Source organism: Lemur catta, chromosome 3 (assembly GCF_020740605.2).
Source record: "Lemur catta isolate mLemCat1 chromosome 3, mLemCat1.pri, whole genome shotgun sequence".
Classification (NCBI taxonomy): Eukaryota; Metazoa; Chordata; class Mammalia; order Primates; family Lemuridae; genus Lemur; species Lemur catta.
Window position 1 is genome coordinate 62,373,637 of NC_059130.1, and position 288,358 is coordinate 62,661,994.

The window sequence follows — 288,358 nt, forward strand, 5'->3', positions numbered from 1 at the left end:
GTGAGTCAGGAATAGAAGCCGGCTGTTTAGACTAGCCGCCCTGTGCTCTAATCACCTCAACAGCATTCATTCCCACACACCCCATTATTACAGAGACACTTGTCCCAGAGCCCTGTCCAATTCATCTTCTATAAAAGAGGCTGCAAAAAGGCTCAAACACCCCTCTCACTTCTCCAGTTTGATTTTAACTCATTGCAAATTCTCCTTACCAAGGCAAAGTATAGGCATTTGGTCATTTTCAGATCAAATAATCTATTTAGTAAATTGGCAGGCTGTTTTCTTATTTCATATAATACTACCCCCGTAAATGCTCAACATTTTGCAAATCACCTGTGTAGAAATGTTTTTTCTCACTTCATATCGTGCTGGTGTGAGTTCAGTGAATATTCCTTACATGCTAGACATGTATTGTATTAACTATTAGAGACACAAAGCACAGTCATTGGCTTCAAGAAGTTTACCATTTATTGTGGAAGACAAACAATTAAGCAGGCAATCCAATATATATAGTCTCATTATAGGGGTATGTACCAAGTGCTAAAGAAATTCACAAGAAGGGTATTTAATCCCATTTTAAGGCACAGAAAAATTGCTTAGAAGCTAAGTCCTCAAAGAGGATACTAGTCAGGTGTTATGAGTTGAATTGTGTCCTCCTAAAAAAGATATGTTGAAGTCCTCACTTCCAATACCTCAGAATTTGACCTTATTTGGTAATGAGGTCTTTACAGAGGTAATCAAGCTAAAATGAGATCATTAGAGTGAACCTTTATCCAATGTGCTTGGTGTCCTTATAAAGAGGAAATTTGGACACAGAGGCAGACACACACAGAGGGAAGATGATGTGAAGACACACAAGGAAAATGCCAGGTGAAGACAGAGGACAAACCAAGGAATGCCCAAAATTGCCAGCAACCACCAGAAGCTACAAAGAAGCAAGGAAGGATTCCCCTATCAGTTTCAGAGGGAGCAGAACTCAGCAGACACTTTGATCTTGAACTTCTAGCCTCCAGAACTATAAGACAGTAAATTTCTGATGTTTTAAGCCACCCAGTTTGTTGGACTTGTTATAGCAGCCATAGGAAACTAATATACTGGGGGAGGGGGAAGCATCCCAGGTAAGAAACATCAAAGGGACAAAAGCCTAGAAACAGAACGTTTCCCCAATGGCTGCTTTGAGTTCAGCATGGTGGAAACCTGAGAGTAGGAGCGGGGGAACACTGGGTGCTGGGGCAGGTCAGGGAATCTGGACCAGCTCTCGGGTGTTCTGTGTAACACATTGAGCTTGTCTTTTGCTATCATGGAAACTATGCAATCCCCAGTGTTTCTGCTATGGAGCGAAAAGTTCCTGGATGTTGTGTGTTTGGTACATCTGCTGATAAGCTTTAAACCGTGCATTTCCTCTGCAGTCAGCAGCTTGGAGCATCAAAGCTTCTGTTTCAGCACCACATCAAAACTCAGGAAGCTTTAAAGTTCATCCAAACACGCAGCGCTTGCTGAAAGAAGACACCGGGACTCTAGAGACAAGCATTGGACTGTCTCAAGGATCCCTCTAAAAATAAATTTCAGATAAGTGTTCCTTTATTTACATCCTGGAATGTCCTTTCCTGTTCCAGGTCTACTCCAGCCAGAAATACAAGACACTATGTCAATTTTATCTAAGGGAGGGCAGCCACCCCCACGGGTTACAAGGCAAGTGGGGCAGAACCCTGGCACTCACACCGCAGACAGCACCATCGCCTTCTACTTCACAAAGACACAGCTAAAGCCGTCACCCTGGGCCGTGCAAACCTGCTTCCTTGGGAACGGGCTAAAATTAGCAGCTTCAATTCGTCTTTGAAATATCTCCACACTGAAGAAGGCACCTTTGACCAGACTTCCCATAAAGTCCAGCTCAGTGCATTTCCTGCCAGACGCTAAAATAGAGAAAGGCTCATACGATCCGATCCACCAGTTGGAGAAGTCTGGTTGTGGGGAAAGTGTACAACTAAACAGAACTGAGAAAGGGAATGGAAAGGAAGACACAACCTTCAGGAAGGTGTGTGAACAGTCGTGAGCTCCCTGTTTCCCTGGACGTGGGTGGATGCCCCCTTAATAGGAAGAGCTGCCTTGTGGAAACATAGCAGAGAACGTTATGCCCATAAAGCACCAAATGCTGGGAATGCTTTGTTTTGTAGTTCAGTTACTGAGTCTGTGTTTGGAGAAAAAGTGTCACATTTCAACTTTGTTATGCAGATTGAGCTCCTATCTGAGAGCCTTGGGGGGCTACGGGAGGGAGGACTGGGGCAGAAAACTGAATTATCCTCCACCCTCCACACATACATGTTGGGTTTGAATTTTTACGGATTTTGGTTGTAGTTAGATTTGCTTGCTTTGTTTTCCCTAAATTGAAACTAAGGAAATTTAAATGTGGATTTATTGCTAGAAGCTGCACCAAATTGTACAACATCCAAAGAGCAATGGATTTTGTTTAGTATTAGAGTAATTTTTACTCCTAGTAATCTGCACTCGCCTTCCCTAATACCTCTAGATGGAATTGTCCCTTCCTCCCTCTCACGAATCTGATGTGTCTGCTGTTTAGTGACACGCTAACCTCCACTTTGTTGTGATTTGGTGTCATATCTCTCCCAAGGCAACAACTGCAACTTAATTATCTTTGAATGCCCAGCTCCAAGCATGGAATAGATATATCATTAATTCTTTCCAAATTAATTATTAGCGTACCTCTTGGACAATGACAGCACTGCAGAGCCAAGTTTGCCATTGTGGCTAATCATCGCTTGTCCTGAGAATTGGGCCAGTACTTCTGCCTGTGATCGCTAAGAACACAATGGGACACATTTATAGCTGCCCAGAGAATGGTTTCCTGTCACCCAATTCCAAGCTTTCTCACCTTTGATTCTTTTACAAGTCTTCCTCACGTGGTACTCTTCCCTAGCACACAGAAACTAGCTCATCAGATAAGCAGCTTAGAAGATGCTATTTTACACATTAAAACATAGACGCTGCAAGCTTACAGTGTTTTATGGTATACAGATGTTAATATACAAATAATTTAATACTGTATTTATATAAACTCTACATGGTAAACACAATTACTACTCTTTATTTAAATTTGTTCTTTGTAAAATGCAATAAACTCCTTTATAATTATGGTAGCTTGACTTATAATAGTTTGTCTTAGGAATTCAAAGCATTTAATTGGCTTTCCCATCTACCCACTTAACACCCTCCTCATCTGGGAGTTTGGAGGCAAGGCATTGTTCCCATTTACCTAAAGGGAAAAGAGAGCATGAGGCAGTGACTGGGTTTAAAAAACAGCACTCCAGAGCCACTCTGGAGTGGACATGCAAATTTTGGCATAAGGCAGGTCCACCTTGCCTTTCATCCAAAAAGTATTTTGTTAGGGAAGTAGAGTAAAACCTCTCTTAATGAAGAGGATGTACTCAAACAGCATACTTACTGTCAGAAACTTTACTGCCAGAGCTTGAAATATATGAGACATTAGGGATATGTTCTAGAATGTCAGTAAAGGAGCCAATTATGGTCTGATTCAATTATATCATCAACACTAATTGAAGTAATATCAAATGTTCTAGAGATTAAAATTATGATTCAGACAGTCTTATGGCAAAAGCAGAAGTAAAGTTTGGGTTTGGGGAAGTCTGGAAACAGAAAATTTATCAGATAGGTTTCCGGTGTTAGAAGAAATATGTGCAGGAAGTGAAAATATATGACCCAGTGGCCCTGTTGAAAACCTCTAACCTCTACCCAGAAACTGGAAATAGGTCTTCCAGAAGTACAACTATATCTAAACTTTCTCACTTTTGTCCAATAAAAGCTAGCAGTCCTCCAAAGGGAGAAAGTCATCATGAGCTAGTTTCTGGAAGTTCAGCTACTCAAGAGAGAGTTTAGGATGGTGGAAAGAGAAGACAGGTTTGGGGACCAGAAAAGCCAGAGTAAAACTTTCACTTACTCACTGTGTAAACTTGGACAAATTGCTTCACCCACGGGAGCCTCTGTTTTCCTCATTAATGGAATAAAGGCAATAATATTCACCTTACCAGGTGGGTGTGAAGATTGGAGATCATGTATATAAAGCACTTAACATGGTGCCTGACAAATACCAGGTGTTCGATAGAAGGGAGCTATTATTATAGCTAGACTATTAAATTACATTTGCCATCAGCATAGACTTGTAGAAAATGAGATTCAGTAGTACTTATGCCCAAAAGCAATTTGTCCCCTATTAAAAGATTTCAAATGTCAGCAAACAAAAGGGGAAAAAGTCCTCTTTTTATATAACAGAAAAAAGTATGTAAAAAGGTAAGTGACTGAAAGATTAAAATAACATTAAAATGTAATAAATCAATCTATCACCAAGAAGTGTAAATTGTAGGTACTTTACTCTCTCCAATTTTTATTTTACTAGGGAAGGGAAAGGATAGTAAAAACAAGAAATAAAAGGAAGAGAAGAAAAGAATAACAACCTGGAGAAAAAGAGAAATCAGAAAGAAGAGAATGAGGGTGCTTACATTAAGTTTAAATGATTAAAATGATTAAAAGATAAGTTTAGGGAGAAAAAACAAGAGTTAAGAACTGTTTCCAATATTATGAATACTACATTTTTTATTATTAAATTTTCCTAATTGAAACAACCAGCATGCTAGATAAAATATAAGAGAATTTTTAACAGTATTATTGAGCAGACATGATAATAAGGAATCTATAGAAATAAATACAAAGTAACAGGACCCTGGAGTGAAGTAGATTCCAAATTTGGCTTTTGCCCTGAGAGTTTCTGCCAAGCCTTGGAAATCTTGGGCTTCATCTTTGACAGAGGTAGTACAAGCAGTAGGTAAAAGATAAAATCCAAGGTGGTCCAAGGTAGAGAATCTAGAAGATACTTGCATTGAATGGAATCTCAAAGGTTTCTACCCTCAATGTAAGAGTAAACTTGAAATAAAATATGCTATATAGTAGTGACCAGCAAAGAAAATTTCATACCATAATCTTAGTTGTGAGTGGTTGATATCAAAAATTTCTCCTGGCAATTTGTAAATGCAACTGGCCCACATAGAGGTTAGTAGTCTAAATTTATGTTACATATATGATCATAAAATGTAAAAATGGATAACTTACTTAATTTAATTTAAAGTTTTAGAGTTAGTAATGTTAACAGGCAACTGCCAGAAGCAGATATAAATCCTCTAAAGAAATTAAAATTCAAACTAATCCTTAGAGAATAGCACAGAATCTATAAGGTATTTGGAGAATACACCACCCACAGTAAAAATATCACAAAACCATCCCTGAAGAGAAGGGACTCTGGATGAGAATCAGGAGACACAATAAATAAGATATATCCATAAGAACTTCAGAAATTCATGTCATACACAGAATATACAATGAATAACATTGATCCATTTGAATAAAAAAAGCATGAAAATATTATCAGTGAATGAGAGATTATGAAAAATAACGAACTATATTTGAAAAAGAATCAAAATAGAACCACTTTAAAAGAAAAACAGAATTAAGGTAAAGAAATCAATGGATGGATTAAACAGTAGAATAGATACAACTGAAGAGAGAATTGGTGAACTGGAAGATAAATTTTTTTAAAACAATCAAGAATGTACTTAGAGGGGCAAAGAAATAGAAAATAAGGACACAGATTGACAAGAATAAAAATGAGACAATTTAATCAAAGTTTCAGATAGAATTAATAGGGAAATGTGAAAGGGACAACATTCAAAGAGATAATGGCTGGGAAATTTTCAGAATTGATGAAGTAATACTGATATTCAGATGCAGAAAGCCAAAAAACTCCAAACAGAAAATTATAAGGATGTGATGTGCCACCTAGAAAAATAAAAATGAACCTGTAAGATACAAAGTAAAAAAGAAGAACTTAAATGCAGCCAGAAAAAAATAACAGCTCATCTACAAAGACCTAAGGCAATTAAATTGATGGCTGACATCTCTGTATCACTAACAGTAGTCAGAGACAGAGAAATATTAATAATATCATTAATGTTTTGAGAGAAAATAACTTTCAGCATAGAGTTTTATCTATGTTGGAATATGGAAGCAATCTTTCAAGAACACAGTGGAGGGGAGAAATAGACATTCTCGGTAAAATTAAAACTGATATTTCTTTACTAAAAAAAAAGAAAAGAACTTTACTAAGGGAAATTGCAAAGGATATTCTTCAGCAAAGGATTTATCTAGGCATGATATTCTTATAATTTCCTGTTTGGGATTTTTTTGGACTTCCTACATCTGATCAATTGTGTTGCTATATAAATCCTGGAAATTTTAAGAGGAAATAATCCAAGAATCATGAAGAAATATTAAACTTTTATTGGTAAATATTAAGTACTGTAAATATATAAACATATAAGTGACTATTAACCGTTGCATTGTACATTTCTTGTGTGCCTTTTCAAATTCTCTTTGCCATACCTTTGATTCCAGGAACAGCTGCACCAAACAACTGTATGCAGCCTTCACTCAACTTCACAGAGCTACAACCTGACAACCTTACACCTTTCACTTCCTGCCCTGGCAATTCTCACACTTGCTCAACTCAAGGCTAGAAAGCAATTAATGCCCCAAAGCATAACCAGAATTTCTGACCCTTTTGAAACAGTATACTCCAGTGTATCTACCACCACAATCAAGGTATAAAGCATTTCTATTATTCCAAAAAGTCCCCTCCTGCCCCTTTGCAACTAATTGCTACTCTCTACTTCCAGATCCAGGAAACCACTGATCTTCTCTGTTTGTCTTTCCTGAACATTCAAATAAACAGAATTAAACAGATAAGCCTTTTTATGCCTTGCTTTTTTCACTGTAAGATGTTTTTAAAATCCGTCTACATTTTTGCCTATTTTGGTAGCTGACTTCTTCTTATTGCTGATATTATTCCATTGTACGACTATAGCACAATTTGTTCACCCGGGTACCTGTGGATGGATGTTTGAGATTTTCAGTTTGGGACTACTGTAAATAAGGCTACCAAGAACATTTATTTATGAGATTTTGTGTAGACTGTGGTTTCTCAACCTCAGCATTATTGACTTTTGAGGTAAAAAATTATTTCTTGTGGAGGATTGTCTTGTTTATTGTGAGGTTTTCAGCAGCATTTTGGGGCTTCTACCTACAACATATCAATAGCATCCCAACTTATAACAATAAAAAATGTGAGACTCATTTGATAAGGCTTATTCTGCGAACCCAATCACCTCTACTGGTAGTCAATCCAACAATCCATCTTTGTACTGGCTCTATCCTCTTCTCTATGTCACTGCACCATTCCTCAGTTAACATATTCCCAGACAAACTACGTTACCTGTTTGTAAACTTTGTCTCAGCCTTTGCTACCAGGGGAGCCCAAGCTAATACAATAATATAAAAAACAATTATAATGACTAATTTGCTGAAGACAAGGGTATTAAGGAATAAGCTAGGTCTAAAATATTTCAGAACAAAGGCATGTAAGTTGGTGTATTACTCAGGAGACCTACATGTAATGAGGAATTGACTCTCATAATTGTGGAGGCTGAGAAGTCCTATGATCTGCCATGTGCAAGCTAGAAACTAAAGAAAACCAGTAGCATACAGTAAGTGCTCACTTAATGTTGTTGATAGGTTCTGGGAAACTGCAGCATTATGAGAAACTGATTTTACCATAAGCTGACTGATATAAACAGGAGCTAAGTTACTATGGCATATTTCTGGTCACAAAAACATCACCAGACTTCTAAATAAAGATCAAAGCACTTCTAATACCAAACATTGAAATAAATGTGAGCTATACATGCATTCAAAAAAGATTAATAAAAACAAGCAAGATAATTATCTACCCCATTATTCCAGTTCAGGGATGCAGGTGGCCAGAGCCTGTCCCATGAGCTCAGGGCACAAATTGAGAACCAACATTGGACAGGCCGCCATTCCATCACAGAGCACACTCACACACACATCCACACTCACTCCTACTGGGACAATTTAGAAAAGCCAGTGAATCTAATATGCGTATCTTTGGGATGTGGGGGAAACTGGAATACTCAGAGAAAACCCAAAAACACATGGGGAGAAAGTGCAAACTCCACACAGACAATGGTCCTGGCCAGGAATGGATTATTTTTGTTATCAATGTGATAATGAAACACTGTTGAAAAAAATGACATTATTTAAAAACTTGCTGTAATTCAGTCTGAGTTTGAAGGCCTGAGAACCAGAGGAACCGATAATGTAAATCACAGTCCAGGATAGGAGAACAAGACAGTAGATGTCCCAGCCCAAGCAGTGAGACAAGAAAAAAGGAATGAATTCCTCCTTCTTCTGCCTTTTGTTCTATTTAGGCCCTCAATGGACCGGATATAGCCCAAGCAAGTTGGGGGGGAAGGGGGATGGGCAATCCACTTTACTGAGTCCACAGATTCAAATGCTAACCTCATCCAAAGTCACCGGCACAGACGCACCTAGGACCAATGTTTAATCTAAGCACTCACTCAAAAATTAACCATTATGTTGAGATGGAGTCAATAAGTCATTTAAGGTCCTTTGATTGCAAAAGTAATGAGTAAAACATGAATAACTTTGTTCTTAGTTAAGTATTCATGTTAACATAATTATGAAACCACTAAAGGAATAGGTATAAAATACATAATTTCCAAAGAAGGTAGAGAAGGCATCTTAGTCCATTTTGTGCTCCTATAACAGAATACCTGAGACTGGGTAATTTATAAAGAACAGGGATTCATTGGTTACAGTTCTGGAGGCTGGGAAGCTCAAGGTCAAGGGGCCCGCACCAGGCCAGGGTCTTCTTGTTGTGTCATCTCATGGTGGAATGCCTCACATGGAGAGAGAGCACAGTTGCAGGAAAGCGGGGTGGGGTGAGACAGCAGGAGGGAGCCAGACTAGCTTTTATAACAAACCCTGCTCTCAAGATAGCCGACATTAATCCATCCATGAAGTTAGAGCCTTCATCATCTAGTCATCTCTTAAAGGTTTCCCTTCTCAGTACCGTTGCATTGGGAATTAAGTTTTTAACACATGAACTTTGGGGGACACATTCAAACTGCAGCAGAGGTGAAAGGTTAGGGGAGGGGGTGCTGGAAATTCATCCAATACAAAGTAAGGCAAAAAGGGAGTAGGGAAAAAGTAACAGAAAAGAGGGACAAACAGAAGGCACAAAATAAGAAGCAATTCAAATATATCAATATAAATTGCCCAAGCTCTTCAAATAAAAGAAAAATATTATTATACTGGATTAAAACAAAATCTAGAAATATGCTATTTACAAGAGACACTCTTAAAACATAAAGCACACAGTCAATAAAAGAAATCGGAAAACTGAGTTCAAATAAGCTAAGTATTAATAATATGCCCAAGGTCACGGTATCTATGTTTCTTTTTTCCAGATCTTATTGTTTTCCATTATGTCATGCCAGTTGCTGAGAATGGAGTCACTACCTTATTAATTTTTATGTATCTACCATTCAGCATAGCAACAGAGTAATATCTGCTGAATTCATGAAATCAAAATTGTAAAAGTGTGCAATTCATCAGAAACATGTTGAGCGTTCTCAAAGAGAGCAACTATATTTCATGTAATTTCTGAAAATTGATTTGTTCTGATATTTCTAACATAATAAATGAGCTTTATTTCTCCCTAGAGGATAAAATCAAGACATAGTTCAACCCAAGAAATGTCTATATGTGTGGTCATTTATAAGGTGACAGGCATGTCCATAAAGGATGGCTTTCATTCCTTCATTTATTCTATGTATATTTATCCACCTGCTTTGTGCCAGACACCAGGTAGGTGTGGTGGATACAATGATAAATAAAATGAACATGATCTCTGTCATTTTCGAGATTGCAGACTGCTTGCTGTATAACAAGGCTCTAATATAAAGTATTTTAATATGTGAGTTACAGTTTAAATTTTATTTCTTTTAGATTATATTACTTTTAGGAAATTCCTTGACCACGAAGTAAAATTTCAGCTTGTCTTAATTTATTAACTGAATAACCTTGGGCATATAATTCAGTCATTTAGATCATTTGCCTCTCTGAAGTTCAGGTTTCTCATTTCAAAATTTGAAAATAATCTCTACCCCTCGTTGTGACAATTACCTAAGATAATGTGCCAGACATGGTGATGTTCAATAAATGCCAATTTTCTTTAGAACCAGATTGTTACTACTATGCCCCAATTTAATATATACCATATCCCATTTGTAAATATTAAGCATTATTCATTCCAGGCATCAGGTTTCTGAAAAAGGGAGCTGTCTAGATGCAATAAGACTGTTATTTATTAGAAACAGCTTTTACTGCAGTCTAAACAGGAATGTAATGTATGCATATTCATTTGTACTTTGTATCTGTTACATAGATGTTGGACTAGCAACTATGCTTAGAATAAGCTACTGGCATTTACCTGTAATGATGATCTTATTATATTCTGTGTTGTTAACGTACCTAATTTCGGGGACTGCCCTCCACCCCTAAGAAAGCATGTGATCTAATGAAAACTTATAAAGCACTGTTGTGACCATTATCTCCAGACTCACTCTGTACATAAGCAGATGGAGAAAAGTATCATTGGATATGCTGCATAAAGCTAAAGACTTTGAAATTAATAGAGAGACCTGGTTGCCACAGGATACGACTACACCTAATGGGCTATTAAAAAATGATTAATATATGTCCCGGTGGGCCAGCAAAGAGAAGGGCCATGATTGTGCATAAAAATGAAGAATTATTTTGACCTATCATGGCAACAAAAAGGGCTAGTCCGAGTTACAGAGCAATGACTGTGGGACGAGGCTAACAGCTTCAGATGGCTTTATTAGCTTCTAAAAAACAATATTTTTTAAAGAAAAAAAGCAAAGCTTACTAGGATGAGCTTTGTGTTTGGTGTTGTTGCAGTGGCTCGATCTTTCGATGTTAAGTGCTCCTTTGCCTTTGAGTCTCCATGTCAGTATGCCGTAAGTCAATTGCATGAGAGGAACATTAAACAGTGCCTTTGGGAAAAATACTAAGCTCCTAAAAAAGCTGGGATGAAAAATGCTTTGTAATTGCAAGAATTTAGTATTAATTATTATTATTCAGACTCTTATTTTCCAACATTTCCCATTTTAGATGAACAATGTAAAGCCCCATTTCTGTCTTCTAGAACACAAACTGAAGATGCTTGAAATATTGCAAAGCTTTGTGTCTTCATTATTCTGTATTCAGGGCCACATATGAATAGATTATTTCTTTCTTCTCAGCAGCTATAAGATGAGCCATTAAATCTCTTGGATAGTTTGGATGTTTTAGTTGTTGGATGAAACAATTTTAAAAATTCAGATTCTTTTTATATTGTTGGTTTTAAAATCCTTCCTCTCTAGCTTCATCTCATGTATTACTGATTATTTTTTCTTATTATTATTATTACATTCTAAATACTGTGAAATAGTGAACATCAGCAGAAGCCACACATGATAGAATAAGTTGTGGAAGTCACAAGAAAATTTTAATTTTAATTTATAAAATTAAAAACATACTAATTAAATATCTTTGAAATAAACAACTACAGATAGTTACATACATTAGTTCTTAACTGACCGTTTTAGCAAATGGGAAAACCAATCAGAGTTGCTTCAAGCATTATGGATAAGTCACTAACTCTTTGAGAATGTATTCAATTAGACAAATATTGTACATAATCATGAGAAAAAAACCCACGGTGTGTAGAAAGAGAAGACACAGGGAAGAGTTCTAGAAAGGGTCAAACTGCCAGGTGTATAGATGCTTTTACTGACCTTGGTTATTTCAGTTTTTGTCATACAAACACAAATTCACACATTTATGTATTCACAGGGGAAGGAGAACTATATTTAGTGCTTCTTATGTGCCTGAAGCGTGATATATTTATTTTATTAAGCCTTACAAGAACCCTAGGAAGCAGATATTATTAGCCCCATTTCACAAATGCCTATAGTAAAACTAAGAAAGATTAAGTAACGTGCCCAAAATCTCATGGCAAATAAGTGATAAAATTAGATTTTCCCACACAGATCTTATTGAGTCTAAGTCTAAGCTCTTTCCACTATTTTCATTCACTCATTTATTCATTCATTCATTTTACTGAACACCTATTCCTAGTCCCTAGGAATGCAGATACTTTTAAGATATAGTCAGTGCATTGGACGGTCAACAGCTACATCCTAGGATGGAAGTCTGTAGGAGGTAGAAGTGTTTATGCTGCCAGACAATGAGGAGAGGGGGAGGACTAGTTAGAACAGATGTTAGGAGAAGGTGAAATGGAATCTAGGTCTTGAAAGATGAGTAGGCATGTCTAAGCAGGTCAAGAGGAGAGGCTTTGTAGACAGACTGGCACTAACACAGGTAGAATAACTTGAAATTTTAAGAGAAATTTCTAGAATATAGGTTTCAAGGAAGAATGTAGGGAGTTGGCAGGTCACAGGTTGGATTAAGTTGGTGGCCAAAAGCCATTTTTTTTAGATGGGAGCACGAGAAAGTTCTCAAATGTTTTTCCCACATAAGTAGAATCTTCATAAAACAGTAAAATCTGTATGAGAAAAGGAAAATAAAATCAATCTTCCAGTAAGACTTGCTTGAGGATGGAGTTAAACAGCATTGTCTTTATGGGAAGTATGGAGCAGACAGACTGATCTTCTCTTAATGAAAATGGGTCTACTTAACCTTTGTACACAGTCTGTGCCCTGGTCTTAGCACCAATGTACCCTGAGATTTTAGCCAGAGTTGAGTTGGCTTTGGGGAGAGCCACCTGGAATTTATGAACACATTCATGGAATCAGGGAATACCCAGAAAGATGGTATATAGTGTAGCATTCCTATTTCTAGGCTCTAACCCACTTCTAAAGTGGGGTGAAGAGCAATTCCATTTCAGTGCAACACTAGCTACTTGGCGACATGCTCTAGGTCCAGCTCCACATGGATTGTCTGGGACAACCTGTGGGACTTCCTCTTGGCCTTTTAATTTAACCTGTGCATTGCCATATAATGGGGAAAGAAGAACGAGGAGGGAAGCATCCTGACTAGGATGCTCTGGATGTAACCCTGGATGGGACAAAACCACCAACACATTGACTCAAGCTGGCTCCAGGCTCCATGGGATCCGTGCCAGAAGCCGCTGCCATGCTGTCTTCAAACGCCATGAATGCCAACTCTGATGAGACTCCCAGGGGCCCGGCCACATGAGCCAGGCATTAGATAGATTTCACAGTAATGGGTGGCAGCCTCTGGGCTTTAAGGTAAACTGGGGAGTAATGTGCTTGATGCTGAGGCTGGGTGGCAGGGGGATGCAGAATGAGCTTCTTTTTCATTTTCTTTTTAAATCTTCTGCTGTGCAGATGAAGGCAAAGATGAAGAATGGTGAGGAACAGGCTGACCTAACAAATTGCCCAAAAAATATATTCATAATCATATGATAACTGAAAACGGGAATCAGCCCACCAATCACATTAAATTCATGCTACCTTGGCAAGAATTGTTAAATTAACCTTGAAAACAACAATAGTCCCCCCGGAGCTCCCCAGTGAGATTTTTGCATTTCCTGTTTCCCTCTAGCCCCACCTCTTTGCCTCGGTTGCCTCTGTCTGCTGCTATCCCTTTCTCCTCCTCTGCTTCTCTGCCTGTCTTCTCTCTGTTACTCTGCCTTCCTTTGTCTCTCCTTCAATCTCTCTCAGCGTATCCCTGATTTCTCCAGAATTCTGCACCAATCCTGTAAGATGTATAAACGTTACCATGGGCATAATGGCTTCATTTTGATAGAAAGTTATCAGGAGGTTCTTGACCAAAGTAGGATACACACTCTCAGAATTAAACTATTTCCAGCAATAAAATGAGCCTCCTACATCATTTCCTTTTACTGCTCTCTAAAAATCAAGAGAAATAAACAATCTACGACAATGAATTTTTGTGTCAAAAGATAAAGATGTTGGTCAACCAATCATAGAGCCTTACCATTTCTTTCAAGCAATATTTCTTCATGCCAATTTTTTTTTTTTTTTTTTTTTTTTTGCTTTCTTTGGAAAGGTGGAAGTTAGCAAACTGTCAAGTATACATATTGTTTCCCACACGTAAGAACTTGGGCCATATTTAAAACATACCGTATTTAAAACAAAAGTTTTTTACCTTTCTACTAAACTTTATGAATGAACCCCATTGTACATCTAATTCTGTACTTTCTTAAAAATAGATTTGTAATGAACTATTTTATGCCCCTTAAATAATTTAAAATCCCAGAGATGCAGTTTTCAACAAAGCCTTAGCATACACATCGGTATGTGCTGCATATATTATAATAGATTGCACTTATTTTACATATTCAGTCACAGGTACATTTCAGTATTTTGATATTTTCTGCATTGGTTTGAAAGAGCTATTTATTATCACAGAGTCATCTCACCAGTAAATATTTATAGGTAGTTTTATTTTCAGTTTAGGATTTTAGTATTGTATCTTACAATACCTAAAACAGGCGCTGCTGATTTGCTATTTTAGCTTTTGATAGAGAGTGTGTTTACAGCATGGCTGTGGGAGGTTTTGTCTTTAATAATTTACAAAATTACCTGCAGTAAAATCTTCACCTGTTCTTTGTTTTCTTAGCACCGCAAAACTGGAATTACATATAAAATCTTTCCTCCAGGAGATTTATGTCTACCACAGAAAGAAAATCTCCACTTAAATTTTTATGAAACATCAAAATTACGGTCTGCAAAACAATACAAAGGAGCCTTCGCCAGGGTGAGGAGTATTTCCAATATTTGAGGACATCATTCTTTATCTCCCATTTAGTCTTTATTTTCCTGTGACAGCTTCTTTTTTGGTTTCATCGATTCCCCTGTTTGTATGTGCAGTGTGCTAATTTGTCTTTCATTACAGAAAGTTCCAAGTGCCAACTGCAGAGGCTAACCCCAGCCAGAGGACAGGCCTCCTGGCTAGCTGTGCTTTTTCCAGTTTAATTTGAAGCTGTTACATAAAAGGACTAATGTCCAGTGTCTTTCTTTTCCCCAGGACTGACTACCCCATCCTTGAAGAGGGCAATGGCCTCATCCTGTTGGCCCCAATTTAGCTGCACACACAGGAAGAGAAGCCCAAATGCTGTCCTTCACTGTGATTCAGATTTAAATCTCTCTTTGTTGAATTATGTGTTTTAATAAAGGGTTTATATAACATCCACAGAGCAGTTATCAATTAATTACCCATGGAAATTTAGGGGATGTTACACAGTGGTAGTTATTATACCCAGGGCATTAGACATATGTTACATAAAAGATGCAGTCACCTTGAAATTGTATTGGCAAGGCTGCCTTTTTCCTATAGAATATTATATATTCTAATGTGAAAATTGAGTTAAAAACCTATTAGGAGATGGGAATGGCATGTTCCAAATGGTTTAAGGCAGGCTTACACACATTTCCAATAAGCTCAGCAGAATTTTAGAAAATTGTGCTCACTGAGAAATTTCTTAAGTTCTTTGGACGCTCCTGCCTTCCTCGGATTGGGGCTTCATATTTCAGAGAGCGAATAAACAGCTCATCTAGAACCTGTCTCCATCTGGTTCAAACCAAGGATTCATCCAGAGCCACTTGTGGATCCCACCTTAGGTCCGAGAGGGGTGATGGGCGTCCCTCCAGCCAGGTGTAGTCCTAAGGTCTGAAAGCTTCACCCCAGTGCACCAGCACCTGGATGCAGGGGCTGGATAGGGCACTGTGGAGCCAATAAAGGGGGGATATAGATGGATGGCAACAGGAACCCCAGGCCCTAACAGATGGAGAAGGGGAGGAAGGAGAGCTTCCAGATCCCTGGAACAGTGGTGGCAAACGCAGGGGGATGGAACTGCAGGGGTGTTGGGGCAGGAAGGCAGAGAGGAGACTAGCCAGTTCTCAAGTCTGCGAAAAAGGGGCCAGCATATTTAAAGTACCTGACCTGAGGCCTGCCAGAGCTTTTAGCCTCCAGAGAATTTTTCTACACATAAGATGAAAGCTTATCTTCTTTGTGGAGGAGCATAAGGTATTATTGTTTGTGTTGTTTTTAAAGGTACCAGGAATAAAAATTACCTTCCTGCCTGGCTGAAGAAATGAAGGAGTTGCATTAGCTATTTTTGAAGCTTATAATCTAAAATATCAGAAAATCAAAGTCATTACTTTGGGGCATTGTATTATATTGCTTTTTAGAAAAATTACCTCCATAGTTATAGTTTAATTAAAAAATACCAGAAACCTGTTCTCATTTAGCTACTCATTAAATGAATTTGAACCAAATCAAAGTAAAAAAATGCAGCCCAATATATTGCTATATAAAAACAAAAGTAATCATTCATTCATTCACTCAGCCTTCATTTCTGGGTTTGTCTATCCCTGGAGGTCACTATCAGGGAAACGTAAACAAAGGACCCAGGTTCTGCCCTCAAACAGTAAAAGGAGAGGCAGGAATGCAAATGAATAATCACAATCCAGGCTGATAAGTGATCTACCAGGGAAGCTAAGAAATGATATGAACATCTAGAAGCATTAGTGCCTAATTCTATAAGCAAAACCTGGTCAAGAAATGATGTTGAGCCTTAGGAGACTGACAACAATTAAGAGGCAAAGAACAGAAAAATGATACCCCATGGAGGAGATATACAAATCCATAGTAAATCCACCGGCATCCATTCGCCCTTCCTAAAACTGTGATTATAAAAGGAATCTGCAGTAACAGTTGGGTTGGTCTCTGGCTCATGTGTCCAAGAGTGGCTAGGATACTGAGGAAGCCTCGGCTTTCTTGCCTGGGAGCCAGAATTTCCTCTGAAAAGTCCATTGACTCTAACTTGAGAGTGAATATTAAAGGTACTTCTGAACCAGGAATACCATAAATTTTGCATGGAAAACTTTTCATCCACGGCCTATATTGGAGTTTTGGTCACTCACTGCTGTCAAAAACAGCTTAAATGAAAATTCAGCTAGGTACTTGTGATTCGTTTTTAAATAAACAATGATTGACATATTAAATATGAAAGATCAACACACTTGAGAATGAAATAAATCTGCTGAATGGAGAGTATTCTAAAGGGAAGTACACAGCATTTGGGTTGCACAGTGAGATTAGCTGTCAAATGTCAATAATCTCTAATATTCAATGGTAATATCCCATTTGTCCTACCCTTATAGCCTCAAAAAAAAAAAATTGGGAATTAAGAAGACAGTTACTATTACTGACATTTTACAATACAGAAAGGTTTGATTTACCCAAAGCAGCCTGGATTATCAATGGCAAAATTGCTCGAGTGTTCTTATTCCTAAACTCACCTTTTGAGTCTCGTATTGTTCTGGGCTTTCTGGAGAGAGAGAACCAGGAGGATATACATAGAGAGAGATATGAGAGGGGCTTTATTGGCGGAATTGGCTCACATAATTATGGAGGCTGAGAAGTCCCACAGCTGGCCATGTGCAAGCTGCAGACCCTGTGATGCTGATAGCATGGCTCAGGTCAAGTTCAAAGGCCTCAGAACCAGGAAAGCCAATGGTGTAACTCTCAGCTGAACACCAAAGGCCTGAGAACCCCAGGGGCTGCTGGAGTTGAGTCTGAGTCTAAAGGCCAAAGAGCCTGGAGTTTTGATGTCCAAGGGCAGGAGAAGAAGGGTGTCACAGCTCAGGGGAGAGACAGAATTTACCTTTTCTTTGCCTTTTTTTCTATTAGGGCCCCAGAAGATTGGACGCTGCCCACTCAAACCCAAGAGCGGGTCTTCTCTACTCATTCCACTGACTCACGTGCCAGTCTCCTCCAGACATCCCCACAGACACACCCAGAAACAGTGTTTTACTAGCTTGCTGGGTAGTCTCAGTCCAGTCAAGCTGACACCTAAAATTAACCATCATAAGCCTCATTCTGAGGTACTTACATTATCCAAAAAATGATACTGAGCTTTTTTAAATGCAAATTTTAAAAAATGATTTTAAATTGTATTTTTAAAAATGTTCATAGTGCATGAAAACACAGATCATCCACTAAGTTAATCCTCTTGTACATATAGTGTTTGTTGCTTCTTGCCCTCCACATAGCATGGAACACCCTGAAACTGATGATAGAACTCAGAGCGTAGCACTGTTCTAAGGCTGCCTTAGCAAGTAGCAGATAAATTCTCATCTGTGAGATTTAACAAAGTTTTGGAAGATGAAAGGATATTACTGCTTATATTAAAATGGAAAAAAAATGATGAATCAATATAAAAAATTAGAAGAAGTCAGAAAGGAAGCATAGATCAAGTAAATAATGAATTTGAATTATTTGGACTACCAAAATAACCTATATATTGCTGGCAGCATTAATTACTGAGTTTCATGTTTCACTTTGAGTTTATTGAATAATTGTCAAATTTGACATGTTTTTGCTTCACATGTTCATGTTGCATATTAATTATGAATTTTAATGTATTTTTAACAAACTTTAAATATTATTTTTGGTTCCAAGGTTAAAAAGTAAATGCATTACCAGTATGTCAATAATCCCCTGTTCCTTTATTCTGTATTTAAAAGACATGTTAATAAATAAATAAATAAATAAATAAAAGACATGTTTATTAAGGAAGCAAATTTAAATCAACTAAAGATTTTCTTGTAGTTTTTATAAAAGTAACATCTTGTGTAGCACTAACTAAACAATAGGTTCGTGCTTCTCGTCTTATTGTTATGACTTTTCCTTTTTGATAGCACATTTTGTTCTTTGTCCTATCCATAATGACTGTAATTGGAATAGTGAATTGTTCTAACTGCCACAGGAAATCTGTGAAAGTACATTAATTATTAATAATATATTTTATAATGTAAGGGAAAAATTCTGAAAATCTCTTGGCTTTGTATATTTGTATGGTCACTATATTAGTTCCTGGGGCTCCTATAAAAACTAGAACAAGCTAAGTGGCGTAAAACAACAGGAATTTATTCTCTCACATTTCTGGAGGGCAGAAATATGATATCAAGACATCAACAGGGCCATGCAATCCTCAAAGGCTGTCAGGGAAAAAGCTTCCTTGCCTCTTCCAGCTTCTAGCGGCTCCAAGCATCCTTGGCTTGTGGCTGCATAACTCCAGTCTTTGCCTTGTCTTCATGTGGCCTTCTCTGTGCATCTCTCCTCTGTGTGTCTCTTATAAGGACACTTGTCACTGGATTTAGGGCCCACTGGATAATCCTGGATGATCTCATCTCAGGATCCTTAACTTAATTACATCTGCACACACCCTCTTTCCAAATGAGATCACATTTACAGATTCCAGGAATTAGAACATAGACTTGTCTTTTGGGGAGGCCATTATTCAACCCATTATAGTCACCTTCCAAAGCTTTCTACTCCCACACTAATTGCTATTAAATGGTTATTCTGTACTGTCACCGCTGGGGTAGAGGCTATAACACTCTGAGTTACTTGCCCCATCGCAAAAGTTCCAATCACAGTGGCCATGTGACCGGGAAAAAAAAGCTCTGGGAAAAGTGACCCTTCATTTCTGTTTGTCACAATCTTGTTGATGAAGACCCAGTGTCAGACGGCTGATGTCCTGGGGCAAGAATTACTGCTGGTTTCTTCTTTTGGCATAAATTTTACATAGTACTTTTACCAACAACTACATGTCTCTCTTATGGGATCTTCAGCAACTACTATTGAAATCATGTCTTCCTTCCCTTGTTTCTCCCACCTGCCTTGAAAAACTCCTTTCTTTTATTAGGTTGGTTGAGGGGGGGGGGTTGTTTTTTGTTTTTTTTCCCCCATAAGTCAGGGCTTCAGTCAGAAATCAAGAAGCTTCCCCTGTTCTGGGTCATTTCCCCATGTTGGCTATCACTTCTTCTTCAAATAAAAACCCCACACTGGAAAAACTTACAGTATTTGTTCAAATTTAAGATTTTTCATGAGCCTAAAACAGGCAAAATAAAAGGGAGAGTTGAACAGTTCTCACTTGTGTACTTTACCATTGGAAGATTCTACTGCATTTTATTTTATATCTCAGGACACTTGAGGAAGACATTCATCTTTAAGGAGCGATGAGTAAGATGGAGAAGCAGTAAAGGCAGTTCCTATCTGACCATACCATAGCTACCAACAATTGTACTCTTCATCTCTGTCCTCCTGAACACTTAGCCAAACTTAGCCAAGGCTGGTAGATCAGTGAGCTCCCCAATTTAGAATTAATCTTGCTGATATAAATCATGTTTCAGTATGCCCAAAAGGAGGGTAATGCATCCTGACTCCATAAAGAGAGGACAACAGAAGCTTCAAGTTTGGGACCCTGCTACACCTCACCTACACAGATGCATGTCTATCCTTTTGGCTGGTGCTGATTTGTGTATTTTTGCTGTAACAAATCTGTAATCATAAGTATAGCACTTTCCTGAGTTCCCTAAGTTGTTCTAGTGAGTTATTCAGTCTAGCCGGTTAGTGGTAACCCCTGAATTTATAGCCAGGTGGTAAGAAGTGAGGGTGGCCCGTGGACCCCCAAATTTGTGACTGAAGTGAGGTTAGTCTCCTGGAGGAATGTGCCCTTAACTTGTGAAGTTAGCCCAATGCCAGGTAGCTGGTCTCAGAAGTTATTGCAGCTCCAAACTCACTACTTGTTACAGGTATTTCTTACAGTGTTTTAGCTTCCCGTTGCTACTGTCACAGATTACCACAAACCCAATGACCAAAAACAGTACAGATGTATTATCTCACAGTTTGGGAGTTTACAAGTCTAAAATGGGCTGTTAAGGGTGTGTTCCTTCTGAAGGCTCTAGGGGAGAATTTTGTTTGTCTGTTTGTTTAGCTTCTAGAAGCTACACACATTTCTTGGCTCAAGAACCACATAATGCCATCATATCTCCACTCCCTATGTTTCTGTTGACACACTGCCACTGCTAACATTGACCCTTCTGCCACGCTCTTGTAGGGACCCATGCGATTGCTTTGGACCTACCAAGCAATCCAGGCTAATGCCCCCATCTCCATACCCTTACCCTAGTCCCACAGCAGTTTCCTTTGCCATGTAAATTAACACATTCACAGGTTTGGGGGATTAGGACATGGACATCCTTGGGGGACCATCACTCTGCCTACCATATGTGGCTTTTGCCAGTGGACTCAAAAGCAGTAGCCTCCACTAGGTTTTTGTTCAAAGTTAAATTCATACTTTTGAAATTCTTTCAAAAGGCACAAGCATATTTTGCTAAAAGTAATTGGTTTCTGTCTACACAGGCCTTTCTTGTTAAAATTTAATTATTACTACCCGTAGGGTTGTCTTTCTTTAATTTTTCTTTTTATTTCTTCTTTCATATCTGTTATTATTAACCCAGATCTCTTACACTCCAAGTTTATATCTGAGAATGGAGTATAGGTTTCAAAATTCTTATTGCTAAATTCACTATACTCCTTCTTAAAATTGCTTCTCATCCTAACACCCTCATTTTTCTCAATAACAATATAGCAATATAGCAATAGTGGGTAAGTACCGAGGAGAAGAATTAATTATAGCTGAGTTACAAGTTTGGCTTCCTCATTTAACTAGTTGTATGTTCTTGGAGAAGCCACTGAATCTCTCTAAGGTTCAGTTTCTTTGTCTGTCTAATGGCAGTAATTGTATTGTTGCAATAATATTAGTAAGTTGATTGCCATGAGGATGAAACTTCCAACACAGGGCTTGTGCATAGTAGGTCAAAAAATCCCCTCTTTCTTTCATCTTCACCATCATTATGTTCCTAAAATGGGGCCTACCTGCTCTTTAGAGAACCAAGTCACACAAGATCACATGACTTTATGTTCCACCCTAAGCAACACATTCAACATATATGCATCACAGTGTCTTGGCAAGGTAGGTCTGTTCCCAGTGTTAACACTGACTTACTTTTATAAACCATACAAGGGTTCATTACCTGGATGTTGGTGGAAGGATGAAATATATTAATAACGTGAGATATGTTATACGGGTTTTTTTGACCTTCACTCTATTCATCCAGTTTCATCTCATTCTACTCTGTAGGCAGCATGACTTCTACACAGTTACCTGAAATCTCCATGAGAAAAGAAAGGATATCTGACCTGTTGGCTCCATCACTCCGGCACCTGGCAGAATGGGGGGCACATATGCATTACTCCATAAATAGTTGATAAGTTAATTTAGTAAACTAATAAATCCCTTGCCCTCTCTTGTTTTCTCATCTGACCTTTTGCTCTGTCTCTGTTCTCCACCGCGATTTTTCCTTCTCTCTCAACTATAGTCATAATTTTAGGACAGTCCAGTTGTTACCCAGGGCTTACTCATTTGGTGAGGTTTTTCTGACCACTCTACAATACCTGTTCTCACCAGTTTCTAAATTCCTCCAACATTCCTACTTGTCCAGGACTTATCCTGAACTGTATTCTTCATAACTTTTTCACTTCTGCTAAGTGTTAATTGAAAGTTCCTCGAGGGCAGATAATGTATCATATGTGTACTTCTACTACTATGTGACTGACACATAGTAGACACTTGATAAATGCTTCTTGAGTTCACCTTCCCTTGCTCCAAGTAACACACGCTGCACAAAAACCTTAAGAAATATGCTTATGATCATGGTTATATTTACAATTAGTTTGATTATTTTAACTGAATTGACAAATTGTTCAACCAAATTTCTTTTTTTTTAACACTGTTGATTTGTATACTGAATTGATCATACAAAATTAAAATGCAATTCATATTAAAAATTTGCAGTATACGGTGGAGGCCACCAAAACTGTTGTTTAACTACTAATAGCAATCCCAGGCTACAGTTTATAAAATTTTTGCTTCAACTTTTGGGGTTCCTGATTGTTTTTTTCGTAAAGTGATCACTCCAAGGTGTATGTAGGGGCTGGATTGTTATAGCAAGTGGCAAACTGTGTTAATGGGAGTCAGTGAGAAATTTAATTATTTTCCCAATTTCCAAAGGCAATGATGTATCACATTAATACTTTTCCTTTGCTTTTCCTGTACACTAGTAGATGAAAGTGAAATGATGTCTCAGTTCCCAGTGCGTTGCAAAGGTGTCGTAAATTACACCTGTGCACCTTTTCGATGAAAGAGTTGTTTTTTCCTGATGCTACTTGTCTGCACAGATCACGAACAGAATGGCACAGGTTACAGAAACAAAGCAGACAATCTGTTACTCCAAACTTATTCTAGGGATCATTTTTTAAGTTGAGAGATTTTTCCTAAATGATTTCTATTCTAAAGGGCTGATGGTTTTTACTAACCAAATCTTCTAAGGACATGACATTTTTATTAGCATATTTAATCAATTTTAGTAGTAGTCTCAAAATCTCTGAAATCTTGAAAATAATATACCTACAACTTTGTAATACTGTTATTGGACAAACAACATTTAATCTTCAAGGAATACAAATCCCAGGGTGGGTTCTAATGGTATGTACCTAGGGCCAGTGCTTTTGTGTTACTCCCTGAGCAGTACAGATGAGGTAGGGTCAATGATTCTCACTGTGTGAGCCAATTCAACCAAGTTCTTAGCATATCAGACTACATGACCTTAGGCAGGACAAACTGAGTGTAGACTGCACAACTGGCAAGTGTTAAAAAGTTCAGCACTTGTCCCCGCAGCTGCATCAGAAGAACAAGGACAAATGGTTTCGAAAGTGAAGGAAAGTGAAGTTTTAATCCACCAGCAAATGAGGAGGATGGAAGACTCTTGTCTTAAAGTACCATCGTCCTCTCTATAAGCAGAATACCAAGCTTTTAAAGGGAGTTTTCGTCTTGGGACTATTGCTGTTTAACTATAGTCGATGGTCCTGATCGACCTCATCTCCAGTGAAGACAATCTCATGACTTCTGCCTGGACAATTCTATTGAGCCATCTCCTGTGGTACCAAAAAAAAAAAAAGAATGCTCCCCTGCCCTTCTGATTACTGGCCTCAGGCATGGAGGGGAGGGGGCCAGCAGTTTTTAAAGAGACAACTCATAAGCCAGCCACAGTGGCTCATGCCTGTAATCCTAGCACTCTGGGAGGCTGAGGCAGGAGGATTGCTTGAGGTTAAGAGTTTAAGACCAGCCTGAGCAAGAGTGAGACCCCCAACTCTACTAAAAATAGAAAAATTTGCTGGGTGTCGTGGTATACTCCTTTAATCTCAATTACTTGGGAGGCTGAAGCAGGGGGATCTCTTGAGCCTAGGAGTTTGAGGTTGCAGTGAGCTAGGCTGACGCCACAGCACTCCAGTCTGGGCAACAGATTGAAATATTGCCTCAAAAAAAAAAAAAAAAAAAAAGAGACAACTAGCAAAACATTCTATCCCTTTTCAGGCTGTTCCCTCTGTTACACAAGTGTAATCTTCTAATTAGAAATGTTCTGAGAATTACTAGCTAAATTTCTAAAGAAGTAGAAATTTGCAAAAATGAAATTTTCATCTGAATTGAAAATATCATATTATATATAATATTGAATATAAACAGCCAGTTAAAAATGAAATTGTTTGTTTGAGGAAGAGAAAAAAGGGAAAGAAGAAAGGAAGGGAGGGAAGACGAAGGAAAAAAGGGAAGAAAGGGAAGAAAAAAATTAACTTAGAAGTGTTTAATTAATTCTGGCTATTGAGATTGTATATCCATTTTTTTTGCTTATCTCTCTCTGCTTATTTTCTGTATAACCTCTTATAACTTATAAGCTAAAAATTATATTTTATATAATATTGTTCTACATAGAAATGTTCATAGTGCCAGAATTCTCAATATATTTTTGGTCAGATCCCCAAGATTTCCATGTGCTTACTTGCTCAGAAAAAAAAAAGTTACTGATTTCTTTAATTTATTTTTTATGAAAAAGTGATCAGAAAATAAATCTGAATTTTATTTTTATTTAATTTTATTTTTTCACAATATTTGTTTTATTAATCTCTCTAGATATATAAATGTTATATATCAGGTATGAATTGATTGTTCAACTATTCTTCAAGCTATAAGAGGAGAAGATGAATGAATTCCTTCTTTTTCGGAAGGTTCAGTACGGAGCTCCTTATGGATACCAAAAGTCCAGTTGTCGAGTAAAAGATGAAATGTTAGCATAACAGTCACGTTGGGTTTTGTTTGTTGTTGTTAGGTTTTCTATTTTTTGTTTTTGGTTTTTTTTTCTTGTCTAGTTCTTTTGGTTTTCAATTAAATAACTGGAAAATTTTATAGTGACTTAAGAATTAAAGTAATATAATAGAAACGTAACTGAACATATTGATAATGGGAAACTGGGCCTTTCTTCCTGGATCTTCCAGCTCTACTACCCAGATCTGAGTGTTGTGGACAGGTAATTTAATGCTTTGATTGCCTGTGTTTCCCCACCAGTAAAATAGGAATGAGAGTTGTCCTTCCTACTGTCCTTCCTACTGTTCAGGGAGCTTAATAAAAGGACAATGGATAATAAATGTTCGAAAGTCCTGTGTGCATTTAAGTTATATTATTACCAGATTAATTTTTGGCCTCCAATTATTAGTTTACACCAGGCCCTGTACTAAGCACTTTAGAAACATTGTATCTTTTAATCCTTAAATATGCTGTAGTATTATTGTCTTTTTAGAGTTCAAAGACTCTAACCAATTCGGTTTATGTATCTGCCAAGCTCTGCTCATTGGCAGAGCTATCTAGCTGGAGTGACTAAAGCAATAGCTTAGTGCTACAGCTACCACCATGGAGCTGGGTCTCTGCTGTCTGCTGTGACAGGCGCTTCCAGCCCCGTTGCTCATTGGCACAGCAAGGTAACCTCTCAACTCATGCCCTAGGGGTTCCGTGTTGTCAGGGAGGCCTGAGATGCTGCCACACCCATGCATATGCAAATCAGAAATGTCAGGGAGTTCAAGTTCCATAGGACAACCATAGATGAATGTGAGATAGGGCTCAGAGGATATATTTTCTGTATTTTTCTCTCTTCTAGTTCACGCTTCATACTGTTTGGAGTCACAGTAGCTTCATGTAGCTTCTCTGAAGATATCCTGAGAAACCAGGCAGTCAGCTGATCACAAAACTCCCATAAAGTGTTAGCACTTAAGCTTTTGCTTCTGATTTGCTTTCTAGAAAACCCATGCTAAAGAGAAAGCCAGACAAACAGGTAACGAGGCTGCCAGCAGAATCACAGGCAAAGGATCTGCTCAGCAGGGCACCACATAAGATCAGAAATTACATGTCAAGGGAAATTTCTGCCAGAACACTGACATAAATAGCTCATCATGTCTACACCCAATGAATGGCAAACTCAGAAAAATACCGGTTATCTGTCTCTTAGAGTGGGCTATGCTTATGCTACATACAGTAACACACTATCCTAAAAATGTCAGTTACTTAAAATATAAAAGTTGTTAATTTTTTCTCCTCAGGCAATTCTCCAGAGCAGCCAACCATCCATGTGACGACTAAATGATCCAAGCTGCTTTGATCCTGTGGCTCAGCCATCTCAACCCATTGCCACCCAAGGGCCACTCGGACTGTAGGGCTAGGCTAGCTGAAGGGAAGCCATTTTGTTTCCAGTGTGCTTTCCGGTTTGTTCCGTCTTAAAAGTTTAGAATTAACTTGCTGCTTGCTTACACAGCGGCAGGGCACAAGATTATAAAATGACCCTGAGGAAAAACAAGTCAAGAATCTGGAATAGGCCAAGCATAGACTGCTGATGACAAGATCCACCAGACGCCCTATTGTTTGCTGATCACCATCCGGCAAGTCATGTTGACTTTGCACAAAGCCTGCTTTCTGCCACCAACCCCTTTCACCCCTTGCCTTAAGTTGCTCCGTAAGCAGAGGAGATGAGATGGTCTCGGAGACAATAGGCTACCATCTCCTCAGGCCAACGGCACTTGAATAAACCACCTTTTCTTCACCAGCATTTGCCTCTTGTCTCTGGCTCTCAGGTGGCGGGCAGCCGAACTTGTGTTTGGCAACACCTAGCCAATGAAGGGAGAGAGAGAGAGAGAGAGAGCTGGGAAAAAAACATGCAAACATCACTGTTCACTGCCTCGCCTCTGAAGGAACGCACATGATTTTTAGTTATATGCTTTCACCCAACAGCAAGAAGGATGGTAAGGGTAGTTTTCAGTGGTACTAAAAAGAGAGGAGAGGCAGGGCATAGTGGCTCACGCCTGTAATCTTAGCACTTAGGGAGGCCAAGGCAGGAGGATAGCTTGAGGCCAGGAGTTTGAGACCAGCCTGAGCAACACAGTGAGACCTTGTCTACAAAAAAATACAAAAATTAGCCCGGTGTGGTGGCATGTGCCTATAGTCCCAGCTACTAGAGAGGCTGAGGTGAGAGGGCCACTTGAGCCCAGGAATTTGAGGTTGCAGTGAGCTATGATGATGCCCAGGCAAGAAAACAGGACTCTGTCTCAAAAGAAAAGAAAAAGAAAAGAAAAGAAAGAAAAGAGAACTTTATATTGAAAAACATTGGTGATGTCTACCATAATCTAATTTACACATATGAGGTGGCTACTGTTTGCCAATGTTTTATGTTAAAAAAAATATGGTTACCTGGCATATAATAAAATCAAAACCTGAAATGTTTATAAGAGTTCACTGATGCTATTTAATTTAATAATTGGACACCAAAGAGTCAGAATAACTCAATTCCCAAAGCAACTGTGTGGCTTTGGGAAAGTTGTTTCAATCCTATGAGCCTTGGTTTCTTAATCTATAAATAGGACACTGGAGTAGACTGCAGTGTGGAGTAGATCTGGAGTGTGCCTTCCAGATCTCCGTTTCATAATTTTTGCCTCAATTGTACTGGGAAAAATGGAGGTCCTACAAAAGAGATGGCCCAAGGTTTTTTGTTCTGTCCTCTGCTGCCATCTCACAGCCAGTACTGCAGGCACCGTAAACCCAGGATTTGAACCAGAAGATATTGCTTCTTCCTATGTCAGGACTGAGGATGCTGAGGTCGCACCTGCTTGTGTTTCTTGCTGTGCTAAAGTGATGGAACGTCAAGGAAAAAGTTAGTGCATAACTCCTAACACAGAAAATGGTGCACTAAATTTTGTCATTTTCCCCACTGTTTTACTGTCCTTACCTGTTGAGAGAAAAGTGATTAAGCAGTGAGTGTTAGTTTTACTTGCAGAGTTAGAAGAAACAGTGCATGCTGGTGGAACGGCTCCTGCTCTATGATTAGCTAATGAAGCAGAGGGGAGTGTATATGAGAAGAAATAATGACAGCAGATAGCAGCCGAAACCAGGTCGTAGGGAGAACAGTCACATTCCCAGTGGGATGAGAGAGCAGATTTACTAGGTGGAGTTTCATAAGACACGTGTTATTTTCATCTTCTTTTTCCTTTTTCTTGCCCCCAATCTCTGACCTCAAAAGACTTCCTTTATGCCCATGGTTCAAACCTTGAACCATGAAACGCAAATATACACAGCCAGAATGTGGCCATTCTGCACAAAGCCTTAGTCTGATCCTAGTATCAGCGTTACAAAATGGTACCCACTGCAGTACTTATTAATAGTGCATTTAGTCTCATTGTGCTATGCTTATGCTTTTGTAAGGGAGTTAAATAGAATCAATTCTTATCTTCTACATGCTTACATTTCAGACCACACCATATTAATGTGGTCAAAATAGAATTATCCAACCTGAGTGATAATAGAGCAAAAGCAAGCCTCTTCTAAATACGTATTACATTATGTTTTGAGTTCAGCAGTTGTGGTTTTTGTGGAGTGAGCAAGTCACCCGTTAGACTAAAGGAGAGATTCAATATCACACACTTAGTCATGATGGGCTATGGGGAGGAAGAGAAAATGAAAGAGATTTTTAAATGCTGCCTATGAAGGTATTTGACAAATCCAGGCAGGGGAAACACTCTAGACATAGGGAGGGGAAGGTATAAAGGTATGTAATCAGGAGAAAATTAAGGTGTCTCCAGAATGAAGGAGAGCAGGAACTGAATGAAGGGTGTAAAATTGAATTGAGTGTTAAAAAGATTAGTGTGGGAGGAGAGAGACAAATGGGTCAAAAGATCAGGATGCCAAGAATAACTAGAATGGCTGGAAGAAAGTGCTCTCAAGAGAGTAGGTTCTTCCTACTTTGATCGCACTACCAATCTGCATGGTGCTATTTGCTTGTGTGTAGATTTGGAAGTACTAATTCTCAAATTTCTTTTTTTCCTCTGCTTTCTTAGAAGTTATGAGCATTGAAATTATCTGCCCAAGTTGATTTGAATCTCTTTGGCATTTAGTCACAAATTAAAAAATATGCTTGGCTTTGATTTTCATGCTTAAAAGACCTGGGGTTTTGGTAGGATATTTAAAATCTGAAAAAAAAATTAAAAACTTATGAAAGTTAATGACCATTAATGCATTTCAAAAATTATGGTCAACTGTGCCTGGATACTGTACATGAAATGCAATTCTACTTTTTAAAATTAAATTTATGAAAAGAAAATACTCTCAACTTCCCTTTCCTGCTCCTGGACATATATTTAGCAATCCAGTCCTATAAATCCTTCCTCCATAATCTGTCAGACTAAGCCCTCTTTGCCACTCACACTCCTTTCTCTTACCTAATATCTGAACTATTTCAATATCTCAAGACTACAACTCTCACCTCCTGCACCTGTTCACCACTGGCATAAGAACTAGGTGCATTGCCGTCAGTGCACCTGTATCGTGAGCCTTCATCTCAGAAACTCACAAAGGCTACTGAGAATAAAATACAAACTTTTATCATACTGTCCTAAATTTCCCATAATCTGTCCTCAGGCTGTTTCTTAACCGGATTGTCGCCTGTTCTTTCAAATCTCCACACTTCTCTAAACTACTCTGTGCCTTAATATTTCGTCTTAGAAAAGGATAATTATGGTACCACCTTCACAGAGTTATAAGAATTAAGAAGTGTCTGGCACACAGTGAGAATTATCTGTATTAATATTATTATTATTCTTTATAGCACTAATGTAAGCTCAGTTTTGAATATATATATTCATATATGTTGAATATATATATTTTTTCCTAATTCTCAATTATATTTTCTGCTAGTGTGCCAAGTCTTATTTGCTGAGGTTCTGGGTTATACATTTTTACTCTGTTATCTCATTTAATCCACTTTACATAAACCCTGAGGAATACCTACTTTTCATAGACCCCAAAGAGAGGTCTTCTGGTGTAGCAAATAACTTGCTCCATTCACTGATCTCATAACAAATCAAGTGACATGTGTACGTGGGCCCTATAACATCAGAGGGCTATTTCAGTTAAGAGCATGGAAGCTGGTTTTATTGAGCAGTAAGATCTATTTAAAACATGCTTTTTAAAAGCTGCATTGCATAGTCTGAATTTGGAATCACAAATCTAATGGGGTCCTTCAGAAAGCTTGTTAGCAGAGCTTCTAACCTAAAACAGAACCATCTCTTCTGTTTTGTTTTTAAATCATCCAAAAAGATTTTCAATCTACTACAAAACTGGTATTTTGGAATATCCAAAATACCTTCACTGTAATGTAAATTATCCTGTAGGATCTACTTTCTGTTTTTCTTTCTTCTGTAGAAATGGAACCAATTAGTATCCTTTGATATAATAATAATTCTACTTTTACAGTTCTAAGCACATCATTTTCTTAGATTAAATAAATACCAGCATCTTTGGGTTTGCTGTGTAGGTCTTAATAATCTAATTATCTCTATGCCTTTTCATGAACTTGTCCATGAATTTCCCACATAAATTTGTGAAGGCCAAAACAGTGCTGATTTCACAATCGATAATTTAGTAAAAATAGTAACTCAGGTACTTCATCTAGACATTTTACTATGATGTGGAATTGCCTATTTTATTAACTGACCAGTTCTCCCTGGTAGTAATTTAAGTCTCTTTGATACTAATAAATTGGAATATATTTTCATGGTTCTTTTCTTATTTTTTTAAGAATTTTTTTTTATGGAGACAGGATCTTGCTATGTTGCCCCGGCCAGACTGCAACTCCTGGCCTCAAGAGATCTTCCCTCCTTGGCCTCCCAAAGTGCTGGGATTATAGGCATGAGCTGCCACACTCAGCCTATTTTAATATTTTTATTGAATATTGCTTGCTTCTTACTTTTTCCTGGTTTCTATGTATAGCTTTATGTTTTTATGTGATCTAATCATATTTATACCATGCTTTCCTTCATTGCTCCCATGAGCATAGACCTTTCTATATTCAAACCTCTTTATCTGCATTTTTTAACTTTAAAAATTCTAACTTTTATATTTAAATCTTTAATGATCATAATTCTGCTTTGTTTGCTTGCTTCCTTGTTTTTGGCATGTCACTTTAGGTGAGACTCTATCCATTTTTTTCCCCCAAAATCAAAATATTTCCTACACTTTTATGATATTCCTTTTTATACATTGATCTCTTAAAGACCAAGGGTCTGCCTTAGGAAAAAGTACTTTCCATTAGTCTCTGGGTCTATTTTATACCAGTTGTAAATAGGTGAAATAAATGTTTAATTAAATAATTGATATTTTATAATAAACAGGGGATTAAACATGGGAAATAGCCTAGATAACCTTTTAAAAATTGTGGTCAAATATACATGACATAAAATTTAGCATTGTAACCATTCTTAAGTGTACAGTTCAATGGTATTATATAGAATCACATTGTTGTGCAACTTTCACCGTCATTTATCTCCAGAACTTTTTTCATGTTCCAAAACTGAAACATTTAAATTTTTAATAAGAGAGAAGGTTGATATTTTCTTTCCCTTATGTTATAACATTTTATCATGGTGCCATGTTGCTTTTCTTATTTTCTCAATAGGGTATATGATTGTCACTGACCCCAGTCGTTTGCTTTCCTAGAGGCAATCTCTTGAGTTCCTCAGTGGGTAGGCAGGTTGATATAAACTATTCCTAGCTCAAATCTCAAGAACTAGCATGTACTTTTAGGAAACAGCTCTCCTGAACTGAGACAAGACTAGGCAATACCAGGTCCTCTGTTGTTTCGGTTTGATGGGATTCATGAAAAACAGCAGTCTCCAGGGTATACCGATGCCATGGCTCTTTCTGACCCTGTGGCCACACAAAGTGCATGACTTATAGACATGATGTCTCCCAGATTGCAATGTGCTCTTGTCATTTCAACTTCCTCTTTGTTATTTCCTTTACTGAATGGATTCAGAAAGAGAAATAAAAATGAAAGTGGGTTTAGATACATTAAAAAAAAAAAGACTTGGATATTAGCTGATAAGCCCTTCAGTATTCTGAGTGGTTTAGGGACGCATATTTATAAAATGGCAACTTTTTACTATTCTTTCACATAAACAGGCCCTCTTTAAAACACTTGTAACTTGAGATTTTCCAAGCGTGAATTTGAGTGAAAAGCCACATGAGAACCAACTTGAGGTTATAAATTCTCAGAAGAGGTCCCTGGAAATTGTCTTCTAATTGTTGTGCCTCAGTACACCATGAAAATCAAAGATCAAATCTTCCAGATTCAGTAAATGCCTTTGAGGGAACAGGCAAAATTTGGTTTCAGTGTTTCACTTAGTTTATCTCCATAGGCTCCATCTTTCTCTTAGTTGTTTACTTTACTTTCTTGCAAGCTTTCATCAATGCATTGTAAAATATTTTATTTAACATTTTTCAGTGTATTCAATGGAAGTTTCAGGTAGGATATTTAGCCCTCCACTGCCAGAAACAGAAGTCCATTCACTTATATATCCAATATGTGTAGATATTTAATGTGTGCTTAGTACATGTGAAGAATGCTGCCAGAACCTGGGGATACCATGGAGAAAAGGCAGACAAGTTACTTGCCCAAATGGAAATTATATTCTATTGGAATTTACAACTACAAATAAGAAATACAGATATGAAAGTATTTAATTTTCATTTACACTGAGACAAAATGCCTGGAACAGATAACAGTTGCTTAAAGGGTCCATTAAACTTAGATGATGATGCCTGGAACTCAGAAAGGATGGTGGGTAGGATTTTGATAGACGGAGGTACAGGAAGAACAAGGTTTGGAATGAGACACGGAGCAGCCCACTGAACTGGAAACTTAGCAGGCAACGGTGGAAAGTGCATGTGGACAGTTTGGCCAGGTGGGAAGGGTTAGATTGTGGATAATTTTGAATGTCAAGAATGAAGATTTTATTTAATTGTCACTGGGAAACAAAGGAGTGAGGGCATTGGAAAGAGGGGAGCAGACTCTTGGAGAAAATACATCTGGTATTAATCTCGTATCAGTGTTGAAGAGTGGAGCAGGATGGTTTATTGGAAGGCTTGATGTGATGGAACCCATGCCAAGGCAGTGGGGACAGGAATGAAGAAGACAGGGTAGGTTTTAAGATATATGAATTGAAATAATGCGTTTAAGGACTTGCCATTGTGCCTTGTAAACAATAGGTACTTAATAAACAATAGTTTTCTTTTATCTTCCCTCATGGAAAGGGAATTAAACTGAGACTTGCTGAATGGGATAGAGGTGACAAGGAATGGCGAGAACAGTCCGACTTCTACTGAATTGTTTTTATTATGCGTAGTTCTCTCCTACGTCTATACCCACAATTATCTGTTTTTTAACATCTTTCTTCCTCCTAAATAATTGCATTACACAGCTATGATCATTGATTCTGGTATAAAGAGTCCCAAGATTTAAATATTATAAAAATAAAGCAAAACCTAAAAGGGAGAATGGAATAATACTTTGAAAATGCCTCAGATTCAATATAGAAATAGAAACCATAAAACCTGTCATCAACAACTGTGATGATTAATTTTACATGTCACCTTGGCTGGGCCACGGTGCCCAGATATGTGGTTAAACATTATTCTGGATGTTTCTATGAGAGTGTTTTTGGGCAAAATTAACATTTAAATCTGTGGACTTTGGAAATAAAAAAAAAAAAAAAACAGATTGTCCTCCATGTTGTGGGTATACCTTATCCAGTCAGTTGAAAGCCTGAATAGAGCAAAAGACCAACTTCGCTCGAGCAAGGAAAAATTCTTCAGCCTCAAGGCCTTCGGAGTTAAACTGCAGCATCTGCTCCTCCCTGGGTCTCCAGCCTAACACCTACCCTGCAGATTTTGGACTTGCCAGCCTCCTTAATCTTGTGAGCCAATTCCTCAAAATAAATCTCTTTATATACACACACACACATATATAAACACACACATCCTATTGGTTATATTCCTCGGGAGAACCATGACTAATACAACAAACATCAAAGCATTAATTTTACTTAGGAAAATCATTTCCTTACCTGAACTGTTGATTTAGGGCAAAGTTTATACTGGTTTCTGATCATCAAACTCAAGTCTAGGATAAAACTGCCTTCTCTAAGCTTTAGTGGGTGATAAAAATCCTCAAGGATATTCTACTTCATTTCAAATACTTACTTTCATTTCATGAAAGTAAATCTGCCTTACAATATTCTGTTAAACCTGGGCCTAGGAACATTTAAACTGCATTAACTTGTTACTGTTAAATATTCATATTTGCACTGCCAAGCAATATTACATTTTAATACCAATTGCATTTTTAGGAAGAAAAGAGCTTGAACTTGCTGGAATCAATTGCATTCTTGAAACTTCCAGACTTCTGTCAAAGTGTTCTCAGCTCTTTATTTTCTTTAGTACACATTCTCACTTTTCCACTCTCATTGGCTCTGTTTGTATATTAATCGATGTAAGTCAAGATGATGATAATTAAATTTCACTCGAAGTTCAGGGACAAAATGATTAAATTTGAACTTAAATCTTTCGGAAATAGGTACCTCTCTTGTATTTCACAGACGGAAATTTTTACTTGAGTATTAGGAGACATACAATTATCTTGTTCAAGATACTAGATTGTTCATGAAATAATAAAATATTGTCTTGGGTAAAAAGAGAGTAATCAGAAATTCAAAGCAGATTTTTCTTACAACTATTAAATATCTTCCATTTTCAGGAAGTAATTGTACTTTCCTTAGACATAGACATTTGCCATAGCCAAAAGATAGAGGATGTTCAAGGAAGCCACTGTTTATCTCCCTCAATGTAAAAGAAAAAGGGAGAAAATATGATTTTTTTATGTGGCAGGAAGAAAGATGATGAAGCAGTCTAATCAGCAAAGGCTGCTACAATAGCACAGCAATGATAGCTGCAACTCATTTTCTCAAGAAACTGCAAGCAACAGAGAAGACTGACATTGGAGTCTCCCCAGGTGTGCCGGGCCTTCTCCAGCGTATGGGTCTAGTTCCTTGCAGTTGGGCCTGGGTGTGAGGGAAGGCTGATCTTTACCCAGAATTGAGCATGGTGGATAAGGATACCTGGATTGTCAAGTCCAGCTTTGCCTATCAGTAATCTAATTCAAATTCACCTCCTAAATTGAAGGGCTATTCAATTTCCTATTGCACTGAAACTTTAATTCAGCAGTTTCCCTTATCCTACATCCAGCATTGATAAGGAATTTGAATGCAAAAGTCAAAGTTGCATTACAAGCGAAGGCTGTGCATCAGTGCTGAAGTGACAATCATCCCTATTCTCAGTGTGAACTGGGAGCAAGTGCTAATTAAAATTATAAGCTAGAGAGAACATGCTTTGAAAAAAAGAAGCCATCCCTAACCAATAATTCCAGGGATAAATCATACTTGATTTGCTAACATATAGAATTGTCCAGGAACCATGATCTACAAATGTCTTGAATATGGTTCTAATCAATCTGCAGAACAATAATCAAGGAAGCATATAATTAGAACAGGCTCATAACGATGAGCGGCACATAACATTGTCTCACCTTGAAACAGTGCGGAGCATCCTGTCTCACAAGTAATAACTACTCCCAAACAGAGGCAGTTTTTTTCATCTGAAATGCACCTAGACAGACGCCTAGCTTTCTTGGAAATTCAGTTCCAGACTTCAGAGGTGTCCTGGTTAAAGTTTCATTGAGCCTCCTGTTCTTCCTGTATTCTACTCCTTTTACTCTGACCCTTGCCACATCTGACACATGAACGTCGAAAGGATTCTGACCTGAGATGCCCCTCATGGCTGCTCCATACCCCATCTGGCAATTTGTAATCATAATGAAAAATAGCAGAGAGAAACTCTGAGAAAATATGAGATGATCACGTTCTTCCGCAAGCTGCCGACCTCCTCCTACTGTGTTCCTGGTTTCACCAGCACCATTGGGTTAGGAGTGGCTTTGGAGAAGGGCAAGAGCAGAAGGAAACAAAGTTTTGAACACATACTACCTGCTTTGTCAGTGCTCTGAGCCTTTATATGGATCATCACACTTATCAATGGAAAAGATCCCAAACTCTGCAAAATAATTTAAAGAGGTTTATTCTGAGCCAAGGATGAGGATCATGGCCTGGAGCCAGGGCAAAGAAGCCTTGAGCAAGTGGTGTCACAGTGGTTGGGTTACAGTTTGGTTTTGTACATTTCAGGGGGACAGGACATAAATCAATACATGGACGGCATATATTGGCTTGCCCCCCAAAAGGCAGGGCTTCTCAAAGCAAGGGATTATAGGTTATAGGTGGCTTTAGAGATTCTTTGATTTGTAATTGGTTAAAGAAATTAAGCTTTGTCTAAAGGCTTGGAATATTTTAAGTTAAGATAAAGAAGTCTGTTAATCAGAGACAAGTCACTGGACATAGACTCAAACTCACGCATGAGATCTGTTGGGTAAATTGAGGACCTGTGGTTCAAGGTGTGGTTTGAGCGTTGTCTTCCATAGCCTTAGGCCTGGTAATGAGTTACAAAGGACATCTCCAAGAAGGGAAGAGGGCATGACGAGGCATGTCTGACCTCCCTTTTCATGGCCAGCAACTCAGCTTTAGGGTATTTTTGGGGTCCCCTTGGCTAGGAGGGGGTCCATTCAGGTGGCTGGGGATGGGGTTTAAGATTTTATCTTGGTTCACACACTCATCCCATGCAAGAGACTGATGCAGCCGATTAGGATACGACAATGTAGAAAGAAAAAGAGCATTTGGTATAGGTTGAAGGTGATATTCCAACCCACGTCTCTATTGCTCCCAACCTGAACTTGGCTGAGGCCTCATTTCACTCATTTCTAATCTGTAAATATGCCAAGCTCATTCTGACTCAGGGTCTTTTTACCTTTGTACTTGGAGTTTCTTATGCTTGGGATGTTCTCTCTCTAGATCTTCAGATACCTCCTCTTTACTGTTAGAAACTCCACCTTAAACATCCAGCCCTCATAGTTTTCTTTCCTGACAGTCCAGGCAGGCCAGTCTCCACACTCCAGAATCTTTTATCATTTACCCTTTGTAAAGGTGTGGCTGTGCGCACAGGATCTGGAGCCGAAGTGTCTGGATTTGTGCCTGGTTCCTCTATTTACTATCTGTTGGACATAAGGCTGGTACTTCAACTCTCCAGGCTTCAGCATCTTCATCTGTAAAATAAGTATCCCAAGAACAGCTATTGTTCTTGCCTCACAGGTTTCTTCTGAGATCCATAAAGTAATCCAGGTAGAGTACTTAGAACAGAACAGGGCCCACTACAAAGTCAGTACTCTATGCATGCTTATTAGTATCTTCTTCATAGCACTTATCAGTAGCTAAAGTTATCTTTTTTGTATGTCTAAATGTGTATTGGGAAATCAGAGAATCTGCTTTGTTCCTTACTATGCCCTCAGAGGCTAGAAAGGTACCTGGAACCCAATAAATATTTATGTAATATATTGAGCAAGTACTCAGTAAATTATCATTGGCTAGAAGTTGAGTGATTCAAATCACATATTAGATCACCCTCAGCCTTTAGTATAAGATGATACTGGATCACAGTCCTAGCTCTGGACTCGGTAGCTTTAAAATTAGTTTTTTAACCTATTCAAGTTTTGGTTTTATCAGTTTTGAAAGGGAAATAATAACTACTTGAAGGTTGGACAAATAATGTATGATATAGTCATCAATGGAACATTATACAACAATGAAAAGGAGTGGCCAACAACTGTATATCCCTGCATGAATGAATTTCACAAGCCTTATGTTGAAGAAAAGAAACCACACACAAAATGTTACATATCACAATATCCACTCTTGTAGTTAAAAAACAGGCAAGATTAAACTACGGTGCTGGAAGTCAGGTAGTGTTACTCTTGGGGCTGTAATGACTAGAATAGGATATAAGGCTGCTTTTGGCATTCCATACCGTGTTTTACAATCTGGGTGCCAGTTACACTGTATGCTCATTTTGTGATAATAATAATCATTAAGTATAGTATGCAGTGTGTAAGAGAACTCACTAAACACTAACACAAATTCCCTTCCCTTCACCAGACATCAGTTCCAGAACTCAAAGGGTGTTTAAGGCTTCTCTTGATTTGGCCCCCCATCTATCTCCAGACTTCTGGTCCACCACACTCCATCAGACACATTGTATTTTTCCAACACACTGATCTTCTTTCTCAGATCATCTATTGTCTTATCATATCTGTTTGCTTTTCACATAATTTTTTGTCTACCTAGAATACTCCTTCCCTGCTTCATTCACCTAGCAAACTCTTATTTATTCCTCAAAACCCACCTTTAATACTATCTCCTCAATAAAGCCTTTCTCTGTATTCCTTTCATAATCAGTCATTCTCTCCTTTGTGCACTCATAATAGGTAAGCCTTTACCTTATTGGGTTGCAATTATCTTTTAAAATATCTATTTCTGTTTCAAGCCATATCAGTTGTATCATAACAATGTCGTTAGGAATTTAGGCCCTCAGGTTCCTCACTGACTAGATTTTTAATCTTCAGCAAGTTAGTTTACCTGGCCAAGCCTCAGTTTCCTCACCTAGAAAGAGCAGATAATAATAGTATTTGTGTCATCGGATTGTCATAATTAGAATTTTTCTAAATAAGTTAATATTCATGAAGGGTTTAAATACAGAGGTTAGCAAACAATAAGTGATCGATATATGTTGGACATTAACATGATTAATTTAAGGGCAGCGATATCCTTTATTTTCGTGTTCTACCATCTACTTTTATATACGAAACACAGAGTACTCAGTCAATATTTATTATAAGAAAGAAAGATGAAACCAATAAACAAGTACAACAAGAAACTTGTCTATAGCTTCATGGGAAAGAAAGAGAAAGCAAAAGGAAGGAAAAGGGAAAATAGAGAAAGGTGTGGAAAAACTGAGTGACACACTTCTCTGTGTAAGATAAATATTTTTTTAATTAGCTAACTTAATATTCCAGAATGAGACTCCGAGGCCTGCTCCACTTTGCTGTCATTAACCTGGATGGCTGCAGAAAGCTTAGAGGCACAGTCGGAAACCCATCCCTTCTAGGCCCGGGCCTGTGGCTGCAGGTGTGTTGCCATAGAAGTGCCACTGATCTATCCTGGCCGCGTGGCCGGGGGAAGATAATGAGAATCCAGCTGAAGTCCTGATGACCGACCATTTTTCTAAAACTTAAAGTCACGAGATGTTTATGCTACTCACAATATCTTCTTAAAGCAAAAAAAGCTACTATTGAGTGCCTATCACACGCCAGACGCTGCGCTAAGGCACTTTACTTATATTACTTCTAATCCGCGCAGCAACCCTTGGCAAGGTAGGCTGATTCCAATTTTACGGAGGAGGAAACAATTTGAGAGAGGTTAAGTAATTTGCCCGCAAGAGAGCAAAGGCTTAAACCTATGTCTATGTGAATCCAAAGTTTCCATAACCGTAATAGCTCTACTTCATTAAATTATTTACAGGAATCTCTTATCATATAAAATGAACACTAAAATTGGGATAAATATATGAGATGGACATAAAAATTCAGGGTTAAAATGTGATAAGTACATTAGATAACTGTAATTATTGTATTGGATAATTAACTTTGAGGGTATTTTTATTTTATTAAATTAATTCCTCATTCAGTTAAACATGTCTTATTCAGTGTGAATAAGACATTGGCTGGTTTATCAAATAAGTTACTTTATGCAGGGCCAGACGTTTATCTTTGAGTAGGATGGGTTTGTCGGTTGGAGTCCCAAACCGTTTTTCTTGCATATACTCTACCTGAAATGCAACACCTACAATGTCTAGTTCCTTTCTTTAAATGGGGTCAAAATCTGCAGATATTTGTGGGGTGATCTGAGTGCAGATTCCTTTTAGAGTCTTATTATTTTGTATAAACCTTTTCAGTTGTTCTGTCCACAGCTGACTTAGCAGTAAATTTCTAGTGTTTCATGCTTATTCTTTTTTTCTACAATCATTTAATCAGTATAAAATATTTGATTGAATTATTTAATTACAATAGCCGGTACAACTGTAACCATGTTTGGTGAAAAAATAATAGTGCTGCCCCCTGGTAAACATATAACTCAACTGGTAACAAAAGTAAGAGAGCAAACTAGACAGCAACGTAGTGGCCGGGCTCAGCATGCCGAGGGCTGTCAGTGCATTTAAAAGAGAGACTGGTGAACGAAGGTTATTCTAGAAGGTTGGTTAAGTGTGGGTCAGTTTGGAGGGCTTTTATGGCATTAATATTGTTCTTCAGTTAAGAGACATGCAAAGGCGGTTTGCAATCACCTTTGTTTTCGATTTAGTGCAACTGAAGCTCAAAGAAGTTGATATGTGTCAGATGTCACAGAGCACTCAGGTGGAGCTGCTGAGCTGGAAGCCAGGGTTCCTTCAATGGCCACACTAGTTAAGATGAAAAAGCACAGAAAGTCATCCTCCTTTCCAGGCATCCATATTGTTCTAGCATAACGTCGAGGATACAGCTCACCATGATGTGGGACCAACTTTAATAAGTTTTGCCTTCTAATTATAAAGTTTCATAAAGTATTAGATAAGCTGGTTAAATAGCCATGGGAAAAAAAAAGCGTTGTTAAGGCAACTCTTTTGAAAACAATAACTAGGGATAAAATGCTACAAAATTACTGTTGAGTTAGCCATGGGCAAGGTAATGGAAAAAGATGAGAGAAAAATCATAAGAATGTCATTCTGCATGTCGCAGGACTAGAGACATGAAATCACCTCCCTGTGTGTGTCCTATTCTGCAATCCCACGTTTGTCTCTGGATTCTTTCTACAAGTCTACAGAGCTGCTAAAACTTAAGGTGGCCTCCTCCTTGCATGGCACTTGAACTGCAAGGATTGAAATGCTGGAGACTCTTTTTCAGAACTCCCACCTTTGTGGCCATACCTCTGAGCCACTACTGAAAAAGCACATGAAGGGGAAAAAAATTAAAAAGAAACAAAGGAATATTTTTATATTTTTAAAGAATGTGAAGGGCAAAAAGAAAATTAGAAGGAAACTAAAAAGTAGAATTAATAAAAATTAGAAATTAAAAAGTAGAATTAAATATAAATAAGCTTATATTCCAAGAAAGATTAAAGGTTAATACTAAAAAACCCCACAAAATATATGAGATTTTTTCAAAAAAGCACATGAGGCCAGAAGACAATGAAAGAGGAAACCCACAGACTAAAAATATAATACACTAATAAGAAAAAAGGCTAACTCCATAAAATGAAAAGATGATATATAAAAGTAAAAATGATTAAGAACTGAAATGGCTTTAAGTATTTAAAAAAAATCAGGAGAAAATTAGGAGGAAAAACATAAGGTACAAAGACTCAAATCCCTTATGGATTCTTCCTTTCCTTAGCAGTCCCTAAACAGTCAGTGCACGTGGCTGTTTGGTGCTAAATAACTGCTGTGGAGCTTCTGGAGTCTCCAGGTGGGCCACACTGTGTCCAGAGCCAGAATCCAATAGTGCTTAGGTGTTTGGGCTCAAGCATGAAGCTAAATTTGAATTGCTACCCCATCACTTTGTAGCTGGCTAAGTTGAAGTACTTAGGTACTTACAGTACCTACCTCTGACAATTGTGAGAATCAATGCAGTAAATCATAAGGCTCTGAACAATGCCTGACCTTAGAGGATTGCATTTCTAACACCCTAACTCACAGGGACCCACCTAGCCAGCTTGTCCTTCTGAGCTTCCCCCTGTAACTCCAGGGTCCTGCGGAACACATTTTGGAAAAAAAGCAAAACAATAATACTATTTTAGTTGAAACTCTTTACTTTTCAGAAGAAACGAATGGGTCTCTGGACAAAAGTTAATGACAGAGCTAGGTTATGAACTTTAGAAGCCCTAAACACATCCATGTGCACATGCGTACACACACGTACACACATCATTTATAACAATATTAACTTTTAGAAGAATGTAAGACAACTATATAACATTTTGATTTTTCACATGGCTTTGTTATGGCTTAGATGTGCAGGGAAATAAAAATCAAATACTTGAATAAATCAATTCTCATTGTTTTGCAGGTTTTGGTCCCACTGCTGGCTGGATAAACTAGCATTATTTTACTGGTCAGGTTAGGATTCGAAATTGAATGCCCTGAATCAAAATCCTTTGACTTTTTTTCCCACTACAACTACCTCCTCATGACCTTTAGTTTAAGTTATCTCCAAAGGGGAAAAAGCAGTAACCAATAAACAATCAACTTTACATTTGACTACCACCCACCTATGAGGCCCACTTGAGCTAAGATTGTATCTTTCAGAAGTAAATAGATTAACTTTTACCGGCATTTCTTCTTTTGAAACACTTTTGATTATTTAATCTGACTTCCTTACTTCATTCATTTCTTTCATAGTTTCTCTACAGACTCGAAAACAACAAAAACACTCTATGACTGCCAGCAGAGAAAGAGTCCATGAAGTATAAGGAAGATTCTTGGAATTCCAAGTAAAACCAGAGCTGACACATATTGGTTGAATGCTCCGTTCAAACTCTGGAGGCCAAGAGACATCCTTCGGGTGCAGGCTGTGCCACTCACCAGCTGTGAGACCTTGCACACATCACTTTTCTTCTTTTGCAAAAAAATGCATAATGAGTAGCCTTCTAAACTGATTGAGAGGATTAAGTGCAATAAACTGCATAACATTTAGCACAGTCTGGTATATATTTAAACACTATTAAAAGTTAGGTGCTAGCGGTTTTATTCCTGTTGTAAAATTAGTGAATGGGACAAAATCATTTAGTCTGAGATACCTTTAAAAAAAATCACACAGCGATTCTTGCTTTGTAGTTCCTTGATTAGGATCAAAAGAATTTACTGTATGCTAGCACCATATTTGGCTTAAAAGCCATCTATTTATTAAGATTGACATTTCAGCAGAAAAACATAAATGAATCTTTCATCTAATCAATATCTCTGATATCTATCATTATTGTTCTTGAGTGATTCTACATAGCTGTCAGCCTTTCTAGGAGCATATCAAACGATCAGTCATTTTTGCATAATAAAATCAAACAAGAAAGGCATGTTGCTGTGCCTGCCACCATGCTTTTTAAAAAGCTTAGTTCTGACATATGACTTAAAAATGCTTGTGAAAAGTACATTCAGAAAACTAGTCTTAAATTGATCATTCATCACTGGCCTCTTATGCTTACACAACATCGGTTTGCTTAAGATTAACTGTGCCTTTTAAACATTTCTAAGAGATTTTGGCCTTACAGCTTCAATAAGCATGTAATAGAGAGATGTGTGAAAGATTCATAGGGCAGCATTTTTTTTTTTCCACAGCAGGTAAAGATTTTGCTGAGCTCAATTGTATTGGGTTACCTTGTTCTGTTGTTTCTTATTTCATAAGTGATCTCTAATGTTAAATGCCAGTATACTTAACAACATTTCACAATGCATTAATTCAGGAAAATTTCAACAGTGAAAACAATAGGCTTTAGAAATCAAACTGGCCTCTGAAGACTTCTTTCTGAAAAACTGCACACTCAGTAAACAGCAATGCCATCAGGAAAAGGATGAAGACTCCAGAGGAGCCTTATTAAGAGATGAGGAGTGGTCTATTGCCAATATTTGAAAAACACTTATAGTACATTTAATTAGCCTAATTACATGGCGCACTTACAGCTTATTATTAATGCCCTCTGACAGAGATATTTTATGCTGGCCTTGAAAGCTCAGTGGCCATGGTGCCTTGAAACGAACTTGGATAACTTCCAGGAGTTCCCATTAGTCCCATATGTTTTGCAATGAGGCTCTAGTAATATGTACAAAGCACATGTTGGTTAAAAATGTGATATCCTTCTTAAACATTCAAATTTTTCTGCTTGGTGCATTTAGCTAACATAATGTGTTTTTATGATCATTTGGAGAAAGAATAAAACTGACATAACAGAAAATTCTCATTCCAAACCATTCAAATGATAATTAAGACTGTCACGAATTAATCTCCAAACTCACTACTATCCACTCATTCTTTAGCATTAATGCTTACAGTCTGCCTACACATGCTCTTTAAGGGCTACTCAAAATCACCTTAATGCTCACTAGCAGGAAGCATGTGGTATGAAATTTTCACCATTTTATTACGCTGTGAAGCAATTCTCATCTATTTTCAACATGCTAGTAACTTTTCATACTGATATTTGAGATTTAATACAATAATTTCATGGAAAGAGAAATATCTGGAACACAGGATTGTGTGAACTCTTGGTACTAAGTTTTACTTGTAAAATACTGCAGGAAGCACTGCCTTTAAGGAAGATTTCAGTATCAAGAAACTATGAAGAGCTGTTTTCACTTCAGAAATTCAACTAGTATTCCTTCTTTCATGTTTTTCTACCTAGACGGTTATAACTGCAATAAAAATTTTACTCAGGTAAAATTTTTTACAAATCCCATATCCCACAAAAGCATGTTAAAAGGTCAGTTTTAAGCCTGAGGTTCCAAGTTGAACTGATGGAAAAATACATTTTCTCCTTTCTCATTTAAATAAATATTAATACATATAGTTGTCCAGGCATGGTGGCTCATGCCTATAATCCTAGCACTCTGGGAGGCCAAGGCTGGAGGATCACTTGAGGTTGGGAGTTTGAGGCCAGCCTGAGAAATACAGTGAGACAGTGTCTCTCCAAAAAATATCAAAACCAGCCAGGCGTGGTGGCACATGCCTGCAGTCCCAGCTACTCAGGAGGCTGAAGCAGGAGGATCACTTGAGGCCAGGAGTTAAAGGCTATGGTGATCATGAGTGACACCACTGCACTTTAGCCTGGGCAACAGAGGGAGACTCTGTCTCAAAGATAAATAAATAAGTACATAGAGCATCCTGAATATATCCATAAAACAAGTGTGCGTGATTTTTTTTTTTTTTTTTGGAAATTTGGGAATGAATTTGTGCATGATACTTCTCTTCTTTTTGGGGAGAGCACAGCGATGATTTTCTGTCAAATAATGCTGTTGGTTTTTTACTGGTTAAAATACTATATGTAACTACCTTCAAATAAATGTGGATAAGTTGGAGTTGAGAACAAAATTAAGTGATTTAAAGACATGGAAAGATTCTTTCACATAAATGATTTAAAAGGCTAATGAGATGAACACATATAGATATATAAGCTATAATTTTTTTCAAATAAAACAAACATGAGTCTTTTTTTCAAAAATAAAAGAGAAGGTTAATCTGGATTAACCTGTATAAAATCACATCTAAAATTAATGAACACAAACATCTTTATTAGAGTAACTATCCTTGGGAAGAACTGTAAGAATGAGACTTTGTAAGTTCACAATTGTGACTACCACAAAGAGAAACAATCAAGGATGTGGAAATTGTATATCCAGGTGAAGTCTGGGAATACCCAAAGAAACTGGGCTAATAATGGAATAATGCTTCAGCATTAAAAGTCAGTAGATTAATAATTTTAGACCTAAAAAACTACCTTGTACTTGGGAGGGGGGGAAATCTAGATGGAATTTAAGGTAATATTTATATATTTTCAAAAAGAAATGTTTTAAAAATAATTCTTCTTTTGGTGGCAAAGATGAATGTTTGAATGATAGCTTTTAAATTGTATGCTGTAGGATAAAGACTTAAGAGAACATTAACCATTTAGGTACTATTCACTTGTTCATGTCATACCAGAGTTTTGAGAATTGCCTCAAGATAAAGAAATAGGACCAATTGAATAATCAATGCTACCTTTTTTTAAAAAAAAAATCATTACTGAACCAGCTGACTTGGGTAGCTTGCATACTGGAAAGTATGTATCACAAGATACTGTACAGTTTTAGGCATTGAAAGGAAAAAGTAAAACAAGATAGAAAATTAAAATGTTTGACTATATAATGCTCTAATCTAGAAAAAAGTTCTGTAAATGCCTAAAGAATTTTAGCAAAAGAAATATGAATACCCTTCTCAAAGGATTATTCAATCTGTTTGAACATTAATTTCTCATACAGTCAATCTGCAACTTGTTAGGTATTAACTGTGTCAGTATACCCCTCCTTTTTTACTTTATCATTAAATGTTTAAAATACTTCATTATGTACTATCTCACTATACCCATATTTAGATATGGATATAAATATATACTTAAAAATTTTTTTCCTCATTACTTTTTAAATTCAGTAGGCATGACTAAGTGTCCACATAAAAGAAAGTTATTTCTAACATGGTGGAAGCATTTGAGAGAACCACTAAGCTGTAGAAGAATTTGGTATAAATGCTTATGATGTAAATGGGAAAAATCTATTTGTTGAGATTTAATTATATGATTTTTGAACTTGGACTAAAACCTTTCCATGATAACAAATATTGTCATTCACAGTTGCCTACAGGGATACTTATAATCCTTAAACAGTGAAAGTATGTTTTAGAAATTTCTCAATAACACTGAAAAATCAATTTTTAAAAAATTGATTTTTTTAATAATATGCCCAAATTTGATGATAGAATTTCCAACCCTTCTTTTTTCACTTTTTATTTTTTAGTTCTGGTGCAATGCAACAAACAAAAATACTTTCAGAATATTTCCCTATTAAAACTTATCTGCCAGATTTTGTGCAGATGTAGTGGGTAATTAGAAGACAAATATATTCTTTTCAGCATCAAGAACATACAGGCAACTTAATTATATTCTTTCACATATTCACGGGTTTTAGTATGAAGTTACCTACACCAAGGAGGGGAAAGGGTGGGAAAGGACTAATGTGTTAAAGCTAATTATGTATCATACATAAAAGTGCACATGTTAACTACTTGAAAAAATTCACATTTATTTACTGTCAAACCGTGTTAAACTTTACACTGGATATTAGTGATGGGCTCATTATTAACAGGTTTACACAAAGGGATGAAAAGAAAAGCAGAATTTGCTGAAACAATTTACATTTCATTAGAACTTTATCATAAAATAAATTAATTACTAAATATAGGCAGAAGGAATATGGAAGAGTAATATTTATGTTTTATTTTATTTTTTAAAAAAGAATAGGCACCTTTTATTCACTAGAAAGTTTGTGAGAAGTGCCCAGTGCCCTCTTTGCCCTCTGTTCAATAATAAACAGAGGGTGACACACAATCTTTTCTAGATTTCACCACATTTGTGCAAGGCATGGTATAACTGGCTTCTAAGAGTTTTCTCCCCATAAAACACGTTCTTTTGGCAATAAGAAATTTAAATGTAAGAATAAATGACTAACTTGTCAAAGCAGAACACTGTATACAGTGGAAAATAAGTGAAAATGGGTAGAACTTACCATGACAGAGTGTAAGAAAAAACATTTTGTAACATATGTGCAACCAAGAGCTTTTCACAATATTTTCTTCAAACTCTTTAAAATTATTTTAATGACAATTATATTTCAGTTGGACACAAATGTATTTATTTTACCCTAGCAATAGAACAAAATATAATTTCTTTAGCCATTTTTCATGAGAATAGTTCATTGTACAGTTGAGGAAACATATGAAATAAGGCCTGTGGCTTGATTGCTAGTGGTTAAACATGTTTTCAATCTTTGCCTTAATGTAAAAGGTTTGCAGTGAGCTGCAAACGGATGCAGAATATCTCTCCTGCTTTTCCAAGTCTTGTCAGGAACAGTAAGGTACAGTAAATTTGTCCCACAGGATTTTAAAGCCTACGTCTTGTATATAATACAATGCAGGCCTACAAAAATGGTGCAGCCATATTTACAAATTTAGTTCACAGACTGCTGCAGCAAAACGGCTGGAGAGTTTTGTTTTGCTTGTTTCACAATTTCTCTAAACAGCAGCAGAATCTTAAAATACCTGGTTGGCATCTCTTTTCTTTGTAACAAATAATTCATTTTAGTATACTCTGTGTATATACAAAGTTTTTGTACGTTCTATAAAAATTCACAGAACTGCAAGGTTCAGTCATCCTTTTTTACACTGGAGAACCACAGGTCAACAGAGCTGTCTCTTCAAGTCGAGTTTGAGGAAGCTGCATCGGGCCAGTGGAGTCTTTACTTACGTATCAATACTTGCATGTGGCCCTGGGAATTCCATAGCTGTACTGTTAAAGACTTGTCACCAGCTGCATCTGTCCTTCCCTAACATCTCCTTCGGGAATACACCCTTCTTTGTTAATGGGGATTATATACCCATCACTGTTGCCCCTGCTGATCTGGTAGCACATCTGAAGCTGACGACCAGCTCCGAGATTTGGCATGCTTTTATAGTAAATGTCCTCGTTCTCACTCCTCCTGGAGGGAGAGAGGTCTTCCTCCATGTCAGGGCCGCTCTCCTGATAGGGAGAGTCTCTAAGATTGGGCATGCTTGTGTAAAGAGAGTCTCTGTTGGGGGACTGTAGGTGATCCTCAGCCTCTGCAGTCAGCTGGGAGACGTAGCTGTCAGTTCCCTCGGGCTTCACCTTCTTCTGCGGTTGGTAGAGAAGGGAATGAGTCCGTTGAGGAATAAGTGGTGCCTCGAGTTCTTTGTGATGGAGCTCCAGCCCTGTGTTGTCACTGTGCATGAAAGATGAAGCATCTGCCACAATAGCGTCATCTTCACTACTGCTCCCTCCAATCACAGGCTTGACTGGTAGTGTGAGCTCAAGGTTATGAGTCTTGCTGCTGCCCCGTAGGTTGTTGTGCACTAATTCTGAAATGATCATTTTCTCAAAAGCAGTATCATTCAGACTTAGTCCACAGTCCACGACTTGCACACCGTCATTATAGTCCCCCTTGCGCAGTGAGTAGCTGTTGTTAAAATTACCATTTAGCGGTAGAGTATCCATGGCACTTGTATCCCTGGCATTGTTCAGTGAATGTCCTGCAACAGAAAAGGGTGAGTTACCGTTACTGTCTCTGTTCCTTTCTAAAGAAACTCTATTTCTTTTGTACAAAACTTTTTAATGTCGTTCAGGACAAAGTTGTATTTGAAAGCTAACACTAGAAGAGTGCCAGGCTTTCCGGCATTCCCAACTATAAACAGTTGCAACCCCTTAGATAGCAGGAAAAAGTGTTAAAAAACAATACTGTTTTCCAGGCAGGGAAAATGGCATATAGAGTATTCCTTTGTCAATTTTGGGGAGACAGTAGTTACTAATTGATTTTGGTCAAATCTCTGACACTTACAAAGAAGACTTCACTCCATGCCCTTGCATAGTTAATGCAAAGCAATTCATTTAGTGACATTTACATTTTAAAGTACAAGACTATGGTTTATAAAAATAAAATTAACAGAATTTGTCCTAAACAACACTAAATTAAAAAGGAATAAGTCACAATACAAAACCGAAAGGCAAATGTACAACACAAACCCACATAACTGGCAAGCAACTTTTTAAACAACATTCTAACATTTCCTTTTTCTGGAGATGAAGTAAAAAAAAGAATGAAAAAATGGACAGATACAAAGAATTTGTGTTAAACAAAGACAGCCATCTCTCATACTGACTGGACCAGCGGCCCACAAGCACCATCCAACAACACGACAGACAGCAGGTGGAATGACTCACTTTGGACAACTCACATCATGTCTGTCTGCTCAGGCTATCTGGCCTAAGAGTAGCTGATATATAAAAGAAAGTAAAATGATTTATTGTAACATGATGAAGAATTTCTAAGCTTCTCAGCAACTTAGTCAGAGCAAGGGTTCAACAAATTAGATTACCAGCAATAGCAGCCTTTTATTTTTTCATTGAATATTTCTTATTCTTTTGATTTTTTTGGTACTAATCATCTGTCTAATAGCAATGGCCCCAGGCTTCTAATGGTCAAAGTTTGCCTGCCGCCCTGCAGTCTGCATCAGTCACAGTGACAGCACCGAATGAACCAGCAGAGTCTACTGTACAAGATTGGCCCATACACACCATGGCCATGGAGGTCGAACGCAGAAATGTTAGAGATTTCTTAAGTATGGGTCACAGAAATTAAACCAAGAATAAATATTAACTATGGAATGGGAGAAGGGTGTCAGCCTTGGCTAATATATTTTTATTTCTAAAGGCATGAAAGATTGGATAAGTCTGTTGACATGAAAAGAGGTTTAGGAGGTAAAAAAAAAAACATGGTAACATGCTCTATTTGAATCAGAGTTGTATTTTCTACAGACACATAAACATGTAAACTAAGACATCACAGTGCTTCTCAAGCAAATGAAAAAAAAAGTCTTAGAGAAAATTAAATGGTCTGCATCATGGAAAGTTAGGTTATTCATTCTCAAAATCCTAGAGAAAAAAAAAATCACTTGTCTATAGATAGGTCTGTAAAAAAAAGAATGAAATGATGTTATTGAAATGAAAACTGACCACTGTGAGGCTGCTGCATTGTATGCAAGGCTTGGAGGAGTTTAGAAAAAATTTAATTCTTGGAAAAAAAAATAGGAAATTTCCCTTTTTAGTGCTCACTCCACTCTTAAAGCTGCAGATATCCTAGAAAACTCAATTTCTTTCAGAAAAAAAAAATCCTTGTATTGTCTAACACAGACTTCATGACAAATAAATATCTGATAATTGTTGGATAAATTATCATTAGCAAAAAATGAGAAAATGGGAGATTACATTTGTTAGTGAGATTCACATGGTTTTGCAAACTTTGTTTCAACTTCTACGTATGAAAAATTGACAATTCAATTTGTATCATGCTCCATGTGTAACAAAACAAAGTTATAATTGTTATTTGTAAGGCTTCCTTTAGCCTGGACAATTCTGTAGCTTTATAAATTCACGTATGTGCCATAATCTTTATTTCTTTAAGATGTATCAACAGAAGGCATTTGGCACTTTAAGTTATAGGTGACACATGGATCACGTGCTAGCATTTGTTTCCTCTGGAGAGGTCCATTCTTTTCAAACATTTTCTTTTCTTTTTATCATTGCTTAATAAATGTAAAAATATATACTGGATATAATCCAAAAGTTGTTTTCTATGATATACTACAGATTTAAGACATCTTTGACTGGTTTTGAAGAGGCATCTTTTTCTGCCCAAGTTCAGGTAATTCACTTGAAGACTTTCCACAGCCTGTAGCAAGATTACTGTGGGAATGCAGAAATGATAAGTCAATTATTAAGCATTTTGGTTGATAGTACTTCAGGCTTTATAGAGCAAATTATTTCAGCATTGCATATACTTAAGTATGGACAGCATTTGCTACAGACCTCTATTATTGACAAAACATAGTACAGACAGATGTACTATTTGAATTTGGTAAGATTTTAGTTGCAAATTGTGAACCACTTGCCCGCTGAGTCTACTTCATGACTGCTAGTTATGTTTTAATTGTGCCCATTAAAAATCATGCTGAAAAAATTTACATTTGATAGGCAAAGTTAAGTTTTACTCCCATACTTGTCTCTCTGTAGGTTGCTAGAGGAAAGCATAAGGAAAGTAAGAAAACAAGAGAATGAAAAGAGAAGCTGCAGTTACGTTAAAAAAGAATTTTAAGAAAAAATTGGAAACGAAGTTCTGTGTTTAATTTAGTGGCAAACATTAATCACAAATAAAGATTATATGCTAGCAGTAATCATGTGATAACTTTTACCAAAATCTTGAGAATTCTGTTAATATTAAATATATATATGCTTTTTTTTTAAAAAAAAGGTAAGCTATTAATATTAGAAAACATAGTAATACAGGATGGGTTAGTGACAATCTCTCCCTCCCCCAATTAAAAACTACAGGTATAAACTGACTAATATTTGCTTTACTCTCAAAGTTTTCTTAAGAAAAACTACCATAAAGCTGCACTATACTATAGTTTGGTTATATTGATAATGCTGGATGCGGTTTTCTATACCTAGGCATCCAAATTATCTTTATTAGCTAATTCATTCCAGAAGCAAATTTTGTCAGCAAGCTTTAGAATTAACTGAACAGTATATTATATAGATAGGATACCTCTAAATGATATAAATCTTGAAGATGGGCTCTCAGACCATGTGATGTCAGTCCTGTAATAATATATTAAGATTTATGCCACCTGTGTTAAAAACATGGATAATTATTGTAAATACTAGCATGATTGAGCTTTTACTATAATATAGTGCAGTTTTAGAAGCCTGGCATAGGCAATACCATAATTTTTTTAATTGAGAAATTAAGGATGTAATAATCAATACATGGCAACTTGAGCATTTTAGAAACAGGGCAAAGATCAGAGCTCTGTTTAGCAGCAAAGAAAGGTAGTTTTATTCGTAAGTAAAGCACACCTGGTGAGTTAAATACAGGAGCTGAAGGGGCATTACATACAACTGTTTCAGCGAGCAATGTGTTATAGGGGTTGTTAGTGCCGTGGGGTCGAAGAAGAGGGTTTGTTAGTAGGTAATTGCCAGTCATTCCTAAAGCAAAAAAACAGAAAAAAAATACATCAGTTCTCTTATTTTAGTGTTACAGTTGTACTAAAGTATTTTTTTTTTGTATTCATCAAGGGTAGTGGACAGGTTGGCAACAGGAATATCTGCTGAAATGTTCTGACTGTATTTGAACTACTAATTTGAAGGAGAAAGGGGAGAGGGAAGTTAAATTTCAGTAATTCACAGGTGCTTTCTAAGTCCCCCAAGTAAACACCTGCTGAGGATGACATTTACTAATTTATACAAAAGCACTGTTAAACAAAAATGGCAATTAAATGCATAGAGATCAACATTATGTTTCAAGATGTTACTGCTTCATATTAAAAACTTAACCACTCAGGCTCAGAAGAGGGAATCTCAAACTTTCAGAATTTACAGGTGTGGGATTATCCCTCATGAAAACATCTGTGTTAATACCAAATCTGATATAAGCAGGAGGAAAAACTACTTTCACAAACAGGTAAAAGGTATGACACATTGCAAAAAGCTTCTCTTAGTAAATGCAAAAGCACACATGCTGAGAAACAAAACAAAACAAAAAAAGACCGTGTATATGAATTATTAGACCATTCACAAAGTCTACATAACAAGAATTTTCATTCTGTAATCTTATTTGCCAGGTTTCAAAAATGAATCATGGAACAATTCATTTGCTTTTGGATAGTCATTTTAAAAGAATTAGGTAAAATATCAAAGCAATGAAATAAACACACATTTCACTCATTCTTATTGACAAAATACAAACCTTTCAGTACTTATCAATCATATGTTCTGCATAGCTAATATAATTTGACTAAAAACATTTTAAAATTCCTGTTGGTTTTAATGCCACACACACTCCTTTTTTCATTTTCAACCAGAATCTCATGAGACCAATGTCAACAATTAAAAATGTCTTTAATATTTCATTGTGATAAACTCTAGCTTATATTATAAATCAAAACATCAAAACTGAAAATACCTGGATAAATTACCTTTCCAAGGATATATACAACATATTTTCTCATACTAAATTGAAATTCACTAAACTTTTATTTAGGAATATGTGTGTATGCATGTACTCCTATCCATCTCTTGTTAAATTCTTTCGTTTTCCAGCATATTATAAGAATTATATTGATTTATATGATAAATTTAAAGTTGCCATGATAGGCACATTAAATGACATAGGCAAAATTACTTTATAAACTTTCATGTATTTTAATTTTATGAGGATTTACTGTTTTTAGCACTTATTTTTCACTTTTTGGAAAAAATGTAAAATAAAAATGTTATAAATAAGAATTTTCACTGCAAAATTGGCACTGTTTTATGTGAATCATAATTATCCTAATTATATTAATGTTTTATGAATAAACTTTCAGAAATGTCTTAGTGAGAAAGGACAAATCTATACTCACTAGGAAAACATTTTAATCTATGGCAAAGCATATTTTCAATAGTTACCTTTTTCAGCCTTACCCTGTTATGTAGAGTTTAAAATTATATTTTCTGCTGTACATTACTGAATAAAAGGAATTTATATGTACTTTCATAAATGATAATAAAGTTAGATTTTCCTAATAACTGACCTTGATTAAGTGTTGAAGTGCTATTGATGTCACCTGAGATAAAAGAAGATTCAGATTGTTTTCTCACAGTGTCATTCCACATCCTTCTTATACGACTCTATTAATATAAAATAGCAAGACAAATACGTTTTGTTAGTTTCCTCAAGCTTACCTTATTAAAGATACACAACGATTTACCCTAAACAATCTGTGTAGGATTATCTGTTGGCCTTTTAAAGAATGTGTGTTGTTTCTGGTCTAAAACTAAGGAGGACTATACTGCCCTGTTGTTTCTCTCATAAGCCTCTGAGTGGTATTTCATCCTTCACTCTTAAAAAGGTGTTATTTTATTCACTTTTTTTAAAAAAGTGGAGATAACTGATTACTCAACCAATGTTTATTGAGTGCCCACAATGAGCACTGTGCTATATGGCCTTAGGATATGAAATGATTATGATATACTTCTTACAGAACTCTCCACAGGAAAGCATGTTTATGTCTAAAGAAACACCTTGAAGAAATATTTGAGAAGAAATTAAAACCAAAATACTAAAAAAGCAAGTATTTGCTATCTGGATCATTATAATGAGGAGACAGTTAGTGCATCTGAACAGAACATGTCTCAGCAGGCCTTCTATAAATAAGGTTAATTAAAGATGCCGTCAAACTCTTTGTTACCTGTGTGCCAGAGGAATACCGAGCACTGGTTCTGGTGGTTGACGCCTTCACGGAACTGTGGGGGCTCTCAGTTGGGAGGCCGCCACAGCAATACGAGTGTCTGAAGCACTTGCCGTATTCTTTTCGTACCTGCATCAAATGATCACGAGACCAGGGGATTAATATGAACATACTGGCTTCTCTCTCTCTCTCTCCCCACTTCTCTCTCATTAAATGAACAGTGAAGACAACCGAGAAGAATTAAAGTTCCACTAGGACTTATCCGTGGAGAAATTTTCAAAATTAAGTTTGATGAAAATTACTGAAATAGTAATCAGAAAAATATTTCAGGCCACTAGACTGGCTACTGGGGTCTTTAAAATGTGATATGGCATGTAGAGAGGCTTTACACCCCATTATTACTATGCAGATGTTAGTTATTAATTAATACCATAGCGATATATCCAAAGCTTTATCCTGTCTATATACTTAGTAACTCCAATTTTGTATGTTGTGCTAAGAAAATAGGACAAAAATTTTAGTATTTTCCTTGCCTAATTACATTTAACCACTCTGTAATTCAGTCATTTAAGTTTTATATGCTTCGTGTCCTCTTAGGTAGGTTAATACATAAACCTCTTTTACTGGATTGCACAGTTTTGTGGGTAACCTCTTTATAATGACAAGACTACTTTGGCACAAGAATAAAGAAAAAAGTACTTTGATACATTTGCCATTAATTAGGATGGAATGTTTTCTTCATTTTCTGATGTGTCTAGCTTTAACATTTAGTGTAGAGAGTCTAAGATGTCTATTCACTTCATTAGCACACGAGGGAACTATTTATGCAATTTCCATTCACATTAATGAGTTACCCATGTAATTTCCCTTTTCCCCTGAAGCTTGGATATATGAATAGATGGAAAAGTTGTTAGGCCTAAAAAGAAGTTTCGACTAAACTTCAAAAAGTAAAGTCCAAGTAACTGCTAAATAATAGGGCCCCACGTAGAGCAGTGGTAAATAATTGGGAGGGTACGTGGAGAGGGTGCTGAACTATGTACGACTATACTGGCATATAGACGTGTTTTATTGTGGATTAGAGCCAGACTCTGAAATTACAAGTCAGACAAGAAAGAGAAGTTGCATAAGAAAATATTTTTTTCTAGTGGGTTGTAAAAAACACTCAAAGGCTTTCTGCCCGTCCCCACAAGTCTATGCCCAGTAACTGCCTGCAAAGACCATGACTTTAACACTTACACTCTTTGCAAAATTAGAAAATTCAAGTCACTATATGATCTTTTAGATCTAAGTGCACTTGCATTTTCATCTTCTTAGCTTTATTTAATTACACCTATTAGAACAAATAACAATGCAATTGAGCTTTCAAAGCATTTTTTTGGCCTAAATATGTTCATTCAAGAAGTAAGACCATGATTTTAACTTAACCATCTTATATCATATTCTTAACAATCCATCCTGGCAGCATTTAACTGGATGTGACCAAGACTAACTAGAATATGTTCAAAAGAAGTGCAACACAATGCTTTTAAAATATAATTGTTAATTTTAAAAGCATAGCAAAATCTCATTGTTCAATTAACATATGAGGAAATATTCACTACTCCACCCTTTTTCTATGTCTGTGCTTTATGTCAAAGATGTTTGGCACACGAGCAAAGAAATTATGACTATATGGTAATATGCCTGTATACAAAGTGTTCGTTTATGTAGAAAATACATAAAATTCAAAATAATTATAATGCTACGGTTATCCTTGTACAATGTTTTTAGAAAGTTAAAGTTCATTGTTATTAAAGAACACATCATACCTCACAAAAAATTTCTACACATCTAATGGCTGTTAACTGCTATGAAATGCTGTATAACCAAGACAATGGCAATCAAAATGGTATTTTATCCAAATAATACCCTCCGGTGTTGGTTTTGCCTAATGCCTATATTGCTGTGAATGTACATTATCTGTCAGTATTGCACATTCCACTGCCATTATCTCAAAATTATAGCTTATTCAAAACTGATGGAAGTAACAACACTATCATCTTGTCAGGACTGAAAACATAATAGTTTTCACTTTCACAATTCTATTTCTCTGTTCAATTTAGTGACCAACTAGTAATAACAGAATAAAAAGACTACATTAGATATGTAGAAAGGGAAAGGATGATATCTAGTGAAAGGCATGGAAATTTTAAACCCAAATGGCAGCCAAACAATTCACCTGGGTTTACATCTTGTTGCTACAGATTAAAGTTTTTCATTTGTAACTTTAAGTTTGGAATTATTTTTGCTGACTCCACTTAACATAAAATTAGGACAAAATAATAAGATGTGAGGTACTAATTATTGGTTTCTAGATCTTTCAAAACTACTCAAAAGGCAACATTAATATTCATTTTTTATATGTCTGGTGCTTTAAAAAATTAGCATCATTTATCCTTATAATCAATTTCATTTTGGACCACTGCATTCCCTTTAGTGAGCAAAGAATGAGCTTATTTAATATTTTCTTTTACCTTGTATACCCTTTGTACAAAGCCTTTTACAGAACTTACTAGCAAAGAAGAAATCTGAATGTAAGTATCATTTATACACTCTCACATTGAGATCCAAGAGATGTTTGGTATAAAATATGTCAATATTTTATTTGTGAAGCTTAAATTTTCAGACAGGCATTAAAATTAGTTTATAATAAAAAATATGATCCTATTTAATAATATGCCTGTTGTAACTTAAAATCTTTATTATATCTATTATTTTCAAATCAAAGAACAAGCAAACTGAGGCCCCAGGTGTTTTCAATTACTTACTTTCTTTTGGAGGGCACAGTGAAAGATGAAAATGAACACTCCCTGGAAAGCATTAAAGATGGTGAAGAGATACGCCATCACAATAGTCTCCTCATTAATAAAAAGTAACCCAAATGACCAGGTTAGGCCAAGAAGACACAGAAGAGCGAAAGCACCAAGCACCCAAGACCTGAAAAAATAAAGGGAATTTTTTTAACAGGTTCAATGAGGGGAAAACACAAATTATGCTTAAATATTAACATATCAGTAGCAGTTGACTTTCTCTATGTTCACATTAAAATTCAACAGCATTTTGGCTTTAACCTTTCATTGATTAAGAAAGAACAATAGCATTTAGTACTGCAGCCTCCAGTGAAAACAGCAACAGCAGGTATGACCTTTTCTTAGTCCAGAATAAACAAGGTATCAAAACTACATTAAAATACAAGATGTACAATAGCCCAAGATTTTGTCTTCTATATGCATTTGGTAAAAGAAATTAAGGAGTCCTAGAGTTTACTCCTATATTTTTATTCCTGCGGTGTACTCATATGACACTGAATAATGTGACACATACAGAAAAGTTAAATGGCAGATAATCACTTAACACCTAAACTTCAGAGTCTAATGAACTAGTCTTAGGTGAACCTACGGTTTTATAACTAAAGCATGAAGAAGCCTCGCTGAAATGGGACAAAAATATGAGAACAACTTCAAAATAAAATAATTTTGGAGAGATTTCATCATGAATAGCTTAAGGAGAAAAGAACTGTAGAAAATAGGACGGAATGAGGATTTAAAGTCAGTGCATTCCATGTCTAACTAATGATCTTACTTGATAAATGGCTTATTATCTTCATAGCTAGAAAGCATTATAAGCAGAAAAGAGAAACAAAATTATTAGACAGAATTAAAATAGAAAGTAATAAGAAAGCATTTATATATTTTATAAATTAGTCAAAATTAAGAAAGTCAAAATGCAGAGGCAAGCAATTAAAAAATAAAGGCATATTATAGTTTAAAAATACCACAGCAAATTAGATATTCCAAAATAATCATAAAAATTAAGGGCAATTCATGATATTGACGGATTTGTAAAAAATATAAATCATGCCATAAATTTGTTACTGTAGGGTTCTACCTTACCCAGGTAAGTCCGTATTATAGTAGCCATCACAAACACGGTAATTACTGGTGTAGATGAGAAGACAGAAAGAGGAAAAGGAAGAAAAGAGAGAGATGCTAAAGATTAGCTCTCTCTCTCACCATGCAACATGCAATGAAGCTGGCACTAACCTATCTAAAGCATCTAATTTTTAAAAAAATTTACCCCTACTATAGATCTGCCATTTTTTACATTAAAAATAGTATTTTTCACAACCCCATTATAACCAACTTGAATAATACCTCCTCAAATTCTAAATTAAACGGCTTATATTTTAAAAATAACTCTGAAAATGATTCCATAGGATAGTTTAATGAATCAACAGCTATCAATTTTTTGTTAATTAGATAGCATTTTTCCACTAATAGAATATTGCAGCTTTTATTCAACATTAAGATAAAGTAAACATTTGTTTAATTAGCATGAAACAACAGATAATCTTCAAGTTAACAATAGTAATAGAGTAAATTCTCTTAGGAAAACAGGATTAGGAGTAGAAACTGCTCAGAATCCTTACAGCAAAAAGTCATTTAACAAAACAAACTTAACATAATCATATCAGCCATGCAAATAGAAACATTATTTTAAACTGCATTTTAAATTCAAATGAAATTGCTACAGTGATATGAAATTTCCACGAAGCCACTGAAACAATTTCTTGGCTCTAGATCAAAATAGAAATTATCTAATTTTTGACCCATGTCTGTGACATAGTAAAACTTAGACTCAATCTTGATTAGTAAAACTTCATTCTGAATAATTTCTACAGTTGATAGAAGGTGGAAATCCCTGTGTTCCCTGTGGAGAGTATCTTTTACTTAGTTTGTCCAGTATTAAAATTAAAATACAAAATACTTACTTAATGTTTTCCAACCTGCTAGAATCTGGTTTCAAAGTGTTTGAATGCTTCACCATTTTGCACAATGTGATCACCAGGAAGATAATATTTAGCTGTTAGAACAAATAAAGAATTAGACTACTATGAACAAAGAGTTAAAAAAATAAATAAGGTTTTGCATATACATCAACGGCATGTGTATATGGTAGGCACCGACTCAATTTTAGTCTATGTGTGCAATGATCAAGTCGTCTATATAAAAAATACTTGGCTATGTATGATCAATTCTTTCATAGATCATTTGACATGAAATTGCAACCTCATTAAGTCGGTATCACGTGGTAATGATTAAATAAATTAGAAAACCTAAATTAGTTTCTTTAGCTAGATATACTCCCGGGCCTAAAAGCCATTTGATGGAAATACTGAAGTGAATTCCTCAGAAGGGGCATTTACATCAAGTAATCTATAGTGGAAAAATCACTGGGTTCGGTCTAGCTCTTGATTTTGATGGATTAAATGAGGATAGTAACATTTGCACCATGTATTTATAACGTAATTGTGAAGATCAAATGAAATGACATATAAAAATGTTAGTTATATAAGGTAAGATAAAGTTTTGATATAAATATTTTTGCTATTTAACTGTTAAAAGCCATCAGTGCTTTTTTCTATGTCTCCATATTATAAGAAAGTAGGTAAATTCTGGCAAAAGGCTGTTTTGAGTCCTTCTAAACATTGAGCTGTGCAAAGAATGTAGGTATAAACAAAAGCAAGCTGAGGAAGGTTCTGACACAGGAGGAAGGTTAGGGGACTCCAGAAGGTCAACATGAGTGATCTCAGAAGAAAGGAGTTGTATTTTGACAGAGAAAAGACAAAAGTTTGTAATTTGCATTTATTTCTACAGGCACCTGGCAGAATGTTGGAGGGAGAAGAAACAGTTCCATTTTTATGTTCTAAAAATAGAACTAAGCTAGACTGCTCTTGGATTTTTTTTTTTTTGACATTTTATTTTTGGATTACTTTTAAAAAGACAAAAAAAAAAGTTATTTTGAGAGCTATACATGATATAGAGAATATCAACCAAATAGTATATACAGAAAAGGACTCATTTCACTCACTGTATGTGGGATGAATTCAATATTTTAGTGGCAGATAATCAGCATAACCTTGTTGCCATAACATGCGCTCATTTCTACTGAGTCACAATATGACACGATCAAATGATAACATTATTTTACTCATTCATCACTGCTTCTGATTTTATAATCAGAAAAAATGATTTTGTCTACTGTGCCTTAAGATTTCTCTTAGATGTACAATTCTCTCTTATGGGGTAAAATGAGGTTAATGGCCATAATTTGCAAGTGTTAGCAGATAGCATTCTATCTTTCAATGTTAATTACTTGGGGACAAAGTGGCTCTTTGTTTAAAAAAAGTATTTAAAAAATCAATTTCTTAAAATACTTACCTAGAGAAAAAGTAAACAAAATGGTAGAAACATTACCTGGCTTTATTTTCTGAAGATTGTTCTAGTTGGTCACAATATAAATAAATGCCTGAATTTTCAGGGATGTTACACTACTAACACATTTCATTCAGCAAATATTTATTGACTTTCCTGCTCCAAACAAGGATGCACTTATTGCATTGTGGATTAAGTAAGAAACAATTCCTGCCTTTGAGTAATTAGAGATATCCTTCTAATAGTACAGTAAATATTTGTTTGAGTTTTTAAAGAATCACAGTAAATTGTATCTCTAATTGTTAAAAAAAAAAAAGGGCAAAGTCAACAGTGTTACTACTTTTAAATTTTATGGCAACAGTAGCCTTAACTAGTAAAATTCAAGGGTGGTTAAAAACAAGAACTCCATAAATATCCTAAAAACAAACCAATTAACTACAACTCTTAGGTAAGATGGCTGCTTTACAAATTCAGAGTTAAAATTCTTTAAATTTTTCCCCCTTCTTTCTGAAGGTCCTGATAAGAACATTTATTTTTTTCATTCCACACTTCTGAACAGAATCTTGTTTCTTCCCTCCTTTTCTTGAACTATTTCCTGAAGCATACAGGGGCACAATTTGGTGTTCATTGTTTTCTAAGCATATTAATTATCCTCTCATCCCCACCAGAACAAAATATTAGAAATGCTGGTACATTCCAGAAGGGAAAATTTCCACTACTATGTGTAAAATTATAAGGAAAGTAAAGAATGTGAATGTGGGCATATAAACTGTTATACCATGAAAAGAAAATGAGTAGAAAATGTTAAATTCTTGGAGGTAAACTTGGAACAACAATTTTTCAATGAAGAAAATCAGCTAAAATTTTCCAATAAAACTGAAATAAAATGAAATCTCCCTATATAAAAATACAATGAAAGCCTAAATATGATAAAGTCACTTTTTCTAGTTAAGACTAACCTAGTTGAATGTGCCACAGAAAATATTATCTCATTTAATCCTTTAAGAATAGGCTATTCAATGCATTTCTCTCCTTTTGCTCCCCTCACTCTACTGAGGTTTTTTAACATTATATATAAGTGTTTAGTGTATCTTTCCAGTTACAAATATAACATGTTCATAATACAAGTTCAGAAAATACAGAAAATTACATGGGAAAACAGTAAGTATAAAATCTCCCTCCAGAGGTAGCAGGCAGCACTTGTATACCTATTTTACAAATTACTAAGACACAGTAATACCTTGCAAAGATTACTTAGCTATTATAATGTCAGTGCTGAGATTCAATACACTGTGGTCTAGCGTCACAGAACACAGTCTTTCCAAATTAAATTAACCAATTCATTTTGGGTAAGAAAATTAGGCGTCTTCTAATAAAACAAAGATTTACTAGTTCTATATTTAAAAGGTTCCATTCCTATAAAAAATAATCCAACTTAAAAGTCACTCAGAAATGATCAATGAATTGAATATAAATTAGAAAATTAATTAATATGTAAAATACTACCTCAAACATAGGCGGTATAATAATAGGGATACTCTTCAAATGACTTCTGCCTGATGGACTTGTCAGAACTGACTAATTCTCCATTTCCCTTGTAAAACAGTACCATCCCACAACCAGCAACTGACAAAACCACCCACACTTCTACTCCCACTGGACAAGCTGTACGCTTAACAGTTAGTTGTGCTTTCTCCAAACTTGTTTTTGCCAGTTATGCTCTCACATAGTTACGTATCACACAAATGCATAAGACCCAAGTGCACACATGAAATAAAAATTTAAAAAGCTTTTCTTTCTAATATACCTACAAGTGAATGCGTTCAACAGACTTAAAAGTCTCTTTAAAGACAACTGAAGGTATTGGAAAAAATATTCATAAAACCACAGAATTTTTGCACTCAGATTATTTTATAAGTGTACATTCTCCAATTTAAAGAAACTGAAAATAAAACTTACAGCCAATGCACTATTTAGATTGCCAAGAAATTTATAGCTAAATCCAATACTAATTTAGACTCTGAAATATGACTCGATGGCACATAAATAATGAGGCAATAGTATACCTAAAAAATACCATCATTTCAAGACAAAGTAGTTTTGAAAAGAAGTGTGCAGACAGGCTATGAATCACAACATAAGATGGCAAAAAATGCTAAATGTAAGATTTTTCTTTTCCCTAATTCATTTAAAAAAAATTTCACTAATACATATTATTTACTAACCTTATTAGAGAAATGAAAAAATATTTATATCATTTAAATATTGAACAATTTATGCTACCACCAACATATATGACAGCGAAATATTTTCTGGAATTAAATAGAACATATACCAAAGCATAAACACATTTTAAAAATGTGGTTTTACAGTTCTCTTTTTTTTTTTTTCCCAATGTTTAAGAAATGTAAAGCTAAATTTTAGTTTCACAGAATAACTACTGTTGCTATAATCTTTTTTGGAAGTAATACATTCTTATGATTTTGTAGGGTAAAATATTTCAGTAGATTCCTCCCCCCTTCCTATTCTTTTCTTGTTTTCTTAAAATACAACTGTGGGAATCAGAACAAGAACTAAAGGGGCAAATAAAAACATCTTTGATAAAATCTATAGTCACTTTAAGACAAAAAAGTTTGGCTTCAAATGAACTACTGGCTGCAAATCTGAGTTTCTTTCTTCTTTGCATTTTTCTCATGACATAAATGTCTCTTTCCAGCCATATACTTCTGTGCTGCTGTTTTTTCTTTTCTGGTTAGAATAAGTGATTTCTTTCTCCTTTTTACTTTTACTTATTCCCAATTTATTTTTCTGTATTTGGTATGCATTTAAAAAAAAAAAAGACAACACAACCCTTACACATGGTATTTCCCCTTCTTCTCACTGGAAGACAGGCAAAGAGGCAGAAAAGAATATCCCCGCCATCCAAATGCTCTCTTCTCCCTTCACTTCCAATGCAGCCAATTTTGCTCCTCTTATTTTTTTTCTTTCCAACATAAATATTAAGTTCAAATATAATATTTTGGAATATGTTGAAAAGTTCTATGCATCAGTGAGAAAGGACAAAGCTGGACTTAGAGCTATATACACAAAGATTTGTCTAAATCTGGTAGGTACCTGTAGTCAATTATTCACACAGAAGCCACTAGTAAGTATAGGTTATTAGGACTGTATTACACATTGTGTCAACCCACCAGCCTAAATGCCCGTACTGATGATTTATTTTGGTGATGAAGCAACTCATTTAGGAATTAAGCAGATTTTTAACTCTGCTCCAGGCATGTGTGTGTGAGCGTATGTGTGTGTACAGGTAAAGATCAGTAGGTGGCTATCTCTCAGTAGAACCTTTTGTGAAGGGGTAAGAGTAAATTCAGAAGAAAAAAAATTTCCTATTCAGCTAAAAATTGTAAATCAGCAAACTGGATCATTCTTTCTCTCTCCCTGACAAATATCACTCCTTTACCTATCCCCAAATAATGATTTCATAAATTATTATTTATAATAATCAGCCAGTATAATCTGCTGATGAAAGTCAACACTGCTTAATAATATGGCACAGCTAAACTTCACCCATATTGATGAACATGGAAATACAAAGAAGTTTAAAAAAAGAAAAAGGTACCACAGATTACAGGAGTGCAGTTTGTTTTATGGTCATCAACCTGCTCAATTGAATCACATCCGTCTAAGCTTAGCAGCTTAAAATTCATTCCATAGCTTGCAATGCTGACATGGATATGATAAGACAGAAGAACAGAAACATCACTCTGAAGTAACCTAGCTGAACTGCACATGTTCTGACCCTTTTTGTCCTCCCTGGAGCTTTTGCTACCTGGCAAATGCAACTCTAAAACTGTACTTGTATCTCCAGATCTTTGCTGTTAGCCAAGCAGAAACCTATTTCTCCCTGGGACTAGCAGCCAGAGAGGTGTTCTCTGAAGAAGACTTCTAAATGAGTGTGTGAGCTGAACTCTTACTGAACTGAATTAATTATTAACGATGCAGATGGAGCTGTCCAAATGATAAGAACAGCTCCTGACGTGTCATGATCCAAGCTTTCATTAAACCATTTCAGGCATACTAATGGTTTCCCACTGCTCATTACTTACCAGCACTTTTCTCATAGATATAATAACTCTAGTGCCTGTAGGCAAGACATTCTATAGAAATGCAGAAGTAGGAAGTTTTATCTTCCTTAGCATATTATTTTTCTTTATAGATTATTATTTAAAATGTACACCTATTTAATACAACTAATTAAACAGTTTCAATTCAGAAAAGTTAGAAATGCAAAGCTATACTTCCCAGGAATATAAATAGGTAATTTTTGCTGTAAGAATATTTCTTAAAAGGATGGTATAAAATATAATTTATATTTTTAAGATCTGTGTCTAAATTGAGTTTTAAATATCTTATATGACCAGAGGGATATATGTAGGTAAATGTATTTTCAACAAACATATGCTGTACAATCATAACTCAATTTAGGGTAGATATTGTTTAGCAAGATAATGTTTTGTACTCTTACACCACTCTTAGTCTCCCTCTCTTGTGTCGGGATGATTAGAGGGCAAAGCAATGACAGGAGAAGAATTCCAAGGAGATCTTCACTGAGATTGCTACCTGCTGGGGTTTTTTGTTTGTTTTTAAGTTGGGAATACTGTTCCAAAAAGCCTGCCACATCTCAACCTAAAGGATTTGGTACAAGACAAAAATGACAAGACTAATAAATAATAGTGGGCCTCTTATTGTAAATGGGCAATATAATAAAATGTCATTTACCTCTTTTCTTACTCAAAGCTGAGTATATGTAAATATTAACTCCTTTTGCTAAGTGAAAATTTTTTTAATATTCTAAAGTCTGTACTTATCTTCAGAGACATAAGATAAAGAAATCTGCAGTATAACAGAAGTAAACACACAATATTTTCATAGACCAAACATCCCTAAAGCAGTCTTTAAACTTTTCAAAGTATAAATGTGTTTGACCAAGGGCTTACGAGAAAAAAGCAGGCTGTATCTTTAAGGATCATACCTCTTCATGTCAGCTGTTTGTCATTTAACTCTAGATAGGCTTAGGCTGTGTTAACAGAGGAACACCAAGAACAAAAACTGGGGCAATCATCTGGATTGAATAATTCTGATGAGAAATCAGTTTTCCTAGGAATACTTGAGGATGTTTTACTGGTTTGACTCTTACAGGCATTCATCTCAAATTTTCATTTTGCTTTGTAAAAATAATTGTGTAAAACAATTAATTTTAATGATAAACATACATACACTTGAAGTGGCTTTAAGTTTCCTTCAACCACTAAAAATTTCTCTCAATTTTTATGAAACATTATTTAACCATAAAAAGTATCCTAAGGAGATTATTTGTGTCACTTTTTTGAAAAAAATTAAGAAAAAATATCTAAAATAGGAATAAAAAGATATAGGTAATATTTAAACTTGTTTCTTTTTCAATCTTATAATGGTTAATAACACTCATTTCCATCAGTATGGTGCTGCAACTGAGTGAAACTTTTAAAAACTGAAATCTAGATACTTTACCTATACTCTTTTATTTCAAAAATATTTCAAACATCACTAAGGGTAATACAAGAAGCTTAAAAGTACCTTAATGTCACTATTCTTAACTTGTATCAAATTCACGTAAAATATTTCTTAAAAACCAATATTTTTACTTGGTATCTTAAGTCTCACAAAAGTAATTTTATTTCTAATCAGTTTAAAGTCCATTTAATCTTCATTTATTAATCTAAGTTTATGCAACTTTTTATGCCCTAAAAAGAATTTAGGGTATAGACATTCATTTAAAAGTACTAAATTACTAAGTGGAACTTAAGACAGTAAAAATTAAGGTAATGTTCTTTCACTTTTCTGAAACGTTCCTTTAATTCATAGTATGGCCTATATTGAGTATATTTTTTAGATTATGACATGATATTTTAGCATACTGAATTAGAGACGGGAAAAGTACTTTTTAGAGGAAAGATGTTTTTTAGAAATAGTATTAATTAGCAAATGTATAAACTCAATAATGGTATATTATTTTAAATATACCATATAAATATCCTGTGAGACAGACTGTTTATAAATCTTTGAATGCATAGATAAATTAACTAAAACAAATCATCCTTGTTTGAATAGCATTGCCAAAAAAGCAAGCTGAAAAGGGAGTAGTCTGCTTACCAGAATAATGAAGGTAACAGGTCCAATGAAACTCCATATAAAATAGTTATCAACATGAAGCCAGCAACTATTATGAAAAGAAAAAAATATGCATTAAGTAGCTTCGATGGATCCTCAGCATCACATGGAAAAAGAATTTTAAACATCTAACAAATAAAACTATATCTACATTTGCCTTTGAAAATTGATTTATCATGGGTGAGAACAATTCTAATAATTCTGAGTTGGCTTTGACTTAACGAAGGATAGCAATTGATTTATTTCAGCCTGCTTGTTTTACATTTGATAAAAACATACAAAATTGTGTTTGCTTGAGGAAAACAATAAATACCACCCCACCCCTAAGACCTCTGACTTTACTAAGAAAGACTTGAAACTCAATATTCCAAATTTTCTCATCATTTTAAAGTTCTACATGTAATCATTAAAATTTGCCTTTCAGATCTCTCTGAGCTAAAATGCTTAAAAAAAAAACCTGTTCAGAGGTTATGTTTGTTGCAAAACAGTGTAGCATAAATATAATACCTCTACTAGGAATGGATGCATACCAGGAAAAAAAAAAATCAAAGCACAGAACTCATACAGTATTAGAGTAAATGATGCATAAACTTATTAAGACAGATTTTACTTAGTGGTTCATTTTTCATATAACACTGAATCCCCACTGAATTCCTTTTATTTGTCTTTCATCATCTGTACAGTTAAAAAGCTTTCTTTAGTCCAAAGAATCTTTATATAACTAATTTTATCAAAGAAAAAAATAAACAGAATTGGAAGGCAAATTCATGCCTCTAGCAAATAAAATCCTTAGAAACACGGCTGTGTCTACCTTCTGTCACTTTCCGTAAATATCTGTATTTTTGTAAATGAAAGACAGTGACTCATTTTAATCCTTTCAAACTGCTTGATAAAATATTATCAAAGTAAAACATATGGGATGGAATGTGCTACTGTCACAATTCAGAATGAGAGTTAGCTAGAGGGTCGGCTGCACAAAGAGAGCTAATGAAGCATTAGCTTAAAACTGAGTAGTTAAACCTGTCAGATGCTTTAAGTTCAGAAGAATTTTTACTTAATATCTTTCTAAGGCCAAAAAGTTATTTACTTTTTCAATTTGTTTCAGGTCAATCTTTTGTGTTAAAAAGAAAGTCCATAATTTAGAATCTGCCTCACCAGAGAACAAATCCTCTGAACCTAGAAAATTACAAAAGACTTGATTGTAATTTGTGCACGGCATGCCCGTTCTCTTACCAATAAAGCTTTCAGAGGCTATTTTAATCTGTCAGGGACCCTCACTGACAGCTAACAGGCTTTAAAAAATTATTCACTTGAAAAACACTCAGGTCACTTGCAATTACTTACGCTTTTTCTGTTCCATAGCTCTTATAGTCAATAGCAGCTGAAACTCCAACCACGGTGGCAGGAAACAAGTAACCAGCAACATAGTAATATTTCTTCCTTGAATATTCACTTTCAAAAACTTCAACTAACATTAGGTAGAGCTGCACACCTTCTAGGCACATCCAAGCAAAAGCCGCCAAAAAGAAGAAGTGCAGAAGTCCTGCAAATATTGGACATGCAATCTACATGGGAAAAGAACAAAAAACACAAAAGAAAACTTGTGAATACGATCAACCCACTCCAAACCTCTAAAATATTCACTGACAGAAATCACTATTGTTTTTCAAATGTTATTTGGAGTAAACTATTGCTTCCTCAACATATCTTTTTCATAAATGGAAACAAATTAAAAACACTTCCAAACCTGAAGACTATAATGGTTAAAGAGTATAATGCCAAGTGTGCTAGATTTCATCACTATAAGGACACTACTATTTTTAGTGAAATTAAACATCAAATAAGAAAACATATCATAATTTCTCTTCTCAAATTATCCATTGTGAAATCTAAATATTCTACTTATAGATGATTTGCTTCACAAGTCTTTAGAATAGTTGCTTGCAAATACATTATTTCTACTTTTTTCTATAATGGAATTTTAAAACTTTGCTTTAATGGCAAAAACCCTGGATTTAATTACCTAGGATTATTTTTCTGTCCTATCTGGTACATTCATAAATTCATACCAGTGCAGATGAATACGGGGTAAAGCATTAACTAATTAAGTTCTGTTTCTGACATTGAGACCACATGATGAATAAACTGCTTTGAATATGAAGAAGGAATCATTGGTCAGAATGACTATGTAAGCAAAATAACAATTTCTAAAATAGGATCCTTACATTACGGTATCCCCAGCATTCAAATTACATCTTACTAAAAACTCAGAAAAATGCAACTATCTTAATACACAAAAATAATTCATAACAATAACTTAATAATTTGGCTATCTTTTAATTTATTACAAATTATCTTTCAATATTGTCATGTCAATTATATCAAGTTATAAGGTCAAATACTGATATCAGCATGATACATGGATTCACACCTATTCAAATAATTTTCAGCGATCCAAGGTCAATAAAATTCACAGGTGCTTACCGTGTATTTTGTCTTATCAATCCCTATTAAGAAAATAAATTCAGCAATGAAAAGGTTGATACAAAGGTTCTTGTGAATGGTATTACGGTCACTCTGTAGACCACGGAAAAAGCAGAAGGTGAAGATGCAGATAGCCAGGCAAACAAGGGAAATAACTATTCCCACCCAGGTGATGACTGTGAGAAGTAATTCATGAACTCCATCTTTATACTGAAAATAAAAAGATATGAGCAACGTTAGTATTCCTGCATTACTACAAGTAGAGGAAAGATAGTTTTCACATGTACAGTTCATCTTTTTAATACTCAACTCCCTGAAGAATAATTTTCATGTGAGTTCAAACAGGGCTTAATACTAAAAAGAAATTTTGATCATATAATAAAGTTCAAGATTATCTTATTGATTTTCATATTTAAAGAACAATCTATGAAAGAGAAGGATTTTACCTAGAAAATAAGAGCCCAGTGATTTTGAAATAATGATTTAATTAATAAGATAAACATATGAAAAAATATTTACATGACAGAATAAAGGATACTTGGTTATGATTAAAAATAACTGACCTTCTAATGATTTTCTAGGCTAACACATATGTCAAATTTGAAGTTTCTATTTTCTCCTTGGGTTTCTATATGTTTACATAGTGAGAGTTGAGTACACAATAGACCTGAGAGTTTTCATGCTGTATTTTAAAAATATTTTTTATCTTCTGGCAATCATTTTCTTAATCACAAGAAGAAATACTAAGACATATTCCAGAACCACTCTGAGTTTTCAAAATCTACAGCTTTGCACAGTGTTAGGAAACTTAAAGTGAAAGTTGCAAAAATAAGATTCGAACATTCAAGATGGGAAGGGCATGTTAAAATGTTGAGCCTTCTGTCTCTTTTACATGACTTATTGCTGTTCATTTTTTAAACCCCCAGTTGCTTCTGCCAAACTCCTGCCCAAAGGAGAAACTTAGGACAAGACTGTAAAGTGATATTAAAGCATATGATTTTGAGAAGTAACAATTATATAGTATCAAGACTTCTTAAAATACATGGACAGTGTAGAAACAATTAGAAATCCATATTACTTTGTTTGCTTTTTAGTTACAATAAGCACCCAAAGATGAGACTATTACACAAGCTGTTTTGAATCTCTGAGGTTTTTCTCTGTTACTAATTAGAAGAGCAAATACTTACTGCAATTTCCCTGTGGGCCATGAGAATTGCAAAATTGGTTAGGTGGCTGCATGCACACGTTGTACGAGTTTTATTAGTGTCAACCAGCTTGCAGCCCTGGGTAGACCAATATCCCATCATAGTTCTCTCTGAGTAGTTCCAGAAGGAGCAGTTTGCATTGAAATAATTGTCAGGCTGGGAAATAAAATGACAAGATAAAATTAGGATTTTATACTCTAAGACGGCAATAGCAATTGTTTAATATGTGTAAAAGGTAATTTAGATTAAACTTTGCATGTTTCAGACTATAAAGTTTTTCATCAGCAAAATTGTGGACTATGTTATACAAAGCAGATATCTAGCTTAAAGGGGGCTTTATAGTCCAAAACACCCTAAAGTGTACTCTAAACTACCAAAGACCCATTTTACACAATTACAATTTCCATCTTATGATTTTACATATCGATGGTACCTCAGAAGCATTTTTTTTCCTTTCTCATAAAATTAGAGCCATGAATTTGTTCTGAGAAAATTCTATACTGATCCAGTGTCTTAAAAATCCATTTTCAGTTTTGGGCCCATTTTTGGTTAGTTCTAAGTGACACAGTGACAATTTGAACCTCAGAGCTCTTAAGTGTGAATCAACTGAAGCAGATACGAGGACCATCACCGTACAAATAATTTTTCTTTGCCAATTCTGGAGATCTACTTTGTTATCTGTGGGCACTTATTCACTTTACTTATAACAGCCAAAAATTCTGCAGATAATCTTCCAGCACAGTGTAGTTACTTAAGTATGAAGTTGCATTCTAAGGCACAGCAGAGGAATCACATCTCCTCAATCCCATATTTTTTAAACACAAAACTCAATACCAGTTATGTCAAATACGATCAGTAAAACTAATCCAAAAAAAAAAAAATCTGCCACACTAAAAAGGCAGAGCCCTAAGAGTTAATACTCTTAGCTATCCTGCTGCTAAGGTAAGAGTTAATTTTCATTTGAAAACAAATTAGAGTCATTTACATTTTCCTGTTGATTACTGAATTAGCTTTCATTAAGAATACACTTAAGTTCTAATAATCACTGAACCAAGCTCATTTAATTTTATGTTCACAGACTTAAATAAACTTGTGTCTCTGACCTAGTCCAACATTTGAAATTCAAATGGAAAGGTCTTTTCTTTCTTCCCACCCCATCCTCAGCATGTCAGTTTTGCTTGCCTTCCTCTTTGGTTTTATAACCCTCCACTACTTCATTAGCATACATTAACTTACATCAATGTGCGGCAGGGTAAAAAGCACAGGATCAGTCAGGTATACTCGGCTGGACTCTTTATTGATTGAAACTGAAATGACGTGAGAATTCACTGCAATGGTGCTATTACGACCAATAAAGTCAGCACCCAGTTTTATGGTTGCATTTTCTGTACTAAGGAACTGTCCCAGACTCCGGTAAATGATGAACACCAACTTTGCCAGCCCTAGAAAGGTAAACATAGTCATATCACTTACAAGAAATATGCTTATGAATACCCTGAGACACAATAAAATTAGAATAAAGTGAAAAACTCCTTATAGAATCTTTAGATTAAGTTTACTGGGAAACAGTAAGGCATTATTTTAAGTCTGCTTTTAAATGTTAAGCCATTTTTGTTACATTGGGAGTCAAATACTCAGCATTTTGGAATTAATAGGTTTAACGGAACAACAAGAAAAAACTGTCAATTTTTAAAAGACTTCCATCTTACCGTTCCTGCTGTTCTGTTTGACAGTATTTGCAGAGAGTTGGATTGAGCTGCCTGCTCCTTTGATGCCCAAAGGAAACTTAAAGTCTTGGACCTGTCCTTCTGTACTGAGTACTGCAACTTCCAGAACTGGATGAGGTAAAGAACAAAGGAGAGGAAAAAAAGGAGCATTCTTTCAATTTAACTACAAAGAGGAAAATTATAATTGTATGGAAATGACTGTTTTCCTTTTGTCTACTTACAAAATCATACTGTTAGATTTCAAAAAAAAATCATAAACAACACCGTAAATTACTCCAAGAGGTCTTAAACCTTGGTTTCTCTAAAAAATTTTGTATAATCATTTTAACATTTTCTTCATATTTATATTTGTTTGTCATAAACTAATTATAAACTTTTAGCCTATGAGTATGAATAGTGTATGAATTCATAGTACATAACTATTTAAACCTTGAAGGTAAACAAAAATATTTCAAAATAATATTTTTTTGGCTCTTTAAGTAACTTTTCAGTGACCATTACTTGGCGCTTTTCCCCACAAATGGGCTCATGCCACTGTACAGTATCTGTATAGTAACTGAATACTAATTTTTTAAATCTTCCACAACTTTTGTAAAATGCAGATAGATGTAGCTGTAAACATAAAAACACAAATAAAATTTGGAAACTTTTAAATGCAATTAAGCCACATGTCAAACCCCTGAAATACAAATTTGTAATGAGAGTCATGTAACTCCTGGAATTCTATCACTGGTTGAGATATTTATTTTATTGATAAATGTTTGGAAAGATTAAGCAGGTGGGTAAGTGGATGATCTGCTTGCCTCATTATCAGATTGCAGGTATGGGGGCAGGGTTAAAGGGAGAGAAGAAAAGTGACAGAAGTAATTGATTCTCATATAGAAAGAGGCTATTGATTATTAATTTCTCTTAAGGAAAGACAGAAAAGAGGGCGAAAGAATAAACTCTTCTGAGTTTTCATGAAACATCCCAAATATACATGGACAGAGTTAATTTCATTAAACAGACATTTACTTATCAAACTTTAATTTGATTCAACAGGTATTTACATTAGAGTTTAAAATGTAAAGTTCACAGTAGAGAAAAAATAATCTTCAATATTTTAAAAGTAACATGACCATTACTACACATCTTAGTAGATATTTTTAAGCCATAAGAGAATGCAACAATCAACTTTATACCAACAAATAAATTTATATCGATCAATAAATAAGTGTAAAAACAGACAAAATAGAAATTTTCCAAGAAATAAAAACTGACTAAAAGAAATAAAAAACCCTAATAGATTATGACCATTAAGCAAAATCATCTGACAGTTAACCATATACTGGATTTTAAATAAGATTTCTATTTCTGTTTTAGAAAATGGAAAAAAAATGTGTCCTAACTAATTTTACAAGATTTGTATAATGATGCATAAGACAGCACAAGAAATATAGAATATTTTCACTCATTAAAATGATGTAAAAAACACTGAATAAAATATATACACACTTTAAATACAATTTCCTGAACAAATTAAGTTTAACTCAAAAGGGTATAAAGAAATCAATACTTCAGAAAAATGTATTAATGTAATTCACCAAATTAAGAAATTAAAGAAAAAATTTACAGAAAGAATTCAATAAATTTCAACACTCATTTAATGTAAAAAAAAAATCTTTACAAAATAATAGGAGTAAAAGGAAAATTCCTTGACCAGATAAAGGTTTTGTTATAAGATCAACGTTATCTATCCAAACCTACATAGCAAATTACAGTGAAAAACTCCAAAACACTCTTTTTAAAGTCAAGATGATCTCTATCACAGGTTTTATTTTGCATTGTGCTAGAGGACCTAGCTAATGCAGTAATTCAAGAAAAACAAATAAAAGGTATAAAGACTGCAGGAAAAAGCAAACTGTTATTACTCACCGTAAACATGTGTACACAGTAATCATGAGGGACTCCACAGATAAACTACCAGAAGTACTAAGAATTTAGCAAGGCTGCTATCAGCAAAATCAACTGTGCTCCTACATACCAAGCGACAAATAGGTAAAATATGTAATTTAAGGTGATACTATTTATAATAAAAGCAAAAGTTGTAAATTACCTAGGAATAAACCTATTTTTTTAAAAAGTATAATACACTAAAAGGGAAAAATACATAATTTTATAAGAAGATTTAAGACTAAATGGAGAATTATATAATTAGAAAAGTAAACTGATCTGGCACTTCTTTTAAAAATCAATCTGCAAACTCAGTCTAATTCTAATAAAAATTCCAACAAAATTTTTTTGTCTAGAACTTGACAAATTGACTTTAAAATTCATATGGAAGAGATGTACCAAAAAGCAACCAAAGCAAGGTTGAAAGACTTAACAGATACTACTATTACTGGGGGGAAAAAAAGCAGCAAATAATAGACACTTCTAATATATAGTATAGAATTACAAATCATTAAGGAAAGGAATGGATTATGCACTAAAAGTATACAAAGAACTGGTTATTCATATGGGAACCAAATCAAATTAGCTGCCTCACTCATATGATAATATCATGATCAAAAATAAATTTCAGGTGGATTAAAGACATAAATGTAAAAAAGGCAAAGCTTTATTGTTTATAAGGAAAGTATAAGATCCTTATAAACTCAGTGTAGAGAAAATTTTCTTAAGCAGGAAGCCAAAAGGAAAATATTTCTTAAACAAGATACCAAAATCACCAACTCTAGAGAACAGACTGATAAATTTGACTTATTAGGTAAAATAATAGATACCTTAAAAAGAGTTAGAAAGAGAAAAAGCACAGACAGAATAAATATTTGCAAACTATATAATCCCCAAAGAATTAGTGTCCAGAATACATAGAGAAGTACAAAGATACAGACAAATAGGAAAAGTTGTGGACAACAAATTCACAGGAGAGAAAACGAACGAGTAATAAATGAATTAAGAAAGAATCAACAACATTAAGTAATCAGGGGAACACAAATTAAAACAATAATGTGATCAATTCAAACTAATTAGATTGACACAATTTATGTCAATAATAAAGTGTTAGCAAAGACAGTGATAGTATTACTGGCTAGAATGTAAATTAGTAAAACAAGGTTAGAGAGCAATTTGGCAGTGTTTAGTAAAGGTGAAGTTGGATATGCTCTGTCTCCCCAAAATTCTATTTCTAGGTGTGTGTGTGTACGTGTATGTCTAGAAAGGCATGCATGAACAAGAAGACGTAAGAAAACAGTTTTCTCATGTCAACAAAAAAGTCAAAGCCACTAAAATGTTTATCAGTAGAATAGTTAAATAATTGTGGTGCATTGTTACAAAGACAGATCAAATGAATGAACTAGAGACGTAAATGTCAACATGTACAAATATGAAAAAGGTAATGGTAAGAAAAAATTATACAATCACGTTTATAGTGTGAAATAATTAATGTTAAAAACATGAAAAGTATGGCCGGCGCACTGGCGCACGCCTGTAATCCTAGCACTCTGGGAGGCCGAGGCAGGTGGATTGTTTGAGCTCAGGGGTTCGAGACCAGCCTGAGCAAGAGCAAGACCCTGTCTCTACTAAAAATAGAAAGAAATTATTTAGACAACTAAAAGTATATAGAAAAAAAAAAAAATTAGCCGGGCATGGTGGTGCATGCCTGTAGTCCTAGCTACTCGGGAGGCTGAGGCCAGAGGATCACTTGAGCCCAGAAGTTTGAGGTTGCTGTGAGCTAGGCTGACGCCACGGCACTCTAGCCTGGGCAACAGAGACTCTGTCTCAAAAAAAAAAAAACAACATGAAAAGTATGAAATGTAAACCCCTGTAGAGCCACATTTTTTTAAAAGCTTATTAATGCTCAAAAACAAATTAAGGATGATAGTTATCCCTTAATTTCATCAAGAAGGAGGAAACCCAGGGCACTTCCACATTATCTATGAAATTTTTCTCAAGAAAAATTTGAAGTGAATATTGTAAAATACCAAGATAAGGCTCAGCTGGATGATTGGTGCACAGATGTTTATGCCATTCCCTATACTTTCTGTATGCTTGAAATAATATATGCCTTACTCGACAGATTTTCTAATAGTGAATATACTTGGTTCATGGGAGAGCCATTCAGAGCCTTATTCGCAGCCAATACTATAGACAGAGTTTTAATGCAATTCTCTGTCCTACTATTTTTCAAATTCAGCAGCAAGTAGTGGCTGTAATGAGAGGAGGGGGAAGAAGAACAGTACACAAGAGCCTATAGGAAAAACGCTGGCCTCTGCCAGGAGACCTGCAACATTGCAGGTAGGGGCTGCTCCATCAGCCTGGGTTCCAGGACACAAAACAACATGGAGCAGAACTGAAGGAGACAGCAAGCAGAGCCAAAGCCCAGCCAAATGGCTAAGCAGCTGGTAGGAGGAATAAGCCTTTGGTGACTTTGGGGTTTTTGTTACCACAATATAGTAAGTCTAGAGTGATGGACACAATCAAGCTGGCTACTAAAACCCATTAATAAAATAAAATAAGAGGGAATTTTATAATGGATGGATCAGGCTGACAACATCAAAATCATCTAATTAATCTTAAACTCATAAGGAAAGACAAAGATTATGTACCTTGTGATATGATGCAACAGAAAGTTCTTGCAAAAAAAAAAAAAAAAAATTAAACCTGGCTTGATCAAGCTTCTAGAGCTAATTATCAGTATACCACCAGTCAGAGTCCACTGATACACTGGGGATACAACAAGCCAAATCCAGAATGTCGGAAATTCTACAGGATAAATCACCCACACGATTTTGGGAACAAAAATGATAAAAAATGTTTTAAAAAGAAGATGCAGGGAGAAATGACTTTTAATTAAAAGATATTCAACTGACATTTCAGTCTGATGTATTACAGGGACTTGTTTGTATCCTGGTTCAAACAAACCAAGTATTAATAAATTTACAAAAATTAAGTAAATGCGAACACATTTTTGTTATTTATCAAACCTAATTTTATAAACTTATTAGGTGTGATAATGGTATTGTGAGTTTTCTAAAGAGTATGGATATATATGAAGTTTGTTACGGTAATAATGATAGGATGTTATGATTTGCTTTAAAATACTATAGTGGTGAGTGGAATAAGTCAAACAAGATTAGCCAAATGTTGATGCTAGGTAATGGGAATTTTTTTATCAAAATTAAAAACTTCTGCTCTTCCCAAGATATGAAAAAAATAAAAAGAAAATTCCCATTCTGAGGGAAAATATTCAGAATATATCTATCTGACAAAAGATATATCAAAAATAAATAAAGAATCCTTGTAACTCATTAATGAGAAGAAAACCCAATTAAAAATAGGCAAAAGGTAAGAATAGACAATTCACAGAAAAATACATGAATGGCCAATAGACACAAGAAAAGTTATCAGAAAAAAGTTACTTAGCAATCACAGAAATACAAAATAAACCCACAAGGAGATGCCACTGGAAACCACTAAAATGGCAAAGAATAAAATGACTGTCAATTTTAAATACTGGTGAGGGAAATGGAAAAGCTGAAATCTCACACACAGCAGATCAGAGTTTAACATGGTACAGCCATTGGGAAAACAGTAGCCAAAAAGTGGAAATAACCCAGATGTCTAACAAGTGCATAGGAATACAAATTGTGGTATTTCCTTCCAATGGAATAATAGCCATAAACAGGAGCAAACTATGGACACTCCCATTTATATGAATAAATCTCAAAAACATTACTCTGTATAAAAGAAGCACGATCAAAAAGAGTACTAGGTACTGCATGATTTCATCTATAGTGACAGAAAGCAGATTGGTGGTTGCCTGGGGCTAAGGGCAGGAGGAGACTTACAGCAAAGAAGCGTGAAGGACCCTGCCCAGGTACAGAAATGTTGATAATGATGATGATTACAAGGGTGTCCATTTGTCAAAACCCATCAAACTGTATGCTTAAAACAGGTGCTTTTGTTGCATATAAATAAATTATACCTCAAAGTTGATTTTAAAACACCACAGATATAATTATATCCTTTTTATGGGGGCATGTATTATAACGGTAAATCATGCTATGAAGTTAAACTAAAAATTCAAGAAGAAATCACTAAGGAGGAAAACCAAATTGTTTTAATAATCTAAGATATTACAGCATGCCCTCAAGAGAGTGAGGACATGAAGGAATAACAGGTTATTTTAGTCCTCATATTTGAAAAGAGAGCAATACAATTTCTAGGAAAAAGGTGAATATTTTCCTCATACTAAATCATACATAATTTTTTTCACAGACTTGTTTATATCTTAGAAATAAAAAAGACACAACTATATATTAGACTATGTAAAATGACTTTCACATCGATAATTCTTGGGTAATCAGACCACAGACATAGTAAATTCCAGGCATCATTTTAGAGATGCCTGTAAAATGTATACTACATTCTAAAAGTATCTCCATCCATAATGTTTAATTAAGAATGAAAAAAATCAACATGAAAAATAATCCTTTAGAACTCTGAAAAATATAGGTATTAAAAAATATATTCCTGGACATTTAATTTTTCAGAATATGTCTCAAACAGGGACAAAAATATCTTGGGCACATACTAACAGTAAGGTTCACTTCTTTTTAAAAATTCACTTATGTAAAATAAACTTGAGGTTTTCAATTTAAATCCAGGTAATAATTTGATTTATGTCCATTTCTTCAACATACCGCTTTTCTACATTTTTTATATAAAGTTCCATGACATAAGCAAATACAATTAGGTGTTGAGATACGGCATCCCAGAAAGCAAGTCTTCATTCAATATCTGCTGCCCTAATGAAGTTAGCACTGTTTTTGGTGGAAGAAGTTTGTTTTTTTTATACATTTATGCTTGGGAAACCTTTTTACTTCACTAAGGGATACCATTAACCTCATTTGAATTCAACCTCATTGAATAATTAACAATTCTAAACTGGTCAAGCCTAAATTAATAAAATTATACTGTACTAACTATACTTCTACCAAATATTTTCAAAAATGAATTCCTACCTCTCAGTGGTAGCATTTAAATTCTAAATTATACCTCAAAACTATCTGTAGCTACTTTGCAATCTATGAGGCGTGGATATTCTGCATTTATGGGAGATGTAGTTCACTGACCACATTTTTACTTGAAGGCAGTTATGTTTAATATAAACATTTGGCTCCAGTTCTGTATGCTAAAATATTTGACTGAAAGAATACATTGCATAAAGTAATTTAAATTCATTAGGAACATAGTATATAAAATAGGAAAGCATTTGCCACAGTTTGCTTGCAAGCACTTTCATTACTTAAGCAATCCATATTCTGGTATTTAAGCACTCAGACTTTTTTTCTTTAATGATTTTTCAATTGAGAAAAAAACACATACATATAAAACCGACTTTTAAAAGATATAGGGTAGATTCTGGCTTTTGCATTAATTTCAATAAGTGTGATCAATAATATTTCTTGCTAACAGACAAACATAATTTGACAAAAAAGAAGTTTGGCACTGGGAAATAACTCAACAGATACAGAATGGAAACATCATTCTCCTTAACATCTATCTTTTAAATCAAAATTAAACCTGACAATAGATTCACTTACCAATATTTTCTGTGGGCATTGAAACCCTTGTTGGTTCTAAGAGATTGTCAGCTAGGACAAAAGCTCCTTCTTCCAATGTATCCAGTAACATTGTTGCAGTATGTGCTTGTTCAGAAGCATTCATGTGTTTCCATGATTCCAAAGCTTCAGGTCTCAGAAGGTTGTCCACTGTGTCAACAATTGCCTGCATCCATTAGAAAACTATCATTAGTTTTGACTGCTTCTAGAATCAACGTGATTTTTAATCACTGACTAGTGACAATTGTAATATTTATCTGTCATGATGATTTATTTTTATTTCAAAATGAAAGAAGATCTGGACAGCATATATCTGGTCAACCTGCAATATACCTGACCATTTCAAAATAGGACTAAGTGAAGATTAGCAGACTGTTACTTGATTGTAAAGAGTAAATATAGAAAGCTGGATTGTTTCTGTTTATCTAATCACACCTGAATTGTTGAAGAAAAATACAACAATCAGTGTCAGCTCTTAACCTGAGGCATTACTCTTACATGTGTGGTCAAAACTACTAAAGTCATCCTATTTATAATATCAAGATTTGAATGTTCTAAATAGAAAATACTAATGTCTCTGGAGTAGACTAATACTTATACTTGAAAATTAAACCATATTGCTTTTCTGGAACCTGAACTAAAATAGTGACTCATCAAAATCGTGCCTTATAGACATTGTCTACTTATTATCATTTGTTTAAAAAAAAGGTGGTTTTAAAGTTTATCAATTGTCTGCGAACATGTGCACTCTTTCAATTCCCTGTCAGGCTAAAAAACACTTAAGAGTATACCTTAATTTATAAACAATGATCTGCTTTTACAGGAATCAAGAAAGCAATCAAAATATTTACAGCTTGTATTTATTAACTTAATGAAAACAGAAAAGCAGAATAAAGTCTTCATAAACACCCAAGTTGTAAGTATTCATATACATAAGTTTAATTTATAACTGTACAAAATACCATTAAATAAAATATAACTCAGTCAGTAAATCAATCGAAGGCAAGGTCTTCTACTGATATTTGCTGTAGCTATGTACTATGCCGTGGATAGCTGAAATACTAAGTTTATTTACTCTATTTCATTTACCTAGTCATAATGTATCATTAAGCCCATAAATAAATTGTTTTGATCTATTAGTGATCACTGAGGAAAAAGAACATACATTGTACAAAGAACAACAATAAAAATTCCTAGTTTGAGGTATTATGTTGAAATGCACAGGGGGAAAAAGTTGTTTGAGGGTACTGTCAGAGTAAGATTAATTAGCTTAATCCATCTTAATATCCTCGTTCTGTCTGCCTTGTGAGCCACCACGACCTTCCTGGCAGGTGGAAGATACTTCCAAGTGGCGTTAAAGGCTTTTTTCTCTCTCTAATGGGAGATAGAATAGTAAAAATGCTCACATTGATACTGCTGCAGCCATTAACTAGAGTGGAACAGAAATTGGTCTGCTGAGGCCAGATTCATTAGTCACCAAGAAATACAGACTGGAGCCTCTAATCTAAGTTACAAATGAATCCTCTGTCACAAAGTGGGAACTCGCTTCATTTACATAGTGTAAGTCAGCTTCTGATTTGTAATTTAAGGAGTTTTATTAGTCTTATCTGAACAGAGAAGCTCATTTGAGACATAGTGAAAATGACACTGGTCAGAAATTAAGGTCATGCTGAAATTTACTATTATACACATAACTTGCTCATGGCATGCTTTTATTAATGTAAAACACTCCTTATTTATTACTATTTGTACTTTTCTGGCAAGATCAAAATGATCATTAGTCTACTCATATTCTTGATGTAGTCTCTCCCTATCAAAAAAAAAAAAAAAAAAAAGGAAGAAGAAAAAGCTATTCTTTCTCCACTGAGATATATGGATGTTTGTCCTGGGCAACATACCAATTATTACATTTCATACACTGACTGATACCTTAAAGGTGAACTGAACATTTGAATTTGAAAAATTCTATAGACTTTAGCAGTTATTCTTTGCCCCCATTAAACAGGCTAAAAAGGGACTTTCAAGACATTACTACCTAAAACAGACTTCCCCACTGCCTTTTCATGTAAAGTTTTTAGGTTCCACAATGTCTAATACTAACTAGGGAGATGCCATTTTTTCCCTAGACCTTGTCAACCAAAATAAGTAAAATCATAGCTTTTGAATAACCTCTATTCTATGAGACTACAGAAGTTTTTTTGTTTTGTTCTCATAGTATATCGATTAGTTATTCAAGGTTTGATTACATGGTTATGGTCCCCAGAAGAGTAACGTTAGAAGATAATTATCCCCCCAAAGGAATTTCTAAAATTCACAGAACAAAACAAAATGCAATTTGGTATTATTTTGATCTATCACACAGAACTATCATGGTAAAATTCCACTGTTAACCTCAGCATGTTTCCTATTACTTGGATATACCAGGGAGAAAAACCGGCTGGAGTGGACAAGGATTCTAAGCCAAAGCATGGCTTTCTGTTCCTATTAGCCTGAAAAAAACCAATATGTAACAGATACTGATATCACTGTCACATTATTTATATTTCATTTCTAATAACTCATCCCCATATCAATCTGATTCTAGAAATGACTCCTAAAAATTTCAGGACAACGCCTATATTATTTAAGAGTACACCACATAGATAAGAAAGCAGTGACTTTTTCATGCACATACATTATGACTATACAGTCTTTGATATGATAAACTGCCAAGAATATATCATAGCTGTTTTACTCAAGTTGTTTTTTAATCCACAGAGATGACAACAGGAAACAAAGAGACTATATAATTACTTTCCAATTAAGAGGATATTTCATTAAAGTTCTTATACTTTTGGATGAATAGAAAAACAGCAACGATTATTAAAATGAATTATTTGCTTATTCTGAGAGTAATATACCTGTGAAAAGCCAACATTTGTACAGCTGATATGGGGCACATTATATAATTATCAAAGACTGAAATACATTGGATCATGCAGCAAGATGACAAAGCGTGGCAGGTAGCTGAAGAAGGGAGAAAGCAGGGTGACAGCACAGGAGAGATACCTTAAGGTAAGCCCTGCATGTCTTCTCTCGTTTTTGGAGCTTTTAAGTAAAAGAAAAGAAAATCAGAGGTTAGATTTTTATCTGTTGAAAATGAGGAAAGAAGAAATCCTCAAAAATCAAGCTGGTATTCTGGAGCTCAAAGTTTATGATATATAGCATTCCTCTGGATGTTTGGGTCTACACTGACTACCAAAACTGCTTGTTTACTGTTTTTGGTTGTATTTTATAAAGTATACTAATGCAAAGTATACTGACAAAAAGACAAAATATATACTGTGCTCAAAAAAAAAAGTCCATTTTTTAACTACACAGAACCATATTAGGCACAGATTTGGGGTTCCTATGAACCTAATATAAACACTTATAGTGTGGTGAGAAGTAACCATCAGATTTTTGTCATAGGAGGAAAAATTAATAGCATGGATACAATAAATCCCTGGAGAGGGAAACTCATCCTTCCCCCAAAAGCTGCCATTGAAAGGAGTATTTCAGTGACTAATATTCTTGTGTGTGTCACAATTTTGCTGCAATCATGAGTTTCATGTGTTAGCACACAAAATATATAAACTGGCTAATGCATTCTGAAGTGACAGTATTGACTACAATCAGATGGATGAAGTTTGTCACCAACTAAGCTACAGTAATTAACATCATTTACACTGATTTTTTGGGCCACGTTGCTTCTTTCTCAACTGTAATTCTCCCTTGAAAAAATAAACCAAATTAGAAATTCTGTTTCTAAGTATATGTCCAAGGGGCCAGACATTTGGCTGGCAACTGCTAGAAGAATCAAGAGCTGCCATACAAAATGTTTAATTTAAAACAACAGAAGAGTTCTTCCTACCTTGTTATAACTCCGTCCAGCTGAATCCTTTTCACTAGGTTTCAGTTCCTGCAGCTGTGCATCAAGGATGTCCACCAACTGCTCCATCAACCTGACTGAAGAACTCACATCCCCAGCAAACACCGGCCCTTTGGTATGTTTAGCCAGTTCATTGGCAAGACTAGCAGCATTTTCTCCACTTCTAATCTGAAATGACAATTTGTATTATCTCAGTATAATTTCCTGTTCTCTTTATGGCTTCTAGTTCTCCTTGAGTAGCTTTGTTGTGGTGAAAAAAATATTTGCAAACATGTCAAAATCTGCAACTAATTGAGACCAATAACTTTCTCTTCATCTCAGAAGATTAAAGGCTCTTAGATCCTCAACACACAAAAGAAATTCTTAGCCAGATATTTAAAAAAAACAAAAGAAAAAAAAGGAAAACAAATCCTTTCTAAAAATTTTCAGCTAGCTCTCATTTTACTGCAACCAATTTAAATTTTTATTTTAAAATCTTATTTATTCCAATGATCTAGAATTTAAAACAGAATGTAATCAGTGTGACACTGAGGATTATTATCTAGTGTTTGTATTTCTGAAAGGTAGATAGAAGAGGAGAAAATAAAATGGCACTGCATTACATTGTAATATTAAAGTTACTAATACGTTTTAAAGATATTTTTAGTCATTCTACCATAATCATGTATGTTATAAACATCTGCTTGCATTCTGTGGATTTAGTTGCAAACTTAATGATATTTGATTTATTAGGCCAATGCACTATTTGTCTTATGAACATCAAAAGAAACAGAACAAACTAAATATGAATGAAATTAAACAAGTATGTACTCATTAAAAAGCTTAACATAGAAAACAGCATACCCCAAAACATATGTAACTTTCAATAAATAGTTTACAGACAAGACTACACATAATTTTTTACTTTTATACTGAACAAAGAGCAATAAAGCTGGTTTTAACGTACAAAGCTAAATTATTTATGTTAGAAGTTAAAGCCCTAAATCACCAATGTGTATCACATTAAAAGGTTCCAACCAACCTTCTGAGCCAGCTGATTTACCCAGTGTGAGGTACAGTTGCTAAGATCGGGGCCCTTAGGGTTCCATGTTCCAGTGGAAACCATGCAGAGATATGAGGCAGTTCCTACAACAGATGTAGAAAACAACAGTGAAATTGAAACCATTTTTCTGCATGCATTCGGGAAATCAGCTATGATGATCCTACTCTGCGTGTTAAATTTTGAATAAACACTAATGGAAGTAGCTGACAATAACTGACAAAAAGTAGGGTTTAATGCAGATTATAAACAGTAAATATAAAGTCAGCACAGAAATACCATACATTTACAGCAAACAAACAAAAAGCCCTTGATTTTCTTGGGACTCATCCAGTGATGCTTATAATGAGAAAGGCAGCTGTAAGGGAACCTCACTAGAGTCCTTGGGCAAAAAAATCTCAGGCTTGACCTAGGTCTTTAAGAAGGAGAGCGTGCCTGATCCTAAATTACTTTTACAGATTACAAAGCTATAAATTGTCCACAGGTTCTATATTACCAAAGTAACAAAAATAAAGTTAGCTATTGTAAATATCTCCCTCTTCAAATAAAATCACTTCAGTGTAATTCAGAAGCGACTTACTAAATTTTAAAATGTATGTACGGTAATTTACAGAAAATACCTCTTGTTCCCTTGGGACATGGTCGTTCAACCATCATTCCCCTTTGTGTCTGAGGCCACCTTATCCCCCTCGAGTCTAAGGCTTCGCAGAATCTCTCTGGCAGGGGAAAAATATTTGTTACAGGTGGAATTTTGGTTGTAGAAACTGCTGGAGGTGGTTTTGTCCCTTTGCTTCCTTCCTGTGATCCAGCTACAGTTGTGCTCATGGGGCCTTTCTGTGAAGTAGTGCTTGTGGTTGATACTGTGGTTTTGAACAGCTCAGCTGAAGAAGTAATTGTCACAGCTGTGGTAGGCACTATGGAAAAAAGATGAGTATATTAACCTCAAACACACACTTGCACTCGCATAGAGCCATACGTACAGGCATGCACATGTGAATGTGTCCATGCACACACGCACAGAACCCTACCCATTCATCTGCCCAAAACAAACAAAATGAGAATTACTGACATCATCAGTAGGGTGGGAGCAAAAATAAATCTCTTCATTTATTCTAATTTATTCATATTGTTGGCTAAAAGACGGTAGTTCAGCTTTTGCTGTGTGACTCTGTTTTAAGTTTATTTCTCAAAGAAATACATGACAGTACAGTTTTAGGGTAATTTCATCATATACTATTTAATAGGAAATGAAGGTCACTTAATTTAGAAATATTTTAATATAAACTCACATTCTATAAACAATCAAATTCAAAGTATCAACAAAAGTGTGACAATTATATATAATTGGGATAATAAAAAAATTTAAAGTCACCCACTCTACATCTTGCAAGAAAAATACTGTGACATCTTTCCACCCAGCAGCCACTCTTGCTTCAGAGATTTTTGAGCAAGCCTGATTAGATCCAAACAGAAGATAAGCTTGGCATGCTTCTGCTGTTCTAGTAAGGAAACATCCCAGGCTTCAGCATCTTTACTTTTGAAAAGGTAGGTACGAAGAAGCAGCTAGTTCCGGTCAGAGGTGCAATCTCTTATCAAGATAAAGGGTTAGATCAAATCATGCCTAATTCAAAATCAACCCTCCATATCTCACTGACCCTTAACAGAGAATATAAAAGAAGCTATGGCTATACATTTAAAAGCATGTTTTCTTTTTTATTTTTTAAATGGCTATTTTTGCCTTCCAATATTACTTTCCGACTGTTAAATCCACTAGGATCTCAAAGTTTTCTCTATTAATCATCACTGAACTAACTTACACAAGAAAAAAAAATCTGTCAGTAAAAATTTAATAATACCATTTAAAAACTGTTAGAGAATAAACTAAAGGTTTATCAACATTTACAGATTACTGGCTCTTAAAAGCTTACGTATATACAATGCCTTAAATTTAACTTGTTAGAGTAGAACAAATTGAAAACAGCTATTTTTTCAAATCATCTTATAAAAACATTAACTTATTTATGCTTTATCTATACATGAGAAACAAGCTAGAACATTAAAACTTATTAGAAAATAAGCCGATGTTATCACTGATATGTTTACTGTTTTAAGCTCTGGTCCATAAATCTTTGTCTATATAATTCTGACATTATTGTCAGTATACTAAGTTTATCAGAAAAAGTAGTGTACACATGTTTCTAGTTCTTAATAGTGACAAACTTCCTGTTATCAGTAAGTATACTATACACGTTTTATTCCTTTTTCCCCTCCACCTCAAGAGAAACTTCTAAAACATGTGTTTTATTTCCAGGGCATAATTTATTGACCATATGAGAGATGCCTATGTACATTACTCAAACATCATGCCTCGTCAGCTGCTGCGGAAACCTATTCAAACCTGTCTATCTTTTTCTGTAAAGCACTTGCCTGACATCTTGTTAAACCTCTGTAATTTTCTTTTGATTACAATGCAGTCAGGCTTTCAGTGCTTTCTCAATTAACATTTGTCAAAAGCATCACAATCATTTGCAGAAGTGTCAAATGACTGACGCTGAATCAAGTCTTAAAGAGGAGTAGGGAATCAGAGCAAAAAGGGAAAAGGGCAGAGCAAAATGGTTTAGTGCTACACCACCTGATGTAGCACTTGACACTGTACTAATTAGTACATATTTAATCACAGAAATATGTATTAATACTACAATTAGTGCTTTGTTAGCTAAGCATCAGTAAAGAGTCATAATAATTGAGTCAAGGTAGATAATGACCTCAATTAAATGCACAGAATTTCACGCAACATTCTATAGCCGTGTTTCCATGTTGTTTTTTTGACAACATATTTTCATACCTTTTTACCTTTTAATCATCTAAAGAACTTTAAAGGGAACTAACATATTCTTCAAAGGTAAATCAGTGAAATATTGGGACATCATGAAAATAACATGAAAGCAAACTTTAAGTGACAAAACTAAACCCATCAGGGGGACAACTAGAATTTCTGGGTTTTGCAAGATTGAAGTTTACTTCAAGGAAAACAATTTTATTTTCTTAATGTGAAAGCTAGAAATGCAGAGATTTCTAAAAATTACTAATTCTTTCCACAGGTGGAGATGGTCCCAAGAGAGCATCTAGTAATGATGAAAATTTATACTTATTCAGCATTTATGTGCCACATGCTATGCCAGTCACTGTTCGTGAATTATCAGATCATCTTATTTAATCCTTACCACAACAACCCCATGAAGTAGGCACTATAATTATCTTCCTTTTACAGATAAGGAAATTGAGCCCTAGAGAAATTAAATAATTTGTTTAAGGTCACTTGTCCATACTCTGAAATGCTGTGATCTTCCTTTTCTAGATAAAAGATTTTCATAGACTCTAGAAAAGTATGGCATCCAACAAAGCACCTTGTCCTTATTTTGGAAACTTTAACTGACATTGTGTTCTCTGTAAATCTCTAAAAGAAGGAAAGATGTGTAAAGATAATGTAAGACTGGAAAAATAAACCATAAAAAGTTTCATAATGAAACATGGTAAAATGTTCAAAACTCAAGAATAATATCCTATGAATGGCAACAGAAAATATGACAACTCACAACAGAATAACTCAAATCCATACCCCCTTTTACAGAGCTCTATTTATCAGGATGCCATATCCAGCATCCTGATTAACTGACTTAGCATTCTGCCTGTCATTTATCATTTGAATACAGACACCTAAGAAATGGTATTAATAAACATACTTAATAGGTACCCATGAAGATTTTGACAAACACATATACAGTGGTTCAATTTACTATGGCTGTATACTAAGAACTTGCTATTTATTAATAGGTTTTTCTTGCATGAAAGGGTTTTAGGACAATACTCATTTATGCTAAAGGTAATATTCCCCTCACCGAGATCCAAGAACTCACCCACTGCACTGAATGAACTCCAGCTAGAGTGAGTCTGTAGCCTGGTAAGGCAAAAATGAGCATCCATTAAATTTACCTGTATTCAATGTCTAAAATTACTGATCACCTCTTATACGGCATTCTTCATCAGTCAAAAGATACTTCAGGAAGTATGTACTTTATGCTAAACACATCTTAAATACTGTAAAAACAAAACTGGCTCTTGCTAAAAATCTTCCCTCATATTACAGAAGTATCTTACTTCATAATTAGTTGAAGACAAATATTCAGAACTGCCAAAACCCAAGTAAAGGCACACCATTTCCTTGATAATATCTGGGATATCATATCTGCAGACAGATTAAGTAAATCTAAAGCAATCTAGAATAAGAAATTGAAAAGAGTTAAAATAAAACTAAATAGAGTTTTTCCTAAGCCCACTCTAGAGAGAGAGAAGGTGAAAGAGGAAAACTAGACCTAATTTAGGGAAATGGAACAAATGCACTATGCAGCGATCACATAAAGCTAAAAATTCAAAGAAAAAAAAGATCAGGGCAGAGAAATAACATGCTTGTGCTATTAAGAATGAAGAAGTCTTGGATTTATAAATGGGAGAAAGTATTGATACTAATACACTGTGAAACAGTCCACAATGAAAAATGAAAGGAATTGATAATTTTACAGCACAATTTATGCCTTGGCCACATACATGATAGCAAATCCAGTATGTAAGACTTTAACTATGAATTTTAGCCAAACAAATCAATCATTGCTTCAGGACAGGCAAAGAACTCATTTCTCCAATTGCTCTGTCCTATCAGTTTCTTGGATCTTGCTTCTGGAAAGCTGACAGTGGGTTATTGGTTTGACCTAAATTTATGGGCCAGAATAGTTCTGCAAGGCCCCACCTACATGCATATAGATAGCACATATCTTGGATAAGAGAGACAGGAGTCTCTAAAAGTATATGAAGATACATTATAAGGAGGGAGAGAATAAGAATATGGGTCAAACAGCAAGAGAAATTTAGGTCAGATAAAACTTTTTATCACTAAGGGTTTCATAAGGGGTCAATACAAATTTTCACATTCTGAGAATACTTAAGAACGGCTATTTTGGATGACAAAACACAATTGTAGGAACACACGGTTGCTATATCTGCCTAAACTTCTCATTTTCAAAGCTGGTAACTGCTCTTTTGAAAAAGCAGCTAAATTATCAAAGACTTTTTCATCTGAAATGGATCAAATTATTTACTAGAATATATGTCACATGTGGAGAATGATATTATTACTCATTTCTGCATTCACTGAAGTATTTTGTGACAAGTAGATGGGTAATGATTTCTTGTTGAATTGAATTTGTACTCAACTATTCACAATCCTTCAGGTGTTGACTGATTATGAATTTATAATTTTTAAAACATTTTCTTTCTTTCCTTTTTTTTTTCCTAATGAGAAAAAAAGATTTACTGCTACCCAAGGCAAATGTAACAGCTGTCAGGATAATACAGGTTACAAAAAGGTTAACACAAGGATCAATACAATTTTAGCTAATGCTCAAAGTTTGTCAATGCCTGAAGTTTGCTTTTTGACAAACCTATAGGATAAAGGAGAAACATTATAGTAGCTTTTGGAGAAACAACTGAAATACATGAAACATACCAAATTGCTGGCCTCCTGAGCAAACAGGTATGTATATATTTTAAAATAAATAATTCTAAGATACTAACAATGAAGATTTTATGACCTAAAAGAAGAATTATTGGAAATTTAACAATGGACACTACCACTACACTTTGAAGCCAAAAAACTTCAGAGATACATGATTTAGAGAAAAAAGGGCCATTTACTAAGTCAATACATCGTTATTCCTCTTATATGAATAAAACACACATATTTTGGTATTCTATAACAATTAGAAATTCAATTACATTACAAAAAGCTGTGACTTCTACTTTTGAGGTCTTGACTATATGATAATATTTAGAACTTATTTATAACATATCTTAAAATATATATGGCATATGTTTATTGTTTTGAGTATATTTGAATGTGTATGTGTATTGCTTTAACAGAAGAAAAAAACCACATTAATCTCCACCCCATCCTGTTGAAGAGATTGATTTAATCACTCTAAAAAACTTCAGTCCTAAAATTTGAAGTCACTCAATAGTTGAAAATTCCCATTAACTTAGTAAATCGAAATATTACTGATTTGAAACATACAAACATCATTGTTCAAATAAAAAAATACTTATAAATAGTGCAAGCTCTATAAGATAGTAACACTCTTTTACGAGTATGAGATAATCTTGTTTTAATGAAATATTCATTTAATTTACCCTCAAAAATTTATTTTCCACAGAATTGAACTCACTTATTAAATCAGAATATATTTCCAAAAATGTAGCATTGCTTTCTAAAGTAATGATCCTCTATAAAGATACCTAAAGAGGACACAAATAAAAAAGTGCTAGCAGATCTGTCATTATAAATCATAATTGGTAATCATTTAATGGTTAGTCCATGTGTGACAGTTAAGTCACAGAAATACTGACTTAAAACTGTCATTAATTTATCAGGAAATAAAAATGTGCAATTTTACATGATGATCTAGAAAGATACTGGATGACTCTCCTTCTCCTATCCAGAGAATAGACGCCAAAACTTCAGAACACTTATGCCTGGCATTGTACATCAAGCCTAGCTGTTCTCCTGGGACTTCCTAACACACATTTCCTTTAACCACTGGCGCCAAGAAGTTAAAATGCCTGCACATCGATTGTTATCAATTCAGAAGTAAGGTAGGGAGGAAAAAACACTAACAGGTTTGTAGTTGGTAATGTATTTTTAGCAATGAAAAACTAAACTGACCAATGATGCTACAATTTCTTGAAGCCAACATTTAAATGAAGAAATTCAGAAAAATAAAAGGAACAACAATAAGGTTAAAATGTACCATGACATTGTCCTTTGTGTTTTAAAGATGAATAAAGAAAACAGACAGGGAAAAAAATTAAGAAGTTTTTTAAACGAAGGCTGTTCACAAAATGACATAAGCATTAGTAAGCAAACGTTCTTACCTTGGGCAGGATCAGGTGGACCAAACTCCAGAGAATATCGTAAAATGAAATTATTGTTCCACACATAGAGTTGGTTATCTCTTGGATTGTAATCCACTGCAGCAATATACTGGTACTGGTTGGGGAAGGGAACATCTACATATTCTCCCCGGTTCAGTCGGGTATTATAAATGTAATCAATTGCATTCTTGCCTGTTTCACTTTCATTGTCTTGATAAACTGACCTGACCACATAGAGGACTCCACATATCATAAAAGCATTTGATGCAGCACGTTTGTCATAGACAGTCTCCCACGTTGCTTCAAATCGCAGAGTGTATGGATTCAGTTGGCTAATAACTATCATTCCATTGTTTTGTTCAGTGGCATAAATGACCCATAAGCCATTTTCATCAACTGCTAGGTCGATATCAGTCTTTCCTCCCCATCTATATGGTGAGGTATCATGGTAGTTGGCATAGTTAATTATGGCCTCGCCACTCTTAATTCTAGTCCTCAAGTCAAATTTCACAATATTCCTTGTCCGTTCTTTGTTAAAGAAGACAGCACCATCATATACCACAAATCCAGTACCATCTACTCGATTTGGAAGTTTATATGTTGTTGTTTGACGACTATTTTGGAAATCTTCTAAAGAAGCATACTCTATTAAAGTATCGGTACGATAGGGAGTCCAGGGCATGAAATAAATTTTATCTGCAGCCTGAAGAGGGTCTTTGCACCAAGCACCTGCCTTTTGTTCAGCTTCATATATACATGGTGAGTCCACAATTGCTTTCAAGGTCCCAGGGCACACAAAAACTAACAGTCATAGAAAAAAGACAAAAATTAAGCTAAGTTAAAAAATTACACAGGCAAATACATGTTTTAATGACCACTAATCAAAAGAGGAAAATTCATTTAATTAGCATTCAATTTTACCAAGATGTATACTTAATATAAGTACTACCCTCATTTCTGAAGTTACCATAATCAATGTATCAGTGTATAAAGTTTATTTGGGGTTTATTTTCACAAATACAAGCCTAAATTTAAGACCATTCATAACTGGGCTGAACAATTTAAATTTTTACTGTGTGCTTTTATCTTATAATTTGGTAATGTATGTTTTAAAATGTTGAACTTAATGTATGAAGTATTCTATTTTATTCCAAACTTTATACCCTCCAACCCCTAGCCCATCTATAAGCCCTCAAAAGCAAAACCACAAAATAAGGCAGATAAAAAAGAAAACCCAATGTGAAGGCTTATTTAGAATTTTCACAGAAGTTAGACTGAAAACAAAGGTGCTTCAATTTAAGGAACAGAAATATTTGGAAAATGCAATTAGGAGCACGGAAAAGTAAATACAAGAAAAGCAGTGATAAAACAACCAGGAGACCCTGTAACCATGGCATGCTATGGAGAGGGTTCTGGAAGCCAGGCAAGATGACACTTTAATCATAAGAAAATATCCAAGGGTGTCAGGAAAAGAGATAAAGGGTAAAAAAGAAACAGAGAAAGGGCAGCTCCCCCTCGCCGACTTCAGAAATTTTTACCCCATCACCAGATTTAGCAGTCATATAATTTCAATGTCAACGGCTGACTTCTTTATGAGGTGCACATATGAGATCCTGCTAATTATTTTAATATAGGAGTGTTGTAGGGGAAGGGGAGGGAGGAGGTTAACATCCATAAGGCACATAACGAGCTGGGGTTCAGACTGTATACGTTATTTACCTTTTTGCTCCACTTCTATTTTAAGCATCAGAAGAAAAATAAAAAAGGTGCAAGGAAAAAAGAAAAAAGATTAAAATAAATTGACTATTAGTCTAAGACTGAATTCGTAACAGATGCTAAATATAGGAAGAATAAGAGCTGTACTACTTTGGATAAAGAGAAATACACAACAGGAAAACCTAGCAGGAGAAAGATTCTAAAGTTACATAAAAGAACATGGATCAATCATTTTAGTAGATTAAGGAGGCAATATAAATATGATGGCATGTTGCTTCACTTAGTGTACCTGAATAAATAATGAAACTCTTCACTAATGCATGGTATATATACTCTTGCCTTCCAAACTCATTCAGCATTCTTATCAAGTTGTACTTTCTATATGTATGCCATAGACATAAATGCATGCATAGGTGTTTCATTCCCACTTATCTTATGTGAACTTAATTATTAAACTGACTAAACTTATGTAAGCATAACAACAGGAAAATACATTTATAAAAATGACAAGTCAATCCTGGAATTTAGGTCAAATTTAATAAATATTGACATGGTTATTCTTTTTCAGATATTTATGTAAGAAGAAATGTATAATTATGCATCCCAACATATTTTTCAATCGTTTTTCTATTATTTTCTATTTCTAGATAAATCCATCTTAACCATAAAAAAATGCCTCCTTTTCAGGACTATATAAATCTCTCCCAGTCCCAATAAAGATTTTGAAGAGTGGGGTAAGGTAGTACCTTTCTTCCCCACTAAGAATTAGTAAATTTACTTATTTAGGTTTATATATACTTTATAAAATTCTTATTAAATTGTCTATATTATATATTTCAAACTTGTAATACTAAGTCTATAAAAAAAGTAAGCAAAATACATACAAGGGAAAAGCAAGCACAGTAGGCAAGGAGAAAAAGGAAGAAAGAATTATGGTTAGCTTATTACGACAATTCTACCATCACCAGTTTACACAGAAAGCAAGCTAGCATGCAACAACAATCATACCGAGCATTCAAAGCAAATACCTTGACTCCACAGACCTTATAAAAGTAAATGCTTTAATAAAACAAACCTGATTAGTAGAGTTAAATGAGAAAAAAAAATATCCTACAAGTTTAAAGAAATAGATTACGCAGTTAGGAAGGGTGCTATATAAGATCTTTCTTGGTAAACAGTATTCTAATAATTACAAACCATAACATATTATTTTACATCGTATGTAGGTTTGAAGTATGTTGCCTGAATTTCATAAAATGACCAGACTGAGACCTGTGTTTCTCCCTCATCCCTTATTAAAATGCATTAGGGTGTGCTAACACTACAACTCCAAACTGTATTCAAAGACAGTGTAGTGAACATTTCATTAAAATCTTAGCTTGATTAATTTTAAAAATCACAATAATTCATCAAGAGTAAGTATTGACCTTTTGAAATACCTATGGGAGAAACATATCACACAAGCATTTTTGCCATAAGAATAGCATATAATCTTTCACACTGAGCCACAACCTCCCACAACCAACTTGGTCTGTTCACACACTTTCAGGAAACATACTTGCTCTATAATGTGCAATTCTGAGTACATCCAGTAAATAGAAGAAATTTAGTGTTACTGACTTGGAAACAATACTTTTTTATAAACCACTAGTCCTAAAATTACTCCTCATTGAAGAGTAATATTATACCTTGCTTAGAATCAAGAACAGAAGGGCATGGTGAGAAAATGAGGATAAGAGAGATCATTAGTGTTGTGACTGCTCAGACTACATTTTATATACAGCTGTACCTTTTTTTAACTAAGGAAAGGATGATTTTACTGAAATAAATCAATTAAATGTAATGGATGGGCAAAATATATTTTAAAATATGTTTACTTATTTAAGACAGAACTTAAAACGAGTTCAATAAGAGATGTAGAAAATATTTTATGCTTTCCATTTTAATTAATTGATACACTAAAATGACAATGCAGTTACTGAACAAAATATCAAATAGGGAAAGTATTTATTTATTTATGATTTGGCTGATAACCACATATTTTTTAAAATTATGAATTATATATAATTTATAATTCTGATGAAAAGTGAGAAGTAACATCAAACAAAAATTTTTTAAAAATTAAAAAACCTTGGATGATTGATGTATCCTATGAGAAAGATATGGATCTTTAAAATAAAATGTCCCCATGATTTTTATGAAAAGTCCAAAGGATAGATATCTGTCTAATCAGCCAAAAATCTATCAACCCATAAGAATATAAAAATATAATAAAATTAATAAAATCAACAGTCCATATCACATGTCAAATATATACTGCAACTTGTCTTAAGAGACTGTATGAATTAATTCATAATAATACATTTACTTTTCTATAGACCAAACACACAAGCACACGACCCACCGACATCAGTGGAGGACTACATGGATATGCCAGACAAGAAACTGAACAAGCTAACTACAGCCTACATACTCTGTATCTGAAGTGACACACTATTTTACTTTGAATAATCTTGCATGTTTATTCATTAATAATGATTTCATCAATAGTAATGGCTATTTTTTCTCATCAAATTAAACTTGTACTTACAGTATAATTTTTATAATACAATGATAATTTGAAATGGGTATACAAAAATGAAAACCAAATCCTGCCTGTAGGATGCAAAATTCCAATCTGATTACTTTCCTTTATCCTCCATGACCCCCATGACTTCTGTCAAATACAAATACATGCCATTCCTAACACTCTGTCCATGATAAAGGAGGCTCTCTATATATACATTTTGACACAGACATTATCTAGGTAAGTACAAATGTCATATATAATGCATGTGCCTCTTTATAAACATATTAAAGTAAACCAAATAACAGCATTTCTAATGTTCTCTGTTGAGCAAATTTATTATAAAATTTTCAGAAGTCATGGAAAACTTCTAAAATTGTTCTACAATAGGATGAAACAGTTTGGGATACATAAGCTCCTGGAGGATTTGCTGTGGATAGAATTTGGCCTAAAGCCAAGAGGTAAAAAAATACATAATAAACATCATCTGATGGTGACAATTTTAATTAACTAAGTAAAGTGTAAAAGAGGTATACAAATGTTACAAAGTACAAGAACTGTTAAAATATGGAGAAAGTGAAAGCTGGAAGATTAAAACAAAAGCAAGTGTAAGGAATGGATATAATAGACAGAAGCATAAAGAAAGAAAAAGAGACGAAAATGGAAAAGAGAGATAAGGAAATACACTACTCTACATAAGATCAGAATAACTAAAAGGACCTTTTTGCATTAAAATTTAATATTAATTGAAATTGTGCAATTTATAGTGTGTCACTACTATACGGTATATAGGAAGTAAAATTACTTCTATTCTCTACCAAGGAGTGGTTAAAAAAAATGCCATAGACTTATTTCTGCCTCGTGCAAACATCTAGAACGGTAACAGCAAATTAATTACTGAGGTTTTTTATTTTAAAAGACAAAAACTAAAAAGAACAAATACTTCTCTGAATATAGCTATTTGCAAGTTTAGTGCACAATGTACAATACTTCTGGAGAACTGAAAAAGTAAAACTTTGAAAGTTAGATGTTCCAGAAGATATCCACATTTTCCTTTCTTAAACAGCGCCAAGAAATAACTTAAGAGTCTGAAAATAATATTTGCTTAACACTGTTCTTGGTCTATAGACTAGATTACAGGAACTGGCTCCAGAAAGACACAATTCTTGGCAGCTCTGATTGATTCCACTGTTTGGGAATGGATGCTGTAGTCCTTCTCTAATTTGAGGACAGAAACCGTGCTAAATTCAAGTGAAAGTGACTTTACGGAACAAAATTTTGGTTAGGTCAAAAGAATACAATGTTCCTCTAGTGGCACAGGAGAATGACTATGTAAGCCACCAACACTACACACAGGAGAAATAATATAAAGATCAGTTTACTCAGTAGGCTTCCAATCCTACAAATGGTATAAAAAAATACTGAAAACATAAAAAGCATCCATTTCACAGTAACACAGGAACACAGAGCAGGGATGAAAAGAAAAGATAATATGTGTTTGGCCTTTAACTGATAACACAAAAAGCCAATTTGTCAAAACTGTGGCAGAGAAAAGAGAGAGTGCCTTCTCAGTATGTGTAAGAATATATGATTATCATATTGGACATATCAGAATTTGGCCTTTGGTTTTAGAAATCATGATGGTTTGGACATATGAACCTGTCAGAACTAGTGATCTAGTTTTCAAGATTCTGGAAACATCAATTTCATTATTTGGTGAATCCAGTATTTTTTCCCAGAGAATACAAATGGTCTCAAATCAGTAAAATTGCTGATTAAAAATTGCTGATAAAAAAACTTATAATTCAAATGTCTGTTAACATGATTAAATTACATTTCTATTTTTTTTTCCCAATTTAAAAAGTAAAAGAGACAACAGTACTATCAAACTACTATATAAAAATTAGGTAATACATCCCAACTTTCAAGTTGTCTAAAATGTTAAATTTTTTTCTACTGAAAGTATAGAATATAATTTTGAAGTATGAATTCTGAAATTAGAAGAAAACTACATAAAATTAGATTAGCTAAATCCTACCTATAAAATTTTCAATTGAATTTTAAATATCCCTCTGTAGGATCTTAAAAATGATGTTACAAAATTAAAAATAGAAATATGTGTAAGACTTTGTTGTATCTATCTGTTTTATTTAGCGTTAAGATTTCAACCTTGAGTTGTGTAAAGAAATGCTCCCTTAAGGACAATGGAACAAAAAGGAAAGCACTTGCCTCAGTTACTGCGATGGTAGCTTTTACCAAGCACTAAAGTTACAACAACAGCAGGTAGCCATTCAAGTAGCTCACAATTAAAACTGAAGTCAATTTCTTCTTTAGAAAACTGTGAGCCAAACCAATTTGTCAGCAACTGGTATTGGGCAAAAGTACAGATTTCTATCGGCCCTATTGAATAGCTAATTCAAGTTTGTTTTCTGGAAAAACACTAGCCTTAAAAGCCAAACACTTAAGAACACAGACAGACACTTGGCCAGCATCACACTATGGCTTCCTTCCACACTTCATGAAGCTAATTGGAGGCCCAAGTCTGTTAGTGCTCTGCATGCATAATGGTTTTATAGGCCATAAACATATGCTTCTTTGACATGTGTAGTCTTTCAGCATCAACGAGTAATGCTAGAGAAAATGAAAAATATAAACTTCATACTTACTGTAAGGGACACATTCATATTGGACTTCAAGGTATTTGTATGTTCCAGGACATGGGTCAGGAAATACATCTGACCCTGTAACTACTATACACTGTGTTCGATTGTTGCACCTGGAAAACAAAATAAATCAAACTAGTGTAACTAATTTATTTGTTTATTTTTACTTGAGAAATATAATATAGAACTGATTCATATTTTCTTCAAGCAACTAGAAGCATAAAATAAAAAAATTCAAGTGATAATAATTTGCTCTACATTATTAAATAGTTACAAAAGTTTTATTTTCTTTATGTTGTAGTCTCTGTACCACGGGTCACACTAAATTTTAACTAGAAGTAAAAAGAAAATAGCTGACAGTTCTTTATTATTCTACTATATTTTAATTTGAATTTTTGACATATTTAACATGTGTTGGCCAAAAAAAAAATATTACCAGAATACTTAATGCCATACATAAGAATTACAATTACAATTTTTAAAAAATGGTATGATTATTGAACAGAAACATAGAATCATAAACTAAATAGCCCAGCAATAAGTTTTGACAACATATTAAAACATATGGGGAGCCAAGTTTTTTAAGTTTACCCTCTAAATCCAGTTTGCAGTTAAGTTCTTTATTACAGGTACTTTTCTACATTATTGAATACCTAATACAAAGATAGTAGCTCTCACCTTATATGCTATGGCCTGTATAAATAATAAAATGCATTTAAAGCATTTAGCACAGTGATTGGCACATATTGAATGTCTAAGCATTGTTGTTACTTTCCCTATTTTCAAAGATCAATGTGCTTATATATTATTATATTAATATGATATAACTATGTACCTCAGTTCTAAATTAATACTCCCTGAAATATAACATTAAAAAGAATGCCACTTTAACATGATGCCTAAAATGTCCAATTTATTATTATATGGAAGTGTTTTCTTATTTTTGTGTTGTCATTAATTCATCAAGAGTATTAGAAAAGTTAGAATTCTAAGCAAGATGATACTTAAGGTCTATGAATTGGTCCAAATGGTCTTTTTACAAGCTTTGTAAAGGCAAGAACTATTTCTTTTATAATATGATTTGATTACAACTCAATGAAATGGAATGTTTTCAGGGTTTTTATGTTTTCTGATAGCATATACATTAAGAAGGCAAAGCAAGCAGAAAAAGAACATTATAAAAAATTTATTTAACAGTTGGAATACTAGATATTCTATAGTGCATAAAGTAGCTGAACCATAAAGTAGCACTATGAAGAATTTTGAGAAAGCATCTAAGTTCCTACCTAGCACAACTTAACTAAGGGACAGTGGAAGAAGAATCATGTTAATGAAGGCTGTGTATGTTAAGTCATACTGCTCGGTCTGGTTTCAACTCAAAACCAGGTTCATCCTCCTCTGAAGAGCAGCAAAGACTGAAAACTTCTATAAGATTAAATAGGCAAATTTTTATAATTTTAAGTATACTACAATGAATTTCAAATGAGTCTTAAATATTAAATAAATTATAACCAATATTGCTTGTATAAATATTAAACTAATGTTAACTTTTATTATGATTTCTCTATAATACAGTATGGCATTTACTTTTTTAAAAAACATAATTATATAATGTAATTTTCAAGGACATGGTATATGCAAATGGTATATTGTCACAGTCTTCTGCAATATCATGTTTTCCTCTCATTTTTCTATATTTCTCTTAAATTGGTTCACTCATTGGAAGAAATCTGCCAGTGGATCATCATTTAGTGTAAATGAATTATTTTAACATAAATCACAGAACTAATTTTATATCCTAAAATTTGAAACAGGAGGTGGGTTTAAGATTTTCCAATTGTCAATAACTAACGTTTCAACTAATGTATAAACATGGTCAGGAGCAGTCGCTCATGCCTGTAATCCCTGCACTTTAGGAGGCTGACCCTAAAGGGAGCCTCAAGTGAGGCTAGCCCACCACTTGACCTCAGGAGTTCAAGACCAGCCTGGGCAACATAGAGAGAACTTGCCTCTACAAAAAACCAAGAAAAATTAGCTGGGTATGGTGGCATGCACCTGTAGTCCCAGCTACTCAGGATGGTAGAAAGGATGGCTTGAGTCCTGGAGTTCAAGGCTGCAGTGAGCTATGACATTGCCACTGCACTCCAGCCTGGGGAACAGAGTGAGACCTTGTCTCATTAAAAAGAAAAGAACAGAAAAAAAGAAAAATGTAATTCTGATGTTTTCTGTTTCTTCTTTCTTAAATTTAGCAGCAAGAGATTTCACTGCTTTATAAAAATTTCTTGATCTCCCAGGAATCGTCAGTCACTAACACGGTCCCCATTAAAAACTAAAGTCCTTTTTATTTCCTTCTTGTTATTTATTCAGACTTCCAGAGATCTTCCCTTTATCTTACTCTCACACTTCTCACAAAAGAAGAAATGTAAACTCCTATGTGTTACATAACCCTTTTATACACTCCCTCCTTATACATTTTATTAATGTAACTACTCAACCAAACTTTGTTATGTGTCAAATGGTGTTTAAATATTTTCATTATAGAAATGCCATAAAATAACAATTCCACTTGTGAGTAAACGTTTCCCACACTTCATTACTCTTCTCGTCTCACTGAAGGCTCCTCTCACAACACCACACCAGGAACACACGGGAGAGAAAGAGGACTGCACTTAACGCTGAAATGGACCAAGAATTTGAAGGATTTCTGACCAAGGTGAAGGAGGAAGTAGCTCTAAGGATTTGGGAATTTATATCATTTCCCCCAAATAAAGAATACATTGAAGATTATCCAATTTTTTTCCACTAGAGGTAACTGGATGAATGAATATGACTAATATAGGATTGGAATTTTTTTTTATATTTCTCAATGTCAAAGTATGTTTTGCAAGTAGTATACAAGAGATAAGCATTCTCATCTCCATTACATTTTGTTTGAATGAGGACCAAAACCATAAAACGAAAAATAATTGCCCACATTTATTCTTTTTCTGAATGACTTTGCATTAGTCATCTGACCACAATTACAAGTTCAAATTATTGTCAAAAGCAATTATGATAGTTTATATCAACCACATAATTTTTATCTCTTTAAATAACCACATTGTACAAAACATTTGCTTTAAGATAGCAAGAAGTGTTTATTCTACAACTATAAATTTAAGCACAATCGACAGTAGGGAGACTTAATGAAGTTCCTGTAAATCAAATTATATAAATTCCTAAATTCATGGCCTCCCAAAGTATTAAAAATGCTCATTTTACATTTGGAAAATTTATATATAGATATATAAACATATAATATATATTTTATATACAAATACACATACATATCTCAGAAGTGCAAGAAATTAATCTTGAGAAAAATTAGAAATTAAGGACTAAAACAGTAAATGGTCATCAAGAAGAGGAACTTAACTGTAAAAAGTATAAGAAAATCAAAGCTTTGCATACCAGTATCTTGATTCATAAAAATATAAAAATGAATCTAAGGTTTTAGAGGACCAAATCATGGAAATAAAAATACAGACTATATATATTCTTTATGAAGGAAGCAAGGAGTTAAGTTTCCAAATACAGTATAAGGACACAAGGGAGAAGGAAATACCCAATGTGAGCTGTTAATACTAAGAAAAAGGTGAAAATTCCTGAACTAATATGCTGTTGGTAAGATTGTAAAACTATAAATTGCTATCATTTAGAAAGATCACGAAAGAGAAAGCAATTACTTAGCCACAGAAGCAAAGTAAATTCACACCGAGGGCTTAGCTTCAAGTTTTAATTCTGATGAACCTGAAAAGGCATAGCTAAGACAAGAAAAAAAAGGTGTTGGTTCAGTAGTTTGTATTCTTGGTACTGAGCATAGCTCCTGGCATGACTTCTTTCTCTTCCCACACATGAAAAGATTTCTTTATCAATAAACATCTCACTGTATTAACAATTAAACCATCAGTACATTTTGATAATGCCAAGTGGATTTATTACGTTAATAACCTGCACTTTTCTTAAATGTTAAGCATAAAAATTGAGTGTGACTGAGAACCAGGCAGAAGAGAAAAATAGGATTTTTTAAATAAGTGGATATTTGATTATGATTTGAAAGAACTACAATTACTGTTCATCATAAATAAATACTAGAAACATTTTGAACACTTCAACTTTCAAATAACTTATTTTATATTTATAAGGATGCACAGATGAGTTAAGATAGTTAAAGCGGTGGTTTCCAAAATGTGGTCCTCATAACAATGCCACCAGCATCAACTGGAAACTTGTTAGAAATGCAAATTATCAGGCCCCACTCAAAACCAGCAGATTCAGAAACTCTGGGGTCGGATACTCAGCCATTTTAGTTTTAACAACCCCTGCAAGTGATTCTGACGCATGCAACTTGCATGCAACTTGTTCGAGAACCACTAGGTGAAAACGAGACAAGTTGAGGTACTTTAGTAAAGAATAAATATGTATAGCAACACATGCTTTTGCTGTATGAAACTTAATAAAATACAAGTGAAATAGAAAATAAGTGATGAGTACGATTTATGTTAACATGTCTTCTTGCTAATTTTAAGTATAGGAATCAAGGGGTTTAGTTGCTTTAATTTTGAACAAGCTGCTAGTTATATATCAATTCCTGACATGGAAGTATACTATCTGAGTACATGTATACATTGAATATGAGCCCATTTTTTAACAGGTAAGAGGGAAAGTATAATGTTTTTCTAAAAACTTCCTAGCAAATGAAAATTTCTAACAATAAACTGGAAATAAAATTTTTGAGAATCTGTAAAAATATACTATGTTTCATAGCAGGATGTTATTAAAATAACAGAAAAATACGATTCATTGTAATCACTGAAAATTTTTCTATATTCAACCTTTGACTTATTTATGCAAATAAATTTTAATAGAGTGGCTCAACTCTAGGAAGGCAATAAATGCTTTAAGAGAGAACTCAGGGGCCTAAAAGTAGACCCTGCAAATAATGTCTCAGCAATGTCTGGGATATTAATTGATGATTTAATGCTAACTAAAAAATAAATATAAAAGTACATAAGCACTCAGCCCCAAATTCTAAACATTTAATTATTTTTCATATTCTTCTAACTACATTTTGAAATTTTTCAAATTTGGCATGTAAAAACAAAAGTTTAATCATTATTTCACATCACTAGGTTAAAGACACTATCAAAAATGTCACCTATATATAATTTCTGGCTGTAACTTTCTAACTACCATATTAAAGACTTTTCTTACTATTCTAAAGCATACATAGAGTACAGCACTCAACCTGAGAATTCCAAGTAACTAAAATCAATCTAATAATAAATGCTTTCTAACATTATCGAGTTCAAATACCAGAATAAAAGTATGATTTCTGACATTAATATTCATAAAACTTATATCTTATTCATAAAACCCATCAACCACAACAAAGAAAATCCTAAATTCTGCTTTATTGGCCATAAACTGGTTTAAATGGGGCAAAACACTGAATTTTAAACATTATTTAAAAACTCATTCCTGTAGTCTTTCTACCCTAAATGGGGGGGAAAATGCCATTCAAGAATGAAGCCAAATGTTTATCTCTAAAAGCTGAAGAAAAAAAAAAAAAAAAGTAATTTTGGAGATAGTAGTTTATTAATTTACTTCCTATGCACAAGAAAATACCAATATATTCACTGATGGGCAAAAATTAGAGTAAATATTTAAAGCCAGTGATATTGCCCAGGTTTGTACAGTAAGAGAAGAAATTTCAAAAAATATTTTTAAAAATATCTAATGTTATCTCTTAGCCATCACAATTTGCAGATAGCAAGATGTCAAAACTATTGCAAACAGTATACGTTATCTTCCAGATGTAATCAATGTTCTCAGGTCTCAATATTAACTTTTATAGTATCCACAGTATTTTCTGAAATTAAGATAACTGTTCTCAAGAAAAATGTGTAACTGATGAAAAGGCATTTCATAAAAATACATTGTCATTAATTTACATACTAGCATATGGAAATTACTTAGGAAATGTCATGCATAGATTAACAGCAGTATTTTGAAGAAACATTATGTTTTTATTTTTGAGATATAGTGTCTTATTACTAATGAAATATTAATGCAAACAAACTATTAGTACGTTCCTTCTCGTTAATCTTTTAAAACTGTAAGTGAAAGAAGGCACAAAGCACAGGTTACTTATTATACTCTGAGAATAAACTGTATCAAAAACAATATAGTATTTTGTTTATCTCTGTTCAGAAGCAAACTCATTTGCTAATTGGGAAGAGATTAGTGTTTAAAAGTAGAGGCTTTAGAATCAAAAAGAATTGGGGTTTAAGTCCAGTTCGGCAGCTTACTTAACTGTGAGTCTATAAACAATGTATTAAACCTTTCAACCTTAGCTTTCTCAAATGTAAAATGTAATACTTTCTTTAGAAGTTTGTTTAGGTTAAATGGGATAATGCAGGCAACTCTTTGCACAATGCCTGGATAACAAACCTCAACCAAAACATCGCCACTACCAAAAACATTAATAACAACAATGTCCCTTGTATAAGATGGACATAGATTTGCAAAACTTTAAAGGAGGGGAACATCTTATACTCTTCCAGAGTAGACCCTACACTGTGCATATTCTTTCCTGTGTACACCTTTAAAAACAGGCTGAACTATCCATGCAAATTTGTTTCCATCCCAACTCTAATCTTGAATAGTACAAGGCCCCAAAAATTGCTTTTACTCTTCTTTTGATTATCTTATGCTCATTATTACACTTTACCAAGTGCAAAGTATGGAGATGAGATTCCACGTGTAATCTATTGTGAGAGGTGTTTTAATCAATAGTCTTGTTCTGCTGATTAAGCAGGGGCTTCTGTTTTGGCAAGATAACATTAGTTTCTCCAGTCATGCTCCAAAAACCATTGGGAATCTTCAACAGATCATTAGATATGCTACAATAAAGCTTTGGTGCATTTTCTTTTCTTCCTTAAATTACTTCTTCACTGTCCCATCGTTCCCCATCACTGATGGCACCGAATTATTATTGCAGCTCCCCTGAAACTTGCACTAGAGCTATGTCCCCAGGCCATAGGATGCCATTTTCAATTGAAGCTTCTACTTGAAAATATAAATTAAGAAAATTTCATTATCTCCTGCCAGGGGCCATTATTCACCACAGTTCTAAGGAAGATTAAAAATGCAAAATCTACCAACTTGAACAAATACTCCAGCATTCAATCGAAAACCTCAGTATATCATACAGAAACTAAAAATTGAAGTTTGCTTAAATTTGAAATCATGCAATTATTAATTAAAGAATTAGTCCAATTTTTTATTAGGTCTGTATGTTCAATGTTCAGTAAGGATTGCTTCAACAATTTCTATCTCTTACTGGCATCTGTTAGATTTTAAACTTCAATTACAAAATACTAGCAAATGATAGGTCTGTTTTTTTTCCCTGAGTTACTTTCTGTCTCAGTTAAAAATGCTCATTTTCTGGAGAGGAAATAAATGCTTTCATAGTACCAGGGTATCATGTAAAAATACTCCTTTTCAAAGTGCCAGGTATAAACAGAACATTCAAGAGTATCCTGGAAGAGTTTAAACCACATCCACAGGTGAATTATATATTCTAAATAAACACAACAGCTACAGTTGAATTATTACAATATAAATCCATTCACTAATTGATGCAATAGGAATTATATTCATTCTTCAGTCTCAATTATTAAATAAGAATAAATTATATGTTCACAAGTAAGTTATATTCTGTTGAAGTACACAAATTTAAAGAAATTTAGAAACTTTACCACAAAGTTAGAGGAAAAACTAAAGGGAAAACAAAGAGAAGCTGCCAACTTATAAATACTTACTAGAAGTGATTATATGCTTGGCACATGATAAGAATTCACTGTTTCATAAATGAAATAATGATGAATGGTTGGCTTGGCTATTTCTGCTTGTGAATAAATATGGTTAATAGAAAATAAACAACAGACATCCAAAGACATCTAATTCTGCTTCAATCAGCTGTATCTGATTCTCAGAGAATTCTGTCAATTTAAATGTAGTTTTGTTTCATGAATGCCAATAATAAACACTTAAGAGATAGATTACTTATTTAACAGGAAGGGGAAAAAAGTACTCTTTAGCTTCATTCACTTCTCCATTCGCTAACAAATTCCAAATGACCCAGAGCACTCCAGCCATTAGAACACTTGTCTTAAAGTCCCAGTTTAGAACAATTTTTACAGACACACCAGGTGACCTTAGAACATGAATAGGTGAGCTTCAAAGCAAATAGACTTGCTCAAGCAAAGTAATCAAGTGAACTGAGAGGAGATACAAAGAAGTTATGCTTCAAGATATAAGGTTACAATCATCCTCACTGATGCAAGAGGGAAACTGAGTTGAATGTTAAATCAAGTCTTTGATTTTTTTCAATTTTATAATAAAATGCTCTTTTATCATCTAATGTTTTATTCTGCAGAGCTAAGTGGCTCCTGCCTTCTTTAAATATTTATTAATGATGATTTGTGAGCTTAACTAATTGCTAAGTAAACATAACATTAGGAAGCTAAATGGTGTGTAATTAAAATGGCAAAAAAGGTGTTCTATAACAATGTTCCCATTTGTCACGTAACTATTTCTCATAATTTATTTAATAATTTGTGTAGTCTAGATTTCTAACCATCACATAGAATTTAATTCTCTAGGCATTTTAGGATATTATAGTTTTTGTATTATAGAATATTGTGTTATTTAAAGTATTTTCAAATCATTACTGAAATAAAGTTACTTCTAGAATCTCTAGCATAATATGCATGAATATTGGTATATGTATGGATATACAATTTGGAAAAATATATATAATTTATATTCCATTCAATTTCTTATATATTGATGTTTTTAAAAGTTTAAAATATAATCCTGATTTTTAAAAAAAAAATTACAACTCTGATTAAGTCTTTTAAATTGCACTTATAAAAAATTACAGAAAAATTCAATTTATCACCAAAATGATAACCATATGCAAAACCACAAACTGTCTTTCTATACTATCAATAGATGAACATAAATCTATTTGCTTGAAAAAGACTATAGTGTATAAGAAAGGCCTCAGCAAAAAAAGTTAATTATCAGGTAATCTATGGCAAGTCAACAAAAGCTTGACAGTAAAATCTCATGTAAACTCAATTTTAGAAGGCTATTATTTTATTTTTCAAATGTTGAAAATAGGAATAACATATAAGTGATACTCCCCCATAATCATTTTGTGTCTGAGTAAAATACTGTGTCAGGAATTATAACTACAAAGTATGTACACTTTCATATTTATAGTTAATTTACATCTTAGAAACTCCAAAAATTTTCTCAAAAATTCCACATTAATTACTAACATAAGCATTTTGAAATGGCAATGCTGATTTGCTAAAAACAACTTTCTATGTTTTAAAAACCTTTGAAATTCCTCACAGTTTTTACTGGACCTTGGGGTCAGTTTAATGCAAATTAGGCTTGACTCACTCAGAGCCTTATTAATCCAGTACAAAATCTCTTGTTTGCAGAAATGCACATTCAACATAAATGTGCTTGCTTTTATTAGCAAAATAAGAAGTATTTATTTACAAAGCATGCCACTGAGACTAAGTTTCATTCACAGGGTCATCAGGTCTAACTATTTAATGAAAGGAATAAGATAATATAAGTGGAGATAAAAACCATAACATTTTGAAACATTTAAAAATATTGCTTCTGTGTCCAAATTTTCAAGGCTTCTACTTTTAATAATTTAAAAATATACTACCTGTATCAATTAAGAGCAATTATTTATAAAAATGTTAACTTACTGCAGTTTGCATTTGCAGAAACTATCACATTTTTAACAAGGGAAATGGGAAATCGCTATGGGATGCCCTAGTTAGATTAAATTAGCAAGAAACTTGTTACCAGACTATATAAAAGACACAGCGTAATAAGACATGACCTTGCAGAGCGGTGGAGCCAATCTGTGATGTTTTTCCTTCCTATAACCCTTGCTAATTATCTGCAAAGTTATAGACCCTTTTGTCGTGGGTTATTTTTCTTCAAATTGTGAGGGGATTTTGGTTTCTAAATATTTAATTAGTCTTGTTATGATATGAGATTGTTGTACATGCCAAGCATTTTGATTTTCATATTCTATTTCTTCTAATTATGTTCAGATTTAGATTGGTGATCCCAAATCTTTTCCTTTTGTAATTATTTACTTCTTAAAGATCATTCAGTGAAGAAATATTTTCACCCTTATGGCTCTTCTTTTCCACAAATGGCTTTTCTGGTCCGTTAATTACCCGCTCAGAGGATTAGAGTTTGAAACAATGCAAAAGAACCTGCAACTAAATGGAGTTTTAGAGGGCAAAATTGAGTAAACTAGATTTGTGCTGTTGCTATTTTAAATGCACCTTAAAGTTCACTTCCTTGGTTTGGATATGATTTTGATAAAGAAGAAAATTAACTAATAAAGATTTTTTTTCTGACTCCCAAAATGTTTGATGCTATGTCATTTCATCAGTATTATAAATCTTGAATATAAACAAAAAATTTCTAGTATGGTTGATAGCAATATGATTTCTGCTTTTACAGACCTCAATTTGATGACAGTATGGCAACAAATGTTGACAGAATTACTATACAAATTAAACTTAAGGTACAGAAATAAAATCCGAAGACTTTTGGAAGTGTAGCTTTTTAAAAAATACTTGTATCTATTCAAAACTATACTGAACAGGGAAAAATTGAAAGCATTCCCACTTACAACTGGAACCACACAAGGTTGCCCTCTATCCTCGCTTCTATTCAACATAGTGCTGGAAGTCCTAGCCAGCAACATAGTGCTGAAAGTCCTAGCCAGAGCAATCAGACAAGAGAAACAAATCACGGGCATCAAAATGGGGGCAGAGGAGGTCAAACTATCGCTCTTTGCTGATGATATGATCTTATATCTAGAAACCCCAAAGATTCTGCCATGAGACTACTGGAATTAATAAACAAATTCAGCAAAGTCTCAGGTTACAAAATCAATGTACAGAAATCAGTAACATTCCTACACGCCAACAACAGTCAAACTGAGAACCAAATCAAAGACTCAATACCCTTCACAATAGCAACAAAGAAAAGAAAATACCTAGGAATATATTTAACTAAGGAGGTGAAAGACCTCTACAGGGAAAACTACGAAACGCTGAGGAAGGAAATAGCAGAAGACATAAACAGGTGGAAAACCATACCATGCTCGTGGATCGGCAGAATCAACATTGTTAAAATGTCTATACTACCCAAAGTGATCTACAGATTCAATGCAATCCCTACTAAAATACCAACACCATTTTTCAAAGATCCAGAAAAAATAATTCTATGCTTCGTATGGAACCAGAGAAGACACTATATAGCAAAAGCAATCTTAAGCGAAAAGAACAAATTGGGAGGCATCAATTTACCAGACTTCAAGCTATACTACAAGGCTCTAGTAACTAAAACAGCATGGTACTGGCACAAGAACAGAGACACAGACCAGTGGAACAGAACTGGGAACCCAGATATAAAACCATCCTCATATAGCCATCTAATTTTTGACAAAGCAGATAAAAACATACACTGGGGAAAAGAATCCTTATTCAATAAATGGTGCTGGGAAAATTGGACAGCCACATGTAGAAGACTCAAACAGGATCCACACCTCTCACCAAAATCAACTCACAGTGGATAACAGACTTAAACCTAAGACATGAAACTACAAGAATTCTGGATGAAAATGTTGGAAAAACTCTCATAGACATTAGCCTAAGCAAAGAATTTATGAAGACCCCAAAGGCAATCACAGCAACAACAAAAATAAATAAATGGGACATGATCAAATTAAAAAGCTTCTGTATAGCCAAGGAAACTATCAGGAGAGCAAACAGACAACCTACAGAATGTGAGAAAAATTTCCATGTGATACATATGATAAAGGGGTGATTAACTAGAATCTATAAAAAACTAAGGAAAATCAGCAAGAAAAAAATCAACCCCATTACAAAGTGGGCAAAGGACATGAACACAAACTTTTCAAAAGAAGACAGACTAATGGCCAAGAAACACATGAAAAAATGGTCAACATCTCTAATCATCAGGGAAATGCAAATCAAAACCACAATGAGCTATCACTTAACTCCAGTGAGAATGGTCTTTATCAAAAAGTCCCCAAACAGTAAATGTTGGCATGGATGCAGAGAGAAACACTCATAACACTGCTGGTGGGACTGCAAACTAGTACAATGTCTATGGAAAGTAATGTGGAGATACCTCAAAGAGCTACAAGTAGAACTACCATTTGATCCAGCAATCTCATTGTTAGGCATCTACCCAAAGGAAAAAAAGACATCTGCATTAGAATGTTTATAGCAGCACAATTCACAGTTGCAAAGAAGTGGGAACAACCCAAGTACCCATCAATACATGAGCGGATTAATAAAATGTGGTATATGTATACCACGGAGTTCTACTCAGCCACAAAAAAAACAATGGTGATCCAGCATCTCTTGTATTATCCTGGATACAACTGGAGCCCATTCTACTAAGCAAAGGATCACAAGAATGGAAAAACAAGCACCACATGTACTCACCATCAAATTGGTATTAACTGATTAACACTTACGAGCACATACAGTAATAATATTCATCAGGTGTCGGGCAGGTGGGAGGAAGAAGGAGGGGATGGATATTCACACCTAATGGGTGTGCTGCATACCATCTGAGCGATGGGCACACTTGAAGCTCTCACTTGGGTGGGGCAAGGGTAATATAAGTAACCTAAACATTTGTACCCTCATAATATGCTGAAATAAAAAAATTTAAAAAGTATAATTCTTTGTCAAAGTATTTAATCAACTGAGGAAAAGTTTCCTGTTTTTAATTAAAATGATTCTATATTCTGTAAGTGTTTATTTTATCAAGAGGCAACAAAGCACTACTATACGTTACCCAAATTGAATTCCAGATCTTCCCCAATTTCCACGTACTATGTTTCTGCATCAAACTTATTTTCCAGCTAAATAAACTTTTCTTATTATTTTTATTTTAAAGTAATTTATTTTCCTCATGCAACTTCTTAAATATTTTAGTAGTAAAATATGACATACTTTATAAATAAATTCATAGGAATATCTTGTATAGAGGGGGTTGAGAAATATGAATGAGCAACTCTGAATATGAATTGAATTAATAAATTAATATTAGAGGGCAAGGGAAATATATAGAGTTAATATTTCTCCAAAGGTTCAACAAAGTGAAAGCTGTCATTCTGAAAACAAAGTGCTATGCAATTAATCTGAAAGCCATGAATCCTTTTCTATTAACTACATAATTTCAACTCTGTACCCCACAAAAACCATGATCAGTGTTTCCTTATGTCATTCTTTCCAACCTAGAAAAGAACTCACCTTACTATCTACTTATTGAGATTCTACCCTCATACTCAAATTATATCCCAACTCCTAAGAATTTTCATACAAATATTCTGTCCTAATAGAGGATCCCTCTACCCTAATTTAAAAATGTTATTAGCCAACTATGTAGCAGTGTAGCAAGTATGTGCTAGTAACAAATATGAACATAAATTATACATCGTCATCAAATACAGTATTAAGAAATTAGATTCTGGCAATAAAATGTCTCTGTCAAGAAAAATTTTACTTAAAAAATGAAAAATTTGCTTAATGGCAGTGGATTAGAAATGGAAGTGGAGCTAGGCCTGGAATTATAGTAGTGAAATTCTGCTCCAAGACTCTCAAATACTCCCTTCACTCTCCCTTCCCCTATACCTCATTCATCCCCTCAACCTGAGAGTTTCTCTAGAAATCCAGTTTAAAAATCACTGTTCTAACATAATCCTGTATTAAAACAGGTAGGAAACTAAGGCCCAGGGAATCTGAATTACCAAAACCACATGCTAGAGGAATCACTGATTCAGTGAGATCTCCCTCTCTCTTAAGCATTTCTCTACTATACCATCTATTCCACATGCACAACTCAGTACTTGTCTCTCCAGAAAACATCCCAAATAGGACACCTTTTTCTATGGAGATTTTGAGAATCTTGGCATCTGTATAATTTAAAACAGCTAGCACATTACTGAGCTAAAACTCAATGAATACGTCTTAACTGAGTTATCACAGAAATTACTATGTACACTTCTTGAACTATCTCTTCCTTAATAAGAAGATTGGAGAAAATTATCAGAGCTTACTACTGTTTTTCAACTCCCAGTGATGCCCTCTATGTAAACCTATGAGGAGCAACTCCTTGTTAAGTACTTCAAGGTGGCACACACATATGCAGGAAGCATCAGCCAAAGAGGTAGATGGAGAAAGTCAATACAAACAATGCTGGCCAAACAGTATTAAACTCTTCCCTGATTATCCAAAATTGAAGTGGTCTTTCTCTCTTTTCCCTATAGTGGTAACTCTTTATAATTAACTTGGCAATTAATCACATTCTGCTTTGTGGTATGCTGTATTTTGCATTTTGGTTGTTTCAAAATTCACAAAGTATTTTCCATGTCTAGAATTAAATGGCAGATTTCTTATGTGCTTATGTGTATTATTTCCCAAACACCTTAAAAGAGTGTTTGCAAAGAGTTTGCTGCATCAGGTCTCATACAGTGACCTTTAGTTGTTTCTAGGACCTTAGGTTCACCTCTCTGCTGGATTGCTAGATGTTAGCCTTCTTTTAAACCCATCCCAATGCCTAGTCTTGTTTATGGCAAGAAATATTCACTTAATAAATACTTTCTGGATTGGAATAAATTGGAATTTTCATTCTTCTATACTTTATTGATTTTTTTTTTTTTAAAGAGACAGGGTCTGGCTGTCACCCCTGCTGGAGTGCAGTAAGTAGCCCGATCATTCATACCCCACTCTAACCTCAAACTCCTGGACTCAAGTGATCCTCCCACCTCAGCTTCCCGAAATGCTGAGATTACAAGTGTGAGCCACTGTGCCGGCGAATGAAGGTTCTTTACCAAAGAACAATTCAAAATGTGTTGAGATACATACATACAAGTTGTCATTTCCTTAATAAAAATTGTAGAAATTTTAGGTACATGTTTACCTAATTAATAGTAAGACAAGAGGTGAAAAATAATGGCCAAAAGCTAAAAACACAGACTCTTCAGATCCTCTGAGCAGTACAGCAGACGTGGAAGGCCAAAAACAATCCGTAATTCCCATGATCTGAATATAAATAGCCAAATTCATCAGAGACATATACAGAGATGGTTACTTTGTGATTCATACACTCTCAGATTGATGGAGTCTCACCTGACTGATAAATATATGACAAATTTCACTGGCTTCTGATAAGTCAGAACTAATCTTTAATCATGACAAAATATTCATAATCTAATCCTTTTATCAAATTGACTACCACTGCAGGAGTCTCATGTGTTTGCACAATTAAAAACCCATGTTAGCTGTATATAATAAGGCATTACATTTGATGCAAATCCCTTCCTATTGAAATAAGTGCCAAGCTGACAGCAGGAAGTAGCTGATAAGAAAGCAACAAGGCATTGCTGATGGCATTCTCGATAACTGAACACTAACTCATAAGCATTCAGTCTACAGCCTATTACCCAAAGAGCTCATTTTTAAAAAGCACAGATCAAGGGAAGTGTCCTTTTGCTGCATCTTAGTCACAAAGCAAGAAATTATCTTAAAAAAAAAGATAGACAGGTGGTAAGTACATAGGAAGAAAGAAGGAAGGGATAAAAGGAGGGAGAAAAGAGAGGGAGGGAAAATATGATAATTTTATATCCATCTGTGATTCTGGTATTAGAAAAAGTGGTAGAAGACATTATTTGCCACCATATCCTGCATGTAGGAATACCTATAATTTTGGAAGCATAGTAATACACTAAGTATACCACATTCAAATAATATCTATAGAGGAAAATTAACAAATGGATATGAAATTGTGTATTACTGTTCTCTGCTATAAAAAGAGTGAACTCCTATCGTTTCAGAGTTAATTAGAAAGAGTCTCACAAACCCTAGTACTACTTTCCATGCTGACACTACAGAGATAAAAGTAATTTTTAAAATATAATGGTATTTTGTAGAACTACTCCATAATTTTGAGATATATAAACAACACAATCTCTGAAAGATCCTTTCCTTTCCTCCTTGGCCTAAGTGAAAGAAGAGAATTCACAGAGCCTGAAAGGAAGAAGAAAGTTGACGAAGAAGCCGTGTAGCATAAAAACTGTGAAAGAGTGGGGACAGAAGTTGGATAACTCCTTTAAAAGACCTACTCAGTATTCCCTCAACATATAGTTTATTTTCCCATCTCAGGCCATTGCTCACCACTTTCTCTTGTCCACCAATTTTTGAAAGTTTGTTGTACTACAAGGGAAATTTAGTATCAAAGTCATTTCTGTACATTAACTCCTCTTCTTCACCACATTATAATATCTGTGAGGGGTTAGTCACTGTTTTAACAATCTCTCAACCATGTGCAGTGCATAACGCTGTATCTTATTCTAAAATACTCCATAAACATCAATTTGTACTCTTGCAAATACATAATCTCACCAGTTGTTCATAAATACCTTTAGAGTGCCTGGCACATTAGCTTATACTTCATAGAACTCAGTAATCATTTGGCAGTATAAGTCAATGAATGAAAGATGAAGATATAATTTTCAGAAGCTAAGCATGGTTCCATAACCATATGATAGAAACCAAATTAAAACTTATCTGATTTACAGTTTACATAAGCAATTTGTGTAAGTTTGTAAAAATTACAATGAAGGCAGAAGGCCTCTATTCCCATATTATACTCTTAGCCTGAATTAGCTTCATACCAGTAACTTGTCTGAAAGGCTCAGTTCATCAAAAGCTAAAAATGTTAGGCTCAAGTGCTTTAAATATTGCTAACACCACGAGCAGGCTTGGAGGTACAGGGCAGTGTGCTGCGAGGCAACAAACACTGTGTTCTTCTGAAAACTAACGTGTGCTCTTATGCCACATATAGACACAGGGTAAGCACACTAAATAATACATAGCTAGAAAAACATCCTTACTATTACAGATTAAAGACACATTATACACATTATCATAGTGTGCACACTAAAATATATTAAGCAATTTTAAGATTTTTACATGTTTTACAAAAGTTACAATGTATTATCTTAATTTAATGACTGTATTTGAGGTGGTCTATTTTACACCTGTGAAGCTTTAGAATTATTTTTATTTGCAAAAAAGTATTATAATACACTCACACATAACATTACACATTCTGTTAGGAATCATGGTCAAGTTATTAAGCATATTTGATATGACATTATTAACAAAAAGAAACACTAGAAGATCTTGCTACTGCTCTTATCTTTGACCCTCAAACTTTTCCATTTCAGTAACCTCATTAATGTCAAAATGCCATTAGAATGTCTGCCCACTTTTAAATCTCTACAGCCCAAGCAAAAGCAGAACCTTTGGGGTTCAATCAGGAGCATTTTCTTTTTGTATTCAGCTAAAAAGCTTAATAGAGTCACAAAGGTCAGAATATTACTTTTATTTTATAAAAAGGATGGCACGAGAAAGATAAATTTTAGAATGCAAAAAGGCATTTTAAGACCTGAATTGAGCAATTTTTTTTGTTTGTTGTTTGCTTTAAAACTCTTTTATTTAATAGTTTTACACTTAATTGCCAGATTCCTGTGCCATATATAACCAATACCACTGACAGGACTTGTTTTTCCATTTCATACTAGTACCTTTCTTTGGCTGGGTAACATGGGAAGTGGAATTTGGGGCTTACTGGGGGTGCTCTTAGAACCGCCAGTGAAGCCTCCACAGAGGCAGGGTTGGGTGGAGTGAGCAGCCAAACGCCAGAGCACCTGCAACAAAGGCCCAAAACACCCCGCAGGGAGGGAGCTCTGGAGTTGGGAGAGCCCTTCAGAGATGTCCCGGAAATGAAGCAAAAGGATAAGGAGACCTAGCCTTTATACTCGGGCATTCAATGGGGGCTGCCTCTGGGGAGCAGGGTTTAACATCCCTTCAGCCCACGGCAGTTCTTGCGGAGGCCTCAGCTATGAGCCCATCAGCAGGCAACTCTGTCGGCAGCTGGGGGAAGACAGCCTGACCCTGAAAGGAGAATCACAGAACCCACAACGACACTACCATGGGAAAGAGCTTCATGAATTGTTTTCAAAGACTGCTTTTAACACTATTTCTCATTTTCACGGTTTTTATTCTTTTTTTATCATCTTGTACACACTCACATGTCAATCCTGTTTACTAAGTGGTATTCAATGGGCTTCCTATAGAGCAATGAACCTTAACAGGCAGCTTTTAATTGGCCCACATAGGAAACCACATTACTATTAATTCCACAGCTACAGCATAAAATAAAACCATTGCTTCTCAAACTCTAGAGCAATTAGACCTCTCGGCTATTTGGCTAACTGTGCTTCATGATACCCAATGCAGTTAATTATATTTTTTGATGTTAATAGTCTCTGTCAGTCTCAAGCATAACTTCTCTTTGATGAATATTTAAATTATATTTGAATAAAAAATAATCTTGGTTACATTTCATATTCAGTAATCATCACAGCTTAATAAAGGTCTACTCATCAAGGGTTGAAATAGGCGGCAATGCACATATAAATGTCCTAAATCAACTAATCAGATAATATATTTGTTATGACCACTATTTCTCTCTCCAGCTATCTAACATGCCTGTTTATATACATTTTTAATACAGTCCCATTCACGTAACTTCCCACAATTAGATTTCAAAAGTTACTTATAAACATTCTTTTAAATTATCTTTACAGAATCCCATTAATTAACAATGAGAACATCTTAGGATTAGGTCATAAAATAATTTAATTGTGTGGAAAAAAATTACCAAATTATAAAATATCCTAGAAAAATCAACGTACCTACATTTATCTACTCTTGCTGTATTGTCTTGGCAAATTCCAAGAGAATTTTTTATTACAGAACTTACAGAAACCCATTGAAATCATTACTACAGAAAAATAACAAAAATAGTGTTCTCCACACAAGGGTGTAATGAGAGCTGGGGATGAGGGTGAGGAAAACTTCCAAAAATGGGGAGGAGGGCCGTGGGAGGAGATTATAAAAACAAAGTCCATTGGTGTAATTTCTTTAAAATTTATTTATTCCTTATTTAGTTTAAAACTCATTTAGTTTAGTCCATATTATAATAAGAAGGTTTTAAACCAAGCATTTATTTAACATAAACTGTGAAAATGGGTTATTTTAGCTCAAGTCTTTCACTGAATAAATGTTTTATCTCATCTACTTAATTAATGTCCCTTAATAAATTGATGTGTTAAATTTTTAATCTTTCAGTCTCCCTTCTCCTAAATCCTAAATCTTTGAAATACAAAGAAGATATAATATCAAAAGATACAATGAAATGTCCTGAAATGCACACTTCAACCTATGGATGTCCAGTGGAACACTAAGCCAATTTCTCCAAACTATCACCTGAGAAATTAACAAGGTGAGTATGGATTCAGGTTTTGTGGGATCTAAAGATTGTAAAATTTAGGAATCCTTCTTTAAGAAACAAAATAGAAAAATTACCAATAGAAAATCAGGTACCAAAGTAATAGTTATTTAGAAGACAAAAGACAAAAAGAAAACACAACAAATAAATTTTTAAAAGCTGACAAGGACCACAACCAACAATCCAGAAAACTAAACAACAATTAACTAATTGCTTGGCATTCTCTTCTAATTCTTTCTTTAACATTTTAGCTACATGCTCTACGATTGTCTCTTCATATAATAATTTCATAGCGTCACTTTCTATAATGTTGCCCACCATCAACGGTTGGGGTGCATAAAACACGCACCCGCACTGCCACGTGTGCTCACGCTTGTTACACTACTCCAGCCTGTGCACCGAAGACACTGGTATATTCTGATAAATTCTATTTTATATTATATTCATCAGAAGAGGGAGAATGCATGGTACATTTGTATTTTTACATACTACACTTGACATGTGCTCTGTGTATTCTATGTACTTCACTCACCAAGGAGAAAACTTCTGTTTTGATTAGGTATCAATGAGAACCAAATGCACTCTTACTGTTCTACACATTTAAGGACTGAAAGAAGTTTCCCCAAACTACCTTCTGGCTCCATATACTACAAATACTGTTTCTATTCCACTACCCACATATCTCAGGTGCTACATAGAACACATTTAAATTGCAATGTGACATCTGGCTTTGCACATTTATGTCACAATCAGTAAGGAAGTATAATAGGTAATAGAAATATTTTTAGAGACCATTTCTTCATCAGAATAGCTGGCAATAACTAAACTGTACAAGAGTGTCTGCAAATCACATAAAAATACCCTACTAAACCCAGACTGAATTTATCACCAACTGAACTTTCATTTAACTGGATCCCAAAATGCTCTTGGCTACTCCTAAGTCACCATAAATGAGGGCAAGTGTTAACAGAGAAGTCAGAGAATGAAATCAAAACCTTAAAAGATTGTGTTTCATTACTGTACTTCTGCAAATTTTACAAAAAACATATGACCCTGTGAACACGTTCCAATGCCTTGGAAGAGGCCTGGGCAGGTGAAGGGCCTTTCTGTTTTAAGATTCATTAGCTTCATGGATTTACCACGAATCCACCCTTAGAGACAGAGAATAACACTTTCACAAATTACAGGTGAGTTCAGTAACAATGATAGATCTGTGGTCTAAAAAAAATGAACAGAAAGCCCACTGGCATAATCTCAAGCCAACTCAAATACAGCAACTCTCATTTCAGACACTTTCTTAAAGCCATGGGTAATGTGTATAGGTGAGTTCTAAAATTGTGTCTTTCTTTGTTGCATATGACATGAGAAGAAATTTGGGGAGAACTGTGACATGTATTAGTTACACAATACGTGGATTACATTGACTTATATGAAATAAACAAATATTAAAAGACTGCAGAATTGTTTACCTTTGTATTTTTTTCATAATCAGATATTCCTAGAAACATCTGAAAGAGATATATTAACTCCAAAGCTAATCTTAGGATAAGAAAAAATACTAAAAAAAACCCCCTACGTTGCTATAATGCATTTAAAGAAAATACACGGCAAAGAAAAAAGAACGTGTCTTTAAAATCTGCAAAATACATAAATATGTATTAGTAAAATGCCATCAGAAACCTACAATAGTTTTCCTTAGACAATGTACAAAGTAGAGTATCTACATTGGTGTTTTTTGTTGTTGCTACTGTTTTTATTACAGTCTAGGTTTGCAATTTCAGTATATAAGAAAAGCTAATAAGACCATAATAAATGACAGTTTAAGTTGTTTTTAAATCATTTAATATCAAATCTTTTTCTCTCTTCATTTAATAAAATTAGTATATTTATGATACTGACTCACCATTGTGAGTCTGCTCCTAAAAAAGAAAACAAAATAAGGATTTAAGGTAAACTAATGATGTTTTCTCTACTAAATAATTGATAGGCATTTTATTTACTTTACTTAGGAATCTCATTAAAATGTACAAGGATAATGAGAGTGAACAACCCTCAATTTTGCCCAAAATTATATTTGATCATTTATTAATAAAATGTATTAAATAATAAAGAGCATACTTCAGACAGTGAATATATTCCACAGCTTCAGTGAATACAGGTGTTATTTTCCTGATAATAAAAATGCCAACAGGAAATTTTACTACATACTAAAAATAATTCCCAATTTTTTTCTTTTCTTTTTTTTTCTTAAAGAGACGGGGTCTCGCTCTGTTTCCCTGGCTGAAGTGGTAGAGTAGAATGATCACAGTTCACTGCAGCCTCCAACTCCTGGGCTCAAGCAATCCTCCTGCCTCAGCCTCCCAAGTAGCTAGGACTACAGGAGCACACCACCAAGCCTGGCTATAATTCCAAATTATTAAGTGAAGTTCTACTTCATAGTTTGTTCTTTTTTTAACTGGTAGAAAATATGCATTACATTATACTTCAGTAGCATTTGTCTATGAAAAATAAAATGGCATCAGGAACCTAAATACTCACAATAATTTTCCTTAGACAGTAAGTAAAGAAATTTAACATTAGATTGTCTAGTCCATTTTGAACATATGAATTAGACAAACAGGGTTTCTGTCAAATAATTTATTTAAATTTATACTTTGTAAATAGAAATCAATATTTTAGTGTATGGCAGGTATGTACTAGGTGAGTAAAAAACTACAATGTATACGAAAAAATATGTACTACAGAAATACCATTGTCATCCCATCCATAACACTCATCTTCCCAATGGGAAACCTGGAATAAATAATCCCCAAGACTATGAAAAGCACTATGAAAAGATCATTATGATCATATTGAGATTTACAGGTCAAGTGAACTGTTCATGTTTACTTTTACTGATTTTTATTCTATTTCTTCACCTCTCGTACTTTGGTTTCAAAAATAAAGACAATTTCTAAAAAGGAAAACTGAAGCAAAAATCGCCAAGGTTTAAATGAGATATGGCTTTGCTTTTAAAAACTAACTTCCCTTACCCTCATCCAACCTGTACCTGTTCAAAAATAAAAGAAAATTCAAACTTTTAATGTATTATTCAAGCCTCTGAATTTCACTGAATAATGCTCAGGGAATACTGAATACCAGTAATGTAGTGTCCCCAGGGAAAATGATCCTGGCTTCCTTGACCAAAGGACATAATACAAAAGGTAAAACTCCATATATTAATGGAGAGTACCAGCGAAAACAAGCAATTCACACCTGTACTCTCCTCAGTCTTCAATATCTAGTAGGAGACTTACTTTACTAACTTTTCATTTAAAAAGGAGTAACAAAGGACCCTATAGGGCAGAATCTTTGATATGACATTATTTTTTTCTGCATTTGATAAGGTCATAAATGATATTTAGATCATTTGTCTTCTAAACCATTTTATAATTTATTAGTCTTTCTTATACATTAAGTGTGAATGTTTAATATGGTTCATGTTTATTACTGCCCGATAGTTTCCCCTTCCTATGAGTGCTTTGGTTTAAATGCTCATCAGTGACATGCAAAGTATGTGTATAAGTAGATATGCCAATTAGAGCTTTAATGGCTATTTATTACTGTACCAAGGTTCAAGAAACTACACTACTAAGTTCTCAAATCCTGAGCCAAAGAGATATGCTTTTAAATACCAGTTAGCTGTATTGAAACAACTCAGCCAAGAGTGAGAGAATCAGTGGGAATCCATCAACTAACAGAAAACAACCTAAGTACGCTGCATGGAGATGATGGCTTAGAAGCATCTGAGTTATTTATTCTTCCCCATATGTATTTCATCCTAATGGACAAATGGTTGATGAATCTGACACCACAGGTAGATAAAAGCACTTGGGATAAACAACATGAGGGTAACAATGCAGTTTTTCAGACATGGCAGGCTTAGATCCTATGAAAATGAGTAAGTGTAATGAATGAATATATCAAGCAAGAGAACCCTGACTAGTAAGCATTTGTAACAATGCAAGGATACAATATACCAACCCCTCAAATATTATGAAACATTAAATTAAGTGACGAAGTAGATTACGCTAATTTTTTCCTTTTGAAAAATGCCATTAATGAAAGAAAGATATGAAGATCTTAGAAAGAATAATTTCAAGTTTATTGTTACCTGTAAGAGAAATCAAGAAATAAACATTAAATAAAATCTTTTTCATATAACTGACTTGGATACAAAGCTTCTTTGTGAATCAATGATCAATACAGAAGTTGAGAGGGTTGTGTGTCAGGAAAGTATACACCAAGTGAAATCTATAATCATGAAGTCTGCCAGAGAACACTGGCAGAACTGCATTTTTAATGAATTTTCTTGATTAAATTCTGAGAAGCTTCCAATATTTACCACTTCTCACAGTAAGGTTTCTTGTGTGTATATGTATATAAGTATCTTCTGTGTTTAAATATTTTATATGAAATTAATATCTATTAGTATATTTGAAAATAACAGAAGTATACAAAAATCTAGATAACAGACTTGAAATTCAAAGTTATTTAAGAATAAATTTTCATGCCGCTAATTAATGAGGTTCTAGGTTCAGATGATTTGAGGTTTCAGGCCCTGTGGCAAATAATGCAACCTTTTTCTCAAGGCTCACAAAGTAAAAAGAGAGATAATCACATTGCCACGGCTTCACAGGGATATTTTAAAAATAAGTGCAGAGTATACATACAGCAATGTGAACAAAGTGTACTGACTACAATGACAGTTGATTCTCCAAGTGTAATGAAAGGGAGTTAGAATTTGATGAGCCCCAAGTTCCTCTGCCGCTCTAACAATCTGGTATTCAATAGCTCTCTTAAAATAGAAGGCATGGCCTATCACCCTCTCTCCCCCTATAGAGAGTCCCTAGTTACATGGCTTGCCTGGTAGCAAGAATGGGAGCTAGCATGGCAAAGGGAAAGATCATTCTGCTTATTCCAAACTAAGGCATGCACTGTCTTTTCCATGCAGTTTTACTTCTAGCTGAATGCGGAGGTATGCACTCAATTTTCCAGTCTCACTCTGCATCTACTATAACGTAAGGAACCAAAAGAACCAAAGAACAGACCAAGTAATGCACATTACACATACAATAGCACACTCCTTCAAATTCTCAGGCACACAAAAAATTGTCACCATTTGAGATGATCTTGGGTTAAAAATGTTAAATAAAGAACTTAGAGGAAATAGGTTAGGATATTGACAGGTTTAGAAAAAGGAAATTCAAGGATAGAAAAGTCATTGAATGGGGTATAGGAAGGGAATAGATCATTCTAGTGCCTATATAGTATATCTTTCTTCCATCACCATCCCAACCTTTCAGAAAACATTAATTTCTAGAATCAGCTTTGTCACTTATTTAGCTTCAGTTAATTACATTGTACCTAAGTTCTAGAAGCTAGATTTTTTTTTTCCCTTTCCCTTAGGATAAAAATCCCTGAATTTGTATCCCTACTTTATAAATTCAGATCATGTATTTATTCACTGTCTGGTTCCATGTGACCAGGGTAATATCTAATTCCTGTTGGTCTATGCAAGGCTAATTGCTATTTTCTTGATTTCTATCTTGAAACTCTTCTATCTTGGAAATCCTAATTTGTTCTCTTATTTGAGCTGTCAAAACAGAATAAAAATCTTCAACATCATCAAGAAAATTAATGCATCTCTTTTGTACTTTACTACTGGCTTATTGGACATTATCCTCCTATGCCCATTCCAGTTTCCTTGATGGTAACTTTATCTCTGCCCCTTAAATGCAGATGCTCTCTAGGGACTGTCTGTGAATGCTCAAACTAGATCATTTCTGTGGGTTATATTTTTATCTATAGACCTGTAACTATCAACTTTATGCTTATGTTTGCTTCTTCTATACATTCTTCTTCGATTACTTATTAGAGTGCCAAATCTGTATAAACAACTGCTTGCTGCACTATTTATTTATATGCCACCCAGTTCCCAAATAAATTTAAATGGACAGTATAACAACCAAAAAATACTAAATTTTATTTAATAAGAAACCTAATGTAGTTAAGCTATGAGGTTCTAGCCTAATCTTGAAGTGTATTAAATGTCTGGCTAAAAGCTTTGAAGGAGCCAGGCTAGTTCCCTATGTCTAGGACATTACATTACTTTCCTGGGGCAATTTTAATACCCCAAAAAAAGGGGGATCCCATCTTTCTATTAATTACACAAAATACACCACCCTACCACAGGGAATAAATGAAGCATGTACTCTCACCATCTTCTTCAGATTAGCACACATTGCTTTCAGTAGCTGTTTGTATTTATGAAGGTAGACTCACACGTAGATGATAATATGAATTGCTCTGTAAAACAGAACCTAACTATGCACATTAACCTTACATTTAATATTGAAAAATAAATCAATAAATGTTTACATACTTGATTACTTTCAAATACCTTCAGATCTCTAGGCCGAAGAGCTAAAAACTTAAGGACATTACAAAGCATCACCTAAAGCAGCAAACTACCTTGATGACAACAAGCATGTCCTTAAGAGTGAAGAATATAAACAAAGAGATGGTCATAAAAATTCAGAAAGAGGACTTCAGGTACAATTTAGCACATCGTTTTAAAATACCTACTAGATTGTACCCAAGTGCTGCAAAGAGCCAATACTGTTAGCAGACTTCTAATGAACTTATTAACAAAATGCTTCAGAGTAACAGTAGGGTTTATTTTGTTAATGAATTCAAAGTATTATAACTCTTACATTTTTTAACTTGTCCCACAACAATGATCTTTAAAGAGTGTTAAAAAAAAATTATCTGTAATGGTGACTATCCCATAAAATATTAAAATAAACATCATTTTAATGAAGAATTTCATATTTCACTTTTTAGGATGAGCCACTTAGAATACTTAAAAGACATACGTTATCAGTTACTAACAAAGCCTTAATTTCACATTTCTAAGTAAGCAGGAAATATAAAATGGAAAATGAATAATAATAATACTTTTACCATGTCCACAGTATAAATTACAATAATATTTCTTTACTTGATTCTCAACTGCTGAATTGGTAACCGTGGAAGAGACGGATGAAATACAATGCAAATAGTAATATATTTTAATGGTACTAAAATGTCTGTGCCTATCTCTCTATCATTATATATAAAAAGAGGGCTCTCAAATTTAATAGAAAAATTCTAGTGTTTTTATTTGAGCTTTCCAAAGAGAAATTTTCTACATTAAAGAAATAAACATGTCTTTCTTTACTACATTACTGAATATCACATTTTTTGAAGAATTTATATATAAATGGAAAAATTTGCTAAATTATTAGGGGTTTGATATTTTTAAATTAAAAAACAGGGATAAGTTATTCTACATATTGAATAATGATTCATAGTAACAGGGTAATTCACCTGCAAAAATATTTCGTCCCTATTTATCTTACAGCTATTTGAAACTACGTACCAGTCAAATATGTACGGCAGACTTCCTTGAAGGTTTACACTCTGACACACACAGAGTGGGGTACTTAAAGCTACCATTACGAATTCATTTTGAAGTCATCTTAATATTGTCTTCCTTTTCAATAAAATGTTCATGTCTAAGCTGTCATTGTGCTGATTAAACAAGTCTAAGCCATCGATATAAAATAATTTAAAAATGGGTTTTTGTCGCTGAGTTTTAAAATTACCTTCTTATTTGTGCCAATATACCAAATACTGTTTGGGGATTTTTATAACAAGGTAGAGAGAAAAACTGTATGCTTTCACAGAATTTAAATACTCCCAAACTCTAGGTCCTTTTAAAAACACAGGTTGAGTATCCCTAATACAAAAATCCAAAATCCGAAATGCTACAAAATCTGAAACTTTTTGAGTGCCAACACGAGATAAAAGGTCATGTTCAAAAGAAATGCATTTCCTTTGCTCATTGGAACATTTCAGATTTTCAGGTTAAGGATGCTCAACGTGTGTAATGCACATATTCCAAAATCTGAAAAAATTCAAAATCTGAAATACTTCTGGTCCCAAGCATTTCAGGTAAGGACACTCAACAAGTGTTATGAAAAACCGCAGCCCAGCTTTTATAAAATAACGAAACAATAAAAATAACTTGATACTTTATCTTGAATGTTTCGTATAACTTGTAATATTTGTGTACAAGTATGGTAAGACTTACATAATTGACTAGATATTTGCTGTGTACTTAAATGTATAACCCAGCAAACAGAGACAGGTTACCTACAATATGCAATCCTACAAGGCCATCTCCTCCAGACCTTCTTTTTGTACCAATTCCCACTGTTTTTTCTTGTCAGTACACTAAAAATAGGTAATTATACCTAATTCTTCACTTCCTATTTCCCTGTGGTCTACTTCTGCATGTCCAGCTCACATCAGTACCATTGCAAAGGTGCATTAACATGTGAATAGATAAATGGTTGATTACCAGGGTTTGCCTTTTTGTTTCCCTAACATAGGCAGTTCCAAAATTTTGAAATACTACATACAAAATGTTCTATTATAATTTTCCTGGAGCACAGAATCCATTTTCCCAAAAAAAGTAAGTTATAAATAGTGGTTTGTTTCACAGGCCACACTTCCAATTTTATATAGTCCATAAAGGACTTAGATTTTAAATAAGAATACCTTTGTCAAGTACCTTTTATGCAAATGAGATTGCCTTAATTTTCTGAATAACTACCCCTTAAGAATTCAATATAAAAACATTTTGGTGGAAATATTTCAAAAGTATAGTATGTGTTTCTCTGGTTTCTTAAAAACACCAGCATTAAAAAAACTAGTTACTATAATGTACTGTTGACAAAAAATATGCTAACGCATATTCTCTGCGACCCATGTTCTTACAGCATGCATTTTTTAAAAACAGTTTTCCATCTTTTCCTTCATGGCCTATTACCACCTTTTGATGTTTCGCTGTGCCTGTATTGCCCAGCCCCATCTAAGAAATTTGATATTCTACTTTAAAGTGGACTGGTAAGTAAGTTAGAAAGCTAATCGGAATATTGTGTCCAGAGCGAGTAAAAAGGTAAGGAGGAGGGGGAAGGCTTTGCATAGAAAGATGAAGGATTTTTCTAGTAAACAAAATATAAAAGCATTAACATATAATAAACTCTGTGATGCTTGGGTGTCCCATAACAGTATCTCTTTGCTACAAATAATAAGAATTGCTAGGTAAGGATCCTCTGGAGAAGTGGGTTACTATTGTCCCAGCTCAATCACAATAAAAGATAACCACCACTTTAATATCTTATATATAGAAAAATTCTACTTAAGATGCCAGGAATACTAAAATTTTTTTTGAAAAGATGCCAAGAGTTAGGTGCTCTGTGTCTAATATAAGGAAAGACGATATCTGTCCTCAGTAGTTTCTTGTATTAAATCTGTAAGTAGAAAGGCAATGAATGGTCCAGTTAAGAGGTATTATTTACATAATTTTAAAGTTTATAACACACTCTCCAACACATCATTTTAAAACACAAAATTAACCAATGAAATACTGTCTACTTTCTGTAGTTAATAAATTGGGGCTCAGCAGAGAAATAAAGAAAATTGCTCAAATTCAATAAAATGGAAATCATCAAAGCTTACATTTCAACCCAGGAATTCAGGTATTTCATCCCACTTAATATACACCTACTTTATACTACCCTACTCAATTATAATCTTTTTAAAGTAGCTAAAGACCAATTTATCATCATCTATAACACCTTAGTACAAACTACAGTGCCTTGGGCACTCAGACAATGATGCCAAATACAAAAATTTTACTTAGATCTAAATTTTAAAGAAAAGATAATTTGTTTATTGCCTTATATCTTTAAAACCATCTTGAGCTACATATAAAGAACAGAACTTTATTAGAATATATTTATCTTAACTATCTGTATACTATTTGAAGATGGCAGAAATTCCCACTTACTATTTTCCAGCTTGCCTTAAACCCATTTGCTACATTGATAGCCCTACTGCTCTAACATTAAGGTGAAATCATGACTTAGTAAAGACAACCAGAAGTTGTTTAATCTGTTAAAAGAATTTTATCTGTAGTCCCTTGAAAGATACAAGGGACTCTGTACTTAGCTATATGCTTTCTTAATTTGAATTCATTAAGGATCAAGAGAAGGAGAAGACAAGCTAAAAACTGGCAGAAAATATTTACAAAAGACAAGCCTGATGAAGGATTGTTGTCTAAACTATACAATGAACTCTTAAAAGTAAACAATAAGAAAACAACCTGATTTTTAAAAAATGAGCTAAGACTGAACAGAAACTTCATCAAAAAAATATATAGATGGCAATTTTAATAGCCTATGAAAAGATGTTCAACATTATATGACATTAAGGAATTACAAATTAAAACAACAATGAGATACCACTACACACCAGTTCCAAACACTGATAACACCAAATGCTGGTGAGAGTGTGAAGCAACAAAAACTCCCATTCATTGCTGGTGGAAATGCAAAGTGGTACAGCCACTTGGGAAGACAGTTTGGCAGTTTCTTATAAAACTAAACATACTTTTACCATACAATCCAGTAATTATACTCGTTGGTATTTACCCAAATGAACGGAAAACTTATGTCCACACAAAACCTGCACACAGATGATTACAGTGGCTTTATTCACAATTGTCAAAACTTGGAAGCAGCAAAGATATCCTTCAGGAGGGGAATGGATCAATGGAATATTATTCCACACTGAAAAGAAACAAACTATCAGGCCAAGAAAAGACAAAGGGGAAATCTAAATGCATATTACTAAGTGAAAGAAGCCAATATGTAAAAGATCAGTGGCTACCAAGAATTAGGGGGACAAGAGGGATAAATAAACAAAGCACAGAGGATTTTTAGGGCAACAAAACCACAGTCATGCATTGCTTAAAAGCAGGGATACTTTCTGAGAAATGCGTTGTTAAGCAATTTTGTTGTCGTGTGAACTTCACAGAGTACACTTACAAAACCTAGATGGAACAAACAACTACACACCTAGGCTATATGGTATAGCCTATTGCTCCTAGGATACAAAGCAGTACACCATATGCAATTTAGCACAATGTTAAGTATTTGTATATAGAAACATATCTAAACATAGAGAAGGTAATATGTTATGCTACGACTTTATGATGGCTAAGCCATCACTAGGAGGCAGAAATTTTTCAGCTCCACTGTAATCTTATGGGACCACTGTGGTATGTGTGGTTCATTGCTGACTGAAATGTCCTTATGTAGCACACGACCGTATTCTGTGTGATACTACAATGGTGGATACGAGTCATTACACATTTGTCAAACCCTATAGAATATACAACACCAAGAGTAAAACTATGGACTCCCAGTGATAATGATGTGTCAACGTAGTAACAAATGTACTACTGTAATGTGAGATATCAACATTGAGAGAGGTTATGTGTGTATGGAGGCAGGGGTTATATGGAAACTCTGTACTCTCTGCTCAATTTTGCTATAAACCTAAAACTGCTCTAAAAATAAAGTTTATGAATTAAAAAAAGTTAAGGAGCAATTACTGCCAAAGACCCAGACATTTAAACATTCTTGATATAAAAAATTTAGATTACATCTGAAATACTATTCTCTTTTATGCAGTATTAAAAAAAAGGTATGTCTACTTCTTCTGATATGTCAATCTATATTAAAATAATGTACAGATTTGAATGTGGTTGAAAGCATAATATAAAGAAGAAATCAACATTAATAGGTAAAAACCCAACTCAGTTTAATAAACAGGCAGGGATATGGCTGTTATCTATCCTCTTGGGAATTATTATAATTTTACTAATTTGGATATAGTAGCTAAAATAGGATATTAACACATGAATATTTACCTAAAATGGGATATTAACAGATAAATATTTACCTTTGAGTCATAATTTTGAAGGCATCTGGGAGGTAGCAGTCTGTATTCTCCATCTGAAATGGGTCAGCATCACAAATCTTGTCATCTGTCCGACCGTAGTTAGCACTCTCAATCATGATGACATCACTGCCCGGACATCGCAGATCTATAGAATAACCTTCACAGGATAATTCTCGCCTAACTAACCCAAATGGTAAAGCTGCTCTGCTGAAACCTTAACATAAAAAAAAGAAAGAAAATTAAACTTTAACTCATTTATGAGATCAGTTATTTTAATAAGGCATTTTCAAGTAATATGATTCATGTCTAGAGTTAAGCGATGTCATAAATTTAGGCAGTTATTAAATAATTTTGTGATTCTTTACTATGTGTCAGAAATTTACTATATTAAATATTTTTCTCTTATGTATCTTTATTTGGACTCTACATCTTTAGAAGGCACTTTAAAATTATTCTAACAAAATAGTTCTGAGTAAATCCAAAGAAAAATAAAAAATCTAGCCAGCTGTGATGGCTCACACCTGTAATCGCAGCACTACGAGAGGCCAAGGTGGGAGGATCACTTGAGGTCTAGGAGTTCAAGACCAGCCTGGGCAACAAAGCGACACCCCCATGTTTCTACAAAAAAATTTTTTTGAAAATATTAGCTGGATGTGGTGGCCCGTGCCTGTAGAACCAGCTACTCAGGAGGCTGAGGCAGAAGGATTGCTTGAGCCCAGCCATTAGAGGTTGCAGTGAGTTTTGATCATGCCATTGAACTCTAGCTTGGGCCACAGAGTAAGACCCCATCTCTAAAAATAAATGCATAAATAAATATTTACAAATTTAATCACTGACTTTATAGTGATAAGTTTTATAAGTATAGAATATAACAACTAATCAAGAAACAATTTTCATTTGTGTAATGGAATAAAAGCCCTGCTATGTACTGGCCTTACTTTCTCATTTAATATACACATATTAATTGCTGTCAGTATCGTTAACTTAAAAATACAATACCTTTGTCTTAACAGTTTTCCCCAAAATAACTTAAGGTACTTATGACAGTAAGATACTTATGGTACACTAATGTATTTCAACTTACAGACACTTTATTTAAAACTGACATCACTGAAAAGAGTCAGCAGATGGACATTCAAAGGGGCCACCACTGCTCCAACCCAATCCAAAAAATTTAAATACCCTACAAGGGCAAAATTTCTCTTAAGATCAGTTTTGTCATCTACAAAAGGTAGATTTAACATCTGTGACATTACTTTTCCTACCTGTATGATTCTAAAATTCAAATAAGGTACATAAAAACGCTTAAAGTGTTATATGAATTTATGTATAGTACATGAGGTAGAGTTTAGACAACCACTGTTCACGAGTGCTATACAAAAGATTCCTGAATGGAATGGAAGATTAGAATTTTAAGTTGTAAGCACTGTTTTCAAACAGGGGTCCCCTAACATAATAACAGAGCACAGGACAAAGAGTAAAAGCAGGGAACGCCAAGAATAGCCAAAAAGTATGTGTGAGAAGGACTTCCTTGCTGTCCTGGCGTGCTACCTTTGGATAGCTACCATACCAAACCTTCTCCTACGTTGTCACAATTTTTAATTTCAGTTCTCTAACCTGTCACATCTATAGCATTCCTACTATAAAAGACTAGCAATACTTTCAGTGTTTTTTTCTTACCTCTATTCTTTCAATTATTTTGTACCACATGAATTATCTCACATATCCCTTTTATAGAAAAAACCTTACACTCAGAAGTAAAATACACTGTTCCAAGTCATAAGCTTCCAAGTTAAAGAGCTGGGCTGTGTCCAGGTCAATCCAATACCAAAACCTGTTTTCTTTATCTTTATTGCACAACGTTTCTCACTAATTCAGTGAAATAGACAGTCACCTGGATAAATATGCACCTTTTTTCTTAGATGTAAACAATTTTCCAAAAGGGTTACTGGGTAATGCACTGGTATGATTTAGAAAATCAGCCATTCTCAAACTTGGCTGAACTCTCAGTTCTCCTGAGAAAACTAAAGGTGTAACTGGATTGAAGAAGGAAGAAAAGAATACATAATTTGGAACAAGGAAATCTTCAGGGGATTGTGGCAAACTCCAGCCTTTGTTGGTTTTCCCTAAGAAGGTTTATGGTATCATAAGAGTACTGCAAGTATATGGAGAGATGCACTATTTATTAATGAAGAAGGAATACAGAAATAGAACTCGGCCAATGTCAAGACAAATGGTAAGCAGGCCAAATTTCCAAAAGATATTTTTTCCCTAATAAGTTCATAAATAAATATGTATTTGTTCTTTTCCATTTCCTAATCCTGTACAGTACTGCCAATACAAATAATTTAGTTTAAACTAGTAGTATATTTGTTACAATTGAAAATATTTTTTATGGTTTCAGAAGCTGACAAATTTCTGTGCCAAAACAGTGACATCAAATAAAACTCTGAGATGTAACCTATTTTATAGACAGGTGATTTGCATTTATTATTCCATAACAAAACAGAATAAATTATATTATTAGAAAATGTTAGAAATATTAAAAGACACTATTAAAAACTGATTTGGAGCTATAATGCACAGCTCTTACTATTTTGTTATTTTGTCAAAAACATAGAATTGGTTATGAAGCACTGTGGTTTTTAAACTGAGCCCTTTAATTATTTTTGTCATTGTTAGTTTGCAGACTTATATGGTTATGATTCTAAGTGAATTTTCCTTTGCTTTTGAAAGTTACATAGTGGAGTGTCTTCTTGTTTTGATAATTTACTGAAAGGATTTTTAAAGCTTTAGTCATAGTCATCCAAAAAAGTAAAGTAAAGAAAAGGAAAAGAAAGATCAGCACACTTTAATAATTTATTGGATTTCCAAAATAGAATCCACTGGAGAAAGAGATTATGGTACTTATGCTTTCATTGCCAAGAACTTAGAAGTTCTTGCTATGGTTAGAATATGGTTTGTTGCCACCAAAACTCATGTTGAGGCTTGGTCCCCAGTGTGGCAGTTTTGGGAGGTGGCCTTTAATATAAAGTCTTTTTTTTATATAGAGATGGGATCTTGCTATGTGGCCCAGGCCTCAAATGCCTGGTCTCAAGTGACCTCCCCCCCACCGCCCCCACCCCCACCCCCCACCTTAGGCAAATGAGTAGTTAAGACACAGTCTTTCTCACTGGCTTAAACATGGTTAGTTCTTGCACAAATTAATTAGTTTTGCTCTTTTTTCACATGCACTCACTTGCCATTCCACTTTTACACCATGCTAGGAAGCAACATGAGGCCCTCGCCAGTTGCAACCACTAATCTTAGACCTCCTAGCCTCCAGAACCATGAACTAAATAAACCTCTTTCCTTTTTAAATTACCCAGTGTGAGGTATTTTGTTATAGCAAAAGGAAATGGACTAAGATAGTTCTTAATAGTGAATTTTGCTTTACTTAATGCTATGTCTATTGTTTTAAATAAAAAATGTTCTCTTTTCTAAATTCTTGTTCTCTTACCCGTTTCCGTTAAACTTTATACATATCTTCACTAATGTGCTTTACTAACGTGCTTATTATTAACACATAGTACTGTGTATATTCATTTTTGATAGGTATCTACCCTGCTAGACTGTGATTCTTAGTTATAAACCTAATGCCTACAACAGCACATGATACATAATTCCAATAACACTGTGGAACCAAATCATCAAATTAAACAAATAGTATTTGCTTAACACAATATAAATTGCAATGTGCTTTTCTCTGTAATATCCATTTCCTTTGGTAGTGAAAATAAAAATGGTGAACATTAAGAAACAAACTACTTATAATAAAGAAAAATTATGTGTGATCCCCTCAAAAGTAAAAAATACTTAAATTCTGTCAAGTTATTATTTTCTAGGTATCACTAGAATTCATTAGTAAGTTTTCCTTTATCTAAACTCTTGTGTTCTCAACCAGAAATATATATTTCCATAAAAAATATGACAAGAGAAATAAAATATTATAATAGCTAACATTTCCAGAGCTATTACTATGTGCTGGCACTAGGTTACATGCTTTATATGAATGTCTTTGTTTTATGCTTAACATCACCAAAAAAAATAAACACTGGAGTAGTTACTGTTGTAATACCAACTTCACAGAGTATGAAACTAAGACACCAAATAGTAGTAAACTTAGGGTCTCAGGGACTACTATTAATACAAGTTACATTCTATTCTAACCCATGCAGGGTGCTCAGACTCCAGAGTCCACGCTCTCTGATCAATGTCCATAATCAGAAAAGTACTCTGTGACTACTCAAGCCACTTTGTTGATAATATAACAAGATTTATTTTATAAGTTTTCATACAATCTAAAAATCACCAAATATTAGTAAATCTGACAAGAAATAATTATTGTAAACGTTCACAAAACATATAGATAGTAAAGAAACTTATATCTGTGGAAATGTAGAGATATGTACCACAAATATAAAGAGAGAAAACTCTATACTGTTTAAATATGTATATAGATGGACAGAGCCCTGAACACTGAAGTATGAGTGTTTGGGTCAATCTTGCGAACTTGGCAAAGTCACTTTCCTTTTCTGAGTTTTACTTTCCTTTTCTGAAGAATTAAAGTCATTTCAAAGTCCTATAAAATTTCTCCAGTCTATGAGTCTAAACAGACAAGCTCCTTTTAATCAAGTATACATGCTATTTAAAATTTTCAAGTGATCAATAATTAATAAATTACTTGTTCTATTTCTTTAAAACATAAACATAATGACATTGCTCACATGGATGTGTTGTGGCACAACAATATAGATTGTAAGGTATGATCAAAATAATTCTCAAAAGTCCATGTGATGAAATAGGTAGGGTTCAAACAAATCACAGGATAACACCTTCTATTTTAATCAAAGATTTAGTGGAAAGGAGAAAATAAATATGGGTAAACCAGGGAAAAGAAAAGTTTATATAAGTTTTTAAGTAATTTGGTGTGCCTTCGTCGGCCACTTCACACTATTTCCCTGAAAACTTCAAGAGGTATAGTTTAACCTTTTCCACCAACAATGGTTCTTCAAAGGAAGTCTGGAAAAACTTTTATAAAACTACTGCAATTAATATTAATTTTTAAAACCCAATACTTTCACTAAGTAAATCTTATGAAAGACAAAAAAAAAACCTTATTCCTAAAAACATTTATTTAACCCTTTATTTATATCACATTAATAACCTACAATGCTACTGAGTCACAGGAAGAAATCACATGTGGCTGTCATTTCTTAATCAAACTTTGTTCCTTTGTGGAAAGTAATTCTTAACTGTTTTAAATTGGCTATTTTAGAGTACATAGTTTTTCAAATTCATTTGCCAAGTCTACATGATTGATTTCCAAAAATGATTGCATGACAGTCAGATCTTCAAGCTCTATTCCATACCGACTGAATCAGAATCTCTGGGTCCAGATGAAGCTAGGATATCTGTATTTGTGGGAGAAAACTTTAATTTATTTACAACACACTGATATAATAACCAAGATGTGCCAAGAATTTCTCTAAGGCCTTTTAAAAAGAGTTTTTATTTCTCTATTGAGATTACCTATTTGTTAAGTCACTGTCATCATATTTCCTCTTAATTTTTTAATATAGTTTTACTTGAATCTTTGAACATTTATAATAGCTCCTTTGAAATGTTTATCTGCTAAATCTAACTTCTGGGCCCACATCAGAGGCAGTTTCTATTGAATGCTTTTTCTCTTGAGTATGGGTCAACTTTCCTGTTTCTTTGCATATCTTGTAAATTTTTTGTGTTGTTGATAATATATTATTAGCAACTTTGGATTCAGATTTCTTTCTCCGGAGAATTGCCGCTGTTATCGTATGTTCTTCTCATTATTTTTACTGGATTTAATCTGCAGAATCTGTGTCCCCCATAGGGTGTGGCTGCTTATTATGTCTTTGCTCATGTTTTGTTTTAATTCTACTTTTATTCTGTAGCCTGGGTTCCTAGAGGTCACCTCTATCCGTGCAGCTTAGTGGTCAGCCAATGACTGGACAGAGACTTTGCACAAAAACCGTGAGTCCATAATAAGGTTTCCACCCTCTGCTGATCTGAGTGGGTGTTAAGGAGAGTATTAAAAGTTCAGGATGTTTTCAAGTCAGCCTCAGTTATTTACTTCCTTCCAAGGCCTCTCATGCATCCTTTGAACATGTGCTTCGCTTCACAGTTAGTCAAGAAAGCAGAGAGAACTTATGGCTCTTTCATTTCCAAGATTTCCCTGTTATGTTTCAGATTGGCTCTCTAGTCCTCCCAACTGGAACCCAAACAAACGTTAGCAGAACTACAGGTTTTCCCCATTTCTTTCCCACTGACAACACTGCTGGGCACAGGTTTCTAATCTGCACTCCAAATCAAGTCAACTCTCCATGGTAGCAAAACCATTGGTTTTTAAGACCATCCTCACCCTGATGAAAGTACCTCAATGACACAGTTAAGGAGTGAGAGCTGGCAGGCAGGGGGAGCAATGCTACGCTAAACGGCTTTAAACTACCACTCTTCATACCAGAAGTTCTAGTAGATTTTCATAAATAAATGCTTCCCATTTGTTGTTTGGCTTTGGTTGATTTCCAGAGCCCAAAATGGTTGTTGCTGACAATTTTGTTCAATTTTATACTTGTTTTGGGGGCAGAGGATTTGCCACCCTTTTCATCCCACCATTGTCAGAAGCCCCATAAGGACTTTACAAATATTTATTTACTGACTATAAATCCTCAAAACAACCATATGAGATAGGTACTATTATTATCACCACTTCACAGAGGAGGAAACTGAGGCAGAGACAAGATTAAGTTTTCCACTGTCACATATCCAATAAGCATGAAATTTAGCTTGGAACCTCAGCAATTCAGCTCCTGGGTTCATGTTCTCAAATGTTACTTTAATCCCTCTCCGAATGAGGATGACAGGACAGGTCTGGGGACCCCAGTTGTAGAGGGCATAGTTATGATGTACCAGCTGCTCCTGGTCTTGGGGAGGAAGGAATCAGGAAGGGAAACTGTGTCTTATGGTAAAGTATTCAGTGAAAAGGCTCAGTCAGAATAATAAACATAAAGAAATCCCAAATTAAAGCCTTTTAACCACATTATTACTATGACATTTATTCTAAGCTGTACTTTCAATCTATTTCTATTTCAATAAAAAAAAAAAAAAGGCATCCCAACAAGCAAAATGTAATCCAATCTATCTTTCAACCCTGACAGTCAAAGAAAGAACTGGTGGGAGGCCCTGTGAGGAAAAAAAAATCAATATTGCAGCTTTGTGCTGTGCAAATGTGAATACTGCCAAATAGTGGTGCTTAGAGTAAAATGAACTGTTTTGCTCTATTTTCTCCTCTCTGAACAAATGATTTTGAAAAGACAGTTTTTCCCCCCAAGCTATAAAATGTCAAGCAATAACTCTCCATGCTTTAGGCTAGTGATTGGAATAAATACCTTCCAGCAACAGGTGCAGTGACTTAGGACTGAAATCATTCACATTCAGGGGATAACTCCTAATAAACAGATGCACTGCTACCGGATGGGAATTTGTAAGATCAGAATTGAAATTCTATCATTGGAGTTTGCATCATTTATAAGCATTTCTGCAAGAAAATATGCTGCTGTGACAACAAATAATACAGTCTGTTGTGATGAACTTCAAGCACTTGATTAGAAACATTTTGTTTTTCTAACATTGTCTCCATTCAATCTGTTCTCTCCAGATTTCTGTAAAACCATACCTTCCTATAAAAGTGTTCTTATTAAATTGCAATATAAAAACTTCAACTTTTCTGGTACTGTTTTTCTTAATTACTTTGAACTAAAAACCCTGTCATGGATGCTACTGCTTAAGCTGTCTCAGGGCCCCAGGAAGCACCATGCCTTTTTATTACCAGGAACCTCTAAGAAACTGTGACTTCAAGCTGTACTGAAACATTAACCCAGGCTACAGTCTATTACAGTGCTGGCATATGAAATCTCTGAATTATTCCTGTTTATATGTGTTAATAAGCTTTCTTCCTAAAAAGGAAATAGAAAACTATTTAACGAGGAGGGGACATGATTTTAAAACAAAGTTGAACTGAAATTTAGGAGCTCCCAGAAAACTTATTTCCATTTCATCTTAATTTAGATGAAAAGAGAGTGTTAAAAGTAAATCTAAAAGATAAATTAATTCACTAACAGTTCAACTTTTCCACTTATCTCTACATATTCATGAAGTCAACTGATCACAGTTTTAAAATTCAAGGATGCATAATAAAACTTTTATACTGCAAGGCAGTATGTTAAAAATCTATTTCATGTAAATTGTAAAAGGTCATTCTGATATTTTAGTTATTTGACTTGATCCACTTAAGAAATTACTTTATCAATCAAACCCCAAAATATCTTTTTTGTGAACATTAACATATAATTCTTTTCACCGAGTCTGAACTATGACACGTGCAGAGTAAAAAAAACTACTTTCACCTTTGAACTTGTTTTCATGCTGAGAATAAAGAAAATTTAAAAATATATGTCATTTTCCAGCATAAGCACACTGGCCTAGAAAATGTAGCAATTTGTGTCTAAGTAAACTTGGTTAGCATGAAACATCAAACAAATGCTTACAGAAACATGAAATTCTTGCAAAAGAAAGTGTTCGAAAAATTTAAGATCATGTACCTACAAACTTATCAACTCAACATCAATGAGTTGATGCCTTAGCTTCTTGCGTCATTTTGGTATAGAAGCTGTTGTTTATTTTAGATATGTTTTAGATTCTGAGGCACTTCTAACACTTTTTCTAAGAAGAATGTTTACAGATAATTTGAAATTTTACTATCTTATTAATAAGAAAAATCAAATTAAATACAAAATGCTTGTGAGTTACACTGAGGAACACATCAAAATTTCCTAACATGCCTGGCACCATGGCACATGCCTGTAGTCCCAACTACTCAGGAGGCTGAGGCAGAAGGATTGTGTAAGCACAAGAGTTCGAGGATGCAGTGAGCTATGACTGCACAATTGCACTCCCACCCAGGGAACAGAAACTACCCCCCTAAAAAAAAAAAAGAAAGAAAAGAAATCCTAGTAAATAAATACATAATGAAAAATTAATACATAATTAAACCCAACTACATAAACTAAATGGGTAAAAACTTCAAGATTTGCCAAGAGTCACAAAATTCTGTACATGTTGGATGCTCTAAGGTAAAAATGTACTTTTAGAACATCACTGGCTGTTAGGTTCAAATATTACTACTTTTGAAAAACCTCTCAATATTTTAAGGAGAAAGCATGCATTATGAGTCTTTCAAAACATTTTAGGATTAAATTCCTTATTAGAAAGAAATTAGTTTTCTCCCACTTAAAAACTTTTAAATTTCACCACTGATTAAAAATTCACAAGTGCCATTAAAACATAGCAATTTATGTTATAAAATACTATCAATTTAATAGTCAACTTTTTAAAATTCCTGATAAGAGTATCTATTAAAAATAATATATGCCACAGAAAGAAATGCACTTTATAGTCTCAGCATATAGGTATAACTTCTCCAAAGTTCACAAATGCAGGATAATTTTATGCTGGTCTGCTTTTTTAAAGAATTAATGAATTTTGTATTAAGCCTCAATATTACCCAACTACTCAGTGCCTGTGTTTAAACTAATCCCTCCTTGCAGGACGTGCTACTCATTTTTCTCTTAGGCAACAATTACCCTTCAAAACCCAGTTCAAAGCTTCACTGACAACGAGGAAAGAACCTGAGCTTCGGTGTGGGTTATCTGTTTTGTTTCTTCCAATACATATATATGGATCACCTACTATGTGCCTAGCACTCTTCTAGACACTTGGGATATACCAGTGAACAAAAATGACAATGATCCCTGTTCCTAACTTACATGGGGAATGGGACCTCCTTGAATAAAGGTATCATCTGTCTGATTCACCACTATAATCCCAAAACCTAGTAAAGCATCAGTTTACACTGCTCTTTATAGACGACACAGATATGTTAAATAAATGGATATAGGAATGAATTGAATAAATGAACAATCAGGAGCTTCTCTATCAGAGAAGGTAACATGCTCTAAAGGTCTCTATACTTATATTCCACCCCCACTGGCCTCTAAGCTTTTCAATAGAAAGTGAATATTATTTATTTTTGTATCCTTGATTTCCAACAGTGCCTAGAACACAGTAAGCATTCAATTTATTTTATGCTTTATTTTATACTCTAATTCCTGCGTACCAAAAGATGTCAAATATACTCAAGAACATAAAAGTTGTTTGTAGAGGTGGAAAAAAACAAAATTTTATCTTTTTTATGTATTAAAGTTTTGAGTTTATAAATTTCAGCTATGCACATTATCAGAAAATGTTTTATAAAAGTGGGATTCGGCTATAAAAATATGCCCTTAAATGACTGACTACCTGCTAGATTTCAAAATCATCCCAGAGTTGTGGTCAGTAGTCGTGTAAAAAAGCATGACAAAAACAAGACTAATAACTATATCCCTCTCTTTTTTGGGAGAAAATAGGAAATACTCTATATAGTTATTATTTTTATAACTAGTTAAAACTGGTTTAATATTAAGAAGTTGACATCAGAAATGCAATTTCTCAAGTCATGCTCATTATGCTAGCAAATTAAAGTTCTTAAGCAATTCTTTTTTTTTTTTTTTGAGACAGAGTCTCGCTCTGTTGCCCAGGCTAGAGTGCCGTGGCGTCAGCCTAGCTCACAGCAACCTCAAACTCCTGGGCTTAAGCGATCCTCCTGCCTCAGCCTCCCGAGTAGCTGAAACTACAGGCATGTGCCACCATGCCCGGCTAATTTTTCTATATATATTTTTAGCTGTCCAGATAATTTCTTTCTATTTTTAGTAGAGACGGGGTCTCGCTCTTGCTCAGGCTGGTCTCGAACTCCTGAGCTCAAACGATCCACCCGCCTCGGCCTTCCAGAGTGCTAGGATTACAGGCGTGAGCCACCGTGCCCGGCTCTCTTAAGTAATTCTTTATAATTTATCCACTATTAACAAAGAAACTAGAGAATAATTACAGAATAAGTAAAACAACAATTTCATTATCTCCTTACATATAACAATTTCTCTCTACCTCTACATTGATTATTTAATATAATCTTCTATTTTATGATTTATTTACTACCCTTGTTATCAAAATTCCATTAACTCACCCCTATCCAGCCTTGAAGCATGTATTTGTTCATAAAATCAATAAAATAAGAAGCAAAAACATGGAAATGGAAGATTTGTTGCCCCATCCAATGACTCATTCCAAGCCATGCTGGCTAGAGAATTCCATTCCTTTCCTGTCACTGTATTAGAGTCTGATGAATAAAACTAATTAGGGTGGAGACTTCATTTAAAGTACTTCCCAAGCAAGTCTCCCAAATCAAAGCGAGTCAAAATATGGATTTTAAGTCTTTTTGTTAACACTTTGTCCTATTTAAACATAAAAAAACTTTTTTAAAGCAGAAAAAAAATACAAAAAACTACTAAGCAAAATTTCAGCACATTTAAACTGAACCACAAGAGGGACAATACTGTATATGAATGTAATATTTCCATACCAGTGAACTGTTATTAGGCAATTCTAAAGGTGTAAAGAAGTTACCTGTGTAAACAACAGCTTTCTCATTAAAAGTATCTATAAGGGGCCAATTAATACTAACTCTAGAACTTCTCTGAGTTAACGACACTGAAACTGCACTGAAACCACCCACTCATTTCTCTCAATCCCAAACAGGAATCCAAAGGTAATCACATTCAACCACTACTGACTCACATAAGTGTCCTAGAAGGAAAAGGCATTATACCTCCATATACATTCCTATGAAGTATTTATTTCTCATTTTAGATAGGAAAGATTAAGACAACCTGAAACTAATCTTAACTCTTGACTTTTCACAAATTGTTACCCCTACTAACAATTCGATCATTTAAAAAGTGTCAGCCATTTAATCTTTTTCGATTGAAGGAGGGAACAATTTCACGTTTTTCTTTCTACATGTTTTTAATAAGCCACTATTTCCCTCAAACCTCAGGACCGTAAATTGGGCCTTTTTTTGTTTTTTAACTCAACACACTAATACTACTGACGATAATAGAAAGGCTTTTCTCCTAACAAGAAAGAAGGTATTTTCCAACAGGTTTCTAGAAAAAACAAGGTCTACTGAAGTAATTTCCCTCCTCAAAAAAAATAACTTATAAGCCAAAGTTCATTTTTTGACTTTCATCTTTTTTCCCCTTTAAACAATGTTTAAGATTTGATTCTAAATTATGCTACCTACATGAAATTTTAAAAATAGAGACTGTCATTATTAACATGAGTATGACTATTTTTTTATAAATGAAGGTTACTTTTATCTCACAAACAGATGTAAAGATAAATTTCTAAAAGATAAATGGAGCTCCTGGGAACAAATAAGCAAGTGGGTAATATACACGAAAAAAAATTACTTTAGTGAACACTGTTAACTACTGTGCTATTACTTTTCCCAATGAATGTTCCTGGATCAATTAAAAACTGCAAAATGCCACAATAAATGAAATTAAATGCAGAAGTGAACCCATTTTATGAACTTCACCTCAAAATGCAATAGATAACAATTCCAAATACCCAAAACACCACCAAATGGAAAAGAGCATTGATTTATTGCTCATTCATTCATTTATTTATTATGTGTTTATGTCCTTAGCACATGCTAATCTCTCCATTTGACAATTCTGGAATAAGCTAAAGAAACAATACTCAAGTTGGAAGCAACTACAACCACTTCCCACAAACTACACAAAGCTCACTCAGTGGCAAAAGTTCTCCCTAAAGCAAAGAGATGATTTATATAAGTACTCTACCAACAGTGATACTATGAGATAAAACAGAAACCAATTCCAAAAAATGGTATAACGGTTATAAAATCATTCCTTAAATGACAATATAATGACTTTTATTTCATGGTTGGTTTCAGCGTTATCATTTTTGTGATTTTCTGTTGAGGTTTGTCAATTTTTAATAAAATGATGAGATTTTAAAGAACACACTCAAACTATTTTCAAATCTGTGTCACCACAACATTCAGGGAAGAGGAGAGAGATAAGTTTAATCTGACATTGTAACGTTATGAAATGTTACCTTAAAAAAGAAATAATACTACTTTTCTGCAGAGTTAAAATTACATCCTTTCTTGTATTTAACTGCCAGGCTGAACATCAAGGGAACTAAGAAACAGCACGGAAGCAGATCCAATGGTCTAGGCCCTGCCCCTACACACTATGGCCCATTGTAGTCTTTCATACTTGCTCCCTACAGGTACCAACAGTGCAGAGCAAACAGAGCAGTTCCAACTTCTGGATACAGAGATTCTAACAAATTACAAGGAGCTGCAGGAAAAAAGGCTCACAGGAACCCTGTTTGAGCCAGTGTTGCTATGCCCTCGTGTACTACTCTAATGTCCCTTCCCTAGTACTTTAAATGTTTATTTCCCTTTACAACCTCAAATGCTTTTAATTTCATCCTCATGAAGCTGAATGTTACCAGATAAAAGAGCTCCCTTACTATTCAAAGAAAAAAGAAAAACAGAAGAAAGGCTTGATAAGAGTCACAAAAACAAGCAAATGCTTCTTATCAGAAAATGAGAGTAAGTTTAGGTGAATCAGATTTATAATGATAATAGGCGTGTTTTAGAAAATTACATTTCCCAAATCTGTGCAGCATCGTGACTAAGAGCTGTGTGGGAGCAGGAACTCATCGTACTCATGGTAGTATACACTGTGCCTATCTCCATGCCTGGCACATAAGAGATTAACAACGAGCACAAGAAAGAACCTGGGCACTAAAGAATAGATAAGGTTTTGAGTTCTAGTTTTGCCATTTACTGACTTGGCAAAATTTAAAGAAGTTTCTTTACAAATGAACTTCAGCTTCCTTGTAAAATTGTGATGTTAATATTATATTTAATACTAATATATAGTACTCAAATGTTCTACAAACGAAATTCAAATCTGGTCTATCAGATATCCACATGATATATTCTAAATAAGAGTTTGACAACTATTTTTTTCCATAATCCATGGCTAAGAATGGCTTCTACATCTTCAAATATTTGAAAGAAAAACTAAAAGCATAATAATATTTCATGACACATGATAAATATAAGAAATTCAAATTTCAGTGTCCAGCAATAAAATTTGACTTGTCAATAAATTTGGGGGGGGGGTATTCATTTCTCTTGTTATATAAAAATCTACATAACACTCTCAATTTTGCATTTTGGTATACAAAGTCTAAAATATTTACTATCTATCTAGCCATTTACAGAAAACATTTGCCAACCACTATTCCAAATGGTTTACACAAAATCAATATAGACTACACTTTCCTCCTGTCAATTTTGTCAGCGGATATTTTGGTATTGAGTAGAAACACATTTAAGATAGTATAACATGATTCTTGAGATTTAAGTTTATCACGGTGTTAATTAAATAAGGACAAGATCTTTAGAATATGTTTTCTGCTTACCAAAGCGCTAAAAAAGTGGTGGTGTGGGGTAGGTGTGGATGTGACTAAGTGAAGAATTGCATTTTAAAAATGCTTGCTCCCTTTAAATATAACTTCCCCCAACATATTAATTTAATAATCTGTACAAATGTTATTGATATAAAACAAATTAAATCTGAAGTGTTTAATTCTAAAATGGGGTAACTATTTGATAGCAAAAAAAAAAAAATTCTGAGCAAGGAGTAAACTAACCTCGCTTTGAATCCTTGCTCTATCCCTTAAAGAGCTCTGTGACACTGGATAAATCACCTCGAATATCAGCGTCCAGTCTCTTCATTTGAAAAGCAGGCATGATATTCAATTAATTCACAGTACTGGTACAAAGACTGATGGATATGAAAATGTATTTTGACCTAAAAGCACTACTCAAATACAAACTGACATTTATCAGAAATTAAGATAAAGCAACTCTGAAATAAAACACTCACACACACATTTATTAAGCACACTCATTATGTTTCACAAAGTACTAAGCTCTAGTCACAAAAGACCTCCAAACATAAAAGGGTTAATCACTTCAGTGTTGGAATAACATAACAATACTAACTAAAATGGATAAATCTGATCTCAAAATAGCAATGGAATCCTCTTCATGAAATGAAAGCCATCAAAAAATAAATTGATCTGTCTCAAACTAAAGCACTCTACATTGAAAAGCACCATAAAAAACAAAACACTAAATAGTGAACCAAGATAAACTGTCTAAACAAATAACACAGTTAAATACATAAAAATTGCTTACAAACCAAGAGTATCAATTTCAAAGTAGGCAAAGAAAAAGAGGAAAATAAATATAAGTAGCAAATAAATATAAAATGATGAATTTAATTGGTAAGAACAGAAAGATGACAAAAAATTAAAATTTAGTGACATTTTCTCCTATCAAATTAGCAAAGATTTGCTAGTATGGTATCGTAAAACAGACAGCATCATATATTTCTGAGATTATGAACTGGTACAATCTTTGTGAAAAGAGCCTTACAAAATCCCCTTTGTAAGAATATATTCTAAAAAGAATCCAAAAATTTGACAAAGATTGGGATAAAAGGTATTAAGGAAAAATTTGAGACAAACTAAAGACCCAAAATAGAGAAGTGGTTTAAAAGTACATCGATAAAATGGAATATGTTGCAACTTTAAAAATTATAATATTAAATAATATAGCAAATACAAATACAAATAAATATTAAAAATAATACTATAATAATATTTTGTGGTTTGGGAATGAGTTCCCAGAAAAGCATGTAAAATGATTATAAATCTACTTCTGTATATATGCATAGGGAAAAAAAAAACCAGAAGTGGAAACCCTTTTTGGCATAACAGCGACCAGTTCATCAGCAACTGGGCTTAGTTAATCAGGAAGCTCATGAAAAACTGGCCACCAACCCAAGGTATCAAGAAACAGAACTTGGGTTATATGGGAATTAAAGTGAGCAGATGAACAAAAAGGCATTTGGCCCAGGAGGATCACAGATCCTTTAGGGCTCAAGAGCTTCCCCCTCTCAAAGCCTTCCTCAGCAGAAGACAGTATAAAACTATCATGAAACTATCAAAAGATTCACTTCAGAGAGAGGATGGTAAGTTCTGCATGCAGCATAAGACCATCAAAATTAACACAAACAAATGTTAGGTTTTTCATAAAAAAATAATTTATTGCCAAAGGTGAGAACCATTAGTGAAGAGGAGATTAAGGTGGCTCACAAACACAACCCTTGTGCACGGAGTCTTACTGAAAAGGCAAAGAAAAGAACCAGCACCTATACTCCTCAGGATCCCCCAAGGATGCGGAAAGAAAGAACCACTCCTGCCTTTTAACGAGATGCTCTCTCCATCTCCCTGGTGATGTGGACTTCTGACTTCTGCCCTGAAACAGTATTCTGCGAACTTGTCAACTAAATTAACTTGTAGAAAAGTATCTGCTATTCCATATGCTAGCTAATTTGCTTCTTCCTTATGTGCTTTAAAACCTAGTTACTGGCTGTGTATATACAAGTCTTGAAAGTCTTAGTTTTCTGTGACAAGAAGACTTATTTCTAGAAACTTGTTAATTATATGCTACTTTGCAGATGTACAGTATCCAGCATAGACCGTCTGGATTTGAACCAGCCTCCTGTTTACTAGCTGAGTGATCATGCTCAGAGGCCAAGCTGTACTTCAGTTCCCTATCTGTAAAAATGGAATAATAAGGGCTACTATGTCCCATCAGGTTTTGTGAAGATGAAATAAGTTGACACATGTAAAGTACTCAGAATATTGCTTGACAACTGTAAGTGATCAATTTTGCCAGCATACTTTTCTTAAAAAGTGGTGCATTTGACACCTGGTCATTCCAGCTTCTTTAGTGCAGTTAATAAAAGTTCTGGATTCACTCTCCAGCCAACCAAGGAAACAGCCTAATTGGTAAATTATACACCAGATATAATTGAATAACTCATTATATGTAGATAATTTGCAGATTATGAAATCATAATTATGGGCAATTAGAAATAAGCTAGTCCTCATTCTCATTTCCTATACTTTCTTTAAAGAAATAAAGTTCATAAATCAATTTGTGGATGGGGGAGGATGGGTGTGTGTACACAGTGCAATACTGGATGTCAGAAAAATGGATTATCACCTGCAAGGACTCAGAACATTCTAGACACCATATATTTTATCTCACTGAATTCTCACAATGAGCCTGGATTAAACCACAGAATATCCTGACTTCTGAATTCTTATTCATTCCTTTCTAAAGCTAGAAGCAGGAAAAACTTCCTCCGAGAAGTTTTCTGTGACCACATATCCAAGCTATCGCAAAACTGTGTCAGAATTCCAACACCACATCCATGGACATTCTCAGCACTTACCACATAGCTTCAAAATTATCTATTTATGTGTTTTTCCTTTCAATACAAAAAAGTCCTTGAAGGCAGAAATGGATAGTTATTCATGGTTTTTATCCCAAACATCTAGCAGAATGACGAGCTCTAGCAAGCACTCAATACATATATGATACTAATTTTACAGCTCAGGAAATGAAGACTCGGGAGTATAAAGCAAGGTCATATTACTAAAAAGAGAATCTGAAGCCTGGCTTTCATACTCCTCTCCCTGTCCCTCACAGAGTAACACTTTCATATAAGTGAAGACTTAATTGGGAAATCTGATAGATAAAATTTCAAAGTGATCCAAAAGATCGTAACAAACACTTTAACGATGAAAACATCACTACATGTAACATTATTACAATTTTTGGAGCATTCACTTGCCAGCATTTTTTATTACCCATACCAACCAGTCAAAGTCTGTGAAACCCTGAAGGATTCAAAAGAAATAGACCAAAATGTTCTATGTCATGGTCTACTGCCTTGGTCACCTTTATTTTCACAGTATCTACCATAAAATCTGTTTGCTGAATAAATTGATCATCTTACTAAAATTCCATTTCATTAGTTTTGAGAAATTATGCTTACCTACACACCACTTTGTAATAAACATATATGAGAAGTCTGTCTGGGTATGACCTCCATGGAATTTGCAAAGAAAAGAGACCTTTCTATCCAGGGAGCCATAGATCTATTTGTCCTTATCCATACAGAGCTTTAGAGGAACATGGTGGAGAGTGCCTTCTGGTGTTGGGAAAGAACTACTTGAATTTTTATGCAGTGATTGTCATCTTGCCTAGGCCCCTATTATCTCAACCCTCTACTGCATTAACAATTTTGCCTGAACTAAAATAATCAGATTGGTATATCCACTATTTCTAAATGTTCTTACTATTCACTTTTTCAAACTTGATGTACGTGTTAAATGCTATAGAGTGTGCAAAAATTGGAGGTATTGCACTGTCAAAAATCCTGTATCAACAACTTCAGTAAAAGAGATTATGTAACTATCTTTAATGAGAAACTCCACTATTTTCTCAGGTATAATTAGAAATTTATTTGTGTTATCTTCCCAGTGTCCATCATGCTATAATTAAAATTCATGTGCTTCTAGCTAAAGATGGAAAAGAAAATCTGCATGAGGGTGCAGATAGTTTCTACTATATTCACAATTATAAACATCTAATAAGGTAGGGAGATAATTAACATGTTAACATACCAACAGTAACCTATCATATGTCCAAACACTATCAGATCCCATTTTAAATCTTAATTCCTTGAGATAGTTCTATTTTTAATCTTTTAAACTCAATTTCCTATCACTGTGCTACTTTTGTTACATATTCGAGATTTTTAGCTCATTTATTCATTGTTGAAACATTTATTAAGAGGTCATCCTCTTCTAAGCAAGGCACAGACTACTGAAAAGAATTTTGTAGTTTCTATTTTTAAATAGCTCAGTTATGAGGTGGGAGTACATCATACAGTGAAGGAAATATAGATAATTAAAAATAGAAAACTATCTTGACTCTGGAAAAGCAACATTTTAAAGTTCCCAATATCAAGACTACATAAACTGAAACAAGCAAGATTCTGATGAAAACTTAAATATGGAAAGATCACATTAAGATCATTTCCTAACCTATCACTATTATTTAACTCTAACAACTTTCATTTAAAAAAATACTACCACACGTGGAATGCATAGTTGAAAGTATCCAGTCAAAACATTTTTTCTCACTGTAGTTTTGTTTAATCAACAAGGAAAATTCCAATAAACAGGCATACCTCCGAGATATTACAGGTTTGGTTCCAGATCATGACAATAAAGCAAACTGTACAATAAAGTAGGTCACACAAATTTTTGTTCCATGGTGAACACAAAGTTATGTTTACACTATAATTTAGTAAGTGTGCAATAGCATTGTTTGCAAAGACAATGCACAAGGCTGGGCGTGTCGGCTCACACCTATAATCCCAGCACTTTGGGAGGCTGAAGTGGGAGGATCACTTGAACCCAGGAGTAGAGACCAGCCTGGGCAACATACTAATACCCCATCTGTGCAAAATCAAAAAAATTAGCCAGGCACAGTGATGTGTGCCTGTAGTCCCAGCTACTCCACAGGCTGAGCAAGGGGGAATCCCTTGAGCCCAGGAGTTGGAGGCTGCACTGAGCTATGGTCATGCCACTGCACTCCAGCCTGGGCAACAGAGCAAGATCTTGCCTCTGAAAAAAAATCCAAAAAGTGACGTATATTTTGTAATTACATGATGTAATTAAAAAATACTTAATTACTAAAAAATGCTAACTCATCTGAGCCATTAGCCAGTTGTAATCTTTTTGCTGGTGGGAGGTCCTGTCTTGATGCTGACAGCTGATGAGGGTGGTGTCTGCTGAAGATTGGGGTGGCTGTGGCAGTTACTTCAAGTAAGACAACAATATAGTTTACCACATCGACTGACTCTTCCTTTCACGAAAGAGTCCCGTGCAGCATGTGATGATGTTTGATAACATTTTACCCATAGTACAACTTCCTTCAAAGTTGGAGTCAATCCTCTCAAGCCCTGCCACTGCTTTATCAACTAAGTCCATCAACCAGATCCTTTGTAATCATTTCGACAATAGTCACAGCATCTTCACCAGGAGTAGAATCCATCTCAAGACACCACTTTCTTTGCTTATCCACAAGAAACAACTCCTCATCCCTTTGAATTTTATCATAAAATTGTGCACTCAGTCACATTTTCAGACTCCACTTCCAATTCTAATTCTTTTGCTATTTCTACCACATTTGAAGTTATTTCCTCACTGAAGTCTTGAACCCTCAAAGTCATCCATGAGGACTGACATCAACTTCTTCCAAACTCTTGTTAATATTGACATTTTGACCTGCTCCCATGAATCATGAATGTCCTTAATGGCATTTAGAATGGTGAATCCTTTCCAGAAGGTTTTCAATGTGCTTTACTCAAATCCACCAGAAAAAATCACTATCTACAGCAGCTATGGCCTTATAAAATGTATTTCTTAAATAAGATTTGAAAGTCAAAATTACGCCTTGATCCATGGGCTACAGAATGGATGTTACGTTACCAGCCATGAAAAACAACATTCATCTCCTTGTACATCTGTATTGGACCTTTTGGGTGACCAGATGCATTGTCAATGAGCAGTAATATTTTGAAAGGAATCTTTTTTTCTGAGTAGTGGTCTCAACAGCAGGCTTAAAATATTCAGTGAACCATGCTATAAACAGATGTGCTGTCATCCAAGCTTTATTGTTCCATTTATAGAGCACAGGAAGAGTAGATTTAGCATAATTCCTAACAACCCTAGGATTACTGGAATGGTAAATGAGCACTGGCTTCAACTTAAAGTCACCAGCTGCATTAGCCCTTTACAACAGCGTCAGCCCATCTTTTGAAGCTTTGAGGCCAGGCATTGACTTGTCCTCTCTAGCCAGTGAAGTTCCTAGATGGCATCTTCTTCCAACATATGGCTTTTTTGCCTACATTGCAAATCTGTTGTTTAGTGTAGCCACCTTCATCAATGATCTTAGCTAGATCTTCTGCATAACTTGCTGCAGCTTCTACACTTGCTGCTTCACCTTGCACTTTGATGTTATGGAGATGGCTTCTTTCCATACACTTCATGAATCAAACTATGCTAGCTTCAAACTTTTTCTGCAGCTTCCTCACCTCTATATCATCCTTCATAGAATTGAAGAGGTCTTGCTCTGAATTCAGCTTTGGTTTAAGCGAATGTTGTGGTTGGTTTAATTTTTCAACCAGACCATTAAAATTTTCTCGATATCAGCAATAAAGCTGTTTCACTGTCTTGCTATTTGTGTGTTCACTGAAGTAGCACTTTTAATTTCCTTCAAGAACTTTTCCTTTGCATTCACAACTTGGCTAACCATTCTGTGCAAGAGCCCTGGCTTTCAGCCTATCTCAGCCTTTGACAAGCCTTCCTCACTGAGCTTAATAATTTCTAGCTTTTCATTTAAAGTGAAGAGACATGTGGCTCTTCCTTTTGCTTGAACACTTAGAGGCCATTGAGAGATTATTAATTGACCTAATTTCGATATTGTTGAGTTTCGGAGAATACAGAGGCCTGAGGAGAGGGAGAGATGAGAGGATGGTCGGTTGGTGGAGCAGTCAGAATACACACAGCATTTATTAAGTTTGTTGTCTGATACAGACTCTGCTCATGGAGCCCCAAAACAATTACAATTAACAACATCAAAGATCACTGATCATCATAACAGATATAGTAAAAACTTTGAAATATTGTGAGAATCACCAAAACGTAAGACAGAGACAGGAAGTGAGCACACGCTGTTGGGAAAATGATGCCACTAAACTTCCTGGACACAGGGTTGCTACAAACCCTCAATTTGTAGAAAATGCAGTATCTACAACGTGCAATAAAGTGGAGGACAATAAAATGAACTGTGCTTGTATGCTGGACTCACTTCAATCATTCAACATTTCACATACATTTATTTGGATATTTTGCAAAGATATTGAAAGCTCCTCCAGTTATTTCCAAAATACTAAAATGAAACTTAATGTGCTGTGAAACTCAATTAGTGTGTTACATGAGCATTTTCAAACTAACTTACTTTACTATTTATCAAGAGAAGTTTCTCACTCACTATGTTTACAGCTGCCACTGTCATCTTAGGGGCCCTTCTGAAATTCTCTTGTAACTTGTCTCCACACCTTGAGTTTTTCTCTACTGCAGTTTAACAACCACACGACTACCTTTATCCTTCTAAAAGGAGGTCTAATCCTAGCAGTCTTAATGGGTTTGATAGCTTTTCCTGGTCTTCAAAATAAACTCCAAATGCCTAAGTATCGGCATGCAAAGGCCTCTTGACTTTCTAGCCACATTCAAAGTGTCCAGGTTCTTTTCTCTGAATTCCCTACCTAAAATGAATAAAAAAATATTCATCTTTTAAGGATATATACATTATAATGTCATGAGACATTTTCTGAGCCTGACTAATCACTTGTTTTCTATGCTCTCATGGATTTACACAGGCCTAAATCATCATACTTAGCAAACAGGAATAATTACAATTTATATAGGTACTACTAGTCTGTCAATATCAAGTCTTGTATCTTTCTTTTGATCTCAAAGGGTATCTGTATGTGACAAATTCTATTAATATTAAAAAAAATAATGCTACCTAAGAAAGAGTTAAACATTTAAAATTTCACTTGGGAGCACTGGAACTGGGAGAGACTTTTAGGATCACACCACCCAGTATTTCTTGTCTCTCTCTATATATACATGTGTGTATATATATATAGCATAAGTATGACATTTTATATCAAACTAATGTATACTTATGTGCACAATACAATAAAAATTTCATGAAAAAATACTCATTATATACAGTGTACTGATATTTGCTATTCTCTTTCATTTAAGTGATGATTGTAATCCACTAAATATTGTCTTCACGAACTGATAATGGGTTGTAACTCATAATTTGAAAAGCACTAATTTAGTCCAAACCCTTAAATAAAGAAGTTGAAACCAAGGATAGTTATGTGAATTTTCCAAGGTTCCTCAACTAATTAATGTTAGGCACTATGTTGTAAGACACTGGTCACACTATGTAGGCAGCTCTTCTGCACATTCTCAATACACATATTTTGTATGCTATCAATTGTTTCAGCAAGAAATGTGAAGCTTCCAGTGAAATTCAAAGCTCTATTCTGGGCAAATAAAGTAATAATCCTTCTCAAATCATGTTTGATATTAGTTATAAATTTATTTACAATAATCCACATTAAACATAAAACAAAATATATTCAGAATATCTACCTTTAGCTAATTACACTAGAGGGCACTTTTTAGTATCTCTAGACTTCAGGCCTAAGTGCATCTTTCTGGGAAAGTATGTCACATTCCTGGAATTTCAGAGCTATGGTCTTTTAATACATTACCAGTTTTCTACCAAGGGATTACCCTCTTGTTTTTCTTACATTAATTATATATAAACTCCTCAGGCAGAAATTCTAACAGAAAGAATGTAAACGAGCTAAATAAAAGAATGCATGTAAATACATCATTTTAACTAGAAATTCAATAAGGGTTTAAAATTATTTTTCTTTGGAAGGTTTTGTTGTTTAAATAAAAAACACATGTTAAAAAGCTTGTCACATTTGACAAGCTTATTAATGCTGAATAAGTCGTCCACTTAGAGCTTCATCTACAAAGGTAAAACACATCTGAGGAGTATTTGGGGAGAGAAAACATAGGAAATACAAAATTATCTAACGGTTAACTCATTCTAAAAAGTTGAACTTGTGCTTTCTGGCAAAAAATTATCTGATTATAATCAAATTTTAAAGATTATAATTTGGGCAACATAAAAGGTATATAATTATGTGGGTAACTGCAAAGAAATAACACATATATTTTATATCCAAAATGATACACTGAAATACAAACCAGGTATAAACTAAAGCTGCTTTCAGCAAAAAAGGTAAAACTCACTTGTTGCAACCATGGTGCTTTGAAGATCCCCAGGGGGTCGTTATTAGCAAGTTAGTAGTAAGTATTGATCAACATCACCCAATATGAGATCCATTTTATTTCACTTAACTATTATCTAAGTGACCTGTCTAAATGTTCACAAAACTACACACAAAGCCTAACTTGTCCCTGTTTTGGAGTAACGTCAGTTTGGGATTGTTTCAGCGTACATCTTAACAGTAACAACGTACTCAAATTTGGAAAAGACAGAATTTATGGAAATACTAATTGTATTAATTAAATCACAGAATGAGGTTTTGAAGTAGTAAATAATAAATCACAATGAATCCTCAATCTGGTTGTCAAGGTAACGGCTTTGCCTCTGCCATAATTGCTGTGATCCCCATCTTGCCCTTTTTGACACCAAGCCTTATCATGCATTCTGGTCAGAGACTGAGAAAGTAGCTTTTCTATTCCTCTCAGGCAATCATGTCACATGCATTGAGCTTGACTGAACAGGGCCATGCGACCATACAAATGCTGAATTCAAGGCCTTTCCCTTTTCTATCTGGAAGCAGTAATTACTAGTAAGCAGTAGTGTATTCCTATCAACCCTTGGATAAGAAATGGAACCAAGGCACCTTGGCAGGTCTCAGCAGCTACATTTATAGGAAGTTTTTACTAATTTACTAATTTATTATCAGAAGACTTGTTTGTAAACCACTAATCACTAAAGTCTAAAAAGTTAAATATAATTTCTTTGTAAATTCTTCCGAAAACAGTGATGAAACATTAGGTTTGAAAGAGTCATATATAAAACAAACACAATTATTTACATGAAAACATTAGTTACTATTTATAAATCAAATATTATGAGTAAAACAGTAAAAACAGTGCCAAATAGATTTTACCAGCTCAGAATAGTTTCATGTCATTTTCCCTTCATTACTTCTATTTATTTATATTGGTCATTTTTAGAATATGACTATTATAAAATAAAATCCTGAAATAAATTGGCAATTTTATCTCTCTCATTCCATACAACGGTTCCATTGTTTTCTATTAATTGCTTTAATTTCCTCAATTAGATTCTCCATTAAAGATACTTGTTTTCTAATACAATTTGATTCATTTTCAAAAGTACTCCTTTCAGTTATCTTGCTGTGCTATTTTGGAACACTCTTTTTTAGATAATTTAATTTTGAAATTCTCTCTACTCACTTCACTATTAAATATTACCAATATATATTTTTTTAATTCTGTCAGTCTATATTGAAAATCAAAATTATCTTCTTCATTAGCAGAATGGCCAAGATTCAATATATTCATTCTTTCTATTTTATTTACTTAAACTCAGTGTAGGGTCACACTGATACCAGTTTTCTCTAGAACTGGTCACTTAGCATATTTATAAGCCGGTTTCCCCATTTATAAATGTAACAACACTGAGTAGGTCATAGAATTGCTGAATGAAGGAATATATACATAGAACTTAGCTCTGTTCAATACATGTTTAGTCATAAAGCATTCAATAAATTTTTGCTTTCAGAATCATTAGCAATTTCCCCATTTTTAATTTAAAAATAGGATACCAGGCAGTAAATTGTACAATTTTGGAACAGCAGATCAGAAAGCTTTGTAAAACTTTAGTAAAAAGATTCAACAGTATCTTTTAGGAAACCACATTCTGTCAACATACAATTCCAGGGCAGAAAAAGTGGCAAATCTTTAAAAATCATTCATGAGCACAGGGTTGTTCTAATGAGTTAGACAATAAAGAAAGCAGTTTCATATGATAACAGAGAAAAATTTCTTAACCATCCAAAACACTTATAAGTGTAAAAAAAAAAAAACAAAAAACGCTGGCAACTAAAGACCTTTCTCTTACTACTTATAGCATGTCAATATTATGGCTCCAATTCCGATCTTAAAAATACTGTGTAACTTAGCTTTTAAAAAACAAAGAAAATTTGTGTCTTGCCCAAGCAGGTAAGCAAGGAAAGTAAGTAGTTAGTTACTGATAGAGGAAGACATAGGGGCTGGGCGTGGTTGTTCACACCTGTAATCCTAGCAGGCTGGGAGGCTGAGGCAAGAGGATCCCTTGAGGTCAGAAATTCGAGACCAGCCTGAGCAAGAGGGAGACGGAGTCTCTACAAAAAAATAGAAAAATTAGCCAGATGTGGTGGTGGTCGCCTGTAGTCCCAGCTACTCGGGAGTCTGAGGGCTAAGCCATGAGGATGGCTTGAGCCCATGAGTTTGAGGTTCCTGTGAGCTATCACCACGTCACTGCACTCTAGCCAGGAAAGACATTCTCTCTCAAAAAGCAAAAAACAAAAAAAAAGGAAGACAGAGTAATAATTATGGGAATTCAGAGTGCTAGAAATGAAAAAATAATAAAGTTGAACTGACTAAATACCAGAAAGAGGATCCAAAATGAAAGTTTGGTGCAATATCACAAAAGCTCTCAGGGAACCCATTTTCTATGTTACTTTTAAGTAACCAGGACCTAAGAAATCATATGGTATGAAATTTATTGCTTAAATACTTCCCCCCATTTTTATTTTATATTAAATAAACTGATTCACTTATTCTCTTTTAGAATTAGCAACTACAAAGTGTCTTGAAAATAGGAAGAGTATTAGGAGGAAAAGGGAGGAGGATTTTTCTTCAAAAATCTACATCAAAGCAATACAGTCAAAGCTTGATTATCCATGCAAGTAGATGTGAGAAGAGAATGATCAAATATGTTCCTACTGGTCTGTGTTAATTTAACTTTTACACTAAATACTGGTATCTGATTTTACAGTTCAAACAATAACTTAAAACACAAAGTATTTTTGTAGCACTTTATTACTCAAGTAGTGTTAGAATGTTATTTTTTATTCTCTTAATAAATTCTCTTAAGTCCTCTCACATAAAATACATCATATTGAAAATAAACTGTATTACTTCTCAGACTAAAGCAACATACCCCATAAAATATTTTCTCTCCCAATGAAACAAACCATACCTTAACTGGGTAAGTTAATTAAGTGCTTTGGTTTCACAAACCAACTGCTGTTGCCAGCTGCATTTAAATAAGAGTAAATAGAGACAGTTTGAGCTGTCAACAAAAGACATAATTAAGTAGGAAAAATGCTGTCAATAAAACATGGCTACATTTAAAACTTTAGAAAACAAATAGGGCCAACCAGATTTGTACTATATTGTATAGTCAATACATTCTCAACCACTAACTAATTGGGTCAAGTAAGAAAATTTAGAAGGGGAAAAGTCTTCAAATATATATGTGGCAAAGTAAGATTTTTTTCAAATAAAGGTTAAAACATTGTATTTAGCCTTTCTCAATTAGGGTTCCAAAAGAGAATAAAGCCCTCCATAAAATGATTTGAGGGCTTATTTTCCCAGTTCTGCTAATTCTAGACGCATTGAGAGAAGTTCATTCAATACATACGATGAATGTGTTAAGTCTTAATTACCTACGGGAACTAGCTGAGAAGGGCTTACAGAGCATCTTATGAACTATGAAAACAGATTCTATATTTTTCAGTTTGAAACATGTCATGGACACAAAAGGCATTCAGCCCCTCCCTCAGAGTTATCTTCTAACCATAATGTTAATGTGTATGTTTGCAGTGTTTCTACTTTTTCAAACTGCTTTCACATTTACTGTCACTATCTATGTAAACAGCTCTGGTTATTTGGACAGTTTGCAGAAAGCATAATTTTTTACTGTTCAAAAAAAGTTTTTTTCTGTAATTTTTTTAGATAAAATTACCTTTCACTCTGATGAATACCAAAAGAGTCTGAACTATGCAGGACATTTTAATTATCAGTAGCATATATGGCATAAACAAAATCCTTCAATAGGTCTGCCAGAAGGCACTATCTCTTAATTATAGTAGAGAACAGTAAACTGAAAACCTCAAGTCTTAGGGAGGGGGAAAAAAACATATCTGTGTTTGGCACAAAGCTGATTTTTGATGTTTAACCAAGTTTCTCATTCCTAGTTAGAATAACATGTCATGATTCATCATTTCTCTATCTTCACGTTTCTCCTTAGATAACCTAAAATCAGGAAACAAATTGTACATAACCTAAAGGTTTTTACAATACATTTATCTTGGCATACAAGAAAAGCAGGGAGGCCCAATAAAAAGGTAGACTCAAAAAAGAAGAGGGGTGTGTGTAATCTCTAGCAATTTTCACCCACAATAGAAAATGAACAATAGATAAAAGGAACAAACTAATGAGTCAATCAAATATTCACCAAGCTCCTGGAGCTCTAGCACATTCTTAGGTAGATTTGGGGAAAGAGTAAGACAAAACATTGTCTTCACCTTGAATAGTTTGAGGTCTACAGGGGAGCAGAGAAACAGAGGAAACATCACCAATCCATATAAGGAAGTACATATAAATCAATATTCAGTGATATGGCACAGGCTGCAAGTGGCATAGAAACTGGGAGTAAAGGAAGAGTAGTGTGAACTGGAACAGTAAAAGATGTTGGAGGGAGGGGAAATCTCAGCGTAACCTGGAATGATGAGCAGATAGAACCAGGAGGGGACAACCAGGAGAAAGAACAATCTGAAAGGCAGGTTTCTTTTTTTTAAGTACTATTTATAACAACTTAAAGGCGATTTGAAAAAAAATTTCAAACATTAACATGGGATTAATATTTAAAGTACTCAGGAATTAATGCCCTACATATATATATATATATATATATATATATATATATATATATATATAAAGTTTTATCAACTATTATTTTGAGCCCCAGATTCACCAATACCCGTATCATTTCATAACAATATATAATTTCATACTTTAGCATACAAACCTGTTTATTCCATACTATACGAGTATACTGGTATTTCAAACAAATATAGGAAGAAATGGAGTGAGTAATACCACCACAATGTTAAGGACTAAAAGACGCCACTGCACTGAAGTAGGGATTCAACGGGATAGGACAAAAAGATATCTTAATATTGCTTTCTACCAAAAAAAAAAAAAAAAAAAAAAAAAAAAAAAAAAAAAAAAGCACAAAACCCTCTCATTTAAGAAGAACTTAGGGCTGACTTAATTTTCCATGCCTGTATGAATCCAAAAAGGTTGTTTGTATCTTTTACTCTTAGGAAGACGGGAAAAGTCCAACTATCTGAGAAGTAACTTCCCCAGACAGAGGAAGGATCTGAGGCAAGTAATGTGCTGGAAAGCATTCCAACAAGGGCTCTGATAAGGATACTCAAATGATCACTCTTTGGAAAGGGCAACACAGTGAGGTAACAAGAAAAATTATTATTTCCACTGTGCAGATGAAGAACCAAACTGCAGCATATTTAAATGATTTGTTTTTGTTCACAGTGCTAGTAATTAAGAGAACTACAAATCAAATTCAGATATTTTATATTTTAGATTCTGTATCACTTAATTTTTTACAAGCATAAATATAGTCGTTATAAGAACTTCCTTCTCTTTTATTACACATATACCTGGCTCATTTGGGCAAATGTATTTTAAGTATCTTTTTATGCTGGATTGAGTAATTAATCACTAAATAGCTACAAAGCTTTAAAAAAAAAGGACTAACTCAAATGGCACATGTTCTAGCTGGGGGAATGATCTAAGTGACTACCTAGAGATACACAGCAGCTCAGTGGCGAGAAAGGTCAAAACAAATAATTTTACTTTAAACCGTGGTGATTTTAGTTTCTTCAAACATTACTCCTAAGTATCCTTAAATTTTTCCTGAGTTCATTCACTACTCCGTGTTTTAAGGATAGTTCAATTTCTTCAGATATTTCCCAATAACATGGTCTCCAAATTTACTCATTTACATGTTGCATTTCTAATCATACAATGCTACTTTCAGTCTGTTCCTAGAATGGGAAAAATTCAAGCCTCGAAGTCAATCTTGCTATCATAGTTACAAATCATTCATAGAGGGGATTGAGGTATGGGTAAAAGGAAGAAGATTAATTGTCATATTTGGTTTTCATTTCATTGTTAGGCTAATAGATTTTCTTAAGAATATATTCAAGGCATTTTAAATGTTTTAAGAGAAACATCTTTTAGAATGTATGCAAACGTTTTAAAACAACTGCTAATTTTTGATATAAACTGATTCAACTAAAATCCAGTAGAAGCAAAATGCTACCATAACATATAACAGGTATCTTTTTAAGAAAAAAATATTCCTAGTATGTTCAAGAATAGGACCATAAACCATATAAGACTGTATTTATTTTGGATTTCCCACGATACCATTTACTCTAGCTTTTAGCCTTTTATGTGACATTGAGCTATTTTACAGTTATAAAATAGTTGAGAAGAATGACCTGTTAATTTAAAAAAGACACATTACAACATCTCTCTCTGGAACTATAATATTTTAATTTCTTTTCTGAAGGCAAAACAGTTGGAAAGTGACCATCTGCTAGTGTGTTAGTATTATTTGGGCAGAGTAATGAATATATGTCCTCCTTTTTGGTAAGAAGGGGACCATTAAATGAAAGAAATTCATGGAAAAAATAAGAAACTAGCATATTGACTCTGTGCCGTGTTAAAAAGCCTTTTTCATTAATTATTTAAAACTTCAGACAACAATAGAATCGTTTTAAAATGCATAATTTAATTGATAGTATAAATAAATCTTCTGAAATCTAATTTTTACACTAAGGCAAGAAATATGTTACAAAGTAAACTATTCAACTTCCTATCAACTTAAACTTCACAGTTTAAGTTATAGCACAGGTTGCTATAATTTTTTTCATGTATTGTGAAACATTTTCCAAAAGTATATGCCATCAATATTCAATGAGTTCAGTAGATACTTATTTACAAATTATTATAAGGATGTCAGGTCAATTAATAAATAGGTATCTGATCTTTATTATGGTTAATTTCTGTATGTGTAATGTGGATCCTACAGTAAGTACATAAGCTGTGTACCTAATGAGAGACTCCATCATGTTAGGACATGTTAAAGGAAAAAAGCAAGGCAGGCCACCAGAATAGCTTCTTGTGCCTATGGGATGGGCTTTGAACATAAGAGATTTATTTACCTGAAAAGCTATGGCTTCCCTGAATCTCTTGGGAAACTTACCAGATAAAAATAAACCTCCCACCAAATTGTAGTATAATTTTTAGGACTAGGAACTGTAACCTCTTATTCATTAAAACTCCATAGTATGTGAATATAGTAAACAAATAGAATATCACAGATTTTTATAATAAACATTCCCAATCAGTTTTTTTAACCTGGAAACATGATTTACAGAGATTTTTCTTACTTTCAAATAAGATTAAACTGTCTATGTCAAGCCTGACTTATGATTAATACATGGTAAACATTTTAAATGGTTTTAATTGTTATTAAGCAGATAAGCCACACTCAATGACTTCTAAGGGCAAGGTATCTGTATAACTACTTATAAATGCCAGTAGCAAAATTTCTTTCAAGATCTATCTCTAACCCTCTTCCCAAAAATACCAAGTATTTTGGTTTTTATTTTTAACAAAATAAGGGTCTTCAAGCAAACAACAAAAAAAAGCCATGTATTGTCCTGTACTTTTTAGGTTTACAGTTTCAGTAAAATGTGGCTCTAAAAATAATTGTGATGCATGTTAGATAATTAAATATCCCTGCTTCATCTAGGTCAGACTAGGAATTTATGTCATTCTTGGAGTATGCAAAAAACCCAACTACTCACACATTAAAATACTGAAATAATGTATTGGATCCTTCCATTATTTAACACTTATATAGCACAGCTTACTACATATCAGGCACAGTTCCCAGCACTTCATAAACAATTTCTCTGATCCTCCAATAGTCATATTTTAATCTTCATTTTGAAGAAACAAAGTACAGAGATGTTAAGCGGCCCAAGGTCTTGCAGAGGAGAGCTATGATTCACACTCCACCAGTCCTGCTCTGGACGATGCTCACAGCACTGTGTATGCCACCTTACTCACGTCAACTGCAGCAATAAATTTTTATGCACAGAGATAAAGGCAAATATTTTTAAGTTGAAAAGTCAATACTGAGAAATATCCCACTTTATGTTACCTTAAACTGAGAATATCTATTAAAATGAAATGTTGTTACATCGTAAGCACTCTCAAAAACAAAAACAAAACCAGTAAAAAGGACGGCTAGGTAGACAGGAATAGGAATTAAGACTCAATACTGTAGGATGAATGGTTGGACAGGAGTGGTTAAGAGCACTCAGAGAATCCTGACTCCGAAAAAGAATTTCTCTACTGTCAATGTCATCACGTAAGACTGAGGTGGTTGTTTCACCTCCCACTGCAGTCCATAGCTTGGAAACTATGGCTGAAAGGTTTTGAAGCTGAGCTTTCTAAAGTAGACTTAGCTGTATGAAAACCCAAGACAGAGAATAACCATTAAAGTCAAGAAGTTTCAATAAATTGTCTCCAGTTTGAGGATCTGAGTTACTCCTGATTCTATTGCCAATTTACTGTTATCCTGGACAAACATCAAGTCATGAACTACTGATTCCTCAAGTCAAAAATGAGAGGGTTGGATTATTCTCTTCAAAGTCCCTTCTACAGTCTTCATGTTAATCATTCAAGTTAAACAATTACTTGCGGACAGCCAGGTCTACTTGTTAAAAGCTCAGTTAGGTGCAAATCGGGGATTTTCTAGTAGTCTGAAACGGTCTAACAGAATCCAAGGAAAAAGTAATTTTTGTAGCACATTTGAATGTGTAAAAGATCACATATTATCCACTTTAGTATTATTAAGAGTTTTCAGGAGATAAAATACCTACAGATTACAATGTAACAAAGATATAGCCTAAAAATAAATGCTGGGATTCTTAAATATAATTTTATGACAGAATATATGCAAAACTGTTATAGAAATAAATCATAAAAAATATCGCATACAAGTATCTGCTTCAAAAAATATTTCAGAAATACATTCAAAGCATGTAATAAAACTAACCTTAATTCCACTTATGAGCAGGCATCAAAAACTCTTTACATTTTTTAATGTATTTATATTATATAAAGTCATATGTGGAAAGCATTCATAATTTAGCTTTTTAAAAAAATATTTCAAAAATTAGCTCAAATATGGTGATTTTTTAAAAATCTCAACTTTTTAAACTACCTTAACCATTCATTGCAAGACACAAAATGTGATAACTCTCAAGGTCTCGATTCTTACTCAAATAAATAAAGATTTGTTTTACAAGCACTTCTTATTCAGTATTCTCCTTATGCACTTTAAAAAGCTGAACTACTATAGCAAATGTATAATTGATTTATGGGGGGAAAAGTTCAAGTGAAGGACATGTTATTAACTGTGCTTAGAGAGGCAGGGTAGAAGAAAATGTACCTCTCTGGAACACTTTAAAAGTAATATTACAAAAATATAAATGCCAGATACAGGTGATACTCTCCATTTTACATCAGCACATAAGTCCCACAATAAACCTTAAGCCTCCTTCCAAAAACAATAACAAAGGGGCAGACTCCATACCAAGCTACAGATAAAAGGCAAATCTTTTTCCATAGTGGACATGTAAGAAGGATGTTACACTCAATTACTATTTAACAAAATAAGATTTAACAGTTGTTCCAAATTTATAAAAGTACATCAAGAATCTAGTCACAACATAGTGCAATATTAAACAGACTCAAATATATCATAGTTAAAATTCTACATAACAATGAATAATGCAATTAAAAGTCTAATGGAACATAACATACTCATAATGCTTCTATCACTCAAAAGCATTATAAAGGTCCTTTAATCAAATTTTACTTCTAATTCTGTATATTTGTTAAGTGGAAGAAATGGATTTTATCACATATTTTCACCCCATATCCTTATGAATAACTACTCCATTCAGTTAGTTTTTCAACCAAATGCTAGAAGATAAGTATTATTAGGGAACTAGGCCAGCAGTTGTTCGCTCTGTCTGTCATATTCCTTTAATGCAACTCTGATTTGCCTTTGTTCTGACAGTAGCAAACAGCTGCTTATAAATGAGCCACCATCCCTGGGCTGCCTCCCATTATTCCACACTTTTGTTTGACAAGGTCACTTGCTGCAGGGATTTGGGGGAGAAAGATTGTGCAGCCTATAGAATTAAGAGTTTAAGACACAGGCAACCCAGCTATTTTTCTTTTGGTAGCATGAGCAAATCAAGAGTTTTAAAAAAATAAAAAGGTTATTTGTTCATTGAGCAAACCAAATGTTTTTAAGACTAATTTCAAACACGTAAAACTGCATCACAAAAACAAATCATTTTCCATAAGTTCTCTTTCCTTTAAATTTATATAACAGCTGTATAAAACATTTAATCACAAAACAATATTAACAAGCAAATATTAATAAACATTAGGGTGTTGCTTCTCCTCTGTCTTACAATGAGAGAATTCCCATCAGGAAGAAAGCAAGCGGAAAAACATTTTCAGAAAACTTGAAAATATAATCTTATAGCTTTATCTTGTTTTCAATGAGAATTTAATTTATGACTAATTTCATTAAGAGGAAAAGAGACAGAGACCTCTGAGATAAAAAAATTCATAATTCTGTCCAATCTTGATTGTTACCTTTAATGAACTTTACACAATATATAAATTAAGCTAGTTTGAAACTTCTTATTAAAATGTTTAATCAATATTCCACAAATTCTCGAAAAGGTTTATAATTGACACTATAAAGCTAAGCTCACCTTTAATTTCCAGCTCAACCTATGATCTTCAGAAGGGCTTAAAGCCATATTATAATAATTTCATACAATTATGTTGTTTCCAAAGAGAGGCACGCAGACAGAATGAGATGGCAAGTTTTCAAAGCCATGGATTAATGTGAAGAGGGCACGCTGGAGAAGCTGCCCTTCCAAAATGAATCATGATTTTTTGGTTTTGAAAGTTTGTGAGTAGGAAAAGATCTAGGAAACTCTTTATACATAAGTCAACAGTAAATTTCAATACTTTATTAATGCTTAACTAAAATAAAATTAAAATTCTTTTCAGCAACTTTAACACTTTGAATGTGTTCACTGGTAAGAATTAGATATTTCCTTATGGGGAGGGGGAATTAACAATCAAGTGTTATCTAAATTGACTTGATTTTCTACTCAAAGATTATGATAATATTCATAGAATGTATTATCCAAGTTTTCAGAAAATTTCCAGCCTCTCAACCATCTAATATTCTCAGCAAATTTTACCAGTTCTTGTCTCATGTGGAAGGAATTCCAACTCTAAAACTATTTTACTATTAGCTAACTATTACCTAGGTTGGTGTTATATACCTTATAAAGGCTACTCTATTTTCTCTAATTCTTAGCCACATACTCTGATCTATCATTTGTGATGTTCAAGTAAAATGAGTTTTCTATATTTCAATCAGAATTACTGCCTTCCTGTTAAAGAACATTTACAAACTACCATATTTAGAGACATATTAAGAAACAGTATTATAACTGAATTATTATTCAAATTATTCAGTGCTAACAAGTATTCACATAATAAAATAAAGAGAGGCTAATGGTAATCTTTTATGATATCCTTTACTTTCACACAAAGATTTGAACACTCTAATAGTTCACTACTAAAAGTATAGGACAGAAGATTTTCAGCTTCATTTATATTCAGAAGCAGGGAAATCACCAAAACTCATTTACATCACTCCATTTTCCTTACAACATGTTAACAGCAGGTGGTCTATCTATATCATCTTTGAAATAGGTAGGTGGCTTAAAATGCCTTTACATGTCAGTCAAGAGCCTGAATTAAAAATAAACTTGAGCTTTAACATCATAATTTTCTCTACAAGATGCAATAATACAGAATAAATATAATAGTTTGTTCTCATTTTAATCTACATTCTATGTACTGATTTCATACTATAAATTTGCTCATTTTATTCCATCAAGTTCTCCAAAGAGTTAAGCACTACTTAAGCTGACATAGCTAGTAAAATGATCTAGTAAGAAGTGTTTCTGATATTCTTATTTAGCTTTATTTACATATTTTTGCATACAAAAAACTTTTAAGCATTCCTTTATAATGATAAACACTAAAACATACTAACACCATCACAATAGGAAAATCATGATTATATTGGTTATGGGCCAGTCCTTAAATATCCATCTATGTAGATATGTATAAAAAATATCTAAGTATCCTCTTTTGACAATGACTTTTCAGAAATAATAGTACAAAATAATTAAAACAATTTCCAAGGGCATAAGCCTCCTTCTACTTAGTCTGACATCTGATAATGTAAGAGTCAAACCGAAAAACAGAAGTCAATCAGCACCAATGCTTGATTAAGTGTGAACAAACAGTCTTTGTGAGAGGACGGTCAATACAAAAAGGTTACAGACAACACTGAAACATCATCAGCATTACAAGTGCTTCCAAAATAGTAATACTGAAGATTAACATCACATATTTTTAAAAATGGAGGCTGGACACAGTTGCTCACATCTGTCATCCCAGCACTTTGGGAGGCTAAGGCACAAGGGTTGTTTCAGACCAGAGTACAAGACCAACCTGGGCAATTATAGCAAGACGTCATCTCTACCAAAAATTTTTTTAAAATAGCCAGGCATAGTGACGCAGACTTGTACGCCCAGTACTTGGGAGGCTGAGGCAGGAGGATCGCTTGGGCCAGGAGTTGGAGGTTGCAGTGAGCTATGATGGCACCACTACACTCTAGTCCAGACAACAGAGTGAGACTTTGTCTCAGTAAAAAAGAAAAAAAATATTTTTGTTGTTGTTGGGGGTAGGGTGATTCCACTACTTGCAGGTTTTCAAACCAAAGTCAGGATTTCTAGGGAATGCTGTTTTCATACCCATGAAAACTTAGAATTTAGCAGATTGTGGCCTAACTTAAACTTTTCATTACAACTGTGGTCTCATTCATGCCCTTATAAAACTGTTAGGGAACAAACCAATCTACAGGTACACCCTAAACAAAGGATACTAAATTTAATTTCTAAACAATTACTCTTTCTAGTTATCACTGTCTAGTGCCAATTAATACCTAAAATCAATGAGAAATGAGGTAAGAACTATTGAAACAATTGAATTGAAAAGTACACTTTTATTTTTCACCTTCCACCAGTAATGTCATTTATGTTTAATATCTGACTAGACAATAAAAATATTATCTTATAAAAGGGAAAGAAGATTAGCATTTATCAATGTTTTAAATAGGTAAAAGAGTACAAAGTTTTAAAAGGTAGTTTTATACAAATAATACCAACCAATATAAACAATAAAATTTTCACAAGCAGAAAAATGGAAAACTAAGAAAAATAAATGCTTTTGGTTATTTTCATTATGCTAAAATATAAATGAATAAGTTACAGGTAAAACTCATAACACCAATAAAAACCAAAAAGCTTAATCATTTCATAATATTCTTTGCAAAAAAACTTCAATTACAACTAGTTGCTCTGACAACTTAAAATGTAGTTTACATTCCTACATTTTGAAAATAATTTCATACTAATATTTTCAACTATGCCAAAATTAGATTATCATTATGAGTAATACCCAAAATGTGAAGCTATTATTTGAAACTAATGAAGATAAAAGTCTCCATTTCTACTTTTGTTTTACTTTAAAACTGATCATTGCAATTTGAAATGTTACCTTATAAAGTCTTATACTGTTAATATACATCAAAATGCTTCAAGAAAGGATAAACAGGAGTATTTAGTTTTGACTTTAGATCAATTTAAATGTATAAATGAAAGAAGATCACTGCTTATCCCTGGTGTCTGAATGAATTTGCTAAGTATTTCAATTTAGATAATTAGGAGTAAATGAAAGTTTTTGTACAAATTTTTGGTTTCAACAGATGTTAGGTTACCAAAAAAAATTTGTAATAAATTAACCACATTTTATTCTCCTTTTATAAAAACTCTCATGAATATATATAAAAAGTTTTATGTACAGAGAAATATACCAATATGTATGAAATTAACTCTCAACAATTGGTTGGGGCAGAGCTAAGTCTTTAACTTCATACAAATCTCATGAATGTTATTTTTCTTATTTCATAAGGAAAATGTGCACTTCTGATTTCTTAAATTTTGACATGATACAGAATGCTACTGTTTAAGATACACAGCCATTAAGCATAGTATTTTACAATCTAGATCAAATGGCCGACAAGTTGCCATACAGAAATCTGAACACTTAAGTGAATTCAAAATTACACTTGACCTCATTGAGGACTCAATTTAAATCTCCCTTTTTAATTTAAAAAAAGCTAACATGTTAGCTTTCTAAATAAACAAAGTATGCAACTGAACATATAGTGTATATTACTGAATGTTAAGTCACAAATTATATTTTACAAACATTTAATAAATCAATAGTTCTGATGATCAATTTGACATTCACCCTTCATCTTCACAACAATGAGAAACTGAAATTCCTTATAAATTGTGAAGAGACTAGTTCAAAGTATTCTCACTATACCTATATATTAGTACTTTCCTATCATGATGTTTTCATATATTCACTCAGCTGTGTTCATCATAGCTGGAAGTCACTATACATGGTGATCTAATATTTATATTATAACAGGGGTGGCTAAAATTAAGTAGATTTCTTGAAGAAACAACAATATTACAGCCTCCATTAAGAAAATAAACTGATCTGTAAATCCTTATACTGTATGTTGCTTAAAGTAATGCCGCAAGGGTCTTCCAATCCATATTTTTTTTTAAAGTACTGTTATATTTTATTTTATTTTAAATCAAAGAACTCTGTGCTTCTAATCAGTGTGCTAAATTACCCCCAAATCAGAGAACACTGATCAGGCACTAAGTGTGAATTTTTCTATTCCTGACGGTCTTTGAAAATAGCTGAAAACAAACTAACTTTACAGGGGAAAGAAAAAAAAAATAGAGAACTCGAAAAATACAAAGAAAATGATTCATAACTGTACCTTAACAACAATTTGGTCCTCTTACATCTTAGTCAACAGCACCCACATTCTTCCAAGTTGCACAAGCCAGAAACCCCAGAGTAATCCTTGACATTACCTCTCCCACCTCTAAGTCTGGCTGATTTTAATGTTTTAAGTACCTCTCTAATCCATTTCCTTTTCCACTACCTCTACTTTAGCAAGATAATCTACTTATTGATCCTTGATTCCACTGCTCTCATAACATCCTTTCAAATCCTCTGCACGTACTTTAGTTCCACTCTCCCCCTTCACAATCCTTTCTCCTCACAGCAACCATAATGACCTTTTCAAACACAACCCTGATCAGAACAACCTCCTGGTTACTACCAGCTCTTAGGATAAAGGTGAAAACCCTGAACATGGGCCACAGGGTCCCATTTGGTTTGATCCAAGTTCTCTGAGTCCACATCTTATTTCAATTTGTCAAATGTACAATATACCCTTCAGTTCTCCAAAAAAAGGATTACCTGACCCCCCCTGATTTGGTCAAATATCCACATTATACACTCTAACTCATCTTTCAGTTAGTAAATATTGACAGTATACTATCTTGCAAGGAGCTAGTTAAAATGAAAACAGTATTCCTGACCACAATAAAGCCAACATTTTAGTGCAAATAACAGGGACCCCCCAACACACACACCCAAAAGAAAGATATAAAACAGATAAACAGGTTCATTTTGTAATAGGTACTAAGACAGAAAACAAAGTTAACAAAGTGTTGTATGTATAGATGCTGTAGGGGAGAGGGATGTTTTAATTGAGCAGGTAGCCCAATTAAAATCCAATTGTCCTCTGAGTAGGAACAATTAAATAGCAATCTGAAAAAGAAAGTAACTATAAGAAGGGGAGGGGAAAATGATTCTGGGCAAAGAAACTACAGGTACATAAAGGCCCTCAGACATTTAGGGGAATAAGACCAGGACGCATGGAGCCAAGGGAGCCTGTGGAAGAGTGGCTCAGCACAGGTTAGAGGGAGAAGCAGGAGATAGATTGTTTAGGGCTTTGTACTAACTGAGTTACTTATTCTTGACTTTTCAACTGAGGGCTTTTAATAAGAAAAGAAAGGGATCCAATTTATATTTTACAAAGTTCAGTTTTGCTAAGCTGTGGAGAATGGAGAAAGAGGGGGGCATGGAAGAAAGTGGCCACTACACCAAACAGCAGTGTTTACAGAATATACCTAAATTTGTCATTTAGTTAATGTCTGTCTCTCCCACATCTTAACTAAGTTCCATGAGGGCAAGAACTGTGTGGTTTCATCAACAGCATTAGCAGTGCCTACAACACACAATGCCTAGCATAAAGCAGGGGCATAGATGAATATTATCAATGAAACTCCTTCAGCGTTAAGAGAAAAAGTCAGGAATTTCTCTCTCTTTCTCTCTCTCTCTCACATGCACACAAACCACACACACACACACACACACACACACACAGCCTTATCCAAAGCGGAGCTTTTTTATTATTATCAAGTAGATTTCAAGAGTATAATATTTGGTGTCTATATTAGCCTATATATTTGTCTGAGGAGGGTTCCCCAGTTTTTATCAAATTCTCCAAGGGCTCTATAAGCTCCAAAATTTTAAGAACTACTAAAGGTATAAGGTACAGTTATCACGGGGCTTAAGAGATAAAATAAAACAGCATAGGAAATAAAATAAAATCTAAGTTCTTTGTAGATAAAGTTAACTCCTGATTATTCACTCACATGAAGAACATATATTGTATGGACTTTTTTTTAATGTTACTTATTCTTTTCAATTGAGTATTTGGTTTTCCTTTATAACTGTATTTCATTTTGGTACTTAAGTATTAGCAATTCCAAGTAGGCAAAAGCAGTTTGCAATCATACTTTTTTCAAATCCAATATTTATGGATAAGAATTATTCTATAGACGATCAGGTATTATTGCACAGTTACTTAACTAGTTACTTTTAAGTACAGAATTCAATATAAAACTCACTCAACAGCCTCAATACTGTTTGTTTTTTCTGTCATGTATCAGTACAGCTGACTCCTACTTTCTGACTTTCTGATACAGATCTAAAAAGAGCTACTCCATGAACACACAGCAAAGGAAGGGAAAAAGTCTGGTTTGTTTTTATAGACACCCACAACAGCACTCCCCTCTTCCCATGGGGTTCAATAACAATGTTAGCTTGTCCACTAGCATAGCAAAACACATTGTATACAGGCTATTTTTTTTAATTAGTTTTGGAAAGTAGACATTTCAAAACACTGAAATTTTACTAATCACCAAACACTTATCATAATCGTAATTTATTGCCCCAAATCACGTAAGATGCATGAAAACATTAGTGGGGATTTTTTCTACTACCCAAAGTTTTAAAAGTAACCACTATTTTAAATAACAAGCATCTCAAATTCTCCTGTCCAGAAACACAATACAGTTCTTATATAAATTTGTATAGTTTACTTGTAATCATAGATAACAATTTATATTCTAACAAGGAAGCATTTACTTGCCACTACTACGCTTTGAGCTTGTCGTTGCTTAATATTTGTCAAGACTCACATAAGACTCCTATGCATATTATAAGGTCCTGAGAAAACCTGTTTTATTCACATACACACACACACACACACACACACACACACCCCAACCCATACTTCCCAAATACCAGAGATTACTATCTTTTGTGTAAGACATACACTCAAGTTAATAACTCGGTCATTAAGATATGCTTACAGCAGTGGATCCTGTGTGGCTAATAAAAGATTATCTTCTATTTTGTAAGGTATAAAATACAAGGCTCCAAATTGTAATATCAATAAAGCATAGGTTCAATAAGAATCACTAATAATTTTCAGGGAAATTAATGTATAACATTTCTTTAAAATAACTTTTGCCTGCCACAGTAATGACTCAAATTTAAAACTGAAGTATGGTTTTTTTTTGAGACAGAGTCTCACTCTCTTGCCTAGGTTAGAGTGCCACTGCATCAGCCTAGCTCACAGCAATCTCAAACTCCTGGGCTCAAGCAATCCTACTGCCTCAGCCTCCCAAGTAGTTGGGACTACAGGCAGAAGCCACCAGACCCGGCTAATTTTTTCTGGTTTTAGTTGTTTGGCTAATTTCTTTCTATTTTTAGTAGAGATGGGGTCTCGCTCTTGCTCAGGCTGGTCTTGAACTCCTGAGCTCAAGCAATCCTCCTGCCTCGGCCTCCCCAAGTGCTAGGATTACAGGCGTGAGCCACTGCGCCCAGCCTGAAGTATGGTTTTAATTACTTCTTTTAAACATATTTTTTGAGGAAACAGTACTTATCTTTATACACTTAAAAGGAAGCCAGGATATATAAAAAGTTCTATTCATTCATTGAGCTACTGATTATGCTAGTATGTGCCAAGTACTATTTTGTGAAACAAAACTTGAAAAGGAAAATGGTAGGTTGCTATCCGTGTAGAGCATATTATAGTAGGAGAGACATACATATAAAGTATTTATGGATATTAAGACTGTTATGAAGAAAATAAACAGGATGATGTAATTTGGGAGGTGCTTTCCATATGATGGCCTCTCTGGGGGTTGACATTAATTAGAGCCAAGACCTAAAGGATGAGAAAAATCAGGGATGTGACAAGCCAAGGAATGAGTTCCAGACACAAGAAAAAGTCTGGCATGTTCCAGAAAAAGAAAGAAGGAAAAGAGCATGAAATGTTAACATTTCTTTCCTATTCTGCTAACAGCAGCATGGCTTAACAGTAAACCATGGACTTGAGGAAGTAAGTTTGGATTTGAATCTCAGCTCTGCTAACTTAAAAGTTATGTGATCTTGAGTAAGTGACCAAAACTTTTTTAGTCCCATTTTCTTAACTAATAATAATGGAGAAAATAAGATCCATATTTTATGGCTACCAACATTAAAAAACAATCTTCATCTCACAAAAAATGCTCAATTCCTTCCTTCTTCCAAAACTGGTGTCACTTCTACCTTTCTAAACTTAAAAAAAAAAAAAAAATACAAACCATTTTCTCCTTAAAGTGCACAATCTATGCAAAATGTCTTAAATAAAATTACTCCAAACAATTATTTTCAGTGCTGCTTAAAATAATCAAGTTTTCATGGAAAGTTATGCTGCAAGTCCTCTCCCTGCATTCCCTTTAGGGTGATGAATTGCTTCCCTGTGTGTTCTATTCTCCTTGTCTGTGGGGTATACAGCACAGGTTACTAACAAAGGCCGCTTCACTCCCTGGGTGTCTCTCAGGAGAAGTGCACTATTGTCCCAAAACCAGCAGCAAAAACTACAAATCCCACCTTTGAGAAAATAAAAGAAAAGAATTAGTGATTACTTTCCTTCTTAGAACAGGTAGCAGCTCCTAATCTACACTGATTAGGGGAAAGTGATCTCTTCATATTAAAAAAGGTTAAATAAATTATAATTTTTAAAGTAGAAATTATATGAGCATTTCATTTCTCCCAAATAAAAGTGAGAAAAAATAGCTGCAATGTAGCGAAAGCTGCCAAAATACTTCCAGTTCTAATACTTCCCATTTATCTCTGTATCAGTAAAAGTCCGACTAGGGGATTTCAGACAGTTCTCACTCATCAATTCTCAATACAGAAAATGCTGCCCTGTGTCACAACTAGCTTTGTCAACCGTTAAAATTACATTACATTTTAGAAAAATGAAATAATTTAAGGTTATAGTTTTAGAAATAGAAAGCAAGATCAAAAACAATGGAGCACTTTAGCTAACTTACTATCTCTTTTAAAGAATGAAGCCTGTTTGTTTAGAGTGAACAGAGAATAGAGAAAAAGGGTAGAATCTGCTACCTATAAAGCAGCATACTGAGAGCCAAAAGTTTGAATACAAAGTAAAATGGACAGATCAAATCCAAGGAGATGGGGAAATCCCATTTTCCTACTTCATTGTAAATATATAGTGAATGAAACTTTCATATTAACAAAGATATAAATGACGCTGTCAAATTAAATAGAAACTTTCTATTTAACAATATGCAATAATTGCATAGTTTTTTAAAAATTTTGCCTATAATACACCACTGGTCAGTTCATTCTCTGGTGCATTATTTTGCACATATCAATGATAGGTGTCTGGGCAAACCTCCCTACCCTGCAAAAACAGGGATTGTTCTAGGCATTGTCTCAATGCTGTAGCAAATACATTCAATTTCTTCTGAATCTGAAACAAGTTCTCACTAGATATGCTGCCTTTAGACACATCACTTGGCACTTAATTCCGCATACATGAAAATCATCAGGATTGCCTAATCTGAGGCTCACAATGAGTGCCTTTTTTATGGAAGGATACACAGAATTAAGCCATGAAATATATATCTGACAACATACTATTTAGGAATGTTTATGACTGTTGCCATATCATCGATGGCCCATATCTATGCTAAATAAGTAGATAGTAAAGCATAAAATTAAAAGAAATGCTGATAATTTAACATTATTTTCATAGTTTCAGTGACTTGTCATAAAGAAAAACTGAGTTCTAGCATTTTTAGCTCTTCCTCCAAAATACATTGCTACTTATATCAGGAAACTGTAATTATTTTTTTTAATGTCATTCCTATAAACACTTTGTTGAAAAATAAAATATCTGCTGCTCTTCAGATTAATTTCATTCTTGGTACTAAGGAACTACAAGAGTCTAGGGGTGATTTAATACTTGTGACACATAATTCAATAAGTCTGGGTCAAATGTATTGATTTCTAATCTTTTCAGACAACTTCATTATTTTTTTTCCTCCAACTAAGTATATATGACTCAACTACCAATCTTATGTCTGAGAAAACATGCTCTTTTATTTTGTAGCTGGCTCTCCCTATATTATACCTGGTTTCTTGGGTTCTAACCCCTTCAATTGGCCCTAAAACACTTAAATCTAATTTTACGTTAAATCAAATGTAAATAATAGTAAGAGATTGAGGTTTCCCATCATCTGCCATCTTTTAATCAGCTCACCAGAAACCACTCTCCAGAACTTAAGAATCATCACAGGAGGGAGCCACTGTAGTTTAGGGCAAAATGTCACATTCCTCAACTTTGAGAGTGGAGTAGTGAAGGAAAGGACTGTCAAACATGTTTTAGAGAATTTTTTCAGTTTCTTTTATAAAAGGACTCTTTCTGGTATCATCATTTAAAACCTGAGGTTCCTTGGGCAATACTTTGCAATACTTAGGAGGCAACGGGGAAAGGCTACAACCAAGCAACTGAGTCCCATCCAACGGTTACTATGGTTTGGGTCCCTCAAAAGCTTGTAAGACAATAATGAAGACCAACCTGAGCTGTCTGTTGCCCATCCTAAATTCATATATGACAAGGCCTAAAGAGAGAAGGCAATCAATCTTTCCAAGGCCAAAGATCAATAGCCTGGGAACCAAACAATATGATTTCTAACTCGTGTCTGACACCAGCTAGCTCCAGCTATTGACCACAAACAAATCATCCAACTTCACTGCACTGTTAGACCCCCATAAAATGAAGAGACCCCTTGCCTTTTTAAAATTTATATAGAATAATGTCTATGAGAAAGTATAAACATGATGCCAGAAATCATATTATCAGACTTTCAGTGTTTGTTCATTTTTCTTTGTGATTTAGTAGTCAGACACCAGCATCACTTTTATGTATTTGGTTTTATGGGCAATTTTTTTTTTTTTTCAAAACAAATTTTGGTGGTTTTTCTTTTTTACAATAATGTGACTGGGATGGGGTTCATTCATTTACTCATTCCTCCAACAATTATTTTATTTAATATCTCCTCTATAGCAGACACTGTTGTTGCAAGGGAGACATTGGTAGATGTGAAAGTGTTGAGGTGAACTTTCCTGGTCAAAGACTAAAAGTGCCATGAAAAATTGAATATTCCTCTTCTTTCCCTAGAGTTTATAAAATGCAAATCTAGCACCAAAATAAAGGCTTACTCATGTTATATTAATATAGTTATCTGTTGAGAAATTCATTTATTCATTAATTTATTCATTCATTCAGCAAATATTTATTCATTTAAAAATATCTGTTGTGCCTGGCACTTTCCTGAGGTCTGGGAATATATACTAGCAAAAGACACTGTCCCTGCTCTCATGAAGCTACAATAAAGCTACATAAGACTAGGTGTGAATCAAGATCTATTTATCTTAATATTAGATATCAATACAGAGCTATTTGCTAAATGAAAAGAGTACTTACCTAGCAATGGTAGAGTTGATAGGTACTACTGGGTGGTAAGAGAAGTTCAAAATTTACTGGCAACAAATTAAAAGGAAAGCAAAAGTTGCTAAAAGGGGCAGGGTTATTATGGATCGCCTGGGTTTTTTCTGAGAAATTTACCAATAAGGATAATGTAAAACAATATGCTTAATCTATTCTTAACTTTTGTCAAGTGAAACAAAATTCCAGGGTAAATGCAGTATTTCCTTTTTTATAAATTATCTTTTGCCATTATTTTCTGATAACAAAATAGACTGATGTAATTAAGGAAAAAACACTAAGTTTAAATAAATTATTTTATAACAAAATAACATATGATGAAAATGTTCAAGGGTTAAACCAAGTATATTCATGCCTTTGTTGATGAAGAACAGTATCAAATGTTAAAAGACATTTTAGAAGTGATACTGACAGAATTAGTAAAATATAAATTTCTCTGGGTATAACACTGCGCAGCAATACCTTTAATCAGACATATGGAACCTGCCATGACATGTGACATCTCTTAGCAAATGGTAGATGAGTTTCTTTAAGTGATTTGATGTTACTGAAAATCTAAAACGTTTGCAAAACTAGCTATGCTAAAACACTTGGCTACTTATTATCCTACTGAAATGTCAGCAAAATATGCACATATCCTAAAACTAATGACATGTAATGAAAATTATCAAAATAAGCCAAAGTTAAGCAATTGGAAGACAACAGTGTACTTAAGAACAATCACCTATTACATGGTTAAAGTGTTTTTATAAGATAAAATGAAAAACAATAATGAATAAAAAGAAAACTAAAGGCAAGTATTTTTTAAGTTAGAAGCAAATATTCTTCCGTAGTAGACTAACTTTATTTCACAGTTTAGAGTCAGCATAGATACTGGCCTCCTTCTAATCTAATTTCTAAATTTATAAGAACTGAACCAGAGAAATTAATTAGACTCAGAATTAGACCAAAAACCCAAATCTTCGATTCTCAGAAATTATGTTTTCCCAAAGCACCTCCTGTGTCATGTTACCGCGGTGTATTTTTCCAGCAATTTAGAGATCTAAGTGACTGAACTCATATAATATGTGATTATAAAATTTGCTAGATAATTACCGTGATCTGATCACTATGCATCATATGTATCAAAACATCACTATGTATCCTATATGTACAATTATTATTTGTCAATTAAAAATAAAAATAAATAAAAGAAAAAATTGCTAGAAATATTGCACATTTGAGGCTTTAATACACACTTTAAAAAAGACCTCAAAGTAATTGCATGTTATTTAGTCTTTAAAATATGGAAAATCAACCAGGTTTTTTACGAAAAAAAAAAAAAAAAACACTGAACTGTCCCAAGAAAATGTTAGTTTCTAGAAATCAAAATTTCAAATCCTTTTTTATTGTTTTCCCAATTTTCTATGATGTCTGAATTTGCTCAGAACACAAGTCATTAAAAATACTTTTATGTTTAAAACAAAAACTCTCATACAATATTAAAGTCCAAATGACAAAAAGAAAATGAGTATTAATCAAATAACATTGAAAGTTTTGTTTTGTGGTCATTTTTACTTATGTGAGAATTTCTAATCATGTAGAATTAGGAAAAAGAAACACATTTATTTCAAAAACTACTATGCAACAGAGATAAAAATAATGCATGAAATTAACACAGTGACTTAAATTGCACAATTTCTTTTCATAAAAACATTTATATGCAGGCATGTCAGAATTAAAGTGGCAAATGTAAAATAATTTGATGCTCAAATTATTAAAATATTTTAAAACTCAGTGACAATTTTTCTTTGCTATCTTAAACTGTGTCAGTTATTTTCAACTTTTATTAGTAGCATCTTCTTAATCCTTCTTACTATCAAAATAATCTGAATGTTCAAACATAATTATTTAAACATTGGACAATTAATTTCATAGGTATATATCAAAATTACATTTATTCAGTTAACATTTTCTAAAATATAGAAAAATAAATGATAATACACATTATATGACTATAAACTCCATGGCATTTTAAAATAAAAACTCCATAGTAGGCTGAAAATAAACCATAGCCAATAGAAAACAAACACTCTAAATTACAAAGGGCATACTATATTATATCTGGGAAAATAATGATAAATGTATCCACAGTTTATTTCATGTGTTTTTGAAAGTGTAAGTTTTGCAAATAATTTTTTTTTCAGTACTTTTACACTTGCTATCATCTTTAAAGGTTGCTAAATCTTCATCATCCCTAATGTATAAGTAATTATCCCCAATTCTGATAACTTAAGAACACCAAGTCAAATACTGATCCTGTTCCGTCTGGTCAAGCTGAATCTCTAAGAGATGTGAATGTGCTGTGTTTGGGAAGACAGCAAAGATAAGATTAAGGAATACTCTATCTCAAGCCTTGGTTCTAAATATTTTTATGCCACGTTTGTTCTTGCCCTAAGAGGAATTTTATGGGAATAGCTAAAATGATGTTCACTCTTAGTTTTAGTTCTTCACACCACCAACCACCAAAAACTGCACATAGTAATAAAAACTTTATAAATATAGCATCTGCTAAATGAAATAACAAATGGCTTTATGTATCAATCCAATCCAGGAGTGGTACTATGGCCTCAGTGATAAAGTGTATGTTCTAAGTGTTACTAGGTCTGGCTTTCCCCATTTTGACATGTCATATGTATAGCATTTCAAATTGTCTGTATGTGGCCTGAATATAAACCAACATTGCTATTACCTTAGGAGAATAATAATAAGTTTAAGTAGCTAGAACTAACTGCTTACACCTCCAAGAGTTAGAGTATTCTATAATATTTAACTGATATCCGACCTGATTTCCAGTTTCTTCTCCATTGGTCCAAATGTGCTCATCTTTTCATTTTCTTATTTCTCTAATCCCAACTAAGCATAATTCTAGTTTCCCATTTGAGATAAAATGCAACCCTATACGTTTTCAAGGGCCATTCTAAAAATACCAATATAACCATGAAGATTTAGTTGATAGCGATGAGGGTAAAGAAGATTAATTACTGTATAAACATGAAAGAAATTCTTCTAAGAGGTCCATAGAAGGTTTGATCAATAGTATGTATAGCCAATGATACTCTCTCTAAAACTCTCTCACCAAATGGGAATTTAAAGATTTCTTCATTTATCCAATAATTTACTTCAATATTGTCATATACAAAGAACTCAGAAATTTAAAATAAAAAATAATGATATATTCAAATCACAATATAATCTTTTAATTATATATTTATTGACTAGGAACAAACCCTTTCCACATACAAGCTGTCAATGGATGGTGAATTTGAAAGAAGAAGCTGGTATTATGTGAAAGTTGCCACCAAAAAGAACCATCTGTGGGCTGATAAAGGGTTGTCTGCTGAGGTGTCTATGCAATGCCAAAATATCTAGGCAACACAATTAAAACACAGAGTTAAGAAAGATGTCTGGCACCAGAGACAAAAGCATATGCTGAATGCTCCATCTTTCACTTTCTCAGTTGGCTGTCTGCAGTAAGACCCAGCCCAAGAAGACTTAGCTTGACTGTGAACAGTGGCTTATCCATTCATGAACCTTTAAAGCCATTTCCTTTTTACATATATGCATTGCTTACATTATGGATGGTTAAATCACAGACACTACAGTATATAGGCATCTAGAAACATTTCAAAACTAAAAATAAAAATGGATTTTCATTATTATACAAATTACAGAGTATCGTGAATTTTGTGTCAGATATTCCTGGAAATGAATGAATCTCATCACATTCTTGATTTACCCCTAAGTCACCTAAATGTGCATAAGTTTCCTCAACTACAAAATTGAGAAAACAGCATAAACTGCATAGAGCTGTTGTGAGCATTACCCGGGCAATGAGTAAAAAGCCCCTAGTACAGTGCCTGATATCTAGTAAGGGTTCAGCAAAGGGTGGCCATTGTTTTTAGATTTAAATGAAAAGTCCAAAGTAGAGAGAAAGAGAGATTAAAATCTAGTTCTTTCTATATACCTTTAGTGAAAGCTTCCCAAAGTTTACTTATGTTTATTATTTAATGATTAAAGCAAGTCTCATATTAAGTGCTTGTTAGAAATTATTAAATATTAAGGCCCTAAGAATATTTTTTAATTCTGTAATTAAGAATGCCCCACTGACAAATTTGGCTAAGTCTCAGCATATTACCACTATTATATTTTTAATGGTAGTAACTTCCATTACACTGACCTCACAAATTATCCATCATATCCATTTCTCTTCTTGTATTTCTTGTCTTGGTGAATTCACAATCTACCTTGATTCCTGTCATTCACCACTCACCAGATCTGGATATAAACTGACATTTCTGCCAGCACTGAGTTCATTCTAACTCAAATGATCTGCTTATAGGCACTGCTGAGGAGCAAAGCCAATTTGACTGAGACCCTACCAGCAATCTGACACAGTTCATTGAAAACGATATGGTTCTTTGACTCAATAACAGTCAGTCCTTGATCCTGAGAGCAACGTATGATGTGGCTTCATACAAGAAAAGGATTGAAGCCCATGAGTTTCTCTGTTCTCAAGAATTTGAATTGGGAAACATGAGACAATTCCAGAGTGATAGTAAGAGATGACTGAAGCTTACAAGGTGGTATATAAGGCTGGGTGGAACACAGTAGAAATCCTAAAACAAAACTGCAAGGCAGAAAAAATAAGAAAAAGATTGAGTAGGGGGAAAGAAAAGAGAGAAGTAGGCAGATACAAAGGGAACCCATGGGCCAAATAACTAAGCGAGTAAACAGAGTCCCAGAAATGCCTGCTGCTCCAGATTGTGAATCTCTGTTAGATATGACCAGTTTCCACACCATCCTCCAAACTCCATAGGCAATATGACTCCCCCTGGATCCCTGACAGAGAGTCTAGTTTACTTTATTCCAAAACATCCATTAGTCTCTGTTCCTTACTGTCCACAAACTTGAATAAATCACCCCTTCTCTCATCAGTGATTTACCAAATGCCATCAATTCTACTTCTGAAATCTCATCAGTTCACTCCTTTTTATCTAATCTCACTGCAATTTTGTCCTAGTCTCTCACTCTTCTTCACCTGGATTACTGCAACAGTCTTACATTTATAGGCCACAGGATGAATTCAGCTCACAGGTATATTTCACTTGCCCCATCAGTGTCTGAATTTGTGTTTTAAATTAGGTGCCAACATTTCAAAATATGGAGATATAACATTCAAATCCAAATTCTGATTTTTCTTGGGGAAAAAAAAATCAGCTCAAATGACAATATACTCACATTGAAAAAGTATCAAAATATTGACAAAATAAACACCTGAAGCTGAGTGCCACCTGCCTACTTTAGACAAGCATGCACTTTCCAGTTTTGTTTCATTTCTTTATTTCCTGCCTACTTCACTTGTTTATGTTAATTGCCTGGCCCCACGGGAACCTGTCAAACATCTTTATTGTTTTCAATAGTCAACCCCATTAACCCAAATACATACTTCTAGAACAAAAATCTATGATCACCTTTGAAAGTATTCGATGATTATCTGTCTCCTACATGATAAAATTCTAACTCTTCCACATGAATGGTCTAGCCCCAGGTTTATTCGGAGCTATCTCTAGTCACCCCACCTTGCGCACACATCGAACTGTTTGCAATTCACCCCATTTTTTAGTTGCATTATTTTTGCACACCCTACTCCCTCTCCTAGAATGCCTTCTCATTCTTCTTCAACCGGCCAATTCTTGCTCATTCAGGGATCTCTGCTGTTTCAGTTTCAGCTGCTGGGCCACCTTTGCAGCTCTCCCTAGTTTTCTTGTAAGGTGTCATGAGGTACCACTATTATTGTGAAGTGCCTTAAAGGCAATAAACATGCCTAGCACATAGCACAGTCTGGGCACATGGCTTATGTTCTGGCAGATGTTCAAAAATTACTGGTGAATAAATGTTTAAACATTTCATTTCCAAGCATCATCAGTTCTAAAAGTTAGGCATGGTCCCAGTTTTATACTAAGTAAGAAAACACAGACTCAAGTTAAATAACTTGCACAAGTTCACATAGGTGGTCAGAGAGTCAGAATTTGAACCATTAGACTTTACACCAAAACTCGCTGCCTTTGAGTATATACCTTTTGTCGTTCCCATGAGAAACTCGTATAAATGTAATTTCACTACAGGATATGTCAGTGAAAGGAAACAGAGACCAAGTCAATACAAACGACCATAATGCCTAATCCTAAATCAAAGCTGACAGGACAAATCCTGTGAAACGTTCAGCAATATCACTGAAATGTAACTGGCTGTAGAAATTCCACGACCACGTTCAGAGTTCAAGGAAAACCATAAAAAACTTTCATAAAATCTTCATTTTGAGCACTTAGCACTTCATTATCTTATCATAATGCAAAGATGATTAGAAAAAAGAAAACGAAAATGCAATCTATAATGGAAAATGTATTAAGAAAATTCCCTGCCCAAAGGATAGGCAAAAGATAGACCATAAAACTCTAAGAAAAATATTTATGATAGTCAAGAAAACACAATTAACCGAACTAATTAAAGGATAATTTTGTGATCTAACTTATTAAATTTCAACAAAAGTAACACTGCTATAAATGCTTCCAGCACAAATTAATTTGAGCAGTACTTAGCAACAGCTTGCGAGATCAATTTGTTAAGCATAAAATTCTAAATTTTGTTTTAAGACATCACAGTAATATATTACAAAAGAACTTCTTGGAAAACAATGACTAAAAAAATAAAAAAACCTGTAACAATCATATCGTGTAGTGGTAAAGCTTTGCAGTAAGATCAAAATGCATGAAGAAACCAAAAAAAAAATCTTTAATATTTCTTTAACCACTTGCTTTCCTTTCATTTTTTTTACAGTCTTTGAAAATTTCACTGCTTATTCACATAGGTTTGCAAATCATAAAGTTTTTAAAGAGATTCAAACATGAAGGCTAATTAAATGTCCTAGTTTTCTTAAACACCAATACCCACTTTTTTGCCTTCACTGGTGTCTCTGAGCCAAAAAAAAAAAAAAAACACTAACAAGTATTGTTCTCAGTACATTAGGGAGTAAAACCCTTGAAAGCAATAATCTTCCTCACACAGATGGATAGAGGTGTTTTCAGTATTCAGTATAGCATCCTCTTGCCACATAAGCACCTGCAGTCTTACATTGTCCTGCATGGCATTCCTTAAACACCTGGGCAAGCTGTTCACTAAAAAAACTAGACATTGGAAGAGAGACGGATAATTAGCAAATAAAACTATTCCTGGCACTCTCCTGACGTTAGTGCAGAACCAAGCTCCAAGCCGGCACCTGGTAAAGGGAACTGCTAGATGTGATAATTCCAATTTACACATTCAGCATAACATTCTGTCTGCCTGTCAATTTGAAACAGTTTCCTATTCAGTGATAACAGATACCCCAAAAGAATGCAGTGTCAAAATGCTGACATGAATTTTTTATGCACCAACTAGACCCTCTCCTCTGGACTAGCTGCATCTGCTTTCTTCACTCTTGGACTGGACTGACAGTTCAGTTCTTTTGTCTATTATACAAAAAGAATTTTGATTTTTATAGGGTAAGTTTAAAATATCAGATCTTCATATAGAATAAATACCAATGAAATTTTCTTAAGCACAGCTAAAAAAATAATTTAAAGATGTAAAAAAATTCAGTTAGTGTATCTTTATTTATAATATATACTATAGTACTTCTCAGCTGCCAAAACCATGAAAGTATATATTTCTACTGAATACAGAATTTACTAATATTTTTTTCTAAGTTGATAGAGGAAATGAGAACAGAAATAAGCAAGCAAGAAAGAGACAGACAGACACACAGATAGAGACAGCATGTTACTCAGATATACATTTGCAAATGCTAAATAAGAAGACAAAAATAAAATTTTGACTCAAATCCATAGAGGTTTGTTTTCCTCCAGATATTTTCATATGATCATATTTTGAAGAAGTACTATAAAAAGGCAATTAGGTCAATGTTATATTCAGGGGAATATTTTATTTCCTTCCTACTTAAGTGGCAAATATATGAACTATGCTTATAGAATATTACTGCTTGTTTTTTTTTTTTTTTCTTTTTTAAGAGATGAAGGTCTCACCCTGTTGCCCAGGCTGGAGGTACAGTGGTGTGATCATAGCTTACTGCAGCCTCCAACTCCTGGGCTCAAATGATCCTCCCACATCAGCCTCCCAAGAAGCTAGGACTACAGATGCATGCCACCATGCCTGATTAATTAAAAAAAAAAAAAAAAAATTTTTTTAGAGACGGGGTCTCACTATGCTGCCCAGGCTAGTCTCAAACTCCTGGCCTCAAGGGTTCCTTGCATCTTGGCCTTCCAAAATGCTAGTATTACAGGTATGAGCCACCATGCCCAGCCTGTTTTTATTACTTTTTCCCATATATATGCCCAATTAGATTCATAAATATCTCTCCACATAAGAAACTATCCCCTTCTCCTTTCAGGTAGTTACCTGGGAAATTATTGATTTGTTCTAATAATGCAGCAACACTCCCCTTATATTTGTCTTATGAAATGACAATATATTCTTTTCACTTACTTTCAGTAATGCCAAACTTTCATTTTAAGAAGGGAATGACTTTCTAAAATGAATATAAGCCATTCAGGAGTGAAGTCTGATAAAACAATGCTGTGATCTAAGATATACCAATATTGTCAGAAAACAACAGGTGAAATGAACTATTAGATGAAAGGATCAAAAACTAGCACTTCAGAAACCTCAAATCAATGCTGAATATGTCAATGAAAACAACTTAAGTTTTTTGAGTAAACCTTTTAGTTACAAAGTTTTAAGGCTAAAATAGTTAGTAGTAGAACAGAATATAGTCATTTTTAACTCCCCATTCTTTTTTGGGAGCAGGGAAGAGTCTCACTCTTGTGGCGTCATCATAGCTCACTACAATCTCAAACTCCTTAGGCTCAAGCTATTCTCCTACCTCACCCTCCCAAGTAGCTGGAACTACAGGCATGTGCCCACACCTAGCTAACATTTCAATTTTTTTGTAGACAAGGGGTCTCACTCTTGCTCAGGCTAGTCTCAAACTCCTGATTTCACGCAATCCTCTGGCCTCAGCCTGCCAGAGTGCTAGGATTACAGACATGAGCCACTGTGCCTAGCCTTAACTCACCATTCTAGGTCAAAGGCTTCCCTCTCCAAAATCAATGATATTTAAAAATACATCCTATAGTTGTACTCTGTATTTAACTCAATTTATACTAACTAATTTGCTAATTTTTTTTCTAAATTAGACAGAGACAGGATGGTAAATCAGAAATCCATTTGCAAATGCTAAATAGAGAATGACAATTTTGACTGCAAGAATATATATACACACACATATAGAAATTTAAATGACATTTTATGAAGAGTCTCCCAACAAAGCCATCAATTTTAATATTATAAGGTATAAATAAAAATTTTAATGTTAGCAATAAAATCATTAATGATATATCAACCAAAAAATATATATTTTCAGGTGTGACATAAGTCTACATAAAATATCACTATATTAAAACACCATTATCCATTATGAGTATAAAACTTTCTCCTTATATTTAAGCTAAAATCACAGAAAAAATTTTTCTAATTACTAAAAAAGGAAATGCACAATATCGTAAGAATTTTCTAAATAACTAGAGATACTCATTAGTTATCATTTTTAAATGAATGCCTTCATAATCATGTTCTAAAGCATCTTCTCAAACCAAAGAAAACAAATGGCAATATCAGGTGGGTTCACCACTGGATTTCAGGAAGAAAGCTCCATGTTTAAGGAAGAGAAGCCAACACTAGTTAATTTAAGTATAGGTTATTATCATCCAGATAATTTAAAGAACTATCAAAATCACACAATAAGAATTAAGGCCGCAGTCAGTAAGTAGGATTTGCTACAATTAAGTCTTAAAGTATACTTGAAGTATACACAGCTGTTAATCCTGAAGACTATTCCTGCAAGGTAAACACTGTACATGTATGGACACTTGTTTGTTTTCAATATTCACAAACTCACTATACTGTTTTAGGTGATCATTAGTGAAACTGCTGTCCCATAAACGAAGTATATATTTTAAAATGTTACTTTGTTACTAGGTCACCTTGAATATACTTCTCAATTAATTAAAATATTTTTGAAAGCCTAAGCACTGCAAATAATATAGAAATAAATAAAACATTGTCCCTGACCTCAAGGAATTCATCAAAACATATAAAGGAGGTATAAGAGGTGACACATCACAAAAAAAGGCTTTCAGGAAAACAAGTACCTATAAATTGCTCTGTCCAATAAAAATGTACTTTCTTGGTCACATTAGACATATCTTAAGTGTTCAATAACCATTTGTGGCTTACTATATTGGACTGTGTTGCTTACATGAACTCAGAGGATTCCTGTTTATGTAAAAAAAAAAGCCTCTTAAAGACTACTAGCTTTTGAAAAAGTATATTAAAGAACAAAAAGGAACTGAATAGGTAAGACGGGTGAATTCACTGGCATTGTTTTTAAGGAACAATTAGTAATATAGCCTGGCTAGAGGTATGGGGTATAGGAGGAAACCCACACTTGGAAGTCAAAGCTGAGGTCTGCATTTTATGCTACATCTTTTAGTAAAACCTTGTCAAAGAATTGACAAGATTAAAAGAAATAATGAAAACACAAGTAATGAAAAGACAATGGCTAACATATAGTAGATGTTCAAAAACTGAAAGAAGGGGTTAGAAGGGGGAAGAGAGAGAGAAAAAGGATGAAGAGGACTTGAAGGGGCGCTAAAAAGACATGAAAGAAAACAGAGGTAGGTGCTGGCTCTTAACTTTGTTCACTAGAATAGACCAATATTAGCTCTAAGACCCTGACGAAATGTTATGGTTAAGCCTTAAAATGATCTATGGATGTTGGCAAATGTTTTTAAAATACTGTGCTCTAGAATACATAGATTAGTAATCGGTAATTAAGTCATAAAGTAGCTTTCATTCTGGTAAAGGTGTTCATAATTAATGTGGGTTCTTGTAGTGGGGAGATGGAGTATTTAGGAAGAAGGAGTTAAATATTAATACTGTCCACTGACTGTAGCACAATGTCAACCGTATCCTATGTCCTTGTGCTTCTTAGTACATGGCATTTCAAATCTTTAAATGAGTCTCTCCTCTGTGGTCAAGTGAAATGCATTTCAAGATACAGAGGTACTAGTCATTCAAGTTACTTATTTGTATTTCTCTTCTAAACCTATATATTTAAAGTTGTCAAATTGTATATCAAAGATTATAAAGCAAATAAACATTACTTAGGAAGGTGTCTACTATGACAAATTTGTCTTTATCTTTGACTTACTACTTTATTAAAACATTCAATCTTAAGACATATTTATATATCTATCAGCATTACAATGAAGAAAATCTTCACAAAAGACCAAAATATTATTTAAAATTAAACTTAGTTTAATCCTTTTTTTAAAAAAAACAAAATTACTAGAAACATTTGTTTGGACAAATTGAAGGGTTTCAATTTTACATCATTATGTTTTAACTTGCCTAATCAGTTGAACAAAAGTACTTTTAGGTAAAATGATTCTTTTAGTTGCCTTAGCTACAAATCCCCACAGGATAATATAATTGAAATCTACTCACGTAAGTTAGGAATAATTAGGGCCCCAAATTAAGCCAAACACAAAGTTAATTCAAATAGTCAGCTGCTGTCATTTAAATGGTTACGGGGTTTTATTGTTGCTTAACATTTCTGAATGCTTTTAAGTATACTTTGTTCTTCCAGTCTGTTTTTAGTATTTTAGCACAAACAGAAAAGAGATCCAGAAGCGAAGATTCACCAGCCTTTAAACTGGAGTCACACCTATACTCAGTCTTTTGTCATGGAAGGTTTTCTACTCAATCTTTGCTATCAGTCAATTAACAACACTGTTGAAAGAATGGAGTGACAGCTCTCAAAGGCAAGCTTTCTGGTAAATAAAGCAAGATCACAGAATCTATAGTGAGTACCATTAATGCAACAAAAGTAAGAGCTTTTGAAAGCTAACAGGGATGGTTTCTTATTTGCTTAAACTCTAAAACAAAGCAAAGGATTAAACAAGCTTCCTGTTGTAAGCAAACTAAAGGGAAAAGATAATGTCCAAAACCCATACCTGAAGGAGGGGCTCAGGAGGCATGCCTTTTAACTATTTTAATGATGACTTATAAATGAGTTTGAACTGATACTTAAATATTGTAAAAGTTAAAATTATTACAGGTTTTCATGATTCTGGTAGTTGATGGTTCTCAGCAATAGCTGGTACCTTCAAAGAGAAACTGTGCTTTTTAAAAAATGTGTGTGGCTGTAAATTTCTGAAGATTGTCTGAAAGTTGCAGAGTCAGCAAGATTGGGCCTCTCCTGATATATATAATATTAATTACAGAACAAAGTCAATCTCAACATAGTTTTTAATCTAAAATGGTAATATTAAGAAAGCTTTGAAATAAATTACGCCTTTTGGTAACCATCATAAATTACACAATGTTAGGCAAAATATTTTAAAGTCTATTTTAAATATGCTTGAGTGACAGCCTCATGACAGGAAAATACACCAATGATCTGAAGCTAAATATAAAATTCTACAGAAAGAAAAACAGAGTGGCAGTAAGCAGAGGTTGGCAAAGGAACAATCTCTGCAGGCCTTAGTTTCTTTACCTGAAAATGAAAAATTCCACACTGCTAATCTCCCAAGTTGTGATTCCCAGTCTAGTATTCTTTAATGCTGCCAAAAAAATCAAAATAAAAATATTCTGACCTCTCAGGTACCTACATAGAACTCTTCTTTGTTTAAAATTTGCCATTTGCTTACTTTTTTTTTTTTTTTTTGCCTTTAAAAGGCTGGAGTCTAATAAACTCATGAAGAAATAAATTCAATTTGCAATTTGTATTATCATAAAATTGAAATAAGTCATTAGTAACCTATCTTTGTCTCTGACAGGAAAAGCAAAAGGAGATTCTGTTCACTAATAAGAAGAAAAAAGAAAATTTTGGATTAAATATAATACTACCAAATGGAAAAATCACTAGATGACCTCAGGCATGGAAAATTTCTTTAGCTGTCTGCCATAATCAGTTTACATTCAAGTATTCCCCTCCTACACTCTTAGGGTGCTAACAAGTCACAGTATTAATACTGAAGTGAAAATGACAACAACTGTTAGTTGTTTATGTTGACTGTGAAAAATTAGTATAAAATAAAACTTTTTCTAAACAAGTTAAGACAATATATACTTTGCATTACATGATTTTATGGAGTTAAATAATAAAATACGTTTGTGTTTTAAAACGCTATTAAAAATAATGTTTCCATGTGTGATAGAATGAAAGTAGGACAGACCAATGGGGAATAGAGGGAAATACTGGGGAGAAAGGGTTAGTCTGCATTGTTGCTCAGGGATTTTTCAAAGCAAATCATCAGATAAAAGGTCAACAGAAAGCATATAAAATAGGACTAATAAGTGTAACAAAATATAAAAATGTTCACTAAGGTTTCAAGGTAGCTTAGTGCCTTTTTTAATAAAATGAGTTATACAACAAAAAGTGATGTTATATCTACATGCTAACTATGTTGTTCGGGTTAAAAACAAACCTAGATTTACAGAAGTCACTGTCACGCAAAATCTGATTTTCTAGATTAAACTCTTTAATAATCAAAACTCCTGGATACAGATGTCCTCTCACAGTACAGTAACCTCAGCATCACCTGGGAACTTAGTAGAAATGCAGACTCTCAATGCATTAAATTTTGAGGAGCAATTTTCTAAAGAAAAATAAGATTTTTAAATCCAGCATGACCTCCATTAGGTTTCCTCTTCTGCTGTACACATCCCTTTCTGAATCTTTCTGTCTCTGGATCCTAATACACATTCTCACTTTTCCTAGATGAGCCTTTCTGCCCTTGCACTGGGTCCCATTTCCCTTCCTTCTGCCTGTAGACAAATGCAGGTATATTTGATATGTCTACTAAACGCAACCAAAAAAGAAAATTACAAAAAAACAAAAAACAAAAAAAAAAAACCTTTCCTTAAACAGTGGAATACACTTAACCTACACCACCTGTCTCCTTCACTTTTAAAACCTGCCACCATCACTTTACCTCACCTCAGCACTATACCATATAAAAGTTGTCTCTTAAAATCCAACAGGTTTTCTGTTGTGTTTAACAAAGGTAAAGAATTCCTTAACTCTTATTAATCTATTATGTTGGCTCTACCAAAACCTGAATTTAATACAGGCACATCTACCACCTGGTTTAGATTTTAATATAATACTACTAAGAGAAAGAAAAATCAGGAAGGGAAGAGAGAACTAATGATTAATGCACACACACAAACACACATCAGTTAGATACAAAGAGGTGGTGGGTACATAAGACAGCCCCTATAAATAAGCAACAAAATAAATGAGAGTTTTACTTAGATCTCTTTTTTAGATTAAACACCTATACAAAACAAAACTCTTCTTCATCTGAATCTATTTTTTTTTTTCAGAAAATTCCTATGTTTCTTGACACTACAGAATTCCTAAAATGCAGAACTTTATATTCACTAAGGGCTATTTTAATGATGCTTTTGCTCCTCTCTCCCTCCCCTCAACCCCTGCCTCTGGCTGTAAACCCTCCCCCTCCCCAAAAAATATTCCTTAAAAATAAACTTTATTAAATAGGTTAGATGCAAAAAAGAAATCATTTAAGTAGAGAAGAGCACTGATATATTATTGGAATCAGAAGAACAGTAACATTTTCATCCACAGTTCAATCTGTGTAGACATAAATAATGTACATTTCTTTTTTCTTTTTTTTGAGGCAGAATTTCACTCTGTCGCTCTGGTAGAGTGCAGTGGTGTCACGTAGCTCACTGCAACCTCAAACTCCTGGGCTCAATCAATCCTCCTGCCTCAGCCTCCTGAGTAGCTGGGACTACAAGCACATACCACAAAGCCGAAATAATTTTTCTATTTTTAGTAGAGATGAGATCTTGCTCTTACTCAAGCTGGTCTCCAACTCCTGAGCTCAAGCGTTCCTACCAATCCTTCCATCTCAGCCTCCCAAGGTGCTAGGATTATAGGCAGGGGCCACCTTGCCAGGCCTCTTACTTATATTTTTTTAACTGTTGTCCATCATGCATTTTTAATTTGGGTACGTCCCAATTTCAACCACTTTGTTAGTTAAAATTTGATTCATACCAACTGGTTTAATATTGGTTTACTTCATTTTAAATTAACTGGCTGAAGACCTTAGCTCTTATCTTACAACAAAGGCAATTCTTGATGAATTAAAAATTTAAATAGAAAACATTTAAGAGATACAGGGAAATGCAAGTAAATAAATATTTAACTGATAACAAGATATGAATTTTTAAGCATAAAAACAATGTAAAATCTCACAAAAGAAAATAGCTATATATCAAAAAGGAAACAAGAAAAAAAAGATGAATAGGGCAAATGTAATAAAATCTTGATAATAGTTAAATCTGTGATTAGCACTGTATTACAAATTTCTCTCTTCTGTTTGAAATTTTCATAAAAAATGTCAGCAACATAAATTAAGCTAAAAGGCAAACTGGAATACATTTTTCATAATAAAAATGATGAAAGGGTATTAAAATCAATGAACAGTAAAAAATAAAAAAAAAGTAGTGACAGAAAAATGGGCAAAAGTAGTAAACAAAAACATTCACATCAAAATTACAACTGACCAGCAAGCAAATCCACAAGAAATGTTTTTATCCTTACAAATAGCCCTCCAATTACAAATTGACTGCCACATTAGAAAAAAAATTTTTTTCCTTGGGCCCACGGTGTTTTATTACAAAAATAGAATAAAAACTTCAAAAACAAAATAATCCTTTCTAATTTAATGAAAAATTTGGGTTTTTTTATTGTTTTCTGTGTGCGAGTTATATGCAACTTGAAAAATAATTCTCATGGCTCCCAAGGTAAAGAGACATGTGAGTTACATATGCTTCAGGAGGCCGGGGCTCAAAACTAGCCTGAGTTAAATACAACTCACATGGCAGTTAATATGTTAATTTCTAATCAGATACTCTCTTTTATATATCAAAGTGTCAAATTTTTTTTTAACTTAAAAATATGTGCTGGTAAAATACATAGAAATTGATACTCTCACACACTGGTAATCAGTGTGAACACTGAGAGAAGCCAGTTTGAAAGATGTCTACATTCTGATACAATAGTCAGAATTCTAGCATTCTAGCCTCAGGAAATAACCAGATGTGAAGAAAAAAAATTATATAGGTATTTATCTTACTTATACATGACAGAAATCAAGTACAGATGGCCGATAGGTAAAGGAACAAGATAAGTAATTTTTTGATATATACATTATAAATTACAATGCATCTGTTTCAATCCAGTGTTATCTAAATACATAATAGCACAATAATATAGCTTATGATAACAGAAAGTAAAAAATCTGATTATAAGAGTATATGTATAAAGAACCATAATATTAAGTATGTGTATTAGGGGAAAAAAAACAAAAATGAAACGTGCTGTGTTATATCACAGTCAGAATTATGAACAATTTAAAAACTGTATCTTGATTTTTTAATTTTCTGTCTTTTCTCATAAAGATATGTTACATTTAAAATCAGAAGAAAAAAACACTTTTAAGAAAAATAAGCACTCAAAGCAAGAATTACAGCAGACATAAAAGTCAAACTCAGGAGAGTCCCATGCTGATAAGAAGAGATTATAAATGTTGTTTTTGCTTCCTGAAGTGCTGATACGGAATTCCCTTCTCAGCTTTACATTTTAGCCAAGAGATCCCAAGGCTGAGCCTAGGTATTCTCCTGGAATCACTTCTGTCAAGTTGACAAAAGGAGTTCAGGAACAGGGTTGAAAGATGCCATGAGATATTCACTAATCCACATTGATGTCTAATACATGTAGCCTGCATGGCTGTCATATGTCATTCTTTGTCATGCAGAGGAGGTGAAAAGAAAATAAAGAGTACCACAGGGTACCAAGCATATGTTTCAGTAAGACACTCCCTTAGTAATATGGCAGATAAGTTTTTCGAGACACACTAGGTTCTATATTAATACTCAGATGTGTTCAATCACTTCTATTATCTTCTTCTCTAACCCCAACCTAAATATGTAATATATAAAAAGAGTGAAAAAGTATATTAATGCAAAAAATGAAGAGCTTGATCAAAACAGAAATTAATGAGTAATTAACAGAATTACAGTTCCACAAAATTAAGGTGTTTTAAATGCCTCTTCGTGCTTTTAATTAAGCTACCTTTAACATGCTATTGAGTCTTTCAAAATATAACAATAACTGTGATAAATGCCTAATATGCATGTAAAATCAGTATTTCTAAAATTTAGTATAGAAAAGCTAATAACCTCTTTTGGCAAAGTACTTCACAATACCAAATTTATTTATAAATATGTGATTGATATGGTCTTTTCTGTCAGGAAATGGAGGTTTGCAAAAATTAAATAGCAAGCAATAGAACATCATTGAGGTCTGCCGGGTGACTGGTGTGAGTCCGCCAGCAATAGACCTAGTAGTCAATAAACAGAGATTGTGGATGACTGAACCTTCCTTTCCCCCTACTGGGAAAGGAGCAAAAGAGGACAGAACAGAGTAGAAAATGGGAAAAAATTTGTGAGGAAAAAAAGCAAAAATTCAAACAAGCACTTAACTTTATCCTCATTTATAAAACATGGCATGTTTTGACACTAAATACTGGTATCCAAAATGGCCAAAGTATAACTCAAATTAACTTTTTAAAAGATGCCGGTGTATCCTATTTAGCACAATTTTATTTTTTCCAACTTTGAGTCACATTCAGACCAAATGTACTTTGATCTTGAATCCTTGTAGCAATACTATAAGGCATTTGGTTTTTGCAAGACAAAGAAGCAACGTGATACAATTTGTAAGTGACATTGATATTTGTATATTTTAAAATGAATTACATCACTACCTATGGAGAAGAAAGCTGCTACAATCAAATCATATTACATTCACATAACACAATAAAGAATATTTAAAGTGTCCAAAGAACAATAATTATGTACTTTCTTAAGGGGTAAAATCACACTGGTCTACCCTAAAAATTTAAATAAAATCATTTAAAAAAGAAACCGATGCATTGTTTTGAATGGATGTTAATTTACAAAATTTGTGAATTTAAAAAATAAGGTTATATTTGCTATGCAGGGAGCACAGATAAACAATTCCTATTAATTTAATGGCAGTTGTGACTCCCATTAAGTTTAATAGGAGTCATACAGCCAAATCCTCATGTACCTTGCTGCAAATTTACCTCCTAGACTTCAACTAATCAAAAATACTGCAATGAACAAAAGTAGTCAATTTTGCTAGACTGGAAAATCTAAAGTCCCTACAGTAAGTCAATTCAGTGTTATCCTAGCAATGGCCATGTAGCTATTCCCAACAACAAAAAGAACAAGTGTAAAACAATGAAGAAACAAATTGAAGCCACAGTTTTAAGAGCTCTACTAAATATAGCATTTGTCCCTAACAGAAAATATGTTGTTTTTCCAATCTGATGTGAATTTTTCATAATTTTTTTTTCTCAGTACACTGTTGAAAAAGAGCAAAAGAAAAAAAAATTCCTTTTTTGAAGCCTAAAAATTATGCCCAAAGAGCCTCATCAGAGGAGAGCAATCTGCAAAGGTACAGACACTAACTCCCAGGAAACAACGGGTTACTAAATTCTGAATCACATATCATTTTTTTTCAAAAATACTTTTTAAAAAGTTATATATAGTCTATCCACACCCATGCACCCCCACCCTCACCTCGACCATCCCCACACACACATAGTATATACCACAAAGGCTCCTAAAGTGTGATGCTCAGCATCTCCCCAGAATTTGTCAGAAATCCTAAAGACTATGCTCCACCCCAGCACTTCCAGGTGATTCTGCTGAACCTAAAGTTTGAGAACCTCTACAATACTCTATTCCAAATCCTTGCTGTTCTCTCTCCATAGATTGGTTTTCTTCCCTCTACCATTTCACCACAGCTTTACCTAGCTTATTCAGTTTATATAGAGACAAAGCCCAAGCATCATCTTCCAGCCGGAAGACTTTTCTGATATCCATCCACCTACTCAACTACTTCACATGCCAATGACTCTGTGAATATCATCATCATGGCACTTGTCACCCTGTTATTACAACTGGTGATTGCCCCCTTCCTCGCTATTAAGACTATGAACCTCCTTAAAGATTTATTCCATTAATGTGATGGATATAGATTGAGTGCTTACTATAAACAGGACATTGTTCTAGGCACTTTGAATACATCAATGAACAACAATAAAAAATCCCTGCCCTTGTAAAGATGACATATTATATATATGTATGTGCATGTGTGTGGATATATATGTACACATATTTTATATGTGTATGTAAATCATAAAATGAAAGAAAAAAGAAGGAACGAATATAGTAGTCTGCATTATTTTAATCCTTCTGAATTTTAACCTTGGAGAACAAAGTTACTTCCACCAAATTCAGGCCATTCTGAAGGAAATATTCATATGGCAAAAAGAGTTTTTTCTAATTCATATTTAACCCCTAGATCTGCCTTTTTTTCTTTTTCTTCTAACCAGATAATAAAAGGAAACTACAGACACATATCATTTTTCAGTGAGATAACATTTACTCAAAAATCATTATAGAATGTGCTGAGAGAATTTAAAAGTAAAATAAAAACTGGCAAGATATTTCTACACCTATATCCTTAAGTTTTCTTGATTTATGGAATGTAAATATGTAAGGGCATATCTGGCATACCTGGCATTTATACATGATATAACATTTTCCTTTGAAATAAGAATAAACAACAATGTAATTTGAGTTAATTAACTAAAATTTTGACTAATGAAAACTAATTACATACTTACTCACTGCATACAGAATTCAACCTGAAATCCGTATTACCAATTTTGCTGAAGAACTGCTATTATTTGTAACTTGTCACTTGAGCAAGCCTTCGTATGTCTGACTTATCCTTGCCAAGGCTCCATTATATAGTATAATTTAATTCTCTAGGACACAAAAATTCAATTTGCTTTCCTACTTGCTGATACATGATTCCACAGTGGGTTACTATGCTAACAAAAATTGGCCAAAAGAATCAAAGCACATCAGTTTCTCAATAAAACTGACTTTTGGAAAGGTTGAGGGTAGTTCTCCAAAACAAAATCAATTGTAAGAAAAAAATTACCAAATATTTTGAAACTTTGGTCTTTATAAAATCATTTTATCAAGGAATACTAAACATAATTTTAAAAAATACACAGGGGAGGAGAGATGTAAAGAATATATAAAACACTTCCTGTTTTGCAAAAACAAGTACATTTTAATGGCTAAGATTTGATTCTTAAAAACTGATTCATTGAGATAGAGACAGACAGAAGGAAATTTTAACAATTAAATCCATATATAATTAGCTTTGATCATGTTAAAACAAAAAATGCTTAGTGATTTGCTCTTTAATATGCACACAAAATATGGCATATTTATAATGTTGCCTGAACACAGAGTGTGAGTCCTTCTTACAAATTTGGAAGTTTACCTCTCATATGAACAGATGTAAAGCAAATCCAAAATTATGTTAAGCCATTAAAATCATATACCAAGGTAAAACACAACTGTAAACAGGAGAAAAGAAAGCTCTAAAAAGGAAGGTATGACCCATGGCTATTCTACAATACATGGGCTAGTTTGGGTTTTTTGGTTTTTTTTTTTTAAATCTCAATTAGTTGCCATTACTTAAAAATCTTAACATCTGGTTTCTACTGAAAAGTCAGAAGACTGGGAAAATCAGACTAAATACTGGAATGGTAATCGTGGGTTCTCCTGGCAAGCACTTTCTTGACTGTTGCAGACCTCAAGACTATTCTGCTGCCCTCAACTTACTTTTACCTGCTTGGTATCAATAGGTATTTGAGGTTTCAATGCCTGCACAAGACCATGAGGCTTCTCAAGATTAAGAATTGCACCTTGTGCAATCTTGAATCCTAAGCACCGGGCTCAATTTAGTCGGTAAATGAGAAAAGAGGGAGACAACCACCTATGAAAACTTATCTGAGTTTATTTGTAAGAACCTAGAAATTGGTTTAAAAAAACAACTCATCTCTCTCTAAGATTTTAAAAGATAACAATCACACAAGGGCCACAAAGAAACTTAATGGTTGAATGGTTAATCTGTATCTTCCTTCCTGTGCCTTCATACCTAACTTTGATTGGTTTTCTCTATAGGTGTTCAGAGCATTATCAGCTTTCTGGCAATAAAGGACTATCCTGTCATGTAAAACTTTTTTAAGACAAACACATGTGATGCTGGATCAATGTTCTAACAGTGTGCATTAACTGTGTATACTCTTACAGCTAGCAGTGTGGGTTCGTCCCAGGTTCTTTTTACCCATAGGAAGGAATTGCTTCAAAATCAACAACCCCTGGCCTGATGCGCCAAAAATGAAATTTCTCTTAAGAGCAGATATGAATCCTGACCTGATAGCTGACATGAGACATAAAGCTGCAGTATCTCGTGAAAAAGTCTCTGTTTGCTAGCCCCCTGCTGAGTTAAGCTACTGTGCCAGCAAAGTGGTCTCTATCTTGATTGGAAATTTTTTAATTATGTGGACTAATGAGCCATTGGTCCACACCTGGAATCTTTTTTAAATGTATAAAAACATTCCAATATAACAGCAGGAACCCAGTTAGTTTTTCCCCAAAAACCAGATGCAAAATAATAGACTATACACAAGATTTTCATAACAATCTAAGCCAGAGATTTATATTATTAAACATAGTTTCTGCTTAGTGTTTATCATTTCAGTATTATTCGTTCAGATATATCACATTTTAATGTTAGATTTGCTCTATCTTTAGTTCTAAAGCAAAGAGCAATGTCATCTGAAAATATCAATCCATTTGTAACTTTCAAGGGTGACTTAAGTCCAAACAAACATTATTTACTTTCTGAAAAGAGAAATTATTGTTGTAAATATCTCCAAATTTATTACTTATTTAAATTATATTTTTAAGTTACATAAATATATTGAATGCAGGGTACTGGAAGGACAAGGAGAAATTGATGAAACGTAAATTTAGAAAGAACAATTCGAGTAAAATTCTTTTGGCAAAATTAAAATGTTAACATTTGAAGCTTATTACAAAGGCAATGGAATAATAAACTTCTATCTTTCAGTTAACAGGCTGCCTGTTTTTCTTCACCTATCATTTTATTAAAGGTTTAAATGGGATCACTTAAAAGTATATGTAAAACCAATTTTTAAATTCTAAAATATTTTTCATGAATATTTAATTGGAATTTTTAAAAATACATTATATTTTACATGCATTTCTCAGAGATTTTGTATTCTTTACAAATTTTACAAGATTAATATATTTTCATGCTGAATACCATAACCACCATTATCAATTACCTATAAAATTTACACATCTTAGTCCCATATTAACTCCTAGCTCTAAAAAGCACCTCAATAGTTGTTACTTTCATATGGAAATAATATTTAAGACTAAGGAAATAATGGATACCAGAAAATCTACACAGTAGTTAAGAAATGATGGTTCCAATTATTTCATTAAGTCTCAAAAGTATGTTTATTTCTTTAAAAATCAGGTCTGTCTTGAGAAATATACTCAATACTATTTTTAGATTTAAAAAGCTGTTAAAGCAACAGTGCTTTAACAAATTATATACCTCTTTAAGTACAGGAAAATGGTTACTATATTTCTGCAAATTTTCACATTATAAGGAATATATATAGATATATAGTTAGAGATAACAGACAACATAAAGAAAGAAGCACTGTAAAAAAAAATTTTTCTCAGCCTGAGCAAGTGGGAAACCCCACTTGGGAAACCCCTTTCTATAAAAAATAGAAAAATTAGCTGAGCATGGTAGCACATGCCTGTAGTCCCAGCTACTCGGGAGGCTGAGGTAGGAGGCTTGAGCCCAGCAGGCTATAGTGAGCTATCATAAGGCCACTGTACCCCAGCCTTGGAGACAGAGCAAGACCTTGTCTCAAAAAAAAAAAAAAAATCAAAAAAAGTTTTTCTAAAAAACACAACTAATGGATGCAGTGCGCACTGTGTGGGGGAAGGGCAAGCTTGTAGCCCTGGTTTGGGCGAGACAAAGGCATTATATGTAACCAAAATTTTTGTACCCCCATAATATTTACAAATAAATAAAAATATATATATATTAAAATTTTCAATTTAGTAGTTTTAGAACTATGACCATACTTCAGAAGCAGACAAAATTAAAGATGAAGTATAATAAAAGAGCTGCCACAAAATATTTCAACTGTACTGGAATAAATGTAGTCCACAAATGTAAAATGTATACCAAAACAAAGCTTTTATTTAGTTCCCTTAGGGTTGTTTAGAATGGTTATATTTTATAAATTTATGGAAAATACAAATTCACACATCTAGCACTTTCTATACTATGTAGCTGCTATGTAATGAAAATAATTCAACCACCGAAAGAGTCTGACATTCATGAAATCTTTATAACACCTATTTTTAAAATAATAAAATACTATTCTAGCCATGTCCACATAAAGAAGATCGCACAGTTCAAGTTCTCCTGGATTTAAAAACAAAATTTAAATTGCATCTTACCTTCTGTATTCGGTAAAAAGCTGATTATAATGATAAACCACAGACTTCGCATTCTGCAACCAGAAGACACCATTATTGATTCCTTTAAATGTTTTCTTTGTATTCCTTAATGAATCTAGTTATAAATGCCCAGCCTCATCGAAACCAGCAGTCTGCATCATTGATCTTCATATCTGAAAAACAAACAAATCCATCATTCACTCCATAGTCCTTCTACGTTGGGGGAAAAAAAAAAAAAAGCAAAAATAACAACAAGAACTCTCTCTCCCCACTCCCCACTCCCCCGTCCTGAGTATAAAATATATTTTGATTCTACAGCCAATATGGAAGCTGCTCCTATACACTGGATATCTGAGCCTTACATTCTGAAAACAGTCAAAGTCCAAAAAGCATTTATAGATAACCATGACATATACATTCATAGTAGACTCACATAAATACCTAATGATTTTTTTTAGAAAAGCATGAAAAACTTAGTCATTCTAGAATAATACATCTGTTTATGACATATACTACTCTTCTTATCAAAGTACTAGCTTTAGTATTAATATCTCTACACAAAATTTTACAAATACATATACTTTTTCTGGTTTTTGCTTCTACTGATGGTAACAGCAATATCATCTATTAATTTATCCAGCTACCTTGTCAGACAGATTAGAGATGTAAGGAGTTTATTTTTCTACACAAAGTTGTACAATTATTAACATGAGTGTATTTTCATTTATACAACACAGGCACTCTGAAAACGCCACATTCCTAAATAACATAAATCAAATTGTTATTTCTCTGTTAGTTCCTCATAGAGGGAACAGTTTAATAAAGTGATTATCTCATAACTATTTCATTTTAAAATTTTAGATTTCATATGCTGGTTTTGCTTACAGCAAAGTATAACTTCTTAGATCAAACCTACATCCTTGAGTCCACTGGACCCAAATAAAAACCCAAAGACCGTGTTAACTTTATCTCCAAAGTTGCACCACCATTTTTTTTTTAAACTAGGGGAGTGGGTGGCAAAAAATACAAAACCAGTGTCAAGTCTAATTGTGACTAGCCCTTACAGATCCAGTTCTCCAAACTAAAAAGTGTACAAAAACTTCAGGACTGTGACTTAATCTAAGCATTTCTCGGTTCCTAGGATTCCAAGACCAGGTCACTTTCTGGGTCCTGTCCAAGTGTTTAACTTCTTTCCAGGGTTGCCTGAGGAGTCACAGAAGAAATATTAGCCCTATAATACACATAAAATGAAGGCAGTTCTCTAAATATCTAGCCTCCTGGTCTAGCCTCTGAAGGTAAAGAAATTGCCAATTCTTCCTTCAAAGGGACATCTGACATACTAGTTTCCTATTATTTTCTTCTAAGTAATAATCTTACCAAGTTTTCTGAAGCCACCCTTAACCTGCTGCAACTAAAGAATTTTATAAAGTGGAGCAGTGAAGGGACTCCTCTCCCCCATTTCTGACGTTGTATATATAACTCAGATGAAACAAACTTATTATAACTTAGATGCTGTCACCAAAGGATAAACAAAACTTAGAAAATAATTTTCCTGATAACTTTTGAGTTCTCTCACATTATCTGATCTACTTTACATTTGCTATATGCTTCATGTATTATATGGGATCCTATTAACTCACTATATGCTATTATCAGTTCCCTGTAATATAACTTCAGTGGGAAAGTAGTCAAATAATAAATGGTTTGTAACACTTGCACTAAAAAGGTACTATCTTGCTTTTATCAACAAACACACCAAAAAGAATGAAAAAGTTAATCTGAAATTATCTAGTGTCTAAATATAAAGCTCCATAAAAATCACAGATGAAAGCAGCAAGATATTTCTGTAACAAGAAGTTTGTTTTATCACACCCATAGTTTCAGAGATACAACTGCTTTCTTATATATTCCTTCATGATCCATAATCCGCCCCAAGTTTTAGCTTTCTCTGAAAACACTGAAAACATTTAGATATTATGATGGAGAGGGGTGTCACCATTGGTATTACGCAGTTCAGAAAACACCTCAGATGCTTCTCTGTCCATAGAAACAAAGGAAAGAGCAAGCTTCCTCTTCTGAATGCCAAAAATACAAAAAGAAGAATGATACATCAAAAATTTATCTGATGGAGACGCATGGTACACATCCCTGCAGAACTAGATGGCTGGCTCTGTTCGTTTTTTCACTCTGAGCTCCCACAGACTCTTCAAAATTAACAAAAACCAAAAAAAAAAAAAAAAAGCAAAAGTAAATCTGCAGTTTAAACTGGTGTCGCAAAGTACCTGCCTTAAAACTGAAATTTATTCTATAAAGCATAAAGAAAAGCCAGATAATTTCATGGCCTGTCACATCCAAAAGGCTAATCAATGAACAAGTTCATATATCCTATAGTTTAATGATCTGACCAAGTAATTAGAATAATTTAAATGTGTGGATGAGGTGCATTATTGCTACAGATAAAATTGACAGCCTTTGGATTGCTCCACATTGAAGCAAGGAATTTCGTCTGTCCAAGTTTTAGTTGTAAGTGGTACTTTCATTTCAATGAGCTAATGCCTGCAGGCAGCTTGCCCACATGCACAACTCTTGAACACATTTCCACTTTCTTAAAGTGATCCAAGATCAGTCTGTCTTCGGTCATCAGCTATTTCAAAGAGTCCTTGTTTGTGGGAAGAAAGGGAAGGAAGAAATCAGGGACTGATGACTGCCTTGTAGGAAGCAGCTGCCAAGACAGGAAAACCTCTGGTAGTGAGGGGAAAAGGAGGAGGAAACCACACAACCAAGACCTCTATTGTGGTGTTTGGCCAGGACAGAATACTTCATGAACAGATTTTTATGCACTAAAAATTCAGTGTATTCTTAAGGTTTGAGAATATGAAACTTGATTTAAAAAGTATACTCCAGTCAATTATGAGACTAATGACTGTTTCTGACTAATACAAATAGGCTCTGGAATGTATAAAATCATGCAAATAAAGCTTAAGTCAAACTGCCCATGCAATGAATAAGTAAAATGAATATCAAATTCATTTTTCCTATTCTACAACCTGTACCTAATCACTCTCACATCAACTAAAATTATCTCAAAAAGCTCAAACTTTAAGTGCAATTTTGAAAACTAAGAAGATTTTGCTGCTGTAATCCAAATTTAAAACAATTCTCCATTAAACAAATGTTAATGAAAATTGAAATACTTAGCAAGCCCCAACCAGCTAAGAATAGAATGAATAAATAATCAAATATGATGAAACTAATCCCAAGAAAGCATTGCTCCTAAATCAAACTGGAGCCAAAGGACACTCACTGGCATAGATGTAGCTAATGCATTCGTCCCTCAAATGCTGTAACTACCTGCAAAAGGAAGCTCAATAACAGCGTGTCACAAAGCAAAACAAAAACAAGGAACAAAACCAGAAAAGGACTATTGATTTCCCTTCCAAAAACAGAAAAGATTATTTTAAGTGATTCCATACATTAGTAACCTGGTTTTCGTTAGATTTTTAGAAAACCTTTTTCCAAGAACTTCAGAGTAGGGGAGGAACTGGGAGTCTACAGGCATTAGATAATGCTTGAAAATGCTATGTAACAGTTCAATTCTTAGTAAAAACAGAAAAAGCATATTTCTACTTAAACTATAAATGATTATGATTTTGAAAAATCCAAACTACTTCTAATGTACAACCTACTCTACCTCTGCTTTTTTCTTATCCTTCAACTAGCAAGATTAAACATTTTCATTCTAATCTTGTTTCTATAAACCACAAGCCATTGTCTACCAAACCTCTTTCATGATTTTTTTTTTTAGATCTAAGTATCCCGTTACTCTGTCATGTAAAAAGTCAATTAATGCACCATTACTACCAAACCTTCCAAAGCTAAACAGTGACTTCCAGGAATATGCTTCAGCACTGTCTATAATTCCAACAGCCCTCAATGTTTTATACACTACTTACAATGTATAGTCAGCTGTAGTCTTTCAGACAGTAACATGCTTATATTTATTAGCTGCATTAAATATCCCATGCCTTAAACTGTTAGCACAATAATTTAAGAGGAAAACACCAATAACCAGTTTTAAGTCACATATTTATGTCACCTTACCAGGAAATCACATTTAGTTTTACTATGTGATGATGCTTATTTAGCAAATACAGAAAAAATAAAACCCATTTGTTAATAAGCATTAGTGAAAGAAGTAGAATATAGCGTGTTTCAAATTAGTAAAAGATAATAAAACCGAAAACTTCTAAAACTTAATACTAAGGTTGATATTTTATTAAGAGCAAAGCCACCATAAAGATTCTTATCTAAAGCTTTATCATTTAGTTCTATTTATGGACACTGAACTACTGCGAACACTGGATATCAAACCCCAAACAACTACAAGCACAAGAACAGGGAAAGAAAAGAGCCATCTAAGCATGATACCTACCAAAGTCACCCATCCTTGTTATGCACTAATGCTGTGTAAAATGAAACATTAACGCTTTGGGTTAAGCCTAAAATTCTATGCACTGAATATATGTGAACTCTAAATGAAAACTAAAGACAGCTTTACAAAATCGGTCTTTCTGATCTTATTTGCACTATAAAATTACAATCATTATGGGACAGAATTTACTAATAAAAGAAAGCTGCTTTTCTACATTTTATCAAAACAAATAAACACACAAAAAAGGATGATATTAACCCCGTTTTGCCCCATGCAGAGACTTAGAAAATGAAAAATAAATTACAGTTTCATTTCACTTTTGCTGGACCTCCATCAGGGTATTCACTTTTCAGAAATATTTTATGTGTGACCTTTACTGGCTAGATTTCCCCTTCTTGTTAACATCAGAGAAAACACTGACACCCCTGGGAGGTTTTCTTCAGTAAGTCAGCTAAGTAAACCCTGGCTATCAATAATCAAAAAGGCTTTCTTAACTATATACATTCAGCATTCTTTTGGGTTTGAGTTTACTTTCTTTCCTTTGCAAGGATAGGATTGGGGCTGGCAATGCTGATCGATACCTGGTCAACCATTAGTCACCACCCTCTTTCTGCCCCACATTTCTGTGGACACTGGTATCAAGTCTAAAGTACTTAAGCTGTTCATACTAATGTCCCCTTAATATTCGTTATTGGTCTTACCCTTTACTGAAACTTCTTCATTGAGAAGGAATAAATTCTCCAGAGAGGGCTTAAGAAGAAGCAGAAATAAGAATTCAGGAATGCTCCTAGTAAATTACATCTGCTATCTGCAATAATATCTGGGAGTCATGCTGAGCATGCAGAAGAGGCTCATAGCTGTGGACACTAGAGTAACAGTTCAGGGCAGTCTGCCACTGTCTTCATTAAAATCCATCCAGTTGAAATAATAAAAACAAATAGCTGCCATTTTCAAACCAATGTAGAGACATTTTATGATTGAACATAAACTTGCAAATGAAGTTTCAAAAGAAAAAAATGAAGCTATATGCCCAGTCCAAACTATTTTCTTATATATCATGAAAAGTTGAAACCTTCACCAACTTTCTGACCAACAAAAAAAATCGTATAAATCCACTTGTTTAAAATAACTTGTATTTGTTATTAGAAAAAATTATAGCATGCCTACAAGACAGAAATTAGCTTTTTCTCCATTTGGGGTAATTAGTTTTTTCTCCATTTTTAAATGGCAGTCCTGTCCAATTTTAAAAGACATTGTATTTCCTCTTAACTTTGTAACAGTCTAGAATTCCCACGCAATCTTTAGAGCTGAACACAAATTATGGGCACTATGACTAGAAATATTTCCTGAGTGCCTACTATGTGTGGAATACTTGTATTAGATACATGTTACTAATCCTTATAAAAATGCCAAACTTATAAAAGTCAGAAATCTGAGACTCAGAGAGGTAAAATCAACTGAAATTACTCAACTAGTAAGTGGCAGACCTTGGATCCCAATCAAGGCTAACTAGAAAGCCATTCTTTCCATTATCAACAAATTATTCATTCACAAACATTTACTAAGCACCCATTATGTGCTGTAGTACTGAGAAATAAGAAGACAAAATTATTCATCCTCAGGGAGATTACATTCTAGCTCAAAATAACCCAGCCATAAATTACCTGGCACATAGGTAGGTTCCCCCCAAATTACAGCTAAACTAGATAGATAATTCCTATTTCATGCAATTTTCACAACCTTCAGAAATATATATTATCTCTATTTTATATTAAAATGAAAAAACCTGCTCAAGGACAATAAGTAAACACCAGGGCTAGGAAATAAGCCCATGTTCTAAAATCACTATCACCACTAATTAAGTGGATCGATCAGACAAACTTAAGTGTATATGTTGTACTATATTTTCCTTTAGAATAAAACATGGAAATAGAATAAAATCACATTGGGATTATAAAAGTGATGAAATACCAAAAGAATAATGAGTTGATTTCTAAAATGTTTACATAAGCAAAACTAACATCCCTTAGGTAATAACAGTTAAATATTAACTTAAATTTTAGTATTTCCAGTTGAGCTATCTTAATTTTACTCATTTAAAATGCTATTTATAATGTCTAAATTATGTTATAAATTAACAAATTATTCTAGACTGATAAATCTTACCAACCAAACTACCTGAGAAGTTGCTTATAATAAGTTGGAAAAATAAACATATAAATACTTCCTCCAAAACAACTAGCGATGCATCTTAATAGTCATGGAAGGAATGTTTTCATGTTAACATCTATGAGATTATGGACTAATCACTGTTCAGGCAAATATGAAAGAAAAAATTCAATGTGGGTCATAAAATACAATCTTATATTTGGCTCACTGCACTGGATCCTTTGTTCATAAATCTTTGTTACTGGCCATTCCCTGAATCAATATTCAAATTCCCTCTTGGTCTATATATACAACCGCTAAATGAAATAATAATGACCCAGGATCTGTCATATATTAGATTATCTATATCACCATCAGAAGTTTCTTAGATGTGATGAGGTAATCTGAGTAAAATGTGTCAAATGATCTTAAACACAAATATGAAAAATTAACTATAAAGAATACACAGTTAAGAAGCTGAAGAAAATTGTGTGAAGCATAGCATATTGCCTTTAATCAATAAATGATACAATTCATTTGAAAATTATGCCTATATATAGTGTTATCTACACTTACATCTTATTTTTAAAATAAAGTAGATCATATTAGTACTATAATTGCATGTATGTCAATTCAAGTAAATGACTATCTAGTGTCCTAGATATTTTTCATACTGGTTGCTGAAATGAGTGTTACTTATTCATTTTTTTTTAGCTTATATATTAATTGGTCCTGTGTTCGGTCCTATAAAGGTATTAATAAAACAGATTAAGATATAGTGTTACCTTCAAGTAGTTAATAATCTTCCAAGGAGAATTACATACACAAGAAAATGACTAAGATCTAAAATATTCATTAAATAATAACTACTAAACTCCCCAAAACTTAATAGCAATAAATGTATTTTATACCAAAATAATGAGAAGAGGAATAAGAGTAGTTTCTGGATCTGTATTTCCTCAAGACATATACCCAGATCAACCAATGTCATCTTAATGAAAAGAGGCCAACACAGAATCAATAGCACACCCTAGAATCCTGGCTTAACCTGCCAGTATGAGGGTTGGGATAATTCACAAGCATCAGGTCTCAAGTTCAGCAACTATTTAAGAGGGTAGGAATAGACAATAAATCTGCAATTCCATTATTTTCCCAATTATAAACTTATGGTCCTGATTCCACTTTTCAGTAATCTTAAGGAAGATATCTAGGCGTTTCTGTAATATGTTTAACTAAGGCCTCTTCTATCAAAATATGTCTCAGCAGTTATTCTAATTCACATTTTAAAAATTACATCTAAAAATGTAGCTATTTCATAAAATCATTTTTCGAAATGTAATTACAGATTATTATATTGGCAGGCATAATATAGTAACCTGAGACATGCAACTCACATATTTCACACTTTGTCTTCCTGAAAAACAACAGATGATCAAAATTCAAAATGACTTCAGGGACTTCTTCACGAAAGAACAAGTTCTTGTGCCTTTGCTGGGGTTATTCCCCCATTAAACTGTATGTTCTATGCTATTTTTGTGTCGACAAGTAAAACTCAAAATAACAGGATTTTCTTGAGCTGTAGATTAAAGGAATATCTCAATTATGTCTGCATAATTAACTTAATTAATAGCATTAAAGATAAAGTTATAGTCTAAGTGAATGAACAGAACAGGTTCTTTGGCTTCTAGTGTCAGGCTGAGATTCTGTGTCGTTGGTATGGCTGATTTCTCTACAGAGTATTAGGAGATTTAGACAGGAAGGTAAGAGAAATAGTCACGGACACAACGATTAAGAAACAGTAACAGACTTAGTCATTTTGTATGATTGTTAAATACAAAAGAAAAATCCAAAACCAAAACTTGAGTTCATTAAAAATTAAAATTTGTCAAGTTTTATGTTTCAGTGTTTCTTAACTACTCAGAGTGGGGGAAGTATGTGGTTTTTAGAAAAGGGTTTTTTCAACTTTATAATTTTATAGCCTCTATTAAAATTTCAAAGAACATTAAAGTAGTAATAAAGCAGTGATGTTAAATAAAAAGAAACAGGTTACAAAAAGCAGAGAAAAACTTACTAGAAGCTTGAATTACTTTAAAAACTAATGTTTTTTGATAATATTTTAACAATTTTAAAAAGGTTTCAATTGAGAAAACTTCAAAGAAAAAAATCACTTACTATTGCTACTGCTTAAAAAGAATACCTACTAATGATAATAATTAGTGATTCCTCAAATCTCAAGCTTAAGATTATCAATTATATTGCATCATATTTGGAAAGACTAGAACCAACATGTAGACTGATACAAGAGATATTAGATCAAAGGTCATGTAACTATTTCTATAAAGCACAGTCAGTAAATATTTTAGGTTTTAAGAGTGAAACAGCCTCTGGCACAACTGCACAACTCTGCTGTCGCAGTATGAAAGGTACTATAGACAATGCATATATAGATGATTATGGCTATGTGCCAACAACAACTTAACTTGAAAAACAGACACCTAGCCATAGTTTGCCAATCCCGACCATAGATGAACTAGCATAAGACCAAGATAACTGGATGCAGTTTACTCAAGTAATGAACTAATAACCATCAATACTGCCCAAATTATCAAACCAATTTTAGTCTATTATTTTATGAAATTAATTTAAATGTTAATGTACAGGTAAATTAACCATGTTAGAATGATAAAAATAAAGCAAGATTATTTACTGGCCGAAACAAATTAGTGTTTCAGTGTGTGTGTAACAGAGCCATATGTACAGCTTATAGCGTTTGGGGAGATATTCCAGAAAAGAAAACAAAGGACATTACCGTAGTAACTTATCTTACTACTTTGTTTGGCATGAGAGAATATAAAACCAACCAAAACAGTAAGTAATAGGAGACTGAAAAGACTCCTATTTGGACAAGACCCCTGAGGTATTCTCCCATTAGTATGATGGTTTCAAATAGCTGTTAGTAAAAGTGGCTTCTAACTCCTGAAACTTCTGTCACCACTGCTACTCACCCGCATGAAATACTGGATATATCCCAGTTCCACATTGTATTCTATAGGAAACTGCTAAATTCTAATTTGCTGACTTTCTTCTCTAAAGCTAAAAATTTTACAAGGCCCAAGTCACCAATATTATTCCAAATAATTATGAATTCACAATAAACACACACATTTCTTTTAGAAGTATTTTAGAGCTTTCCAATTCTCTATATGCAGACTCCTCTCAGTCAAAATGCTTTGATTGCTACTATTACAGTAAATATTTTCATTTTCTATAAATCTAACATTTCTTAAAATGTAACAGTCAAACTATAACATATTCCTAAGAATAACATTTTAAGCTACAATTAATAGGTATCACATTAAAATAAATGAAGGCTAAGCTTTTCTATCAATATTATATATGTAAGACAAAAGAGTGGAGAAGGTTACAAATTTTTAATAAGAGCATTATATTATGGTAGTAATAATCTAGGTGTTTTACTGGAAGTGAAGTGGATTACTGTAAATGAAATTTTAAAATGTCCTTTCCATTTTACAGATAACACAAAATGACTTTTTTTCATGTCTCTAGCGATAAGGATAAATTTGCCACACATTTAAATGGTGCCTTCACCCTTCCCACCCTGGCTCATGAATTAATAATTCAGTGACATTAATACAAGAAGATAAATGATAAAAAGGTTAAGGCGCATGGGCCAACCATATACACATACTTCTTTTAGCACAGTTAATACTTCTCTGCCAATTATAGCTAAAACTTTTTAACAGTTTTCAGCAGCATTTTTACAATCTAAGTAGCAGCTTATGCACACACAATTTCACACAATTCAGGCTTAATAAATCTCCTGCTGGTACCAAACAATCATTCTAGGGGATTAAAGTGCAACATCTGTTAACATTAATAATGTTTTATATAGTCATATGTATTAAAGAAGCCTCTACTCCATTATTAGTCTCCTAAAAAACCTTCTAGACCAATATACCGATTTAGCATGAATTATACATATATCCTTCAATTGCTAACTTACAATAACAAAGAAATACGTTAGTGTGAAATGGTAAAAGGAAAAAATCACATCTACTAATATCAGATTTTCTTTGAACCAAGCTTACTAAATGTATATGCATGTGCATGTATATATACACACACACACACAAATTAAATTTAACCCAGCCTCAAATAGTTTTAAAACCCAAAACTGTCTGAAACATTATTCATCTTAAGTTTGGGTAAAATATGTTTCTGTCAATACAAAAGTACTTCATTTTAAAATGGTATACATTCACTGTTGTATTGATTCATACCCTGAAATATCTCAATCTCCTTCTCATTCTTTTTTTCCCCCCCAAGCGTGAAATAAAGTTTATTGAGGAAGGACAAGATAGGATTACAGAGCAAGAGCAAGATATACGTTCACAGAAAAAGCAAGACACATTCTCTGCAAATGACAAAGGTGCCCCCCTGTCGTACCAAAGGGTTCTCATTCTTTTCATTTCCTCTGCCCTAACCTTTCTCTCCAAACTTATTCAAAAAACCAACCTCCATTAGATTATTATTCCTATTTTAACTCTAAACCATAAAAATGCATAAGACTAAACCAACCTTAAAAATAACTTTACATGTAAGAAGAAGACATCTGGGCTTATGACTTGACAAAAGCAGATCTCAGAACTGCTGTTTTTTCCTCGTAAGTACATATACCATTATCTCACTCCAATTTATCACAACAAATCTATTATCTCTATTTTAACAAGAAAATTGCAATTGGGGGCTAGAAAAGAAGGGGGATGGTAAATTGAAAAAGTAAAAAGAAAAAAAAGGCATTAAAAAAGCAAAGCTAGAGATAGAGTCCAAACAGATCTAACTTCAAAAATACTTAATTCAACCCTCTGCTTCTATCAGATTTATTTGCTCAGTAATTCTGAATAATCAGCTTGCTCTCAAACTGACTTTTACTCAAGATTTTTTGTCCAGATAGAAAGAAGCATTTCTCTCCTTTCCACCTAAGAAACTTCAATATAGACTTGATACACTTTAAAAACTACCTGTGGCCAAAAAGCCAACCTGAGTGCCTCAAACTGGAAAAAGCCTCCCCCTCCACAGATTCCTATGGCCATTATCTTTTGTATGACCTATGTCATTTGTATGGGAGTTGTTACTGGGTTACCTTAAGACTTCCATCATTTAAGCTTTTGAACTATTTTTAAAATATCTTTTCTTAAAATTTTCAGTATTTATCTTGCTTTAACACAAGTCTCTTCAAACCAAGCCAAAAAATTTTCCTGGATGCACAATTTGTTCAAAGCACTGAGGTTGGTACTGCAAGCAATACAATGATGCAGAAGACACAGAAATGAGACAAGTGCACAAAAAACAAATTACTGTAATGTAATTAAGACAGTATGTGCTCCTAAATACCACGGCTTTTGCTCATTGCTTTGATCTTGATTTTGACGAGCAGTGTAATATCCTGGAGATTAGTACACAGAATATACAATAAACTAACCAACTTTCCGGAAAATACTAACATTTTTTAATGGATTTCTTCTTTAGCTAACATGTGTAAAGACTGACTATACTTTATTTACTTCCTCGTTTTCTTTTTAAATATTATGATAATTCAATTTTATGTTCTTGGACCACAGGAAGCCTAACCTCACCTCTATACCCTTGTTGGCATACTTATGCAGTTCCTTCTGGGTGCAATTTCCTCTGCCACTTGGCCCTTGGCCAACTACTACTCCTTTTGCAAGACTCAGTCCAGGTCCATCACTTGACTATCTATCTAACGGGCTCCTCTAAAAGTCCATCCCACTCCAGGGATACAGTGCCATTTCTGTCCATAGTACAATGTGCACCATCACAAAGTATCTGAAGTATGATTTTCAAAAGATTGTGAGATAACTGAAAAAAGACCTTACGGCTTTCACATCTGTCACTTCAGTGAGTGACTGCTATTTTACCAGTGAGTATAACCCTTGCATAATGCCTGACAAAGAGCTAACACAAAACAAACAGGAAGGAAGGAAGTTAGGTAAACAGGAAGGAGAGAGGAAGGGAGGGAGGCATGAATGAATAAACTGAACTGTGGGAAGTGATGTATATGAATAGTGAAAGGATAAAGAAAAGTGGATGGAATTCAGAAACTTAAGTGTGAAACAGAAACATAATTCTTTAAAACTGGAAACTAATTCAGAGAAATACTAAAATAGGGATTTTTCAAAGATTTTTTTTTCTAAGAAGGACTATTTTTTAATTAAATGCTTAATTAAATATTGTAGAGTGTCAATTTATGACAGAAAACAAAAATGACTACTTTTTCAGGAAGTTTAACTTATCACTGTTTGGCATAAGATACCTTCTTATTTTCATCATTTGTAGAATTCAAATAACTCCTCAAAGAAGAGTTTTAAAAACCACTGAGCCTCCTCATTTTAAGACTGAGGAAGTAGAAAGGTCCTTCACAATTACAGGGGAAACAAATCCTGCAACTCAGGCCCAAACCCCAGTAGAATAATTCTTGGATAACATTTTTCATTAAAATACTTAGATTTTAATAATATCTACAAATACAATTATAATTTAAAATATGTATAATAATTTAAAACTTATTTAAAGCATTATAAAATATGAAATTATATGAATATATTAAATATAGTCAATAATTTTACTTTTAAATAAAAGCTGGGGATTGTATAAAATACCAATTAGACATTTTCAAAGTACACTAAAAATACTAGATCATTTTTTCCTACAAAACTTTTTGACAAGGTAGGCTTCCATATTTACACATTTCCCTGGTAATATTTTGAATCTGAAAAAAATAGTCTCCATCAGTAAAATTCCTCTCAACAGTGAAACTGTTTAGATAAAGGGCAACATACATATATAAAACACTTTTATCCCCACTCAGAACAAAGAATGAAATAATTAAAATCCAAGTCTTTTTTCTCCTCCAAAATTACAGGAGGAACATCAGCACTGCAGTTGTACAGCCAACTGTGGGCTAAACCTCACCTCTGTGTGAAATGCCAGTAAACTTCACACTGGGAATTAAACTTCATCCTTACTTTGCAAAAGAACAAAACAAAACAAAAAAATCCAAAAACTATGCTGCCTACATAACGCACACAGCATTGTAGACTATTTCTTTTTAGTACTTATGATTTATCAAGGCTGCTGAAAAAACATGGCTACTTCGAAACCCTAATTTTCCATTGTTCCTCACACCAGCGTTTGCAACTCAATTGATTTTAATATACGAATCAAACGTTAACAATAACTCTAAGGAACTCATTTGCAGAAAGATATCTGAATATTAAATATGATATTTAACAGGTTTTAATAATTAGACTCTGTAAATGTTATAATATATATGTCTGTTCTAATTTGGTAAGATGTGCTTTTCACATAACAGTCATCAAACTAAACACAAGAAACTGTTGTAGCATTTCACCAAATTAAACCCTTGAAACCCTACAGCTTGATGTACAAATTTAGATTTTATTAACACTTTAAATCAAACCACAGTTGCTATTCAGTTTCATATAATGCAATTTATAGTAGTCTTCTGTGAATGCAAGAATACAATGATATTTTAATCAGATTTTAATATTATTCACTAGAAGACATTTTGGAAGGTAGACAATCGTCCCCTGAAAACACTACCATTTCACTAATAAAAGGTAGAGATAATCCACCTGTGATATGTAATTACACATCGAAGACAGGAATTGTGGAAGAATGGCTCCTGCAAGGAACCAACAGCAAAAAATGTCTCAACATACTAAAAATTTGGGCCACCTTTGCTAGAAATTTATATAACAATATTAAATACTATTTCACAGGTTGGTAAGTGACTACACAGTTACACAGTTTGATAACAGTTTGACCACGGATTTGTTAAAAAAAGTCAAAACTTTTCTTTACATATTTTATCTTACAAACTTATTAAAAATGTCTTTTTAAGGATTTATTATATTTTTAGTTTCTTTAACCAAATAAACACAATAAAATTCACACTACACTATCAACAACCATATTTAGTTAACCTCCCTGTATTTCATGCCGATTACCTTATGCATATCCATGTCTTCAGCATGACTGATCCTTTCAGAAAAAAGGAGAAGCACGCCATCACACCAGGACACAGTTCTGACAAGTACCTTCTACTGACTTCCTTTTAAAGCCGTTAATATATGGGAGGACCCTAATATTTGGGATGATTTGGGGGCAGGGATTTTGGGATTTTGGAGCTGTGACTATAAAAAGAATCCTATGTGCATGTTTTCTGTACAGTTACTTGATCAGGCATCAGATTATAAAAGTAAAATGGGGAAAACTTATTAACCTTCAAAAGCAGAAGCAAAAAGTACTGAGATTTTCAGGTGGAGAGGCAGACATCAACATTTCCTGGTTTCATTATCAGAACATCAATTTTGATAAAAGCCAGTCAGCTCAGTCACTGATTTATCATCTAAGGAAGGTACCAACAATAATATAAAATTCTATAATAAAACATAATAGAAAACCCTGAGCAGATTTGAAAAAAGAAAAAAGAATCTCCTAAAAAAAAATGAAACAAAAAATCTGAAGAGTGAAAATAAATGCCAAAAGACAAGAGCTGTTTAGATAAGTGAACTCGTGTCCACCAGATTTAATGTACATCAATAAAGAAGATAATAATCAGCACCTACTGAGAGCTTTCCACGTATGAAGCTTTATTAAGCACTATAACTACAGCACACAAATTTTCTCTATCATATGAGAATATGAATACTTTTGGATTGAAACAGAAAAACCAGTATTATAGTGCTTTTATTGTAACTTTTAACATTCCCTTATCCACAACAGAAATCTGTAACTGGTTAGGTCCTAGTGCAATTTATTGTGATCTTCATTTTATCATCAATGATAGCCATTCATTCAAAAATGTATTGAGAGTAAACTCTGAGTTAATCACTGATGGATAGACGCTGATAGGTGTTTTTGGATGTTGTTCAGGCTTCTCGCCCATAATTAACATGATACAAAGGATCAGCATAAAACCTAAAAACTATTCCTGTATATGAAGAGCTGAAAAACTACTGGGGAAATGATTTTGTTACTCTTTTAAGGAACAAGATGAAGCAGGAAAACTGCCTATGTACCAGTAAGATAAATATATATTAGAAGTTTATGATAACAAAAGAGAAAGCCAAAGTAAAGATAAATTGCATTGAATTTTAAAAAATTTGAGGGCATAGATACTCCTAAACTTTCTGGAAAGGGGCAAGCTGGTATCTAAGGAAACCAAAGAATATCAAATTAATTGTTTAAAAAGTAACAGAACGTTACTAAAATGGCCCTGAACAATGAAGAATATCTCAAAAGGTTTAAGCATGACAAAAGTATTCTTTAACAAAATAAAGATTTCCCTCTAACCAGATTATAACAGCTGACTTCTATACCATCTTGACTACTCCATATATTTAAAAAAACTCACATAAAATCTAAATATTAAAAACCTAGACCATATAGCCTGAAACCCACATAATAAAATTTTTAACTTCATATAAGCATTTGAAAAAAACATGAATATCATTTAAACATACACAGGTATATACCCCAAAACATGTTTAAAACATCTATAAAGGAAGGTATATTATATTTTTTCAAAAATATCACATTAAAAACTATACATATCAACTTGAAGCTATTTGGGGAACTGGTATTCTTTACACTTAAGGCATGCACCTTAAAAGTATCCTCAGAAAAATAGGCTCATTTTTCTCCCTTGCTCTGAAGCAGGATAATGGCATAAATGAATAATGACTTGGCTAGAACCTTGGTTCTAGGCTTTGAGTCCTAGCTCCCTCTTCTCTAGCTCACATTCAATCAAATGCCAAATTACACATCCCACCATTACAAATTTCTCACAGATCTCTCTCTCTTGCCATTGCCCCTCACCAAGGATTATCATCCAGACCTTCTATTAGGTTTCTATTTCTTCCAGTAGTTCCCCACTCTAGTTCATTGTTTATACCACTTTGAATGCTGGCAATTAAATGTAATACTTTCTCAGCTGAAAATATCAACAACTTTTTATGGCCTACATGAAAGTCTCTTAACAGAGCAGGCTCTTTATAAACAGGTCCCAAACTAACACCCCAGTTTTATCTCATTCCACTTCTTATGTACTCATATTCTACACACACCCGCCTTTGTTTCCCTATGCCTTTCTTTACCTTTGAACTTTCCTCATCAAGAGACTACCTCCTGCAATCCTCCTCTGCCTTCAGGTGTGCTTAAATGGAGTCTCTTTTTCCATACTACTCATTTTAAATTCACTCCAACTACCTATATTTCCACAGCCTTTCCTCTGCACTTTATTTTGGCATGTCATTATAATATGCCTTATATTACAATTATTTGTGCAAATATCTGTTTCTCTCATGAACACAATGAGGACAGTCCTTATATAACAGTACATTTCTCCAGGTAGGGCCTTAATAAATGGTTGTTGACCTAAAATTAATAGAATTAAAGCTCAGAAGTAAGTTCCATAGAATTTTTAAAACTACATGTGCTGCCACAATAATCTCTGTGGCATTGTAGGAAACCAAAAATAACATCTTGAAAGTAAAACGTAAGGCATTATAAATACTGTGAATTATTAAAGTAAATCCAAGCCCTTACCTTCATGGTAAGAAAGTAGTTGCTCTGAACTACAAAAGCAAAGTGTACTTTAAGAGATTGTACCCACATATGAAGTATCAGATTTTTAAAAAGACAATGAGAGTGTGACATTTATTTTAATAGGACTCTCAAAAGAATTCTTTTACATAGCAAGAATTCCCTAGTACTGCACACCTTAATCTTATTTATCAAAACTGGGAGTGAGAAGCAGGATGATGTCAAAAACTCACTCATTCTGGCTTGGTACTATCTTGTGGCCTTGGGAAAACCATAAATTGTACAACACAGAAGGGTGAAAAGGCTGCCTAAAAATCAAAATTTCCTCATTCAAATTTACCTTTATGAGCTTTATTAGACCCTATAAATGTCCCTATAAATAAAGTTGGTTTAAGAAGTTTTAGTCATATTAACACAGTCTTGAACATAAGTTAACTCCAAAGATTGAAGTGTCTGCCTTTCATCTGAACAACCAAATACATCATTAGATATTTGGATTATATTCTGAAAAATCAAGATGAATTTGATTATTATACTTAGAATTAAAAACGATTTTTCAATTTTAAAAATTTGTAATATTTACATACATTAAATAAAAGCTGCACCTTTCTAGATTTATTACCCAATTCCTTATCTGTTGTGGTGAAGAATCAACAAAATTCAAAGTTCATATAAAGGAAGCTTACTATTATAGATAGGGACCTTCTGATTTCCACTGGATTTTTTAAGTATTTTTCAATCTATTCATAAATCTTGCAAAAAAAAAAAAAGGAAAGAAGGCCTACCTTTAAAGCTGTTGTTTCTATACCAATAGGTGATTTCGAAAAATTTTAACCTCGAATTTAACACTTAAATTCCCCCAATTTTTGATTATATGTTAAAATGATGAAAAGTAGTGAATCTTTAATAAGAACACAGCATTAAAAAGTCAATTTGATAAGGAAGAAATCAATATTCAAAGAATTTTAAAAATTCAGTGTCATAGTTATGACATTGCCTAAAAGTTAATTTTTGTAAGGAACGTTAATGATAATTTTAACCATTAGCTCAAATTATATACTGATTCATGGAATTCTTCCTAACATTTTGTTTGACTTTCCAGCCACTTTAATTATTGATACATGTTATAGATCCCTACCTAAAAGCCTATCCTTTTATAGGATTATACATACTTTTTAATCTTTTACACAATGTATATAAATTAATGATAACAAATTAAAACAGTAAAATTGCCACAAAAGTTTATTTAAGTTTTAGATTTTAATAGAGGAGATAAGGAGACACTATCAATAGATACTTAAGTGTTACACAAATGCAATAATTTAAAAGTTTAGATAACAGACAGAGCCTAATAATTTTCAGCCAAAAACTGAAACCAAGACAATACTAAACCCTGGCCCAGAACTAATACATATTTGCCTTATGAATTTTAGTAGAAACAAATCTAAATAAAAGTAGGATGGCAGGCCACTCAAAGGCAATAACTCTGCTACATAGTAACCCATACAAATCTTTTCTATATACAAATTAACTTCTTTATTCCTTTAAAATGTTTCTACTCATAACACAAATTTAATTTAAAGATGGCAGTATATATACTTAAACTGTCATTAAGATATGTCAGTGAAAAACTTCTATATTTCCTATGAGAAAAAAGTACATGTAATAAAGTTTTATTTTGTAGGTTAAATAAAAGTAGGCAAGTATAAAATGATCACTCATGTTATAATGAATGATCATCACACTAAACAAGAAAAAAATCTTTCACAAGAATTGAATAATGCCAAACATGAAGGCATGGCTTTAATTATGGAGGGCTTAAATATATATTAAGTCACATGAAAATAATCTACAGAACACCAGCTATAATAATTACACATTAAATAAAAACCTATCATTGGTAATAATCACTAAATTTATATCTTGATTCATTTTAGGGGTCAAATAGCAGCATACTTGAGAAGTCAAATGGCAAATGTTTTCAACAAAAAGAAAAATAAAGCCCTCAACCATCAATTCAGACAGGAACAATATCAGATTATTAAAACAACATCTCAAGAAAATATTCTATAGGGGAAATATTAAAAGTATTAAAGCAATAAACAAAGTACTGAAAAGGTGTTCTTAAAAACAGTGCAAAAAATGTCAAGTAATATCATCAATTGCCTAAACATTTGATAAATACCAATTTTATAAGCATTTAAGTTTGTGGTATTTTTTCTTTATAAAGAGGCAAAATCTATTTTAATAAAGTAAGCTAACATATCAAAGCTGTACTTTAGTTTATTTCCAATTAAAAGTTAACAGTGTGATTTAACTTCAACCTTCTTGATATGCTCCTCTTGATTTTCACAGAATTAACAAGCAATAAAGAGAACAAGGCCATTAGTGTATCTAATCTACAAGATTCTCAATATTCTTAAAATACTTAAGTGATGATTGTGTTACAAACTATTTAATTTAGTATTGTTCTAAAGAGCTCTAATTTTTATTCTCTAATTTTTTTTAGAATACTCGTAAAACTATTAAAAATCAATCCCAAATGTTTTTGAAAAGTACAACCCTAGGAAAATGTGAATTTTAAGATGTTTAAGCTTTGTTCTTGGATTTTTTAATCATGTAATATTAACCGAATAAAAATTGTTTTAAATCTATTCTCACTTATTGAAACCAATTGTAGGTTTCCAGGTAGAAATGTCGTTGAGGACTTACATATCTCTCATCAGTGACAAAGAACAAAAAAAATAAAACACATGGGAGAGATGGAGGTGTGACTACATTATTAAAACAGGCAAAGTACAAAGGTTATATTTGACCATCAAGTTCATTATAATTCTGTCATTCTATTTCTATAAATTCTATCACCATAATTCTATAAAATATTTGCAATCCCAAATTCCTACAGAGATTACAATGATTGAAAAGTGCGTTTAGAGTGTATTCTTCAATACTTTACTGTGTTGCAGCTATTATCTGAGTCCCCCATAGCAAAGAGCTAAAATAAAGATGTTCTTGAAGTGTGATTTAAATAATTTCAAAGGCCCAGGTATTTATTTTGTATTAGCTGAAGCTAATGTTGGCCAGTAACTAATACTAAGAGATAACAAAGAATTTATGATGCTCTGACAAGTAGTAAAATGCTGGGATAAGTCTTTTTCTTGAACATAAGCTAACTTTTTATTTAGGGCCTCTGACAAGATTATTAACAACCATCTTTCTGCTTTGCCTTATATTTGATCAAAACAACAATGCCTTTTGAATCAGTAATCTGATTTAAAGAGCATTAAATATAAATTAATGTTAAAACCATAACATAAACACATTCAGTGATTAAATAATTTTACTGAATGAGTTTTACTTTTCCTTCTTAAACGTGAATCTCAAAAAAGGTAGTAGTTTTACCAATCACAGTTATATTAAAATATGTAAGCTACACAAATACCAGAAATAAAGTTATCCATGAATGAAAAGCATCAGCATTTTTACTTTGAATTTTACATATTTCTTTAGATATTGTATTTATTTTTATATGAAGGTAATACTATTATGGTTATTGCAGCAAATTGGGAAATTTTTAAATCTATTCTCATTTTAAAACAATAGAAGTTTGATATTCTAAGATTTTAATGTTTTCCTTTTTTAGCACAGCTTTGAATTAGCAATATCGTGTGAATGCCAAAAAATCTACTACCTAAAGTATACCTAATAAAAAGTATTTTTTAACACCTTTGTTAGATTTCAATTTGAGAGAATCTATCAAACAAACAAAAAGAATGCCTTTGAGACATACAAAAGGCAAAAAGAAACTAATATTGTTTATCTATTTTTATAATTAAAATAAAGACAGTTTTTAAATCCTGGGAATAACAAAGCAATTTAAGACATTTATTTTTTCCAATACAGTTATGAAAACATAGATACATAATTCTGCATTCTAGACTCTTCATATACATACATTTTTGAATATTTAGGGTTTATCTTATGTTTTATTAACTTCCATTTAAAATGCTTATTAACATGTTAAAATATTTGACTTTGGTTCAAAGAAGATTATAAAAATACATAAAGCCTTTTTTATAGGAAACTTCCATTTCTATAAAATGTATATTAAAAAGATTATTTTAAATCTATAGTCATAATACCTATTACTGTTTCTTGGAGAAATATTCTTCATAACACATTCTATTCACAATACAGCTTATTTTTTTCAAAAACCAGTCTGCTTAAACAGATGCAGAAATAATACTTACCCATTTACTCTTAAATAACACATATATGAATGAGCAGAGAATGTTATACCATAAATTAACATTCTTTTTATCATTAATTCAACAATATCTGACAAAAATTCCTTATAACTTACAAAGTCTGTCACGGTTATTTTAAACAGAAAAGCGGTTACCGATTAACTTCATTGTCATAAACATCCCCAGTATAATACAATATCAATAATATTTTTATGAGAACAGTAATTTAATCAATTTAATGACATTTTCTTTGCAATGGATTCACATTTTCCTATTTTAAAAATCACTAGGTAGTCTACCTTCAAATTTAAGACAAAACAAGTAGAACTTACCCTAGCTGTGCCTTTCCAATAACCTCACAGAAGTTATGCACTCTGTGACAGTTACTGTGCCTCACATAATTTTCCTGGAATGAATTCTCTAGTAACCCTTACCTCACTGTGAAGGGAGTTGTGGTATTAAAGGGAGAAGGCTAAGGAACTGTAATATCAGATCCCACTTTCCAGTGACTATCATATTAAATACCAAATATGATAAGAAATACCTTTTTATCATATTATTTAAGACAATGACATAAACTTAGCAGTAAAGGATACCTATCAATAATTCCATAGAAAAGCAGCATTGGTATACTTTTGTAAAATATACCACCATAATCCTATTGAAGTATAATTGCTGTGGCTAATATTCTTATCCTGTTATAAAAATGCTCTGCAAAAATGCAGCGCACAATCACTAAGATAATACAGGACCATGCTGAGAGAGCAATACTTATACAAAAGCCTATGCCAGTACCACAAATCTCTTTATATTAAACAAGTTTCCTTAGTTAGAGGATTATTCTGTGTAACGGTAACACTCACACTTTTCACATTAGTAAAGATTAGCTAATAAAATAATAAATCCAAAACAATTTCATTAAGATACTAAGCCTTTTAAAATACAAAATAAATATTTTTGTCATATCATTACTTGGTAAAATAAAGGAAATGAATTATTACATTTCTTTTCAAAGATGCATAAGTGGGTAACTTTTTTTTAAAACACCCAACAAATTCTGAAATAACATTTACTATACCAAAATGTAAAAACAGAAAGACTGCAATTGATTTTTAATAGAATTTAATATATCCTATCATTAAATTTCCTGGCACAGTAAGTGTATGCAGGTAAAGTGAAAAATTTGGCTCACTACGAAAAATCTGAATGCTCCTAAAGGCTCATGGCCCTGATTACCAAAACACCTGAACAAAAAACTCTCAACTATATATGAGTATTCAGCTTGTAATTCCTTAGAAATACAGCTGGCACAGAGTTCACAAACAGAATGCAGGTTTCAGTCAAGTACTGTCCATTTTGCATGCATTCATTTTTTTTCCCCAGTTAGTCAGGAGCTTTCTAAATCATTTAAAATTAGGTCTTACGGGTAGTTTCTTTGAGTATCACTGCACTAATTTGTCCATTATTACAAGTAAAAGTCATTAATCCAAAGCGCTCATTTTTATTTTTAGAGAAGAGCATATGCAACTGATCTAATTTGATCTATTAATTAAATGTAGAGGAGTGTAATTTACTACATTATATTTAGTGATCATTTAGTAATATTTTACAAATTACATAAAAAGCTGGGATCTCTTTTAACAACTATTAGATATTTAACAGGAGACAGTTCTGCGGTCATATTCCCAGAGCTTTAGTCAATCATTTTTAAGAAATTAACATCTCAAGATGAATCTGATATTTTTATTATCTTTCAAGTTATTTTTACTCATTAAGAATAGGTAAAAAGGAACAACTATAATTTGTAAATATAGGAAATAAACAACATGGGGCATTTAGTATATTAAATTTCACTATAATTTGGCTAATCTCAAAATGCTTTACTTAGAACATTTTCTCAAACAAAAAATAAAAATATTCTAAATAAAATATAACTTTCAAAGGGGAAATTGTCAATTTATATAGTGCCTTGATTATTTTATCTCATATAAAAGCTCCCTCTGCAGGTAATAAGAAGGGTTAGCAAAAATATTTGAAATATGTAATGCAGGTCACCATTTTATAGAAATACTACTCTACTATCTAGCATTTTTCCCTCCTCCTCGCCAATTATCTGATTAAAATAACTGCTCTTGAAAATTTGTGGTTCAACATGATTATTCTTGTCTTACATTCTGCTTAAGAAGGCAGCTTGAGCAGGCATAACACACAAACTTTTCACAAAGTCACCCAAGAGCCACTCAAAGTATGTTTCAAGGAAAAGAAAACATTCACTTGCTTACATAGCACCAGCCTAAAATGATAGGCCACCCAAAACAAAGCTGCCATCCCATTCATCTGATTCATCTTCAGAACACAAAGTAAATAATCAAAGGTGGCATTTTAGGATTGATTTACAGTGAAAGATAAAAGATAAATTTTAAATGAATACAGTAACAAATATATTTTCTTCTTATTTTAATTAATTCTATAATTTAAACCTGGAGAGCACTTTTTTTCATGAAAAATCTATTGTCATTAATTCAATACAAAAAAACAAAAAGAAAAACTGATCTGGGTTGCAAAATGCTTTTTACCTTTCTGTAACATTTTTTTCAGAATTTGTTTTAGATCTCTGTTTACACAAGGTCCTCTCTTGCCATATTCCTTTTCCCAGGTATACAGAGATACGATGCATCTCTGCCAAGGGAACCAAAAAGAGAACGTTAAGAACGGTTTAAAAGTCTTGGGGCAATGTATTACCAAAAAATTGTTGCTGGAGAATGTTTGATGTCCTGTCCTTTAAGATTTCTCCCTTTCATCATAACCCACACCACTTTTATGTCATGTAAATTGATTGAAAATTTGAGGCAAATCCAGTTTGACTTACCTATAAATGAACTGGCAGCCTTATAAAAAGTGATTTTTAAAAAACTAAGATTCTTAGTGAAAAAACGAAAATCATAAAAGATAATGGTAACATTCATGCTAAAACATATAGAAATATCATAGAGATACTAGTTATATTTCTTTTTTCCAATGAAACAAGGTAAAGAGGAAAGGAAGCAGCAAATAAGCAGCATTTTTAATGGATTTTTTGCTTAAGGGAAAGGGATTAAATTCTTTGTCACATGTATTTTTTGATTTTTCAGGCTGCAGACCTAGTTTAAAACCAGTAACAATATGAAAAGTGGCTTCCATGCAGGCTATGGGCATCACCATGCCCGCAGCAGAAAATACAAATGGGGGAACATTCCTATTAGTTATTTATCAAGCTATCAAGAGGAAGCCCTTAACCCTGTCTTCCTCATGACAGACAGAACTCTGAAAAGGGCAAAAATAGTTAAATGTCCCTAGTAAAAAGTAAAAATGTCTAGGACATCATAATTGTAGTGTAATTTTTGTTGATGCATATAAAGCAAAATGAAATGATTTAGAATATGCACATCTTTTTAAAATGGAAAACAAGATATATAATATCTTCAGTACATAAATTTCAGTGTATCTTCTGTCATTTAATACATTAAGCCTCCAACAAATTCCATGAAAATATGTACAATTACTAGGATATAAATGCTACAATATTATCAATATTAGTGTTTCCCAAACTGTCTTGCACTTTAACCATAGGAAAGCCAGGAATTCTAAGAACTAAAAAGTACACCATAAGCATCCTGAGATGAAGAAGACAAATGTGAGTGTGTAACCTTAGGAAAGCCAGTAATTGCAAGAACTTAAATACACCATAAGCATCCCGAGATTAAGAACAAAAAGATGAGGAGTGGAGAAAACGTTATATAAGTAATGTGTTCTATAATTTTTAATAAATAACCACAGTAGCAAACACTAAAAAATTGTAGGCTTTTAATGAAGAAGAATAAAGTTTCTGTGTAGCAGGTACCAGTTTAATAAAGAAATAATATTTCCATATAGAAATACTTTGCTTCAAAGTAAAGACACCGGGAAAAATCATTTTCAACACAGTACCTTTTTATGTAAACTGAAGTTGAGAACTGATTAAGAAAATGTAGTTACATAAAACAGAAGTATTGTATCAACTAAAGACTATCTAAAATCTTGTAATGGTTCACCCTTTATATGGAGAATTGCTGTCACAGTACTTATAATTTTAAGAATAAATGATTAAAATTACAACTTACTTTATAAAGAAAACAGAGAATTCTTTTGCTCTCTCTATAAATAGACACTATTTACTATCCCCTACAAGAGAAAATATTAGTCAAAAGCAAGGTCACCTAGCCCACCCCCAGCAACCAAGTGTCATTTTTGACAGTAACTGGGGTTAGATTACTCTGTCATCTAAATACAGAGCAATGATCAGCTTGAGGTGTGGACCGACGTAAAAATACCTACAAAAAGGATGCAAACTGTGGATAGTAAAGCATTTCTCCTGGCAAAGGCAAGAACACCACTGAGAGCAAAACAGATATTAAATAAGTCACTTCATTTTTAAAATCGGTGTGTATGTATTTTCCCAAGAAAGGGGTTAAAGAGCATTATTTAATAACTGAAAGAGCAAGACTAAATCCTTTTTTATTAGGAACCTCATGATGCATTCTTTTTTCACGACTATGATGGTTGAAGATTTTATTATTCATCCAGAAAGGTACAGGCCTTCACCTGTTTTTTGTTCTAACAAATTAATGCATGTTTGAATTGATGCTAAGTCTAAAGTTAACCACCTTTTCAACTTTTCCCATCTTTCATAGCCAAGAACTAATAGCTTTTATCTCCATTTATTTTTTTCTACTATCAGATAAAAAAATTTTGAAAGTTACTTAATGCATCTTAAAACAGAATTAAAATTTGGTCATATTTTTCAGAAAGTTAACTTCTGCTTAACCTGTTCGCTTTTTAACCTTATGTTTCTGTTTTTTATTAAAGTATTAAATCTATCCTAAAAAAAAAAAAATTCTTCCAAAGATTTTTCAGCTTCACATGGGCTTAAGACAACTAATTTCGCCACTGAAATTCAGAGATTAAAGTTTAATCCTCATGTCTGAATTTTAATGTTTATAATGTACTCCTCACAGATTGGAAAAAATCAATGACAAAACCAACAGGGGCCCGTTTTGCTCAGCATACGTTTTCTTGTCAGGTCGTGATTAATGCAGTGCTCTGTAGAGGGAGACATTACATCCGGGCTAAAACAGACCTAAATTTTACCCTCAGGCAGAAATCTGATTTAAACATCTCTATTTAAAGTGACATTTGTCCTCCCTTTTCAACTGGTTTCCCCACAAATTCCAGGAAGTTGACTTCATGACCTAAAAACAGGCGGGTGGCTGTGAGTAGCGGTTGTGCCTGTTCTTGCACTTCGGTAAATCTGGGTGCCAGAATTAATCAAGGTGGTAATAAAACAGGTGCCCAGCTATCTGCTATGATGAATTCCGTGCTACGTTACTGCTATAAGAACTTAAGATTTAGAATTCAATATAATTCTAGAGCGAGTAATAAAAATTTCCAAAATATGTTTCAGTTGCTGATAACAACCTAGTTATTTCTTATGATGGACTAGGTTTCTTTTGACTCATAAAATTACATCTGATATTTCACTAATCTGAAATATCAACTGATCCCAAATTCTAGAAATCTGGAAAAGCAACTACTAAAAACAAACCTTTAAAACAAATGAGAATATGCAAATAGAAATAGTTTTTTATATATCATGCAATAGCTTCCATAAAAACAAAAATGGAAAGCAGAAAGAAAAATATTCATATAACAAAAGTCAACAAGTAAACAAATGTATGCATATTAAAACAGGTGCCAATATCCTTAGACTGTGAAACATGGTAACTTCTGGTATTATTAAGCAATTCAGACACTGCTGGCAAGTTCCTACAAACCAAGGTAATCTAATTTCTGCTGCTTTTCAACCTAAATTGATTTTTTTCTTTTAGCTGTTCTGGTAATTGAACAAATTTATACAACTGTGATGGGATTTTACTTACCACCACACAATGCATAAAATCCTCTATGAAGACAAACTACATTACTTCATAAAACTGCATTTTTGTTGTAATTAAACAAATTGTATTTAAACTTGCTTTCTGCTTCCGAAGCAATCAATAGTATTTTGCTGTAAGCTGCACTTTACTTGCAGATGTTAAGCGCTTAGTTCCTTCATTCAATTTATATTTTTTCTATAGATAATATTTATTTGTCAAATATGGGAAGTTTTTCTTAAAAAATAAGATCTCTAAAAATTCCTGGATAAGAATATATTAAAAAATATCTATAAATTATTGTCCCCATTTAGTCCATTGGAGAAATGACCTTAGAAAAGTTTGTTTTAAGTATTTTTGGTTGATTAGGACCTTCCTTTTCTCATGACACCATAACTCACCTAAAAAAATGACAACTTACATCAAAATAACAACAAGGGATTTTTATACTCAATATTATTAACAAAACCTATATACTAAACTTAAAATACCAAACTGAAGTCCTGAATAAAATTTAGGAATGATACACCCTAGTTATTTCTTTAAAACTTATCACACACTGGGTCAAGAAAGATGTCATTATTTTAGGATTCTAATTTCTTAATTCCAATAATTAACTATTCATCTCTGTGTTAAACCATTTTCTTAAGCTTTTCCTTAAAACGTTAAAAAAATAATCACAACTTGACCAATCAAGAGCATCTTAAGTAGCAAAAAAGATTTTAGAGAATAATCTCCATTTTTCTGAAAGCATCAAGTCTAATTACAATAATCTGAGTGATTAAATACTTTTCAAACATTCAACCTTCAATCACGAATTATATGAAGAGATGAATATTTGGGTGGGGTTATAGAATAATCAGTGTTATATGAGAAAGAAGTTAACTAAGCTATGATTTTAATCTAGGAATAGGAAATAGAAATGTATCTTTCTTGAAAATAGCTACAAAACAGCTATCTGTTTAGGTAACATGAACTAACATTTAAACTATAGAAACTAATATGACCAAAACATTAACAGGATTTCAAGTACTTTTCAGGGCTAGCAGCTAAAGTTGCTATTTTTAATGCTTTATTAAAATCATCAATTTGTGAAGCTTTTAGCTAGGCATTTTTGCAAATAATCTGATGAACTTCTTTTTCTAATTATGCGTTTTATTTCTAAAACATATTACCTTGAAAATAGTTGCACTTTTTTTTTTATATGAACCTTTTCTGCAGAAAAGCAGACAGATGTCAAATGTGAACCTCTCCCTTCAAGACTCAAAAGCAGATACAGTGAAACATTAAGTGGCAAAAGTGCTACAGTCTTTGAAGAAACTTTTTTATATAAATAGCACTTTATATGACACTAAACTCCTCCATTTTCAAAGCTATATTTCATTCTTTATCTAAGTACACCTAATATGTGTTCTTAAGTATCAGCAATTGGGCAAGTGGTATGGATTCTTGTTAAAATGAAAACAGATTTCTTAGGTAGATACAAGTGTGTTTAGTCCATACTTTAGAATAATTTGTAATACTCTCTTTATTCCACACTACACCTGTCAATAAACTGTTATTTGAATACTTATTAACAAAAGTTAAGTCAAATAAATATTTTGATAGAAAATAAAGCAATAACATTTTATTACTATAGTTTGCAGATTTCTATTACCTCTTGACTTCCGAGACATTTCAATCTCAGTTCACATATTCCTATATTAATTAAAATACTTAAATATTATTTTAAATTTTTTAATAAAACACAGAAAGATTTGATAATGATCAAATAAAGAGCTAACCCTAAGTAAACCTTAGTGTTAAAGTTCTCTTCTTGCTTATTTCAAAAAAGGAAACACCCAGAAGCCTGGTGTTAACATTTCTGCTGATTGTGAAAATTGCTGCAATAAAAACTCCAAGTGCTTGTCTTAAATTAAGACTTGTAGTACTGCATGTGAGATCTGTATATTTATATTAGTTTTTATAACATTTGGAAGTTTTGTTGCCTGCTTTGATGTTAGTCCATTAGTAAAGCAGAGAGTCAAAAGCCTGGAAAAAATTATATTTATTGGAAATTCTCAAGTCAAAACTTGAAGTAATTGGTTTGTTCTACCCCACATGATTCAATATTCTGATTTCCCCAACTACCTGCTCCCAGAGCTATCTCCATTTCTAAATTCGTTTTCTGTTGCCAACACATAGTAACCCACAGTGATTGAAAATGGCAGCTGAAGTGCTTCTACAACACATTAATTTTTCTCTAAGTAGTCCAATTTTGTCATCTAAATATTGAAAAATCTTCTTTTCACTGCATTTTACACCTTTAGAGATTTGCTGAACTCAGGATCACGACAATATACAATGAAGAGCAATGTTTTCAAGACAATTTTGAGATTATCACTAATAGCTCTAAAGGATAATGCGTTTTCTTTATAACACTCTGCATTCTAAGCAGACTAGTTAACAGCAACTTAAGTGCAATAATACCAATTACATCAATGTGGGCTTTTTTACCACTAAAGTACTTCTTAGACATGTGAAGGGATCAGATAAATAAACTATCATAAAATGATTTCAGGGTAATGATATACAATTTCAATGGCACTAAAAAACCTCATCTTAATCTGAAAAAAATTATCACCCTATTAAATTAAAGACTAAAAATGTTAGGCAATTAATGCTAGCTTTTCTCCTCTGGAATTGTTATATTAGAATTCATTTTCACTATTAAAATAAAAGCAAAGACTCTGAATGTTAGCAAATAATCCCTCCTCCAATGAAAGGATATCAATGCATGTTCAAAAGCAACCAGCTATCAAAGGTAAAACTATAAAAAATGACTTTATTAATCTCTAAAACCTTCCCTAAAATTCATTTTCATCTTAAAACTAGGTTTTGTAAATTCTAAAGTTAAATAAATGAAACTAATTCTTCCCCCACAGAAGTTCTCCCTTTGCCCAGCTGCTCTCCATAAACTAACCCAAATGACCCAAGTACATGTTCTTACTTGCTCCTTCATTCATGGATATTGAGTTCTTAAAAGAAATTCAAAGAACATCTCTCTCTGCAAATGTAAAAAAGCAAGAGCAAATAAGTTATAAATATTAAGAAAAATAAACCAACTTTAAGCTGAATACTAGTTTACTGTGTTTGGCAAGATATAAAATTTTGAAACAAAACAATATTTAAACAGAATTATCTCTATTTGAATAGTGTACACAAAAACTTGGATCTTTACCACTTAGAAACCTTTTCCAAGCTTACACTTGCAACAGAAGTTGTGTTAATAAAGTTCATTTGAATTTTTAATTTTTTAACATCCTCCACTGACTTTTTCCCCATTTAGCAAGTATATAAAAAAATAGTTTCCTATGTGTAGAAATGAGTCCTTTTATCACAAAATTTCTATTGTTTTACAGACTAATTAAAAACTAATTAAAAGCCTTTCTCATTTTACTAACATAACAAATTTTAATGCTTTAAAAAAGCATTAAATTAGAAGGAAAGGCTTTCTCACTTTCTCTTCCACTGAAGGGACCCCAAAAGACAGGCAACAGTGACTATCACAAAATAAAAGGTCACCTTTTTCTAAGAACAAACCATTTATCAATAGAAAATAATTGTCTTGCCATTTACAAGGGCTCCACAGCAATTGACAATGTTTTTGGCTCACATAATTACAAAACAGTAAAAGTTCAGAAACACAGCCTGAATCCACCTCCCCATTTTTACCCTTTACAATTCTCATTGCCCTTTGGGCCTCCGCTTGGAAGCAAATGGAAGACAGGCTGAAGTTTTCTCAATTGAGCTGAAGCTAAGAAACCTTTGATATGCTAATAGTCCCCTTCAAACGGTAAGAATTCACACTTGCATTAATTCAAACAATTTGTGCAGAATGATGTGAAATGGCACCTCTTTTAGAGGCAAGCAACAAAAGGATAGAATCAGAATGTCTGAAGAAACTAAACAACAGAACATTTGTTCTGTAGTATTCTATCATGCATAAATTTATTGAAGGATGGAGGGAGGGACAACAAAAAGTTCCGTAACACACCTGGACATTAGTAAATTTTCTTACAAAGGGTTTCTCAAGAATTATAAAGACACTAAACTTAAAGTTACGAAGTTACCTTTACCCAGGTCAAAACAGTCCCATCACAAATTGGAATATTGCCACAGACATCGCAAAAAGCTACTCTATTTTTAAAAAATCTGCTATGGACGAATATTGCCTCTTCAATGGCTATCTTTAAAGGTTTGTCTAAGATCAAACCTGATTTATTAAGAGGTATCCCAACAGGTAATTATTTACCAAACAGATGTGACTTTCTCCATTGTGCAACTCGAGGTGAGCAAAGAGCAAACTCGGTGGAGCCCGTTCCAGACATAAACAGGGAAATGAATGAATCAACTACGTCCTTTAAGTCTACGCTTCTGGAAAGGGAAAGAGAATAGAAGCGCACGTATTGTAAAGAATGCAGAAGAAAATCAAATAATTGGGGGCAGGGTGGCGAGGAGAGTGCCTTAGAACCTGGCCTTTGTAACGGGAACCATATGGTTGGTGGCTGCAGCTCAGACGCTCCCAGACTGCTTGGAGAAGCTGCTAAGCAGCCTGACACCTTTCAAGAAACAGGAGGAAAACATTTCCTCGGTCTGAATCTGAGACAACGGAGTTTGCATCGGGAAGAACGGAATGAGGGGGGCCAGGGTAGGGGGAAAAGGACGAGGGGGGAGGAGTCCCTAGAAGATCAGGAAAGGATAAAACAGATACCGTAGGACTTGTCTCTCCAACTATGCTTTTAGAGGACAGAAGACTGATTAAAAAAATAAAAAAAAGTCTCCGCTCGGCGACACTTTGGCACTAAGTAAAGCTTCCAGCGATTTCCCCTAACCCAAATCCCGTAGTTTGGCGAAAGCAGCAAACTTTACTGGTCTCACGCGAAGGAGTCTTGCAAGCGCGGCTCCACACTGCTGGGGCGCTTTGCGCCGTTTGTCTCGCCCTCGCCCCTCTGCCTGCCGGTCGCCCCAGCCAATCAAGGAGCCCAGGCTCGGGTTAGCGCGGGCGGGGGGGTCTCCCCTTTCCTCGAGCTCTTCCCACGCCTTTTTCTTGCCGCTGCTCCCCACCAGGCACCCCCTTCCTACAAACCAGTCTCCCGGAGTCTCCCCGCCCCACAGCCACCCCAGGCACTCACACCCCGTAACTTCTCCCGCAGGCCCAACGCGGCCCGCTGCTGCCCTCTCACTGCGGGCCCGGGAGGCTCTCTGCGCCCCACACCCCCCATGGCCCGCCCGGTCCCCGGCCGCGCCACCCTCCCGCCCCGCAGGGCCGTCCCGGCAGCGGCATCCAGCCGCCCCTAATCGTTGCCAGCCCCAGCGCCGGCCCGACCACATCTGGCTGCGCTTTGCTGTCACCCGCGCCTCTCCACACCATCTAACCACCGACAAGGAGAAACAACAACCCGCAAAAACTCAGCCAAGCCCTCCCCCGCCCCCGTCCACTTCCCCTAAACTCGCTCTCGGCGCTCAGCCTCCCCGCTCCACTTACACCCGGGACCGGTGGCAGGCAGGCGGGCGGGGTACTGGGGTTAGGGGGACACCGCTCCCCTCAGGGCCTCGGGCCCCTACACCCGGGGCAGAGCAGCCCCGCCGAGGGCGCGCCTCACACTCCTCCTCCCCAGCCTGGCAGTGGAAGGACGTGCGGCACCTTCCGACCCCAAGCTTTTAAGAAACCAAAAAAATGCGTGGTTATGGCAGCGCCATCCTACCCCCCTTCCCAGCGTCCCCAGCAGCTCGACTAATGCCTCGAGAGCGCTACGGGAGCTCCACGAGCGGAGGAGCCGCAGGCTGGACCGGACTCAGAGTTCTGCGTATCGATTTCGGAGCGGAGGCGGCTGGGGAGCGGGAGGGGGCGAGCGCGGGTCTCCCCCCTTGCCCGGCCGAACACAAACAAACAGCCGAGCCCCAACTAACCCGAGGCTCCCTCCACCTTCAGCATATACCCCCGGGCAGGAGGCGCAAAGCAAACAGGTCTCCGAGGCGGGGCACAGAGGCACATTGTTCGCTCCTGCGGCTCTTACCTCCGTCTGCGAGCGCGCCCCGGGGGAGGGCCGTCTGGCGCGGGGACCGCGCGGGGAGGCACAGAGAGCAGCGGTGACCCGAGCAAGGGAGCACCGAGACGGGCCGCGAGCGGGTCGTCGGCCGCCGAGTCCGCGCGGGAGGCAGCGCCGCGGCTCTCCGGCCGGACACGGCGCCGCGGCTCGGCGCGTCCTCCTGCTCGGCCGCCGCCGCCGCCTGCAGCCAAGCAGCCAGCGCCGGGCGGCTCCTGGGGTTAAGTCAACATTTTCCCGCAGTTTCCCACACGCCGCTCCGCGAGAGAGGTCTTTTACGCACACGCACACACCCCCAGAGCGCACGCTCCCTTAGAAAAACAATTCGGGAACCGGAGCGAAAGGGGTGGTGGAGGCAAAAGCTCGACAGAGGTGCGCAGACTTGGGAGTCCCCTCCAGGCGGCGGCCGCGGGAGGGGCGGGCGTGCAGGCGCCGGCGGCGCGAGGCCGGCGCAGTTTGTCGGGGGAAGCCCCTCAGCCCGCAGTTCGCGCCGGCCGGACTCGCATCGCTTGCGGCGGCCCGGCGGCCCGGGGCGGGAGGCGGCGGCGGCCCCTCCTCACATCTCGGATCTCCCGGCCGAGGCTGAGCGGTGGCCGCTGCCCCACGAGAGGCTGCAGGCAAGGACTCGGGCTCGGGGAAGCGGGGAGGAGCAGGGAAGAGCCACGCCACGCACAGCAACGGAGGGGAGATGCCCCCCAACAATCCCAAGGAATTCTCCGGTAAGCTCCCGATTTCGCTCCAGCACCTCTGCGTGTGTGTGAGCGGAGAGAGAGTGAGAGAGAGGGAGAGAGGGAGAGAGAGAGGGAAAGAGACGGGGGAGTGCGAAGTCCTGACACAGACTCTCGGCGAGGTCTGAACTGGAGTCACCTCCAGCCTTCTCCAGCCTCCTCCTCCTCCTCCCCCCAAATCCCCACCTACCCCCCCAAGTTGGGCTAATCATATAAACATATTAGCGTGTACAGGGAAGGACAAATCTCTCCCTCCTGATTTTTCCAGCAAGGGGTTCTGGCAAACTCAAAAGAAGATTACAGGCAGCTAAGTACAAAACGTGGAGCAGATAATCTATAACTCATTGCCGCCCAATGGCCATTTTCCACTCCATTTGAGCAGCTGCGGCGACGGTGCACCCGAACGGCGGGGAGGAGGGACGAAAGGGGACACTTACGGGCTCCAGCCGCTGGGGTGGCTGTGGCGGTGGCCAAGCAGCCGCCGGAGGACAGGCCAGCCCCGGCTCCGCCGGCGGGGCGGCCACAGGGCTGTCCGGGCGCGGCGGCGGCGAGGGACGCGCGCACGGCCGTGGAACGCGCCCCGGAGGCGGCCTGCGCTAGCTCGCGCCCCTCCTCTCCCCTCCCCCGCCAGCCTGCTCCCGCCCCCACCCCGCCCCCACCCCCAGGTCCTGGGGCTCCGCATCCAGCACCCCCAACACCCATGCAACCCGTGCCTCCACCCCACCCCCAAACTCCACTCACTGCGCGCTCGGTCCTCCGCGCGCTTCGCCGGCGCGCGCTCTCCATCCTGTCCACACACACGCACTTTAAAAACATTTATTTTATTTCTGGAACGGGGTGAAGGGTATTCGGCAGAGCGCGGCGCTCCAGCCTCGGAGGCTGGGCGCAGGGGGCTGGCCGGCGGTCGGAGCCCCCCTCCCCTCTAGGCCCAGGAGCTTTCTCCTGGCCTGGACTTCGGAGAGGCGCACAGGATGCGTCTTTTACCCACCCCGTCTCCAGGTTTTCTCTTTTCTCCACGCACCGAGCCAGAGGCCCCGAAACTTTTAGTTTCCGCAGCCCTCCTTTTGTGTAACTGCTTAGAGGAGAAAGAACGTCTGCTCGCCGCGGCTGCCTCCGTCCGGCTGCGGCGCGCGGGGGACGCTCCAGGGTTAATGCGTCTTTGATACCTGAGATTTCCGGCGCGCTTGTTAATGAAAGTTACATTTTTTTTAAATTGCGATGACTTTTTCTTTGTAGTTACGTAGAACTAGCTAAACTTTGACTTTATTGACTATATTTCACAAGAGCGTTTTGTTTGTTTTTGATTAAACTCACCAGGATAAGCAAAGGAAGGAAAGGCGACTACAAGGCTCTTTACTCGCCAGTACATTCGTAGTGCTGTTAGGTCTGTTTCCTTCATTTCCTTACATTGAAACTGCTTTTGCTCTTGTCCTCTGAACACACTTCCTTGCCCCTCTCTTGTCAGCAAACAGCTAGGCAGAGCCAAGGATGGACCTCAACTGAAGGGAACAGACCACGACAGGGCAAATCACGCAGGAAAAACGTTTAAAAGCCAGTTGTGTCCTCTGCAAACGAGAAGAATCAAACATGGATTTTTTTTTTTGATTACAAAATTTCTGACTTGAAATAACTAAGTTTTCAGATGTATTTGTAAACCACTGATTTTGCTGATGAATGCAGCCATCAATTAAAGAAGCATATTTGCCTTGGTTTTCCAAAAAAAAAAAAAACTATTCCCCAAGATTTAAAACCTTTAGAAAATAGGATGAAACTTGAGCTTGTTTGCTTTCAGAAACAATATGTACTATTTGTTGCTGTGGGTATATTGCAGTCATCATACTCCAGAAATCATTCCAAACAATGTTATTAAAATGTCAACAGCAGATTGTCCAAAAGACATGAAGAATCTAAATACCTATCAGTATTTTGTCAAAAAGCCAGGTATTTGTTGTACTAAAGTAAATCCAACTATTGGTCAAGTCTGTTCTTGACTCGTAGGAAATCATAAGTGTGCATATGTCCAAATAGCATGCTCTTTTGGTCGATTCATTATAATTCTCAGATTAAAACAAGAATCCTTGATGATCCAATTTCTTCTACTTGATATATTGATGTTTTAATATTCTCAACGTTTCAAAAGACAAAAGGAACAACTTAGAGCATTTGTGCTTTAAACTACATACACATTTTCACTTGACATTTCTTAGATAACATAATTCAAATATTATCCATGCAGGATGTAAACTAGTCCGGAAAAAAATACACTTATGCAGAGCTGGTATGAAACATTATAATGTACCTAAGTTTTTACATCTGTCAAAATTTATACATACAACAGATCTACCTTGGAAAATTAAATCAGGCTACTTAGGGTAGTTGAAAAGAAGACAGAATTATATAATTCTCAGACCTCAGAGGTTATTTATGTCATGGTCCCCTTTGAAATTTAAAATTATTTCATTCAGTACTGTAAAACACAATTATGTCAAACTAATAATAATTTGCCGAAAATTTACTGAAAAATTTTAGCCCTTTCTTTTGTTCATCTTTGAAACTTTTCACTCATCTGGGCATGATTCACAAGAAGCCCCAATGAGTGTGTATCAGTCTAATCCTATCTTCTTTTGGGAAGCAAAACAGGCTGAAATTTTATTTAGTGAGCTTACTAAGTAATCAATAGACATTTTTGCCTGAATTAAGCTGGCCATATGTTGGCTGATTTATTTATTTTTAACTCTCTTAGAAAGAATCTCTGGAAAAATCCACTGTCTAAATACATTTCATAGATCTGACATTCTTTGATGCTCAGGACATAAGTGAATCACTCTCCACTATGTTCTTAAAGAGACTACCTCACAAAAAGTGGAGGATGCTTGGAAGGGGGAAGAACTTATCAAAGGTGAGTTGAAATTATAGGGAGTGGAAAATGTCCAATACATGTTTTCAATCTTAATTCAATAGGATGTGTATTACACGGAGTTCAAGGGGTCGACACTTTTTTCCTGAAAATATAATAAGCTTCCTATGTTTTTTAAATTAAATCTAAAAGTAATCCTTCTCTAAGATAATGTTTTAAATATTAAAACTTTATTTAATTCTTTCTTTGCTCTTTAGACATAATACTTCAACCTTCTTTGTATATCCACAAGGAAGAATTGAAACAGAACGTTCAATTGCATTGATATATTCAAGATTAAGCTGTTAGCCACAAACCTGCCATTTCAAAGGAATGCTTAAATGACACAGATCATAGAGTATATCCACATCCAGAAAACATAATTTACTTGACACTCCATGACAATTCAAAACATAATTTATAACAATACAGGTGTTATGGTAGGGGAAAAAATGAAATGAGAAGCTTAATAATGTCTGCAGATGTGAGCAAGGGGAGTTGGGGTATGTTATCCATTCCGTGCAATCCACTCAATTTAACTACTCAATCTATATTATTATTTAAGTAATGGCAAAATCATTGACTTATTCATAATACTTGCTAATTGTTTTTTTTAAATAAATACTACAAAGGACAAAGGAAACACCCATTTCCATTTGCTTTATGTTAAATCAACATCTAACCACTCATGGTGATTTCATTCAAAGAAAACAGAAGGAACTCATTAGCTTATGTGGTTAGAGAGATTGATGGGCTTCAAACATTTTAACCATACATGTTTTTTCCAACTGTAGAAACTCATGTTTTTAATTTAAGCAACTTTAAGAAACTAAAGATTATTTTATTCAATTGGTTCATGTATTTCTGATACAGAAATTATGGTAATTTTTAAAACTACCATCCAAGTATCTTTGTTTAGAGGGAAGTGAATAACACTTAAAGTATAGGAATGAATAACAATAGTTTAAGTAACAAATTGAAGAATCTGAAGAAGTATAAAAATGAACATAGTTGCAAATATGAGTGTAAAGCCAATAGAGCAATGGTAGTAGCTTCTTCACTGCTCCACTCTGGAAAATTTGGATATAGATAAGACAATTCTAAAAGGAGGCACATGGGTTGTGGGAAGATACAGAGACTTGGCAGTTGGCCAAAATCTGCCATGAAGTTTGTGCTACACCACTATTGAGAACTATCAAGGAGGGAAGGTTATATCTATGACAGAGAGCATACTTTTGCCTGTGATTAGAGCTTATGAAAGTTCTTTAAAAAAAAAAAGAAATAAACAAAAAACATGTAAAACTACTCTAGTTTCTATTTTAATTTAGAAATAGAAATAAAATAAGCTAGATTATGTCCTGAACCAAATTCAGTTCCGTTTTCTTCATTGTTACCTTTTGATGATGCTTGGTGCTGAAACTAGATTTCCCTACTCCAGAAAATAAACTGTTTTAAAGCTCTAGAGCAGATCAAAGCAATATGTGAATACCAAACTTAACTAGAACTGGTTGAAAGTTGCTAGCTTTGTTTTTCATTTTTGCTTTGCCAAGCATGTAGGCTGAAAAGAAATCAAAACTCATTTTCCATGAGAGCAGAAACATATGAAAGCATTTGGCAAAGGCAATAAGTTTTTAACTATTCTCCCAGCTCTCTAGGCTTAGTAAATTTTGTCCAAGGCCAGACCCTATCCAAAATGTAGAGATGCAGTCTCCAAAAGTAATGACAGTCTAAAGTATAATATAAATAATGATTATGATATATGGTGTTTAATGATAGTATTTAGAGGTATATAATCACATATGTTATTAATACCTATCATTTGGTAATTAATACTTAAAAAAAATCTACCAGTACAACTGGTAGCATGACTCTGTGCACTTCAAGTGTTTATATATGCATAACTATATAAGGGATTATAAAATTTTTATACCAATGCTACTATGATACTCAAAAGTAAGCAATTTTTTGAAAAAAATCAGCCATAATCATTGTTCCACTGAGTCTTAAAGAACTCAGAGTTAGTTTTTCTTTCCCATAGATTGTTCCTATAATGTTCATCAATCTTGTACCTTGATAATTTTCTATAATTGGGTCTTACAGATCTATCGATGCTTCTGTCAAACCAAGAAATGTAACCATAAGAACATTCATTTTATACAAAGTTGTCTGTAACTTCTTATAATAATTATTTTGTTCATCATAAATACTCATAATCAAATATTTTCTTATTTGAAAGTGTGTTGTTTAAAAATAGGCCTCCTGATCATCTTTTAATGTATGCAAACCTCCACCACTGTAAACGATGAAAATGAAATGTCTTTAAACTTTCTTTAAAATTATTGAAGTTAAACTAAGAGTAAGCTAAAATTACAAGTCTTTGTTTGAATGGTCAGTTCTTGGTAAATCATCATGCATTGCTTAGGTGCAGAACAAAAGCAAAGAGATGGTTAATAGTGGAGGCCACTCTATTTAAACTAAACCCTTAAAGATAACCCATTAGCACTTTCACAGAATAATCCAAATTGAATTTTTAGTGCTCTGGAAATATGACTTTGATTATTCATGTCATAGTTCATTGTAGTATGTAAAACTTGCTAAAGGCTTTTAAGAGTCGGGAAACAAACTCTAAATGCCCTCTTTGCATTTTAGAATGTGAGTCAAAGATACAAAATTATATAACACTTCTGATGTTTTCATATTAGAAGGCCTTAAAATTTTCATAATTATACAGCATTAAATAATAATTATAATATATGATCTTAGTATTTTTTAACCATAAAACTTGTTTAATGTTTGAAAATATTTTATAATTTAAAATTGTATAACATGAGATGTGTGACCTTGAGTTTGGTTTATTCTTCTGATTATATAAATTAGTGGTTACTAACATTATTTATTTTGTTTTCTAATTAATATAACTGATTTTTTACTCCACTTTGCTGCTTTATTTTTAAAAGGCCTTTATTTGTTTGTTTTAGTAAAAATAAATTTTTCCAGGCATGTGGAAACTAGAACAGCAATTTGAATAGTAAAATGCTGTCTTTTAAACCTAACTTTCATCACGTAGTCCTAATAAGATAATAGAATGTTTCTATCTCTACTTTCAAGAATAGTTTAAATCTTTATAGTTCAGTTTTCAACTTATTGCATCTCTTTAAAATGCATTCTTAAGGTCACTATGAAATCGATCACTTAGGTCCCAGACCAAACAATGATGTAATAGGCATATGCTTTTGTGATAAGTAAAAGTGCATTAGAAAAGAATCAGTTTTCTTTAAAATTAGCATCCAAATTTAGAATCATATTAAAATGTCATTTATATCACAAAGGAGTACTGAAATGACTTATTAATAATGTTTTATTGAGTAATATTTAATGATAAATTTGGAAGAAATTTTTGTTTTAGGTCAAACATGAAAACTCATAGATAACCTATCCAGCTATTGTATATTAAAAAGATGTTGGTGAACCATCACTTGGATAATATATTCTTTGAATGCTTTTGTTTTAGTGATGGAACTGTTTTTCACTGAACTGTCCACACTCTCAGCCAATTGTCCTAGTTACCAAAATCAATATCTACAGTATTACTAAAGAGGATTATTAGTGCATCAAAAGAAAGCCCCCTTTCATTATGGGGATGTAATTTATGACACCAACTTAATTAGTACTATGTCCTTAACTATCTGAATTAAAGGCCCAAATTCAAATTACATATTTTTAATTGTTCAGACAATGTAGAATACACTGCAAAAAAAAACTAATTTCCTGTTTATTATCTGATGATAATTGAAACACAATAATTCATTATAATACTGGGTTACTGTTATATGTGAAGTAGCATGTTTCAAAGAAAGAAGTGATGGATATAACATGAAAAAAATATTTATAGTTAAACTAATATTAGAGGAAAGTTGAGTACAAATGCTGGCTATAAAATGTAAATGTTCAAAGAACCCAAGAATGTGAATTATTTTTAAATAATATGAATCCCAAGAAGACTATCATTTATCATTTAAAAATAAATTCATGGGTAATCAAATAAGGAATATGAAAAATATTTAAAAGAATGAATTTTGACAGTTTCATATAATTACTCAATATTTACTTTCTCTCCAATGCCCTATTGCAAAGTGATTTTAAATTTGATATACATATTACATATATATAAATCAAAATATTTTATGCAGGTGTAGATTTGAGATGATAATGCTGGCTTGTTTGCCTATATTGAATATTTCTATACAGGAGGAAGTGGTGTAATGTCAAAAATAGATACTCTATTGAATATTTAGAAAACTATCTTTAACTACTTAAGTATATTTACAGCTTATCAAAATTTAGAAATAAAATATTACACCCTATAACTGAGGGAAGTCTATGTTTGCCTGAATTTTCCAGTTAATGAAAGAAGTGTTTAAATACTCTGTAGTTAGATTATTAACTTCTACAAAACTGAAACAGATGTGTGTCTTAATATGCCATTAAATTTATGATTTACATAGAACCCTTACATAGAGCTGAGCAGAGGCCAATGATTCTAATTTGCTCTAGATTTACAATAACCTGATCTGGTTTTTGTAAGTACTGAAACACTTTAAACAAAATTAGAAAGCAGTTGTGCTTTGTGTGATTAAAGATGCAATTCCCTTTGGGGTAATGAGAAAAGTTAGAACATGTTTCTTTCTTTATGGATGTTTCTATTATAAACAAGAGTGCTATACATTATATATTTTTGTTACTATGATTTCCTTGTTTTTAATTATAAAATAAACCAATTGAATTTCAGTGGAGTCTAAAATTGAAACTATGCCAAAATTTAACTGAAGAATGTGTACTGAGCCTTATAAAAATCCTGAAAATTTTTCCCAGGGTCTTAAGGTCTTGTTATCCAAATACTAGTTCACCATAATTTTCTAGAGCAAAACATCTTTCTGATTAAGACCTATGTAGCAAAAAGACTTTAGCACTGAATAAGTTTCAGACCTAGAAAATGACATGAATAAAGTTGTTCAAGAGTAATGATTACTGGATTCATATAAATTCCAAATAGAAAAAAATTAATTTGTCTCATTACACAATAACATTTACAGCACTGTTATTTAAACCTTTTACTTTTCTTGGTGAATTATAATACATCAGCCCCTAAAAATCAAATCTATAAGAATCTATAAGAATACTTTATTTTAAATACTGCGACTACTATTTCCTTAAAAATCAGTCAGAAAATGTTGATATAAATATCATTGTAAGCATATATGTATATATTTATGTATATAGAAAATAAGTACATGCAAAAGTATTAATTCATTAAAAGTTTATCTCTCATAAAACCTTTATTAGCCCTTGAAGTCTTTGCCACTTCATATAAAATGATTTATCTTTGGAATAACAAGGTTCCATTAATCTGTTTGACAAAGGAATTTTTAAATCATTTAAATAATTTATTTGAATGAATTATTTAAATTCTGTAAAAAATATATATGCACATGTATATGTATATATCCGTGTCTATATATTTGTGTTCTGGCACAATCTCACATAAAAATACAAAATAGAATTCAGAATACATTGTCCTTGACATCACCAGTGTGACTGGATGTTGCTGCCGATGTGTTCTTTGATCACCCACTGTTTGCGTAGGACCCCTGTAAGAGGGCCATTTGTGCTATGTTTGCCACAACAGGGTGATTTAATGTCAGAGAAACTTGCACATTTTCTATATTCATTTTTAATTTTGCATTTTTACTGAAATTGTAGGCTGACATATTTTTCAAAATGTAAGGATAATAAAGGCAATTATTCAGCACTCATGGAAAGCCTGCTTTCCTCAATTCAGTGCTCTAGGTGCTACCGGAAAGTGGTAAACATACTCCCTCCCCAGAGAAATAAATCATCTGTAGAAACAAAGGGCAAATACGCATGGAAAAGAAAGAAGAAAATACACACAAATTTACAAGCAAATACACAAAACTAATTAGGACATAAGGATTTATAAAATATGCTTAATATGCATGGCATTTAGAAATTTTAACTGTATGCTATTTCTTCACAGACTATTACTTCACAAAATTTTCTCTCAAACAGATCTTATTCTTGTTCTCTTTCCCCTGAAGATGCATTTTTACTAAGAAAAATAATGAAAACAACTGAATAATTTCCAAGTTTTAGTGAAGTTATAGATACATTTATAACAGGTTCTTATCATTTTATTTTTAAACGTGCAAGGAAATTAGCTTTCACTGAAATATATCCTACACAGAACATAATATTACTAGGTAGTATTTGTCTGTTGTTTTTCCCTGCTCATCTGTTTTTTGGTGGAAACTCCATCCAATTTTCTTTCCTGTGTGCTACTGTTCCCCTCCCCCATCATACTACATTTTTGTGGGCTCATTCAGGTTTTATTTCAATTTTGTTACCCACCCTTTCAACAGATTCCTTTTTGCTTTAATTTATTTACTAGAGAGGACCTAATTTTACACATAAGATCTCAATGTATTTTTGTGGCATTTAGTAATTATGAAGTGTCTATCCTCTCTAGTCCTTCTGTCACTTTTGTCCAACCATCTACAAACCTAGCCATAACACTGTCCCACTTTATACCTATTATCCATCACACTCAAACCTTGGGGAGGAGGTATGAGAGGCCCTCAGCAATCTAATACAACTATAAATAAAAAGTCCCTCAGCTACCAAAATAGCATCATGACCTCTTGTGGAGACAATAGCCCTTAAAAAATTCACTTTTTAAGAAGGTGCCTAAATTTTTAAATTTTAATTTTAAAAAAAGACACCTAAAATTCCTTTCTAAAACCTTCTCTCAGGAAACACCACCCTCCCTGCCTACATTCTCATATCCAGAAATGGCTCCCAACTTTGTATGACACAGGAAGTAGTATATTATTCAGAATAGTATGCACCCATCACACTGAGGTAATTTTGAAACACTTCACCCATTTTCAGAAGCCTTTTGAAGAATAATGACCTTTCCAGTATCTAACTGTGGTTGGCTGATGGAAAGTATTTATGGAATAAATGAGAGTTGGAATCCTATAATCATGAATACCATTATAACATTTAGCTCAACATTAAGGTTATTTATTATGTTGTCCAAATATATGGCACTGCTTTTGCTGATATGGATATTGCAAGTCTAATAACCTAGACCTCCTATACAAATGTACTTATCATGAGTGTACATATAAACACACACATAAATTTACTGATTAATTTGTTTAGTCAATGCATTGAAATATTTTTGTAATCCATATGTAAATATTTTAATAGCTGCACAAATTAGTGATTACGATGGAAATTTGAGTATTTTCCAAAAAATAATTTAATAACAATGTTTGTGTGTGTATGTGTGTTCTTTTAAGTGAAGAAAAACACAAATTTAGACAAATTGTTCAAGGAGATTCTAGTACTATTGTTTTACTGAATGTGTGTGTGTATGTGGTGTGGGTGATGTGTGTGTGCGCGCAGTAGAAGGGAGGTAGAAACTATCTCCAGGAAGGCAGGAAATTAAGGCATTTGAATTCTTGAATTCAGAAAAATTGAAATGTTGGCTATCTATCCCATTTTTCCTAGAACAACCTTCTCTCTTCTACCCTTCCGTCCCAACAATTTATATAAAATAAAGACAATTCCGGGGGACCTCAGAAATTAGAACCAGTGGAACTTACGTGAGACTTTTCAAGGGCTGTGTTTTGCATCTTGACACTTTGGTTTTATTCAAAGGCAAAACATCCCTGACGAATTATACATTATGCTAAAAAGTACCATACTTTCATCTTAGCTCACTTATGACGCAATAAATAGTCAAAGCCTGGAACTCTACCTCCAAGAGCCAAAAAGCATTTTTAACCTTCCAAATCACCAGAAAATTGTTATTAATATTATCTTAAAGAATAATTAATAGAAATTTCTAAGGAAGGAGATGTTCTGATTTTCTGCTGACACTTTAATGCTGGTTCTTTTTATTTACATTCCTGTTTTACAATCCTGCTTTTTGAAAAATCTTTCCAAAATATATTAGTAGAGTATTTTGCTATCTAAGAAGATTATTGAATATTTCTTTGATGATGTTGAATTTTTCAGTGTTGGAGTATCATCAAAATGAACACTGATTGTCATAGAACTTATTATACATCACAGTATTTATTGGTTTACTTCTCCTCCTCCCCCACTAACTAGACTGTAAGCTCCTAAGTTTCTCACTAAACTTAATATGCCTAGATATTAGCACAGCATGCAATAGAGGTCTCAAATAGATGGCCTGTATAAAATATAGCCTCCAAATGTGATTTGTTTGCCCCTTAGATGTTGGATCACACAGTCTTCTGTTTTTTGCTTTTTAGACTATTATCTGTCAACTCTTAAAAATTAAGAGATTTCCATAAAATAAGGGATTTCCAGCTTCTGAATAAATATGGAAAGATCTGGCAACATTTGGCATATTACTTCACAGCAATTTTCAGCAGTAGCTGCTTTCCTTTTTAAACAAAACATGTACTCTCTGACTCACTATATTCTCCACTATTTCTCATTACCTCCTCAAAACCAAGGCAAAGTATCTTGTGCTATGAATCACCCAATTTGTGATAATGCTTTATGTTCTATTCTGATAGTGGCATTAAAGGAAAGTGGAATGTATCTTCATCCATATCTCCATAAAGTGGGAAAGAGGAAGATAGATCAGGAGAACTATATGTTTCATACAACTATCCTTCACCCATTAACTTTTTCTTCCTGGCCCCCTGTAAACAATTTAATTTCTGAGCTCTGGTGATCAATAATTTATATGTTGAATGTATGTGGAATTATACTGTCAACATACATTATAAGACTGTAGTAGTATTAATATGAAGAAATGTATTAAATAGTAGTAATAGTGCATTACTGTGTGCAAAGGAATTGTACATATGCTACCTCATTTGTGTATCATTTCATGGTTCATATGGAAGTTATGTTGCCCCTTTATTCTTACTGATTAGCTTAGTCCATTCTCTACTTATTTTCACATTCACCTGTTTTCTCTTGTTCTCCCCACTTGCCACCACTTCCCACCACTCTTCCTTCCATTGAGATTTGCTCTTGCACTTTCTTTTCTTTCTGTGACTTGTTCAGTTTTCCTACATTTTGGAAAGGTAACTTGACAGAAACAAACGATGATTTTGATTGTTTTACCTCATATCCCATAACTATACTTCACCAAGGGAGGACACATGAAAGACATCAGATTTTTTTTCAACTGAACAAGCAAACAATCTTTTAAGGACTAATATACATAGTTTAATAGATGTGGTTAAGCAAATAATCAAGACACAAGATGGCAGAACCGGCTAAACACAAAATGTTTTAAGGCAGACAAGCTAGGCCTGTGCCGAAAATTGCTAGACGTAATTGATGGTCCTAGATATGTTAAAAAATATTCTTCCTCAAGATTATATTTTCCAAAGGGGAATATTTGCTTAGAATTGAGATTATCTACTGAAGCTAAGTTTAGAATATTTTTAATATCCCAAATCTATGCTATATTTCTTATTTGTGAGTATTATCAGTATTGTTATCATTCCTAATTTATTTTGTATTTTCTATTTTCATATACAAATTTTTAGTCAAAACATTTTTCCCATGGAATATAACTATTTTATATGTGTGCCAGCTAGAAAATATAATCATAATGAATTATTCCAGAAAGTGAGAATCATCTATATTAAAAATGCTAGTTTTAAAAATTCCTATAAATTATATTATTTACATGGTATCTCTTATAGCACTTTAAAATCCTAAGTAATATATAATTTCTGAAAAGACCCTCTGTGCTTATTGTAGTAATTTCATTGAAATACTGCTGTCCTCTATTTAACAGTTTTGTAAAACTTTCAATTAACTGGTATTAATTTTATTTCAGGGCACACAAATACTTGCCTGCCACTTTATTAAATATTAATAATTATCTAAGCAGCTTCACTATTAAAACTTTATTAGAACAAATATATCTGTCAATTGTTGGGATAGACTCATTTTAACATAAAATCATCATAAATACTTTCTTATACAATCTGGAAACTGACGTCAGCATACATGATTCAATCCCTTTCATAATAAAGTTTTCTTTTTCCTTTTTTTCACCAAGCAAGGTGAAAGTGCCTTGCTTGGTGAAGAAAAAGCCAAACCTTCTAGTAATCACAGTATTTAGTTTTCAAAAATTTTGTTTTTTCTCCCTTTTTACTTTTCCTGCCAAATTTGAAGATAAAAGATATAGTCAGTTCATAAAATTGGATAATTAAGACCAATTAACTTAGTCTGTGTCCATACTAAAAAAAAAATAAAACATCTTTACTATTATTTTCTGTGTTAACAGAACACATACGTTAAAGAGTAGAATTTCTTTTCTTGATGCTTAATAAGCATCCCATGAGGCTATACCTAGCTGCAATCCTTTATATTCACTTCTTACTTAAAATTCTACCATTTGGTACAGTCAAGAATTTGGTAAATACCATTTGAAATCACTTTGCTCTGCAAAAGTTTTTTAAACACCATCACTGAAGCACTTGACACATCCTTTCAAAGAGGTCACAGACATTGCTTTTTAAAAATAAAAATTACATTGAAGATTCATCTTTTCTTCTCCCTTACCTTGAAAAAGATCTGTTTGAAAAAGATCTGAAAAGGGCCTCATAAAACAAAGTGTAGATTCACTTAACTAGTTAATATTAATCTTAAGATGCTTTCTTTTATTTTTAATTTTTAGAAAAACAACATAAAAGCTTAGAATTTGGGCCATCCACGGTGGCTCATGCCAGTAATCCTAGCACTCTGGGAGGCTGAGGCCAGGAGTTCAAGACCAGCCTGAGCGGGGGACATATCTCTACAAAAAAATAGAAAAATTAGCAGGACATGGTGGCACATGCCTGTAGTCCTAGCTACTCCCGAGGCTGAGGCAGGAGGACTGCTGGAACCCAGGAGTTTGAGGTTGCAGTGAGCTATGATGATGCCACTGCACTCTAGCCCAGGTGACAAGAGGGAGACCTTGGCTTAAAAAATAAATAAAAGTTTAGAATTTGGATGAGACCATCTAGGTTCAAATCTCAGCTTCATCATTTTCAAACTGTGTATTGAGCAAGTTATGGAAGCTCATCTTTAAATTAACTGTTTCTTTCCTCATGTATAAATTAGGAATGATAATCATACACATAGTGTTATTGTGAGAGTGATATCAATTAATACTGGTAGTACCTGACACATAATAACTCTTCAAGTATTTGCTATTATTTTGGTAATTTGATAGCATAAAACAGCTGACAATTTTTCAAAATGCTCCTACATAAATACCTAAAATTGTACAAGCTAATTTGGAACAATTTTGAACATTCTATCTTACTTATTAGGTTATTAATATATTACAGCAAAGAATTTTGAAATATATAGCCTTATTATTGAGTACATAAAAATTCTATCATCATACATATGTTAGTAAGTATGTTGTTTCTGGTACTTTTAATTATTTTAAGTTATTTTAAAGGGCCCACTCACTCTTAGTTCTATTCAAAGTTTATGATTTTTATTCTTCTTTAATCAAAAGTACTTAGTTTTTCCTTAAATCTTTAACTCCCAAACCTTAAAAGGGACATTAGAAGAATAACTGGTTAAACTTACTAACTAAACTTACTCTGAAAGAGCTACATATGATTGAAGACAGTTATTTGTCTATTAGGGGCCTTAATTTTTATGTCAGTTAATTAACTAATTAATTCCCTTCATATCCCAAAAGGGATTTAAGGAAATTTACGAACAAGAAGAAATAAAAGTAATAAGAATAAGTAAGAATGCTGACGCAAAGAGAAAATACAGATTGAAAATTAGAAAACAAGAAAAATTAACACAGGCAATGTATGCTTCTACGCATGGTAGATCTAAGCCCCCAATTGGCCTTTTAGCTTTCTAAGAGCCACACAAAGAGAAGAGCTGCTACCAAATTCCCAGTGCTGCCCAGCAAAAGCACGACTTGATAATGAGACCAGAGAGTACTCACTAAATGGTGAAGCCTGTCAATCACTTGTTCTTCCATTCCCCCCCGCTACTTCTGCTCCTGCCCTCTACCCTGTCTTCTTCTCTACTCAGGTAGATAAAATCTGGTTTTACCTCTGCTACCAACATGGCTTTCTTTTTTGACTCTGTTGTCCCAACTAATTAAACTTCCCAAAGGTTAGTTCAACTTTTTTTTTTTAAGCTAAGTCACGTAAGGAACCCTACACCTACTTCCAATGGCTCGTTCTAGCAAAGATTCTTAATTGGAAGGAAGGTGTCAAAATGTCTGGGTGGTCTTGGGGGAGTGGGAAGAAAGACCCAGGTGGTTGTGGTAGAATGTTCCCCATTTCCACTGTCAACTCCAGAGAAACATCACTTTAAAACAACTGATAAAATTAAACCTTCCTTGCAGAGAAAATGATAAACTCAGAAGAGAGTGTCGATAGACCCACTGGGTAGAATTATGATCTACTACTAGTTAACAGTTGTGTTCTAATTCAGACAATAGTTTTCAATTAAAATTTTAAAGTATATTTTACTGCAGACCACAAAATGAATTTGGGCATTACAAATTATCACTCCATTAACATGCTGTATTAATAAAATAATAAGCTTGACTTCTTGGGTTACTTGGGGGGATATGTCTTCTTGGATTTGCCATTTTTTGGTTTTACTGGATTTAATTCAAGAGGAAGAGGGGAGCAGAAAAGGGGATGAACATTAATCAAGCACCATCTATGTGTCAGATATTGTGAGGACATTTTAATGTTACTTTATTTTAGGGCTGGCATTCAGCCGGCATGCACTGGCAAGGCTCGCTGGTAGTTTATGACCAGCATCTGTTCTGATCTATTGGTGCCCAAGCCCAACCATTTACACATTATTAAATATTTTAGTGTTACCCCTGCTTTAATTCTTCAAAATAAGCCTTGGGGAGACAGGAACTGGAAGCTGGGAGCTGGAAGCAGAGACACTATTTAGGAACCCATGCTCTCACTTTGCCTCCTTCTCCCCATCCTGCCTCCGGGAGGTTTTCTTGCTTGTGCCAGTTAGTTTCTACAACTGGGAGAGCCCTATATTTGTAAGCATTTCCTTACATGGCAGTGCCTAGGCCAGGAGTATAAATTCTTCTAAAGTAGCACGTTTGAGTTTAAAAAATTGTGTTTGCCCACCCTGGCAGCAGTGTCCCTGGCAATTATGTGGCCCATAGGGAACCAGAGGAAGAGAAAAGTCAAGCCAAGGTGTGCTGCATCTGCATGCACCTGCTCCTGATACATGCAGTCACCTGGATCCAGTTCTGTATACTTGGCTAACTACATTGGAAAATGGCAGGTGTGCATGCGATATCTTCCTGCCCATCCATAACCAACCTGAAATACTATCAGTTCTATAATAAATGAGAAAATTGTGGTGTAGAGAGGTTAGCTTGCCTATGGTGCCTAATGGTAAAAGAAGTATTAGAATCTGCATCTTTGAGACTCCTGTTAAAGCCTACTTTCTGTCCCACTACATATCTGGGTTTGACTTTTTTTTTTTAAGCTGAAAAATCTTTTCCTCTAAAAACAATCTTACATAGCAGCCCCATGTATTAATGAGAAACAAGTATGTCTGCTCTGATTAAAGCAAGATAGGGGGCACAGTTCACCTTCAGCTAAGCCCTTATCACTACTGCAGGTCCTGCTGCATCTCCACAAAGCTCAATGTTGTAGACTCTTAGGAGTAGAAATGGAAAAACATTGACCTACAAAATGCTGCCACCCTCAGACCCACTTTGTGTTATTCACCTTGGTAAATAATTCATTCCACAAACATACTGTGTAGCTATTGAGTGCCAGACTCTAGGAATACAAAGATAAATAACTAATGTCTGGCATCAAGAAGCTCATAGACTGAGGGAGGAGGAAAACAGAAAATAAATAAGTAAATAAAAACAAAAACAGCCACTGATATTGAGCCTTTCTCTATCAAATCTCACAGTTGTAAGAGATATGAATGTTTATCCCTTTAACAGACAAGGAAACTAAAGTCAGAAAGGTTAAGAGGATATATTGTCATGCATCCCTTGAGTAACAAAACAAAGATTACCACCCTAGTCTCAGGAATGCCAAAACCCAAGCTTTTTCTTCTTTGGAGGTGGGGAATACAGCCTGCAATTTGTTGTAAATCTACAACTAAGTAAGCACATTTCAATACAGATTAAAATTTAAAATGCAAATCACATAAATGAGACGGAAGTCCAAACAGATTAAATCATTAAAATCATTATCATGATAATACTACCTTACACAATCACTATTATTACACACCCATTATCTCACAGCAACTCAGTGAGGTAGGAAGGGCAGAAATTATTATTCCATTTCATAGAAGTAAATCTCTGGGCTATTAATGAGAGAGAACATGATAGGGATGAAATTTACTGACCTAAAAAAAAAATTCTGTCTTCCAATCATGTCAATTAACCTTTTTAGGCCACAATTTGCTCATCAGTAAAAGTAGAGGGTCCAGATCTTTCATCCTTAAGGGCCCTTTGGTTCTGACATGTGATGAATCTGCAGCTTGTCAAAGGTCTCCTGCCTAGTACATAGCTTGGTCAAGAATAGAATCCACCTTCCATTCCAAAGCTTTCTACTGTTTCATGCTACTTGTTACTATTAAACTGGAGGGAAACTTTCTGGTTTCCTGGGCATAGAGTTTGATCATTTAACAATTTAATTTTTAATCCAATCTATTTTAATTATAATTCAACCAAGCTGATTGGAAATAGGTGAAAAGTCCTTGCTGGTTAGAAGCAATGAACCTACATGCAAATCCAAGAACCTGTGGGTGGAGGAAGACTGGAGAAAAAATTCACAGAGAACTGATAGCACTATGTGACTGCACTACAGACTTTCTGGCCAGAAGGAGAGACAGGATGCTTTTCTAGAGCAGACTACAAAATTGGCAGAGTAGCAACATATCCAAGTATCTGCAGAAACTTCCATTCCCCAGAAAGGAAAACATTGACAATTTCTTGACCAGCCTTGCTGTTAATTTCATTTCCCAGAAGGCAGAATAAGCATTAAGGGGAACTCCTGCTCAGGACCCAATTCTGACAGAAACCAGTAGGTAAAATGGAAATGATTGGAACCTTGGGGAAAAGCAACCATGCACTCTCAGAGTTTGATTTAAGCAGTGTTCTGCCTATGCAAACACAAATGATTCTAATGAGCAAGAAAATGGGGAGGAAACTAGAGAAACCAGTGTGCTGCAGAGAGACTTACTGACAGGCTCTGAATTTAAAACAGCATGGGCAAAAGATGGTAAAAGGGGACACATAATCAAGCATAAATATATGAAGGCAGTGTAGACCTATAAAAATTCAGCAAGACTAAAGCACCGAATGAGCTAGGGCTTGTAAAAGATGCTAAAGAGAACCAAAAATGCTTTTCCTTAGCATGAAATGAGGAGGAAGATCAATAAAGGAACAGGCTCATTTTTTTGAAGTTGAAGACATAAAATTCATTCATGAAAAAGAGAAAGCAAAGCTTCCTTACTCTTTTATGTGGCTTCCCTTTTGGTTCATTTATATCTCTGCTCACATGTCACCTCTTCAGAGAGGCCCCTAACCACCCTTTCTAAAATAGTTCCCTCGGATGTTCTGGAACCCTTTTCATTTGGCCAATCACTGACTTTCATTGTTTTACACACTTAAGTGTTTTCTTTCTCCTGTATTACAATGAAAGCTCCATGAGTGCAGGGACTTTGATTTGTTCACTATTGTATCTCTAGGGCTTTGTATGTACCAAGTACTTTTCATAAATATGTGTCAAGTGAATGAAGTCAAGACCATTGGACATTAGCTAAAAATTGAAAAACAAAATAGATAAAGGGGTTATAATGCAGATAACATTTATGGAGGATAAATAAGGATATCGAGGATACACTAAGCATCTATATGCACTCGTTCGTTTAATCATCACAGCAACCCTATAAAGTATGTGTTATTATATGGTTGAATAATTTGTCCAAGAATATAAAATTATGGAAGTATAGAGCTAGGATTTGCCCAAGAAGTTAGGTACAGAGTCTGAGCACCTCACCTATGTGCTGTACTGGTAGAATCTGACTGGTAGAGCCACCAACATGTCTCATGACCTCTGTGATTAAAGGAGATCTTCTAAATGATATTATGAAATGTTTAGCTGATTACCTTTGAGAAACGGGAATTGGGGGAAAGGCGTAGGAGAGGAATGTCATATGTTCAAAAAATGGCAGAGTCTGCAAACCTTAGATCCATGAAACTGATGTTGCTTGGTAGGTAGCCTAGATTATATTTATAAAAGACTATTTGTGAGCATTTTTAAAAAGTGGCTATTAGGAAAAAAATACAAAGTCAAAAAGAATAAGCCATTCAGCTCAATCTTATATATTATTTTCTCTAAGAGTTAATAAAACAGTCTATCAAGATAATAAATACAGATATCTGGATTCTAACAAGGCATTTAATATGGTCCGTCTTTATATCCTTTTGAACCAGTTGGAGGAATATAGGCTTAGGGATAGTGTTATTATATGTTTTCATAACCAGCTGAATGATTGCACCCAATGACAATGTTAATGAATCTATGTCAGCCTGGAGGAAGGTTTTTCAAGGGGTACACCACAGACCTTTGTTTTTGGCCTTGTCTGATCTAAACATATTTATTAATGACTGAGATAAAGCCTGAGAAGGCATGCCTATTAAAAATAGGTTACATGGGATAGGGGAGGTAAGTAAATACATTAGACTACAAATGTACTCTAAAAGTTACTAACAACTAAAAGATGAACAGATTCTGGCCGGGTGTGGTGGCTCATGCCAGTAATCCTAGCACTCTGGGAGGCCGAGACGGGTGGATTGCTCGAGGTCAGGAGTTCAAGACCAGCCTCAGCAAGAGCGAGACCCTGTCTCTACTAAAAATAGAAACAAATTATCTGGCCAACTAAAATATATATATAGAAAAAGTTAGCTAAGCATGGTGTCACATGCCTGTAGTCCCAGCTACTCGGGAGGCTGAGGCAGTAGGGTCGCTTAAGCCCAGGAGTTTGAGGTTGCTGTGAGCTAGGCTGACGCCACGGCACTCACTCTAGCCCAGGCAACACAGCGGGACTCTGTCTCAAAATAAATAAATAAATAAATAAATAAATAAATAAATAAATAAATAAATAAACAAAAGATGAACAGATTCTAACAATATATAATTTTCTTGCAATAATTGTGAGATCCCACCTTGGGACCAAAACACCAACTGTCTAAATCTGGTTTGAGGTATATGTGACTGAGCAATAGTACTCATGGCGGGGCGAAAGAGCTTTATTTGGCAGTGAATCAGTGGTATAATATGGTTACAAAAACAGAAGTAGTTGTTTAAGCTGTATTGATAAATGTAGGATGTGTGTAGAATAATGGAGGACATAATCTAACTCTGTTTTGAGTTGTTTAGATTACCATGCTCAGTTCTGAGAGTATTTTAAGGACAATATGGATGGAAAGATTACAAAACTTCTAGGATTTAGCAGCCTGCATGATAAGGGAACTTAAAACTATCTCATATGAGAAAAGGCTGAAAGAATTGAGAATTTTTAGCCTGTAAGTTGTTATATTTGATGGTTATATCAGAATAGTATAAATATAATAATAATTGTAATCATTTTTTGGCATTGATTATATTATTTGCTAGATACTATGCTAACAATTTTACATTAATTAATGCTAGCAACAATCCAAAAAAGTGGGTTCCAGATTACCTTAATGTTATAGATTAGAAAATTGAGACTGGAGAGCTTAAGTAATATGTCCAAGGCAATAAAACCTAGCAAGTAATAATGCTTGAATTTGAACCCAGGTCAGTCTTTTCCACTGCCTGTTCACTTATCCTCTACAGTAGATTTCTCCCACTAGATGGAAACTAAATTATATTGTGTATGTGTGTATATATATATTTACATATGTGATGATAAAATTTTGTAAATTAACAGAAAATCAAATAGATACGTAATAAAAAGACTGGAAATAGATATATTGAAATGTTAAGAGTAATTGTACTTAGGTACTTGGAATATGGCTATTTTCTTCTTTTATCTAGTTCTTTTAATTTTCCAAATCTCCTTTACTAATCCTATCCTAATTTTATAAAAACTCTACCTACATTTTATGAATTAAAAAACTATTATTATGTGGAAGAGGGATTACCTTTATTTCAAATGGCCCAAAGAGATTGAATTAAAATGCTTTATATGGTGCTATGAGGCATAATTCAGTTTAAAAATAAAACCACTTAGAGTCAGAATTTTTCAAAGAGGCAATATCTTGATAGAAGAATTAGTGAGCTTCCTGTTCCTAGAGATGCTAACCCAAGTTTGGAGACACTGATATTTAATAATTGGTTGTGGTCAAGATTATAATCCAGAAGATCCAGAATGTTCAAAATATGAGCCAGGAAAAAATAAGCCAAGGACAGGGTAGTTGGTTAATATATCACTTCATACTGAGGCCTTTTAGTTGGCTTAAAGGGCTGTATTTTATAAATACCTTTAATAAAATATCTGTTTAATGAATATATAAATGTATATATTTAGAACAGGAAAAGTAGCCCATGGTTAATATTCAGGTTTTGTACCAGCCATTTTACAAAGGATGCACAAATGGCAAAGACTGGACTGAAAGATGTCATGCTCATTTGTTTACTCAAGTCCCAAGGTACTCCTGCCTGTTGACATCTGAGCACAGAGTAAGTGTTGCCTCCAGGAAGTGTCATTTGGGCATGACTTCTCACACACTCTACCTCTCTGTCTCCACTCCAGGTTCCTGTAAGCATTCCACTTTTTTTTTTTTTTTGACCAAGACTTCTATTACCTAAACTGAAAGCTACACAAAAAGCAGAAATCGTGTCCCCAGTCATATTGGATTAGGGCCCAGCCCAATGACCTCATTTAATCTTAGTACACTCTTTAAAGTCCCTGTCTCCAAATACAGTCACATTTTAAAATATTGGGTGTTAGGACATCAACACATGAATTTTAGGGGAGTCGATTCAGCCCATACCATTAACTAGAAAATAAAATTGACCAGCCAGGTACCTAACAGAGTCAAATGCTCAATAATTGTTATATCCTTTCTCTAAATTTTAGTCCTTCCATTTCTGCTGAGAACATGTGAAAGCTCAAGTAGAAACTAAGTGGAAAATAATATTACATCCAGGAAGGGCTTCTTGATGGAATCCTTCTAGATACCAGAAGTTTAATTGTCAAAATACTGGTGGTCCTAAACCTCGCCAGAAGAAATAATTTTGGGCAATCCTTCTTACTTTGACCTTCTCTAGAACAAACGAGAGGAAAGCAGTACAATCTGGTAAAGCCAGGGCTTTAAAAGGACTCACCCAGGAACTCTTCCCAATTCCCTTCTCTTATGGTGGAAAAGGTATTAAAGGTATTATTCATTCATTGACCTTCCATGACCATCAGCATGCAGGGAGACCATCTCAGAATTTGATTTTCTTTATCTAAGTGTAGTCATCAGGACCATTTTTGTCGCAAGTCACAGAAACTCAACTCAAATAAGCTTCAGCAAAGGCAATTGACTGGTTCATGGATCCCTAGGAAGTTTAATAACTGGAATTAAGTAAGGCTCAGAATCAGCCTTCCTTGGGATCCATCAGCAGATACATTCTCTCTTTGCCTAAGAGTCTGTTCCATAATTCTCATTTAAAAAATTACAGAGACGGACAGACTATGGTTAGCTCAGCTTTGGTCAAGTGCCCACTATAAGCGCCATCGGGGTTTAGAGTCAAGGAAGAAGTACAACTCCTTTTCTAAAAATTTTCAAAACACAAATGTAAAGACATTTGAAAGTCCTGGAGATTTGGAGCAAAAATATGCTGCACAAATCAACAGATTCTAATAAGTTATAATCTATTTATCATTTTGAATATTTAGCTAAATGGTTTCTGTTTACAAAAATGTTAAAGTTTGAAAAAAGATTCTATGGAATAACTATCAATATATGTTTGGTATTTTTAATTTAATACAATATTCAATGTACACTATTCTGGCACACAAAAAGCTCTGACTTCAGCATTATACAATTCTTTCATGTAATAAAAACTCTTGTACCCCCTTAATGTTTGAAATACAAAAAATACAGCATTTATATTACTTGTTTGCTTAAGCTAAATAGAAAACCACCTATTCTTATTTCTACTCTTTTTCCCCCCACCAAAACTCTTACATCTTAATATTAATAGATAAATACTATAATCAGAATCTATGTCAGTGTAACTAGGTTTAGTTTATAAGATAAATTTGGCCATATTATTAATTTCTAACTTTATCACAAAGAAGTGCTTATATGTTATTAATAATGAAATTAAATGCTAAAAGATAAAATATTTTCAATATAGTTTAATATGCAATAAGGATTGAGAAGAAAAAAGAAAAAAGACATAAGAAAAAAAGACATAAAATAATGAAAGAATTCTAAAATTTGAAGTCTGTAAGTCTGATTCTGTCTTTTATCTTTTCTCAGCTAACTATTGCTCATCTGCCCTTTTTTCCAATGTGTTTGTGATTTCTGACTGTGGGCTTACATTCATGGAATTTCATCTATAAGAATTCTTAGAGGGATGGGATAAAGCTGGACTCTCCAAAGGGGATTTTCTTTTCATTCAAAAGACACAACTAGGAACCAGTATAAAGTAAATTCTTATCTTGGAATCTTTTAGCCCACTGAGATTGTGTGAATTCTTGCTGGAAACACAGTAAGACTGGTTGATGATCATGAATTTCAGAGGGGGAAATTTTTTTCCTTTTTAGTTTTGCATTTAAGACTTGCAGTTTTCCTTGCACTCCTCTATGGGATGCATTTATCTGTAGGTCAGGTTAATGATAAGGGTATAACCATTTTGGATCCCGGCACTAAGCCCTGGGCTTTGTGACTTTACCCCTATACTGGCAGAGACATGAAAACTGAAATTCAGGTTCACTTCATTTAGTAAATGTCCTTTTTTTTTTTTTTCTTTCTGAGACAGAGTCTGGCTCTGTTGCCCAGGCTAGAGTGCTGTGGTGTAAGCCTAGCTCACAGCAACCTCAAACTCCTGGGTTCAAGCAATCCTTCTTTCTGCCTCAGCCTCCCACGTAGCTGGGACTACAAGCATGCGCCCGCCACCATGCCTGGCTAATTTTTTCTATACATTTTTAGTTGTTCAGCTAATTTCTTTCTATTTTTAGTAGAGACAGGGTCTCACTCTTGCTCGGGCTGGTCTTGAACTCCAGACCTTGAGTGATCCTCCCGCCTCGGGCTCCCAGAGTGCTTGCTAGGATTACTGGCATGAGCCACGCCCCCCCACCCCCCTCCCCCCCGGCCAGTAAAATGTCCTTAAGGTGAAAGATGGTGCTCAGCAACTCTTTGTGTGAAAAATCATATTATCCTCTAAATAAATGTAGAAAAAGCATTTGATAAAATTCAGCATTCATTAAACATAAAAACTCAAAGCAAACTAAAAATTAAAGGAAAATTTCTTCACTTGATAAAGGATAGCTATCAAAAACCCCACAACTTAATAGGGAAATGTTCAAAGACTTCCTTTTAAAAATCAGGAAGAGAGAAAGTTATCCATAATTACCATATCTATACACTAAGTGGACTAGAGGTCTAGTTGATAGAGTATGTAAGGAAAATAATAGGAAAGTGTAGAGACTGGTAAGGAAGAAATAAAACTGACATTACTCACAAAAGATAAGATTGTTTATACAGGAAATCTAAGAGAAAATACAGATAAATTATGAGGATTAATAAGAAAGTTTAGAAGGTTTGCAAGATAAAAATAAAAATGTAAAAATTAATTGTATTATATGTACTAAAACAAACATTAGAAATTGTTTTCTTAAAAAATAAATCACAAAAAGTTAATTTAAAAATATTTTGTGAAAAAGGGTTTAGGGATAAATCTAAGAAATTTATGCAGGAAATAAACCTTTCTGAAAACATAGAAAATCTAAATAAATGGAAAAGTTGACCATATTCTTGGATTGGAACACTAAAATCATTAATAAAGATGTAATTTTTTTCAGATTGATCTGTAGATTCTAACAAATTTCAATGAAGTTTTTTGTGTGTAGAAAGAAGCAGTGACAAGCTTCTTCCAAGATTGTGTATAGAAGAGCAAAGGCCACTGCACCCAAGATACTCCTGAAGAAGAACAAGATAGAAGAATTTATCAGATATTTAAAATTATTATATAATCACAACAAAGGGACTATCGTCAACAGTAAGTTATGGTATACTTTAAAATAAGAATGGAATTGGAATGTTCTAACACAAAGAAATGATAAATGCTTGAGGTGATGAATACCTCAGTTATCCTGATTTAATTAATACACATTGTATTTCTGTATCAAAACATCACATGTACCCTGTAAATATATACAGTTGTTATGTACCCATAATAATTAAATAAATAGTTAAATAAAAATATAAAAAATTATAATAATATGAGCTGTGTAATATTAGTGAAAGGAAAGACAACCAATAGATTAAAACAGGAAACCTCAGACTAGATTATATACATATGGAAACTTGATTTATGAAAAGTCTAGATTTGAAGATCAGTATAAACTATTCAACATGAAGTGCTAAGACTACAATTTTCTAGTTTTTAAAATGTATTTCTACCTCATACCATACATGAAAAACAACTTCAAATGGATTAAATACTTAAATGTATTATAAAAAACAGAAAGCTAAAACACTCAGAAGATAAAGGGAAAGCTCTCTTAAGTAGGAAATGCAAGATAGAAGCAAAAAGGGAAAGTTTATGAAGCTTAACTGCATTAAAAACTCTGTTCAGAAAAGGATACCTTAAGAACTAAAAAAAGTCCACAAGATAGAAAAAATATTTGTCTCACAAATAAAAAACAATAGTTTAGTGCAGATATTGCCGACAAATCAATTAGTAAAAGACAACACAATTTTTAAAAATGGGTTAAAAATAATAGTTATCTCACAGAACAGGAAACCCTAATTGTCAATAAAATGAGAAAACATGCTTAATCTCATTAGTAATTAAGGAATTAAAAATAATACTATAAGGACTTTTAATTTCACATTTACCAAATTAATAAAAACTTTAAATTATCTTACCATATTAAATGCTAGCAAAGATGTAGAACAATTGGAATATTTATCTTTATACTCCTGGTAGGAATGCAACATTGATTTTATTAGAATTATCTAATAAATTTGAAATTTTTCATTTTGTAACCCAGCAATTCCATTTTAAGTGGATATTTAGAGCAGGGTTTCTTAACCTCACACTACTGACATTTTAGGCCAGATAATTCTTTGTTGAGCCAGCTTTCCTGTGTCTTATAGGATGTTTAGCATTAACTGGGGATATTTAGTAGCATTCTCCAGTGATGGCAAGCAAAAATGTTTGCAGATATTGCTAAATATTCTCTGGGGGGCAAAATTACCCCAGGTGAAGAACCACTGCCCTAGAGAAATTTTTGCATATATCTACTAGTATATGTGCTAGAATGGTCATAGAAGCTGTGTGTAATAATAAAAAGCAAAAACAAAAAACTGAAAGCAATCCATATATCCATCACTGTATGGAAGACAAATATATTATATAATGGAATACTATACAACAGTATAAACTAATGAATTTATAACTATGTGCTTCAAAGGATTGAAACTCAAAAAATTAATGTTGAGTGGAAAAGTCATAGACATGGACAAGTTTCCATTTACATATGTTGCAAAACATGTAAAACACATAATTACATATTTCGGGATGCAAATACATTAGGTAAAATAAAGAAAAGCAAAGGATAGAGAAAGTTCAGGGTTGTGTTTTGCTCTGAAGAAGGCTAAGGAATTATAGAAGGGCACACATAAGGCTTGAAAGGTCATTATAATAATGTTTTTTTCTTAAACTTGTTGATGGTACACAGGAAATCATGATTCATACTTCTTATATATGTGCTAGAAATTTTATTTCTGTTTTCGAAGGCAATAGCTACTAACAGATAACATATTCAACTAACTGCTTTTACAGCACAGCCCTTAAAAAATAAAATAAAATAAAATTTTTAAAACTAAGGATAATCCAGTGGCAGTAATCAGTGCTTGGAGGGAACTCCCTCTGGCAAAACAAAAACCCATCAATTTTTTTTTTGCTAATTAAAATGAATACTATTCCTGTAAAATGAACCAAAAATTTGTATGAAAACAGAAATCCCAAAAGAGTTCTATAATCTACAAGAATAATTGTATTCAATTGTAACTGAAGGAAAAGGAAAGGACTGTTTTTACTTTTGCTTTTTTTCAGAATCTTAAAAGTAATCAATCTACTGGCCAAGTAACAATGCTATTATATCACTATCATCTGACCTAAAAATTGACACTTGATAAATTAGAAACAGTTATGAAATCTTAAAAGATAAATAATAAAATGGCTATTGGCTATAGTTGATTACAATATAGAACTTTCGTTCTTAATGAAATAAGGTAATAAATTTTTATTAACATTCTCAGAAATAAAGTATATTTTATTGTTGCTAAAGAGTAGATGCTGTGACTGTTCACAGAAATATGCATTCAACTATCGTTTAAGTAGAGCCATCATAGAAAATGAGAGGGGAGATCTATCTTGTTGAAGTGCAGATTAATTGCATTAAAAGATATACTTTATTTAAATAGTTGGCATTTATCATTAATCTCTTATGAAAAATGGAATGCTGAAGATTTATTCTGTTTTAAAGTTATTTTAGTAGATACATGTCAATAAAATACATACTTACATACTCAGTTAAGTTCACGCAGTTTTTCAGAACTTTGGCTGTTTGCTTAAATTAGCACACTTACAAATCAGAAATCAATAGTTTGAATGAGCATATGTTTTATTTATCCAATAATTTGTTACATTGCTCCTTATCTTGCTTATAGACAGGAGGTAAATTTTATTTTCTTTCTAAAATGCCATGAATGTTGTTGCACTAAAGATTTTACAAAGTGGATGCAAAAAAGGAAATGATGAATTTAAATATTTGATTCCCCAATATGTCAAATTAGCTGTTTGGCAACATAAACTTATTTTAGAAGTATACATTTCTGTATACAAATCAGCATGAATTTGGTTTCTCACTCGTCAGAAAAGACGGATGCTACATTTTCTCTCTCAGACCATTTACAATGTTATCTTACTCAGAGTAAAGTGAGAAAACTCAGATTAATTTTTAGTTACATTTTAAAAATAGCAGTATGAAATGATTATTACAAAAATACACAAATATAATCCCTTATTTACACAACATAATTTGTATGAGACTTTCAACCAAATTTGGGCAAGACTCTCATTTAAGTGAATGAAACTTAACCCTTTAATCATTACAACCTTTTCATTCTAATGACTCCAAGTCTTGCAATATTATTTTATACTGTGTATAATAAGTTCAAGGATATATCATTTTATCGTAAAATTCTTGGGCTAGAAAGGAATTTAGATTTTATCAAAAATATTCCAATATAACTCTCTGATTTAACAGTTCAGGAATTTTAAACCCAAGTATATGATGTTTCTTACTCAAAATCATACAGCTAGTTTTTGGTCCCTCAATTCTTACTGCTGGTGAATAACTGAGAATAACTTCTGAATGCATTCCTCCTTGTCCCTCTCAGCTTTTATAGTATCACTTCTTGTCTGTGGCTAGATAATCAGAGAAACAAATTCTGTTATAATTTTATATAAACTGAGAGCAAATAGAATGGAAGTGAGGACTTGGGAAGCATTAATATGAATAGTATTAGATGAGTGCGAGTACTTTTTTTTTTCCTAAATTTTTTCTAAAATTATTGACTGAAGTCCAGATAGCTAAAATGTCAGGAAAGTAAGATATAACTACAATTTATATTTTTACACTACATTTTGCCCTATAATAAATTACTCTTGAGCAGGATTCTTAATCTCAAAAATATTTTAATAGTTACTACTTATTATAATTAATGTTAATAAATAATTTATTAACATTATTTTTAGGTTAAAAGCTATTCTTTTGCTATAATTTCCTTATATTTGCTTAGTTGTATATTATGATTTATTTTCTTTTAATCTTGGATCTTAAAATTATTCTTTACATTAAAGTTTGTAATTAGTTGTAGATGAGTAAATTACACAGTAGACTTTAGACAGAAATTTTCTGTTATTACTAAGTAGTTTGATCTGTCGACTTAAAGTATGAATTTACTTTAAAATTTCACCTTCATATTTTCACCTTTTCCTGGCTAGACCTTCTCTTCTTATAAATAAAGTTAATAAGATACCAAATTCTTATATACTAAAAATCAGTATGAAACTGCAGATCTTTTTAGTTTAGTTTTAAAATACTTATTTTTCCACATATATGACTGAATTCTAGAAGCACTTTTGTATCAGAGTAAAATTAATAAAAGTAATAGCTTTATTCTCACTTTAAACCGTTTATTTACTTATTTTTTTGCCCAATTAGTCTTCATTTATATTTTTAGTTCCTTCTGAGATTAGGTGGAAGATATTTTTTAATTGTATAAAATCATATTGGTTATGCAGTTGGCACAAAGAGGATTTTCTCAATTTTATATATGCATATTTAATAATAAATATACTCTTGAACAGCTTATTATTCAAAAATAATGCTTTTGTTCTGATTATAAAAATAATATATATTTACTATAGGAAATTCAGAAAACGAAGAATGAAGACTATTAAACTACTTATATGCCCATTCTTTTGTGTACTTTTTGTGTCTTTTTTCTAAGCCCACAGTATAACACCAATTTACTCTCCCCTCTATACACAAACACACATGCATACCACATATAATGTATGTAGTTTTGTGCCCTGTCACTTAACCTAACACTTTCTGATGATTGGTCTATTTCAAAGTGAAACTTTTTTTTTCTAGTGAGAAATTTATTCTTTTTATAGGGAATACCCAAGAACCACTGGAGAGAGAGAGAAAAAAAAAAAAAAGCTTCCTAGCAGACAGTAATAACTTGCTGAGAAATATAATTTTACACTGACCTTTCCCATTCAATAAGATTAATTTTTCTTTTTATTTGGATTTTAAAGATGTTATGATCAAGACTAAAACCCAATATTATGTTTTAAAATCATGAAAACATAAAGACAGCAAAACTATGTGTTTAACCCAAATCATACAGTAGCTAGCCTGCAAGGAGAAGGTGATATATGCTTTTAGAAAATAAACATTTTTAAATTCACAGATGCTGCAAAGCCCTGGTCAAACATAAATTACAATCCATTTTTATGTAACAATACAAATTCCAAAGGGCTCTTACCCACCCTCAGTATGTATCACAAGTATGTTTTCTCTTTCTACTTATAAAATGTAAACCACATTTATTTCTATATCTGTGTATATTTTAAAATAAATTACCCCAGAAAACAAAATGTTGAATATACTATGTTCAACTGCAATCCAACAGAGAAAGCAAAAATTTATATTGCCTCTGAAGAGCCTGTAGCATATTTAGTGAGAATTTTGGAATGCTTACAGAATTTGAATACAGCATGCATTTATTTGCAAAAGTGGAAGCTACCTTATAATTATCAGATCACACAATACATTTAGTAAATGATACTCTACTTTTATTATAACAATTCACCTTTTCTTGTTTGTGTTCAATTCATCAAATATAGAAAGAGCTCTTTACTTACCATTCTGGGAAAGATGAAATTTATCATTGTGCCATAAGTACCCTGCAAAGAAAAAAAATTATTATTTATTATACTTCCATCCACAGGGATCCTAACTGCCAAATGTAATGCATCAGCAGCAAAACAAAACTGAAGTAAATCTATTGCAGAAAACACAAATCAGTGTTCTAAGAATTCTTGAACATGTATTACATGACTTTTGACATAGCTACCTTAGGGTTAAGCAGTTATTTTGATAAGTATCTTTAAATACAGGAATAAAATATTTTATTTTCCACAAAAATATTATTAGAACTAAGAGAAATTTGTCAATATTTTTTTTCATTTTGCCCTTTAGCTCAGTTGAATTTTTGATTGATACAAATTGGACAGCTATACCTAAAATCCTTTCAGGGAAAATTAGGGGGCATTCTGCTTTCCTGAAGTCAATCTTAATGATCATTACATACATTTAAATGTAAATAAATTTCCTGTCTGGAATCTGGAATTGAAAGTCAGATGTAGGAGTTAAGAAACAAAATTAGGGGTCTAAGCTCTCATTTTTTAAAAATAAAGAACTATTCATTTTCTTGTTGTTTTCTGTTGATTAACTACAAGGTCTTAATTACATCACATGATGAGAATTAGAACAAAATTGTATTTTGAAAAGGTAATTGTTCTTGAACTTATTGTGTTCTTTAAAATTTCTAATTCATATTTACTTATATTTTTAATAATTAGTACATAGTAATCTTTCTATGTGTTAATAGTTCTAATATAAAGAACAAATCAGGATGTAAAAAAATATACTTTTCTCACATTCTGATAATATTATTAAGTATTGGTCATTTGCTGTTCCTTGATTTTTTTGAAAAGTATCATAAACCTAATTTAGAGAAAAATACACTGAGTTCCTATCACTCTGTCAAATCATATAATGGCTAGGGAAATTTTAATAAATAACACGGATATGAAAGGGATTTACTTCCAGATAATGATATTTCAGACCCCTAAATATTTTTTACTAGTGAAGTAATTTTGAATAAAAATTACAATGTATTAATATATATTTGAAATAATTATTCCCCAAAAGATAATGTTTCTGTAAATGAAAACTAGCTAAAATTTCAAACTATAAATGCTAGTGTTCCCAAATTAAAAAAATTTTTTTTGCTGGAGAATAAAATTAGAATTTGAATGGTATTCTACTTAGAGTTTCACATAGAAAATATCTATCTTTTTTTAGACATTTTTACTCTTTAGAAAACATTTGGATAATAAATATGGAAATCTGAAATTCTGTAATGATTCAGGAATTATCTCTATCATGATAGTAGTTTCCTGTCAGAAAATTATTATTTGTATTTAATTATAAATATTAATAATTTCCTCCCAAATTTGGTATATACAAATTTTTCAATGTAAGTTTTAATGGAAAAAAATTTAAACTAGGAAATATTTTATTATATGCGGTGTTTATTCCTAAAGAATTATTAATACAACTTTTGATATTATTAATACAACTCATATTTATAGTTTCTAATCTGCTTTTTTTAAAAAAAAATATTTTTAAGCACCAGCTCCTGAAGAGGGCAGCACGTTCTAGATATTATAAATTCTAACCTCAAATGTGACAGCTTTGGCTTTAGTATACTTTTTTTTTTTTAAGAACTAGAGAGAAAAAATTGGATATTTTTTATAGAAGTCTGCTTTCATGACACAATAAATCAGCAGAAATTCTAGGTAGCTTCAGACCAAGGTCAAAACTGTATTTGCTTATTGAAAGAGAACATTCAAATTAGACACCTAAAGCACTATATTTAAAAAAGGAACAACAAAATACTAGTAAGGAGACTTTCTATGAGGAATGTGTTTTATCTTAATACTGTAGATAACTTTTTCTATTGGCAGTACATTGACTGTCAAAACTACTAAAGGGGTTAGATTTAATTATCTCACTTCTTGCACATTTCATCTCAATTGCTATGGCAACATTCAGTTGCCTCAGCAGCAATGCACACTTTAATCAGATATTTCCTCCTCATTTCTCTACGAGCCAAACTGTGTAGTCAAATTTACAACCAAGTCCCGATGAATCTGATAACACCTCTTACAATTTAATGGGCAACTTGCCTCCACCCACACATATAAATGTTTTCAGAGAGGCTCATAACTATTGGACAAGTATAAGACTTGATAAGAATATACATTTGGACTTTTCTACTTCATGATTCTTTTGTTGTTGTTGCTGTTTTTGCCACTGTTCCTTTTTTGGAAGTTTTTCACCAATTTGAAACTCAGTCCAGCCAGTCACTACCTTGGGTCACTTAACCTGAATAGGACAGTGAGTAAAGGATTATTTACCGGATTATTTACTGGATTATTTACCTTTTATCTGGACGTACTTTGGACTGGCACATCAAAGATCCCTTTTCTATTCCTTGAATACAGGTAAGAAAAGGAAGGAAAATAACTGAAGACAAAGCAAAATCTGATATAGGAGGAAAACTGTAGAATATCAGACTTAAATGGGGGCCAAGCATGAAGAAAATTTGGTCAAGCTTCACTAACACAGCAATTTTAATGAGAAGTAAAAGCATGATGGCATTAAATTGTTGAAGTCACTTGGGTGAATATTAAACATCTACATTGTTGGACAAATCACTTTAGCATTTTGTAAAGACTAGGAAAAAACTTTTGTGGGCATATAAAGAATAGTCAAACTGTCGTGAATTCTGATTTAAAGTGTTAGCTAATTATATTTTCATGAATGTTTTGAATTTTACAATAGTGATTATATTTTAATTTGATACTGTGTAATAAAAAATTTTTTAACTGTAATTAAGAAGCAAAGTGATCTAAGATCTTCCTGACAATTTTAATGGCTACCAAAATTTGTATTTAGCTAGCAAAGATTTTATCCCAAAGTTGTGACAGTTCTCTGGTGAGAGATTTTATACCAGTAGCTGGTAGTAATATTTCAATATGTTTTTTCAGTCACCTGTTAGTAGTGTCCAGTACTACATTCATTAAAGGAGGCAACCAAATGATGCTTTCTGGAGCTGGTTTATCAGTCTGATGTTTAAAAAGCAATTTCTAGATTGTATCTTATGTATTACAGATGACTAATTATAGCAATCAAAACTTAGCCAAACATAAAAAAGATTATTTAAAATACAGGTCTTATATATTTTAACTTCAGTTGAGGTCATTAGCAGACAATGTTCAAAATGTGGTTATTGAAAAGCTAACTTCTCATTCATGATGAAGTTTTATAACCTTAGGAGTAGCTGAAGGATTAAGAGACGTTTCATTTAAAAGAGAAATCTTTACATATAAAGGAAGCATTGAACCTATCTTGAAATATTTGAAGGACTTCTTATGTAAAGGAGACAATAAATGTCTTAGAAGCCTAAGACAAATGGTAGAAGTTCCAAAGCAGTGGATTCTAGCTCTATATGTTAAAAAAAAAAAAAAGCAAAAAAACTTAAAACAATTAGAATTGCTTAAACAATGGCACAAGCTATGAAGCAATAAGTTCCTTGTGTAGGCAAAATCCATGAACTGTTAGCATCTGAACTTTTTATTTTCTGTTGCTTAAATTCTGGGACAACATTGTAGAAAATGTGGTGGAACCACTCCACAAATTTAGATCTGGGAGTTAAGATGAGTCACTTCTTAATGAATTTTTCAAGTACCAGTGCTTTATGTCAGTATGGAAACCTAGCAATGATCTGCAAACAGCATATTCAGCAGCAACTTTGCAAATCCTGCTCTGGAGAAATAGTCTAAATGAGAAAAACAAACAGTTCTTAGTGAAGAGTTACCTAAAACCTCCAAGGAGACATGTAAATCGGTCCTAATTGGCATTCATTCAAGAGCCTCAGGAGATGCCAGGGAGTGACCAGAGGTGAAGAAGGAGTTCCCCTTGGGAGTCTTGACTTGGCTCTTCTGCCTAAAGCTGGGGTGCTGCCAGACAGTGTGTCTGCTGCTGCCTATGTTAGACTTGTTCTCTAGATGAAAGGAAGATTTTGGCACTATCCTCAACTCTATATTCGCTTAAGAAATAATAATTGCTCAATTAAGGGTCCAGAGCTTTTCTTCTGTATCCAAAGAAATTAAAAGTTGAAGAGAAAATTGCACATGATGTGGGAAAGCCTGTCTTCAGCAAGATCACTGAATAAGATAAAGGAAAGTTGTAACCAATTTGAAGATTATAAATATAAAGTAATTGCTGATTGTTAAGTCAAAGTAATGTGCTCTTTTCATGTAATACAAGATCCTGTAAAGTTGTAGTATATGGAACTACTTGGAAATAGTATTTTTGCTTAGTTTGGTTTTTATGTTTCCTTGTGTGACCCCACTCTTGAATCACATAGAAGGAACCAAGGGGCTCACAAAAGGTCTTGCATAATATTTAACCTCAATGTACTCGAGTGCTGCTACTTGGAGCATGAGATCTTTTGAAAATTGGCTGTCTACCAGAAGCATCTGTTTCTACCTAAAGAACTGATGAGTAGTTTTGCAACAACAAGAACAGCTAACTTTTATTTTTACTATTAAAGAATATGGGCTGTTACATACTTCATTATTTTATTTCCCCTGCCCCTCCAGACTCCTTCAAATCAAACCTTTACATTAACTTATGTTGGTTAAAATTCCTCCTGCTGAGGTTTTGCTAGCAAATGGTCATGAACTTGTTTCCAAAATGCTCACCCACAAGACCTTTAACTAGCCAATTCCATTTGGTTGGCTGTACTCCAATATAGTCTCTGATGATCGCAAACATTAGCTATAGAGAAACAGAAATTTCCATGGCACCCTAGAGGAACTTTTTGATCCAAAAGACACCACTAGTAAACCAAAGTGTCATTGCAAATTCATGAATGTTTCCTTATGTCATGAATAGCAGTAGAAGGAAAGGGCTGCATTTGTGCAATGGTTGTTCCATGTGTGTAAACCTAGTCCCCATCTTGAGATCAAAGACTGTCTTCAATCAGTAAGTATTTATTTAGTGCCTACCATGTCTAAAACTTAAGAAGTCAGAAAAGGATAAATAGGAGCTATTTTAAAATTCTAGAATTTGTTGAATGAATGAAGAAAGACATATTGCTTGCCTATTAAAGAAAAAACTTACATTGTGTATACAGGAAGAAAAATTAGCATGAAACAAAGCTCTGTGTCTTGTTCCTATCAGTTGAAATATTTAATCTGTTTCATATCACAAAAGGTTTTAATATACTTCAACAATATTACTTTGTTTAAATAATTTTAACGAAAAAAGCACAAATTATGTGGTTTTATTCAATACAGTCCTGCACCCTCACATCTACCCAACTTTCCCTTCTTGCCTGTGGAACTAAAGGCATCTCTACTGAACCATTATAGCTCTGAGTGAGAGCTGGCTGAGAGTAGGAAAGTCAGCATCCTTGTTTGCATTGTGGCTAATGCCACAGTGTCTGGCAAATGATAAGCATTCAGGAAATGCTTATTCAATGAATAATAAACAAAAGAAGGATGAAATGGTGTTGATTCAATTTCAAGAAGTATACAGCAAAATTAGTATAGTTTGAGATAGTTTCATGGAAGATATGTTTCATGTTTTACCTTCATACGGAAGATAGTTTCACTGGCCTTCAAGTGTGGGTGACATTTATATAGTAGGCATGAAAGAAATTAGGTATTTCCAGTGGAGTTAAGAGCATGAACAAAGGGATGACTTTGGATGCAGAGAAATTAGTGAAAAAATTTAGTTCTTCTTGATGGGACCCCGGGTTGTGTTATGGGTTAGTGATTTTGTTTGCTGTAGATTAAAGGATATTGTAGAGAAGTGTTTCTCAAACTTCAATTTGCATACCTTGGGATCTTGTTAAAAATGAAGACCCTAATTTAGACGGTTTGTATTGAGGTGTGAACTTTTCTATTTCTAACAAGGTCCCAGCTGATGTTTGTGCTTGTGCCCCCATATTCTGAATTGCAAGACTGTAGAGGACCCTTAAATCTAGATGGAGTTATTTGGTCTTGATATAGCAGGTATTTGACGAATACTCCGTGTTCTCTAGTATTAATAGTTATGGCATGATGAAAACTGTACTTTAGGGAGATTAGTATGCCAACTTCATGAAAAGTATGCTAAACAAGAGAGAATGTGGATTTAGGAAAACCAGCTGGGAGATCATCTACAGTTTATCTGCATATTTCACAGATTTGGTGCTCAATTACCTGTTGATTGATTAGTTTTTGTGGGCATTGTCAATTCAAAAGCAGTTTCTCAGTGAAATAATTGTGGGCCCAGTGACTTCTTGAAAACAAGTCAAGTTTAGGTAAAACGCATGGGGAATCCATGAACGCTCTTCCCTCCTCTCTATCTGGAAAAACTGTATTCACTCTTAAAAAGACTTGAAATGTTAGCTCTTCTGTTCTTATCATGCTATAAAATTGCAATTACGCCCTGGTACGTATTTCTCAAACTCTAAACTTATTATATCATAGTGATGATGATAATAATAATTAGCAACAGTAGCACAACTAGGTTTGAGTACTTATTAGTAGTGCCAAGCAAATTGCTAAGAATTTTTATAATTAAATCCTTCTAACAATGCTGTGAGGAATACTACAATTATCACCCCCAAATACACAGATGAATTAAAAACAAAAGAGTGTTTGTGTGCCCTAATATTGTGTCAGGTACATGTCAGTAAATATATTTATTCAAAGAAATATCAAAATGTTTTCTAAGAAATCACCGATTTCTTAATGTAGTTTCTATTTTTGCTTGATATTTTCATCTGCATTCTTCATCTCCAATAATTATAACAACAGCTAGTAATTGATAAGTATTCCCTATGTCCCAGGTACTACTTTAAGCAATTTTTATGTGTTGTCTCATTTAATGCTCACAATAATTTGAGTGTTATTATTACTCTGATTTTATATATGAAAAAAATGAGGCACAAAAAGAGATTAAATAATTTGTCTAAGTTTCCATAGCTATAAAGCAGGAAAGTTGGATTCCGAAACCACTACAATGCGTTCTGATCTTAGCCTAACTTGTCTTCAGTAACGTGGAGTTCTCAGTGTTTTCTTAAATAAGAGTTTGCTTAAATGAACACCATAAATTTCTTCAGATGATAATATTTGTGAAAAGTTAATTTTCTCACACATTAATAAAGGGAACGTGAAGTCCAAGAAGCTGTATTGTTATTTCCTGGTTTCCATCTACACACCACCATGCCTGATGGGGAGGAAGTTCCTGCCAGCTGGCAGACATTTAGTCATGGGTTAAAATCTTTTCTGTGAAGGGCCAGCCAGATAAACCTGGGCTTCATTACCTTGTCTCCAGTTGTACTCCAAATCCCTTAATTTCACAACAGAATAAAGAATCTTCCCCCAAAACGAGCAATGGCATATTAAAAAGATAGTCTCCTTTAAACATTTTTGCCTTTAGAGAAAGAGAGTCAACCTCTGTGATCCCTCACTAGTAATAGGAGTAGTAATGACAACCTTCCAGATATTTTATATGTTTATATGATAGAAATTGTTACTCGATTGACCAACTAATAAAGCAATCAAAGACAAACAGAATATTTCAGTTTATTCTACTGTACGAGCTTATGTTCTAATCTAAATTTTTAATTTTTAAATTCCAAATTGACAAACTGGATATTCCAATGTCATAATTTCTGAAATTATGTACTTTCATATTTTATCTTAAAGGAAATTATTCAGTTTCCCCAAGTATGCCAATATACTTTTGAGCCAATATATCTCTGGTAGTATATTCAATCCCCATTCCATAAATTTACTTGCTGTTTTAATTCTGGTTATGTTTTCTGCATACCCAGACCCTGATAACACTGAATAAATGTAGTGATATCTTCAGTACCGTCCTAGGAGTCTCCTCATGCATGGCCCGCATGACCTGTTCGTGCGAGAATTCCCAAGTTTACACAGCCAGAGAACAATGCGATCTCTTTGTTATTTGAAAATAGTTGTATTATAGCAATGTAGGTAAATATAAAAATGTTACCTGTCCACATATTATTTCTACTGAGTTTTCTGCCCCTAGGGAAGAATCATAATTTTCTGTTTAGATAATCTTCATTCTATTTTAATACCTATTGTAAATATTTGGCTCCTTCCTACTAAACAAACTATATGAAAAGGCTTTAATATAAGACAAAAGAAAACAGCAAACAATTACTATAACCATCAGTACTAAATATCAGAAAGGTCATAATTGTTTTCATTGGATCTCCCACAAAGTATACTGCTTTTCTTCATTATTATAACACTTTAATTTTAAAGAGTGGGGAAATCCCTCTGCATTATATACCTCAAACAGTGTCTTAATCTGTTTGGGCTACTATAACAAAATACCCTCAAATGTGTGGCTTAGAAACAACAGAAATTTGTTTCTTACAGTTTTGGAGGCTGGAAAGTCCAAGATTAAGTGCCTTCAGTGTCTGTTGAGGGCCCACTTCCTCAAAGACAAAGGCTTCTTCTCACTCCAGCTTCACATGGTGGAGGGGATGGGGGCTCTCTCTTTACAAGGCCACCAGTCCCTCTCATGAGGGCTACAACCTCATGACCCAATCACCTCCCAAAGGCCTCACCTTTGAGTACCATCATGTCTGGGGTAAGGATCTCAACATATGAATTTTGGAGGGACATAAACATTCAGATCATAGCAAACTATATTATAAAAACTTGTGAAACATAAAAGACTTTTCTGTAAACTAACCTGAACACTATCTCAGAATTATGATAACATTTCATGGAAAGTATTGAATCTGAAATTTTTAAAAATGTTCTCATTTTGAAGCAACCTCAAATCACAAAAATGTTGCAATGACAAATAATATTTTTCCTGAATTATTTGAGAGTAATTTGCCAACATGATGCCCATTACTCCTGAATACGTTAACATATTAGTATTTTCCCTACAAACAAGGACATTTTCCTTTATAACTGAAATACAACCACTAAAATCAGAAAATTAGCATTGATACATCACTACCATATAATTCTCAGATCCCATTCAAATTTTCACTTGTCTCAATGTCCTTTATAGCAAAAGTATCCAGTCCAGAATTTAGCATTGCAGTTAGTTATTATGCCTCTTCAGTCCTTCAATCTGAAAGATTTCCTTAGCTTTTCCATGATTTTCATGCATTTGACACTTTTGAAGATTACGAGTTAGTTGTTTTGTGAGATGCTCATTGTTTTAAGTTTGTCTTCTGCTTTCTCCTTATTAGATTTAAGTTATCTACCTTTGGTATAAATATTACAAAAGTGATGCAGTGTTCATCTCATAGCGTCCTATTAGCTGGCACATTACTTGTGATGTTAATATTGATCTCCTGAGTAACGTGATCACTGTAAAATTACTCTGTTTTCCCTTTTTATAGGTATATTGCAGAGAAGTACATTAACTTTTTATTTATTTATTAATGTCAATTTGGACTCATGGATATTCATTTTAACCAATTGGTTATAATCTGCTGTTATCATTACTATTGTCTCAGATACCACCAGTGTGATCCTCTTTAATCTGACTTCTTTCTTTGACATGTCCCTGGCATAGTTTGAGCATTTCTATACTTTTGCACAATAATCTATTCCAGGCTCATTTTGTATTTTTCATCCCCAGCCCTGGGATCAATTGTATCTCTAAGGAGTTCTAGTTTCTTTCAGTAAGGAATGGTATTTAAAAATTAAGGTCTGGGAGGAAACTATGCATGTTGTTTTGAGGGTATTATTGTTCTCAAGATTCAAAACCAAGGAAATATATGTAAAAATCCATCCATTTATCTATCTACCCACATACTAACATCTATCTACCTATCTATCTATCTATCCATATGTATACACAGGAGAAACACTGATACCTCCATTTCCAAAAACATATCACAGGGTCCCATATAGTTTCTCTCTTTCCATGTTTATAACTATGGAGAATCAATCTCCCAATATTTTTAATATGTTTTCTTATTTAATCAGTTATTCTGTGTGTAACTACTATCCTGTTGCTGCTAAACACCTTCCCCTCCCCAAACAGATGCCCAACTCACCCTACCTGAGCTCCAAGACTGCTCTTTAGACTGCTGAGGCCCTCCCCTCCCATACCACCTGTAGTTACCTACCTTACTTGTACCTGCCTCATGGGCTTAGGACTAAATTTTACAGGAAAGAAAAGGAAGTAAAAGAAATAGAAAGGAAGTGAAAGGGGAAAGGAAGATAAAAAAAGAAAGAGAGAATCAGAAGAACCTGAGATATTTTTGAAATAGTTTACTTGTCTGCTGTGTGGATTCTAATGATATTGCACATCACATATTTAATTGAAAATTTTTTTTTATTGGAGGAACTAAAGCCAAAATAACTCTAACTAACTAGACTTCACATATTTGACAAATATTTATTGAGTGCCTACTCTGTCCCAGTATAATAAATTTTAGTAAAAACCCAATTAACTGTAGTTCTCAATTAATCAATATATTTTACTTACTTACTTACTTTTCAGGGAAATTGGCCAATTATAAGAAACCACATTCAGATTGAAGATTTATTCAAAACAGGGTCAGTCATGAAGTCATTATGGATTTTACTCTAATTCTCATGACTTATATATTACCCTATATAATGAGAAATGATATTCAGAGTTATGAACCTAAAAAGAACATGAAAATCACAATCGAAACATTGCCATGTTAACTATAGACATTTTAGAAATCTTTTCAACAAATATAGTTTTATTCAATTAACCATAAAATTATATTCCCCACACATCCAATTTCTAGTTTATTTATTCATTTCACCAATATTTATAAAACATTTATATATTCCAGGCACTATTCAAGAAAACAAAAGTCTATCAGACAAAGTTCCTATTCTGGTAGAGTTTACCCTCTAGTAACAGGGAAAAAAGACAGTACACAGGCAATATGTGGTATGCCAGGTTATTCAAAGTGCTAAGAAGGAAAGTAGAGAAAAGGGAGAAAACAGTATGCACAAGTAGGGGTGATGGTAGGTGAGCTGTCTTAGGTGGTTAGTTGGGTTATTTCTTGTTATCAGTTTGTCATTTATCCTGTGAGAGTCTCTTTCTCAGGATGAGAAATATATTATTCTTGAACTTGTTTGCTGTTTTTCTTTAATGTGTTTGAGTCAAATTTGTAGTGAACTCCTAGCTGTCTAAATCACTTTGTGAAAACTGGAAAGCTATCAATCAAAATGGTAAACTGGAGAAGGTAGAAGGGAAAGAAAGGGTTAGTTAGGGAAGCAGTTTGAATAGATTTTTAAGTTAAAAAAAGAAATTTTCTTATATTGATTGAATTTTCTCCTTAAGTTACATTATCTTCATAATTTTACAAGCTATTTTTATGTAAAAAATTTTTTCATTGTAGCTGTACTTCAAACAGTATGCTAATAGAACTCATGTGTCCTAGAGCAAGAATGAATGGAAAATGAAGAGATTGGGATAGACAAAAAAATCTATCATTCATTAGCCACTTTCCAAATAAAAATGTTTCACTAACTCAAATACTGACTCTATTTTAATAATTTAAATTGTAGATATGGTCCACAAGTCTTCTATTATTCTCAAGCAAAACTTGGGCATTTTAGTTCTTAGTTTAATACATGTCTATCTATTCCAATGATACCATTATAACATAAAAAATTGGTATTATCAATTAAAAGGAACAAAAAGTAAAAATGTGAAAGCAGTTAAATTCTAGGATAGATTAGTAAACAGAAATCAGTAGCATCATATAAAAAACAAACAAACAAATAAAAAAAGAGCATTGGATAAGGAATTCTGAGACCTGGCTTGAACTCTCCCTAGTTCTTGTTATGTAATGTATCCCTAAAAAAAGGAGGATAATGTCAGCCTGTGTCTAAAGTCACCATTTAGAAACAAGATTCCTAGAATTAAAACAAATGAAAAAACCTCAATAAAAAGAAATTTATTAGTCACATACTTCATCTCTTTCTCACTCCTCTCTCCCTCCTCTCTCTCTCTCTCCATGTCTGTCTCTCACACATGCACACATAGTATCAAAGGAAAAATTATTTTTCAGACAAATAAGATGCTATATTGAATATTCAATTATTAAAATCTTTCACTAAAATTACTGTTCTGTTCCTTTCAATCCTTTCAAAACTTGCAGTAATCTCCTAAAATGATCACATTTGAGAAAAAAGAAGGGTGTGAAAAGTAGTTACAGTATGTTTCTCCTTTGATCTTTATTTCTTAGGTAGTGTCCACAAAAGGCAACTACATCTTAAAAATTTAGATTTTACATATGTTCAAAAATAGCATTTTTATGGAAAAAATTCTAGTGCACTATATAGTATCATTTTTCAAGTAATATTTAATTTATAATTTTGAATTAGTATAATAATTCTCAGAGAGAAGGGTAGCTAAAATAACTGTTATATTATTTAAATTAATGGAAGAAAGCATACAATAATTTTTTATCTTTTTGAGACAGGTTCATGCTCTATCACCGGGCTAGAGTATAGCGGTATCAGCATAGCACACAGCAACCTCAGACTCCTGGGCTCAAGCTGTCCTCCTAACTCAGCCTCCAAAGTGGCTGGGACTATAGGTGCACGTCACCATGCCTGGCTAATTTTTCTATTTTTCACAGAGATGGAGGTCTCACTCTTGCTCAAAGCTGGTCTCTAACTCCTGGTCTCAAGCAGTCCTCCCACAGTCCTCCCACTTCAGCCTCTCAAAATGCTAGGATTGCAGACATGAGCCACCGTGCCCGGCCAATAATATTGTTTTATTAATCATAATAATACCTGGAGTTTATATAGCACATTTATTCACAGGAGAAAATACTGTACACCATATACATATCATTTTTCTAGTTCATTCTCAAAGACTTTTTATAAAATAGAGATTAAAGAATTTAAAATATTTGTTTCTTTTACTAATATTGCCTCCATAATATTTAGCATCCTATACCTTACATTTTAATAAATTGTTCCTTTAATGTATACCAATTTAGTATATGATGCACACATATTTGCAAAGATACAGTGCACACTGGCAAGGAACTTCCAAATGGTATTTTAGAAATAAAAATCAAAATGAAAAACTTTCCACAAAATAATCAGAATACACAAATATCTCTGAAGGTGCATCTTGTTTATCCCTATGCATTATAAGTTACATTTTACTTTATTTCTCCTGAACCAAGCAGTATCTGAATCCATTAAAAAATTTCTTCTGACATATTGACATGCTTTTAAACCCCTCTCTGAACTGATGAGCTTAGGAATACTCATTCGTTTGGCCGCAAGCCATTTTATAAGATAAACAAAGTCATAAGAGGATCTATTGAGACCTCAACTGCAAAACTAGCCAAACACCCCCTGGATGGCAAATTAGGTTGGGAGGGAGAAGCAGCCCAAAGACCCTGCAAGCTGGCTGCTACAATATTCAAACACTAAGCAGTCTAGAAACCACAAAATATAGCAGGGGTATTTGTTGGAAAGCTACATTTTCCCCCCTTATAAATCCATAAATACTACTTATGTTTTTTCCACATAAATTTATATTCAAAGGTGGAACCCCATTATGCATCACAGGGTTATTGTGGGGATGAAATGAGATCATATTTACATGACTAACACTGAGAGTGTACTAAGGGCTGAGATCTCTGTTTTTTATATTAATATATTGATCCACTTAATCCTCACAACTCTATAAAATAGGTATTAGATTGAACCATATGAAATTGCCGTTTCTGTAGGTAAAAAACAGTTGACTATCAGCAAAACTGTTTCAACCTAATACGATTATTTCTCCCATCTTACAAATGAAGCAGCTGAGGAAACTAAGTAACTTGCCTGAGAGTCATTGTTTTTCCATTTTACAATTAAGGAAGCTGTTGCTCAAGAAAGAATAAGTAACTTTTCCAAGGATACACAGCTATGTGCTCCTCAGAAATAGATGAAGAGAAATATCTGCAGATGTACTTAATAAATTTCATTGTGCTAAAAAAGTTAAACTATTTTTGTTATCATTATGAGGTCTTCTCTTCCTAGCCCCAGATTGGGGCTTTTATTCCTTAATAACCAAGAATTATCAGGAAATGATGCCTCTAGTTATTAAGACAGAGGCTTTCATATTTGTCATCTTCTAAGATGATTCCCCTCTGAACTGACAGGGTGACTGGGAGTCACCCATCCCTGGCTTTTTCTGTTGTCAACTCAATCCTAAACAATGGAGGCGGTGGAGCACTTTGGTTTGTTCGAAGATTATTTCTTGCTGTCCTTGGAACAAATGAAGTGCAAGGCTGTTGGGATAACATTTAAAAATCCAAGAAACATTGTCATCTCTCAAGTAATGCACAAGAAATATTCTTCAAACATAATTTCATATGATTTTATTTGAGCTGGAACCAGAGACAGTTTAGAAAATATACATAGCAGAAGAAAGAAGAACTTAAATAGGTATATCTGGTCCTTCTATTTTGCTCTTCTGCACTATTTTCACCAGTATCTCAGTCTCTCCCTTGTAATAAATGACACAGTAACTTCGGGCAGCATTTGGTGCACTGCAGTTAAGTCCAGAAGAGACAGTCTTTATCCGTGGAGCAGAGGACACTAAGATCTTTCTTAGCTCTTCAGCATGTGCTGCCTTTCCAATGAAGTACTTAAATACTATTGCTGGATTCTTTGTAAAAATTTCACTTACAACAGTAACATTTTATCTTTATGGTTCTCCATAGTGGTTACCAGTGTCTGGCTCAGGAATGGAACTGTGTTCAAAATCAGACACAACCTGTATTTGAAACTTCTGCCACTCAGCTACCTTTGTGACTTTGAGCAACTTGCTTCACATCTCTATTCATCAGTTTCTCACCTATAAAAATGAGATTGTATTAGTTCCTACTGCATACAATTTAAAAGTATTTTAGATGGGATAATGTAAATAGTGTTTAGAACATTGCCAAATATGCTTAGTGTTTTAATGCATATACATTTCTCATGAAATTATGAGCATGTCTTAATTTAATATTTAGAAAAACAAGTGTTTTTGTGTGTTCATAGAATGATTAAACATCTATCAGGAATTTTGGTTAAGTTCCTTAAAAACTGATTCATCACACTCCTTGCACATATCTTACTCCTACTTTATTTCCTGGGTATATCTTTAACTTCCCACTTCCTACCATTTACATCCCATCTTAGTTTCCCCACGATAAATACACTTCATCACCAGCTACATCTATTCTTGTCCTTTCCTTTTATTCAATGTTATAATGTATTTCATTGTTTTTCCTTATCATTTACTGATAACTGCTGTATTACCAAAATAGATATCAGATGTTAACACAGAGTAGCAATGCTGGGTGCTTTTCAAAGCACAGAGAAGTTCTGCCTTAAAGTTAACACTTACTAGAGGCATATGCAAAAACAAATTAAGATCCTCTCACTACTACATATATGGAGTTGCAACAGAAAATTGCATGTGGCTGGGCATGGTGGCTCACACTTGTAATTCTAGCACTCCAGGAGGCTGAGGCAGGAGGATCACTTGAGCTCAGGAGTTCAAGACTACCTCAAGCAAGAGGGAGACCCCATCTCTACTAAAAATAAGAAAATCAGCAGGACATGGTGGTGCGTGCCTGTAGTCCCAGCTACTCGGGAGGCTGAGGCAGGAGAATCCCTTAGCCCAGGAGTTGGAGGTTGCAGTGAGCTACGATGACGCCACTGCACTCTACCCCAGGCAACGGAGAGAGACTCTGTCTCAGAAAAAAGAAAAGAAAAAAAAAAAAAGGAAAGAAAATTGCATGTGGACCTGATACATGGTAATAAGGGAACTTTGTACTGGGGGAAAAAGTGAAATGTGAGTTACAAGTCACAGTAGGTTAACAGAAGACTGTTAGCTCTGATTTGCTCCTTTTCTTATAGAACCTTTTTTAATTACTGCATTTCTAATGCACTTACATTTGCCAGTAGTACTCTTTTTTATTCTTCTAATAATAGTTCCTAAGATACATCCTATAAATTATCCCTTTCCTTTCCTCACCCAATTCTCTTTAAACAATTCTAAGAAAGAGAGGGGCGAAAAAGGCAAACTGTAATTTTAAGTAACTTCTTTGGATTAGTTCATTTGCTCCTTTAAAAAAAAAAATCCCTGTCATTAGCACTGTGCTTTCCTGCCTCCATTCTTACACATGCCAATTTATCAGCTGCAGCCATTGCTGCTGGCCTGCCTTTTTTCTATTAAGGCACCAATTCTAGACAAACAAGCCCTCTCCATTCATTCCCTACATTCTTTACTTCTTTAACTTGTTCTAATTCCAGGTTTTCACTAAGGACCCTCAATTTCAAAACCCTTCATTAGGCTGGACGAAAGTACTTCAATCTTTCTGTTTCCTTTTATTCCACAAAAGGCTAGCTTTCCCCCTAAACCCATTTGTTCAGTTTTGTCTCTTAACTTTCTTACCTATTACATCACTCTTTTGCAAGGGCAGTGCCTTTTTTTTCCTTTTCCTTAAATTCTCTAATCCCTGTCCTGTCCTTCTTGTCTTTAAGATGCTTCTGGAACTCTCACCTCTAGATTAAGTAGAAGAGATAAGTATCAGTACTGAACCTGCCAAACAATTTAAGCAATGACAATAGGTTCTATGTTTGATAAAAGCAACAACTCACAATTTAGAAATTCTGAGAAAAGCAATGACTTGGGGACAGAGATAAATCTGTGATAAGAGTGACTTCATGGCAAATAATTAGGGCTAAAAAGAATACAAATTATTTTTTCTTGCAAAGATAGAGGCATTCATTGATTTATTCATTCATTCATATCATGAACTTTCCTGATCTATGTTAGGGGCTAGAATGTTAACAATCCTAACTAGTAAAATGTCTCCTTTTCTGGAGTGTTCATTTATGGATTAAGTTATTGTTTGTTGCAGTTCTTTGCTTCCAGTCCTTACTTTTCACATGTTGCCAATTGAAGGCAAAAAATACAAGCAAGACAGCAAACACCTGATTTTACATGTTGGATTCAATGCTATCTCCCTCAAAATCTTCAACCAGAGTAGTTTAAAGTATGATAGTAAAGGAATGAATTTGAAAAGTGAAATGTTTCTTCTCTTTTCTCTCTTCTGCTTTTTCCACTAAAGAAAGAAATTTATAAGAGTTTGGCAATATGAAAAAAAATAGAAAGCCATATATTGAGTAGCAAACCTTTAAAGAGTGAAGTTGTTTACGGTTCTTAAGGAAACTGCATTTAAATAACTAAATTATATTTTATATACTTTTATAGATTTACAGATTAAAGCATATTTTTATGCTCAATCAACTAGATAGGAAACATACGATTTCCAGTTTAAAAGAGAGGCGGAAAAAATTAAACAAGTCACACAGCCAGTAGGCAAAGACAGGATTGAGGCTAAAACATAGGATTTCCAAATCCTACACCAATATTTTCCCCGTTAGAATACATACTACTGCCTCTTAAAAATGCACATGCTAATGTAAACCCATAGCAGCAAAACTTCAGCCTTTTGTCATACAAATAGTAAAATATACACCACATTCATGGTTAGCTTATGTTTTATATATTTCATAGATAATAAGATACTTGAAAACAAATTAAATTTTTATCAAAATCCTTGGCAAAGTTTGTAGTTTCCTTTTGTGTGTTCAATTTTTTGATAAAGTTTAATATATATATTTTATATTACAGTAGGAAAAGAGCATGTATACTTTGATTTCAAAGTCAAGTGAATTTTGAAATTCTGAGACATGGCTTTGACATCAAAGATATTCAAATAATCACCTCACTGATAACATTAACTTGATTGAATATTGCAGTTCTCTTGGTTAGAAATATTTAAAAGTTGTCTTCAGTTGATTTCTCTTACTTAGAAAAATATAGCTTCCAAAGGGAATTCTATCAGGAGCTATTACTGTGTTAGCTTTTAGAGGAAAAATAGATAGGTTTGTGTAAAATTCACATGTACCTTTAAATTTTAAGTGCAAAAAGTCCCAAGTCTTGTAAGAAGTAAAGGTAACACTCGATGAAATTTAATTGAATGTATCTAATTATGATGTTCTGGTATGATCGTTACTATGTTAAAGTTGATCTCAGGGTATGGATGTTGAGATGTAAAGACTGTGTTTCCCTGAACTGAGTTTCACAATCTCAGTGGTTAGGACTCAAAATGTTAAAATATACTACTGCCCAGTAGGTTTGTTTTCTAAAAGTAAGATGACTCTAAATTCAAAGGAAAGCATAAAATTATTTTTCTTATTCTTTTCTTTTCCGTATAATATACCTTTCTTTACCATGGTTTCTTTTTTACCATTTCCTGTATCTATTTTGGCCTCACTCTTCAACTTCATTTTCCTTTGATTTTCTTTACTCTTATTCTACAATCTGTCTTTTTTTTTTTAAGAATTCCCTTGTCTCATCTTTACCTAAGATTAGCCTGTGACCCATAATACACAAAAAGGATGTAAGACCATTCAGTATACTGAAAACATAACACTCTGGTTTATGATATTTCTTTTCTCTATGAGAAAAAAAATTCCTTTCTTTCTGTGGTAATAGAATCCTTTAACCATGTCTATCTCTATTCTGTTCTATAATCCATCACTGCTTTTCCACGCTGAACTTGCAGGTTCTGACCCTCCTTCTCTATTACTTTCTTTGAGGTCTGGACCTCTTTCATCCCTTTTGCTATATTGCATACATTTCTTCTCTCAAAAGCTCCCTACTTACATTCATAGCAGCTGATCCTCTAGATATCCCATCTATGGAGGTAATGTAGAGGAGAAAGCCCACCAAATGGTTTAACTTTCATGTACTAAATGTTGGCTGGAGCTCTGAGTGGCCAGTCTATGTAGTACACACAGTAAGCACTATGGGAGCTCAGAACCTTTGAGTCTGCCCCTGTGTATGTCTGGCTTCTGTATCTGTGTCTGAATAACCATGTGCTTGTCTCAACTCTGTTAGGATTATTCAATGCAATTGTTCAGGCCAAAGGCATTGAGGCTTTAATAGAAATGTTGCCAAGCCAAAGAGTTTGACTTAGCTTCACAAAAATAACAAAAAGTAAAAAGCTGGTTTTATGCTATATTGTGTTAATGGCCACTCCTTGGAACTCAAAAATAAATTGCCATTTTGGACATGGCTACTAAATAAACTAGAAATTATATTCAAGGATGACAGAAACTCATTATGCTCTGTCCTGGTTCAAATAAACCTTTTAGAGTGGATATGCATCTAGTTGTGCTATGTACTTAGTAGGCATTTTAAACCTTGTTTATTTAATGGAAACAGAATAATCGACATTTTGTCAGATTATAATTTGGAAGAAAAAAATGCGTGCACAGTCTACAATCTCTTCTTAAAAGTGACTTCACCTCAATATTAATGACTTAGAAGAGCAGATATTACTTTCCCAGATGTGGGCTAACAATTGAGTTTAGCCAACCCTAATCTTCCTTTGGCATCATAGCATGCATTTCCTTCCGTAAGGCCTATTTCCTGAGAGAGCCACGTGATTATAATGCCACAGTGGTGTTTCTCAATCTGAAGTGTTATCATCTCCCAAAGGGGACTTTAGAAATGTGTGTACATGTGTATATTTGTGTGTGTGTATGTGCACGTGTGTGTTCTGGAAGGCATCTGGCATTATCAAAATGACTAGAGAATGCTACTGGCATTTAGTGGGAAAGACCCAGACATGCTAAAGAACCTACAATGCCTGGGATAGCCCTGATCAAGAAAGGGTGTTGCATCATCAATAAAGTCAAGAATGTCCCTGTTTAGGAACACAGTAGCATTGTGGAGATTTGCTTAGCATGCTGGGTAGAATCTAACCTTGATATTTGTAGAGCTTCTGCTGAGGGCCGTATCTCTTGCTCAATTTTCCTGCTTTATTTATCATTCAATAGTTAAGTCACCATTACCAGGTTAGGCTCATTTTCTACTTTTCCCTACTTTCCATAGGGTAAGGCCGGGGTAGAAAAGAGAGCAGTTTACATAATGTTCTACCATAGACAGTTAATATTAATAAACTTTCACCTTGGCTCCTTCTCTGTGCTCCAGGCCTGAGCAAGCTGATGGTTTTGTAACTAAAGTAGAGGAAATGGGTTGATGGACTCTGTCAAACCACTAATAATTTATTGAGTACTTACTATGTACTGGCACCATTATAGATGCTTACATGTATAATCTCATTTTTAGCTTTCCAGCACAGGTATCCCCTTTTCACAGATGAAGAAACTGAGGTACCAATCAGTTAAATAATTTGCTTAATGTCATACAGCAAGTGATGGAGGCAGGGTTGGACCCTGCAGTTTGCCTCTAGAGACTGCACTCTCAGCAACTAAGGTTGCCCTAGGATAACTGACTTAATTAATTCAACTCTTGTTGTCTAAAGTTGTGGTTTTGTTTTGTTTTGTTTTCTGTCTGCCAGGCTTGCTTTGCTGGATTGGTTTATGCTGAATAGATTGCCTTGTCTACAGTTGCCAGCACAAAAGCTTTTTTTGTAAAGCTCTTTCTGTTGGCCTGATTATTCCAAAAGCAAAAGCACCAGCATTATCAGAAGGGCACTAGGCCACTGGTCCCTGGAGTGGCAGGCACAGAGAAGCACCCAGTGGAATGAGTGTCAACAGAAGTAGCCCAAGTCCTACCGGCTGGAACCCAATAACCAGGTTAATTGTTGTGAAGGTAGAATCCAGAGAAATGATCACTTAGGTCACCAGGCCAAGGGCCCCAGGTAAAGAGCACAGAGTTCAAAGCCTGAGGTGAGGCCAAGACAGCAGGAAGAAAATGAGGTCAGCAGCACAGGTGTTAGAATGCCAGACTGCGTCAGGAAAACAAGGGCAGAAAAATCACACCACAGTTCGGGCTCACTATGTAGAACAGGGAAAGGCCAAACTGCCAGATGAGTATGAGAAAAAAAGAATACCCCATTGCACATGGTGGGGGTCTCTTCTGCAGTTCACCCTAACTGCTGTGTCGACCCCTTTGTGCCCAAACTGTCTACTTTTTCTGTAAGGTCCTGACAGTCAACACCATGACATAATCTCTCAGTTTCAGATTTAGGTTCCTAAACGGATGGGGCTACCTCTGGAAATCTGTGGAAAGCTTTGATTTTCTACTCTGCTATTCATTTGACCTTCCTTTTGTTGGGCTGTCCCTACAGATGAAGAATCAGATAGAGACTGGAGAGTTTCTTCAATAGTTGCTGAGCGTAATACTAGAAACCACTGTAAAAGGATGAGGGCTTGCTCAGAGAATCTGCCATTCTTCCATTCATGAGAATTAGGACCCCAGGGAAGGGAGAGGTTGGTCGGTATATTGCTTATCAGTTAGCTCAGTATTCAGTCTTGACCTAAATCCAGATCCTGCCAAATTGCATGGCGCCATAAAGATGTAGTTGGACAATGTTAATACATTTTCTGCGTTGTAGGATATACAGAGTGTGTTTATTTTATGGCTACACTATTTATTTAAATTTAGTTCTGAGGCTGCTGTGGTCTGTCCTATCAGATTTTCAAATTCTGAATTCTAACCTGGGTTTCAGTTTGTTCACAAATCTTTAGTCATATCCAGTGTATCAAAGGATAATTTCATAATTTCAGCAAAACTATTTTATGGGGTAAATATATTTTGGTTGTCTTGTAGAATTTGGATGCCTTCTAGTTTTTGCAAGTACAAATAAAAATAGATATACATCGTTTTAATTTTAAAGGCCAGATCTGAAAGGTTCTACTTGCCGGGATGACTCTAGAAGCTCCACAGCTAGTATTCTGTTGATTATTCAGTCAACTTCTATCTGTGCTCTCAGATGATACTGACAATAGTTTAGTTTCTTGAGGAGATGGAAAATAAATGTATTCCCTAACCTTGAAATATGTGAGTATATGAAAATAATTTGAGCCATAAAAGTATCCCCTCTTTCATGGTTCAGACTTATAATTTAGACAAACTGGGATCCATGAACGTGACAAAAGCTACTAGTTGGAGCCTGATGAGGGGTTAAGATTGAAGGAGTCTTTCCAGGGCTAACTATGGAGAAATGGAAAAATCTTATAAATGGATGGGGCAAAAATGCTCACATAAAATTCCAGCTATCATTTCTGTCCTTATTCTTGATCTACTTATCTGCAGTGACCACTTAGGCTCTGTTCAAGATTTCCAGAGTCAGAAATAATAAAGAAGCAACCAGGAATCAGATTAGGTTACAAAACACAGAGATCTGGCTCTAAGGGAAAACCAAGGTTAAAAACTGAACATGGCCTCCTGGACCCATGTCAAGGAAGAGTATATTCCTGTCCAACATCAAACTGCAGGTGAGATTGGGTTCAGCAGAGCCTTGAGGAAGGAAATAAATCAGAGAAACCCCAATAGATAAAGGATGGTTAGAAGAGGAGGGTGACCTCATTCCCCTGCATTAGTTATGGAATATGCTGGGTCAGGACATTCCCTACAATATCAACGGGAGATACCTCTTCTACTTGCCTGTTGCTCTTCTCTATAACTTCCTCAAAGAGTCACTGTCTAAGCTCGACAAACTGAACTCTTTAAGCACGAAATTTTTAACCATTATAGCCACAAGATACTCTTATCTGCCACTTCAGTGTAGCATCATGGAATGACCAGAACATGGAGTCAAGCTGTCAGTTTGACTCCTCCTGGCTTTGACATTTACTATCTGTGCCTCCCAGGGAAGTTTGCTTACACCTCTCAAAGCCTCAGTTTTTTCACTGATTAGAGGATTTGCAAGATAATATATACTTAATATAGCGCTCACACAGGGAAGTCATTAGGACATGGTAGCTATGTTTGTTATTTCCCAGTACCAATATCTGTATTTGTTTTTGTGACTACCTTAACAAATGACGACAAACTGAGGTGGCTTAAAACAACAGGAATTTATTTTCTTGTAGCTCTGGAGGTGAGAAGTCCAAAATTAAGGTGTGGGTAGGTTTTGTTTCTTCTGGAGACTTTGAGGG

At 34.1% G+C, this 288,358-nt stretch overlaps 1 protein-coding gene across 10 annotated transcripts; it reads right to left on the reverse strand.

Moving 5' to 3' along the window:
* Nucleotides 1–46,976: 46,976 nt before the first annotated feature.
* On the reverse strand, nucleotides 46,977–235,268 carry ADGRL2 (adhesion G protein-coupled receptor L2). Of its 10 annotated transcripts, XM_045547679.1 has the most exons (22): nucleotides 235,144–235,268; nucleotides 200,444–200,616; nucleotides 130,588–130,801; nucleotides 99,133–99,242; nucleotides 92,185–92,985; nucleotides 85,824–86,117; nucleotides 85,186–85,289; nucleotides 84,147–84,332; nucleotides 83,303–83,341; nucleotides 80,237–80,420; nucleotides 72,633–72,758; nucleotides 72,160–72,365; nucleotides 70,906–71,079; nucleotides 69,719–69,928; nucleotides 68,579–68,799; nucleotides 67,217–67,283; nucleotides 59,581–59,672; nucleotides 57,578–57,746; nucleotides 54,771–54,899; nucleotides 54,114–54,210; nucleotides 52,399–52,527; nucleotides 46,977–49,016 (listed from the first exon to the last, which is right to left on the reverse strand). In XM_045547679.1, exons 2-22 carry the CDS (start codon nucleotides 200,514–200,516, stop codon nucleotides 48,262–48,264), a joined length of 4,380 nt encoding a protein of 1,459 aa, XP_045403635.1. In that variant the 5' UTR covers nucleotides 200,517–200,616; nucleotides 235,144–235,268; the 3' UTR covers nucleotides 46,977–48,261. The 10 variants fall into 10 exon arrangements, with proteins under 10 accessions (XP_045403635.1, XP_045403627.1, XP_045403626.1 ...); XM_045547671.1 differs by lacking the exon at nucleotides 52,399–52,527; XM_045547673.1 differs by lacking the exons at nucleotides 52,399–52,527; nucleotides 235,144–235,268 and adding an exon at nucleotides 52,088–52,140 and having other exon boundaries at nucleotides 48,324–49,016; nucleotides 200,444–200,651.
* Nucleotides 235,269–288,358: the final 53,090 nt, after the last annotated feature.

Coding starts and splice junctions, on each gene's coding strand:
- ADGRL2 (XM_045547679.1), bottom strand. CDS start 200,516: ATGGTGTCTTCTGGTTGCAGAATGCGAAGTCTGTGGTTTATCATTATA. Junction 72,366..72,632: donor CAAACAGAACAGCAGGAACG/GTAAGATGGAAG, acceptor TTACCTTTCTAG/GGCTGGCAAAGTTGGTGTTC. Junction 57,747..59,580: donor AGCAGGTTGGAAAACATTAA/GTAAGTATTTTG, acceptor TTATTTTTTCAG/GTCTTGGGTGCTTGGTGCTT.